The following is a 219236-nucleotide window of genomic DNA, read 5'->3' on the forward strand; positions in this document are numbered from 1 at the left end:
CCCAGCTGGATGCCCTGATCTCCCTGGAGGAGGAAGAAGCCAGCGGCACCATCCCACAGCCCGAGGTGTGGGGCTGCCCCTCACCCAGCCGAGGCACAGCAAACTGCACTTTCTCCCTCTGAAGGGGCACGGCCAGCATATCTCCTGCCCTTTCCTCTGCCCCGAGCGGCTGCAGAGCTGCGGGAGCAGGACAGGGGTGCCCACACAGGGCCGGGAAAGGCAGAGCACTGATCTCACATCCCAGTCCCTGCCACAGCACACCTGGAAAACTGCAGAGCACCGTCAGCATCACCTGAGCCCTCCAGCCTCACACAGTCACCGTGACTGAGGGACAGAACCACTGCCACCACCACAGCCAGGCTCTGCCTCTTTATCTTCTCACCTTTCTATGTTTGAGCTCTAATCTGAGCAGCGCCCAGAGCTCCAAACCGCTTTGCAACCACGTTTAAGAAACACTTCACGATTCCATCCGTGCGTGTGCTTTGAACAAGAGAAAAACCCAAATACCAAACCAAGAAACCTTTCTGAGAGCAGGAAATCAAAGCCTTGACATCCTGCATAATCCCTGGAGTTTGCAGCGGACCGAGATTTAGAAAACTGACCTGAATGGGAGAACAGAGCAAATTGCAGCTGTGCAGCAGCAGGGCAGCAGCAGGAGCAGCCCCAGCCCGCAGCTGCCTGAGCAGTTTCGCTGCCCCGGGAGCAGCACGGCCCGAAACCAGCCCTGAGCACAGCACACGGTGCTGGGGACAGCAGCCAGCTTGTCACAAACATCAAAACAAAGCGCTGAAAGCTCTTTTCTCCCGCTTTCGTTAGTGATTTGAATCAGCGGAGCCTTTTTCTCCCTCAGGGCTCACACCTCCCAAGCAGCTCTGAGGGAGCTGGGCCGGGCACTGCCCGGGTGGCACTGGGAGGCCACAGGAGCAGCACCTGATGGGAGGGAGATGCTCTGGGCAGGCACAGCGAGCAGCACGGGCTGCTTGAGAGGCAGCGCGGGCACGGCCCGGGGCTGGCGCGTCTCCAGCCCCCGGTGCTGGAGGGTGACGCTGCTGAGCTGCTCACATCCCAAACCATATCCTGTTGCCAAAGCAGCGCCTTCCCGGGGCTGCTCCTCAGCCCCCCGGGCAGCCCAGACCCGGCTGAGGGAGCGGCCGGTGACCTTTGAGTCCCTGCAGGGAGGGCTCCTGTGCAGTGCCCGGGTGAGTCACCGCCTGCAGCCCTACCAAAGCCCCGGAGGGGAGCGGAGAGCCCCCGGCATTTCCCGGGGACCCCGCCGCGGCACGGGGCTCCCCTGGGGCGGGCAGGGCCCCACACCTGGCCCCGAGCGGCAGCTCCGTGGGGCCACGCGGAGGAAAACAAACACAGAGTCCCGAAATGAGTCACAGCAGCCGGGCCGTCCCCGCCCGGGCTGACACCGGCTCCTCCTGGCCAGGCACGGTCTGCAGGGGCACCCTCCAAGGTGCCAGAGAAACCCCAGCCCTGGCAGTGACACCCCGCTGGCGGGTTTGAGAAGTGCCCCCAGTTACACACGAGCCCCGCACACCGCCGCTTTCTGTCCCGCTCCTGTCCCCCCATTTACAGCGAGCCCCCGCCAGCGGCACTGCCCTCTCCGGGCACGGTCGTGCCCAGCGCACCAAGCCCCAACCCGCGGCTTCCACGGACACCCGGGAACACAAGAGAGCCCTTCCTCCACGTACACGGGGTGCACGGAGCCCCCCGCCCCGGTCACAGCGACACCCCGGGCTCGGTGCGTGCACGGTCCCCCCGCCCCGGTTCTCCCCCCGGCTCTCTCACCTGCGGGGCGGCTGCCGCCGGGGCTCCGTGCCCATCCTCGCCGGCCCCGCCGCGCTCTCGCCGGGCTCCGCTCCGCGCCGGGCGGCACCGGCGGCACCGGGGCGGGCGGGGCTGGCGGCGGGTCCGCCCCGTACATGTGCGCGCCCGCCCCGCCCCGGCCGTGCCCCGGCACCTGCCCCCCGCCCCCCGCTTCCTCCGCCCGCCCAGCCCTCCGTGCTTCCCTCCATCCATCCATCCATCCATCCATCCATCCATCCATCCATCCATCCATCCATCCATCCATCCATCCATCCATCCATCCATCCATCCATCCATCCATCCATCCACCCCTCTGCTCCTGCCTCCCTGCCTGCACCCTGCCCTTCACCCAGCCAGTCATCCATGGATACCCTCTTCCATCCATGGATCCCCTCGTCCATCCATCCATGGACCCATCTATTGTGGTACCATCACCCCTTTCCCTTCCACCCTTCACTCTTCCCTTCATCCACCCCTCCTTCTGTCCCTTGCTCCTGCCATTCTGCCCCTCATCCCTCCGTGCATCCATCCACCATCCAGCTATCCATCCATCCGTCCTTCCTTCCATCAATCTCTCCCTCGTTCCATCCATCCATCCATCCATCCATCCATCCATCCATCCATCCATCCATCCATCCATCCATCCATCCCTCCATTTCTCCCTCCCTCTCTCCATTCCTCCATCCTGTGTGTGCTGTTTTCCTTCCCTCCCCACACTGCCCCGTGTCACCTTTGCAAGACAAGCCCCCAGCCCCTCTGTGCCAGCACCAAGCCCGGGCTGGTGACACCAGGCTGGGACGTGCTTCTCTGGTGGCACCTGGGAATGGCCTTTTCCTGTTGCCCTGGAGGCTGCTCCTGAGCAAAGGCTGGTCCCAGCCTGGTTTCTGCCCCATACCTGTCCCCATCCCCTATCCCCTGTCCCCGGTGCTCGGGGCTGGGTCCCCCCCAGCCGGCGCTCGGGCAGGAACCCGGGCAGGTTCCTCTGCGGATTTCGGTTTGTCGAAGAGAGTGACCGCTGCGTCTGCCGCTCCGAGAGTCGAAACCCGCTCGGGGGCCAAAATAGCTGTGGGTTCAGCAGTGAAATTCCAGTGAATTTTAAAAAAAGTAAGCGCAGTCAGAGCCGAAATCCCCTTTCGTCGGTGGCCCACGGAGACAAACGCCGCTGTGCAGAGCACACACACGCAGTGCCTGCGTCACCTGCGCCAGGTGAAACCCCAGGGAGGGACATGGGCCCGGCCTCCACCAACTGAGCAGCCACCAGCAGTTCAGAAGAAATCCTGGGGCAGCAAAAATAGCGGGACAGGGAAGATCAGGTGGTGATGTCACGATGTCACGGTGCCACCTGCCCCAGGGCGCTGAGCTGGGAAACAGCCAAGGGCTCCGGCAGAGCTCTGTGTCCCAGCTCCTCCTGGCCACAGCTCTTCACTGCGCGCCAGCCTGGGATGCCACTCTGACCTTTCCCACCCCTCCTGCCCATTCCCACCTCCTCGTTTCAGAGCCAGCTGCTCAGGCTGAGAACTGAACTCCTCCCTGAACTGAGGAGCTGGGAGGTGTCTGAAGGGCCAAAGCTGCAGAGGCCAAACTGCTCTGGCAGCTGGGGCCGCAGCGTGTCCCCTCCTGTCCCTGCCCTCCCCACCTGAGGCCCGGGCAGCTCCTTGTTTTGCTCCTGGGGGCCCGGGGCAGCTGAGGAAGTTACCAAACATGGCCTGGGGGGGCTTGTGGCGGCGGAAGGAAGCGGAGGAGGGCAGGGAGGGGCCGTGCCAGGGCTGCAGCAGTGACAAACAGCGCGTGGGGCCACCAGGCTGCCACAGCCAGCTCGGGGAAAGGGCTCTGGAGCAGGGCCACCTCCAGGAGATGTCAGCATCAGCATGTTCCCGGGAGCTCCTGGAGCAGGGAGCTATGTTCCTCATTATTGCTGGCTGCTCTGAGCTCAGGGGAACCTGGGGGTGCTGGTGCCACAGCAGGCAGCAGGAAGTGATCCCAGGTGGCTTTTGGGGTCACACAGAGAGCAGGAATGGTATCCCCAGCGGTCACCCCCAGGAGCAGGGGTAGCACTGAGTGTGGCAGTGGTGACACCAGCAATGATGAAGCTGTTGGAGCTCCAGCCAGAGCAGGCCATGGAGCACCAGCAGCTCTGGCACATCCCAGCTCAGCCCCTGCCCTTGGAGCTGCCACCCAGCCCCCTCCTCCTGCAGGAGGAGGAAGCTGAGACTGTGCTCTGATGAGCTCATTTAGACTCCTGGGTTCTCTCTAAACACCCCAAAGACAAAGAATGGGTTTGGTTGGAAAGGACCTTAAAGGTTCTCTTGTCCCAAACCACTGGCAGGTGAAGGGACACCTTGAACTCAACCAGGTGCTCCAAGTCCCATCCAGCCTGGCCTTGGACACTGAAGTTCACCTTGCACTGAATTCAGTTCATCACAGCCTTGTTCCAATTCCTCTCTGCCCCACACCCAGACACACTCCCTGAAATAGCACCTCCACCCCAGCCCCACACTGGGAATGGAGCATTTCAGCCCCCCAAAAATGCCAGCACATCTCCCCGGGGTGCCGCTGCTGGTGCCTAGAGCAGGGATTTCCAGCAGTTTGGGGATGCTGAGCTGTCCTTCCACAGCCCCGGGGTGCTGCTGGGGCTGCGCAGGCTCCGGGTGAGCCCGCTGCTCCCCTGGCCCTGAGCTCCACAGGAATGGGATCCCAGCCCTGCAGGGCCGCTCTCAGCCTCCTCCTCCTCCTCCTCCTGTCCTCGGAGGGAAGGGGAAGCAGCGTCACTGAAAAGGGAACCTTCTTGCTCTGGTTTTCCCCACAACTTGTGTTTTTCATTTCTCAGAGCACGCTCAGAGGATCCTGACAGGTTCTTCCGCAGCCCTTGAGAAATGAAACTGGGGCAGAGCCCTCGCTGTGGGCAGAGCTGACCCCAGACCTTCCCCTTCCACCTGCCGTGGAGGAGGAGACGGCGGAACTTTGCATGACCCAGTCTGCTGAGGTGTGGAGGGTTTTGTGGCCGGTTCTGGGCTGGGAGGGCTCCGGAGCTGTCCCAGTTTGGGCAGATGAGTCTGATCTGACCTGATCTGCCCTGGGGCTGCCGGCGCTCCCAGCTCTGCGCTCAGCCCCGGCTCCGGGGACACTCAGCCGAGGCTGGAGCGCTCGGCTCGCCGCTCAGCACGGCGTTCCTGCCCGGATCCGTGTCAGGCGGAGCGCCGGCAGCCCCGGCAGGGGCAGAGCGCTGGGAACAGCCGGGCCGGGAGCGGCTTTCCCGCGGGCTGAGGTTTCCACCCCGTGTCCTGCCGGAGAACTGCACCGATGGAGCGGGCTCAGCATCCCCCGGCGGCAGCTCAGCCGGACACTGAACCCCTGGAAAACCCTCGCCAGGAGTGCTCTGCCTCTGGCAGCCCCCCGGGTCAGCCCAGGGGAGCAGGGACGATGTGAGCGCTGAAATCCCGTGGGTGCCGTGCTGTCTGTGGCTGTGGTGACCCTCAGCCCTCTGATTCGGACACCTCAAAGCCTCCATAACCAGCAGCACCTTCACTTCCCAAAGCAGCACAGCTCCTGTGAGCTCCTCAGCAATCCAACCGGGCTCTGGGAGCTCGCTCTGGGCACTGCCAGCTCAGCCGTGCCCACGGGAGCTCGCTCTGGGCACTGCCAGCTCAGCCGTGCCCACAGGAGCTGACTCTGGGCACTGCCAGCTCAGCTGTACCCACAGGAGCTGACTCTGGGCACTGCCAGGTCAGCTGTGCCCACGGGAGCTGATTCTGGGCACTGCCAGCTCAGCTGTGCCCACAGGAGCTGATTCTGGGCACTGCCAGCTCAGCTGTGCCCACAGGAGCTCGCTCTGGGCACTGCCAGCTCAGCTGTGCCCACAGGAGCTCAGTCTGGGCACTGCCAGCTCAGCTGTGCCCACGGGAGCTCGCTCTGGGCACTGCCAGCTCAGCTGTGCCCACGGGAGCTCAGCCTTGGCACTGCCAGCTCAGCTGTACCCACAGAAGCTCAGTCTGGGCACTGCCAGCTCAGCTGTACCCACGGGAGCTCGCTCTGGGCACTGCCAGCTCAGCTGTGCCCACGGGAGCTGATTCTGGGCACTGCCAGCTCAGCTGTGCCTACACCAGGACTCGCTGCAGCTCCTGATGGCACTGAATAAATCTGGGCAAAAAATGAATAAATCTGGGCAGTGCCTGGAGCTGGCTGCACGCTGGGCCTGTGCTGGGCTCCCCCAGGCCTGGGGACAGCTGGAAATGTCCCCAGACAGCCCCACACACCCAGAGGTGGAGCTGGCAGCGTTCAGGGCTGAGGCCAGAGCAGTTTGTTGTCCTTCCCTTGTCACAGCCCTGTCACCCAGCACAGCCACAGGGCACCGAGGCAGCACCGCCCAGCCGTGTCCCACCCCTCAGTGCCACCGCCCCTCCGCCTCCGGGTGCACATTTTATCATGGCCAGGGTGTAAATCAGGTGTAAATCTGAGTATAAACCAGAGTCCTGCACCCTCAGGAGCTGGGCTCTGCCTTCCCAAATGCAGGGGCTGAAATACTTCAGCAAGGAACATCCCAAAGTGTCCCTGAGATATTTTATGAGAATCCTTTCACTAGGATTTTCTCCTGAGAAGCTGAGAAGCCTCAGAAAAGGAATATAAACAATAGCTGTCTGATATGGCTGTGTGGAATGTGGTCTGGAGATGGTTTACCAACAGGTGCATGTTTGATTGATCTCATGTGAATTCAATGTACTTGATGACCAATCATGGTCCAGCTGTGTCGAGGCTCTGAGCAGTCCCGAGTTTTTATTATTCGTTCTTTTCTAGCCTCCTGATGTCTCCTTTCTTTAGTATAGTTTTAGTATATAATTTTCCTATGATATGATATGATATGATATGATATGATATGATATATGATATGATGTAACGTGACGTGACGTAATATAATATAATATAATATAATATAATATAATATAATATAATATAATATAATATAATATAATATAATATAATATAATATAATATAATATAATATAATATAATATAATATATCGGCCGTCTGAAACATGGAGTCAAGATCCTCATCTCTTCCCTGGTCCTGGGGACCCTCAAACACCACCACACCAGAGGAGCAAGGGACAGCCAGGATCCTCAGCTGAACACTTGGGGCTGTTTGGGGTTTTGCTCCCACACGAGGCCGCAGCGGGAGAGGGCCGGGCCCACAAGAACAAGGCCGGGGATCCCGTGCCTGTGGAGAGATTTATTAATAATTGGTTAGCTGAGAAAGGCCATACTGACATAATGCCGCTGGTTAAGCTGAAGGAGGAAAGCCAGCAGTCAGCAAGCTGAAAGGAGAGGTCAGCAGTCAGTGACCTTGCTGCAACATGAGGATAGGGAGTAGAGATTATTCCTGAATATATCCTGAGAAGATGTAGAAAGTATCAAAAGTAGAACCATAGGAATGCAGAAGTAGGCGTAGGTGCTGATATGTAAATAACCAATCCTGAGCTCAACTTTTGCAATATGTATGAAGCTCATTATGAACTGTATTTAACCCGCTGTACTGATCAATAAAATTGGGCCTGTGATGATCTAATTGATGTCTGGGTCTCCTTCCGTCGACACGTGCCCTTCCCCTTGCAGCCCCCTGGAGGGTCCCTGCCCCGTACAGGACCCGGCCCGGCCCGGCCCGGCGCTGGGACCCCAGCAGATGGCAGCAGGGCCTCAGGCTCTGTGGATCGCCTCTTCCCGCGAATTTCCTCTTTCCCGGCTCGCTTCAAGTGAGAGTAATCACTCCGTGCAAATCCACTGCAGATGCTCCTTGGGACAAGCTGGATGCGAGAGGGACATTTTACCTCACCCTGGTGACAAACTCGGTGTCCTCTGCGGGCACCCGAATGCTGTGCCCACATCAGCCGTCAGGAGAACACGGGGTTTGTGACAGGGTTTATCTCACCCTCGGGTAAATGGGAAGAATGAGACAAAGTCTCAGCCAAGCCCAGAAAAGAGGCTGGAATCAGGACAGAGCCGGGCTGGAGCACCCGTCCTCAATCCTCCTTTGGGGGCAGCAGGGCGGGCAGGATACGGGGAGGTGCCCAGGTGGGCACAGGTGAGACCCGCAGCCACCCCAGCTGAAGTTCGGAGCTGCCTTTCCTGCCTCCTGAGCTTTCCCAGGGCTGCGAGCAGCGCTCTCTGCTCCATGTCCGGGGAAACTGAGGCTGACCCGGAGGGCTCCATTCGCCTTCTCCCACCGCCCCTCCATCCCCGCCCCTTCGTGCTCCCCGTGCGCTCTGCTCCGGCATTGCGGGGCTCGGGCCCGCCGGGATCGGCTTCCAGGCAGGGAACGATGCCGCTGAGCAGCAGGGGACAGCGAGGGTTTCTGCCGCGGAGCGAGCGCTGCCCTGCCCGGGGCTCCAGCCAGCCGGGAGCAGCCGCGGGGCCGCGCGGGAGCGGGACGGGGGTCCCGGCTGGGCTGGGGGCGGTGCGGACCCCCGGCACACAGGGAGGGGTGCAGACCCCCGGCACACAGGGGGTGGGGATGGGCCGGGGGTCCCGGCTGGGCTGGGGGCGGTGCGGACCCCCGGCACACAGGGAGGGCCGGGCCGGGGTTCTGGGGTCTGCTCGCTCAGGTCCAGCCGTGCCCCCTGGCCTGGCACGGGCACCGCGCCGGTTAATGAATGGCCTTGATGACGGCTGGAAGGACGGACAGCGCCGGGACAGAACCTCGGAGCTCAGCCCAGCACCGGCAGGGATGGCTCTGAATGAGCCCAGGGGTGGCTCTGAGGGAGCCCAGCATTGGCAGGAATGGTTCTGAGTAAGTCCAGCTCTGGCACGGGTGGAATGAGGGCTCCGTGTCCCGGGAGGGGGCACGGGAAGGTTCCTCCATGGAGCTGCGGCCCCATCCCCAGAGCCCGGCCGGAGCCGCTCCCGCCGCCTCTCCCCGAGCTCCTTTAGAGGGTTAGAGCCACTCGAGGGCCACTTCATCCCCGCCTAATGCATCCTTCATTATAATTAAGTTAGGATGGCTGCCAAAAGGAGCCCGAACGCAGAGCAGCGCCCTGCAGAAAGATGGTAGGGCTCTGCCTAGGGCTGGGCCGGGGCTCACTCCCAGCACCCTGATTTTGGGGTGCTAGAAAGGCCCCAGCACTCGCCGTGCCCCGTCTGATTCCAGAGGACACTTCCCTTAAGGAAGATGCAAACCCAAAACCTGGAGGGGGCCGTGCATGACCCCCTTTGCCCTGCCCCAGCTCTGCTGGCTCAAGCCCTGCAAATCCCCACTCCTTCCCTCAGGGAACAGGATGCTTTCTGGAATATATTTCTTTTTATTACTTCTAAGCAAAGAAAGCAACAAAACGGCTCCTTCATCTGCAATGCTGAGGCAGAGCCTGCCCGGGACTGCCCCAGCTGCAGTCGGAGCCCGCTTGTCACTGCGGAGGGGATGCTGGAGAAGAGTTAATTGTCTGGCACAGGGAGTTCCCGAGAGCTGGCCATCCAGAGGCTCTGGGGATCCGTGTTTCAGTAATCCTGCTCCTTTGGTAGTTGAAATCCACCCAGCCCTGCCCGCCCCGGCCCGAGCCCCTGCCACGCTCCCTCCCTCTCCCCTGGAAGCCCAGCCCAGGTTCCACCTTTACCCCACACCAGCTTAAGGAGATCGAATTCCTTCGCACAGGGGAGGAACATTCCCGCTGAGATCAAGGTCTGAGCTCCACGACCTTCCACAGGTCCCGTATAAATCTGTGATCGAGACAGAAAATCTCTGCATGGGCCAGTGTCTTATGCCAGAGCAAAAAATCTCCTACATGGAGTGACACCAGTGGACACAGTGGACACAACTGGGCAGCAGAGCCAGGCAGGTGCTTTGATAATCTAAAAATAAAATCTGCAGAGTGGCACCAAAACCTCAGTGAGGTCTCTCTGAATTAAATATTTTACTGAATAAAGTGGATGTCCCCATCCCTCCTCTCCACACAGATCCTCAGCAATATTTATACAGAAATCTGCCTCCTCCAACCCCAAACCCGTTTCCTTCACCCCACATCTCCCACACCTCAGCCTGGCAGCAGAGTCCTGCAGATCTCTGAAATTGGGGCTGCAGAAACACGCGGGGATGTTCCCTCCAGCAGTGCAGGGGGTCCCCCCGGCCTCCATCAATTCAGAGCAGGGAGGTTTCTCCAGCTGTCCCGGGGCATTCCCCGTGCCCGAGTTCCCTGTTCGTTCGGGTATTTCTTTCCCCTGGAGCTCAGGACATTGCTGTGAGGTCACCGAGTCCCTCTTGTCCCATCCCTGTCATGTATTGCTCAGAACAGTGATTTGGACTTGGAAACAGCTTCCAAATGTAGGAGCCTGTTTTAAAAGCCAAATGGCTTCGGGTGCTTTTATTTGGGGTGCAGGAGGAGCTGGGCAGGAGGGTCTGCTCTGGTCCTGGACCCGTTTTTGCCTGGATTTGGTGCTTCCCGGCAGCATTTCCCAGCCCAAGCTGCCTGGTTTGTGTTGTGCTCCATCTGCACCCACTCAAACGAAGCCGTTGTTTCTGTAGGGAAGCACACAAATAAATCAAAGGGTTTGACGTCGTTGCCACCCAGGAGCATCCCTGTTTTCCTGGAATATATGAGAGCTGCAGCGGCTGGATCCACCTGCGAGCTCCCGGCAGTGCCTGAGCCGCTCCGGACAATCCTGGCTCCTCTTGGGGCCAGCCGGGATCTGGGTGTCCCTCAGCTCCACTGAAAATAAATCAAATATTACTCACTGAGCTTCCCAGCCTGCCCGCCCTAAAGAAAACATTTTGCAAGAGGAAATATAGTATTCCGGAGGCTTATCTCACTTGGTGGCAATTGTGGGGGTATAATTGAAAACCGAGTTGATCATTAGAGGTTCACAGAGATGCTGAATAGCCCAGTGTTCAGTGGTCTCCGCCAGCCACGGCCAATTTACATTAAAGGCTTGATTCCTTCTCCAGCGCACTTCCCAGCCCCTGGGAAATCTCCTCCGTGCTTATTCCTCGTTTGTAGGGACTGTCTAGTGCGAGGACAAGTCTTGCCTGGCTGTGCTGCCCAGGCTGAGCCGGGATGTTCCTCGCTGACCGTGGGCGATTGCAGGGATTCAGCATCAGCCCCATGTCCAAAACTAAATCAGCATCAGGCCCATGTCCAAAACGGAGTCAGGCTTGACACGCCGTTTCCTAAACGGTTACTTTTTAATGAAAAATTCCTTCCATTCTTTTTTGTTTTTTCCTCCCCATGAATGAGAGGAGCCAGAGGTGTGGTCTCCCGGGAACTGAAGGGAAAACTGGATTAGGGGCCAAGGAGCTACAAAGCGATCGGGGAAATTACACTTGTTTGGGAGCAAAGCGTAAATATTAGAGCGACAATAATAACAATAACTGCCTGCCGGGAGCCACAGAGCTTTAGGGTAGAGGATTAAATGTCATGTGCAAATGTTGTCATCTGCGCTGGCAGAGAGACATCAGCCCGGGAAAAGCCAGCGGTGCCTTTTTCCCTAATTCCCTTGCAACCGGTCCTTCTCCCCTTTCTCCGCGGCATTTCTGTGACCCTCCAAGCCAAGCAACGCGAACCGAGTTATGGATCAGCATCCCTGCGCAATCCCTCGCCCTCCCCTTCCCTCTCTCATGGCAAAGACGCGACCGGCTGATCATTTTCCCATCCCCGAGCGGGCCCTTCGGAGCTGCGGGAATTCGGGAATGCCCCGGGCTGACTCCGCGGCGGCTCGGCTGCGGATAAAGCTCTGCGAACGGCTCTGCGACAGCGGGGCTGCTGCTCCCTGCGCTGCGGGACCGGCGCGGGGGTGGCGGAGAGTCCCCGGGACGGGGGGCGGGGAGAGCCGGGCAGTACCGGAGCGGCCGCCGGAGCCGTGAGCGGGACAAGAGGCCTCGGCCCCGGTTCGGCTCCGGTTCAGCCCCGGTTCAGCCCCAGTTCGGCCCCAGTTCAGCCCCAGTTCGGCCGCGGTTCGGCCCCGGTTCAGGCCCAGTTCGGCCCCAGTTCAGTCCCAGTTCGGCCCCAGTTCAGCCCCAGTTCGGCCCCAGTTCGGCCTCAGTTCGGCCCCGGTTCGGCCCCGGTTCAGCCCCAGTTCAGCCCCTGTCCAGCCCCGCCGTAGGTGAGGGATGCGGCAGCGGCGGGGCCGTGCCGAAGCCGGGCCAGGGGAACCGGAGCGGGACCCGCGGCCTCTCCTCGGTGTCTCCGCCTGGCTCCGGCCGCCGCTGCCCCCGAGCGAAGTTTGGGGGGTTCGAAGCGAGCAGCCCGGGCCGCCCGCCGTGCCCGTGTTTAAAAGATCGCGGAGATATTTTCACACCTCAAACCGCCGCCCCCCTCTCCCCTCCAGCCCCCATCGCCTTGATTTAGCCCTTGGTAATTAATTTGGCATTTCAGAATAGCTACTAGGCTGGATAATGGCCTCATTCATCTCCCCAGCCTAATCTGAACAGAATCTGGAAGAAAAGCTTTCAGAAAGACAGAAACTGCCATTCGGCAACTGCTCAAAAGAACTGTCACTCCAGGGGAATAAATCGCTCCTGATTATTTCAACCCGGGTCTTCTCTGCCTTTCCAGCCGCTCCCGGTCCCGCCGGGGAACGGCCCCCCGAGAGCCGGGGAGCAGAGGAGCCGCTCTGCTCTCCCCCTCCCTTCCCCGAGCCCGGGCGGTGCAGGGGGAGGTGGGCGAGCAGCAGCGCATTGTTCGCGACGAGGAGGACGAGCTCCGGCGCCCGAAGCCATTTGACTTTTAAAACGGGCTCCGAGCGCCGGGGCCGCCTTTCCCGCTGTTCCCGGTGCGGCTGGAATAAAATCCTTCCCGGTTCTGCGGCCCCGGGGCTTCTCCCGGGCCAAACGGGGACGCTCCCGGGCGGAGCCGGGGAACCGGGTTGATGCCCCGGTGCGGTCCCAGCGCTGTTTCGTTCCTGGTGTAGGCGCCGCGTATGTTCCGGTGCTGGTCCCAGCAGTGTTCCGGCCCCGGTGCTGGTACCGGAGATGTTTCGGCATCTCACCGGGGCTGGCTTGGGCGAGGATCCGTTCCCTCCCGAGGCAGGACAGGGCCGGGGCTGGCTGGCGCTTTGTGACAGGAAAATCAGATTCGAGTTGGGGAACGATCCCCGGAGGGCACAGCCTGGTTCCCCGAGCATCCCCCGTTCCATCCTCCCGGGACAGCCCCGGGCCCCGGCCCCGAAGGGCCCGGCAGAGTCGGGCCCGGGCCCGCCGAGCTGAGCCTCGGTCCTCGCCGAGCTGCTTACATGCATTTAATAGCTCGAGGGCGAGGTAATTAGAGGAGAAAGCCTCAGTAAATCACGTTAATGACCGCAAGAGCCATTACAAACCCCGGGGGTTGTGAAACGCCGAATAAACCCAGCGAGAAGGGCAGGAGGGAGGCGAGAGCCGCAGCCCCGGGAGCGCCGGCGGGCAGCGCGGAGCCCCGCGCTCGGCAGCGCAGGAAGGTTGTTAAATTAACACCCTGCTAATGGGATTAGGCAGCACCTCGGCTTTGCGGAGCAGTTCCGCGGGAGCAGCTTTCCTTACATTCACCCCAAGTTTTGCTGTGAGTCGGGGAAGGACCGTGCGGGCTTTGAGGGGCGGCTGGGCGGCCTTTAGAAACCCTCCCGGATTTAAAAAAAACGCTGAGATTTCAGCCCTGCCCTGCGCTCTGGGGGCATTCCCGGGCCGCGGCCGGGCCGGCGAGAGGGTCCGGGAGAGTCCGGAGCAACCGGGGCCAAACCCGCACCTTTCCCCGAGGGCCCCGGCAGCGGCACCTGCTGCGTGCCCAGCCGGCCCCGCGAGTCCCTCCGGGCACAGGAGCCGTGTCCCTGTCCCTGTCCCTCCCCGGACACGGCCGGACAGGGAACACGCGGCGGCCGCTGCTCCCGGACACGCGGGGCCTAAGGAAAAAAGCCGAGCGAGTGAAGCGGGGGATCGCAAACGCCGAGAGAGATGTTGATGGCGGGCACTTGCAGGGTCTGTGGCCCGAACTTGGAGCTCCGGGCAGGGGATTCCCATCCTCGGTGTCTCCCAGCTCCCGCACGGCCGGAGATGTCCCGGGGCTTCCCCGGGCCCCTGTCCCGGCCTGGCCCCCAAGGCCCGGGGCAGCTCAGCCCAAATTATCCCCTCCCTCCTTGAGGTGCCCTCCCAGAGCTGGACGGGAGCACACACCTCCCATCCCTATTCTGTGAACAGGCCCCATTCAGGAATGGGATTAAAGCTTTCTCCGGGGCTGGGGGATCCCGGGACTGTCCGTGACTGTCCCGGGTGCGCCGGACTGCGGCCGAGTCGCTGGGTGACTCGGGGGGGACCAGAGGGACCGAAGCTCCCCCAGCCCCGGCCATTCCGCAACCCCATTCCCATCCCCATCCCCATCCCGTTCCCGTCCCCGTCCCCATCCCCATCCCCATCCCCATCCCCATCCCCATCCCCATCCCCATCCCCATCCCCATCCCCGCACTCCTCTCCTCTTCCCCCGGCGATGGAGGCGCCGAGAGCGGGACGGAGGGGCCGTTTCCCGGGGAAGAGTTAACAAATCCCCGAGCGGCGGGGCTGGGGGGGCGGCTGGGGGGGTCCGAGGGGAGCGGTGGGGGCAGGGAGGCTGCGGAGCCCCGCTGCCCTGCAGGGAAGGCGGTTGCATTGCCAAAGACGCCCCGCTGGGCTAGCAGGCCCGGGAGCAGATTAATCAGGCACTAATTCAATTTACAACAACCACTTTTATTCAGCTCGGTGGCAAGGAATTCAAAGCGAGAGAGGGGCGGGCGGAGGGGAGGGGGCGGAGGCCGGCCGTGGCTCGCCGCTGCCCGGGCAGCCCCCGGCCCCTCGGGCCGCCCCGCCGCCGCTCTCCGGGGAGGGAACCGCGCCGCCGTGCCAGGCCCGGCCGCTTGAGTGACACGGCGTGGGCAGCGCTCCGAGAGAGGGCACCTCCGTTGGAAAAATAAAAGTGCCCTTTTAATCAAAGAGGGAGGGAAGGGGGGCGAGCAGGGCGGCCGGGAGCCGGGAGCCGAGGCGGGGAAGCTCCGCTCCCTCCCGGGGCTCTCTCCGGGGTGTCGGTACCGTCCCCCGGGCTGTGCCCCCGGCCGGGATCGCAGCGGAGCCCCAGCGGGGCCGGGGGCAGCGGCCGTCGGGGGCGGCCCCTCAGCACCGGGGGTCCGGGTGGGTGGGAAGGGGAGAGCGGGGCTGGGTACGGCCCGGTGCGGGACAAGTGCCGCCCTTTAACCCTTCCTTGCCTTAACGGGAGAGCCGACAAAGTGCAGAGCGAGGTGGGGGGCGGCAAGAGGCGCCGCGCAGCCCCTCGTGCCCGGTCTGTCCCGGGGCTGTGACAGAGACACTGCTCCTCTTCCCCGAGACCAACCCCCTAAAACACCTGCCGGGGGTCGCCAGGCCCAGCAGTTCCCGTGCTCTGCTTCCCCCCGTTAAACTTCCCCGGCACCGGCTGTCCTGTCCCAGAGCTGCGGGAGCCCACTCGGGCCGGTTCCCTTCCGATCCAGCTCAGGGGCCAGTCCCCGTCTGGCCCGGTGGGCAGGGGAGGCCAGCAGGGACCGGATGGGACACGTCCCCGTCCCGATCCCCCCGGCGTCCCCACAGGTGGGCGTGGGGCTCCTCCGGGCCGCTTCCCCCCTTCCCGCTCCACGCCTCCGGAGCATCCCCAGCTGCAGGGCGCGGGCGGCCCCGGCTCCCCCAGCCCCGTCGGGGGCACAGCGGGGCGGGGGCAGCGCGGGGACCCTCGCCCGGCTCTTCGGGGCGGCTCGGGAGCCCCGCGCCCATCGCCGCGGTGTCGAGGCGGGCTCCGTCCCACTCCCATCCCCCCCGCCCTCCCCGAGGCCTGTGCGCGTCTCTGGCTGAGCCGCCAGTGGATGTCGTTGTTCTGTTCGTTGAGCGCGATGTCACTCCTTTAGCATGACCTCAAACGCGGCGGGGGCTGGGACCGCCAGTCATTCTCCGTGCGAGGGCCGGGGCGGGAGGCAGGCGGGACCCAGCCCCGCCGCCAGCCCCACTTTTGTGGTGCCGCCGCCGTCGCGGTCTCCCCTTTCTCCGCGGGGCTGGCCGCGGGGCGGGCGATGCTCCGGGCTCCCTGAGCCGCCGCACCGCGTCCCCGGCCGAGGTGCCCCGCGGAGCGGCGCGGTCAGGCGGCGGCTCCCGGCGCGCCCCGTGTCCCCCGGCCCCGCCGTCCCCGCGCCGCGCGGAGGTCGCGCAGGATGCCGCGGAGGGGAGCGGAGGCGCCGCTGGCCCTGTTGCTGGCGGCGGCGTGGCTGGCGCAGCCCCTGCGCGGCGGCTACCACGGCGTGAGCATGTTCGCCGTGCAGAGCGCCCAGCCCGACCCCTGCTACGACGAGCACGGGCTGCCCCGCCGCTGCATCCCCGACTTCGTCAACTCGGCCTTCGGCAAGGAGGTGAAGGTGTCCAGCACCTGCGGGAAGCCGCCGTCGCGGTACTGCGTGGTGACGGAGAAGGGCGAGGAGCAGGTCCGCACCTGCCACCTCTGCAACGCCTCCGACCCCAAGCGCGCCCACCCGCCCTCCTTCCTCACCGACCTCAACAACCCGCACAACCTGACCTGCTGGCAGTCCGACAGCTACGTCCAGTATCCCCACAACGTCACCCTCACCCTGTCCCTCGGCAAGAAATTCGAGGTGACCTACGTCAGCCTGCAGTTCTGCTCGCCGCGCCCCGAGTCCATGGCCATCCACAAGTCCATGGACTACGGCAAGACCTGGGTGCCTTTCCAGTTCTACTCCACGCAGTGCCGCAAGATGTACAACAAGCCGAGCCGCGCCGCCATCACGAAGCAGAACGAGCAGGAGGCGGTGTGCACCGACTCGCACACCGACGTGCGGCCCCTCTCCGGCGGCCTCATCGCCTTCAGCACCCTGGACGGCCGCCCCACCGCCCACGACTTCGACAACTCGCCCGTGCTGCAGGACTGGGTGACGGCCACCGACATCAGGGTGACCTTCAGCCGCCTGCACACCTTCGGCGACGAGAGCGAGGACGACTCCGAGCTGGCCCGCGACTCCTACTTCTACGCCGTGTCCGACCTGCAGGTCGGCGGGCGCTGCAAGTGCAACGGGCACGCGTCGCGCTGCGTCCGAGACCGCGACGACAGCTTGGTGTGCGACTGCAAGCACAACACGGCCGGCCCCGAGTGCGACCGCTGCAAGCCCTTCCACTACGACCGGCCCTGGCAGCGAGCGACGGCCCGGGAAGCCAACGAGTGCGTGGGTGAGTCCCGGCCGCGGGCGCGGACACGGCGGGAGGAGGACGGGGCCGGGGCGCGGAGGTCCCCGGAGGGGAGGCGGAGGGAGGGCAGAGCGAAGGAGCCGCGAGGGGCGGCAGAGAAAGGCACGGGGACATCCAGGGACGCGCCGAGCAGCGCGGGGACAAGCAGGGACACTGAGAACGGAAAGGAGGAGGACGCTGAGGTACCGGAGGGCGTAGGGGTGAGGACGAGACACCGAGGGACCTCGGAGCGCGGAGCGGGGATGTGAAGGCATTCGGGAGCGCAGGGGATGGGGCACTGAGGCGCCCGGCAGCTCAAGGCAGGGGACACTGAGGTACTCGGGAGCCCGCTGGTGACAACAGCGAGGGACCTCCAGGTGCGAAATGGCGGGCACGGGGAGCCTGGGACCACCGGGCAGGGCACAGCAGTTTGGGGCAGGGGATACCGAGAGCCGCGGGGCCGTGGGACGGGGACACCGGAGGCAGCCGGCGGCGCAGGACGGGGTTAGCGGGGGACTCCGATGAGCAGAGCAAGGGGAAGCTCGGAAACGCGAGGCAGGAAAAAGCAAGGAGCTCAGGAGAGGGGATAAGGAGCGTTCAGGATTCCGGGAAAACGCCGTTCGTGTCCGCAGGAGCGGGAAGGGGCCCTGGCTGGCCGGGCAGGGGCTTCCGTCCCGCACAGGTCCCGGCCGGGGTCCCGCAGAGCACGGCTCGGCTCCGGTCCGGGGATCCCGGGGCTCGCAGCAGCCCCGCTCTCCTCCCCGGGACAGGGCTCGGAGCCGCCCCAAGCCCGAGAGGCTCCGCGCCCGGGCGGGACCGGCACCGGCACCGGGACGGGCGCTGGCCCCTTCCGGAGAGCGAAGGCGGCCGGGAGCAGGGCAGGGAAGCCGTGCAAAGCCCGCAGCTCCGGTCCCGGCATCCTCGGGAGCGAAGGCGGCCCTGGGAGGCCGCGGCGGGGACTTGAAGGAGCCCCGGGGCCAAATGAGAGGCGGGCAGCAGCCGGTTCGTTCCATCTGGAACGAGAAACGCGCGCCGTGCTGGCTGTCCCGGGCGGAACGGAGTGTCCTTCTCCTCTGCCGAGGTGCACAAGGGTTAAGGGCTTGGGCAGTTCTCCGCCGTGAGTCCCGCACATCCCGCCGAACGTTCCCTCCGATCTTCCGCCGCCGCTTCCCGGCGGGATCCCAGCGCTCTGCCGCTCCTCTCCTCGCGGTTTCGGGGCCGGTGCTCAGCCGTGTGCCCGTGGGGACCCGGCCCCGGGTTGGGATGGCCGGACTGGGCTCCGCTGCCCGCACCGGGACTCCCCGGCCCCGCGGAGCGCAGCCCCGGCCCCGCCGCCGCCGCCGCCTTGTTTACACGGAAAACACGGCCCCGGCTTCCAAAATATTTGCAGCTTCGAATATAGGAAAAATCCCTCGCCGAGCGGCCGGGGTTGGCCGCCTTTTTTTCTTTTTTATTTTTTTTCTTCTTATTTTGTTTTCTTTCCCTTCTTTTCATTTTTTATTTTTTTTCCCCCAAATCACAATCAGATGTATGCCTTACAGAGAGCGCAATTTCTTCCCCGGCGTCTTCAGCAGGAAGGCACGGCCAAGCCGGGTTATTTGGCAGGGAGAGGGGCCCGGTGGCACCGGGCACACGCGGTGGCGGCTCCGGGGTCCCGGCAGCCTCGGGGCGATGCTCGGATCCCCTCGGGACGGGGGAAGCGGCCGGGAGATGCCGCGTCCCGATGCCCGAGGCTGCCGAGGTCAGCTCCGGGTTCGCTTTTCCGCCGTCCCGCGGGTCCCGCTGCCCGGCAGCGCTCGGGGTCAGAGCTCCGCGTCTCGCTCCCATCCCAGCGCTGTGTCCTGCCCAGCAGCGAGGCCGGGGGCAGGAGGGGTCCGGCTCTCCCAGCCTCAGCCCCGCTCCCTCCCCGCAGAGTCACCGCTATCAGCGATGCCGTACATTTCAGTGCGGTCTCGAGGTGCTATCGGACCCCCGGTCTCCTCTGCAGGATTCCCAAACTCTCCTGAAAACGCTTCTGTTCAGTAATTGTGCTGGCGCCGTGCTCCTACCATCCTTCTCCCTTCCAATGTATTTCCAATAAAAGGGAAGCGAGTTCCCAGTTTCCAGTAAAATGTGTCACTTTTATGCCAGGCTTTGCATTTCAGACCATGTGCGCTCCTGGCCGCGTCAGACTTCTGCAAACGAAAATCGCTCTGTTTTTTCCTTTTCCATCGGCTTTGCTGGGAAGTGAATGTTTTGCAAGGACGAAGCTACCGTAAAACAATTTTCCGCAGCCCGGTCCCGCCGCTCCTTCCCTGGGGCCGCACCTATCAGTCTGTAAAACCAGGCACGGCCAAAACCCCGCGCTGCCCTGCCAAGCCCACACCGCCTGGAATAATCCCCCCAGATAAAGATCACAATAACCCCATTCAACTCCCACCCACTCGCTCATGACCGTCGGCCCACCCTGGTTTCTGTCCCAAATCCCGAGAGAAAGTCAGGGCCCGGGTCAGGAGCCGCCTGCGGGGCAGGGCCGGGAACGAGCGGGAGCTGCAGCCGGAGCCGCTCGCTGAGGCTCCTTCCAGGCTGCTCCGGGCACCAGAGCGAAAGGGGCATCAGCCAAATCAGCTGAGTTTGCATCGAGGAGCGCTGGGAGAACTGGTTGCGTTTTTTGTTTTGTTTTGGTTTTTTTGTTTTTTTTTTTTTTTTTCACTGAATTTGCTTTTTTCCTTTCTGGAAAATCGTTGGGAGTTTTTCTTTTAGTCCAAAGAGAAAAATGATAGAATGTGTCCGCTTTGCTTAAAAATTTGGGAGTTTTCTTTAGTAAGCCGGTTCCCCCTGCCAAAACGGAATCTTTGTTCCTATTCATTCTTATTTGGGGCTGAGAAAGAAACGCTCTGGAGTTTCTGACAGAAAGTCAAAATTTCCTATGGGAACACTTTTTGCCAGCCAGATCGAATTTTTCCTTAGAGCTCCTTGCGAGACCCCAGCACTGCACGTGGAGAGGACAAGGTTGTCCCAAGGGGATGTTCTCCAGGGATCTGCTCCTGCAGAGCTTTCGCAGCCTCAGGTTCCCATCAGCTTTACCTGGCAAGTTACTGCTCCACGTAGAGCTTGGCCTTGCAGTCCGGCTCTGGCCGGGCGCCTGCGAGGGCTCCAGGGAGGGCTCGGCTTGGAGAAGAGCTCGGAGGTCTGTTCTCCATCCTGCCTCTCCCCAGCGCCGCTGGGCTGCCTCTTTGCTCAGCGCTGGTCCAGCCCAAGCCCCCTTCTCCAGCCCAGCCCGTCCTGATGCAGCTTCCAGCTTCCCCAGGAGAGGAATTGCAGCTGGGAAAGGTCTGAAGTGAAACGCTGTCAGAGCTCAGCTGCTGGTGAGCTCGTGTGGATGCAGGAAGACGCAGGCAGGGTCTTTGATCAGATTTAACATCACTAAAACACAACGCGCACCATTCCAGAAATAAACACCACTAGAACACAACGTGCACAATTCCTCCAGAACCCCGGTGTGGGTCAGAGTGCTGGGAATGAGCGGGACCAGCACCCTCCCTGTGCTTTGCACCTTTGCCTCTGCCTGGATGAGGCCCTGCTGGCCCAGCCCGGGCTGCATCCCGCTGACAGGCGCTTGGGGAGCTCCAGGCTCCATTCCAGGGCAGGCTCTGCAGCCCCAGCGCCGTTCCCCCCGGAGCCAGGGATGCTCCCGGCGCCTGCAGGTGTTCCTGACGTCAGCCTGGCCGCAGGTGCCGGGCCCCGCTCGGCTTTGGCCCTCGAGAGCGTTTAACAAAGCCGGGAGCGAGCGCAGGGGGAGAAAGGAAAGGCATTGTGCTCCCTGATAGGGGATTTGGCACGGGCAGCGCCGGAGCCTGGCGCTGGGCAGGCTCTGCCGCGCTGCCCGAGGGTTCCCAGGCTGGGATGTGTCCCGTGTCACAGCGATTTCCCAGCGAGTTCTTGTTCAGCGGAAAGGAAACTTCACCTCCGACAAGGAGCTGACCAGGAGCTCTGACGGGAGCGCCCACCAAACGCTCCCAGTGCAAAACTTCCTTCGGCCAAACCTGGGCCCTTGGCAGCTCCGTGCTGCTCCAGGGAGGCATTTGCAGGGCAGTGCTTGCTGAAATAGCAAACGGGCCCCTCCACCCTCACCACAGCCAGGAAATCAGATCCTCCCACACAGCCCTGCTCCCTCAGAGGGAAGGGAGGGGTTTCATGCAGGGAGTTCCTGGTGTCCCTTTTTAAATTCAGATTATCCCTTTCCTTTACCGTGCGTTAATCACCTCCATCTCCAAAGCTCTCTCGGTTCCTATCCTGTCTGTGACCATTTTCCCCAGGCTGGCACAGTGGGGTACTGGGGAGCCTCATGAGAGGATTCCTTCCCATTCTCCTTGGCCTCCAAGTGGAAGAAGGAGTCAAGCTGGTGGTGGCTTTGTCTCTGTCCCTGCAGGAATCACTTGTGAGCCAGTGCCTGTCTGCAGGGTCCAGGCGTCCCCGAGTGGGCAGAGCAGGGAACCAGGGCCAGGCCTGGGCCACCAGGGGCTCCCAGGGGCTCCCAGAGGCCAGGAAGGGCTGGGCTGGTGGGAGATGTCCTTTCTGCCTGCTCCTCTCCCCGGTGGTTCAGGGCTTTGCCAATGGTTTATCCTGAGGGGCACAGAGGGACAGAGGGACAGACGGACAGAGACTGGCTGCAGCACTGGGAAGGGGAGTGTGGGTGGGGCTGGCAGGGCTGGCAGGGACCTGGTGACACAGGGGCACATCCACTGATCCCTCAGTTCCCTGGTGGGATGGGAGTCAGGCAGAGGAACAACGTGGCTTTGCAATCCTTCTGTGAGGAGAAAAGGAGTCTGGGTGTCCCCATGCCCACCCTGCTCATGCCACAGCTGCTCCAGAGGGATGGGGAAGGTTGCAAACATCCATCCCTTCGTGCTTGGAGACAGCCACACTCCCAGCCTGGGCAGAGAGGCTCTGGGCAAGACCCCAGGCTGCTCCTGCAGGGTCCCCAGGGTCCCCCAGAGGATCCCCAGGGTCCCACAGAGGTTCCCCCACAGTGTAACCTCCTTTGTCCACCCGAGGCAGATTCTGGTGCCTGGATCTGGCAGCAAACTCAGCTCTGCCTGTGGCTGGGTCAAGCCTGGGTTCTCAGCTGGTTCTCAGGTGCGTTTTGGAGTTGCTCTGTGCTGATGCTGCCCATTACCTGTTGATGATAACAGCAATGCCCATCATGTCTGATGTCAGGTTTGCCTTGGGCCTCAATTTCCCCACGTCTAGGGAGCAAAGGGAGGCTCTGTAAAACCCTTTGGGTCTGGGTTCAGAAGGACACGAAGCATTACTGCAGCACCCTTTTACTCAGGAAACTGCAGCTGGGGCAGCTCCACCAGCAGCTGGAGCAGACCCTGTGGGGGCTGCACTCCATCCAAGGAGCCCCAGGCCCTTTGCAGCCCCTCGTGGTGCAGCTCCCAGGGACTGTGCTGCATGGGGAAGCACAGAGCAGGGCTGGCTGTGTTGCTGAGCAGATGGGTGCTGTAGCCATAGAAATTCGGGCCCAGGAGCTGCTGAGGCTCCCATTGTAGCCTCCCAAGGGAGCCTCGCATGGGCAGAGCTTTCTCACAGGCTTTTATTCTCAGGAAGCTTAAAGTTAAACTGATTTCCAACAGAAAGGTTTTTACACCAACAAACAAACAAACAAAAAAGCGCAGTTAAGGCTAAAACAAAACCAGGCTTGGCACTCTGGGTTGGACAGTTGCCTTCCCTTGAGCTTGTCCACGGCTAATCTCTGCCCTCCTCTTTCTGGGCCAAATCTTGTCATCCTTATTCAGCCTCCGCTGTCCTCGCCTCGCAAACCCCCTGTGCCTGCCCGGGGGGATGTGCTGCTCTCCAGGGATGGAGCAAAAAGCACCCGAGGGCTCTGGAATCCCCCCTGCCTGTAAAAGCACCCCCAGGATTCTGGGATTTCTGTCTGGGAGCAGGTGGGAACACGAATTTGTCTCTATATTCTTAATTTATCTCCCCTTCACGCTCAGGGATGAGAGATGGATTTTTGTGGCCACGGAGGGGTGATGCCTTTTTGGCCCTTGGTCTCTCCTGCCTCCCTTTTGTGACACCCAGCTTTTTGGCAGTGGTTTTGGAGTCTCTTGTGCTTTTTATGGGACTGCAGGATTTCATTCCAGGGAGTTCCTGGTGTCTCTTATTAAATTTAAGTGATTCCATTTCTCTACCCTGATTGATTACCCACCCCAAGCGCCTTCACAGCTCCCATCCTGTTTGTGACCCTTCTGCGGTAGGGCTGTGCAAGCAGAGTTTTATTGAGGAATTCCTGGAGGATTTCAGGGCTCTGTGTTGAGTTTTTCCCCATCGTTTTATCCAGGGCAGAGGAGATCGTGGGTGAGGATGGCTGGAGCAGCCTGGGTGCCTGCCTGGCATCGCAGGGGCTGTGGGGCATTGGGCCACTTGTTGCTGTCAAACAGCAAAAAAACCCCAAAACAGCCCCAGAACCCATCTAATCCAACATCCTCCTTTTCCTGGAGAGCTGTGGCGCAGGAGCCCAGGCAGGGCTGCATCCCCAGCACAGGGGGGTTCACAGGATGCTTTATCTGCAGCACGTTCGTGGTGGCACCGAACAGATCCCCCCGTTTTTGAGGAGAGCAGGGAGAGGATTCGCTGCAGGATCAGCCGGTGCAGAGGGCTCAGGGCCGGGGCTGGGCGGTGGCACGGCCACATCTGCTCCGTCCCCAGGGCGCCTCGGGAGCCGCGGCTGCCGCTTGGCCTCTGCCGCTGCGAGCAACAGGGAACGTTTGCTTGGCATGGGCCGAGCTCCCGTGCCCAGCGTCCCTGCCAGATCCCCGCTGCTCTGCACGGAGCGGGCACGGCCCGGGCTGGCACAGAGCGGGCACGGCTCGGGCTGGCACGGAGCGGGCACGGCTCGGGCTGGCACGGAGCGGGCACGACTCGGGCTGGCTCGGCTCGGGCTGGCACGGCTTGGGGTGGCACGGTTCGGGCTGGCTCTGCTGCCCGGCGGGACGGGGAGACGGGGACAGGGGCCATGTCTGAGCAGGGATCAGGGACAGGGACAGGACAGGGGACACGGACACGGCAGGGGACAGGGACAGGGATGGGACAGGGAGGGCACAGGAACGGGGACAGGGACAGAAACACGGACACAGACGGGAACACGGACAGGGACAGGCCGGACCCACAGCCGGGGCAATCCCGGTTCTGCCCGCGCAGACTCATCCCCGCTGACCGCGCTCCAAAGAGCTCGGAGAGCCGGGACGGGGCTGGCTGGAGTGACAGGCGGGATTTTAAAAAGATATCAGTGTAATGGATTGCGTTTATGAGGGGATTAGGATGCCCTGGGGACTGATAAGGAGACGGGGAGGCTTTTCCTGCTCTCAGCCAGGGCAGCGCGGAGCTCTGGGAGGGAACGGAACGGGGACTCCGCTCCCGATCCACCGCAGGCAGCAGCAGAGGGACCGGTGGCACGGAGGGGCTCAACCCCACAGGGTGAGAGTTTGATTTGGGCTCAGCAGAAACCAGGGAATCAATGGTGGGGACGGGAAAATCCTGTACTCTTTTGGGAGGTACCAAATAAACATTCTGACCCGGGAGAGCGCGGGAGTGGAGGAGACACAGCTCTGCTGGGAGATGAGTTTAAGGGAGTGTTTTGAGCACCTCTGGTTTCAGTGCAGACTGGAGTTTAAAAAGTGATTAAGGAATGTGGGCACCGAGATTGTTTTGTTCTGGGGCTCAGCTGGCACAGGGGGCACTGACAGCACAAACTGGGCACGGAACTGCTGCCCACAACGAGCACAGAACTGCTGCCCACAAAGGGCACAGAGCTGCTGCCCACAACTGGCACAGAACTGCTGCCCACAACGGGCACGGAACTGCTGCCCACAACTGACACAGAACTGCTGCCCACAAAGGGCACAGAACTGCTGCCCACAACGGGCACAGAGCTGCTGCCCACAACGGGCACGGAACTGCTGCCCACAACTGGCATCTCCTGCACCGCTGGGATGGCAGAGGGCAGAGGAAGGAACAGGCAAGGGAAGAGCCTGTGTTCATGTCCCACACACAGCTCTGAGACTGTGGAAGAAACCTTCCTGGGCAGAAATTTCCACAGGCAGAAATTTTCCTTTCAAAGCGTCTCGTGAGTGACGGGAGGGCTGAAAATCGTGTCTGCATCCCTCACCTGGACACAGGGTTGGAGAGCAGGGAAGGAGCAAACCTTGATTTCACTCTCTCCTGGAAGTACAGGGGTTTTCTGAAGTGTTCCACAGAAGGGCTGGAAGGGGCCTCTGGCTTTGTCCAACCCTGTTGTCGCTCAGGCTGTGGTTGCTGGTGGAGAAGGGTCCCCTCAGGCTGAGACAGGACTTTGGGGGGGCTGCACTGGCAATCCCAGCCCCCAGGCCGAGTCCTGCTCCCCTGGGGACGGAGGGGCTGCTAATGGATGAGCCCAGCAGCCCTTGGCCTCTTCTGCCAAAAATAACCAGCAAAAAGGATTGTGTGGGCAGGTGAGTGGAAATTCCAGCTCAGGCAGGGGGGAGCAGCCTTGGGAACCTCTGCTTGAGGATCAAAGCTGCTGCATCTCCCGTTTGGGGAGAGGATGGAGAGCCCAGACCTAGACCCAGTACCCCAAATTTCCCCTGGGAAAGGGCAAAAATGCCACGAGGGGCAGGAGCAGGCTGTGCATGACACAGGCTGGGAGCAGCCCGGCTCTGTGGGACTGTTTCACAGCAGATTTGTCCTTTTTGACGTGTTGGGGTGGGAAACTCTCTGAGCCAGCGAGAAATAGGCCCGGATTTGTTGATTGCACCTCATGGAGAGGGGCCAGCGCTCCCAGGTTGTCGTGGCACGGGGGAAGGAGGGAAGAGAGGGTCCTCCCCGTGTCCCAGGTGGGAATTGGAGGCGGAGCACGGCAGGAACGCTGCTGGCTCTGCCGGGCCCGCTCCGGGCTCGCTGCCACGTCCGTGTGGGTCCGTGTGGGGTCCGTGGGGGTCCTTGGGGGTCCGTGGGGGTCCGTGGGGGTCCGTGCGGGTCCGTGTGGGGTCCGTGCGGGTCCGTGCGGGTCCGTGTGGGGTCCGTGCGGGTTCGTGCGGGTCCGTGTGGGGTCCGTGCGGGTCCGTGGGGGTCCGTGCGGGTCCGTGTGGGGTCCGTGCGGGTCCGTGCGGGTCCGTGTGGGGTCCGTGCGGGTTCGTGCGGGTCCGTGTGGGGTCCGTGCGGGTCCGTGCGGGTCCGTGCGGGTCCGTGTGGGGTCCGTGCGGGTCCGTGCGGGTCCGTGTGGGGTCCGTGCGGGTTCGTGCGGGTCCGTGGGGGTCCGTGCGGGTCCGTGTGGGGTCCGTGCGGGTCCGTGGGGGTCCGTGCGGGTCCGTGTGGGGTCCGTGCGGGTCCGTGCGGGGTCCGTGCGCTCCCAGCCCAGCTGCTCCCCCCGAGCCGAGCCCATCCTCTCAGTCGCTGCGCTCCGAGCTCGGGCCCGGCACGGAAAGACGGATGAGGTGTCCACATCACTCTCCCTGCGGTATTTGGGGGCCATCCATCACCCCGATCCCTGCCAGGCTGCGCGGGGTGGGCCACTGCGATCCGTGCTTAGCTTTGACCGAGGCAGCAATCTTCATTGGAATTACCATTAATTATCCTACGGGAACAATTAACGCCCCTTAATGGCAGCTCTGTGGGGATTTAGGGTGCAGGCTCAGGCAGCCAGAGCGCAGTTGGTGAGGAGAGAATGGACAGCACGTCTGATAGGAAAACGGAGTTTAACACTCACGGGGGACTGTCCCAGCACTGGCTTTGCTCTCACAGCCCTAAAGGACTTCTAGACCTCCTTCAGGGTCTAGAGTGTAATTCCTGCCTGGTCAGGAGATGCTCTGGGGAGAGCTGAGCCCTGCGTGCAGGGAGGGGAGCAGAGGGAGGGAGGGGCAGTGCAGGCAGGTGAGACCTAAATCCCCCTGTCCGCAGCCTCCTCTTCACGAAAACTTTCCCCGGAGGGCTGGCCCTGCTCTTCCTGCCCGCTGGCTGCCCCAGCAGGGAGCGACGCCCGAGCAGGAGCAGTTCCAGCAGAAGCGAGCCCGGGGAGCGCGGCAGAGGCACCAGGACACTGGAAATGGAGCGGGGAGAGGGAAGGTAAAGGACGGGAAAGGCCACGGACAGGAGGAAGACGTCTGGGTGTGAAAATCTGAGTTTGTGGTGCACGAGAGCCCCGAAAAGCGTCCTCGGGGTGGGTAAAGCCGCTCCCTCCTGGCGCTGCCTGTTGTTTCCCGTCCCATCTGACAAGCAGCACAGAATCAGCCCCGCGTTCTGCCTTCCTCCATCAGCGCGGCCCGTCCCGAGCCGTGGCTGTTCACGGGCTTATCCTCCCCCCTGTGCGAGAGGGAGTCTGTTCTGGTTAATGTTGGAGATCGGAACGTGATTACCGAGAGCCTCATGAAATTAAATCCCTTCTCTTCAAAGCGGCCGGGCAGGGAGGGGGGGAGGGAGGGGAGCGTCCCTCCGGCAGCGGCGGTGGCCGGGCGGATATTGAGAGCAGCCCGGTGGCCACGATCGGGCTCTGACAGAGGCACGGCACATACAAACAGCAGCTTGTCTTTGCACACAAAGGCTCCGTGCCCCGCCATCCCCGGCCCGGGCTCTGCACCCTCGGCTTTCGGGCAGAAAATCCCGGGAGGGTTGGAGGGTTGGAGGGGCGGCTGAATATTCAGGGATGAATTGAAGTGTGCAAAGAGCCTTTGGGAAGCTCGCGGTGCAGCGCCTTGGATCAGCTGCCCGCCGGGGCTGGAACGCAACCGCTGCGCTTGAAAGGGCGACTTTCACGCTGAAGCAAAACGGGACAAAGGAAGATAAATGAAACGGGCTCCCGGCAGGGTTTGGTTTGTTTGTTTTTGTAACTCGGCTAATATTCCCGCATTGTTCAGCCCAGCGGCCCAGTGTCTGTCCTTCACACGCTGCTCGTAAATCGGGGCTGGGCAGGCGGCACAGGCAGCGGGCGGTGCGGGAGGGGACCAGCGGGACAGGGACGGGACCAGCGGGACAGGGATGTGACCAGCGGGACAGAAACGGGACCAGCGGGACAGGGACGGGACCAGCGGGACAGGGACGGGACCAGCGGGACAGAAACGGGACCAGCGGGACAGGGACGGGACCAGCGGGACAGGGATGGGATCAGCGGGACAGGGATGTGACCAACGGGACAGGGACGGGACCAGCGGGACAGGGATGGGACCAGCGGGACAGGGACGGGACCAGCGGGACAGGGACGGGACCAGCGGGACAGGAACGGGACCAGCAGGAGGGACCAGAGGGACAGGGACGGGACCAACGGGACAGGGATGGGACCAACGGGACAGGGACGGGATGCACGGACAGGGGCGGGACGAGCGCGACAGGAACAGAACTCTGCCAGGGGGGTCTGTGCACCAGCAGAGCTCTGCTCTCAGTTCATTCCTCAGCTGAGCGGGGCATGTCCTGGTGACCTTTCACGGAGCAGGCAGCAAATCTGCCGGGATTTGTCCAAAAGTGGGGACACCCCAGCAAACGGTGGGGACACCCCAGCAAACGGTGGGGACACCCCAGCAAACGGTGGTTACCAGCGCTGATGTGTTAGCCCTCTCCATCGCATCCCGTCCCATCCCATCCCATCCCGTCCCATCCCATCCCATCCCGTCCCATCCCATCCCATCCCATCCCATCCCATCCCATCCCATCCCATCCCATCCCATCCCGTCCCGTCCCATCCCATCCCATCCCATCCCTCATTCCCGCCGTGCCGGGGATGGATCCCTGCAGAGCTCAGAGCCTGCCCAGGGCTGATCCCGTGGGATGGATCCCGACGTGAATTCGGGATTAGGGATCACAGGGTGGACACAGAGAGGTTGATACAGGCGCTCGTTTGATTGCAAGGATTAGAAGATCTCCGGTGTAAGCCTCTTGAAAATTCCCTTTCCCTCCGGATTTTAGGCAAAGCAGGTTTTAACGCCGCAACATTTCTCTAGTGTGAGCTGAGTAAGCAAAATTTAATATTCAGCTGCATGATAGTTTAGCTCAAATCAAAGAGCAAGAGCAGCGTCGCCTTTAAAACATTTGAATAACATTTAATATCCTCTGTAGCATTTACTTTTCACAAGCCTCTGCAAAACCACCGAATGCTCACAGAAATTTGGCAAACTGACTTCTGCACAAATCCAGCCTCCCAGATGAGCTGTTTCTTAGTCTCCGCAAAGTTTCACCCAATCAACAACAACAAAAAAATTCCAACAAAACCCCAGACAGCGCCTCACGTGCTGGGGGCACCAAAGAAATCCCCTGGTTTGGGTGACCAACGAATGTCCCCAGCAATGAAAAGCGAACAATTTGTCGGCAGCCCCTGCACTTGAAAACGAATGATCCAAATTATTCAGCGAGTCTCCCTGGATAGTGAATCCATTGAAAGGGGATCGAGACGGAGTCATAAATTATTCATTACCCCGAAGAGAATGAAATGCATATAATCATAACAATAATAATAACAACAGCAATCGTTACACTAATAATAGCAACCAGAGCCCGGGCAGCTCTGCCCGGAGAGCCAGGGAGACATGAAACCTCCCAGACTTTATTTTCCAATTATCCCAGCGCCTGTTTAGAGCGGCTGCGTTAAATAAAGGAATGTAAAGTGGGTGGACATTTGGAATAAATGTATTTATCGCCGATAATTGGACTCGCTTGCCTTGGCTGGGGGTGATGGACTTTGTGCTCGGGTCCTTGGCAGGGAGCAGCTCCATGAACTCCCACCCATCCCTGTAATCGCTCCATGGAATTGATTTCTTCGTGTCCCGGCTGCTTTTAAGGAGCCTTTGGCAGTGGCTGCAGCGAGGCACGTCCTGTCCCCGTGTCCTGGAAAATTTATCGGTGTCCGCGGGCTGAAAGGGAATGGGAAGGGCTGGCCTGAGACACATCCCTGGGCTCTGACTGCTCCTGGCTTCGATGGGACCTGGATTGCGGAGCCATTGAGCGGCCAGGGCCTTGTCACCCAGCCCGAATTCCCGGCTGTCGCTGTCCCGGCAGGGTCCGGAGCCTTTCAGCCCCCGGCAATTCCCGGCGATTCCGCTGCCCTCGGGAGCCGAGGTTCCCTTTGGGCACCCTTGGCTTGGGAGCTCCTTCCAGCAGCCCGCGGGGGATTTTCTGCCCGGGGAGCTCTCTGCTGGGCCATACTGAACGTTCGAACGCATTTCCATGCCTGCACGGCGGTGGAAGGAGCCCGGCTACCCCTCCGGCATGCAAATGAACCCGGGCCGTTCGCAGCGCGGGGGCTCGGCCGTGGCACCGGGCCATCCCCGAGTTTCCCACAGGTCACAGGGAGGGCTCGGAGGGGCCCGAGGGTCCTTCCTGAGGCTGCCTCGGAGCTTCCTCCACCTGCTGCTCTCCAGGAGGAGCGGGGAGGGCTGCTGCTCTTCCCTGCACGCCGAGGAAAATGGCATTTTTAAAGCCGGGGAGCAGCAGGCTGGGACGGGAAGGGTTAAAGCGCTGGTGGGTCCGGCTCCAGCAGCGTTGAGGCTGCAGAGGGGGCTCAGAACCCACGGGACTGGGTTTGGGGGGGGTCAGGCTGCAGAGGCGGCTCAGCATCCCCAGGGCTGGGCTGGGGGATCAGTGCTGTAGAACAGCACCCATAACACTGGGCTGGGGGGGGTCAGTGCCGCACCACAGCACCCCCAGGGCTGGGTTTGGGGGGTCAGTACTGCACAGGAGGCTCAGCACCCACAGGACTGGGCTGGGGGGTTCAGCACAGCAGCCCCTGGGGGCAGTTTGGACCCCAGTGCTGCAATAGCCTCACAGAGCTGGGTTTTGTTTGGTTTTTGTTTGATTGCCGAGTTAATCTGCAGCTCAGGCCGAGCCTGCCTCGGTGGGGAAGGGGTGCGAGGATGGGGGAGATGAGGCAGGGCAGGGTCCGGGACTGGTGCTGAGCCTGGTGCTGAGCCTGGTGCCACCAGCCGGGCTCGGGGACACGCGGGACATGCGGGGCCCTCCCCGTGGCACGGCAGGAGGGCTGAGCTCGCACATCCTCTGCTGCCGGGCAGCTGCGAGGCAGGGAGCAGAAGAAAGAGTTCCTGCTGGCATTTTTGTTGGAAGTCGCCTGAGTATTAAGTGGAACACGGTTTTCATTACCAGCTCCGCTTTGGTGCAATAAATCACGAACTAGAAACGCACTTCTGGCCTGGATTCTGCCCTCAGCTCTGAGTGGCAGTAACCAGAGGCAAAATCCAGCCTGGGCTTCAGCCTTGCAGCCCATATGGTCACCTTTTTGAATTCATTTTTTCTGGTAATTTCTGTGTAATTAGACAGCACTGAAGGCTGCTTCCTCTCCGGGCAATAAATGGCGCCGACCTCGTGCCAAAGGTGCGCTTGGCCTCCCACAAACCCGTGAGGAGAGACCAGCCCAGCCTCCAGGGGACAATCGGCACCCTCGGCAAGGGGACCCCCGACACCCCCGGAGTGCTGGGACGGGATGGGGGCACGGAGCAGCAATGCAGCACAGAGCCAGCTCTTGCTCTGGGCTGTTCCGAGAGCTCGGAGCGTTTGTGCGGGCTCCAGCTGCTGCTGGAATATCTGGGAGGTCATCCCGCCGAGCAGGAACCTGTAATTGCAGCAGATGCTCTCCGACCCGCGGGGGAGCAGCGCCGCTCATCCCCCGGGCAGCAATCTAATTTATATCTCATAAGACAGTTTTATTTTCGGGATTACCGACGGGTTCCGTGCCAGAGAGCCCCGCGGGCTCCGGCCGCTGCCGCAGCAGGGGGAGTGCGGCGTTGGGAAGGAGCCTCCTCGTGCTGGGTTATGGGGCCGTAAAATTATCCCTGCTAGGAGCCGGCCGCCCTTCCAGAGGAGCCATTAAAGGGAAAAAAAAGGCAGCCCCTGGCCCCCCTCGCGGCTTCTGCTCCAACGCCGAGCGTGGACGGGAGGAGAGCGGTAGCGGGTTTGGTGGAGCCGGGCTCTGTGTGCTCAGATCGCGTTTGCTGGAGCCGGGCTCTGTGTGCTCAGATCGCGTTTGCTGGAGCCGGGCTCTGTGTTGGAACCACGCTCAGATCGGGTCTGTTGGAACCACGCTCAGATGGGGTTTGCTGGAGCCGGGCTCTGCGCTGGAGCCAGGCTCAGATGGGGTTTGTTGGAACCAGGCTCTGTGTGCTCGGATGCTGCTGCTGCTGTTTGATCCTTTCTGAACAAACGGCTCCAGCTCCGAGAGACAGGGGGAGAGCCGGGGAGGGTTTGTTGGAGCCGGGCTCTGTGCTGGAGCCAGGCTCAGACGGGCTTTGCTGTAGCCGGGCTCTGTGTGCTCCGATGGGGTGTGTTGGAGCCCAGCTCTGTGTGCTTGGATGCTGCTGCTGCTGTTTGATCTTTTCTGAGCAATCGGCTCCAGCTCCGAGGGACGGTGAGAGCGAGAGGAAGAGGAGGAGAAGCCATTTCTCATTGCCTCAGCGCTGCTCTCCGCGGGCGGGAATGGAGCCCTGCATCCTCTGGGTGTTTGGATGCAGGAGCGGCCCACCCCGGGGTGGATGCTGGGGAGGCAGCCACAGCCTCTAAACAGCTCCCCAGGCTCCCAGCCTCCTGAGAATTTAATTTTTGGGAAGCTTTAACATCCCCAGCTTAGCAAGCTCTGAAAGAAAGGTCAACTAATCCCTCAGAGCGTCTGAATGAATTCAGGCCCAGGAGTGAGATTACTGAGCAGGGGAGGGGAGGCCAGGGAGCTGCATGGATACAGGGACCCTTCCCAGGGGCAGGCCTGGCTTGCTGAAGAAATGAGAAATGCATCTTTTATTGCAGTTCTCAGCCCCTGGCAGGAGGGAGGGGTGGGCAAAGCCCCCAGCTCCCACCCAGCAGCACAGGCTGGTGGAGGGGGCCCTGAGAGAGACCTGAGGGTCACCTGAACTCCTCCTGCTGGGGAGGGATCTGTGTGAGGAGAGGTTTTGGCTCAGCCATGGGCACAGCATCCAGATGTGTTCTAGAGACACCTGTACTGCTGTGGAACCCAAATTTGAGTTCCACGACAACCTGGACTCTGGGTAAATGCCCAAATTTCCGTGAGGAAAGCCTGAAGCCAGTCCCCAAGGTGGCTTTCACTGGCACGATCAGGGCGGGGCAGGAAGGGGCCCTGTGGGCTCTAGGATGTGCTGGAGCCGCCAGACAGGAGCAGCCTTCCCTCGTGTGACACCTGTGACAGCAGCAGGGACGGCCCGGTGCCACCAGACGCAGCTTGGGAGCAGCCTGGGGGCATCAGTGAGAGGAAAAGGACCGGCTCACACAGACAGAGAGGTGCAGGACATCCACGAGCTGCAGGGCTGGAAGCAGCCCCGTGCGCCTTTTGGAGAGATGCTTTTCACTCACTTTGTGCGGGGGTGTCCAGCTGCAGCCCTGGTTAGAAACCAAATTGATGTTGGAATGTCTGAGCACTACATCTGGTGTGACATGAGTCCCTGTCCTGGGGAAACTGAGGCAATGAGCATGGCAGTGGCCACCAGAGAGGCTCCCTGTCCTAATTCCCCCCCTTTGCCCAGCCCTGCACTGGTTTTACTCCAATTGTTTTACCGGAGGAAAGAGAGGAGGCAGATCCTTGCTGTGCTGGGGAGCATTTACCTGTGGGCTTTGGGGGATTCTCACTTGGCTCGGCCTGATTCAGGCTGGGCTGGTTTCAGGAGTACCTGAACATCTCCTCTGGTTCGGCTGCCCTGAACAGGGACAAACCCAGTGGTGCCCTGGCCTGGCAGGACCTGCAGAGGGCTGTGCCAGCGCTGAGGAGCAGGGCACAGCGCTGTCACTGGCAGGGTGACAGGGTCCATCCCGTGTCCCAGCCCTGGCTGAGCCCCCCTGAGCCTCCCCAGCCGCCCCCTCCTCAGCCCTGCCCCTCCAGACGCTGCCCTCGGCCATTCAGCCTCTCTCCGGATCATTAAACATATAGAGCAACACCAGTCCTGTGACTGGTTAATTAGTAAAGACCTGACTAATTAGTTAATCGTGTTTACCGAGCGCTTTGAGAGCGCTCAGTGTCATTATTGGGCGTTCTGAGTGGCCGCGGGTGCCCCTCCCGTGCAGGGCTCCTTTGTCTGTGCTCCCCCGGCCCGGGGCTGGGATGGGAGCTCGGCCCTTCTGCCCCGGTCACAGGGGTCCCAAACAGCCTCTGGGGGGTTAGAAAAGCCCCTCACAGATTTCCCTGCACCCTGGCACACTGAGCTGCTCTCCCAAAGCTGTCCCTGGAGCAGGCAGCGCTGGCTCTGTGTGCTCCCCTCATCCCCCTAAGGGAAGATCAGCCACATCCAGCCCTGTTCTCCCTCCCCAGTCCCAAATTCCAAATCCCAAATCCAGCCCCCAGTGCCGTGCACACCTCGGAGCTGGGAGCCTCCTGTTCTTTATGAGAGAAATCAGATTCCCAGCAGAAAGCAAGGCAGGTCATTCCAGGAGAGGAGAGGAGAGGAGAGGAGAGGAGAGGAGAGGAGAGGAGAGGAGAGGAGAGGAGAGGAGAGGAGAGGAGAGGAGAGGAGAGGAGAGGAGAGGAGAGGAGAGGAGAGGAGAGGAGAGGAGAGGAGAGGAGAGGAGAGGAGAGGAGAGGAGAGGAGAGGAGAGGAGAGGAGAGGAGAGGAGAGGAGAGGAGAGGAGAGGAGAGGAGAGGAGAGGAGAGGAGAGGAGAGGAGAGGAGAGGAGAGGAGAGGAGAGGAGAGGAGAGGAGAGGAGAGGAGAGGAGAGGAGAGGAGAGGAGAGGAGAGGAGAGGAGAGGAGAGGAGAGGAGAGGAGAGGAGAGGAGAGGAGAGGAGAGGAGAGGAGAGGAGAGGAGAGGAGAGGAGAGGAGAGGAGAGGAGAGGAGAGGAGAGGAGAGGAGAGGAGAGGAGAGGAGAGGAGAGGAGAGGAGAGGAGAGGAGAGGAGAGGAGAGGAGAGGAGAGGAGAGGAGAGGAGAGGAGAGGAGAGGAGAGGAGAGGAGAGGAGAGGAGAGGAGAGGATCTCATCTGCCCAGAGGAATGGGAATGGGATTTGCTAGTCAGGGAGGGTCTTGGCATCCCTGAAGAATCACCAAGTCTGATCTCCTTGGGACTGTCTTAATTCATAAAAATGTCATCAGCTCATTAAGCACCCTCATAAAGAGCCCCAGTCCCCCCCTATCACTGTGGGATCTGCAGGGGAGGCCTGCCAGCACCAGCTGCAGAGGATGGCCACCTCCAGGGAGCACCTCCAGGAGAGGGGAAATCTGCCTCTGGAGCTGACCCAGAGCTATGAAAGTCACCCAGGGCTGCCACAGGAGCAGAGTTTGGAATATTTCAGTCCCTGGGAGTTGGTTGGGGTGCACATGGCCAGTGACAGTGACTCTGCTGCTGCCTTCACCCTGCTGTCCTGGGCTGCAGCTGGGAGATCCTGGTTCTGCTCTTCCAGAAGTCCTCAGAGGTGAGGTCAGGGCCTGCCACCCCCAGTGACACTCACCTGAGTGGGGATGATGCTGCAGGAGCACGGAGATGCTGGCTGGGAAAGAGGGGGGAGGAGTTTCCATTTGCACCCCAAATTTCCTCCTGGAAATCCTCCCTGCCCTGGGGGCTGCCAGTGAGGGCAGAGCAGCCCGAAAGGGACACGGAGCAGAATGTCAGTGATAATGGGGCTGGAGCCCACCTCAGGCTCAGGAACTGTTCCTGGCACTGGCCGTGCTGGTGCAGAGAAGGCACCTGTGGGTGCAGGGTCCTGCTTCCAACGTGAGCAGCACCAGATTGCCTGGGGGGTGCTTCAGTGGGGTTTCTCTGTCATTTGGGGTTTCTCTGTCATTTAGGCATTTCTCTGCCATTTGGGTTTTCTCTGTAATTTGGGGGTTTCTCTGTAATTTAGGGGATCTGAATCACAGTTAGCATCCTTGCAGTTCATTTTAGGCATGTATCAGTGGTAAGAGAGGTTTGGTGGCTCTCAGTTCCACGGGTCACACCCCCAGGACTTCTCCAGTGGTTTATATGGATTAACTGCTACGGGAGAAGGGCTTAGAGGAGGGTGGGACCATTTGGAGTCTGGGAATTCGATTCCCAGCTGTGCTGCATTGGTGTCCCCATGTGTAAAGGTCAGAAGGGCGAGGGCTGTGGCCCCAGCCTGTTGTCACCCCCAGGAGGGAGCCCAGGGGTTACTGGTGCCTGCAGGAAGGGCAGCAGCACCAGAGCTCAGTTTGGTTCCTTGCACAAGACAAACTTTCCTCCTTGTCCGACCTCCTCCCCACCATCCTCCTGTCAGAAGCTGTTTCTTTGCTCCTCCTGCAGGCAGGGAGCACCAGGAGCCCTTCTCCATCCTCCCATGGCTGGGCTGGGGGAAACTCCTTTCCTGCCAAGTGTCCCTGGGCCAGGCAGGACCCGAGCCCTGCTCTCAGCCTGGAGGCTGGCAGGGTGGCACGGTGTCCCTCGGTGTCCCTGGGTGCCAGAGCTGTCCCTGTGCCCCAGCATTCCCAGGCAGGAGGAGAGGAGAGGCTGCTCCATGAGAGAGGAGCAAGGCAGGCAGGGAGGGAAGGCGGCAAACAGGGCAGCACCTGGGAGATGTCAGGGTTGGTTTTGCAGCCCCACACGGGCAGTGACAGCAGCTCCGTGGGGGCGAGAGCAGGCGCAGCAGGGCAGATTTATGGCCGTGGGTCAGGCCCGGGCTGAGCCAAACCTCCTGCCCAGCATCAGTTTCATGGACAAGATGAAGTGCAGAGCCGGCAGTGCGGGCGCCCTGCGAGAGGGGAAACGCTGGAGAGCAGGAGCAGGGGGTTCTGTGAGGGGCCATGCTGCTCCTCCCTGTTCTGCTCGGGGCTCTCCTTCCCAGCCTGGGCTTGGGGTGCAGAGAGCAGCACTGAGCGGCCCCAGCAGCTGCTGGGTCTGGTCCCACAGCCGCAGAGAACTCACGGGCTGGGAGCCATGAGCAGAGCAGCTGGAGGCTGCAGGAAGCAGCAGGCAAGGGCTCCCCTCTTTCAAAACTAAATAAAATTCACAGCAATTCCCAGCGCTGCAGAAGGGAGCAAGGCCAGGTAGGGAACTGAAACCTCGGAGACAATTCCAAATCCAAATTCATCCCCCTTTGAGCACGGGGCAGCCAGGCCAGGGAGATGCTGTGGGATTGTCACAGTACCATAGGACACCAGGGCCAGGCCAGGGCTTCCCTTCCTGGCCAGACACCCAGACTGAAACTCTTGTAAACTCAGAACCTCATAGAAAAGATGAAGCGAAATTCCTGGAGGCTCCCGGCTCTGCCTGAGATCGGCGTGGGACAGACCTTTGTCCCAGATGTGGTGAGATTGTCACTTCATCACCGTCTGGTACTGAAAGCTGCGTTTCAGCTGGGCTTTGACGGGTAATTGATGGATGATGCAATGGCTGTTGTGCCTGCAGCGTCTCCACATTGTCCTCTTTGGCAATGCCTTTTGATGTCCCTCTTCAAAGGACACATCCTGCCCTTTCCCTGCCAAGGGTGACCAGGAAAGCCTTGGCAAACACCAGGAAAGTGCCTGTGGTGTTGAGGCTGCTGCTCCTTCATCCCATCCCGAGGCAGACGAGGTGAATTTTATTCCTGACACCTTTGCTCCACTGGGGCAGATCCCCGGTGAACTGGGGGGGTCAGTGCAGTTCTTTGCCAAGGGATGCTGGGTACCCACACAATGCCCCGGGCAAACAAAGGGCACGGCTCAGTTTGTTGTTGCCAAACAGCGGGTTTGCCGTTCAGCAGAGCCCAGAGCGGGTTTGCCGTTCAGCAGAGCCCAGAGCGGGTTTGCTGTTCAGCAGAGCCCAGAGCGGGTTTGCCGTTCAGCAGAGCCCAAAGCGGGTTTGCCGTTCAGCAGAGATCAGAGCGGGTTTGCCGTTCAGCAGAGATCAGAGCGGGATTGCTGTTCAGCAGAGATCAGAGCGGGATTGCTGTTCAGCAGAGATCAGAGCGGGTTTGCCGTTCAGCAGAGATCAGAGCGGGTTTGCCGTTCAGCAGAGCCCAAAGCGGGGTTGCCGTTCAGCAGAGATCAGAGCGGGTTTGCCGTTCAGCAGAGCCCAGAGCGGGTTTGCCGTTCAGCAGAGCCCAGAGCGGGTTTGCCGTTCAGCAGAGATCAGAGCGGGATTGCTGTTCAGCAGAGCCCAGAGCGGGTTTGCCGTTCAGCAGAGATCAGAGCGGGGTTGCCGTTCAGCAGAGCCCAGAGCGGGATTGCTGTTCAGCAGAGATCAGAGCGGGTTTGCTGTTCAGCAGAGATCAGAGCGGGTTTGCCGTTCAGCAGAGCCCAAAGCGGGTTTGCCGTTCAGCAGAGCCCAGAGAGGGTTTGCCGTTCAGCAGAGCCCAAAGCGGGTTTGCCGTTCAGCAGAGCCCAGAGCGGGTTTGCCGTTCAGCAGAGGGAAGCCGTGTCAAAGCAGGATCTAAAGGCAGATTACAGGAATTCCCGGGGTGGCATTGAGCTGCCCCAGCCCGCCATTGACATTCATTGTGCCGCCCGCCGCCCCGGGCTGTCCGTGCTGCAGCCCCTGTGCTGTCTCACAGTCAGTGACACGCTGCCCTTTCACGCACACACACCAGGGCTCCCCAGGAGCCTTTCCCGAGCATTCTGATGCCGCAGCTTGTCAGGGATGCCCGGAAAGGGCCGGGCTGTGCCGCGGGGTGCCCGGGCTCCGGCAGAGCCGGGTTCAGCACAAGAATAACCCAGCCAGCAGGTGGGACACGGCAACCCCTAATCCCAAATAATTTTTCTTGCCGGCATCCGTTTTGTGTTGGGAATGGTGATGGTTGTGGGCAGCAGCCCCTGGGAGAGCGATATTATTCCACTCCTTTTGTGCCCGGGCCGTGTTTGAATTGGGAAACAAAGCTGAGCAGCTTGTGCCTCCTGTTGGAAGCCTTCCTACCCCGCTGGGGATCCGGGACCTTTTCATCTCAGCCCTGCACTCCAGAGGCTTCTGCCTCTTCCCATCTTTAAGTCTTTAGTAAATATCAGAAAAGAGAAAATAAAGGCGATCCCCCGGGCTCGGCAGCATTACCTTCCCTGCATGAAACAGAGGGGGGGAAAGGAAAACAGATATTTATCCTCATTTTAGTATTTTTCATGTGGAGCGTGAAGAGAGTAAATAATGCTTAGTCTGATTTTGCAAGCTGGGGACACTGTGGAGCAGGGTGGATTTTACTCTTTGTGTGAGTGCCCAGATTTTGGGGGGATCCAGACCCTGAGCCACGGAAGGGGAACAAAGCACTGGCAGGCAAATGCTAGCTCAGATGGATGCCCAGTGCCATGGATTCCGGAGCCAGGGTCAGGACAGGCAGAGCTCAGCCCCCCAGAGCCATCTGGGCACAGCCCAGCTGCAAACCAGGCTCCCTAAACTACCCCAGGGTCAGGAGGGGCAGCAGGCAGGGCAGGGAGGCTGTGTCCTCTAGGGAAGAAGGGACATTGCTGCTGGGAAAGGAACGGCTCAAAACCATCCAACTCCTCCTCATTTACCGTCTCAGGTTTGATGTGAATGCTTGGAGGGAACTCTTCCCTTTCCGTGAAGTTTTTCATCATCTGATGGAAGGCAATTCAAAACAGGACAGGAATATTTCCCTTTTTTCTTTGTTTGAAACTCAAACTTTTGGCTTGGCTTTCAAAACCCCAAATGAAATAAATGAAATCTGAAATACATCCAAACATGTTTCTATTACATTTCGATGTTTTTCCTTGGCAAAATGAAAATTTTGCTGCCCCTGCCTCCAAGCCGCTGTGATTTCTGTCTGAGGCTCTCACTTTGCTGCAGGTCTGACACCCAGGTTGGCAGGCTGGCAGAGGCCAAGCTCAGCTCCTCAGCCCGGTCTCAGTGCTCTGAGCAGCTGCACAATCCCTGTGACTCCTCCTGCAGAGGAACTCTGCAGGAAGAGATTCCCAGCACACATTTGGGGGTGGCACTACTTCCTCTGGCTAACCATGCTCACATGTGGTTGTTGCTCATTCCTTGCTCTTTAGTGCCTCCTTTTCCTCCAAAGCCCTTTCATGCCAGGTTTGCAGCTGGGCTCATCAGGGCAGCTGCTGTCCCTGGTTCTGCTGTCCCCAGAGGCTCTGCAGGGCCTGGGTGGCTCCAGGATGGCTCAGGGGGCATTCAGAGTGTCCCTTGCCCCCTGTGCTGCGTCCCCTGTGCAGAGAGCTCAGGAGCATTCCTCCCTGCCCAGCAATGCCAGCAGGGTGGGGACAGTCCCCAGAGCCAGGACAGGAGATGTGAGTGAGACAGCTCAGGGCTAGAGGTCACAGAGAGCACCAAAATCTGCTCCTGCCAGCCTTGGAGCAGTGGGGAGGCACAGGAGGGGACAGAGTCACAATCCCACCCCTCCCAGTGAAGCAGGCACTGGAGCACGAGCCAGATCCCAAATTTACCCCACAAACAGGAGTGTGATTGGAAAAACAGCCCCTTCCCGAGACATCCCTGAGGAGCTGCAGGGCCTGAGCTCCCCCAGCCCTGACTTTCTGCTCCCTGGTCAGTGGGGTTGGGCCAGGACCCCTGGTGCAAATACAGGTGCACAAATAATGAGTTTGCTGCCTTGGCGGCTCAGAAGAGCTCCCAGAGCCACCCCCGGCCTGGAGGAGCACAGGAGGCATCAGGAGGCATCCCCTGTCCTGGGCTGGCAGTGACAAACATCCCCAGCAGCCCGAGGGGACCTGCAGCCCATGGCACTGCTGGTGACAGAGGGACGCTCTGACTCTGGAGCTGTTCCTGGTGTGGTAGGGCTCATTTAGGGCTTTTCTCTGGGCTGTGAGGGCGAGGGCTGCAGCCAGGAATGCAGCTCCCTGCTCCCTGCAGCCCTGCAGCTTCCCCCAGGACTCTATCATTGCTCCATTTGCTCATTTGCTTTGCTGGGCCTCATTATTTCCAAGTTTTCCCTCCCTAACGCCCAAGGAGGCTGTATTCGATGTAATTATTACCCAAAACTTTGAAAACTGAAAGGAGGGAAAATAGGCCATTAATGAAGCAAGGAGCAGAGCAACAAGTGTGAATGAATGATGGCCCTGCCCTGTGGTTTGCCTGTGAGGAGTTCATTCCACCCCTGGAGATGCTGGAGCAGGGAAGCTGAGTGGGTTGTTTGTTAATCTCTGTGCTGTCAGAGGGGCAGTCCCCCGAGAGTGCAGATCCCCAGAGAAATGTGCCTCCCCTTTGAAAGGCAGCGCACATGCCCAGCTCCCAGCAAAGGACTTTTGTTCTGCTCTGATTTATACAATTCTCTGGGGCCAGTAGAAGTGGAGAAGTGGCTGTCATGGTTGCAGGGATTACTGGCCACTGGAGGCCAGGGTGGGCTGTGCACAATGACTTGTTCTCTTGGGCACGGAGATCCCTCTCCCCTTGTGCAGGCTCCAGCTCTCACCCATGGGGGTGCTGACCCCCAGGAACAGGCTGCCCTGCCATGAGGGGTCCCTGTACCCCCACAGAGCCAGTGACAACCTGGGGACACTCACAGGGCCGGAAGGGGACACTGAGAGTCTCACCCAGAGACTCTGCCAGCAGCTCCCTGCACACCTCAGAACCTGCCCAGGGCAGCACCAAGAGGTGGCAGCTGCTCCCCTGTGGCTCTGGAAGGGAACTGGGGTGTCTGGCTCCAGGGTGGCCCAGAACAAATCATTCTGCTACTGAAGCAGCCTGTGGCTTCCCCCATGGTCACGGTCTGCTCATCCTGTGAGTGCCCCTTGTGCAAGCTCTGTCTGATGTCCACGGGAAGCATCCCCTGCACACCCCGGCCCTGGCACGGCCTGGGTGAGGTTCCTGAGGCAGGGAAAGCCTCTGAGCCTGCTCCTGGTGTCCAGGGCTGTCCCCGGGGCTCCTGAGGAGCTGAGCACAGGGTGGTGGCTCTACAGGTGTCCTGTAGAGCCCAGAGGCTCCGTTTGTCCATCCCTACCACCACCAGCAGCACCTCAGTCACTCCAGCAAGGACAGACAGACGTGCCTTCACTTATCTGCTCCCGGAATTTCTCAGCTTGTTTGTTTTGTTTCCGTCCCCTGGGAAGGAGGAGGAGGAGGAGGAGGAGGAGGGTGGTGCCTCACACACACGGGGCTGGCCACCTCTGAACCCCAGTGCCAGAAGCCCTTTCCATGCTCTATAAATTTTATTGGAAGATGTGTTTCTCTTGGGGGAGGGGGTGCTGCTGGTGCATTTCTTTGCTCTGCTCAGGCACCGTGAAAGGGCTCGTTAAACACCAGCTCCTGCCCCATGAACCCTCCGGGCAGGCAGAGATGACACAGACTGATGGCATTTCCAGCCGGGCTGTCCCCCGGGATGGAGCAGACAGCTTGGACCGGACCGAGGTTGCTCTTGGCTCCGGGGCTCGTTTGGGGTGGAGGAATGCCTGAGGAGCCAGGCAAGGGCTGTGTCCCCGGCAGGACAGGCAGGGCTGGCTCTCCTGGGCATGCCCTGGGCTGTGTCCCCAGGGTCACCAGCTGCTCCCAGGCTGTGGGAGGGCAGGGAAGGTGAGGGGGCACATCCCAGGTGCTCGCACAGATCCTGTGCAACGGGGCAGTGTTGGCCGAGGGCTCCTCCCAGAGCTCCTGCCTGCACCAGGCTGTTTTGCTAACCTCAGGCTGCAGCCTGGCCCTGCCAAGGCTCTGATGTTCTTGGACAGCCCTGGGCTGAGGAGACACCTTCCCAAACAAGAGCTGATTAAGGGACTGGCCGTGCCTTGGCTCAGCAGGCACAGCTCCCAGCACACAGCACCGAGGTGGAGATCCCTGGATCTCCCTCTCACTGTCCCCAGCACCAATGTGGATCACCTGGATCTGCCACCCCCTGTCCCCAACACTGTCTGGGTTCAGCACTGCAAACTCTACCTTGTGACGGTGTTCACAGGGGTCTGAGGATGAGGAAAGAGACGAGGATCTGACTCCATGTTACAGAAGGCTGATTTATTATTTTATGATATATATTATATTAAAAATGTACTAAAAGAATAGAAGAAAGGATTTCATCAGAAGGCCAGCTAAGAATAGAAAAAGAAAGAAAGATAACAAAGGTTTGTGGCTCGGACAGAGAGCGCAAGCCAGCTGGGCTGTGATTGGCCATTAATTACAAACAAGCACATGAGACCAATCACAGATGCACCTGTTGCATTCCACAGCAGCAGATAATCATTGTTTACATTTTGTTCCTGAGGCCTTTCAGCTTCTCAGGAGGAAAAATCCTAAGGAAAGGATTTTCATAAAAGATGTCTGTGACACCACCTTTTCCAGACCCTTCCCCACCTCTCCTGACAAGCCAGCCCTGCCTTGTGGTGCAGGTGCTGGGGTGCAGCAGCAGCAGTTTAAGAGCTGTAAGAGCCCCAAAATAGAAACCCTGTCCTGCCCCATGCTGTAGGACAGCCCCAGCAGTGCAGCGGGAGGCAGGAGCAGCAGGGCTGTTCCCAGGCTGGTCAGGGACGTGCCTGGGGCCACCCAAGGTGTGCAGGATGGAAGGCAGACCCCGCTGAGGAGGTGCCAGGGTGCCTGAGCAGTGCTGATGTGTCTGTGCTCACATCCAGCTCTGCAGTGACACCAGGCAGAGATCCAACAGCACAAATGCAGAAATTCCCTGGCCCTGGCAGCCGCCCCTGCCTTCAGCAAACATCCAGCCCCTCCTCAGGCAGGCGCTCACCTCAGCCTGGCCTGGCACCAGTGAGGTGTGCCTGGCCCTGGCTCCACCTTTGCTCCGAGGGTCTCACTGTGGTGACCAAAAATCATAAATGCTTGTAACGCTTTGTTGAGCCAGGAATAAAGAGAGTCTGTGGCAAGAAGGTTCCCATGTTATACAAGTAAGGCAAGGGGAGCTGTGTTTGCACTGGCATAGGGCAGCTGTTTTCACTCTAGCAGAGCCCAGCTCAGGGTTGCTTCCTCCCTGAGCTCTTGTTCGTCTTGGCCTGAGCAGCTCCAGGTCAGGGAGGCAAAGCTGTGGCTCCTCCATGGGATGGGAGAGGTGCAAAGGGCAGCACAGGGCAGCCCATGTCCTGCCTGAATTGGGAATTGGGGTCAGGAACAGCCCCTGCCAGCCCTGAGCTCCAGAACAGGGTCAGCTCCCAGCCACGGTGGGTCGAGCAGCTGCCCCAAGCTACATCCCAGTCCCAGTCCCTGTCCCTGTCCCTGTCCCAGTCCCAGTCCCAGTCCAGTCCCTGTCCCAGTCCCAGTCCCTGTCCCTGTCCCTGTCCCAGTCCCTGTCCCTGTCCCCATCCCAGTCCCTGTCCCAGTCCCTGTCCCTGTCCCAGTCCCTGTCCCTGTCCTAGTCCCAGTCCCTGTCCCTGTCCCTGTCCCTGTCCCTGTCCCTGTCTCAGTCCCTGTCCCTGTCCCAGCCCCTGTCCCAGTCCCTGTCCCAGTCCCAGTCCCAGTCCCTGTCCCCATCCCAGTCCCAGTCCCAGTCCCAGTCCCAGTCCCAGTCCCAGTCCCAGTCCCAGTCCCAGTCCCAGTCCCAGTCACTCCCAGCTTGGGAGCTCTCTGAGCAGTGTCAGGGCAGCCTCTGGGCACCAATCCCATCCCTCTGGGCATGGCAGGGGTCAGGGAGCAGAGCAGCACATCCACAAGCTGCACCAGCCAAGGATTATCCAGTTTCCTGTCCTCAGTCTTTGTAGCAGACCTGAAGCTGACCTGAAGGAACGAGACAGAAATGTGATGCTTGGCACAGGGAAGGTTTTGCAGTCCCTGCTGAGTGAACTGTTTCAAGAGGTTCATCATTGACCTCGGGATTGCGGAGATATCTCAGGGGTCAGCTGAGCCCACGGGCTGATGTCTTTCAGCTGAACCTGTGCCTCCCATTTCAGCTGAACCTGTGCCTCCCATTTATAGCCACGATGCCCTAAAAGGAGCTTTTCTGGTCAAATGGGGAGCCTCATAAGGCTGCAGAAAAAATCAGATTGAGCTTTGCCAACAATGCTGTGAAAGGCACAAGCTGTGGCAGGAGATGGGCCAGGAGAATTTTTTCCTCCATGTAGTCAAAACAGGGTGGCAGGAGCAGCATCAGCTCTGCCAAGAACCCAGGGCAGGGCCTGGTGAACCTTTCCTACCCCTTCCTGAGGGTGCTGGCACAGGGAGCTGGGGCTCTTCGCCTGCTTTACGATCTCGATGTTGGATCAGGACATCCTAGTGGTGCAGCCACTACTAAGGCTTCGTTTGTTCAACGATTAACAGTCCTACGTGATCTGAGTTCAGAGCGGAGCAATCCAGGTCGGTTTCTCTCTGTGATGAACTCTTCCCAGTACAAAAGGATAGGAAACGTGAGGCCAATACCACAAGCAAGCCTTCGACTTAAGTAATGAAAACAACTAAATTACAAAAGGCTATCACACCACACCATGTCCAAGAAAAGGACCAGCTAGCGTGGCAGAGCTTGGGTGGCTGCAGCAGCCCGCGCTAAAGGGACGAACAGAGCACAGCGGAGCAGCCTGTGCTAAAGCCGAGCCGAGCTGAGCCGAGCCGAGCTTGGCCCCTGAGGGACAGAGCACCCACCACCTCTGGGGGCACATCTGGGGCTCCCCAGGAGCTGCTGCTGTCCTGCAGAGCAGCTGGGCTGCAAATCCAGCCAGGAAGCTTCTGTGGGAGAGGTTTTGCACATCAGCCCCACTGCAGCCAGGAGCTCACAGCCTGGCCTCTCCCAGAGCTGCAGGTTGGTTTGGGGGCCAGCAAAGGAGCAGCAGGGCTGCTCCAGGCAGCTCTGGGTGGGCAGAGGGGCGTGGGGTGATTATCTCCAGTCTGGAGGTGTCTCCCATCCCCAGACACAGCTCGGTGGCCCCAGGGGAGCCGGGAGTGGGCGAGTGCTGGCGGCTCTGGCCAAGCTGGGAACTGCAAAAGCTTTTCTGTCCGGAGGTGGGCTGGAGCTCAAGCCTGCTTCCCATTCCCTGCCCAAAGCATCTGCTGTCCTGCACTCTTCCCTTCCCCCTTCCCTGCAGCCTTTCAGGCCATGGAAATGTTTGATGTGATCCCCCCAGCACAGCTCCCTGCGGTTGGATTCTCTGTGGTTTGACATCCCTCCTCTGGCTGCCTGGAGGTGACCTTGGCTTTGCCATGCCCTTTCACACCGGAAAACCGAAATATTGCATTTCAGCATTGGCCAGCCGGGTATTTCCAATGAGCTAACAGGAAAAGGAGTGGTTCTGCACAGCTCCACCACCCCAGCTCTGTCAGCAGCTCCAGCTGCTCCCAAGCTGCTCTAATGATCAATAATTTATTGGGCTGGAAGTGTCCCCAGCCAGGTTTGGATCCTGCAGTCCTGGGGCCGCTGGGTCTGGGTCCTGGGGTGATCCCTGTGGTCCAGCTGTGGTCCCTGATGTCCAGCTGTGGTCCCTGTGGTCCAGCTGTGCAGCATCACAAATGTGACAATGGGGTGTTAGAGCTGTGAATGTGAAGTGTCCAGAGAGGAGCCTCTGAACTGCTCCAGGCACAGCAGATCCCAAGGGCAGGACCTGAGGTGCCACCACAGGAGGTGGCTGTGAGGGAACCATCTGTTCTGGCCATCTGACCACTGCAGGGTGATCCCTGAGGGAGCTGGGGACGGAATTGGAAGATGATGCCCCTTGCCAGGTCAGACTGGGTATAAATGCTGCTCTGTGTCTGCACTGTCCCGTTGAACCTCTGCCAAGGTGGGTGGCACAGTCTGCAGCAGGGTGAGGGTCTCCCCTTCCCTTTGACACCCTTCAAACCCCTCCTGGATCTGCACAGGGATCAGGAGGTGCCTCCTGCTGCTCCTGCCATGCACAGCAGGCTCTCAGCCCACAGCAGAAACCCCTGTGGCCCTCCAGGACAAGGGACCAGCAGGGATGCCCTCCTGGCTGGAGACGTGGAATGAGGAGCACCAGGGGAACCACGGGAACCACCAGTGCTGGGGTGTGTGTCTGAGCTGCTCAGCACCCTCATCCAGAAAGCCAAGGTCCCATGTGCCAGATCAGGCCCTTCCCTGAGCGAGTATTGTGATGGAAAAGCTCCTGAAGGGCCTGTGAAGTCACTGAGCCTCGCTCTGTGGCCACGCTGGAATGCACTAACCAGGAGTTGTTTTGAGGTCAGAAAGGAATAAGTTGTTTGCAGACAATTGATGTTGTTATTAAAAACATCCACGGCGCAGAGGAGGGGGAGGGAGGTCCTCTTTCCTGTTTGGGAAATAGTTTCTCACTGCATCCATCAAACGAAAGAATTCTGTATGAAAAATTAATTTAGAAAAAAAAAAGTTTCTGGGGCACACGCGCCTGAAAATGAACCACAGCAGGATCAGAGGTTTGGCTCAGAGCTACATCCCAACTCAAAAGCCAGATGAAAACCCAGGACTGCTCCCAGGCTGTTGCTGGAACTGGAGGAAATGCAGTTTCCTTCAGAGAAATGCAATCTCCTCTCTGTAACTTTTGGGCAAAATTCAGGAACTGCAGCTGAAGGCCCGAGCAGTGTCCTACTGAGACAGACCCCGTGTGAGCCTGGAGCAGCAGCTGGGCTGCAGGAGAGGGGGGATCACCTACAGAGAGCAGGAAAAACCTCTGGGATGGAGGGATTGGGCTGTCACCCTGCCCCACATGGGGAATGTCCCAGCAGCTTGTCCAGCCCTGTCCTGCAGCAGGGAGATGTCACCTGAGGGGTGACCTGAGCAGCAGCCACGTCTCATGGAAGTGTCCCACGAGAGCCATGCCACCCTTTCAGCATCCTTGGCACCACGTGGGCGCTGGCACAGGGCAGGCCTGGCCCAACTGTCCCTGCTCACAGCCACCCTGCAGGGTCACACAGACCGTGGGAGGGACAGGAGGAGGACATTCTGGACAGGAGTCTGTTCCTGCAGTGTCCCTGGCAGGTCAGATTTGAGCTTTGGGTGTATTTTGGGATGGGAATCTGTTCATGGTGTCCTGGTTTAGGGGCCCTAGGACACATGGCTGGTGCCAGGATTGGTGGGCACATGGCTCAGGTCCTGCCCATGCCCAGGCTGTGCCACGGCCCTGCAAGCCCCAGCCTGATCCCTCGTGCAGGGTGGCCAGGGACAGCAACACGGCCCCAGGACAGGGTGAAGCCTCCCCTCATGGTGGTGGGACTGCCCAGGGCAGTTCTGGGACACGGTGGCACAGCCCAGGGTCTGAGTGGCACGAGCACATCTCTGAGCATCCTCATCACCGTGGCCAGCGCTGTGCACCCACCCTGATTCTCGGGAATGTCTGCAGCTCTGCAGGCCCCTCTGAAACAGCCAGGTCTGCAGCCTGTGCCGGCAGCCAGCGCTAATTGCCCGTGATCAGCTCATTAAAGGGTCCCGATAAAATCTACACGGCAGGCACAGGAGCTGCGGTGGCCCCGGTGTCCCCAGGGCGAGGGAGAAGGTGGCGCTGGGACACCGAGGGCTCCATCACAGCTTCCTCCTCCCCTGCCCTCAGGGGCTGTCAGCACCTTTGCTTGGGGCTGGGCTGTCTCTCTGCTCAGGTGGGTGCTGGCAGTGACCCTGGGGACAGCTGGGACCTGGGTTGGTGGCAGTGGCTGCAGGGCCACAGCACCGTGGAGAACAAGGGGCTCGGAACATGTGATGGGTGATGGGGTGTTCGGAAAGGGGGCACAGAATCCTCCTCTCCCCCAGGGAACCCACTCCAGGGCTTTCCCATTCCTCAAGTTTGGCCAAAATGAAAAGTAAGGACTTGCCACGGCTGAAGCAGCCTTTGCTGCCCTGCTGAATGTGCAGCTTTATGTCTCTGGATGTTCCTGCCAAGCTCCTCTCCAAAGGCCTGCCCAGTTTCCAGGAATGCTGCCCCATCCAGGGATTTCCATCCTGCTCTCCCCTGGCCTCCCTGCCTGGGAGGAAAGAGCAGCGAGGGCCAGGCTGGCCAGGGCAGTGTCCCAGGCATGTGCAGGAGGCTGATCCCAGCAGAAAAGCTGGGAAATCCCTGTGTTTGACCAGCTTTGATCTGGATTAAATCCCTCAGAGACAAACAGCCACAGCCTTCCTGGGGCTGTGTGTTTTGACTTGAAGCCATCAAAGTTTGCCCTGAGCGACCCTGAAAAGTGAGCAGGCAGCTGCAGGTCCTGTCTGGGCAGGGACGAGCTGCTGCAGCTCCAGGTGTGTCAGCCTTGCCCGAGGGAGGCTCTGGGTCAGATTTGGACTCAGGACTGAGTAGGTGTCTGCCTGTTTCATCCTGGGTCAGTGCCCCACAGCACCTCGGGGCTGGAGGCAGGAGCTGTGTCCTTCACTGTGTCCTTGCTGCTGGCAGTGTGTCCATACCCACCCACTCCCCTTGGCCTGCCCCACCAGGCATTTCTCCATCCAAACACTCCCTTAAGGCAACCTTGGCTCCAAGTCCCTGCCCTACAACAGTCCCATGACCCCAAAGAGATTTGTGTTTCCAGCCCAGAATTCTTTCTGTAGGAGCCTCACACCTCAGCTATCCACAGCCTTGGGTGCAGGAGCAGGGAGGGATGAGAACACACAGGGAGAGATGAGCACACACAGGGAATGATGGGCACTCACATGGAGGGATGAGAACACACAGAAAAGGATGAGCACACACACATGGAGGGATGAGCATACATACATGGAGGGATGAGCATACATACATGGAGGATGAGCACACAGACATGTAGGGATGAGCACACACAGAGGGATGAGCACACACACATGGAGGGATGAGCACACACATATGGAGGAATCAGCACACACACAGAGGGATGAGCACACACATGGAGGGATGAGCACACTCACACACAGAGGGATGAGCACACACACACAGAGGGATGAGCACACACACACAGAGGGATGAGCACACACACAGAGGGATGAGCACACACACACAGAGGGATGAGCACACACACACAGAGGGATGAGCACACACACACAGAGGGATGAGCACACTCACACACAGAGGGATGAGCACACACACATGGAGGGATGAGCACACACACACAGAGGGATGAGCACACTCACACACAGAGGGATGAGCACACACACAGAGGGATGAGCACACACACGGAGGGATGAGCACACACATGGAGGGATGAGCACACACACACAGAGGGATGAGCACACACACATGGAGGCATGAGCACACACACACATGGAGGGATGAGCACACACACACGGAGGGATGAGCACACACATGGAGGGATGAGCACACACAGAGAGATGAGCACACACACATGGAGGGATGAGCACACACACACGGAGGGATGAGCACACACACGGAGGGATGAGCACACACACACAGAGGGATGAGCACACACATGGAGGGATGAGCACACACAGAGGGATGAGCACACACATGGAGGGATGAGCACACACGGACCATGAGCTCCTGGAGTGATGCATGTGAGGAGCACAGAGCTGCTGAACCAGCCTGTCACCTCCAGCAGCCCAGAGCCATGCCAGGGGAGCCTCCAGCCAGCATAGGCCATATAGCTGCTCACTGGGAAGCAGCAGAACAGAGAAATGAGGTGGAACAGAGGAATCCCATGGCAGTCCCAGGGAAAGTGAGGAGGGGAAGTGCCCTGTTCCATATGAGTGTGGGACTCCGGGATGGCAGCTGCTCCCTCCAGGGGAGGATTTGGCCTCAGATGTTCTGGTGTTGGGGTCAGGATGTTGAACACGGGCAGTGCAGGATGGTCCATTGCTGCATGGGCTCGTGGTGCTGCATTCCAGGGAGACCCCACAGGGGATGCTGAGCCCAGCACAGCCACAATCCACATTGCCGCCCAGAGCCTGTTACAGAAAACCATTAACAGTAGCACAGCTGCCCTGATAAGGCAGGATAAGCCTGTCAGTTTTTGATAAAACCCCAATCTCCAGGAAAACAAAACGCACCAGTGCCTTGTCGGGGTGCCAGGACCGCCCAGCCTGGCGTGGGGGCAGTGGGGCAGCCAGCTCGGCCCAACACCTCCCTGGAACACCCGATAACAACTGGATGTCAGGCTCATCAGCCCAAGCTTTCCTTCCCTCTCGGATGCCCCGATAGTGTCCCGGAGATAAGATAGCTCTGTTTACCCGGGGCACGCAGCAGAGCTTTGTGCACAGCCCCGAAGGTGCGAATATCCATGAGCAAACACAGCTCTTCACACCTGTGGGGCTTTCCCGAATCCAGCCTGGGTCCAGGTGGCTGCGGGGTGGGAGCTGGATGCTCACCCTGTCCTCCACCATGGCCCGAGCTTGGACTGGGCTGCAGGATTAGCTCAGGTTTAGGAAAGCTGGAAGCAGACCTAAAATCCATCTCTGCTGAGCTGTCCCAGCTGGAGCTGAGTTTTTATGTCATCCAACATCACTCTGCAGATGCACAGACAATTCTGGCTCCTGTAACCCAGAGCTCTCCGCCTTTGCCACAACAAAACCCTCCCAGGGTCCCTCTCCCTACTTCCAGAAAGGGAAACTGAGGCACAGGGCCTGTCCTGCATCCTTGGCTCTTCTCCTCTCCAAGGACAGAGCAGCAGTGGCTGAGCCCAGGCCGGGGGGCTCCCGGGGCAGCCCAGGGCTGAGATCTCCACCCCAGGAATGTGCTGAGCTGCCAACAGCTCCCCTGGGCCAGCTGGGCTCGGACAGAAACCAAAACCCTTCCCGAGAGCCCTCATCTGTCAAGCCTGGCTTAGTGCTGGCACCTCGAGTGACTGAGGTTTGTCACTCAGGAGAGCAGCAGCGATCCCAAAGCCACCGGGAGCTCCTCATCCTGGGGAGAGGCATGGGCAGGAGCAGATCCTGCAGGCAGGGACAGGAGCAGATCCTGCAGGCAGGGACAGGAGCAGATCCTGCAGGCAGGGACAGGAGCAGATCCTGCAGGCAGGGACAGGAGCAGATCCTGCAGGCACGGGATGGAGCAGCTCCCAGAAACGTGTCACAAACCGAGGGGACCGTCCTCTTGGAGCCTCCTCTCTGGGCTTTTGTCCATGATGGGATTTCTGGGATCTGCCTGAAGGATGAGGTGCTTGCCCAGCTCCAGGGGATGCTCTCCAAGGAGGTGTCACCCTCTGGCTGGGGATTCCTGCTGCCACAGGATGTGGGGTCTGGGGCTGTGGATCCACAGCTGCACTGCCTGGGAGGATGAGGCCGTGGGGTCCTGCAGAAAGGGGAAAGGCCAGCACCAAACCAGGGCTGGGGACAGGACAAAAGGAGAGGGATGCAGGCTCCAGAGGGAAATCTGCAGGAGCTAGCCTTCAGATAGGTGGTTTTGGAGCAGCGGCACTGTGGTGGGGATGCTGCTGGGTTTGGGGAGAGATGATGAGCCCTGGGCTGTGCCCAGCACCGTGCTGGGCTCTGGCAGCAGCCACAGGGTCCCTTCGGAAGTGGGGCTGGCTGGGGCTGGTTTAACAATTACCCTGGTCCTGCTCCAGAGGAGACTGGGAAATGGTCTGAGGTTAAAACAACACATCACGTTCCTGAAGGCTGCTTGTGAGGAGGAGCCCAGCACAGCCCTACCACACAGAGGCTGAATTGGCAGGGACCGGGCACGGGAGCAGCAGCACTTGGAGCGGGATCTGCTCTGGGGGAAGCACAGCCTGAGCTGGTTTAAAACTGCCTGGCTTTGCTCTCACCCCTGCCTGTGGGGAAGCACGGCCAAGTGTCCTGGCTCCCTGGGGCACCGATGGAGGCAGAGCTGAGGCTGTTAGTGTCCCTGTCCTTCCCCTGATGGAAGCAGAGCTGAGGCTGTTTGTGTCCCTCGTCCTTCTGGGTTGAACAGTTTTAATCCAGATTTGAAAAGGCTTTGACTCTTCCCCAGGCTAGTTGCGTTATCAGCCTTGTGCATTTTGGGCAACATTTGCTCCGAATGAGCAAATTCTTTCAGGATCTGCCTCTGCTGTGGCTTTAACACTGAGATGGCTGATCCCTCCTGAGGCACAAATGTACGAGAGCTTACAGGAGAATGTCCTGGAGGATTACCTGCAGCTTTGGGGTGCTCATCCCCACCACTGCCCTCCTTTTGAGATGCAGGGCTCTGGTTTTACAGCAACACAAAGGTACTGACGAGAACAAGCACTTGGGGACCGGGATGAGGATTTGATGATGTGAAAAGCATTCCCTCAACCTACAGCAGCTCAGCTGCCCAGGGGTCTTCAGGCTGGACACAAACACCAAGGTGTGGGACAGAGAGAGGAGAAATGTTCTGGAAAGCCGCAAGCAGCTGAGGGAAGCTGCTGCTGCTGCTGAGATCGGGACCAGACAAGAGGGAAACCACAAGGGCAGAGTCTAAGTGGGTAAATTGTTCCCAAGTGGATTCCCCTCCACTCCAAATAAATACTGAGGCTTCAGGAGCACCTTGGAGCTGGGCTGGGGCAGAGCAGGGGCTGGGGGCGCTCCGTGCTGTCCCTGGTAACCCAGGGACTGCAGGGTGAGCTCTGCCATCAGCTCCTGCCTTTGAATGGCATCTGGATGAGTTACGGGATGCAAACAATTCATTTCAAAGGATTGACAATCTCAGGAGACTGGGCTTGGATGGTGAAATTAAACAAAGCAAGCTGATGACAGGCTGGTATCATCTCCCAGAGTGAAATAAAGAGTTTTCTTGACTTTTCCCTTCTTTAAAAAATGAAGGAAAAAAAAAAGTATTAAACTCTTTCCAATTCGAGGTTTATCTGCAAACTTTCTGCACAACACCTGGTTTGCAGAGAAAGTCTCCTGGTCAAATCTAAATCAAATCCTGGTCAAAGCTTTTGCTGCATGTTTTAAGCTGCACCAGGGGAAGTTTAAGTGAGACATTGGAGAAACTTTGTTGTGAGAAGAGTGGTTGGGCATTGGACTGGGCTGCACATGGAAGTGGTGGAGTCACACCCTGGAGGTTAAAGAAGCCTGGATGTGGCATTCAGTGCTGTGGTGTAGTGACAAGGTGGTGGTGTTGGGTCATAGCTTGGACTCGATGATCTCCAAGGTCTTTTCCAGCCTCGTTGGTTCTGGAAAACCTTCTCTCACTGTCCCAGCAGGGCCTGTCTGTGGGAGGAGCTGGCAGCCCGTGCAGGACAGACAGGGTCTGTCCACGGCACAGAGCAGCCTGCAGGTGAGGTCCCCTGGAACTCCATCCCAGCACTCAGAGCTGGCTCCTGTTTAGGCTGGCTCCTGCTGGCTGTTGGTGGGGCAGAATCCTGGTGATGCTGGCTCCTGGTGATGCTGGCTCCTGGTGTGGATGGCTCCTGGTGATGCTGGCTCCTGGTGACATTCACTCCTGGTGACATTCACTCCTGGTGAGGCAGACTGGCTCCTGGTGAGGCTGAAGGCTCCTGGTCAGGCTGGCTCCTTGTCAGGCTCCTGGTGAGGGCAGACTCTTGGTCAGGCTGGCTCCTGTTGAGGCTGAAGGCTGATCCTGAGACAGCCCCAGAGCAGCTCCGGCCGGGAGAAGGCTCCGCTCCATTCTCAGGGCAGCGCTGTCCCATCGCAGCGCTCCGGAGGAAGCGAGGGCAATTCACAGCCCGTTTCCAGGCACTTGGAGTCCAACCGTGTGCGCTGCACCAGGGCAAGGCCGGCTTTGTGCTCCCATCCTGTATTGAGTAAGAGCGCTTTTGTCTTGGGAGAAAACGCCTTGGGTGAGAGGCTGCCGCAAATCCCAGCATTGCAATGCAGCACAACGGGCCCGTGGGTTCCTCCTCCACCCCACGGGCTGCTGATGGACCCTCAGCTGCATGGTGGCTTTGGAGGAGCCGCTGCAGGTCACTGGACATGTCCCCAGGGCTCCAGCAGGGAACACAGAGCTCAGCTGGACCTCGAGGGCTGCCAGCAGCTGTTTGCCACGTGTGCTGCCTGGCACTGGGGAGAGCCTCCCTGCCCAGAGATTGTTCAAATCTGGCTCAAAACCCGAATATCTGGGAGCTGTAAATCTCCCAGGAACAAGTCTTGCTCTTGCCCCTCTGATGCTTCCTGTGGGACCAGAAACTCCACGAGTACAGGCAGGAAACAGCTCGGGAGGCACTGGTGCTCCAGTCCAGGCTGGAACCAGCACATGTGGGAACAGTTGTGGAGATCTCTCCCTCCATGAAATGAATCCAAACCCAGGTCAGACCCCAGCCCAGCAGGTCAAGCTCCCAGTGGTGTCTGTGGCTGTTGGGATCAGGTCAAGCTCCCAGTGGTGTCTGTGGCTTTGGGATCAGCTCCTGTGGCTTGTGGGGTGGAGGATGGAGGGGCAGCCTCAGTGCCTGCTGGGCAGAGGCTGCTGGGTGCTCTCCAAAGGCATCTGGTGTTGTTGGAAAGAGTTTTGGTCTCACCACACTGCAGAAAGTTGATAATTGTGAGTGTTGATGATTAACCCTCAGCAGCTGAACTGACAGGACTTGTTCTTTCCTCCTTGGGACCTGCTCTGTGAACAGCTCTGGACTTTCTCCCTGGACCTGCTCTGAAAAGCAGACACCACATTTTGGGATGAGGCTGTGCCAAGCTGTCCATCTGCTGCCCGCTTTGGATGGGCACTGTTTGATCTGGCTCTGGGTGCTGATGGCAGCTGGTTCACCAGGACACGCCTGGTTTGCCCCTCTTGTCACTGGGGTGAGGGCAATCCCAAAACATTCACGGGTTCAAGCTGCCTCACTCCGCTGTTCAGAGCTTCTCCTCCCCACTCCCAGCCTCTGCTGCAGCTCTCCCCTCCTGCTGATGGGCCTGGCAATGGCCAGGGCAGGGCAGGGCTCCTGGGATGGAGGGAGGGAACCTTAGGCAGGAGGGATCAGGGTGGCACTGCCCCACTCAGCACTTGAGAACCCCCAGCAGCACAGCAATCCCTGCCCCATCTCCACAGGCCTGGTGTGGGGCTTGGTTTGGGCACTGAAAATCAGATTTTCAGGGAATTCAGCTGCAGAACTCCATCAGTCCCCCCATTTTTCAGTGATTGAGAAGTGCAGCCAAGCTTGAGCAGCTCATCCTAGAGACAGCAACAGACACATCCCTAGCTGAGAGCAGTGTTTTTCTTTTTAAGCCTTGGCTTCAAACATAAGGGTAATAGATTTTCTTTAAGGAAATAAATCCCCAAATTTGTTAGGGTTGGCATGGCACGGGATTTTTCACTCGCCTTGTTTCTCATTTCCAGCTGAATCATTTTAGCAGGGACTTTTCTAGAAACGCTCAGCCTCACTCAGACACCCAGTCTCAAACACTTCAACCCAAACACTGAGTCTGGCTTTTTTAATGGAAAAGAGAATGAGGGTCTTATCCTTGGCAATCCCAGGCGGGTGTCAATGCTCTGTTACCAGTGTCAGTGTCACAGGGAGCTGTTACACTTTGCAGAAGCAGCACTGACAGCGGGACATGTCCAGGGCCCCTGTCCCTAAGGCATGTGGGATTTGGGAACTGCCAAAGTAGGAAGTGAAGGGCACTTGGGCTGTGCAGCTTCCCCAGGGAGGCCCTGAGTCACTCTGATGACATGTCCTCCAGAGCTTTTCCACAGAAACGCCATTCCTGAGGATTTTCAGGCACGCAGAAGACTTCTGGTCCCCAGGCTCTTTCTGTGCTGAGGGGGAGATGTCCTCAGAGTGTCCCTCTCCAGGCTCCTGCTCCCTTTCTCTGCTGCACTGGCAGTCTGGTTCCTGCTCTCAAGTGGAGCAGAGTCAGGGGCATTTGGGCTGATGAGGGGTGATCAGGGTGTGAGGGGCTCCCTCACCTTAATGGGGGTCCCAGCAGGGCTGTGGCTCTGCCTTTCCTGCCCTCCCCCATCCCCATGGCTGTTCTGCAGGCCAGCCCTGTGGCTCTGGCCCTGGGGGGTGCTGCTGGCCACAGCTGCATTCTTTGTGGTGTGTGCACACACTTCCCTCCATCCCTGAGCTCTGACTGGCAGGAAAACCTGGGTCTGGCACAGCCCTGGTGTCTGCCCCTGGCAGCCACAACACCCCCTCAGATTTCCCCTCTCCTGAGCCAACCCAACCAACTCCCAGCCTCCTCTTACTCACACCCAGCTGCTCACCCAGATGGGTTTTCCTGAGCAAACCTTTTTGTTTGGTGCTGGCCAGCTGGGGCTGCGGTTGGTGGGAGGGCATGGGGACGCCTGTCCTGTGAGCAGAGCTGGATCTGACCGCTCAATCCCTGTTGTTCCAACCTCCTGGGGCCACATGTGGTGACTCTACTCTGCAGGATTTCACCAGTGGTGTTCATGATTGCTTGGCCATTCTGCTGCAGCAGGCATGGACAGAAACCCCCTCCTGGCCTGTGGTCACCCAAACCCCCAGGAGAGATCCCTGTGAGGTGACACCAGGCATGGACAGAAACCCCCTCCCAGCCATGGATCACCCAAACCACCGGGAGAAATCCCTGTGGGGTGACACCAGGCATGGAGAGAAACCATCTCCCACCCAAGCCCCAGGAGAGATCCCTGCAGGGCCACATCTGGAATCACTCCTGGGCACAGCCCTGGTAGCCTGTGCTGGACTGGTGGGGCCTGGTGACCTGTGGTGCTGGGAGAGCTCATCCATCCCTTCCAGGTTCATGCCCAACTGCTCCAAAACCCCAAACCAGCTGGCAGTGGCTTGAAGGGACACTGCAGGGTCACCCACCTGCTGTCTCCATGGATTTCTCTCTACCTCCACTGGCTCTGGCTGCTTCACCTCTGTTGTCCCCGTGGCTGTTCCCTTGACCATTGTGTACCCCAGAAACACCACCCCTGAAGGTATCTCTAGGGATTGTCTGGCAGCAAAGCCCCCCCAAGATGGGCACGGGCAGGGGGTCCCTCTCAGGGTCCCTGCATGTCAGGATTTCTCCTGCAAAAGAGAAATAGTGGCTCAGGCTGAGATAGCAATTTTCTGGGAAAAGAAAACTAGTTTAGGAAAAGGATAATTTTAAGGAGACTGGGACTGTTCATAAATTCAAGTCAAATTTAGAGATTACTTTCAGTCTCTGGATTCTTCCATCCTCCCCTTTTCCTTCCCCCCTCCCCCGAATTATTGTTTGCAAAAATTAAAACAAAATGTTTTGGGGTTTTCGTTTGTTTAAAAAGCAATTTGCATTTTAAAAATTGCCAAAATATAAGCTTTGGGAGGGTGGGGTCTTTTGAAAGGGCAGCATTGTCATTACTGAATGAAAGCCACGGAGAGGAATTCGTCCTGGGAGACGCAGGGCGCTGGGGATGTGGTGGCAGCACAAAGACCACAACCACACTCCCAGAGCACAGCCCCAGCCTGTGCCTCCATTCATGGCCCTCCTTTCCTGCTCCCACATGGAAAATCCTGCCCACCTTGACCTCCTGGAGGGATTCATTTGACCAAAATGAATTTGGATTTAACACAGAGAAGATCCCACGGTGTTTTCTCTGCCTGGCTCCAAAGCGCAGCTTTCCTCTTTCCCTCCTCAACCTTCCCAGGTTTTGGAACGTCTCTGTTTAAATGAAATCTGCTTATCCAGAGCCGGGCCTGGCAGCTCAGGTAGAGATGCTCTGATGGAGCTCTGCACATCTGTGCACAATAAAGTCAGGGAACAAAAGACTTGTGAGGTCCTTGGCAGAGTAAGGGAAGGGAGAGCGAGAGACAGCAGGACTGGGCTCAGTGGAGCAACTGGAGCCAAAACCTTTCCTCACAGAGCCCTCAGCACCTGGCCAGGGTTTGCTCATAGATGGGCCTGCAGGGGTGCAGGGGTGTTGTCTCCACCAGGTGCAAAGCAAAGCTTGAGGAATGGAAACGATTCCAGTCCTGGGAGGTGATTTCTATTACAGCCCTCAAAGGCGTTCATAGAAAGAAAAAATGGGTTGCTAAAGAGCCACTTGAATTCAGGAAAATTCAAACCGAGAAGCAGTGGCAGAAAATTAAAGCCAGGCCAAGTCATGTTAGGAACAAGGCAAAAGGCTCCAGCACAGTGGGGGACTAACCTCGGGCAGGGCAGAGGGAGGGCGGGAGCCGCTTCCTGAGCGCCTCTGTCCAGGGAAAACGTGCGGGGAGCCACAGGCCCCGGGGCATGCACAGAGCTGGAGGGGCATCCAAAACCTCCCCGACCTGCTGCTGGGGCCAGCTGTGTGCCCAGGCAGAGCCCACACTCTGCACCTCCAGGGAGATCCCACAGAGCATGTCCCAGCCCTGTCCCCACCAGGGCTTTGTGACGCCTGCCTGGGACATTTCTGGCATTGCCCCAGTTCCTGAGTCCCTGTGTGCCATTGTCAGGAGAAATGGGATGGGGATTTTCCCTCAGTCCCTCCATCCCTGTGTGCCATTGTCAGGAGAAATGGGATGGGGATTTTCCCTCAGTCCCTCCATACCTGTGTGCCATTATCAGAAGAAATGGGATGTGAGGGAGGCTATGTAGTCATGGAGCAGGGCTGGAGCAGACCATACAGGTGGCCAAGCTAGTCATGGAGCAGGGCTGGAGCAGACCACACCATCCCCAACTCACCCTGGAGGGTTCACCCCCCAAGGAATCCACAGTATTTAGGTCATTGGCTCTGGATGAGGACAGGGTTGGCTGTTTTTAGAAGATCCTTGCAGCTTCTTGTGAGGTTCAGTTTCTTCCCGTCTTCAGAATTTTCCTGTCCCTGAGACACCAATGGAGAAGTGATCCTGGGAGCAGAGCCGGGAGGAGCTCTGCACACTCATTCCTCCACATTCCTGTGCAGCTCTGCTCTGGTGGCACCAGTGGAAATGTTAGCAAAGAACTCGAGAAAATCCCCAGAGTTCTGTTTGCCTGGCTTTGCAAAAACATTTCTGCTTATCAAGCAACCCAAAGAAATGTGAAGATTTTCACTCACTCGTCGTGTGGGCTCTGCTTTGAATTTTAAAAAGGGATTTGCCAATGCAATCTTGCAAAATACTCCAGTGCCAAGTCCAGCTCTCCTAAAATACAAGTTTTAGGAGGAGGTGAGCTTTCATTCTCCTGAGAAAACATGCATTTCTGACAGATTTGAGGGAGAATTGAGGCTTCTGTGAGGCCACGCCACTCCCTGGAGAAATGACTTTTCATGTTGATCAGCAGGGACCAAATCCTGTGGTTTGTGGCACCAAAGGCAGAGCTGCTTGTGAGCCTTGAGGCTTTGAACAATGGAGATGTGAAGCTACAAGAGCCCTCAGGCTGAGGGATTTAAATCTTTTTCCTCTGTTTGAGCCTGCCCAGAGGCTGTGCCGTGGGTAAAGGTGCTGCCTTGGGGGTTAGGTGTAACCAGGAGATCATACCTGTGTCCCAGCCCTGTGCTTTTGGGAAGGCTCTGCCCTGAGGGCAAGAACAAGCCCTGAGTCCTGCACATCCAGGAAAAGGGTTCAGCCTCATTTGATCACCTCTGTAAAACAAGGGCTGGGAATTTCAAACCCCCATGTGCTTCCCAAAAGTTTGCCAGTGGGTTCTGCAGGGCAGGAGTCACCTCTAAACCCCTTTGTGTAGTGTATCCGCTTTGCCAGTGTGTTCTGCAGGGCAGGAATCACTTTCAAACCCTTTGTGTGGTGGATCCGTGGTGCAGGCAGGGCCTGCTCAGCACGTGTGGGAGGAGGAGAAAGCAGAGCAGAGCAGCTGCTCCAGCAGGGCACAGCAGGCTGCTCTTCCTGAGCTTTCCATGGAGGGGGAAGCCTCGAGGGGGACACACAAGTGCCTGATGTGTGCTCCCATGCTGCTTTGGCTGCTAGAAGCACAGCTTCAGCACATGTAGAACCTGACCCAGCCATTCCCTCTGGAGGCAGGAGCTGGCTCCCTCACGGTTGGCTCCTGGTGGGGAGATGACAAAAGCTCCTGCAGGCTGCTGGGCTCATCCCAGAAGGGCCAAACCGCAGCTCACAGCCTGGCCCAGCTCCGTGGCAGGAATCTCTGTCCCTCATGCCTGGCAAAGAGCTTCTGGGCCACTCCTGTCACCATGAGCACGTCGGTGGCCACTGCTCCTGCTCTGCCAGCCCCGCTGGGGACGTGAGGGTGGGTCTGTCCATGCCAGAGGGAGAATTGTGATGGCAGAGCACGGAGACAGCGGCTCCATCCTGCTGGGAGCACGGGGATGGGGGTGCTGCTCTCCCCTGAGCTGTCACAGCGTGCCTCAGCCAGGGTTGCTCCTGAGAAACACTGCGGGGCTTCAGTGGCCCTCCCTGGGCTGAAATTTGATAATTAAGCAAATACAGCGTGGCTTTGTGTTGGGAGAGCACCACAAGGTAAACAGGAAGGAATGAGGGATTAAGACGTCTCTGCTCCGAGGGAAGGTGACGAGGCCGGAGCTGTGACACCTCCGTGCCGGGGCGAGGGGCCCAGCTGCGGGCTGGCATGGCACAGCTGCATTGTTCAGGGGTGAAGAGCAAATAAAAGCTGCGGGAAAAGAAAACAAGCTATAAAATTCTCAGCAAAGCACAGAGCCCCGGCAACTGCGTCCTGATGGCCCCGTGACAGCTCCGGGGAGAGGCGGGCGAGAGGTCGAGCGTTTGAAGTCCTGAAGTTGTCCTTTGCAAAGGCCCCCTGCTAAAACAGGCCCGGTGTTGACTTTAGGCTGCATATGGTGGAGGAATTGGACAGCTCAGTCACAGCAATCAAAGCAGGGGGGCACCTTTTGGAACTCAGCTAACTGGGTGTCATCCCAGCTGGGATGGGGGATGCAGGGGCAGAAATGAGGATTATCAGCATGGTCAGGGCTGCAGGTGAGTGACAGAGCCTGTGCTGTGGAAAGCTGAAGGAGAAAGCAGCTAGGAAGGTCTTGGAATGGTATCCAGAGTTCAAAGATGTGTGTGTGTCAAGCTGGTGAGAGTGGGGAACTGGGAAGGTTGGGCAGGTGATGATGGAAATTCCTTCCCATAGGGACTGAGGGGGCTCCTGAGGTGCTGGGAAATGGGGGTCCCTCAGCAGTTTGGGGACCTTTGCACTGAGTAGTAACAACACAAAGTGAGAGTGGATGAGAAGGGAAATGAGCGGTGCTTCCATGGGGAAAGTGCTTGTGACAAAGCTGAAGGTGCCACAGGGGTTTGTGTGTCCTGACCATGGATGGTCCCCCAACATCTCAGTCCCCTGTAACACCCACTGCCAGCAGGGAGAGGCAAAGCCGTAGTTAATGCAAGTCAGGACAGTGAAACCTGGCCTTGGCAGCCTCATTTTGCCATCCAAAGAGCCGTGAAGGCAATGGCCCACAGCGATGGGCTCACAGGTCAGGATGTGGGTGAGCAGCTGGCTTCCCACAGCCAGGGTGCCACGAGGGCCTCCCACCCGTGACAGGGCACACACAGAGGGGTTGGCAGCAGCTCCCCAGAGTTGGCACCTTCCTGCTGGAGCACAGATGGTGACAATGTCCCCTCTCTGCCTCTCCCAGCCTGCAACTGCAACCTGCACGCGCGGCGCTGCCGCTTCAACATGGAGCTGTTCAAGCTGTCGGGGCGCAAGAGCGGCGGCGTGTGCCTCAACTGCCGGCACAACACGGCGGGCAGGCACTGCCACTACTGCAAGGAGGGCTTCTACCGCGACCTCAGCAAGCCCATCTCCCACCGCAAGGCCTGCAAAGGTACGGGATCACCCATGGGATGGGGGGAGTGCCACAATCCTCCTTCCCCAGCCCCTCCTGCAGCCCCACTCCCACAGCTCTGCCCATCTCCCACCACAAGGCCTGCAGAGGTACGGGATCACCCATGGGGTGGTGGCAATGCCCCTCTCCTCCTTCCCCAGCCCCTCCTGCTGCCCTGCTCCCACAGCTCTGCCCATCTCCCACTGCAAGGCCTGCAAAGGTACAGGATCAACCATGGGATGGGGGGAATGCTCCGCTCTTCCTTCCCCAGTCCCTCCTGCAGCCCCACTCCTACAGCTCTGCCCATCTCCCACCACAAGGCCTGCAGAGGTACGGGATCACCCATGGGGTGGTGGGAATGCCCCTCTCCTCCTTCCCCAGCCCCTCCTGCAGCCCTGCTCCCACAGCTCTGCCCATCTCCCACTGCAAGGCCTGCAGAGGTACAGGGTCACAGGTGGGGTAGGGGGAATACCCTGTTCCTCCTTCTCCAGCCCCTCTTGCAGCACCGCTCCCACAGCTCTCCCCAGCTCCTCCTGCTCCCCCCTCTCCCAAACCCAGTTGAAATTGCTTTTTTTTGCCATTTGGAATGGCTTCCCATGCCCCCACGTTCCCTGCTGTCACCTCTGCAGCCTCCTGGTGAGGACAAGGCCACCCACGTCCCCTGCCATCACCTCTCCCTGCTCTCTCCATCCTCCTGCTGAGGATGAGCCCATGGAAATAGAGGCCCTTACTGCTGAGGAGGACTTTGAATTATTTCAGGGTTTATCACTTAGAAATGGTGCTTCATCTGCTCCTACCTGGTCATCACCCTGCAAGGGCAGAGGGGCACAGAACCCCAGGTATGGGTGAGATGTAGAATTTAAATCAGCCTCCCCCAAGCCCCGTCTCCAGCTCCCACCCTTCAAGCAGAGCTGAGCCCACGCACAGAACTTGTCACTCCTCCGGACGAGGAGAGAACAGAAAAAGGAGAAACGAGTTTATTTTGAGCTCGGAGTATTTTGAGGTTTCCTCGTGTGGCCATGGAGGCGAGCTGGGATTCAGCTGGGGCGGGAGCAGCAAGAAGAGCAAATCCTGCAAATGAACCCTTTTTACTCTCAGCTGCTGCTGGAAGAGATGGAAATCCTGAACCTGAGGTGCAGTGAAAGGAATCAAGCAAACATTCAAAAGCCAGATTAGAAAATGCTGGGGTTTCCCCACAGGAATGCTCAGCTCTTTTCTCTTTAAAGACTCATTTCAACAAGAAATGGAAAGTTTTATGGCTTCAGCATCCCTTTGAAAACTCCTTTGCCCGAGCTCTGTTTTTCACACAGAGGGGTTTAGGTTCCCTCTGCTTTTCCCTCCTGACTTGGGGCTTGTGCAGAGATCATTGTTGCAAATGAGCAGCTTTAAACCCAACCCTGCCATTTAACAGCTCCAGCCACCTCTCTGCTGATAACAGCATTCATTTACCATCTCCTCAAACCAGCACTCCCAGAGCCTCATCTCCACTGGATGTGGTTAAATTTAAGGAATTAATTATCCTGAGCTCCTGCCCCCTCCTTCACCACTGCCTGCACCCAGCAGAAACAGATTTTCTCTGTATTTTCCTCTATAAAACCTGATTCTTTAATCCATCACATCACTCTGATCATGTCCCACACATAATAAATTTAAATAAAAGCATCTCAGAGAGCCCTGGTGCCTTGGGAGCTGCTGAGGAGCTCGTGGCTCTCACCCACCCCAGCAAGGTCTCGGTGATCTCACAGCAAAGGCTCCATGAAAGAGCTGCCAGAGACATTTTTTCATTAATTCAACACCATTTATTCAGTCTAAGTGACACATCCAGCTAAGCTGCTTCTCCTGTGCCTTGCATTCCTCATCTCCCACTCCATCCCATGCACGAGGTGCCTCCACTCACAACATATCTAACATCAGCAAATTAGAGAGGCTGCAGTTGCATTGTTTGAAATGGTTGGTTTGAGTAATTATGCAAAATATGACATTGCATAAATTCTTGCACAATGTCTCCTTCTTTTTAACTCAGAGAAAAGGAGAATTCCACAAACTTTTGCACGTGTTGCAGGGCAGGGTTGAGGCTCAGACAACAAAAGGTGAGCAGAAATCAGAGCTGGGCAACAGCCCCTGCTCAGGGCTGTTTGTGTTTCCAACAGCCAAATCTTTTATAATTGATAAATAAAAGACTATTCTAATGGTCTGAAGTTGAGATGAGCAGCGCAGGTGAAGGCACAAGGAGCTGAGTGTAGAGATGCTTTTCCCTGATGGCTTGCAGGGATCCAGCCATGCCAGGTGCTTTGCTCTGTTTGCTTCCAATGGTTTTCCTTCCATAAATGATAAAAGCCTGGGAGTTGTCAGTGGCCAGAGATGCCCTGGGACAGAGCCACACCAGGCAGGCCGTGGCAAGGAGGCTGCAAACCACAGGCAAAGGAATTGATGACAGATGGAGCAGGGATATTGCACGGAGCGGCAATGCTGTGTGTGCCAGAGCCTGCCAGGCTGGAGCTGGGCATGGAGCTGGGCATGGAGGATGTGGCTGCTCTGGGTGGGTGGTCAGGCACCCCTGGGACACCAAGCCAGGGCTCCCCTGGCATTCTGGGGTCAGACTGCAGCTGATCCCAACCCTGGACCCTGGGCTGGAGGAGCCCGATGGTGCCACAGCTCCTCCTCCAGAGGGTGGGGTGGGCTCACCCTGGCAGGAGGGGAGCAGGATGCCCTTTGTCCTGGCACATGCATCCTACCCTGTCCTGGGCACACCCCTGGTGTGGGGCTGGCCCGAGAAACAACAAAACTCGGGGTGTAAGAAATTTCCATGTTCGTTTTTCAGACTCGGACAAGGATGAATTGTTCCTCTTTTCTCCCTGGTTTTTGAGAAATCACCAAGAGCTCCCAGCACACTGAAACCCTGCTTCCAGCTCCTTCTGCTTTCCCTCTGCTCCAAATGATGTTGCAAGTGAAATTCCACATCTGGGTCCTGCAAACCTTGTCCACCCCACTCTGTCATGGGCCGCTGTAAATCAGGGCCCTGCTGTTGGTTCTTTTGATTAAACTCCCTCCTGATATTTGCCAGATTATTGGCACTAATGTAATTCCATTGGAGTGGAGAGTCTGCAGGGTTTTATAGCCTGGCTGTAAAACAGCTCTGCGCTTTGGGGAGAGGCTTTGCACACTTTTTGATGAAAAGATGACAAACGAGACGTGCTCTGAATGCACTTGTGCTGAGGCTGCCAGCACAAACCCCTCATGCAGGGGCAGGATTTGGCACCTGGAGAGGTCACATCCATCAGGGCTCAGTCTTTCGGGAGGAAATGGGATTGTCTGTGTGCCTGGTGCTGCTGTAGCCTGGGGAGCTTTCCAGCTGTGCTGCAGGATTTCATGCCTTGTGCAAAGCTCAAAAAGCACTCCCAGCCTCCCTGCCTGTCCTGGCCCGCACCCACCAAGGGTCAAGAGTTGACATGTCCATTTGGAGGCAGTTTGGGCTGTAGCAGAGGGAGGTGAGAGCTGTCCCCACGGGCTCAGCCTCCTGTCCTTGATGTCATGGGTGGACATAAAGGCTTTTTCCCCACCCAGTCACAGGCATTGAGTGAGGCAGAACCCAAAGCCCTTTGGCTGTGGGAGAGCCGAGCAGAGCCCCCGGCGACAGGGACAGTGGCACAAGTCCCCGTCTCTCTCCAGTGACTATAGAGGGAGCTGCGTGACCAGCTTAGAGCTGACAGCTCATTCCCTGGAGTCTGGGCCAGGGGAGATGGATCCTCTCTGTTGCTGCTGCTGGGTCCTGCTGGGAGCCTGGGGCACAGGAGGTGCCAGGGGCAGCACCCACGGCAGACAGCAGGGTCTGAGAAGGGTGACACTGCCACCAGAGCACAGTCTGAGAATGATGGCAGTGCCACCAAAGGTGTCCCACTGCTGGTGTCCTGGTGTAGCACAGGGACACCAGTCTGTCCATGGTTCTAGCTGTGGTCAGCATCTCTCCAGCCTTGGAGACGTCCCCTGCCACCATAGTCCCCAATTCACACCTGGGTGGGGCAGACAAGCTGACAGCTGAAGTGTGCCAGAGACACTGGGATGGCCTGGCTGGATCCCTGCACCAGGGCTTCAGGGCTCCAGGGCCAGCAGGGCCAGCAGGGCCAGCAAGGCCAGCAGGGCCAGCAGTGGTGGCTCCTGCAGGGCTCTGTCCCCAGCCAGAGGGAGATGCTCCCCTCTCCAGAGCTGCCTCATTTTGATGCCCATCTCTCTTCCAGCTCAGTTGTGGTTTTAAGGCGAACTCCAAGGCAATACTTTCCAGGAATTCAGCCCTGGGAGTTGTCCTTAATGGTCAAACCTGCTTTCCTTCCTTTCCTCCTTTTGCTCCTGCAGGATTCCAGCTGGAGCTGCTGTTGAGGAGAGAGGAGCCAGCCCGTGGTGCTGGCAGGGCTTGGGCTGGGCTCCTGTGTCAGGGCTTGGTCACCTCTGAGGAATCACATCCCTGGAGAAATTCCAAACTTTCCAGGCATTGATCTGCCAAGCACAGACTTCAATTTCTCCCCAGGACTGTGGAGATTCTCTTCCACTGCCACAAGAACGATTTTCTAGTTGTATTTCCATCCTGCAGTAGCTGTGCCTGAGTCACCCTTCCCCACAGTCCCATAATTCCTGATATTGATATTATTGCAAGACCTGAGAGCTGATTTATGGCTCCTGCATCTAAAACTTGTCACCACAGCCCCAGACACGCACAGACCATCAGAGAAGGTTCTGGAAATGCAGCTTTGAGCTGTCCATGCTCACAGGTCACTGTGGGAGTGTCCTGGGGAAGCAGGGGAGGCTCGAGTGCCACACCAAGTGTCACCTCCTCCATGGCATTGCCATGACTCAGGGCAGAGCTGCACGTTCATCCCCCTGGGCTGGAAGGATCCCAGAGAAAAGAAGGGACACCAGCATTACTGAAACTCTTACACTGTTCTGAGTTTGTAGAATGAAACCATGGAAAAGCAGTGATTTTTTGTTCAAGTAAGACTCAAGCTCAACAGAAGGCATCTCCCAGCCCATGCCAGCTTTTATAAATCCATTAAAGTCCACATTTTAACAATGGATGAGCAGACACATCAGTTTAGGCAGCTGTGTCTCTGTGAGGCAGAGTGGGCAGAGTTTGCTGAGCTGTGGAATTCAGGGCAGGACACTGCTGAATCCATGAGGAGATGGAGCAGGCTGCTCAGAAGGAGCTGGAATCTCCATTGCCACCTGGAAACCACCTCAGCACCTCCAGAGGAGAGACACAGCTCACAGCTGAGTCCCAAATCCATGGCAGACATGTGGAGGGCCCAGCTCAAGAGGAAAATGTAGACAGCATTGATTCCCGGACCAGAGCCGGCTCTGCATTCCTGAAAAATCACATCCTGGCAATGCTGGTGCCCAGCAGGGGTTTGCTGGATGAACTGGGGGCCGGCCACCTTCCAACCCGGGGTCTGGGTTTGAGTTTCCAGCAGGGAAACATCCAGGAGCAATCCTGGAGGGCAGGTTGGGATGCGGTTTGTCAGAAGTGGTGACACAATAGAGGGGAATTTGCACCCTATTAAGAAAATAAAACCAGACTAAACCCCAGCTCTCCATTGCTGCTCTCAGACTAAGGACAAAAGTTGCTAAATTCACTTGCAAAGCCAGACCTTTGCATATCCACGAGACAGAGGGAAGAAAAGGAATAATTTGTCTTCCCCATGAATGTTTTCCAATAATGGAGATAATTTCCTGCTTCAGAGCAGTTCTCAGGAGTGGAAAGTGCTTCAGGCTCTCAGATCCTGAGAATTCAACTCAAGCTCAGCCCTGCTCATCCCCACACTCTGGTTTTCAGTGTACTAAAGTGAAAAGGGTTTTTTTTCTGGTAGGAAAGGATTTCTTTTCCACTTAAACAGATGCTTCTCAGAGCATCACAAACGAGGGGCTGGCATTTGTGCCCCGGGAGCTCTCACTGGGATTTCTCCCTTCTCTTGGGTTGCTGGGGGCTCTCCCCACTGTGGATGCTGTGGTGTCCCATGGGGGCTGTGCACACCAAAAGGATCCTTTTCTGCAGAGCTGCTCCAGCTTCTCCCTCACCTTCCCCACTGCCTCCTTTCCTGAGCCTTGTGGCAACCTCATTAGCTCTGAAATTTCTGCTCTGCTGCCAGATTTGATTTTTATTATTAGAGGGAGAATGAGCTTGTAGGAACCTCGTTTCCTCCAGAGCCAGACTAAAAACACATCAGGAAGAGAAAAACTTTGCCTCTCTTTTTTTTTTTTTTTCCTTCAATAACAGCATTCCCAACCCACTGTTCCTCGTGCAACATCTCCCAGGAGGGCAGGGGGAGCTGGGCTTGGCTTAAGGTCCATGAGGCCACCGTGCCCCACTGAGCTGCTGCTCTTGGCCCCTGCAGCTCTGACATTTTTGATGGAAAAATCAAAGGGATCACATCCTCCACGATAAAACCCAAATCTTCCCAGCAAAATGGGGTGAAGGAAACCCCAAAGCTTCATCTCAGCATCCCTGGCAGCTTCTCCAGCCCTGCTGGAATCACATGGGAAGGGGAGCTCTCAGTGAACAGGGGAAGTTTTAACAATTTTGGAACAAGGGAATTTTCCAGCATTTGGGGGAGTGCTGCCATAATTGTCCCATTGTCTGTGTCACTAATGCCTGCCCACAGTGCCCCTGCCCAAAAAGTGGATTTACAGCCCGGGTTCCAAGGCCCCTCCGGATTAGCGGCGACTCCAGCTCAGTGGAGGCTTTGTGGCCCCGTCTGTTCCTTGTTATGGAGAAGACAAAGCCAAGGTCTGATCTGTGAAATTTGGCCCAAAGTGCAGGGCACCAAAGCCCTTGGCTCCCCCGAGTGCCAACGCAGGAGGGGAAACGGGAGAGCCCTGAGAAGGGGCGCGGGAGGAGGGACAGCAGGAGACACCCAGAGATTGTTTGGCTCTGCCCAATAAAAGGAGGAATTCATGTTCTGCTGGCAAGAAACCTTTAAATCTCCAGGAGAATGTGCTGAGGGACACTGAGCACGAACACGGTCCTCTGGAGGGCTAAATGCAGCTCCCAGTGTGCAGGCAGGCTGAGCAGCTCACGGCAGAGCAGTTAGTGGTTAATATTTAAAGTCATTATTGGTATTCAGAGTCGGCACAGAGACATTTCCACCCCTGCTTGCGCTCTGCAAACCAGCTGGGGCCAGACTGGGTGGACGCACACCCAATTGCAGCTCCTCTTCCCCATAAATCCGGGGGATTTGCAGGACGTGCTGCCCGTGCTGGAGATGCTCTGGCAGTGCCAGGGCTCTCCCATCCCCACGGGAGGTGCCCAGAGCCAGCACAAACCTCTCCTCAGCGCTCAGGTGCACAGGTTCTGCTCAGACCTCCCTCATCCATGGACAAATGACCGGGATAGGTACCCAAAAGAAGGAGCTCTGCTTGTTTTGAATTGATTTCCCAAAGCCAGGAGGCAAAGAAAAGCTGTGAAAACATCCTGTCCTCCTTGGGACCGCTTCAAGGTCACCTCTGGGATGGATTCCAGCTACGGGAGACACTCCAGCAATTCTCACACCTTGAGTTCCCTGGGAAGATGTGTTCAGAGGGAGCAGGATTTAAAGTACCTGAGCTCCTAAAGGCAGTGGAGCAGGAAAAAAACAACTGTACAGCAAAAAACCTCCCTTAAGCAATAATGCCAGAACCACCCCTCTAAATGCTAAACCACAAGGTTGAGTGAGACGTGTTTGCTGCATCAGGATGCGTTGTTGAGGCAACAGGAGAATTTAAATTGAATTTGTTTTGACATTTTGACAACAAACCTGGGTTTGTTGCAATTTTTTCCAGCAGAAGTTTTCTGTAGCCACAATTTTTTCTCCTGTTGAAGTCTTTGGAGGAAAGAAGGGAAACAACCAAAGGGAAGCAGTTTTTGGCCATGATTCTGGAAAAGCATTTTAAAGCCTGGTTAAATATAAATGTGCACCTAAGGCACATTGGCTACCTGGGATTGAATTTGTACTTCAGACTGAGTGGGATTCCTGAATACGGGAGCCTTCATCACTGATTATTGAAAATTAAGGGGTTTTTTTTCCCCAGTTTAATGCATTGTTGGGTTCCTGCTCAGTCCAGGAGCTGGATCTGGAGCCCTGCGAGGTTTGTGATCATGGCACATCCAGGGTGACAAGAGGAAATCTGGACACCCTGGCAAGTCCAGCCTTTTTTTCTTGTCCTGGCAAAAGGTTATTCATCACTCTGAAAAGCTCCCAAGGAAGCAGCTTCCCCGAAAACAGGAAGGTGCTAATTCTCCAAAAATGCAGATCTTTTCAGGCACCTTCTCCATAAAGGTCACACTTGAGGGGAGCTGAGCCTGGAGATTTATCCCTGTGTTTACCTTTCCCCACACGTGTGCGGGGCAGGATTAGCGGCTGGGAATACCTCCGCCCGAACACCGGCGGTGCGAAAATATTTGCGGTTTCGTCTTGCTATTTGTCAACCTTCAGTGGGGCAGAACCACCTCAGCAAGTTCAACCACCTGAACTGAAAACCTTGGGGTTTTTTATCCCAAACACGGCCCCAGGATCCTTCCAGGTGTTTTTTAGCCCCAAACCTGAACTGAAGCACAGAACGGCGTCGCTGGCTAGTCTGGGGCGGGCGATGCTCTGCCTCAGCAGCTTTGTACAGAAAATCGGGGCTGATTTGGGAGCTCCAGACACAGCTATAAAAGCACACGGCAGCCGGTTGGGCAGAGCCTGGCCCCGGGGGAAATCTCTGGCTGCAGGCGGTGAGGAGCTGCCTGGCAGTGCTTATATCCGTATATATATTAATCCCAGCTAATGTAACTACAGATGTTCTCATTCAGAGCCCTATCTAATCCTGTTGGGCCCTTGCCATGGTGTCTCGTAGCAGGAGTTCTACGAGTTAATTACGTGCGGTGCAAAGCAGCGTTCCCTTTTATCGCTGAGAAGGTTGCCTTTTCAAGGCCCTCAATGTCCCTTTGTTGCTGGCTTTGAGGACCAGTGAAGAGGAGCACCTGTCTGACCTTCCCGGCGCTGCGCATTGCTTGGCAGCGCTCCACCGTCTCTTGGCAAGGCATTCCGAATCTTTTCCGTGGGTACTCTCCGTGCCTTTCACCGCAGCTCCCAGCTGAGGACGTGCTATTGATTTCTATAGTGCCCCGATATGAATTCAGAGTTTTTCTCTCCCCCTTTCACAGCGCAGCCTCGCATCTTGTGGCTCTTCTGAGCTCCGCTGCAATCAGCCAGATGTTTCATTGAGTTCCAGATCTTTTCCTGGAGTGGCTGCGGTTAATTGGGACCCTTCAGCGTGGATGAGCCATCCTGTTCCCTCCTTGCAATTATGCCTCCTTCTGCACTCCGGATTTTGGCTGCTGTCCCTTCATCCACTCGGCCGCGGGTCTGTCTCGCACAGAGCGCCGTGGTCTCCTCACATCTGGAGCAGCCAGGCTGGAGGTGCTCACCTGGGAGTGCTCTCAGCTCCCTGCTTTCCTGATTTCATAGGGAATTCAGCTTCTGGGAGCAGAGTCACCCCCACTGCTGCCCCCCATTGCCTGTTAAAGCCTCCCCACAGATTCCTGCTCCTTGTTTTCTCCTCCACAGCCATGTTTTCAACCAAAAATTAACTTTTTCACTAGGAACTCCCGGTCATCTCTGCCACAGACACTCAGCATAAATTTTTCTTGAAGGTTTTCTGAAAAACCGAAATCCTGAGAGTTATTTGCCTTTCCCCGATGCTCTGTGGGCATTTCTCTTGTTCAGCATCATCCTCGTTTGCTTCTCTCCCATCTCACCGTACCTTCTGTGGGGTGATCCTTTCAAGCAAGGCATGAGGGAACCCCCGCGTTATCCTCCTCATCATCTCCGGGGTGTCCCGGACACCTTCATGTCGTGCTCACAGAGCTGCCCTCAGCCCCCGAGGGCTCTGCTGAATTTCTGCACCTCGGTGGCGGATGAACAAATCCACAAATCCCTGCACCCAGGGAAGGTCAGGGATGGAAGCCAGGCAAGTTCAGGAATGCAAACGCGTTCTGTGAGTGCCAGGGTGCCCATCGGAGATGCCAAAGGGGAGTTTGCAGCTATCACACCCCCCCCCCCCCCCCCCGCTGGCATCCTGGTGCACGCTTCCCTCAGTTTGGGGCTACAGCCCAAAGGAATTTGAACCGGATTGGGAAAATCAGCACCAAGCACCAGCAGCCCGGCCCTCCATGGCTGGGGAAGGAGAAGAGCCTGTAATTGCTGGCTGCGAGTGTTTGCACTGGCCGGGGAACTGTAAATTACCTTTAATTGCTCCTAATTGCTGGCGCTGGTTCAGTTTGTCGAGGACGGGGACAGCAAATCCCCATCTGCAGGCACGGGGAGAGCCCCTCCTGCCTCCGCTGAGCTGCCCTGCTTCCCGCAGCTTGGGAACAGACCTGGCACGACGGGCTGGGCCCAGGGGGACGCTGGGGACAGGTGACACAGGTGGCACAGGTGACACAGGTGGCACAGAGCCCGTCCGTCACCCAGAGAGGAGGATTTCCCCTCGGTGTGCCAGAGATCGCCGGAGTCTCATCCCGGTGAAATCCTGGTCCCCGACCCTCTGCCACTCGTGCCCCCTGCAGCCCTGGGCACATCACATCACACGTGGGGACATCAGAGCCCTCACAGAGCCAAGTCTGGAGGGACAGGAGACAAACTCAGAGAGATTCGGCTCTGAAAATAACCCGGCAGCTCTGGGCGAGCTGGCCAAGCCACTGCCTCATGAGGGAAGTAAGCAGCAGCATTCGATTATTGATTGATTTCTGTGCTGTCCAAAGAGTGCTCTGTGCTCTCACTGTGGCCTCAAGAGCCCGAGGATCTCACTCATCACCAGGGCTTTTTTCCCTCTTTTCCGTCTTTTCCCCGATCGGTCCCACTGAAATGTGGGTGATCCCCTCACCCAGGGGCTCCTCACAGGATGGGCTCTGTCTGGAGCAGCCCCGAGAGAATGCCTGAAACACGAGGCTGCTCTCCCCATCTCCTGTCCTTTGCCTCTCCTTGGGTAACCCTTCCCTTATTTTTCTGTTATCTCCTGACTCTCTGCTCTTCTTTAACTCTTTTCTCTCCTGTTCCTCCTTCAGGCCTTCTCTTAACGTGTGTTTATTTCCTTTCCCCCAGCATTACCTGAGCCATCCCTTGGGGCTCCAGTTTTCCCACCTAAGCATCCCTCTTCTCATCACCAGCCACACTGATTTCCCGTTAAAACGTTTCCAATCTAAATTAGCTTTAGAAAAGGAGATTTCTGCTGTGGGCAGGTTTGCAAGGAGTCATTTCCCAGGGAGAGCTCAGGGCAGGGGGGAGAGAGACTTTTAATAAAAAAATTCTAAATCAGAAGTGTCGGGAAAAGAGGAGAAAGGAGCAAAAGCTTTGTCGGTTTCTGGAGGAGTTTCTTTCCCTTCCAAATGAAAAATCATCGGGTTTTGGCAAGGCTCTGTCTCTTCCCACCCAGCACCTGTGGGGTCAGGACTGGTGGCATTTTGGAGCCCTGCATGTCCCCAGGGAGAAATTGGACATCCCAGGGCAGGCGTGCTCCAGGCACCAACCCAATCCTGCTGGGCAGGGATCAGCCAGGAGCTGCTGCCCAGTGGGGTCAGACTGGTGCGGGACCACACTGGGCTGGCCTGGAGGGAGCCTGCAGCCAAGCACCAACGCTTGGAAACCCAAACCAATGTGGGATGTGCTCTGCTGTCCCCAGATAAGGCGCATTTAGGGTGTTTGAGAGACAGGGGTGTGCAGAACAAACCAAGCAGCACTGCAAGGTCCAGGAAAAGCCCTCTTGGGAGTGCTGTGCCCAGTCTGGGGGCTTGGGGGATTTGAACACTGTGCCCTTGGGGACACTCACCCTGCCCTGACCCCAGTGCAGCCCCTCCAGGGCCCAGCAGTGGGACAGGGTCCCCCAGCCCTGTTCCTGGCAGGCAGCTCCCCTGAGGGGCAGGAGGAGAGCGGGATCAGCGCTCCCCAGGGAAGGATTTGGCTGGCTCCTTCCCGGGATGCTGCAGAAGAAAAGGAAAGTTTGCTGCCTGCCTGCCTGTCCCTGCCACGGCTCAGCAGGGGCAGCCCACAGTCTGGCACGGCGCTTGCAGCTCTTAGAAATCAGGGCTGTTAACAAATGTGCGAGGTCCTAATCCTTTTGGAGCAGTGATGATAACAAGCCCTGATGCTTTTTCTTTTTTTTTTTTTTTTTTTTGTTTTTTTTTTTTTTTTTTTGTTTTTTTTTTTTTTTTTGGCTTTTCTTCTTTTTGTCTTTTTAAAATTTTTTTCTCCCCCAAACAGCTGTGCCGGTGAAGTCCCACTGTGGGAAATGAGCTGGTGAATGTTGAATGTTTTCAAGTGCAGTATTTACATCTCCTGCCAAACCCTTCACATCTGCCTGGCTCTGCCGGCAAGGCTGCATCCATCTGGCCGGGAACAGCAGGTCCTCAGCCCCCATCCATCCCACAAGGGCATTTCCTTCCTGTGCCCGCAGTGCCAGCTGCCAGGGATGCTGCTCAGCGGGGAGGGCTCTGAAAGGACCGCTTTGATTTTTCCTGGAGTGCACGTGGGATGAATTCCCGAGCGATTGCTTCCTGCTGAACTGAGGGGTGGTGGAATCCTGCTGGGTTTGTACCTCTGTACCAGCCCTGCTGGGTTTGTACCTCTGTACCACCCTGCTGGGTTTGTACCCCTGTACCACCCTGCTGGGTTTGTACCAGCCCTGCAGGTTATGTACCCCTGTACCACCCTGCTGGGTTTGTACCAGTCCTGCTGGATTTGTACCCCTGTACCACCCTGCTGGGTTTGTATCTCTGTACCACCCTGCTGGGTTTGTACCTCTGTACCACCCTGCTGGGTTTGTACCTGTGTACTACTGTACCACCCTGCTGGGTTTGTACCAGCCCTGCAGGTTATGTACCCCTGTACCACCCTGCTGGGTTTGTACCCCTGTACCAGCCCTGCTGGGTTTGTAGCTCTGTACCACCCTGCTGGGTTTGTACCAGCCCTGCTGGATTTGTACCCCTGTACCACCCTGCTGGGTTTGTATCTCTGTACCACCCTGCTGGTTTTGTACCTGTGTACTACTGTACCACCCTGCTGGGTTTGTACCCCTGTACCAGCCCTGCACCAGTCCCGGGGGTTTGGGGCTGCTGGATGGGGGCAGTGGTCGATACTCCCTGCCTTTAAATCCTGCAAATTCCTGATCTCAGCACCGATGGGGTGAGCTGTTGTGTCCTTTTACCCTAAACCCTAACCCTGTCCCCGCAGTGGTGCTGTGACAGGGCCACCCCCTCTCCAGGGCTGTCCCCAGCCCTGTGCCCAACGCCAGCTCTGTTCCAGCTCATTCCGGGGGTTTCTCGGAGTGCAGAGAGGGTGGAGCGGTGCCAGGGGAGCTGCCGCCGATGCCACACCGCCCTGCCCTGACCCCGCTGCCGTGTGTCCCCGCAGAGTGCGACTGTCACCCCGTGGGTGCGGCCGGCCAGACCTGCAACCAGACCACGGGCCAGTGTCCCTGCAAGGACGGCGTCACCGGCATCACCTGCAACCGCTGCGCCAAGGGCTACCAGCAGAGCCGCTCCCCCATCGCCCCCTGCATAAGTAGGTGGATCTTCTTCCCTTCTGTGGAGTGGGGATTTTAACCCTTAAAACCCTGCCGGAGCCGCTGCCCAGGCTGGGGGTGCTGAACCCCACAGCGCTCGGGGTGTGGGGCTGTTTGGGGACCCCTCTGCTCTGCCCAAATGGGGTCCTGAACTCACAGCAGCTTCCAGCAGTTCTCCTGCCTCCTTGGGGGGTTCTGTGAGTGCATCTACAGCCAGGTTTGCTGGGAATTCCATTTTGCTTCATGGAACAGAGGTGCTCCAAAATCACATTTTTTGTGCTTAGGGGGATCGCTACAGATCACTAGAAACACGTTCTTCTCTCCAAAATCAGGCTGTGCTGCGCTAGCACAGAGCTCAGACCACAGGAGCTGCTCCTTTGATGCAGTTTCCACCACATCTGAGACCCCCTGGGTTGCTGCAGGGGCTCTTGCACTCACACAGCCCTGCCATGGGTGGGTTTACCCTTGGCTTCCTTGGGTTTGCTTTTCAATTTGCCTTCCCAAGGCAGGTACAGCTCCCAAAATGCCTCCATTGTAGCCTCTGCTCTTCAAACACCTGGATCCCCTCTCTCTCCCTGCCTCGGAAGGTGGGGTTCAGTCCTGTGCCCCTCTCTGCTGCCTGTGGAGTTTGCTGCTGTTGGACCTTCCAGTGGCTCATGCTCCTTGTGGGACATCATCTGCCCTAACAAAACAAAACAAAACAAAGCATCAAAATTAGTGTGCCTGGGATGGGATGGGATGGGATGGGATGGGATGGGATGGGATGGAATGGGATGGGAAGGAGGAACTACTCCCCTAAGGGGGGATTCCCTGCGGCTAAAAGGAGAAAAAGGCCCAGCAAGAAAAGTGAAGGTTAAAAGATTCCAGCCTTTGCTGGAGACCCACAGTCTGTTCCCACACCATTGCCCCCCCAGCACAGCCATTGCCAAATTCTGGGGCAGAGACCCTTTCTCCACCTTCTCCTGCTGAAGAAAACACACATTCCAGAGTGGTTTGAGGTCACTTGGGATTCATTTTTGCCCGTGTTGCAATGGGACAGCAAGAGCCCAAAGCAGAGGCTTGCTGTCCCCAGGACTTCCAGCCATGGCTCCAGTCTGCTCTGCAGCAAGTGTGCACAAAGGTTTATCATGAATCATTCCCCAGGGCCAGGGGAAATCAGAGAGCAGATTGTTCCTTGCATCAGCTCCCTCAGGATTCATGGCATTTATAAAGACAGGCCCAGGATTTCAACATGGCCCATCCAGGGTATGGGGCTGGGCACAGCCACTCTCTGGTTTACCACTGCTGGTAATTCCCTGTTCCCAGGGACTTGTAGCCATGAAAAGAACACCTTGGGTCTGTGTCAGGCCTGGCTGAGCACCCCCAGCCCAGCTGTGGGATGGCTGTGCTGGCTCCCAGTGCTGCCTGGCCATGCGCCGTGGCTTGTGCTGGGTTTAGTTGCATAAGAGTGAGGCCCCCCAAGAATCACCTGATGCCCTATGAGCTACTGTCACACCCCCAGCAAACCCTGCTTTGGTGGGTGTTCCCCCAGGATTCCCAGGAATGCAGGGGAATGCCAGCACCATGCCCTGAATGCAGGAAGGACATCCAAGGGGAGCATCCTGCACAGCTGGGACCGTGCAGCTCCCTCCCTCCATCCATCCATCCACAGTCCATCCTCCCAACAAACACACCAGGCCTAGGAACGAGTCTCCAGAGCATGATGTGGTTCCAGCTCTGCAAAGCTGGCCCCAAATCACAGCCAGGGACCAGGGAATTGGCACCAGATGTGTTTGTGTTTCCTTTAAACGTGGGAGGCACCCCTTGCACCCCAGCAGTGCTGAACCTGCACCTTGCCTCTCACCAGGGGAGCGCCAGCACTGCCTCGGATCTGGTGACAGCAGCTGCAGGGGACAGCCCAGGGACAGCAGTGACAGCCCAGGGACAGCAGTGACAGCAGCCACGGGGGCTGGGCACAGTGCAGCACGCAGCCAAAAGCCAGATTCTTTTGTAAAAACCCCCTTTGTGACAGCTTTGAGGGATGCCCGGTTCCCCAGTCCCCGCTGTACTGGTTTGGGGGCTCTCGCTGGCACACGCGGCTGGGAGGGGAGCCTGCAGCGTGGGCAGGGAGCAGCTCTGGGCTTTGCAATAACCTCGCCTCCCTCCCTTGTCGCCTGTGTGTCCCGTGTGCGCCGCTGTCCCGCAGAGATCCCGGCTGCTCCGCCCACCACGGCCGCCAGCAGCGCCGAGGAGCCCGCAGGTACGTGTACGTTCTGTTCCCTTCTTCTGGAGCATCTCGGTGCTCAATGTCTCCTCAGCAATCGCGTCCCTCGAGATAAACTGCACCAAAACCATAAATCCTGCTGCTCGTACCGGGACGAGGGGTTTCCTTTGATGCCAAACGTGCTGGAAACACGCGGGCAGCATCCTGAGAGCCCGCTGTTCCCCGGTGTGCAGGGAGGGTGCGGGAGGATTTCCTGCTGAACCTGTGAGCACAGGGGCATTACCCAGTGCTGGATCCGAGAGGAACCACCTCTGTCCCCCCGTGTCACCGAGGGAGCCCGATGGTGCTGACCAGGGCATGGCAGCAGGAGCCAGAGTGTCCCTCAAAGGGTGACTTGTCCTGTGCTGCTGCTGCCTGCAGCTTCCCGGGGTGTTTGAGCCCCAGCTCTGAAGGACAGGATGTGTAAAAGCTGTTTACTGTTGTCTCAGTGGTTCATAAATTAAGGAGTTTGTACTAAAAATGGCAGATGTCACCTTGGATTGATCCCTGAGCCGAGTGCTGTGGCAGGGATTGTCACCCAGGCTCAGGAGCAGGGGACAGCCCTGGGATCTTCAGTCCCCAGTGTTGATATCCCAGGGGGTGTGTGGGACTGATTGAGGGACAGGTTTCACCGTGTGCCAACACAGCAGCAGCCTGCCATGGGAGGGGGGCTGCTCAGGGGTCTAAAGCCCAGCTGATAACTGAGAACATAAAGCTGCATGAAGCTGATAACTGAGCACATCCCAGCAGGGTCAGAGCCCTTCCTTAGCTCAGAGCCCTGGCTGGAGGCTGGGGTGGGTTATCCATGCTCTGGGAGGGATGGGAAATGCTGGCACAGTGCCTTGTGGATCCCTGTGTCCTTGGAGGGACAGATGTCCCCATTCCCTGCCCCATGGGGTGACCAGGGACCCGGGCATCCCACCAGGAGCCTTCTCCCAGTGGAAGCCCAGTGAAGGCTGAGCCAAGCTGAGCAATCCATCAGGCCCAGAATCCCATCATAATTGTTCTCACTGGGATTTTGTTTTGGAGATTTAAGCACTGCTTCATCCAAGGAGCTTGAACCCTCCATATTTCATCCCTTTTCCTCAACGGGGGGCATCCAGCAGTGCTGTGTTTTGGCATCTCTCAGCTCCCATCCCCACCCTGCTGAAATCTGTGGGGTTTTTCACAAATCCCTAAATCAGTGCCTGCGAGGCAGAGCTCCCATGCTATGGGAGAAAAAGGGGTTGGAAACAAGATGAGAAAAGCAATTATGGGAGACTTTGAGTGCAGGCAGTTGTGGGAGAGATGCTGCCCCATTTCCTGTGCTCATGGCCATGTGGGATAGAAAGTGGCCAAGAGCTGAGGGAGCATCACCCCAACCTGAGCCATTGCAAGGACCACGGGCCAAGCTGGTCTTGGAATGAGGGGTGGGAGGCGTCAGCTCTGGTGTGGGGGGTCCTGCCTGGCTCTGCTTTACTCTCAGGGGTCCCAATCAGTTTGGGAAAACCAGCCAAAATGAATTGTTTAGATGAAATGCATCCATGCTCTCCATGCTGGGAGGTTGGAGGAAGAGGAGGGGCTGGTCCTCATTTCTGCTGCCAGGCAAGATGAGCTTTTCTGGTGCTTTTTTGGTCCCTCCCAGACAGAAGAGACCACAGTGAAAGGGCAAACAAAAATAGCAGTGGGGGGGTTTACAAAGGTTTACAAACCTGCCAGTCAGTCCTTGTCTTATCTGAATCAAATCCAGATTTTCTGGGGAATGATTATCTGAAATGGATGATTTCAGCCAGGGGCCTTAAATAAAACCAGGTGATTGGATTGATGCAGCTCCCCATGGTTTTCCCCTGGAAATCAACCTCTGCAGTTACAAAACCAGATCTGGCCCTTCCAAATGTCATTTTGGGTCCTTTTGTTCCTGGCTGGTGGTGAAGAGGCTGGATGTAAGTGCAGGAAAGGGAAAAGCCAGTTCTGAGGGATGCCTGGCCCTCCCAGACCCAGAGCAGCTCTGGCTGCAGTTGCAGCTTTCCCAGAGGGCAGAGGAGACCGGGGGCAGAGCTGGCTGCAGGCTGTGGTACCCAAATTTTAGCCTGAATCCTTCCCCAAGAACCAGGAACGGAAAAACTGCCCTCCCTGCTGAGCTGGGGCTCCAGTTTCAGCACCGGCAGGGAGAAAAGCCCGAGCCCTTGGCTGTGGGGAAGTGTCAGCCCTCGGAGAGCCGGGAGCATCCCGAGCCTGGGAACAAAGCCCTGCCCCGCTCCCTGCGGCTCAGGCGGTAGAGGAAATCCTCATTTCATTCACCCCGGCGTAAATCCCGGCTCGGCCTGGGAGGCTCCAGCTTTGTGCCCATCCAAAGGAGGAATTCATTCAGCCCTACCCGGGCTTTCTCTGCCTTGTCCCAGCTGTAAGCGAGGTGATGGATTGGCTGTGTGATTGATTGAGTGATTGATTGATCAGCAGCATCCAGCTCCCTCTGAAAGTTTTCTCATGGTGATCCCGGTGAATGGCTGGGAGCACAATGGGAGAGAGGGGCTTCCCGTGAGGGAGCTCCTGGTCACTTCAAAACAGCTCAGAAAGTCTGAAGGAAAAAAACTAAAACGACCCCCAAAACTGCTGAAATACAGATAAACTTCATGCACAACGGCACTGTGCTCTCATCATCCCAGTGCCGGGCTTCCTGCATCCCTGAGTCCCTCCAGCCCCAAATCCCTGCATCCCTCCAGCCCCACATCCCTGCATCCCTCCAGCCCCACATCCCTGCATCCCTCCAGCCCCACATCCCTGCATCCCTCCCTGCGTTCCTCCAGCCCCAAATCCCTGCATCCCTCCAGCCCCAAATCTCTGCATCCCTCCAGCCCCAAATCCCTGCATCCCTCCCTGCGTTCCTCCAGCCCCACATCCCTGCATCCCTCCAGCCCCAAATCCCTGCACCCCACTCCCTTCACCCCAAACCCCTCCCTTCCTGCATCCCCTTATTCTTTCATCCCCACATCCCTTTACCCCTGCAACCCTTTATCCCCACATCCCACCACAGGCAAGCCTCGAGCTTTCGAGTCGGGACTGACGAATTCCCTCTCCCCATCCTGGGCCATTTCCAGAGGCTCATTCCCCCTGGAATGAGAGCTCTTGTCCCAGCACCAGCTCCTTGTTTCTGCATCTCTCCTGAACAGAAAACTCTGATTTTCCCCCAGGGCTGGGAGATGCTGTCAGGCAGAGATTGATGGGGTGCTCAGGTCCCGAGGACAGGCGTTTTCCTAGGAATGTATTTCAGTGCTGGCAGTGGCTCTTGGCAGGGCACCCCTGGATCTGTACCCCACATCCCCAGCGTGTCCTGGGGCTCAGCACTGGATAAATCCCACGGGAACGGATAGGAAATGTGCAGCTCAACACTGGATAAATCCCACGGGAACGGATAGGAAATGTGCAGCTCGACACTGGATAAATCCCGCGGGAGGGGATAAGAAATGTGCAGCCAGCCCTGGGAGGGGGCAGAGTGGTGTGGAAGAGCTGTAATGGTGGGGAGTTTTCCAGTGAGGTGTTTCCCAGTTCAGTGCTGGTTTTCCAGTGCAGTGTTCCCACCGCAGGCTTTTCCAGTGCAGCGTTTCCAGTAGGTGCCTGGCACAGCTGGACTGTCCCCAGCAGCCATCTCCTGCTCCCGTTGGACCCGGGAATATTGGGATGTGCTGCTGAGGCCACGACTGTCCTGGAGCACCAAAAACCCCTCGGGCTGTTCATCCCCATCCCCAAACCGGCCCAGGCAGCTCGGGGGGCAGGGAGGGAACTCCCCTCGAGCTGCATTGGTGCTGGGGGGTGCCTGCGGTGATACCCGTGCCCAGAGCTGCCAGGGAGGGACCAAAGGCACCCCAGCCGGGATAGGAGCGGCCGAGGGGCCTGCGGGGGCATTGCCGGGATGTGGGGGGACAGCCCGGTCGCATCCTGGAGCTGCTGGTCCTGCTGGACCACCGGGGCTGGGGCTGCGGAGGTGGGAAAGGGCTAAGGAGGTGGAAGGTGTGAAGGGGCAGAGGAGGTGGGAAGAAGGGGATGCGGAGGTGGGAAGGGGCTGAGGAGGTGGGAAGAAGTGGCTGCGGAGGTGGAAGGGGCTGCGGGCTCCGGGAATCCCTCGCTGCCGCTTTCCAGCCGCTCCAGGCGAGAGGCTTTAATCTAATTACATGCTTTATTTGCGCCAATTTGTTTTTCAATCAATCTTGCTCAGCCAGAAGAAAGGAGGCTGCTGCGGGCTCATTTGCACCTTCTTGTTCCAAGGGAGAGGTTAATGGCCGTTATCCGCTGGGATCGGCGCTCCCGGCTCTGCCTGCCCGCGATGCTCCCGCAGCACGGGCAGCGAGCTCCAGCCTGGCACGGGGCACTGGGCAGCACCCTGGGGACACGCTGGCTGTGAGGAGCCGCTGCAGGCAGGGCTCGGGGTGCTCCCGAGGTGCTCCCGAGGTGCCATCCCGCAGGAAAGGTTTTGTGCGTCCATTGCCAGGGATGGCAGCGGGGTCCCACGGGAAGGTTTGGGTCTGCAAAGCACCGAAACAAACGAATGAATTCGAGTGGAAATTACTCCTCCCGCTTGCCCTGTCCTGCCCTGCCGGAGAGTGGCACGGCTCAGTGCCGCGGGGGCTGTGCCCGGCACAGCGCAGGGCTGCCCTCGGTGCCCCCACACTCCTGGGCTGTGCCAAGGGCTCCTCAGCCCGCTCTGCAGAGCAGAGGATGCTCTGGTGCCCAGCAGGTGCCTCTGCCTTGGCACACTGGTCACAGCCCCCCTCAGCCTGAGGGACAGACCCCTGCCAGCTCCTGGGACCGCTGCTCCCAGCTGGGAGGGGACCAAGGACAGTCCACGGCCACTTGGTTAAACACCACCGGTGCCAGAGGCCTGCTGGGCACCGAGGCTTGGCACAGACCCTCTGGGGGCAGATCCAGGGCCCTGGAATCCCTGCCCTTGAACGGCCCTGAAATCCCTGCCCACAGGCTGAGACTGCTTCACACCTGGGGATCATCCCCAGAGAGCACAGCAGGCACGGCTGGAGCACCCAGTCCCAGCTGATCCCAGGTCCATGGCCTGGAAGGGATGTGGCTCCCTGCTCCAGCCCCTGGCCATGCTGCAGGAACGGCCAAGGCCACCCTGCTGGGGACACCAGCTGTCCTGCAGCTGCCCAGGCATGAAGGGCACTGATTTGTGCATGAGAATTGCAAAGGGCATTGTCAGGACAGCTGGGGCATGGCCAGGTGAGAGGAGAAGAGCCAAGTAGTGATAACAGACCCAGTTCAGTGATAACAGACCCAGTTTACTGATAACAGACACAGTTTAGAGATAACAGGCCCCTGTCCACTCAGTGGCCAGACAAGGGTGCAGCAAAGCACAGGACAAACGATGCCACTGCTGAAATCCTGGGGAGGATTCTCTGCCTTAGCTTTGCTATTTTATTAAAGCTTCTTTACATTAAAGCAGCCAGCTCCGAGACAAAGACTCCCAGTGGAGTCCTGCACAAATTAAATGACAGCAGTGATCCCTCAGGGTCACTGTGAGCCAGAGGCTGCAGTCCCTGAGCTTGTCCCATGGGGATGAGCCCATCCCTGCTCCCTGGGAGAGCAGGGGGCTCCTGCAGAGCACCCCCTCCTTCCCTAGAGCTCAGCACAGGCCCAGAGCCAGCAGCCTGGAGAAAGCAGGGCTGGAGCTCTCCAAATGACTCCAGCAGTCATCCCTGGGACTGATGGGGGACATGGTAAAGAAATTCTTTGAGATGGAAGCAATGGGCAGCCTCAGTGCTGTGGGAAGTGAAGCAGGAGCTCGTGGTCATCTGCGGAAATCTCCAGAGCTCTGAGAGCCAAAGGCATCCCTGCCACCACTGCCACAGGGCCATCCTCTCCTGTCCCAGGGCTGGATTGCATTTTATCCCATGTCCCTTGGGAATGTGGCTCCCAGCTGCCTTTGGGCTGCTCTGGGTAGCTCACAGAAAGGTTTTCATGCCCAGGGGAACACTCTGAGCATCCAGCTCTGAGCCCACACTCAGCCCCAGAGCAGACACACAACATTGCTGCCCCTGCCCTCCCCGAGGTCAGCCCCTCAGGCACTCCCCTTTTGCTCCAGGAGCTTTTTCTCCAGCCCCCCAGGCACCCCCTTTTTGCCCCATGAGCTTTTCCTCCAGGCCCCAGCCACAGCTGAGGATGCAGCCCTGTGCAGGTTCAGGGCCTCCTCTGGAGAGGTTTAGCTCAGATTTGGCCAGAGCCAGAGGGGAGCTGGAAGCTGCTGTGTCCCCATGGTCACTGCTGCTCACCCCCATGGTGAGGGGCAGCTCATGCACAGAGGATTGCTGACCAGGTACTCTGGGGAGGGAGAGAAAAGGGCAGGAACCCAAAAGCTGTTCAGGACAGCCTCCCCTTGCATAGCAGCAAACCAAGCCAGCCCTGCTGGTCTGCCCTGCCCCACTCTGGGGGTGTCTGGGACCCAAGGCAGACCCCACTCCGAGTTCTCAGTCCTGCTCTCTCTGGTAAGGGAATAATGGATTTAGGATTTGCTGTTTGGGGCTGCACCTTCCTTTAGTGGCTCAGTCTGGCTGCACATCCCCGCCAGTGACAGCAGGAGATGGGGGCACCCAGAGCCCACCTGCAGAGCCTCAGAGAGCACAGCCCTGGCAGGGAGGGCAGGACAATGCCCCTCACCCCAGTGCTGGGCTCAGGCTGTCAGGGTCGGGGCTCCCTCCTAAGCCACAACACCTCCACCTTGGATCACAGCCCACAAAGGCATTTAGGGCCCTACCTGGGGGAAATCAATAGGAATTTAGCTGCATAAATTCGGATTAGGAATCTGAATCCCCTTGGGGATCTAAGCCTTATATCTGCATTTCCAGTTAGGTACCCAGGCCAAGAAATGTGGCTTTAATCGCTCTATCATGTCAGAATCAAGGGGCCTTTAATTTCCGTTCCCGACATGTGGCTTTTGCAGCGGCTCAGAGCTGAGCTTGGGGCTGAGAGTGCAGCAAGAGGCGCCTGGTGCATGCAGGGTTTCCCTTCCCTGCAGCAACACTCAGCACCCGCAGCTCTGCTGCCAGCACCTCCCTCCTGCCCAGCCCCGGCAGCATCAGCGCTCCGGGCAGAGCAAGATCCACTAACAAATCACGGGATGGGCACTCAGCACACTGCAGCTCTCAGCCTCATCACAGCAACCCCAGACAACCCCCAAACCAAAGATGTTTAAACAGAAAAAAATTCAACTTTCTGCAAAAGAAAAAAGAAATAAAGAAATTAAGGAAAACAAAGAAGGTGTTTAGCTGTGAAAAGTCTCTGCCCAGCCAGAGAATTAGCTCTATCAAGGGGATGGGCTGAGCTGCAAAGTTGCTGAAGGCTGTGCTGACACGTTTTACTGAGCTGCGAGCGACACGAAGCAGCCGCCCGCCACCTGCTCCCTCTGCGAGCCAGCGGCTCCAGCGCCTCTCCCATCCCGGTCCCTCTGCTCTGCTCATGGCTGGGAGAGCTGCTGCTCCTCATCCCTCCTGCTCTGCTCATGGCTGGGAGCTGCTGCTCCTCATCCCTCCTGCTCTGCTCATCGTGGGGAGCTGCTGCTCCTCATCCCTCCTGCTCTGCTCATGGCTGGGAGCTGCTGCTCCTCATCCCTCCTGCTCTGCTCATGGCTGGGAGCTGCTGCTCCCATCCCTCCTGCTCTGCTCATGGCTGGGAGCTGCTGCTCCTCATCCCTCCTGCTCTGCTCATTGCGGGGAGCTGCTGCTCCCATCCCTCCTGCTCTGCTCACGGCTGGGAGCTGCTGCTCCTCATCCCTCCTGCTCTGCTCATCGTGGGGAGCTGCTGCTCCCATCCCTCCTGCTCTGCTCATTGTGGGGAGCTGCTGATCCCCCAGCCCGGGGCATGCAGGGCTGACCCAAAAACCACCAGGGGCTGGCTGTGTTTGGGCTCGTGGCTCTGGAACTGGGATTTGCACTGGAATATTTGTGCAGCTGAGCAAACCTGGAGGAAAGGCTGGGATGTCACCACGGGTTTGTCCTGCACCACGGGCAGGGTGTTTCACAAGGGTGGCTGGGCTGGACACGGGCTGAGAGGGGCTCAGGGAAGTCCTGGGTCAGCAGGACAGGCAGGACAGCAGCAGGGTGAGCATCAAGCCCTGCTCTGCCCCCTGAGCAGGGGACACTTGTGCAGCACAGTGGGACAGGGAGCTGGGCCCATCCTGCTGCCCCCTCATCATTCCTGCAGGACAGGAGCTGGACACTGACCCCCCATAGCAGAAGGGTGTCCCTCAGGCAGCTCTGGGAATTCTCAGCCTCCTTGTGGCTGGGCTCTAGCATCACCTCCCATGGGCAGGATGTCCCAGGCTGATCCTCTGCAGCCTCATGGAGAGGGACCTGCAGGACAAGGAGCCTCTGGCACAGCCAGGCAGCACAGGCCTTGGGACTCCTGAGGTTTGTCACATAAACATTTGGGGACAAATGGTGCAGGAGTCTCACATCGTGTGTCTCCTGTCAGATGAGAAAAACAAATGGGAGGCACGAGTGGCTGGAAAACCTCAGCCATCAGGGTTTGGAGGGGCCTTGGCCAGGCTGTAGCAGGGCACAGATCTTGGCTGGGGCTCTGCCAGGAGGAAGATCACAGGGTTTGGGTTTGGGTTTGGTTTGGATTTGGGTTTGGGCCTGGCTGGGTCATGCTGGAAGAGAGAAAGCCTGGTTTGCCTGAGGGTGTCTCCTGAGGAGCAGGAGCAGCAGGGAGCCTGGGGGACTCTGCATGGCCACATGTGAGGGGCTGGGGCACACAGGGGTCATAGGCCTTGGTGCTGAGGGGGTTCCTCATGGTCTTAGCACCCAGTGTGAGCTGGCCATGGCATGCCAGCAGCATTGCCACCTTCCCCACAGCTTCCTGGGGCACTTCAGCGGTGCTGCTGGCACCTGTGCCCCAGCAATGGCTGGGGAAGGACGATGCTGGGAGAGATGGAGGCCTCCAGGGCTGTGACAGTGCTGAGGCCTCCAAGGGCTGTGAGTGTGCCAAGGCCTCCTGCTGCAGGCAGCCCTGTCCCTTCTCCCTGGATCAGGCCATTCTATGGGTGCTGAGGAGCTGTGGATGGGCACGGGCAGCATGTCCACGAGCCCACCCCGGGCCTGGCAGCTGGCATGGCCCAGCCCCTCTGTAGCCACACTGGCACGGGCCTGGTGCCATGGGGCTGTGCCCAGCAGTGTATGGAGGGCATTGCCCACCCACTGCAGGGCCATCATCTCCCAGGGCAGGGCTCAGTGTCCCTGCAGGCCCCAGGGCCGTGCCCATGGCCCGTCGTGGCCCATGGCCAGCAGCGGTGGCAGTGCCATGGGGCCGTGCCAGGCTCCCGCCGGCCTCCGGGCCAGGCCAGCGTGTCCCAGCAGTGGGGGCCCATTAGAAATGAAATGTTCCCCCTGGGGTATTTTATTTGCACACTTCAGTAGAGTGGACACCAAAAGGCTTTGCTAATGCTTCATGGGCTGCTAATTTCCTCCGTGACCCGCATTGTGGCGGGCTGACCCCGGCCCGAATCTGCTGGCAATGAATGCCAAAGGCTGACACCGGCCCGGGTTAGGGGTGACAATGGGGCCTCTGTGGGCTCCGGGCAGGCTCCAGTGGGAGCTGCAGAACAGCGGGAATTTGTGTGGCTCTCAAAAGCCCTGGGTGGCACAATAAGGGAGGCCCCCGGGTCTCCCAGGAAGACAGAGGCGGCCGGGGAAGCCGGCCCGGGGGAGGCGGAGGAGGCCGGGCTCCTTTGTGAGCAGCTTTCTTTAGAAAGGAAGGGTTTCTCAATGGCCCCATCCCGGCAGATGGATATCACAGGCACGCTGCTTATTCACGGCAGCCCGCGCCTCGGAGGCGCTCCCCTTCCCCCAGCGCTTTCTGCATTTGCGGGCTGATTTGTTTTGTTAATGTTTTCTTGCCCTCCCTCTCTCCCCGCGCAGATTGTGACTCGTACTGCAAAGCCTCCAAGGGGAAGCTGAAGATCAACATGAAGAAGTACTGTAAGAAGGACTATGGTGAGTGTCCCCTGTGCAGGGACGAGCCACGGGGATGCGGGGCAGGAGTGTCCCCACGGGGGTGTCCCCAGGGCCCCCCGGCCACAGCCGTGCTGGCTGTGTGCTGGTTTGGGAGTGCCAGACCTGCCAGGTGTGGAGGGACAGCGATGCCCTGTGTCACTTGGGATGAGCACACCCAAGTCTGGACCCTCATTTGGGGGCTATCCCAGCATCTGCAGGAGACTCACATTTTCCAAGTGCTTTCCAGTGTCTTCTGGTTATGATGACACCAGGTCCCCTCTCATTGTGCCGTTATCTGCCACAGCTTTTGAATATTTTAAAATATTTAAAATATTTTTTGCTGTGGAGATGAGCAGCAAGCAGTTCCCTGTCACCTGCATCCAGTCCCCCATAATTCCCAGGAGACTTCAGAGGGTGGTGCAGCCCTGGGACAGCTCACACTCGGTTCTGTTGGAGGTTTGGGTGATGGAAGTTTGGGTGACATTCACGCCCAGTTCTGTTGGAATTTTGGGTGGCACTCACACCCGGATCTATTAGAGGTTTGGGAGCCACTCACACTTAGTTCGGTTGGAATTTTGGCTGACACTCACACCCGATTCTGTTGGAATTTTGGCTGACACTCACACCCAGATCTGTTAAAAATTTGGGTGACACTCACTCAGTTCTATTTGAATTTTGGGTGACACTCACACCTGGTCCTGTTGGAATTTTGGGTGACACTCACACACGGATCTGTTGGGAGTTTGGGTGACACTCACACCTGGATCTGTTGAAATTTTGGGTGACACTCTCACTCAGTTCTATTGGAATTTTGGGTGACACACCCGGTTCTGTGTAGGGCTGCCCTGTGGGCTGCAGCAGACCCTGGGAAGGTGTGGGTGGCCCAAGAGGTGCCTCAGGCAGGAGATCCCAGTGAATAGGGACGAGGTGCCCCTGGAGCAGGGATTAGGGGAGCTGGAATGAGCTTCTCCCTTCTCTTTTCTCAGCATCGTTCCTGCAGCTTCACAGTGAGTCAGAGCCGTGTGCTGGGGCTGGTTCAGGTGTGGGGACACTGTCCCAGTGCTGGCACTGGGGTGCTCCCACCTGACCCTCCTGGCCATGGAAGGGTCCCCCACAGCCCCACCAGCCGCATAGCCACGGTAATTTGTTTTTTGAGAACAAACCGTGCTGGAGAGGCAGCGGGGTGAGCGATGCCGGGGCAGCCCAGGCTTTCAGCAGGGCCAGGGAGGGAAGAAAGGGTTGAAAAGGTGCAGGGAGGGATAATAAAGACTTTGGGACTGACACCCCAGCAGGAAGCCAATTAGGAGGCTCTTTTCCTCACCGTTCTGCTGGCATCGCCGGGCTGAATGTCCTAAAAGGCCCTAATTAGCTTGAACAGAGTTCCTTCTCCCGCGGGCTCAATCGGAGCTATCATCCGCCCGCTCCTCAATGGGGCTTTTTAGCTCCCCGCTTCATTCAGCCTTTCAAAGGGGATATTTTCCCTTATTTATTTTTCCTATCTGTTTGTTTTTGTCGGGTTTGTGGTTTTTCTCCTTTTTATTTTAATTTGGGCTTTTTCCCCGCGAGATGGGTTTGGGTGCAAATATTTGGAGTTCAACAGGACGGGGGGAGGGCGGGCGGGAGATTCGGGGAGGGGGAGGCAGGAGCAGAGGCAGAAACGCTTTTTCTGGGATTTTTGGGCTGCGTGGGGAAGCGCAGGGCCGCTCAGCTCCCAGAAAAGCGGGAAGAGAGGAGGGGTTTGCTGGGGTGGGGGCACCTAAATCCCGGGGAAGCAGAAGGGATTCTAGCTGAACCCACCGAGGATGGAGATTCCCAGAAAGGGGGGGGGGGTTATCTGATGACAGCAGGTGATGCTGATCCAGGTGAGATGTGGACATCCTGTACTCCCTCAGTGCCACGTTTTCTTATTTTCTGCCCGATTTTGGGGATGTTCCCTCTCTCTGTGGGTGTGACTGTGGTAAAGGAAACCTGGAGCTTTTAAATCTCCATTTAGCCCCCGGTGCTGAGCTGCCTGTGCTGCAGCAGGGCTGGTCCTGCACGGGTGATGCTGGACTGGTTCTGTACCAGCACTGAGGTCCCATGCTGGCCCTGCATCCCCATCCCAGTGCTGGGCAGGGAATGGGGCTGCGGAACAGAATCCTCATCCGAAAGGTGAGATCATTTGCTCACTTTGCCCTTTCTTGGAAAAAAAAAAAAGTAAAAAAATCCTTCCTTCAGCGGAGCCTTCTCTTAGTCACCCCCTTTGTCGAGAGGAGCTTGGCAGGGGCTGCTGGAAAAAAGCAAAATGTGTTTTCAAAAGGCAGCTTGAAAAGAGGGAGGGAGGGGGAGAAAAATCCGAATCCCCAAAAAAACTCAGGGCAGGGGGAAGCACCAGCCCCGCACTCAGAGCCCCTTGCACTGCTGGGAAGGTGGAGAAATCCCATTCCTGGGACTGAGCAGTCCCTGCTGGAGCCATGTGCTGAGGGAGTGAGGGTCCCCCAGCAGCAGGGCACACCCAGGGATTAGGGATCATAAATCTCCAATATTAAACCAGTAGGAAATTGGCAACCTGAGCGAGGCAAAGCCGCCGCCAGATAAATTAAAAACTGGAAAAAGGGGGAAAAAAATCCCATTTTAACACTTTGCTCCTGAGGAGCCAGCCCTTTACATTCCCAAACCCAGATGGTGTCAGGGTCACCTTTGGCTGCTGGTTGGAATAGAATCCACATGGACTCCGCTGCACTTGTGCAGTGAGAGGGGAGCCAAGCCTTTGGAGACCCTGCCCTGGACTGGGACATCTGGGCCTGCCAGGGCTGTCCCCAGCACGCCCTCCCACCTGGCCATGTTCAATAATACCCCCCAGGTGCTGTGTCCCACTGTGTCCCACTGTGTCCCACTGCCCCTCCTTGGGACCTTCCAGGGCCAGCCCAGCCATGGTGCCCAAGCTCCCACAGACAAGTCTGTGCAGGGGATGTGTGGGATATTCCAGGATTCCACCACAGGATGCACAGGTTTGGCCCTGCAGCCCAGCCCTGAGTCAGCCTCAGCAGGGGAAGCCTTGAACTCAGGAGATTTATCACAAACAAACCCCAAATGTAAATTTAAAAAGTAATTAAATAATTAGGTTTTCCCCAGCCTTGCTGTTTTCATGGCAGCCTCAGGAGTTTGAGGCCCTGACTCATGATGATCTCTGAATGCTGCAAGGCACTGCTTTGCTTTCAGCCTCCAGCAGCTGCCCTTAAATGCTGTTTTGAGGCTTTGGGCTGCGTTTTGTTTTTATTAACATCAAACCATCCACCCCTGGGCTTTCATCTCCTGCTTCCAGCCTTTGGGGCTTTCTTGTGGCTGGAGGCTCCCAGCCAGGCCTTGGGGAGCTGGGAGCATCCCTGACCTCTGGGGATGCAGGAGGAGGGGACAAGGGACCCTCCCTCCCCTTCCCCAGCCTGGGGACCACTCTGTCCCCTTCTTCTGGCAAAGCACAAAATGTGGTGAGGGCTGGAAGGCACCATCCAGGTGGGATTTGTGCTTCAGGAGTGTCAGTGTCAAGCGAGATGGGGCTCCTGGGGCAGCCCCTGCCCTCACCAGGACCCAGCTGTGCCCCTGCTGTCCCCCTGCTGTCCTCCTGCTGTCCCCCTGCTGTCCCCCTGCTGTGTCCCTGCTGTCCCCCTGCTCCCCAGGCCCCTCTGCTGCCTGGGAGCTCCCTGGAGAGCAGAGCAGGCTGCAGGGAAATGAACCTGGAGAAAAATCTCTGCATCTCTGGGAGTGCCTGGGATGCAGGAGCCTCAGATTCCCCCCAGGGCTCGGCTGCCCAGAGTTTGCAAAGGTCAGAGAGGAGCAGGCACAAGGCACAGGTGGGATCAGGAGCTGGACTGGATTCCCTCTTTGCTGAAACCAGTCTGGAGCAGAGCCCATCCTCACTGAAACCAGTGTGAACTAGAGCCCATCCTCACTGAAACCAGTGTCACCAGCCCGGAGCAGAGCCCATCCTCACTGAAACCACTGTGACCAGTCTGAACTAGAGCCCATCACTGAAACCAGTGTCACTGGCCCCAGCTGGAGCTGCGGAAGCTGCAGCTCCTCTGATTTTGTTCTCCTGCTCCCAGGGGACCACAGCAAGGGGACCACCATCCCCAGGAGGAACAATCACCCCCTATCACCTTCCATCTACTGCCCCAGGGGTTTTGCCAGGGATGTTTCTCCAGGGATGCTTTTCCAGGGATGCAGAGACAGGGACAGGCCTGAGCAGGGGTTCAGTGGAACATCAGCCAGGGGAGAGCAGTTAGTTCAGCACAAAGCCCAGCTCTGTCCCAGGAGAGGGCAGCTGAAGGGCAGCCCCAAGCCCCAAAGCCAGCTTTGAACTGGGAGGCACAGCTGAGCCAGAGCTCCAAATCAGCTCCAAATCATGGGAAGGGAGCCTTTAAACCCAGCTTAGGTGCTTCAAAAATTCATCCTGGCCCATTTCTGCCTCTCTGCATGTCCAGTGTCCCCTGGGAGATGCTGGTCCCAGCTCAGCACTGAAACAGCCAGGCAAACACCCCTGGAGCTCAGGAGGAACTGAGCTCAGGAGCAACTGAGCGTCCTGGACGTGAGGCTGTGGGCAGAAATCCGGCTGTCAGGGCAGGCAGCTGTGCCTGCCCCAGCCAAGCCTTCCTCAAAGCTTTCACTCCTTCCACTTCATTAATAAAAAGGGAAAAAATAAGAGACAGGGGCCTTGACATAAAAAAAAATACAGACTGTGTGTTTTAGAGCAGAGTTTCCTGTAACCACCTCTCTCCAGTTCCTTTTCATTCATTTTCTCCATTTTGTCAGTGTGGACCCAGGCGGGTCAAAGGTTTAAGCTTTTTTGGAAAGATTTGTTTCCAAAAAATAAAAATTGGCTACTCTTCACATTTTGTTACCTTCACACCAGACAGGGAAATACATGGTCAGAGCTTAGGGTTGTTTTTTTTTCCTTTTTTTTCCCTTTTCCCTTTTTTTTTTTAATGAAAGCATCTGGCCTCCATGACACGCTCTGAAAAAAATTCCCCATATATTTTGCAACGTGTTAAAAAGCTGTGCTGGGCTGCAGAGCTCTGCTTCCTCCCAGAGCCTGGAATCACTTGGTTTCAGAGACAGGGGGATGCTCCTCCATCCAGGGGGAAAACTGGACTGTTACAAGGCAAGGGGCATAGTTTCCCTGAGGTTTCTGGGAGCTCCTTCTCCCTCTGTTAATTTATACAAACAGGATTGGTCCCACTGGGGCAGCTGAGACAGGCAGGTGAGTGGGCAGGGGTTTACAGCTCCCAGGGCATGGAGGGAGCAGTGGGGAAAAGGGAAAAGCACAGCGATTTGGCTAAAAAAGCTCTTTGTGGTGGTGCTGCACCAGCCTGTGCAGGGCCTGGCCCCTGCCTGCTCTCCCAGCCAGACCACCCTCACCTGGGGCTTCCCTGGGTCCCTCCTGCTGGGGAATCCTCACCCACAGCTGGCAAACCAACCCAGGAGGGCTGGGCAGGCCCTGCCTGGGGAAGGCATTTCCTGGGAGCTGATTTTTAGCCCTACCCCAGGAAAGAGCAAAGGCTGAGGTTTCCTCAGTCCATGGCTGCAGAGGAGGTTACACAGCATCGGCCATGGGCTTGGAAAACATCATCATCATCATCATCACCATCACCATCATGATCATCACCAGCACCTTGTGCAGGGATCAGGGCTGTTCTCCCACCTCCCTCTGGCTGTGGGAGCTGGAGGTCTCTCAGTGCTCTGCCAGGACACCAGAGGTAGGGTCCAGAGCTGCCATCCATGCTTGCAGAGATGTTTCAGTGACTCTGCCAGGCACAGAGCTGGAGAACATCTCCCAAGATTGTGGTGCCCTTGGAAGCTCTGCTGGACCCTCAGATGCAGCAGTGGCTGCTCCTATTCTTGGGGTGTGGCCTGGGGACAGTATTTTGGGGTCTCCACATCCCCTGGCTGCTGCAAAATCCCTCCTCCTCACACAGCCCATTAGGTAAGGCTTGAAGCTCATTGTCTGCTCACCAGCCCAAGCACTAACTCCTTTTCCTCTCTTGCCTGTGTGTTGTTTTTCTCCAGCTGTCCAGATCCACGTGCTGAAGGCAGAGAAGAATGCGGACTGGTGGAAGTTCATGGTGAACATCATCTCCGTCTACAAGCAGGGCAGCAACCGCATCCGGCGCGGCGACCAGATCCTGTGGATCCACTCCAAGGACATCGCCTGCAAGTGCCCCAAAATCAAGCCCATGAAGAAGTATTTGCTGCTGGGCAACAACGAGGACTCTCCCGACCAGAGCGGCATCATTGCAGACAAAACCAGCCTGGTGATCCAGTGGCGGGACACGTGGGCCCGGCGGCTCCGGAAGTTCCAGCAGCGGGAGAAGAAGGGGAAGTGTAAGAAAGCCTAAAGGAGAAGGAGGAGAGGGAGAGACTGACTGTGCATGCTGCTTTGTGTAGAGCTGGGACAGGCAGGGACCGGCTGCCAGGGCGGGCTGGGGGGACGGGGGGCAGCGACCACGGCTGGGGGTGCTGGGCTTGCACCTCATATTCCAGGAGGGACAGAACCCAACAGGACCAAACAAAATCCAACAGGAGTCAACAGAACCCAACAGGACCCAACAGGACCCAACAGAACTCAACAGAAATCAACAAAACCCATCAACACCCAAGAGAACCCAACAGGACCCAACAAGACCCAACAGGACCCAACAAGACCCAACAGGATCCAACAAAACCCAACAGAACCTCAAAGAACCCAACAGGACTCAACAGGACCCAACAGGCCCAACAGGACCCAACAGAACTCAACAGAGCTCAACAAAACCCATCAACACCCAAGAGAACCCAATAGGACCCAACAAGACCCAACAGGATCCAACAAAACCCAACAGAACCCCAAAGGACCCAATAGGACTCAACAGGACCCAACAGGCCCAACAGGACCCAACAGAACTCAACAGAGCTCAACAAAACCCATCAACACCCAACAGAACCCAACAGGGTCCAACAGAACCCAAGAAAACTCGACTGCACACAGACAGAGCCCACAAGTGGGGTGCAGGCGTGCAGCACCTGGGGCCCCCAGCTCCCTCCTGCCCCATTGCTGAAGAACTCAGAGACACCAAACTGCCTTCCAGCTGCCAACATCTGCTGCCTCCAAAGCACGGCATGGGCACATCCACCCCGTAAGAAACTAATCAACAGCACCGCTGGAAATTAACTCCCCATCCCCAAAACATGTACTTGCAACTTAGGCTGACTGAGAGAGCTATTGTAGAGGAAACTAAACCGAGACTTTTGCTGAGGACAGACCCCAGGATCAGCCCACGGGGTCCTGGGGGGCTGTGGAATCCCACAGCCATGGCCACCACCTGGGGTGCCTGGGGCTGTGATGGTGCTCTGGGTCCACTGTAGGCACAGCCAAGAGGGGACACTGCTGGTGGGTGAGTTCCTGCTGTGCATAACTCTGGGAATGGTTCCGTGCTCAGCCCCCGGCCCTGAGGATGCTGCCCCAACACACTGAAGGAGTGAGAGCCCACAGGGTGCCCTGTCCTTCTCCAGCCACCCACTTACAAGGAGTCAATAATCAGGATCCCCAAGGAAACACCCAGACCTGACAAAAAATGAGTTGGCATCCAGTTCCCACAAAATGCCCTGAAGATCCTGCCAGTCTCAGTCCCTGAATCTCCACTGTGGCCACCCCTGAACCTCCTCCATGGGCTCGGTCCCCTCTGCTGCTGTCAGCACACCAGGAACCCTCAGCTGGCAGAAAATCCCTGCAGGGGACACCAGGGTCCTGGCTGGTCACTGGTTTCACTCCCAAACCCAGAGCAGCTCTGCCCTCGCTCCCTCTGGAGCTGCAGCCCCTGACATCCCTGTGAAGGTCTTGGAGACAAAGAGGGGAGCAGAGGGTGCCAGGGACTGTCCCCATGGGCATGGGGCCAGTGCAGAGCCCACCCAGGGAAGGGCTCTCAGCCAGGAGCCAGGTGTGACCCACCTGGAGCTCTCCTCCCTCTGCTGGTGGGGGCAACAAGCCAGTTTAAAATTCCCAATTTCCAGTCATTAATGCACTGAGCCCAGTGGAGACTGCCTCATCTCAGACTGGAGCATCCTCCCCTGGGGCACCCTGTGGGCAGGACTGGATTGGGAGCTGTGAGCCCCATGCGAGGCTGCTATCCCCATGCCAGGCTGCTGCCCCATGCCAGGCTGCTCCCCTGGCACAGCAGCCCCTGGGCAATGGGGATTTTCAATTCCACCTCCTCCAGGCAGAGCAGGAATGGCTGGGCGGGAAGGCAGGGAGGGCAGGACGGTACCTGGAGGAGAAGCAAACATTAGTCGCTATGAAAAGCAAAACCTCCCTGCTATTTTTCCTTTTAGGAAACTTGGAAACATCTCTTTTATGACATTTTCCAGTGGTTTTGCCTTGTTTTATAGCAATTGACAATATTTATATAATGACATAAACCACCATAAAGCAGGGCAGCCATGTAAATAGGTGCAAAGAAGAGGCTCCTGGGACTGCTGGAGACACCACCCAGAGGGACCCAGCTCTGCTGAGCCTCCCCTGACACCACAAGGCCCCAAAATTAATCTGGGTATTAGGAGAAAAATCCCACCCTGGACATCAAGCAGCTCCCCCCACCAAGTCTGTGTTTTCTCCTCTTTCCCATGCTGGACCTGGTTTTCCTTATCTCAGACCTCAAGGAGAGCTGAGGGTTTTGCAGCCAAGGAAAGTGAAGCCACCAGGTTCTGAGGGATAAAATCTGACCTCAAGTGTCCAAATGGAGGCTTAAAGCCCCAAAACAGGGCTTGGATGCTCTCCTGCAGTCACCATCAGCTGCTGCCAGGGTGGGACAGCACATCCTCAGGCAGCCGGGATGTCCCCAAACCTCAAACGGTGCCTAAAGGTAACAGAATCCAACCCAAAGCCAGTTCTCCATGTGGAGAGCAGGAAGGAAAGGCCAGGGGACCTGGGGACTCAGGAACTGCCCATAGCACACCTGGACACCCAGGGCTCACTCCCAGTTTCCACCCTTGTCAAGCACAGCACCCTCCCAGCACAGCCTGGACACCCCAAACCCCCAGGGACACCCTCCAGCCCCTTCCCTGCTCCCACTGCTCCCGGAGGGCCCCCAGCCCTGTGACCCCACAGCCCTGTCACAGCCTGGGGGCCCAGAGGGAAATGAGCTGGCACAGCAGCCTGGAGGCTGGCACAGGAGGGAAGCCCCCAGGCTTGTCCCCAGGCCTGTCTCTCCATCCCTGCTGGAGTTTTGTGCTTTCCATCAGCCCAGGCAAACCAACACCTCACTCCATCCACGGTCCCAGTGCCCTTCATGTGCTCCCAGTAATCCTGACCTGCTGGAACTGGTGCAGCTGGAGGAGCCTCGGCTGGGAGGGCACAGCAGCCCCATTTTGGGGTCCAGAGGAGCAGCTCCTCCTGCAGCACCCCTGCTTCAGGACATCTCCATGAGGACACCCCCAAGAGGACACCCCCAGGATGACACCCCCAGGAGGACATCTCCAGGAGGACATCTCCATGAGGACTCCTCCAGGAGGACACCTCCAGGAGGACATCTCCATGAGGATACCCTCAGTAGGACATCTCCAGGAGGACATCTCCATGAGGATACCCTCAGTAGGACATCTCCAGGAGGACACCTCCAGGAGGACATCTCCAGGAGGACACCCCCATGAGGACATCTCCAGGAGGGCATCTCCATAAGGACTCCTCCAGGAGGACACCTCTAGGAGGACATCTCCAGGAGGACACCCCAATGAGGACATATCCAGGAGGACCCTTCTGCTGCTCCCCCAGAGGGACAGGATGTCCCCTCAGCACCTGCCTGGCCAGGGGCAGCTCTGGGGCACCAATCCTCTTCTGACCAGCACGGACCCAGCCAGGGCCACCCAGCGCCCTGGGGACAGGAGTGGCACCCCCGGGGCAGCAGGGAAGGGGCTGTGGTGCCTTCAGGGAGGCTTTGGAGAGCAGCTGAAATGCCAAAACAATCATCACCGACTGTAGCACCCCACAGACGTGGCTTGGTCTCGTTTCTGTTTGTCCGTGTGTCCGTGCCCCTCCCGCCCCGCCTCACCCCCTCACAAACCTGTGTTCCTTTTGGGGTTGTTTTATTTTGTTTTTGTTTTTGTTTGGTTTTTTTTTTATTATTTCTGTTAATATCTTGAACTGTAAATGTTGTTTAGTTATGACCATGGCAGACTGCTTTGGGCGATGTTTCTTTACAATGCATACTAATATATTATGGTTATTATATATGAATATATTTAATGACACATGAAGAAGTTGTGGATTTTCTTATTGTTTTCCGAGTTGTTTCTTTTTTTTCCTTTTTTTTTTTTCCCCTTTTGTTTGTTTGTTCGTTAGATTGGCTGTAATTGACCTGAAGGAGCTTGTAACTGTTCAGCATCCCCTCGGTAGAACTAAAGTCAGAAACCAGTTGAATAAACTCTTGTAAACTGTAAAAATCTTCAGGAATTTCTGCTTTTTCCCACCCCATGGTTCAGTGAGTCTGTGGGACAAGGATGCGGGCAGGGAAGTGACCGTGTCCCCTCCACCCCTGGCTCTGTCAGTGTCCCCAGGCAGGCCTGAGGTGGCACAGCTGTTTTGGACTGGCAGTCCCTGCCCTGTCCCTGCCCAGCACCCCCAGGCTGGGGCCACTGGCCTTGGGGACAGCGGGGTCACCGTGGGTGCGTGGCAGGGGGTCCCCAGCAGCCCCTGTGGGCTCAGCTGTGCCCTGCAGAGGGACAGAGCCAAAACCTCTGGGACCCTGCCTGGAGCTGGGGACAGGTGGGGACAGCCAAAGTCTGCGGTCAGGACAGCCAAAGCCTGGAGTCAGGACAGCCAAAGTCTGCAGTCAGGACAGCTGCCAGCCCCGCTCTGGCCCCATTTCTGTCCCATCCAGGGGCTGCAGAGCAGTGCTGGCCCTTCCTGCCCACCCTGCAGGGTTCTGGCAGCTCCCCCAGCTCCATCCTGGGGCTGCTGAGCACTGCTGGCCCCTCCTGCCCACCCTGCAGGGCTCAGGGCTCCCTCAGCTCCCCCAGCCCCATCCAGGATCAGCGGGGCCAGCACTGGTGCAAGGCAAGGGCTGGTGGCGCTGACAGCACAGAGAGCTGGAGGTGGGGGGAACCGAGGCACCAAAACCCTTCCAGGGACAAAACTCCAGGCAAAAGGTGCTGCCAAGTGCTGGGGTCAGCCCAGCTGACCTGAGCCTTCAGCAGGGCTGGGAATTTATGAACCCAAAACCACGACAGAGGCGGAAATGTCAGATCTTTATTGCAGAGACAAACGGGTCACAAGTGCCAGCCCTCTGCTCCCAGGGGCAAATGGGCTCCCAGACTGCAGGTGGCCACTTGTGCAGAGGTGACACGGTGCCTCTGGAAAGGAGGGGATGAGGCCTTTCCCACGGAGGGCTGGACCTGGAGTGGTTTACCCAGCCTGGTCCCAGCAGGCAGAGTGGGACAGGAGCCATCCACACACCCAGCTCAGCCCAGGATCCAGGGAAGGGGAAAATGCCCAGCGGCATTCCAGGATGATCCCTGCAGGAGGTGGGGATCTCTCCCAGGGCATTGGGACATCCAGGTGCCTGGGGCACACACCAGAGCTGCCCCCAGCACTGGGATTGTTGGTCTGGAAGCTGCTGAACCCCTGAGCACTCCAGGAGAGAGATGAGGAGGTGGCAGGGAAGGCCAAGGCTGGGATGGCTCTGGGCACATTCCAGGAAGATCTTTGCCTGGGAAGCCACTCCAGGTTGGCTCCTCCACTGCTGCGGGGAGCCAAACCCTGGTGTCTGTCGTATTTTAACTTTGCTTTTTCTTTAGTGGGGCAGGGAGACAGAAAAGCTTCCCTGCACACAGCAGAGTGCTGCCAAACCCACTGCTTTTTAATCAAATTCCTCACCCACACGACACGTTAAATGCTACCTAAAGGGCAAGGCTGAGAACCCCTTTGTGGCCAGCACAGTGAGCAGCTCCTGCTGTTTCCACACTTCCCTGGAGCTCACAGAAAAATGTGCTGGAGGACCCAGTGGGTCAGAAAAGCTTTGAAAGCCTGGGTCAGAACAAAGTGCTGTGGAACACTGACCAGGGTGAGTTCCACATCCATCCTGTGCATCCTGGGAATTCAAACAAAGCCCTAATTCCCTCCAGAAGTGGCAGTTTTAATTAGCAGCCCAGAAGTGGCAGCTTTAATTAGCAGCCCAGGCCCATGGTCTCCTCTGAACAAAGCCCATGTTGCTCTCTGGCTGTCACTGAAGGTCCACGGGGCTGCTCCAGAGCTGGCACTGAAATCCTGCTCCAGGTCTGGAGGCTGCTGCTGAGGAACAGCTCCAGGAGCATTCCCAGTGTCCACAGAGCTGTAGGAATGCAGGGATTTAGAACTCCTCTTCAAAACCTTTCCTTGCTTCCAGCTGGAGCAGCCCTGCCCAAAGCTCCATTGCTAATCTGACTTCAGCAATAACTCATGAAACCCCTGCCTGTCCTCTGGAAAACCAGAGCACATCAAACAGCCCTGCCTGCCCCTGCCCTCGCTGACAGCCCCGAGGTGAAACATCCCTGAGCAGGCACAGCCTGGGCTGCACTTGGAAAGGCTCCAAGGGTTCCTCCAGCAGAGCACAGACAGCCCCAGAGGAGCTCCAGCCTCCAGCTCTGAGGGCTGAGGATGGGCACAGAGCCCTGGCTGAAGCTGCATCTCTGGGCCTTTCTCTCCCCAGGCTCCTCTCTCCTGTCCCTCCCTGGGAGCACAAAGAAGGGAAATCTCTCTGGATCCAGCGGACAGCTCCCACAGCTGCAGGACATGGCACCACCTGTGACAGATGAAGAAGAGAAGCTCTGGATCCCTGGGATCCCAGGTGAGGGCCAGACCTTGCAAGAGTGGCAGATCTGCCATAATACACACAAAGTCTGACAGAAATTGCTTATTTCCTTCTCCAGACCAGCTCTTAGGACATGGCAGCATTGGATAAATCATTCACAGACAACACAAGATAGGAGGAAACAATAAAACCCCAGGCAGAGAAACTGTATAGAAATGGATCAGCTTTAATCAGTATTTATTGCTTGCTCTATTAATCCTGAAATCAAACTGACATGTGTAACAAAATAATTATTCTCTTGGCCAGAAGCAAACATTTAATACTTCTTTTTCATTAGTTTTGAAACAGGTAATCCTTTCTCTCAGCTGTAGAAGGGTGTGAGAAGCTGTCAAAGGAAGAGCCAGAGCTCAGTGAGGATGTTAATTGTGCTGCATCTCCCAGGGCCAGGCTGGCAGAGCCTCTGGGGAGCACACAAGGGCAGAGCTCTCACTCTCACAGGGCTGGGCTGAGTCCTGCTGCTGTTCAGTTCCCATCTGAGATCAGTAACTCCATCCCTGGAGATCAATAACGCACCCATAACCGTCCCTGGAGATCAATAACCCACCAATGACCATCCCTGGGGATCAATAACCCACCAATAACCGTCCCTGGAGATCAATAACCCACCAATGACCATCCCTGGGGATCAATAACCCACCAATAACCATCCCTGGAGATCAATAACCCACCAATAACCGTCCCTGGAGATCAATAACCCACCAATGACCATCCCTGGAGATCAATAACCCACCAATAACCGTCCCTGGGGATCAATAACCCACCAATAACCATCCCTGGGGATCAATAACCCACCAATAACCATCCCTGGAGATCAATAATGCACCCATGACCATCCCTGGAGATCAATAACCCACCAATGACCATCCCTGGGGACCAATAACCCACCAATAACTGTCCCTGGAGATCAATAACCCACCAATGACCATCCCTGGGGATCAATACCCCAGCAAGCCTCCCCAAGGCTGAGCACTGACCCAGTCCCCATGGTTGTGTGCAGCCCAGGGGCTCCTGCAGGGCTGTCCCTTCCCATCCTGGGGGAATCCAGAGGCAGCCACTCCCCAGGACATGCCCTGAGTGGAGCATTTCCCTCTGCAGGAGGGATCCCAGAGCAGGGAACGTGGCTGCTCTCCACAGCACTCCTGCATTTCGGTGTTTGGAGCCCCTGGCATGTCTGAGCTCAGGAGATGGGCAGGGCAGCAGCACCAGCTGGGCCCAGGCGCAGGACAGGTGGGTCCATCCCACAGCTGCAGCTGCCTGAGAGCCAGGGGAAGGTGGGAAGAGTGGGATGAAATCCTGTTAGTGCGATGAAATCCTGTTAATGGGATGAAATCCTTTCCCACTGAAATCTTGCAGGTCTCACTGAGCTCCTTGGACAAGGAGAGTGGGGCTGCCTCAGGCTGCTGCAGTGGGGTCAGTCCCAGCTGTGGGTTTGTCCAGGCTGCTGCAGTGGGGTCAGTCCCAGCTGTGGGTTTGTCCAGGCTGCTGCAGTGGGGTCGTTCCCAGCTGTGGGTTTGTCCAGGCTGCTGCAGTGGGGTCGTTCCCAGCTGTGGGTTTGTCCAGGCTGCTGCAGTGGGGTCGTTCCCAGCTGTGGAGATGGTTCAGTTTGCTCAGTGGGGTCATTCCCAGCTGTTCAGTTTGCTCAGTGGGGTCATTCCCAGCTGTGGAGTTTGTTCCCAGCGATGGATGGAGCTCATCCCTGCCCTCAGCAGGTCCCTGCCCGAGCCCTGGGGCTCCCCTGGAGCAGCTGCCCCAGCAGGGTCGGGGTTACCCGGTGGGCCAGAGCGCGACCACGGCGATGGCGATGAGCAGCAGCACGATCACCACCAGCATCCCTGCAGGGACACAGCAAGGCTCAGCATTTCTGTGATTCAATTCCTCCTCCTCCCCCTGCTCACCCCCACAGGCCTGCACTGGTGACCTGAGCACAGACCTGGACCCAAACCCCGCATTGGCAGAGGGGTTCCTTCCCTTCCCGACCCCACAAATCAGAATTTCCCAGCAGGGCTGTGGGGTACCTTCCTCCCTGCACATCTGCCACAGAAACACCAAGGGATGTGTTTAACTCACAGCCAGGCCAGCTGAGCTTTGCTGGAATCCCTCTGTACCATCCCACTGGGGCAAAGGATTATCCAGGAGGAAATCCACACTGCAGCAGGAAATTGTTTCCAACACAAAGTACTCCTGCTTTCAGACAGAACTCTGTGCAGGGCTGGGCTGTCAGGCATGGACCTGACCTGGGGAACAGGGATCATCCAGCCCTGAGAGAACCCCACAGTGCCCTGCCCCACCTCTGTATGCCCCATCCTGCCCCAAACCCACTGAACCCAGCTGAGGTCAACGACAAATGAGATTGTACAAAATGGGATCCCTCCCCTCTCCTTAATTCCCCATTTCTCCCCTTAACCCTCCTCTTTCTCTCCCATTTTTAGAGGAAAGGAAGAAATGTTTGAGTGAGAACACCCTGGATCCACCTCCCAAACCACCCCCAATAAACAAACTCCTCACCCAGCTGGATCCCTGTGCTGGGCACCGCCATCACCCCCATGGGCATCCCCTGGCCTTCAATGATCTTTTAATTAGGAGGCTTTCATTGGTGTTCAGTACCTGCTGTGTGCAGTCTCCCTGCCCGAGCTGAGGGAATGCAGAGGCTTCCAAGAGTGGAAAACCTGTCCCTTCCTCTCTCTGCTCACTGAGGACTATTACTCAACCACTCACAGTATTTACAAGTCCAGCTCATGGCAATTAAAAAAGGATGTATTGAAATAAACTCCTCCTTCCACACTGGAAAAGGATATTAGACACTGCTTTTTGTAAATAGTGTCATGTTTTCTGTGCAGAAACTAATTCTCTGCCAGGGGGCCAGGATTTTTTTTTTTTTTCCAGGGAAATAAGAGTTGCCACCAGCAGGATTTTTTTCTCTTATGCTCAGCTGAAACCATTTGTGATCCCATCCATACCTGTCCTCTGGCAGTGGGAGCCATTCCCTGTGTCCTGTCCCTCCATCCCTCGTCCCCAATCCCTCTCCAACTCTCCTGGAGCCCCTTCAGGCCCTGCAAAGGGCTCTGAGCTCTCTCTGGAGCCTTCTCCTCTCCAGGCTGAGCAGCCACAACTTCCTCACCCTTTCAGTCTCAAATTTTTTACACCTTAACATACATTTTAGAGTTTTCCACAGAGCCAGAAGCAAATAAGTTGCCTAAATAAGTAAGATCTGATAAAGCTGCCACATTCCCATTCTCTGTTATGTTTTGCACTGGAGGGAGAAGTTTTAGAGGGTGCAAATCCTTCACACAGTTTCAGTGTAACAGAGTTTATGGACTGCAGCAATTAAGAGACAACCGAGATCAGCTGCTTGGAAAATACTCCCTAGGTGTGAATTACTAATGATACAGGGGGGAGTTAATGGGGTGTAATTATTCTTTGACAAGTCCCAAGAAAAACTGCACATAAACCCCAAATTATCCCCAGCAGGAAGGCTGATAAAGGATCGCTGATGGGCAGTGCAGAGGGAGGGAACTGCAGGGCACACACTGAGAGAGGGGACAGCAAAGTGAAACAAAGCTTGTTCAACCCCTGGGAAAAGACTGGAATTAAAAAATCTGAAGCCAAAAAGGTCAAGTGCTGTCCTTGTCCCAGCTGAGGGACACAGGGACACAGAGCCAGGAGCACAGGGCTGTCCCAGCACACACAGAGCCGGGAGCACAGGGCTGTCCCAAACACACAGAGCCGGGAGCACAGGGCTGTCCCAGCACACACAGAGCCAGGAGCACAGGGCTGTCCCCAACACACACAGAGCCAGGAGCACAGGGCTGTCCCCAACACACAGAGCCGGGAGCACAGGGCTGTCCCCAACACACACAGAGCCAGGAGCACAGGGCTGTCCCCAACACACACAGAGCCAGGAGCACAGGGCTGTCCCAGCACACACAGAGCCGGGAGCACAGGGCTGTCCCAAACACACAGAGCCGGGAGCACAGGGCTGTCCCAAACACACAGAGCCGGGAGCACAGGGCTGTCCCCAACACACAGAGCCGGGAGCACAGGGCTGTCCCCAACACACAGAGCCGGGAGCACAGGGCTGTCCCAGCTCACACACAGCTCCAGGGACACAGGGCTGTCCCCAACACACAGAGCCAGGAGCACAGGGCTGTCCCCAACACACAGAGCCGGGAGCACAGGGCTGTCCCCAACACACACAGCTCCAGGGACACAGGGCTGTCCCCAACACACACAGAGCCGGGAGCACAGGGCTGTCCCCAACACACACAGAGCCGGGAGCACAGGGCTGTCCCAGCACACACAGTGCCGGGAGCACAGGGCTGTCCCAGCACACACACAGCTCCAGGGACACAGGGCTGTCCCCAACACACAGAGCCAGGAGCACAGGGCTGTCCCCAACACACACAGAGCCAGGAGCACAGGGCTGTCCCCAACACACACAGAGCCGGGAGCACAGGGCTGTCCCAGCACACACAGCTCCAGGGACACAGGGCTGTCCCAGCACACACAGAGCCGGGAGCACAGGGCTGTCCCCAACACACACAGCTCCAGGGACACAGGGCTGTCCCCAACACACAGAGCCAGGAGCACAGGGCTGTCCCCAACACACACAGAGCCAGGAGCACAGGGCTGTCCCAGCACACACACAGCTCCAGGGACACAGGGCTGTCCCAGCACACACAGAGCCAGGAGCACAGGGCTGTCCCCAACACACACAGAGCCGGGAGCACAGGGCTGTCCCAGCACACACAGAGCCGGGAGCACAGGGCTGTCCCCAACACACAGAGCCAGGAGCACAGGGCTGTCCCAGCTCACACACAGCTCCAGGGACACAGGGCTGTCCCAGCACACACAGAGCCAGGAGCACAGGGCTGTCCCCAACACACAGAGCCGGGAGCACAGGGCTGTCCCCAACACACACAGAGCCGGGAGCACAGGGCTGTCCCCAACACACAGAGCCGGGAGCACAGGGCTGTCCCCAACACACACAGAGCCGGGAGCACAGGGCTGTCCCAGCTCACACACATCCCCAAGCTCCCCTCACACCACACAGAGCAGCTGCTGCACACATTTCCCCCCTGAACCACAGAACAGCAGATTAGAAGGATCTGAAGGTTTTAAACCTGAGTGTTTCACATGCTTTCCCCACTGAAGTTGTGGATAGGATCTGACAAGAATTCTGCATTCTGAGGTTCCTGCCTGCTTTGCCTTTTTTTTTTTTGCTGAAATGCTATGAAATATAAATATTCCTCCTGACAAGAAACCCTCAAAGAGAGGCTCAGGAATCAAAACCATTCTTAAAGTAAACAGGAGTCAGAAGAGAACAAAGGAAAGGCTCTCGTGCAAAAGGAAACATTCCAGGAATACAAATGCCAACTGCATCCCAGGGAAAGGTGGGAAGCAGAAATCCCTGTGCAATTACTGAGCAAGTAATCAAGGCAGGCTGCAGTAAATGCCATGCTCCTGCAAATCCCTGTGTTAGAGGCTCTGGGGCAGTGCTCCAGCTGCTGATCCACTGCTGATCCAGGGGCTGATCCACTGCTGATCCCAGTGCTGATCCATTGCTGATCCCAATGCTGATCCCAGTGCTGATCCCAGTGCTGATCCCAGTGCTGATCCATTGCTGATCCCAATGCTGATCCCAGTGCTGATCCCAGTGCTGATCCCACTGCTGATCCCAGTGCTGATCCCAATGCTGATCCCAGTGCTGATCCCAGTGCTGATCCCAATGCTGATCCATTGCTGATCCCAATGCTGATCCACTGCTGACCCCAGTGCTGATCCCAATGCTGATCCCAGTGCTGATCCACTGCTGATCCCAGGGCTGATCCCTCACTGCTGATCCCACTGCTGATCCCATTGCTGATCCCAGTGCTGATCCATTGCTGATCCCACTGCTGATCCCAGTGCTGATCCCATTGCTGATCCCATTGCTGGTCCCTCACTGCTGATATTCCCTCACTGGAGATATTCAGACAGCAAACACAACCATGTGAAGGTTGGGTCCTGAAGTAAATGCTGATTTCAGCCCATTAAAAGAATTCTAAGGCATGTGCATGTGTGTGGGGCCAGCTCCTGTGCCCTGACTTCAGCAGCTGCAGGGCGGCATCCAAACCCATTTCAGCAATGCCCAACTTGCATCTGGCAAATCCCACCCCAAAACTGAGGTGTGCCCATGGCAATGCCCTGGCCCTGAGCCTGCAGAGAGGAGCTGCAGCTCTGCACCAAGCCCTGAGCATCCCCAGCACCTGTCAGTGAATATTTCTGGGAACAGCAGCTCTCCTTGGGGTATTCCCTGTCTTTCCTGATGATTTGAGTGTAGTGTCACTCCCAGGTTCAACACTGGTGTCTTTTATAGATAATAAAATAATAATAAATAGCATGGTCAGACTTTAAAGAGCCTGTATAGCATTCCATTATCTGGAAAAGGCAGCTTGGTTCAGGCCAAGGAAGTTATATTCCCACAGAACTGTCTATCCAGAAGTTTATGAGTAAGCCTTCTTTTATAAGGGACATGAGCAGTAACTTTAAACACATAATTGTTGTTTTATAGGGCAGCAGAGAGGCAGGGCAAGGATGGGACCTTCAGCACGAGGCCTGGCTGCTTTCCTCTGGGACTTCTATTTAATATCACAGCTTTAAAGAACCCAAACTTTATCTGCTGTTTCAGTGAGTTAATTTTAAGCCCGTGTTGCCAGATATATGGCAGAAACCCTGCCCAAATCCCCTCAAACCCTGCTTTGGGAGGCAGAGAGAACCAGCCTGGAGGCTGGCCCTGAACCCTCTGCACATACCTAAAGCACTGCTTTCACATGGCAAGCACCCCAAGAAATCCATCTCGCTGTCCTTTACGTCCCCTACAGGAGAGCCAAGCCCTTTCTCCCCCAAAAGCCATAAAATCCTTTCCTTCCAACACCTTCCCCGTGCTGGGGATTCCATTTGTGCTGCATTAAGAAGCACTTGAGCAGAAATCCCACGCTATTAAGCTGCCTTGTGTGTGACTACAGCCCCGTTCCTACACCTGCAGCTCCGAGCCCACCTCTCTGGAGGTTCTCCTTTATTAGTTTTGTGACAGCCAAACGTTTTCTTGGGTGAGAGGGCCGGGGAAATGCTGCTCACCCTCCCACCCCAGGAACCCGGCCCTTATTGCTTTTGACCTTCCCTTTCAACTGCTCTGCCTGCAGAAATCCAACACTGCCGTTGTACCTCGCGGCCCTGACACCAAAATCATTGGCAGCTCTCAGAGAAATCAAGAGCAGGCTGCGCCAGGTTATTAAAGGCTCCAAATGTTCATGTGTTTCATTGGCTCTAGAGGAGGGGGAGAAGGCACTCCTCAGAAAAGCTGAGCTCCTTGGAAACAACAATATTGCATTATGAATTCCTTATTTGGGAGAAAGAACAGCCCAGGTCGTTTCTGTGTGAGATGAAAAGGCTCTGGGTCCGTGAGTTATTGCACATTTGGAGCTGTTCATGCTATGCCAGATTAACCCGAAAAAACAATTTATCTGAGGGGAAGGTGCAGACTTTGTTTGTGCACTTTAACTCCTCCGTCAACATTATTTCACACGCCAGAAATTGCATTTTTGTGGGGTTTGGTCATCTCAGGTTGGAGCTGGGATTCCCTCTGGGTGCACAGATGAGTTTGGGGCTAACACCAGCTCTGGTCAGGGCCTGGAGATCCCTCAGGTCACTGACAGAAGGGTCTGTGGGCAAACAAAGTGGAGCTAAAACCCAGCAGGGTGAGAAGCATCCCTACCACCAGAAATCAAACATCACACCAGCCCAGAAGCAGCATGGAGTGAGTTTCTATCCAAACCTTTCTGACTTCAGCCATCAAATAACCCCAAACTTTGGCTCCCAAGCCCCATGTGCAGCCTGGCTGAGGGCAGGCAAGCGAGAGAAGTGTTTCTGTAATCCATTATTGTTACCCTTCCATTTGCTTCTTTGTTAATCTGTTTTTCAAGTCTCAGACCCATGCCAGGTAATGCCCTGGACTGCTTCCAAGCACAACTGCCCCGAAATCCCAAATTCCTTCAGGAGTGGCACAAGCCCAAGCTCACCCTGAGCTCAGGGCTCTGCTCCCAGCCTCCAGCTGCTGCTCAGGTTTCAGCTGCTCCATAGCAAGGTCACCTCCTGCTTTGCAGACTTTGGGGTGCCCCATTTGTCTGTGTGTCTGCTGAACCATCCCTGAGCTCCTGCTCTGCCCTGGGAACCAGAGCTCAGCAAGGGCAGCTCAAAGGCAGGAGAGTTTCCCATGGAAATGAGGAAATTTAAATTATTTTCCTTTCTGAAGCACCAGAAATGAAGCTCAGAGACAGACATTTGTTCAGAGCTGAAGGCAAGGCAAGAGCACAGCAAGAACTGAACTGTCACAAGTTTCAACTTTCAGAGGAGTCTGTGGGAAAGGGAACACTTGGAGCTAAATCTGTACCTCCTTTAAATAGCAGCAGGTAGCTGGGAGAGGACAATGGTGGAGAAATGGTTCAGGTACCTCTGAGCCACAGTGACTGAACCAGAGAGCTTTAAAGGAATCACACCTGAACAGCTCCTGCAAAAACACGGGGAAATAAAATAATTGCCTGCACTCACCACTGCATCAGGAGCAGGCGTGAGAGGCAGCACTTCCCCATCTCAAAAACCCCAAATCAACCCAAAATTGGCAGCCTCAACCCACCTCTGCCTGTTGTGAGGGGTGGCCTGGGGAAGAGCTGTGCAATCACCCAGCCCCAAGCTGGAAACATCCTCATGGATTTTCCTTTTGTTCCTCTGAGTGACTTCACAACTTTCCTTGCTTGGCCCCACACCATCACCAGACTCTTTCCAGCCCCAAAGGTCACTGGCAGATGTGGTTAGTGGATTTCTTTGCATGTGGTTTGTTTTTCTTCTTCCCCTTTTTTTTTTTTAATTAAACAAGCACACACAGCCACAGTTTCCAGCTGTCCTTCCTCCAGACTCCTGGGCATCCTTTACCTCACATCAGGGACAGCCAGGAGCAGGAGCAGCTGAGGGAAATTCAGCATTTCTGAGCAGCAGAACTGCAGCCTGAAATGGCACCTGTGGAAGTGTCACACACCTCAATGTGCACAGAAGGCTTCCCAGGAGAAAGGAAACAAAACAGCTCAAAAAAGAGCACAAAGGTTCTAAAAATTCCTTATTTCATATGAGGGTCACTCAGCTCACTCCAGTGAGCCCAACCAAGCCCAAGGTGTCACCTGAACCCTTCTGCTCTGGAAAAAACAGCAGGAAGGCTGAGAAAGCACAGGTTAAACTGGGATACCCCCATCTCCAGCAGAAGATATCCCCCAGGCCATGAGCCACGAGGAACAGCAGGGTTTGCCATGAACGGTGCCATGGAGCTGAAGTGGGGAGAGCAGCTGGGACCAGGGAGTGCAGCGCAGCCAGGGAAAGCTCTCCTGGCCACAAGAAATCCAAAATTCCTGATGGAAAACCCAGCCAGGTGGGACCTTGGGCAGCAGCAGCCACAGAGCACTGAGGAGATTTCTCACTGCAGTGTCACTCCCCAGCCTGGGAGATTCACCAGCGAATCCCAGGGCTGGGGCCATGCCCTGATGCTGGGGCTCTCCCATTCCCTGTCTCCATGGACCTTCTCCAGCTCAGCCTCCCTGCCCAGCCCCAGCCCCAGCCCCAGCAGGGCATGCAGCAGCCCAGTCCAGCTGGCAAACTCCAAAGGGTTTTCCTGAAAGGAAGGGTCAGAGCCCAGCCCTGCTACCTGCAGCAGCCTGGGGACAGGCAGAAGCTGTGACAGATGATCTCAGCAGGGAACAGCTGTCCCTGCACCACTCTCCCCAGTAAAAACAAACAGGCAAAGGGAAAGAATCAAATGAAAGGGCAGCTCTGCTGGCCTGGCATACAAGGGACATCTGCCCACGTCCATCTGCCACCAGCCCCACACCCTGGCTTTGTTTTTGGTGGGGTCACTTGTGTGCCATTGTGGCTGCCTGAACTGCCTCCCCAGGACACCAGGGCCAGACAGGGAAAAAGGTGGGAACGTGGGGAGAAGGAGGAGGCAGCCACCAGCTCTGCTCAGATGCATCACTAAATTGTCCCATCAGGCAATCACCCCAAATCACTTGGGAAAGGATTCTCTTTTGCCTCTGCCTTTGTTTTTCACCCTGGCAAGGGCTGGGATCGCTCCCTCCCTGCTTACATGGATGTATCACAGCACCAAAATGCTTCCAAAGGGTTTCCAGCATCCCATGAAAAAAATAAACAAGAAATAAAAACAATCCCAGCTCAGCCAAACGAGTGGAACAGCAACAGCAACAACCTCAAAGTTTTACTGATCCATCTGATCCTGCAGGGACAACCTCCCCACAAGGCACTGAGCAAGAAGAACCAACACACAAAAAGATCAGATTGTGTTCATGTCACTCATTCAAGGTGGATTAAGTGCTCCTGAAGGCTGCTCCATGTGTCTCCCATTTGCCCAAGTGCCCTGCTCCCCCAGGAATTGCAGGAACTGCTGGAAATGGGCTCTGCTGGCTGCCCCGTGCCCGGGCTGCCTGGCTGAGTGCTCGGCAGGGCTGAGATTTCCATACAAATTGCAAAGCTCCTAAATGGCTTCCTCAGCACAGGGCCGGGGGTGGAAACGGGAGAATCGTTAATGATTAGTTCCTTATGGCTCCCACATTCTTGAAGCATATTTCTCGCAGTCCCTGGAACACTCCTGCATTCTTGATTGCAAAATGGCAATAAGTGATTTCCTTTAAAAGCCTCATCTTTTATTGAAATACTAAAAATACCCCACTAGCCCCAGTGCACTGCAGCCTCTCTCTTTCCTGGACAGGCCCCATCAGCCCTGATGAATTCTGTTTTGAAGACAGCAATAAACATTTCAGCATGGGTTGTTCAATCCACTCCATAATAGATCTTGCATTTCTAGTGGAGCCCTCCTAGCACCATAAATCATCTTTACACAGACTTAAGTATGAGAAACTCCAGCTCAAAACCAGCATGGACTTTTCTTTTTCTTTTTAGAAATTAAGAATGGGCACAGAACAGTCAAGAATTAAATGTGTGACAACTTTAAACATGAAACCACTGGGCTGACCCTGTAAACCAGGGCTGCTGCAGTGGTCAAAGCCACACTGTTGCTCCAGTCAATCCACTTGACACAAACCTGCCCTGGTGGGGTGAAAACACTCAGGAAAACTTCCATGTACATCCATTCCACCCGAACAAACACGGCTTTCAGGTCCGGGACACTCTGGCTGCTGCTGATTTCAAAAGCCACAGATGAAGATTAATGACACTGCACGCCTGAACTGTTCCCACACACCCAGAACTCCTCTGGTTTGTCCAGTCCATGCAGACTGGAAGCCCAAACTGCTCTTCCCTCTGCTCATGATGTCTCTGTCCATCTGCTGCAGAGCCTGGAGAAAGCTCAGAGATAATTCCAGGTACACAGCAAGGAGGCTCCTGCCTGAGCCAGAGTGGCCAGGGAGCTGCTGGGGGATCCCACAGCCTGGAGTCCCTGGATGGAGCCTGGATTCCATGGATTCCCACTGTCCTGAGCCTTGGGAAAGCCAGGGAGCTGCTGGGGGATCCCACAGCCTGGATTCCCTGGATGGAGCCCAAAGTTCACTGTCCTGAGCCTTGAGAACCCTTGGGAACCCTTGGGAGCTGCTGAGGGTCCCACAGCCTGGAGTCCCTGGATGGAGCCCAAGATGCACCCCCTGTCCCCACAGCCCCAGCCGCTCTCAGGAAGGCTCTTTCCAGCCCACCAAAGCTGCTTTGGGAAGCCCAGCACAGCAGGGACAGAGCCCTGGAGTGGGAAATGCATTTCCACCTCAAACATACCCTGAGCAAAAGGGAAAAGCCTTGGTGTCCTCCTGGCTGGATCTTTAAATGCTCAGGTGAAACGTCCTTGATTTTAACACCAACACCCCTTTGGATTCAGTGTTCCAGCCCAGTTTGTGCTGGGTGCAGCCTGCCTGGAGAATTTTTGACACACATACAGCTGTTGTTTTGTTGGGAATTGTGTTTTCACAACTCAAAGAACAATCCTGCTTTTAGAAACTTGCTCAACCTTTGGCAATGCAGCCTAATCAGCAGAGAAAACTGCAGAACCCAGCAACCAAATCCTCCTTATTAATACCATTTGCAGCTGCTAACAACTCCAAGAACCTTCTAGAAATGCCAAGGGAAACAGGGTGGGTGAAACAATCCCTTGCAAAGCACTGAGCCAATATACACAAGAATTGTGATAAGAAATTAGGTTTGACTTGCACAATCATTTTAAAAGTTTTTGGAAAATGGAGTCAGAAGAGCAGGAGGCTGATAAAATAACAGAGTTCAGTAGCAATGCAAAAATTTCATACAGATAAAGTGGGGAATTCAATCCTTGCTGAATTCTTGACATCATTTAGATGTTAACAGAAGTTTCTTCTCCAGAAAAAGAAGGCAAGGCATCTTTAAAGCCCACACACAGATCCCTGACTCCTCTATGCAGAGTACTACACAGAACTATTTTGGTTTTGGACGACTGCATTGTCTCATGTGTCAGGATGACTATTTGATTTTCTTTTATTCTTTAATTTCAGCCTCGAGCAGAGCCAAACCTGCACAATTTATGCACGTGCAGTGCAAGAGGTCCCCTCTCATTTTGTGTCAAAAAAAAAAGAAAAAAAGAAGAGAGAGGAGGAGGGAAAAAACCACAGCATCATTTCATCCCTGTGCCTTCCTAAAAGCAGAGAAGTTTATGGGCTCTCAACTCCAGGGCCCTGCTCTGCCTCCCCACAGGACAGATCCGACTGCCCCTGCAGCTGCACAGAGGAAATGAGGAAATCACTGTGGGAACAGCATGCTGGGGAGACCTGGGAGAGTGACAGCAGCAGGGTGTCACTGCTGTGTCACTGTCACTGTGTCACTGTGTCACTGTGTCACTGCTCTGGGAACAGCATGCTGGGGACACCTGGGAGAGTGACAGCAGCAGGGTGTCACCATGTCACTGTGTCACCATGTCACTGTCACTGTGTCACTGTGTCACTGTGTCACTTTGTCACTGTCACTGTGTCACTGCTCGGGAAACAGCATGCTGGGGACACCTGGGAGAGTGACAGCAGCAGGGTGTCACTGCTGTGTCACTGTCACTGTGTCACTGTGTCACTGTCACTGTGTCACCATGTCACTATCACTGTGTTACTGTGTCACTGCTCTGGGAACAGCATGCTGGGGACACCTGGGAGAGTGACAGCAGCAGGGTGTCACCATGTCACTGTGTCACTGCTGTGTCACTGTGTCACTGTGTCACTGCTCTGGGAACAGTGTGGTGGGGACACCTGGGAGGGGTGTCAGCAGCAGGGTGTCACCGTGTCACTGCTGTATCACCCTGTCACTGTGTCACTGTGTCATTGTGTCACTGCTGTCACTCTGTCATTGCCATGTCACTGTATCACTGTGTCACCATGTCACAGCTCTGTGCCCCACCCCAGTAGGGATTTCTGCCCAGCAGCCCAAGGAGAGCCCTGGCAGAGCCTGCAGAGAGCAGCATGGGCTGGAACCTTCTCTGTGTCACTGTGTCACTGCTGTGTCACTGTATCACTGTGATACTGTGTCACCATGTCACTGCTGTGTCACCATGTCACTGTGTCACTGCGGTGTCACTGTATCACTGTGTCATTGTGTCACCATGTCACTGCTGTATCACTGTGTCCTGCTGTACCACTGTGTCACTGTGTCACTGCTGTGTCACTGTATCACTGTGTCACCATGTCACTGCTGTGTCACCATGTCACTGCTGTATCCCTGTGTCACTGTATCACAGTGTCACAGCTCTGCACCCCCAGGAGAGCCCTGGTGGAGCCTGCAGAGAGCAGCACGGGCTGGAACCTTCTCTGTGTCACTGTGTCACTGCTGTGTCACTGTATTACTGTGTCACTGTGTCACTATGTCACCATGTCACTGTGTCACTCTTGTGTCACTGTATCACTGTGTTACTGTGTCACCATGCCACTGTGTCACTGCTGTGTCACTGTATCACTGTGTTACTGTGTCACCATGTCACTGTGTCACTGCTGTGTCACTGTGTCACTGCTGTGTCACTCTATCACTGTGTCACTGTGTCATCATGTCACTGTGTCACTGCTGTGTCACTGTATCACTGTGTCACTGTGTCACCATGTCACTGTGTCACTGCTGTGTCACTGTATCACTGTGTCACTGTGTCACCATGTCACTGTGTCACTGCTGTGTCACTGTGTCACTGCTGTGTCGCTGTATCACTGTGTTACTGTGTCACCAATGTCACTGTGTCACTGTGTCACTGCTGTGTCGCTGTATCACTGTGTCACTGTGTCACCAATGTCACTGTGTCACCATGTCACTGCTGTATCACTGTGTCACAGTGTCACAGCTCTGCAGCCCCAGGAGAGCCCTGGCAGAGCCAGCAGAGAGCAGCACGGGCTGGAACCTTCTCTGTTGCCTCTGAAGTTGTTGTGTCCCATCCCTGGCAGTGCCCAGGGCCAGGCTGGGCAGGGGACAGTGGGAGGTGTCCCTGCATGGCAGGGGTGGCACTGGATGTCCCTCTTTTAAGGTCCTTCCCAACCCAACCCACTCTAGGATTCTATATTTTGCATCATATTTTCCTTTTGGAGACATTTCCCCTTTTCAGCTCCTTAAGGTTATTCCCAGATACTGTGGGGGCTGACAGAAAAGAAAGATAAATATATAAAATTAAGGGAAAAAAAAATCTGTGTAAGGATTGAAGCCTGTATCAAACAAACAACCAGCATGAAAATACTTGGAAGCCATTAGCTGCCTGATTTACTAATTTCTTTTTCTTTTTTCCTGGAGTCTAATCCTACGGTTAAACCTACAGAGCTTTTCCCCTCACACTTGCAGGGGGAGAAGAAACCCCCCAGCAGGGAGGCACACAAATCTCCCTGGACCATTTGTCTGAGTGCTGCTCTGCCCAGAGCCAGGATGCTCCAGCTGCTTTTGCAATAGCTCAGTTCTGATAGAATTACCAGCATTGTCCATTATTAATCATGTTGCCACTGCAGGTCCCTCTGGAGCGTTTGCTTAGCCCAGACTTTTCCAAACTCTTCCAGTTTCCTCTCCATTTATTAAAAGATGACCACAGTTAAAGCAAACCCCTGCTACTACAGAACAGCAGGGAAAATAAGGGGGGAGAGAGGCAAAATCACCTCTAGCCTTGGCTTTTCCTCCATTCCCAGAAGAACCTCCCCAAAGCACTGGGCTCAGTCTTTGTCTCCCTGGCTGTTTAAGGTAGCATTAGGATTTAAGGAACATTTCCCTGGATGTCACTGTTTGAGCTGGGATCATTGGAAGAAATTTGGTACTGGCACAAGCCCTCAGTGCCCACAATCCCTGAGCTCCTGACAGTGTTCCAGAGCCAGACTGCTCTGCTGGCCGGGGAACAAAGCCCTGGCACCCACAGGACTGAGCCCTGCTGAGGTGCAGGGTGTTTCAAACACTCCCCATGAACTAAGGGAATACACAATAAGGGGCAGCCCCTGGGCTGGCAGAGAAAGGGAAAGCTTAACCCAGCACAGTCCCCCACAGTGCCCGGCACGGGAACCGGGAGGGAGGCCAAAACTGCTGGCATGGACGGCACTGCTGGGCATGGAGGGCACTGCTGGCATGGACGGCACTGCTGGGCATGGAGGGCACTGCTGGGCATGAAGGGCAGTGATGGGCATGGAAGGCACTGCTGGGCACGAAGGGCACGGAGGGCAGTAATGGGCATGGAGAGCACTGCTGGGCATGGAGGGCACTGCTGGGCACTGATGGCCATGGAGGGCACTGCTGGGCACTGCTGGGCATGGAGGGCACTGCTGGGCATGGCTGGGCATGGAGGGCACTGCTGGGCATGGAGGGCACTGCTGGGCATGAAGAACAGGGCACTGCTGGGGTCCCTGAGCAATCCCTGGCACCCTGCCCTTCCCCAGGTCCCTGCCCTGAGGCTGGGAGCACCATGGATGTGGAACTGGCCTGAGCTGACCTCCAGCCCCTGCCCTGCTCCTGGGAGGCTCCATGTGTGCCACAGATCAGCCAGAGATGCAGGAGGGCTCTGCTCCTGCCAGTCTTCATTTCTTATCCCAAATCTGGAGGATGCCATGGATCACCCACAGCTTGGGGAGGGTTCTGCTCTTGCCAGTGCCCATTTCCCACCCCAGACCTGGCAGATGTCACAGATCAGCCACAGCTTTGGGAGGGTTCTGCTCCTGGCAGCTCTGCCATCCCCATTTCCCACCCCAAATCTGGAGGATGTCATGGATCAGCTATGGTTTCAGGAAGGTTCTGCTCCTGCCAGTGCCCATTTCCCACCCCAGAGCTGAGGATGGGCTCCCAAGGATGGGGATCTGCAGTGCACACAAAATGCTGCCTAGGAAAGCTTCCCACCGACTCCACGTGGGCTCTGACTGGGAAGATCCCAATTTATCCCCCAGATTTCATATTGTTTTTAGGACTCTGCTGTCTGCAAAGCAATAACTCCAACCAAGTGATACAATTCTGCTAAAATTACACTCCTAAGCCAGCCATGTCATTCTGAGTCACAGAACAAATATGCCTGTGCAATTGAAATAAAACCTGCACAATTCCTCCAGTGTTCAGCCTCTCTCTCTGCCTCTGCTCCCACCAAGGCAGCACAGGCTGGCCACGTATCACAGAGCCCATCTCCAAGCAGGAATTCCACTTACAGGGTCTGGCTTTGGGAGTAGGCAAATTAAAAACAGAGATGAAGGGATGCTTATCCTTTTATTTTTAGCACAATCAAGGTCTGGTGGGAGGGAATTCTAATAAAATTTTAAAGGGAACACTTCTAATGGAGCATCCTTAATTCTATAATGATGAGGTGGATGCAGTGATTAATTTCTGCTTACTAGCAGCTTTTTTTTTTTGTTATTTTGATATTGTTCACTGTGGTTTTCATGGCTTTGAGGGGAGGTTTGCAGCAGGACCAGCTGCCAAGAACATCTCCCAGTTAGCTGCTTTGGTCATCAGTCAGTAGCTGCCATTAACACAGCACTTTCTATCTGCAAATCCAATAATTCCAGAGCTACTAAACCTCATTTTCCCTCGAGATTAGTTTTGGTGGAGAAAAGCACCCTTTGGAAGGCAAACCAATTTTTTTTTTTTTAATTTAAGTATTTTAGGTATCAAAACACATGGTGCAGCCTGGACCTGGGCTGCCCATAAATGCTGCCAGTGAACATGGGAAAGCAGCAGCAGCTCCAGCTGCTCCAATCAACTCCCAGCACCTTCCCCGAGCCCAGACAATCCTGGGCTGCTTGTCATGCAAACAGCCTGGGAGCTGCATTCTCCATGGAGGGGTAAGTGACTGAGTTAAGCAGATTACTGGGGAAGGAGTCACACTCAGCAGCTTTATGAGACGATTAGACCCTGGGAAATTCACACCCCAAATCCCCGGGCCCTGATAGAGCACATTGATCATCAGCTCCAGGATCCAGCTCAGGCAGGAACCTCCCTGGCAGCATCCAGCATTCCCTTCCCAGTGAACTTCCACCAGCTCTGCCCCTGCCAGAGAGGGAGATTCTGATAAAATTGTACAGGGGGAGAGGCTGCAGCAGCGTTTGGCAAGGCAGCAGCTCGTGCTGAAACAACTCTTCTGATGTGACAGCTCTGGGCACCTGGGCTCTGAGACCCCTGTGGGGTCTGGCTGCCCCATGGCAGAGAGGTGATGCCCCTCTCTGCACTCACCATGGCTTGGCAGAGCACTGAGGCTGGCATTCCCCGCCTGCAATGCTGGCAGAGCTGGCACAGGGACTCAGGGTGGCATTCCCTGATGGCAGAGCTGGCACAGGGACTGAGGGCGGCATTCCCTGATGGCAGAGCTGGCACAGGGACTGAGGGTGGCATTCCCTGCCTGCAGAGCTGGCACAGGCACTGAGGGTGGCATTCCCTGCCTGCAGAGCTGGCACAATCCTGACTTTTTGCCAACTCATGGCACCGTGAGGAGCGACAGGTTCTGGGAGAGGCTGTTCCAGACAGGGCTCTGTGACACTTCATGGAACAAAGGACTCTGAGTTTAACAGGATTATTGTTGCACAGCACTATTGTTACACAGCACTATTACTGCACAGCACTATTGTTACACAGCACTATTGTTACACAGCACTATTACTGCACAGCACTATTGTTACACAGCACTATTACTGCACAGCACTATTACTGCACTGCACTATTGTTACACAGCACTATTATTGTTACACAGCACTATTATTGTTACACAGCACTATTGTTACACAGCACTATTGTTACACAGCACTATTACTGCACAGCACTATTACTGCACAGCACTATTGTTACACAGCACTATTACTGCACTGCACTATTATTGCACAGCACTATTTCTGCACTGCACTATTGTTAGACAGCACTATTATTGCACAGCACTATTATTACACAGCATTATTCAGCAGCCCCCATGATCTGAAGCATTACAATCCCCCCTTTTCTGGATCTATAGAAAGGAAAGGTGAAACCCCCTCACTTTAGAGAAGGTGAGTGTGCCAAGAGATCTTCCTCCTACCTGGGGTATTTTTATCAGAGATGTCTCTAAAAATACTTCTCAAAGAAAGTTCCTTATGCAAGAATTAGACAGCTCACGACTGCTGAAGTGCATCTAGCTCCATCCAAAGAGACTCCTCCAGTAGGGATGGCCTCACCCTGGTACCAAACGGACAAAGGGCACAAACCCCATGGGCAACCTGAGGAAGGGCTCATCTGCATGGTGGGACAGCTCTGAAGGGAAAGCACAAGGCTGAGTGCTCCTGCTGAGAGAGCTGAGGTTATTCAGCCTGGAGAAGGCTCCAGGGAGAGCTCAGAGCTCCTTCAGGGCACCCAGGACAAGGCCTGGAGGGGCAGGACACAGGGAATGGCCTCAAGCTGAAGGAGGGCAGGGTTAGATGGGAAATCAGGAACAAACTGTGCCCTGGCAGGGTGGGCAGGCTCTGGCACAGGGTGCCCAGAGCAGCTGTAGCTGCCCCTGGATCCCTGGCAGTGCCCAAGGCCAGGCTGGACACTGGGGCTGGGAGCACCTGGGACAGTAGGAGGTGTCCCTGGGACAGTGAGAGGTGTCCCTGCCATGGCAAGGGTGGCACTGAGTGGCTTTAAGGTCCTCTTTCCAATCCAAACCCTTCTGTGAGTCTCTGAAGACCCAAGAGCAGAAATCACACATTTCCTGCCTTCCTGATCCCCATTTCTTTCTTGACTAATGCTGAATGAAGGCATCAAAAGGAGATGGGCTGCCCCCCTCATCTGGGGGTCTCAGGTGAGCCAGCCCAAGCACAAGCAGGTGCTGAGCAGGGCCCAGCCAAAGCCAGGCTCAGCTCAAGCCAGGCTCTGTGTGCCTGTGCCAATCCAAGCAGGAAGCAGACTGGAACTTGTCTGCTGTCAATCCCCCTCAGTCACATCCCATAAACCCCTGGGTGCCCCCTACAGCCACCATTCCCTCCTGGGAGCTGCCACCTCAGCCTGCAGGCCATGTAACACCCCAATCCTGCCCAGCTCCAAGCCCCCTCTCCTTTCCCTGCACATTCAGCCTCTCCAGCCTCTCTCCTTCCCTTGCACTTTGAGCCTCTCCAGCCCCTCTCCTTCCCCTGCACTTTGAGCCTCTCCAGCCCCTCTCCTTCCCCTGCACTTCCAGGCTGTCCCTGGGACAGAAGGGAGGGAACAAAGGGGCTGCCTGTGTGTCAGGAGCCCTTGCAAGGGCTGTGTTTCACTCCACCCTGCTCTAAAGCAGGGCAGTGTCTGGAGAGCTCTTTAGGAGTTTTTGTCTCATTAACATTTCCATCAGGGATCAAAGAATATATTAAAAATATCTAAGTACAATTCCTGCTATGGAAAAGGAATATAGAAAAAACCTGCCCAGATTCCTTTTTCTGATCCCTGGCATCCCCATCCCATCCCATCCCATCCCATCCCATCCCATCCCATCCCATCCCATCCCATCCCCATTCCCATCCCCATCCCCATCCCACCCCATCCCATCCCATTATCCCATCCCATCCCATCCCCTTCCCCATCCCCATCCCCATCCCCATCCATCCCCATCTCCTTCCCCATCCCCATCCCCATCCATCCCCATCTCCTTCCCCATCCCCATCCCCTTCTCCATCCATCCCCATCCCCATCCCCATCCCCATCCCCATCCCCATCCCCATCCCCATCCCCATCCCCATCCCCATCCCCATCCCCATCCCCATCCCATCCCTGCCAGCCTCATTAGGGATGCCCAGCATCACCCTGCAGACAAAGCCACGGCAAACAAAGTGTGGGGAGCAGGGGGAAGGGGGAGAAGGGGATTTTTTCCCTTTTTCTGCAAAGAAAGGAGTGTGGAGGAATTCCTCATTCACTGATCTGCAGAATGCATTAATATCCCAAGTGTTGGCACAGCCCCCCGTGCTCGGGGACCAACAATGACTCCGAGTCTGGGATCCTCAAATAAACCCCCCCTGCTGTCATGGCCACCAGGACAGAGAATAACAGCAATATTAGCTGACCTTCAGCGTGTTGTTTCCCCAGACCTGACTGCTAGACCTCTGTTTGCCTGTTACTAGGATTTCTTGGCTGAAAAATGTGAGCATTTCCTAGACGATAAAGAGGCAGTTTATTAGGTAAATAAACCAGGCCCTGAGCAGCCTCTGCTGCCTGATAATGAGGAGGGAAGGAAAGGCCCAGACCTCCCTGCACCACCTAAAATAACCCCAATCAGGGCTCTCTGGCTACCACCACACGTAGATTTTTCAACAGACAGTTAATGAACAAGAGAAGGTCATTCCAGCCCAGCCAACTTGTGCTCAAAACCATTTGCTGAGAACACTATAGGCCATAAAAATCCCAGCAGGCACTGTCTGTATCCTATAAAACTGTCCCCCTGTGGAAGCAGCTAGCAGTTTAAAATAAGTGTATTCTTTCAGGTTCCTGACAAAAGGAAGATGTTTACAGAGGAGAGTCTGGGGACACCCTGCACCATCCCCTGCTCCCCTCAGCTCCAGGAGCCACAGTGACAATCACAATTAATTATCAGGCACACAACAACCCCGGGGTGAGGTGCAAGCCCACAGCACCTCCCTGAAAAGGCTGCTGCAAACTGTAGCCAAGTTTTCCCAGTTTTCCCAATGCACCTCGCAGATAAATGCAATAACCAGGCAGATTCAGAAAGCATGGCTTGCAAAATGAAGCTTCCACTGAAACAGAGCCAGTGGCACTGCTTTCCTTGCCAAAAGAGAGATGTTCTGGTGCAGGATTTTTGAATATTTAGGAGATAAGTATTACAGAGGAGCTACTGAGTGTCCCAATCCATCTGTGGTACAACACAACCTCAATGCAGCCATGCCCCACGAGCCACAGCTCCATACTCACAGAGCCCAGAGCCCCCCCAGAATGTCACACCAAGGCCACTGGCACAGGCTGAGCATCCTGCAGAGAAGTTCCTGAAGCAGGCAGGCTGCACATTCAGCCTAGAGCTGGTTCCTGCCACCAGCACCCAGCCGGGCTCACAGACAGCTGTGACATTCCAGGGTCACTGCTCTGCTTCCCCCAGCAAGGTCACTGCAAACAGCAGCTCCAGGATGGGACAGCAGCCTCAGTGTGAGCCCTGTCACCCTGTGTGACACCCAGCACCCCTCCCCTGTGTGTGACACTGAGCCAGGGGTGCAGAGCCCACCTGGAGCCTGGGCGAGCAGACAGGCAGCCCAGGTAACAGTGACGTTAAAGGGATCTGCCCCAGGCTGCACAAAAATCTTAATTTTCACCTTAAGTCAGGACATTTCCTGAAGCAACAGCAGAGCTGACCAATCCTCACAAGGGCAGGGCTTTCCTGCTGCTCTCCCCATGAGGACACCGCTCCTCAGCCCACTGGAACCACGGCAGGAGTCCCACTGCACTTCTGCAAAACAAGAAGTGTTTGAGATCCCAGCCCCTGTTGATTTATATCCCTGGGTTCTGCTGGGATCAGCATCCTCCACACATCTCACAGAGCCCTGAAGAGACAACACAACCACTTGTCCCCAGCAGCCTCATTTCCCCCTGACCACATCCTTCGTGCATTGTTGTGGCCCTGCAGTGCCCGGGGCTGGGCAAGCACAATTCCAGATGCTGCCCCTCGCTCTGTCCTGGGCTGGGCAAGCACAAAATTCCAGATGCTGCCCCTCTCCCTGCCCTGGCCAAGCACAAAATTCCAGATGCTGCCCCTCTCCCTGCCCTGGCCAAGCACAAAATTCCAGATGCTGGAACGCCCTGCCCGGGCACTGCATGCTCAGCCCAGCTCTGGCTCAGGGGATCCAGGGTAACACTCCCAAGGAAGGCTGCAAAAGGCTCAGCATTCAGGAGCCAAATATGAAGGCAGAATTTCAGTCTGCAGGAATCACTACAAACCTTTAACCCAGATGATTTCCCCCCTAATTTGGGTTTGAATGTGGCACGAAATCCCCGAGCCTGAGCACCGATGGATTTCAGCTCCAGATCAGGGAGAGCAATTATTTTGTCATTGAGCATATTAGGAAAGAAAAGGCAGAAGGAGGCAAGTTTGAGCCTCTTTGGTAATGTACAAATTAACACATTTCATCACTGTTTTCAGAAATATAAATTAATGATTTAATTCTGCAACACGTATCCTTGGAAACCGAGCTGTAAGCAGCCACGCTCGGATGTTTCACACAATTCCACTTTCTCAATATTGAAATCCAATTAATTGCTTGGCCTTTTGCAGTGATGGGCAGCTTGGGTGAGCAGGGTGCCCAGGGGCTTATTTAGCACCAGATTTGCAGGATCCCACTCCGTGGGCTGACAACAGCTGCTCTAAATCTCCTGCTAGGTATGAGCAGGCTCTGATGAAGTTCAGTCTGTTTGAACAGCTGCATATGCAAATGTAATTAAGAAGATCTCGATTGCCTTTTGCTCCCCCTCTCCCTGTCCCCTGATGGGGAGGGATGGCATTTCACTGCTCCAGGCTTCAGCCTCTGCCTGACTGACACCATCCAGGCCCAGAAATGCCACTCTGGGGTGTCCCTAAAGCCAGGAATGAAGGCAGGAGTGATGCACCCCTCACCTGAGCCCCAGCCAGGACAGGTACCCCCAAACCAGGGATCCCTCCAGAGCCAGAGGGGAACTGCAGCACCCACACTGCTGCCACCCACAAAATGTAGGGGAGAAACAGCTCTGAGCATCCCCAGCTCTGACCAACCTGGGCGGGATGGAGGCTCCAGAGCAAACCAAGGCAAACTAGAACAGGAAACCAAAATTAAAGAGGGTAGAAAACACTGGAAATGCACTGAGAGGAAATCAAATCACACAAGGCTAACCAGGTTAGCTGGTCAGATAGCGAATTCTGTAGACAAAGGAAGTGACAGAACCTACCCACACAGACTTCAGCAAAGTGATGCAGCCCCAGATGGGAAAGCCTGGAATGAAAACCTGGGGATTAGCAGAGCTGGAGGGGCAGGAAACTGGTGAGAGGGGAAGTGGTGTTGAAAGAAGGAGCAGAATGGATGGAGGTCACTGGCAGAGCTCCTCCAGAAGTGGTCAGCAGGCTGAGCTTATTAAATGTTTTTATTAATGACCTTGGCACGAGAAGTGAGTGTGCTAATGACATCTGCTGCTGACACAAAGCTGGAAAGCAGCAGCAGCACACAGGAAAGCTGGGACTGGATGGGGGAAAATGGGAAACTGTGAAGATGAATGGAGAAAGGGTGAAATTCCACGGGAGGGGAGAGGAAGCCACGCTCTGGGGATAAACAATGGTTTTTGCTGGGAGTTGGAAAGAAAATGAACTCAAGTGGAAAATGTTCAAGAGTGAGAAAGGCCCAAGCAAACAGCTCAAACCCAAAATGACTGAGGCATCACTGTGCTGGACTTGCAGTATGTCCAAGAGCCAGAGAAGAGCTGGAGCTGCTGGACAAGCCAGGTTACAGGGTTTACACAAACCCAGGGCTGTGAGCAGCCCCAGGGATGCTGCACTTGGTTCCTGTGCTTAAACATACAAAAGGTTTAAGTAAGAAGGCATATTAAAAAAAGACTTGGCAGAAACCAGATTAATTTAGGAGATGAAAATGTAAAGACACTTGTTCAGCCCTGCAAAACAAAGCTGGGAGGGCACACTGAGTGATCTCCTGGACACACACATTCAAGGGAAAAAAATGAAAAAGAGGAGAGAACTATTCAGGACAGCAGAACAAGGGCTGCACGTGGGCATCATGAAGTATCCCTGACAGGTCCAGGCTGGAAATAAGTTTATGACCATTTCAGCCTTGCAATAGGAGTAATGGGGGGGAAAAAACAACCTTGTTCTCAGAAACTGATCCTGAAGGGATCCTCTGACCCAGAAGGTCCCATCTTTTCCTGCTCAACACACACAGGGCTGACAGCACCAGGACATGCTGTGCTCCCACCTGGGACTCATAGAGCAAACCAAAACCACCTTTTTCACAAAAAACCCCCTTTTTGTGACTGCTTAGCTCCATCCTCTTTCATCAGCTGAATCCATTCCAACACCTCAGCACCAGCAAATATTTGAGATGTGAATACAGTGAGTGTGAGGAGGAGGAGGCAGAGCAAGGCCAGGAGCTGGCTGGAGGGCACAAGGGCACTGCAGGAATGGGCACCAGGCTGGGGACACTGCCACCAGGCTGGGACATTGCAGGAGTGGGCACCAGGCTGGAGATATTGCCACCAGGCTGGGGACACTGCCACCAGCACAGTCCCATCTCAGGAAAACATCTAAACTGCCAGGCCAAGAGATGTGATCCCACCAGAGGCTGGACAGGGGACTCAGAGCAGGGCAGTGTCAGGCAGCTCTGACAGGGAGGAGGAATACCAGAGTAACCTCTGCCAGAGTCAGATTGCAGGAAAGGCTGATTTCATGGCAGCTGAACCAGCTCCTCCTCCCCACTGAGCAAAAAACAAATGGATGGGGACTTGCTCATCTAAACACACAGGAAACGTCAGAGGAACAAACCTGAGCAGCTGCCATCGTAATTTATAAAACAAATTAAATCCATGGCAAAAATAAGCAAACTTAGAACAGAGAGATCACAGAACCTGGCAGGAAAAGGCCCCAGCCTGCATGAATCATTATTTTCTAGAGGAAACCTTATATAATCCAAGCTACCCTGTTTTAAAACAAACCAAACCTTCCAAAAACTCCCATTAAAGGGATTAGCAGAGCTCTGGTTTTCATTCAGGTGTTTTGGTAAGGTTAAAACAAGTCACCCACCTGGTGCAGATTAATCTGCTGTAGTTTCCACCCTGCCCTTGGCACCCCTGGGCAGGAAGGGGAGCAGAGCCCTCACCTGGGCTCAGGGAGGTGCTTGCATTGCATTGCCATCTGCTGGACCAGGGGAAACCAGGGACAGGGACAGACTGCTCCGTGCTCTGCAGGACACACTCCTGCCCGGTAGGGATCTGCTGTGCCTGCTCCTCACTCTCATTCATCTGAAGGCACAGAGGGATGCACAAGGAGAGCGAGGTCTGCTGCCCTCAGGCTGCTGGGAACGGGATGGACACAGACTCGCCCACCAGAATTAGAAGCTCCCTCTTTTCTTTTTCTGCTTGTTTTTACTCTGACAAACTCATGGTTTTCTGTGCTGCTTCCCCAGGAAACAAGAGCAGCAGGAGAACACCAGAGAGGGACTGGGGTGGGACCAGCAGTGCCCAGCTCCCCTCCCCAAAATCCATCCTTCAGCAGGACCTGAAGCATTTCTGACCCCACACATGGCACAGCTGAGGTGCAAGCACCTCTGCACGGGTCACATCTGCCAATAAAGCTTCCAGCTGGGGCCTGAGCACCCAAAATCCCCTTGGCTGCTCCAGACACAAACATTGAGGATGTTCTATCACAGCCAAAGCCTGGCTTAACCATCCTCTCTACTCATGGTCTTTAGGGAAATAACCAAACAAAAAATCCCACTGCAAAACTCAAGGATGGGGTAAAGTTACCCAAAAGCACCAAACCCATTTCCCCCAGCATCTCTGCATTAATTACACTTCAATTTATTTGCAAATTTTTAAATGCAGTTCTTAAGAGGACATTCCAAGGGTTAAAGTTTCTAATAAAACCATTTATTGAGAAATGGTTGGTGAGTGTTACTCTGCAGAAAGCCCTAAAGGTGCCCAGACTGGCAGAGACAGCACAAAGCAGCCCGGGAGCAGCAGTGGTGAGGCTGAGAAGGCAGGACTGTGCACACACAGCCATTCCTGGAGCAAAGCTGGTGCAGGCAGCCTGGCACTTGACTGATGGGCTGAGTGAACTCCCTGCTGAAAGCTCAATGCAAATTTCTGAAATCCAAGAATCTTATATGTCCCAGCACCCCTGCTAATGCCCAGCACTCACTGGGAAGGGAGAAAACAATGCCAGGCACTGTGCAAACATCTGCCTGCGGATGACTGATGATTTTCAACAATAATTTCATAAATGCAGAGGCTGGAGCCCATCCCGTGGTTATCCCTGCACTGCAATCCTGGGAGTGCCCAGTGCCACCAGTGTGGGGCTGCCTGAGGCCAATGGGACACAGCACAGCCTTCCCTGGGCACTATCAGCAGCTCAGGGACAGCCAGAAAAATGGCTCTGAAAATCAGCTGTGAATGGAACAACCCCCCCAGGATAGGCTGAGGGCTGTGCCAGGCTGGGAATGCCCAGGGCATAGCCCCAAGGGCAGCACTGGGCTCACCAGAGGGCACTGGGAGCAGCCGCACAGCTGGAAATGGGGTTTGCATCGGAGGCAGATGTTGAAATATTGATTAAAGCTGGGCTTCTCCAGCAATCCTTTGATTTTCTGAGGATACTGGCTGCTAACAAAGACACACCCATTAATGCATGACATTCCTGCTTGTAAAACAGGGATTATTCCATTATTGCAGCCAGGGAGCTCTGCTTGTGCCCACAGCCCCTGGCTCCAGCACAGGCACTCAGCAGCAGAATAAAAAGACATCATGATTTCAAAAAGGAGGGAAAAACACATTGCCAGCCACAGCTGGAGCAGAGGGGAGACTGGTCTGGGGGAGCAAGGACTGAGCACTCACCCTGCTTTAAATCCAAAGTAAGGCATCAAACCCAGAGAGTTACTGAACTTGATCAATTTAATTTGATCAAATGTAAATGATAAACAGGCACTCTGGCAGGTGCCAGTCTTCCTGCTGCTTGGCCTCATTCCAGGGGCAATCCCATGTACAGGGAGGGTATTTCTGATCCCAGTGTACCAGTTCATCCCAGTGCCAGGATAAGGGTGGCAGGGGATGGGAGCAATGCTGCTGAAGCCTGTGTGCCAGGATAAGGGTGGCAGGGGATGGGAGGATGCTGCTGAAGCCTGTGTGCCAGGATAAGGGTGGCAGGGGATGGGAGGATGCTGCTGAAGCCTGCGTGCTCAGCTCTGCTGCTCCACAGCTCAGGCCTGGGCAGGAGGAAGCAGCCAGCTGAGGCAATTTGGTGTTTGCTTATGCCCAAATTGTTATGCAAACACAGGAAGGCCTATGGGAGCAGAGGGAACAGGCACCAGAGGCTGCACTTCTCACCAAAGCCAAATGTTTTCCAACGTGCAAAGGGTGAGAGAGGTCACCCCCAAGGAATCCAGGCCAGGATCCTCCCAGCCTTCCTTCTCCCATCCTCCTCCTCCTCTGAAATTCCCCAGGCAGCCAGGACGGGCTTCCTGAGTTAAAGACACAGCCCCATCATCATGCAACATGTCTGGGGCTGCACTTGCAGGAATGGAAATGGGGAATGAGGAACCTAAAAATGGGGAGAAATCCCCCCTGGACCCCCTGGGACTGACCCCCTGCCCACCCCCATCCCAAGCTGGGCTGCCCTGGACTCGTGAGGAACACGAGGCCACAGGAATTAAGGGGAGACTCCAAAGGCACATAGGGCTACTCAGCATCATTCAAGTGCACTCAGCTTTAAATTAAATCCATCTTGCATCAACATCCAGGATCTAAAATAAAAGAGTCAGTCATGAACTCTGCAGTCACGCCTCTAATTCCAGCTGCAGTTGGTACGGGAGAACTCAGAGACAAATGACTCTGACAAGTCAACTTTAACCCCCAGAAGAAGCCACAGGTTTCCATCAGTCTCCATCAACCATGCTTTCAGAACCTTATCACAGATGGAGAGCCAAATAAATCCCTGGAGTTGTCAGTGCTGCAAAGATGCTTCACTGCCAGGGAAGAGCTGGGGAGCTGTGCAGGCAGAGCCTCACTGCACAGAGGGAAATCTCCCTGCCACCAGCCACAGCCAGGCTGGGACCACGTCAGCCCTTGGATTCCTCTTTAGTGAGCTACATAGGCCCAATTTCAGCAACTTCTGACTGACAGTCAAAATTCTGTAGAGCATTGTGAGTCTTCTGGTACGGTAAAATCCAGGGAGACCAGAACCAGAAATGCTGATCCAGACCTGAACTGTGACCACCTCCCCAGGGATGTCATCCCCCAGTCAGTCACTCTCCCCACACAAAGACACTTTCTCCACCATCCACAGCATCCTCTCCTGGTCAGAGCTCCAGCCCTCAGCCCTTCATCCAAGCCTGCCTGTGGATACCCCTGTCCTTGGCTGCCTGCAGAGCAAGGCCAGTTTAGTTTAGCAGCTTGCACATCACTGCCGGGTCACCAGGAAGGATTTCATGCCTGGCAGGCTCTGAGTGCTGCTGGGTTAGGAGCTCATTCCTCCAGGACACCCCAGGAACACCCCTGCAGCCCCGCTCCCTGCTGTGCCAGCTTTGTGAGAGCTGGTAGCAAGTTTGTGTAAAGCTAATTAACATGCACTGCTCTAATTTCAAACCATTTCTTACAATCAGGACATTGTGCAAGGCTGGAGTCAAATGGCTGAAGGGAATTAACTGCACCAGCACTTCAGCCCAGCCAGTCAGAGCTGCTGAGATGTGTGGAGTGCTGGGGTTTGTGCCTCAGGGGGAGCATTGCACAGCAATTAGCAACAGTTAATAATTGCACATCCTCAGTGAAAAACTGCCCTGGTGATGTCTCAGGTTTAGCTTTTGTATTTTTCACATTCTGTGCTGGCTAGGTGGGCAGTTCTGAGCTTCATAGTAAGGGATGGTGAGCTCTGTGCACAGAGCAGGGAGACAAAACAATTCCTGCTCCAGCTGGGCACCAAGGACAAATGATCCAAATCTCAGCCCAGGAGCACAAACACCGTGGGCTGGAGAGAGAAAAACAAGCAGGGTGGGACTGCAGGGGCTAAAGCTGGAATGGGACAATGAACTGCAAGGTGCAAATGGAGCAGAACTGATCCAAGGGAGAGACCCCGGGAGTGCTCGTGCATTTTGGGACCATTTTGGTTCATTTTGGGTTCATTTTGGGACCATTTTGGTTCATCTTGGGTGCAGCCCTGGCTGGGCTCTTGTGCTGCCCAAGGTACATCCATTGAGGAGATCCTTTGAATAAAGCCCTGCTTTATTCTGTAACTCTGTCCAGCCTCTGCTCCAGCTCAGCCCCCAGGGCAGCCCTGGGTGGGTGTTTGTTCTGCACCCCTGGGTGTGTGAGCAGCACCCCTGGGTGTGTGTTTGCCCTGCAGCCCTGGGTGTTTGTGCTGCACCCCTGAGTGTGTGCTCTGCACCCCTGAGTGTGTGCTCTGCACCCCTGGGTGTGTGCCCTGCACCCAATGGTGTGTGCCCTGCACCCCTGGGTGTTTGTCCGGCACCCCTGGGTGTGTGCCCTGCACCCCTGGGTGTATGCCCTGCACCCAATGGTGTGTGCCCTGCACCCCTGGGTGTGTGCCCTGCACCCCTGGGTGTATGCCCTGCACCCCTGGGTGTGTGCCCTGCACCGCTGGGTGTATGCCCTGCACCCAATGGTGTGTGCCCTGCACCGCTGGGTGTGTGCCCTGCACCGCTGGGTGTGTGCCCTGCACCGCTGGGTGTTTGTCCTGCACCCCATGGTGTGTGCTCTGCACCCCTGGGTGTTTGTCCTGCACCCCTGGCTGTGTGCCCTGCACCCCTGGGTGTTTCCCTGCACCCCTGGGTGTGTGCCCTGCACCCCATGGTGTGTGCCCTGCACCCCCGGGTGTTTCCCTGCACCCCTGGGTGTGTGCCCTGCACCGCTGGGTGTGTGCCCTGCACCGCTGGGTGTTTGTCCTGCACCCCATGGTGTGTGCCCTGCACCCCATGGTGTTTCCCTGCACACCATGGTGTGTGCCCTGCACCCCATGGTGTGTGCTCTGCACCGCTGGGTGTGTGCCCTGCACCGCTGGGTGTGTGCCCTGCACCCCATGGTGTGTGCCCTGCACCGCTGGGTGTGTGCTCTGCACCCCCGGGTGTTTCCCTGCACCCTCTCCTACCACAGGACGTGGATTTCCTCTCCACTGCCTGCACGTGCCGTGTCTGGCTGCGCAGCCGCCCGTCCGTGCTCTCCACTAGGCTCGTCAGGTCATCGATGATCTCTGGGGAGAGAGGAACAGGAACATCAAACCTGAGCCCACAGCAGCCCTGCCCAGCCTCCCTCCTGCTGGAAGCCCCAGAATGGAACCAGCTGCATCCCCCAGAGGGACACACCAGGGTTCCCATCACTGAAAGGTCCAAATCCTGGGAGGTACCACACCAGAGACTGCAGATTCAGTGCAGTGCTCCACTGCTAGAGTGAGGAGAAAGCACAAGCCTGAAGTGGAGGAAAAAATACAGCCTGAAACAGCAGCATCAGTCTAGGAGGTCAGGGAGGACAGGATGGTGGCAGCCACAAAGCTGATGTGAGCCAAAGTGAGGGAATTAATGCCTGTGCTATAGGAAATCTGGAATTTCAGTCCCTGGAACAGCATCTCAGCACTTGGTCACGACATCCTCACTAGACCACATCCACCACCTTCATAAAGGCTTCTGGGAGCACCCAGTGCAGCCCTGATCACGCCACCACTGAGGTCACAAATGCTGCCCTGGTTCCCTCCTGGAGCTGTGGGTCTGGCAGCTCTCCCTGCAGCCCAGAAGGTCCTCTGGGAAAAGGAAAGCAGGCAAAGTTTCCCCTCCATTAAATTTTAAGAGAGGAGAAAGGAAAACTTGCAGCCAAGCCACCCTCAACCTCCTGTAAGTGATGGCTTTAATTTTGTCATGGAAAGCAGAGCTGGTACAAGGCTTTCCCTGGGAGTGGCTGATGGGATGGCTCAACATGAAAAGCCACATTCAGGCAGGAAATTTCCCTCTCAGTGCCTGTTATGCTCTGATTGCCCTGGAACACACAGCCAGTGCTCCTGGTGCCTGCACACACCAGCTCTGGTGTGCCCTCAGTCCTGCAGGTAGGAGAGGCTTCCTGTGTGCCTGACAGATAAGGGAGGACAGCAGCCAAGCCCTGAGTGCTGTGCACAGCCACTTCAGCACCCTGCCACTATTGATGCTGGTCTCTGTAAGCCCTGCCTGCCTTTGAGCCAGGCCTGGGGACAGTGGCTGTGCCCTTGTACCCCAGCAGGTCCTGGCACTGCAGCCCTGCCCTGAGGGAACCAACCAGAGCAGAAGTCAGAGCACACAGCAGACAAACTGATATCCTGCCCAAAATGGCTCAAACCCTGCATGGGTGATGGCAGAGGGTTAAAGAAGATTTAAATAATACAATCCATCAGGACATAGCCTTTATTATTAAGCCTTTACTGGTTTGACTGTGTTCCTTCAAACAGAAGATTTCCCAGCTGTCTCCACAAGGGAAAAGGGATGACAGTGAAGAAACAGGGAAGACAGGGCGTTCCTTGTATTTCCCAAAGTTCCCTGTGACACAGGGAGCCCCTGTCCTTACAAGAGCAGTGCCAGGGTGTGACAATAGTTCTTACAGCTTCCCTGCTGTCACCCCCGTGACTGGGAATGGTTTTCTGTATCATTGACCTTCCCAGAGCAGATCACAGAAACTCCTGAGCTGGGAGGGACCCTCAGGATCACCCAGCCCAGACCCCCCAACAATCCCACCCTGCCCAAAGGCTCCTGGCGCTCTGGCAGCCTCAGGGCTGTGCCCATTCCCTGGGGAGCCTGGGCAGTGCCAGCACCCTCTGGGGAGGAACCTTCCCCTAAATCCATCCCAAACCTCTCCTGACACAGCTCCAGCTGTTCCCTCAGGTCCCAGATGTTCATTATGGAGGGTGTTTATGTTCTCAGTCTTATCAAGGAACAAGCACTGTATCACACACAGATAAAACCAGGCTGATTGTACACAGAGATAGCAAAAGCCACATAAAATTATCAAAGTTCTGCAGCACAAAGGAAATGTCCAAGGCACACGGAGCACGGAGGTTTTGCTCTCCCAGAGAGCTGAGACATTTGAGCAGCATCCTTGCAGTGCATGATTCCATCTTCTCCACCAACACTCTGTCATCTCCAGTGAGTCCCCATGTAAAATGATATCAGTATCTAAAAAACCCTGGGCTTTGAGAACACACAGCTCTCTTAAAGCCTGAGCTCCTGATTCCTGTCCTGCAGCCCAAACCATCCCTGAATCCCCAGGAAGGAGGGCAGGGGGCAAACATCAACCATTCCCCTGTTTTACCAAATATCAACCACTCCCCTGTGTTTTACCAAATATCAACCACCCCCTGTGTTTTACCAAATATCAACCACTCCGTGTTTTACCCTCTGCATCTGACCATGCACCCCACCAACACTGCTCTATGCCAAACACAAACTCTCCTTATTTCTAAAGTTGTTTGCAATATTGAAAATCACTGCTCATCACTATTATGGCACTCAGTATTGTCCATCCTACACCAGCACACGTTTTCCCAAGCGATGGGAGGCATTTTGTTTGAGCTACAAGGTTTGCTCAGTTTGCAATTCAGATATTCACTCTCCTCCCCCTTCCACCCAACTTTCCCAGGTCTGACATCTGCAAAGCCAACAACATTTTGGGGAAACTTTATCTGTCCTGCGTGATTCAGCACACAGGAAGAGCAGGACAATGCTGCTTGCAAGGGCAGGACTGCTCATGTTTGCCTCTCCACCAAAAAAGTGCTGCAAGTTCCCATCGTTGTCAAGGACAAAGTGATAAGCATGCTTGGGAAACTGGAGACTTTCCTCTGCCAGCATGGACCAGACCCTCCTTGAAAAACATCCTGGTGAACAAGCTGTAGCTAAATGAGAACAAATGTGAGCAGAGAAATTTTCTGTCATCATTTCAAAGCCCAAGGCACTGCAATTGGGATTCTGTGGGGAGCCTCTCCTTTCCCATCCCCCTGCCAGGACCCATTGCTGAACCAAAGGGCTGCCCTGCACATCCGGGAAGAAGCATTTCTCCAGATATATATATATATATAAAAAACATGATAGATAGATAGATAGATAGATAGATAGATAGATAGATAGATAGATAGATAGATAGATGATAGATAGATAGATATAGATAGATAGATAGAAACATGTTTTGTGACACAGTCATCTTCCAGGGGAGCAGGGCACTTCACCCACAGCTCAATAAACACCCAGCCCTTTGATGTCTCAGCTGGGACAGGGAGAATTCTGGAGGGCTCATGGCAGCACCTGGAGGTCTGAGCAGCTGGAACAGGGAGGAAGCACAAGGAGGTTCAGACCCCACTCCCAGCTGAACCAGAAGTTCAGCCCAGCAGGTTCCTCTGAAGAGAAACATCCACCCATCCATCCACTCATCCATCCATCCATCCATCCATCCATCCATCCATCCATCCATCCATCCCCTGCACCCACAGATCCCCCGTTGTGGTGACACCCAAGCACAGGGCAGTGCCCAACCTCCCTGTAAATTCAATATTTCTCCCCACTCCAAAGGAAATCCGTGTTGGATAAGGCAGAGTTGAAAATTAGCCCTGGATTTCTAAGGTGGGCACCAAGGAATCCACAGCTAAGGAATTTCTCAGAGCACTGACCCTCCTCAGGTTCCTTTCCTGAAGCACCTGCAGCCCCCCCTGCCCTTCACGCTGGCAATTCCACATTCTATCACCTCCCATTCAGCTGGCCATGCAAGGAACAGGCTCAAAAAGGATGGAGAGAGAGCTGGCAGAGGGAGAGAGCAGACGGGGAAGGCAGGCTGGCTGCTGGTGACCTTCCAAAGGACACTCCTGTAACACAGCCCTGCAACCTCAACCCAGCCAGGAGCACTTCTCAGCCAGGGTTCCTTTCAGGGAAGCAGGAGATCAAACCCAGAGCCCAAGCCCAGCACTAAACTCAGAATCACTTCAGCACAGCCCAAGTGGGAGAGGTTTGGAGGTCAGAGCTGGAGGTGAGCTGGGCCAGGAGCTGCTCCATCAGCCCAAACCCACTGTCCCAGCTGTCCCCATCCCTGGCCCTGTGCTGCAGTGCCCAAAGCCCACTGTCACAGCTGTCCCCATCCCTGCACGTGTCCCGAGGTTTTTTACTTTTTTGAATCCCTCTCCTTAACTCAGGAATTCCTTGCGAAGGGTGACCATCTCCTCCCATGAAGTGGAACAGGTTTTAGAGTTCTGCACACATGACTTTACACTAACAGATAATTTTTTTGCCCGCTTGTTTTCTTTAAAATGCATTAAAAGTCACATTTGGGTTTGACAACTCCGTCTGTGACCTGCACCCTTTCTGTCTGTGAGTGAGAAACTCAAAAGCCAAGCACAGGTGGCGACATGAAATTCAGCACTGGAAGAGAGAAGCAGACCTGGGGTTTGATCAGTTCTCAGAGCAGTGCTGCTGCTGACCAGACACTTCCTTAGAATGGTTGGGATTTTCCATGTATTGAAATTTATGGATCACTCAATGGCATTTATTGGTGAGTAATGCACCTCCAGGCCTGCCCCACTGAGTCATGGAGACTCCAGGCAGCCTTAGGAAAACACAGAGAGCTGAAATCCCAACACAAACCCAATTACAGTGAGACTGGAATCCAGAGGAGAGGCCAGGCAGGCTCTCCCTCCCTCCCTCCCTCCCTCCCTCCCTCCCTCAGGTCTCTGGTGCCTCAGGAGAAGAGCTGGATACCAAAGAAATGAATCACAGAGGGAATGCCAATCCCTATATGTCCAAACCTCATAATTGCATGGCAATAAGAAAGCAAAGCATTGTTCCAAGTGCCAGGGCTATGAAATGAAGATTGCAACTGATGTAAGCACATCAGAAACCTGAACAACCTCAGCACCGTGTGCCAGCTGCAATGTCAAGGCAGAGTGAAAAGAGGGAAAATGTAGTAAAAAACACAAAGCCAGGAATCCTAATTTGTCTCCTGGCTGCAGCCATGGCAGGTTTTTGCAGCCTTTCTGAGGTGTGCAGCTGCCTGTGCCAAAGGCAACACAGGAGTGCCCTTCCGGGCTTCTCCTCCTTCAGCTGCACCCAAATCCCCTGTGCTCCTTCAGGGCTGGGACACCACACTGCCTGCTCTGATGGGCTCTGCATTTCACACAAACACCACAGGAGTGCCCTGCTGGGCTTCTCCTCCTTCAGCTGCACCCCAAATCCGCTGGTGCTCCTTCAGGGCTGGGACACCACACTGCCTGCTCTGATGGGCTCTGCATTTCATGCAAACACCAAGATTCCTCCCTGCACCATCCCAAATTTAACTGAGGACATTTAATCTCCACTTTGGCAGAACTTCCTGCAAGCATTGAAATCCCCAAAACCACAAACTTCTCCAAGGGGTCACACCAAATTGCTCCTCTGTATTCCAGCTGTCTCACTCTTTACCTCTTTCAATTAACAGGGATCCTACAGGAATATTCCTGTTACAATTTCTGCCAGGAATTTTGTAATTCCTGCAGGAATATTCCTGTTACAAAGGGGAACACAGCAGAGGGGATCTCACCTGCAGAGCCTCCCCTGCAGCTCCTCGGGCTCCAGGTGGCACCAGGCCATGTCCCACCTTCCCTGTCCCTACCCTGCTGGGCTGGGCTGGCAGAGGGGCTCTGTCACTGACATATTTTATGAAAAATCCTTTTGCCAGGATTTTTTTTTCTCCTGAGGAGCTGAGAGGCCTCAGAAACAAAATGTAAACAATGATTATCTGCTGCTGTGGAATGCAACAGGTGCATCTGGGATTGGTCTCACGGCCAATCATAGTCCAGCTGTGTTGGGACTCTGGTCAGTCACAAGATTTTATTATTCATTCCATTCCTTGCTAGCCTTCTGATGAAATCCTTTCTTCTACTCTTTAGTGTAGGAATAGAGTAAAGTAGAGTAGAGTAGAGTAGAGTAGAGTGGAATAGAATAGAATAGAATAGAATAGAATAGAATAGAATAGAATAGAATAGAATAGACCCAGCTCAGAACCAGGAGCAGCCCACAACTTCCCCAACAAAGCCCTCAGGGCTAACACCTGCCAACACTAGAGGAACCTGTTCATTCTGCCACAGAGAACCCTGCCACCTGCTCCAAGGGCACCTCTGGGCGCTCTGGTCCCACCCCACCTTCCCCTCCACGCTGCATTCACTCATCCTAAAATATCTGAGTGTATCTGGGTCACACTTTGACACCCCAGGGCAGCCCAGGACACTCCATCCTCCCCAAAGCAGGTCCAGGAGCAGCAGATGGTGCCTGGGGAATGCCTGGAGGTGACACAGAGCCATCCAAGGCTGTCAGCTGGGGAAGCCTCAGTGGCTCATCCAGAGCATCTCTGGGAAAACAAACACTGCTATCAACCCCAGCTCACACAGTTATTAGCCAAGAGTTGTTATTTTAAAAGCACACACTGAGAAGTTTCCCCTTCTCCAGCTGCTTATTTTGTTTGATTGAACAAAACCCATGGCCATTAATTTTAGCTGTACTTAATTGAATAATTTCTCTGGGGAACAGCTCAGGGACAGTTTCAAGGCAGACTCTTTCCAAGAGCCATTACCAATTGGCATCTAGCACAGCCCCAGAGTGCCAACCAAAATAGTACTTTTGGATGTTACTGGAACTGCTCTCAGCCCAGATGTGTTGAGAACTCGCAGTGACACAAGGCAGGCAAGAGCTATATTCACATGATATGGCACTGCCTTTCCTCTCCTGTTATCTGCCAGCAGATAAAAGTCTCCTTCCCTGCAAGTGTCTGAGTGTGAAGCCATTTGTTCCTCCCCTTTGCTCCCAACCAGTGACCCCTCCTTTCCCTCACTGTGTTTGAGGCACAGCACCTGAGATCAAACAGAGCTTCAGAACAAAAATGTTCCTATAGGAATTATACATAAATAAATTTATTTATGTATAATTCCTACAGGAACTATAAATATTATAAATAAATATAAATAAATGCCTGCAGTTCACAGCAGTGCCTCAAGTCCCCAGTGCCACACACCAGGGCTCTCCAAGCTCACAGCACTCACTGGGCTCTCTGCACTTGTAATTAACATTTATTTCTATTCAAACCCCAAATCCAAGTGCCCCAGCAACACAACAGAGATTTTGGGGCTGCACAACCCAAACTTCCAGCAAAATCTTCAAGTTATAGGAACAATGTCACCAAATTATTTTCCTACCGACGTGGCTCTGGGAAAAAGCAAGGAAATCCTGCTAACAGATAAAACACCCATAAAATCTACATGTCTAGGAAAGCCTGGAGCACTGGGAGGCTGCAAGGCCACTTCCATGGCTCTAAGAAATCCCTGCCAAGCCAAACACTTCTCCTGCTACAATCTGTTTGTGCTCTGCAAACTTACAGCAGAAAATGAAAGGACAGAAGCTGCTTCAGAATCCACATTTGTTTGTTTTCCCTTTATCCAAAATCTAAGCAGGATTTGTTAAAATACTGCCTTCAAAACTGTTGGTAGCACTCACCCCTGCTTTCCTTTAGCAAGTCTCATTTTTCCCAAGCTTTTACACCATTGCAGCCCTTTTCCATAGATATCAACAGCTTGCATTACAAATACACATCAGTTGCCACAATTTCCTAAGGCGGTTTAGCAAATCCCCATAAAACACTGTTCTGGCTGCTGAACACCTCAAGCTGAGGCTTCCAGTCCATTTCACAGAGAAAGAGATCAACAAAACTCCACAAAAAACCCAAAATACCCACAACCAAAACAACCAATATCAAAATGAAAACCCAAAAGAAAAACCCCTACAACCAAACCAACCAACACCAAAACAAAAATACAAAAAAGAAAAAAACCCACAACCAAAATAACCAATACCAAAACAAAAACATTAAAAAAGGAAAAACCTACAACCAAAGCAACCAATACCAAAACAAAAACACAAAAAGAAAAAAACCAACAACCAAAACAACCAATACCAAAAAATGTCCAAAAGAGCTATGTTATACCCCATAAAACACTATTTGGCTACTAAACACCCTAAGTTGAGGTTTCCAGTCCGTTTCACAAAGAAAACCAAAATCCCCACAAAAACACCTAAACAAAAATATAAAAAAAAAAGGAAAAACCTGTGTTACACTCCATGCACTCCATGCAGCTGTTGCTACTTTTAAGATCTCCTTGGCAATTCCTGCTCCTACGCTTCATAAAAAGCAAACCCACCCTGGAACATAACACAATCCTTGTGGGTACCAACAAACCAGGCTTTAGTCCATGGAGAAAAACAGAAAATGGAGCAGTGGGCAGAGCTCCTCACCCTCTCTGGTCACCTCCAGCCAGCTCTTCACCAGATAAAAACCAATGAAACCAATTCTCACCGGCTGGTTTGGGGGCAGCACCCCAAAGAAAGGCACTCTGGCATTGCCGGGGTGTCCAGCAGGCTGAGCAGGATTTTTAACTCATCCCTACTGAAATAAAGGAAAACTCAACCCAAAGAGCTGGACTACCCCATCCCCAGTGCTCACTGTCAGGCCATGCCTACGATGCCCCACATTTTTCACATTTTTCACATTTAGGAGCTCCAAAGCAGTGAAGCTTCACTGCTGCCACGGCCCCTGCAATGGGGAATTATCCAACAACTGCAGCTGAGTGCTCTTGGTTTCAGTGCAGATTAAAGGAGATTGGCGAAAATGAGCAGCAGTGCTGAGCAGAGGAGCAGGACAGAGTAAAGCCCGGAGCTCCTTCCCTGCCAGCTTCACCCCTTTGCAGAGCAGGCAGTGCCCCCTTCCCCGGGCACACACACCAAGACCAGCAGCCACCACATCCAGAGGCTCCTGAGGTGACCAAGCCAGGACAGAGCTCATGCCCTTCCACCCTCACCCTTTAAAGGAAAAGGGGGCTTGGTGTTTGTTTTCCTTCTTCTTTTATTTGAAATGAAAATGCACTTTAGAAACCTAAGGAGCACCTTCCCCCAGCCAGCCCAGCCTGACCCTACACGTGGTGGCTGAAGTGACTCAGCCACAGTGAGCCCCCCAATACCCTCTGCAGAACCCCAACATCAGGCAGGAGAGATGCAAAATTCAGGGTAAAACATGCCCAGGTCTAGTCCTGGCTCTGATCACGGGAAGGATGCCACCAGCCTCAGAACCCACACAGCTTCTGCAGTGCTGGGAGTGCACACAACCTTCTGAATGCCCTCAGTGTACAGGCAGGGGAGATGCCACCCTGCAGCCCCTTCCCACGTGTGGCAAACCAGTGGCAAGCACAGCAGAAGAGGTCACCAGGCCAGCAGGAGAGATCTTCCCCACCAGCCCAACCCTTGCACTGACAGGGGCTCCAGGAAAGTTCCCAAAACCAGGCTCAGAATGACCCAACAGCTCTGCCCAGTGCTGAAAGCTGATTGTCACAGGCCCTGCAGCTCTGATTGCCACAGGCCCTGCAGCTCTGATTGTCACAGGTCTGATTGTCACAGGTCCTGCAGCTCTGATTGCCACAGGTCTGATTGTCACAGGTCCTGCAGCTCTGATTGCCACAGGTCTGATTCCCACAGGTCCTGCAGCTCTGATTGCCACAGGTCTGATTGTCACAGGCCCTGCAGCTCTGATTGCCACAGGCCCTGCAGCTCTGATTGCCACAGGTCTGATTCCCACAGGTCCTGCAGCTCTGATTGCCACAGGTCTGATTGTCACAGGCCCTGCAGCTCTGATTGCCACAGGTCTGATTGTCACAGGCCCTGCAGCTCTGATTGCCACAAGTCTGATTGCCACAGGCCCTGCAGCTCTGATTGCCACAGGCTCTGCAGCTCTGATTGCCACAGGTCTGATTGTCACAGGCCCTGCAGCTCTGATTGCCACAGGCCCTGCAGCTCTGATTGTCACAATCCCTGCAGCTCTGATTGCCACAATCCCTGCAGCTCTGATTGCCACAATCCCTGCAGCTCTGATTGCCACAGGCCCTGCAGCTCTGATTGTCACAATCCCTGCACCTCTGATTGCCACAGGCCCTGCAGCTCTGATTGCCACAGGCCCTGCAGCTCTGATTGCCACAGGCTCAGGCTCTGCAGCTCTGATTGCCACAGGCCCTGCAGCTCTGCCCATCCTCTCTGCACACCCACAGCCAAACCTCTCCTAAAACACCTCAGCCTCACCTAGGCACTGAGGGATTGCTGCACTCTGCTCAGGAGATGTGCGGCAGAGAAAAGGCAGGTCTGTAGAGCAGTGGGAGGTCAGGCCTGCAGAACACAAGTGCCATTTTAATAAACACTGGCCTTGGGCAGGAGCCAGCAGAGCATCAGAGTGCTCAGCACAAGAGCTTCATGCTGTGGACAGCTGCAGGGCATTATCCTCTTGGATCACAAAGGAGGAGGAAAGCCACTTCACAATTGGGCTATCAATCATGGGAGGAACCAGCAAACTTGCAAGTGCTTCATGGTTACAGTATTGAAAGCAGCTGATAAAGCTAAGGTCAGCCCAGGCATCTGGGACTAATCTCCAGCTGACATCCCTCATCAAGCTCTACTGGAATCAGTGATAAATTGAGTAAATTAGCAAGAGGAATACATCACCTAACAGCATGCTCAGAGCTGGGCACACAGCAGGAGCTGGATGCCCTGCAGGGATGGCACTCCTTGGGTCTCACTGCCATCAGTGTCCTGCCTGCCCAGCCACCTGCCCAGGAGACTGCCAGGCCAAAAGCAGAGACACATCTCCAGAGCTCAGAAATACAGCTCAAAAATATTCCATTCCCAGTATGCAGGCATGGAAAACGTCCTGATTGCTGGGAGAAGTGGTTAAAACAACAGAAAGGGTGCAAGGAGAACTTCCACAGATAACACGACCTCGAGTCCACGCATCCCCAGCAGCCTCAGCTAATGATTTTCTTTCTTCCCACTTCCTTCCACAAAGAGCTGGGCCAACTTTCCACATGCCCTGCCATGGATTTTCTGCAGATGTGGCTGAGCTCTGGGTGTTTGGGGTGGCTGTGTGCCCGTGGGCTCTGCAGAGCAGGAGGAGGAGGCTGCTGCACAGAGGGAACCCTGCCACTGCTGCCCTGTGATTTTCCCCTTGCCAGAGGGGAAGGACCCCAAGGGATTCACTGCTGAAGGTGAATTTACCCCAGCTGAGGGTGAATTTACCCTGCTGAGGGTGGACTTACCCTGCTGAGGGTGGACTTACCCTGCTGAGGGTCTGGGGACACCAGGCTGGGGACACTTGTGTGCTGAGCCCTGCTCTGATCCCCACGCTGGAGCCCTGAGCTACAGTGTGACAAAGGCCAGGGCAGGAAGGAAACCTCCCTTTATCAAACTGCACAAACATGGGGTTTATCAAATGCAGAGATTGCTGGGGCTCCTTGTGAGCAGGGTGAGCAGGGCTGAGCATGGCTCTCAGTGCATGGGAACAAGAGCACAGGAGCTGACTGCAGCAGCCAGATTCAACACCAAGCAACACCTTATTAAACAAAATACATTACTTCCAGTGAGAAATTAGTATTAAAGTGCATATTTACATGGCAAAAAAAATAACTCCTAGTTCTGTGGGTGTAATCTCAAAGTTGTTTGTTCTGATGACTCAGTTTAGGGCATCCTGCTTTCAAAAAAGATACAGATACTACAAAAGGCAGTTTTAGCTCAGGGTTTTTGTTTTTTTCCTGATTTTTACCTAGAAAAAAATAAGCCATTTTGTCACTTGTTAAACCTGTGTTTTTAGCATACTTGTACTCATCTGCTGTTCCACAGCCTGGAATAAAGGCAGAGACCTTTCTGAACAGAACAAATTCCAAATATCTGAGTGTCCAGAACGTGCCTGTGCTCCAGCAAAGTCACTGCTCTGCAGAGGCTTCCTGCGCCTGACCAGAACAGGACACCAACAGGATTATCAGTCCCAAATAAAGAGCCACAAGCTTTTTACAACTCCAGTTTTAATAAATGCCAATAAACCCCCTGATATTTCCCAAGGCAGCTTGAGAATGACCTGCCCTGCAAGGTCTGCCCTCTCTACCTTTGAGGCTATGCTCTCAATTTTAAGACATCTGGTAGTACAAACTCCTCATGTTTGCTCTTCCCATATGGGCAGGGAGAAAGTTCTGGATGTTTTCATCATTTCTCCAAGAGGACAATGAACTCTTGCTGCATTGTTTCCAATCCAAATAATTCTGAAACCCAAATGGGCATTCAGGGGTAGATGCATTGTACAAATCCTCACCAGCACAAAGGATCACATTCAATGGCTTGGCTGAGGCCATTGTGTTTCTCTCGTTAAAATGATGGTTTGGACATTAAACACCACTATTAAACCCTGCTCCAGCCCAGTCATGACCTTGCAGCCTGTTCAGACCTTTCCCCTGCAGTGCGGATGCTGGGGAACAAACCTGCACCACCTGGGCTTTCCTCTACCCCCTGGAAACTAGGGTAATTCCACAATCAGGACAATTGTCAGTTTGACAGGTCAGAAAACAGAGCCACTATCCTCAGCTATGAAAATCAGGGAAATGTGGTCACCTCCAAGGGAGCGCCTGCAGCTGTCCACACTCTCCCCAGGTTTCAGCAGGAGCAAAACCCAAACCACGCTTTCCCCTGCACTGCTGGCATGAAAATGCAGAATTTGATTACTGACATCCTGTAAAACCTTGGGAAGCCCCAGGACAGGCAGTGCCAGGTGCTCCAAAATCCACAGGGAACTCAGAGCCTGGCCACTCTCCCAAGTGTCCTGATTTTGAAGTTTCACATCCCCAGCAGTATTTCAAGCATTTCAGATGTTGGGTTCGGGGCCTCAGCCTTAAATTATTTTTTTCAAACCCTCTTAAAACGCATTTAATCCTTTGTTTTCTCTCCGAGGAGAAAGGTTTCACATCTGGACTGTCAACCTGCATTCCAGAGCATTAGCCTGGCAAACCAAAGCAGCTGAGCTGTAAATCTCCCAGCAGAGACCTTGTCATGGAAATCGAACCTCAGCATTAACTTGGGCCCAGCTCAGTGAGAAAGCCAACACAGAAAGCCAAAACAATGCAGGCAGCCCCAAGACAACCCTGGAAATGAATCCTGAGAGAGCAAACCAACCCCATCCAACCCCTCAGGCTGGAGCAGCATCGCCCACCTGCCTTTGATCCCAAACAGACACCCAGAGCCCACTGAGGGCAGCTCACACTGTTAAATTTTGCCCGATTTTCTATGATTTCATGAGAAAAGTGCAGTTTCCAAACATGAAAGCTGAGTGCTCAATGCTGTCAGCCCCCCTGGGCTCCCACTCTGCTGTGGTACCAGTGTGGGAACACAAGGACACAAGCAAAGAGGCAGAAAGCAACAAGTTGAGCTCCAAAGGTTTAAATTCCTCCAGCCAGATTTCAAGAGAAATCAAAATTCCAGCCCTGCAACATGCAAAACTGATTCAGCAACAAAAGGGTGTAGAACAGTAAAAATAACAAAAAATAAAAGTATCCAAATCACCCAGGACAACAGCATGTTACCAAGTGTCTCAGCATAGGTCATAAAAAATGTGTTAATGTAACATTTTTTGATCGTTGCAGCATATATTTGTTGGGTTTTTAGATTTAAAAGTTAGCTGCTAAGAAGAAATCAATTTCTGCCAATAATTTGTTTCCTTTAGAGGCAGAGCAGTTTTGGAAAAAAGACAACCTGAGGTTAATTCAGCTCTGGAACAACCTGGAAGAAAAGCCTGGCTGATGCACAGAAGATGCTGAGCACCAGGCTGTGCTTGGGTCAGCGCCTGTCAGCACTCACTTCCCAAATATCCCACAGCCCAATTCCATTACTCCTCATACTTTATACCAAAGCACTTTATGAAACCCCTCATGCTCCCAGACACACAATGCAGGGCTCTGTGTGCTGGGCTCTCAGGATTGCTGGGTTCCTCCAGCTCTGGCTCCCTGCGCCTCAATCCCCAGGAATGGATCCATCACTGCTGAGCACCACAGCTATGTCCTCTCTTCCCTAAATTGGAGAAACACTGCTCACAATCAGCTCTGCTGAGCTAACAGCATCACCAAAAGGCTCTGCTGCTGCAGGAGATCCAACTGCAGAAACACTGCTCACAATCAGCTCTGCTGAGCTAACAGCACAACCAGAACACTGCTGCTGATACAGGAGATCCAGCTGCAGAAACACTCCCCACAATCAGCTCTGCTGAGCTAACAGCACAACCAGGACACTGCTGCTGATACAGGAGATCCAGCTGCAGAAACACTGCTCACAATCAGCTCTGCTGAGCTAACAGCACAACCAGAACCCTCTGCTGCTGCTGCAGGAGATCCCTCACCTGGGCAGAGGCACCCCTGGGACCTGGCACAGAGTCATTCAATCCTCACCTGCTCCTGCTCTGCTGCTGCAGGAGATCCCTCACCTGGGCAGAGGCACACCTGGACCCAGCCTGCTGGCACAGGGTCACTCCATCCTCACCCAGTCCCTCCTGGCTGCTTCATGAAGGAGCAGGAGAGCACAGCAAGCTTTTCTCCAGGCTGACAGGGTGTGCATCTGCACCTGGACAGCCAAACCTCTGTGTGGGAGCACCTTGCTGTCCCCCACACTGCTATCAGCATCCTTAGCTGTCACAGACGTCTTTTCATTAAAATCCTTTTGTTAGAATTTTTCCTGCTGAAGCTGAGAAGTTTCAGGAACAAAATGTAAACAATGGTTTTCTGCTGCTGTGGAATGCAACAGGTGGATCTGTGATTGGTCTCCTGTGGATGTTTGGATTTCCTGACCACTCACGGCAGAGCTGGGTCTCGCTCTCTGTGGAGACACAGCCCTTTGTTATTCATTCTTTTCTATTCTTAGCTTAGCTAGCTTCTGAGAACTTTTCCTTCTATTTCTTTTTAGTATAGTCATAATGTAATATATATCATAAAATAATAAATCAAGCCTTCTGAACATGGATTCGACATTCTCGTCTCTCTCTTCATCCTGCAACCCTTGTGACTACTGTGACACTGAGCCACCTCAGCACCTTCCTCTGCCCTTTCTGTGCTCTCACCACCAGCTTTTCCTGCTTCTCTCTCCAAGGCTCCTCATTCCCTTGGCCACAGGAGGAGATGCTGCTGGAAATCAAGGCCAGCCTGAGCACAGCCCAGGGAGCCACCAGAGCAGCATCTCCAGCATCAGGCTGACAGCACTGCCAGGGAGCCACCAGAGCAGCATCTCCTCCTGGGCTGACAGCACTGCCACCATCCTGGAGCACAGGAGCCCAGAGCATCATCCCCAGCATCTCCTCCTGGGCTCACAGCACTGCCACCATCCTGGAGCACAGGAGCCCCCACCCAAGGGGAGCTCATTCTCTGCTGGCTGTGGGCTGAGGTAATGGCTCTGAGCTTTCACAGGGCACTGCACACTGGCTACAATGCAACCCTTTGAAGTCCAGCAAGAAACAAATAAAATAAAGAGGGTTTTGTTGGGTTTGTGTGGGGTTTTTTACCCCCTTTTTTTTTTTTTTTTCTGAACGATGTGATACAAACCAGCTTGATACACAAATTAGAGGTGATCTCATCAGGCCATTAGGACTAAAGCAAGACCATCACTTGGGAGGGGATGTGCTGGCCAGATAGCCCTGATTGGCCTGTGAGCAGCATTTCTGTGGGGCTACAAATGCAGCCTTCATTACACAGGCAAGGCATGGCTCCCAGCTTTCAATCCAGCCCTGCAAACACATTGAGAAGTGGATTTGGGAGCAGCTCCCAGCCCAGGCACGGAGCAGGGCCAGCCCTGCCACCTCCCAGGATAGAAGGAAATGACCTGCAGACATCTCATGCCTGCCTGATTCCCACCAAACACTGCCTGGGACAGGGGCAGGGCCTGGGAGCAGCCAGGAAAGGCACTTGAGAATTCCCCAAGAATGATAAAATGAGGTTTAGAGGCTCTTGCCTTTCATTTCTCATAAACTGGAACCCCAGCACATCTCTCCACTTTGGAGCTCTTTGGATTTCTTTGTTGTCAAGCTAACAATGCTTGAAAGCGAGGAAAGTCTCATTTCTGGGATGTTTCTGTTTTCAATCCAGCAGCAGAACTATTTATTTTCCTAGCAGTGATGGAATTAAACAATTTGTCTTTGAAAACTCTCTAAGCCTTCACCGTGACATCCCCCCATCTGCTTTTGAGATTAAGGTACTTTGATTTTTACCAGCTAAAGGTTTATGAACTGCTGTATAAACCCAATTACTCTCATAGTAAATTATGTAAAGCTTACATGTTATTTTTTAAATTTTCCTCCACAGAGTACTCTGGAGATTCAGAACAGGAAAGGCTCACTGAGGCATTCTGAATTAAAAACGTGTAACAGGGAAAACCACAGAGCTTCCAGAAACTCGAAATAAAAAAGGAAAAAACCTCAACATCATTGAGTGAGGATGAGAGACACCCCAAGAGAGGCTGTTCAGGGGAGGATTGTTAAAAAGCAAGGAAAAACCCCCTCTATTTCAGTGGGAGGGAGTCCTTTAAAAACAGATTAGGTTTCATGTGAGGTAGAATTTATTCCTCAGGCACTCTCTGCCTCTCTTCCTGATTGAAACCAGGGATGGGAGAGATCCTGGTGTGCTCACTTGGGGGAGCAGTAGAAAGCACAGGGTGGGCAGTTTGATTGGAAGGAGAATCCCAGAACGGTTTGGGTTGGAAGGGACCTCAAAGCCCATCCAGTGCCACCCCTGCCATGGCAGGGACACCTTCCCCTGTCCCAGGAACACCTTCCACTATCCCAGGCTGCTCCAACCCCAATGTCCAGCCTGGCCTTGGGCACTGCCAGGGATCCCAGCTGCTCTGGGCACCCTGTGCCTGCCCACCCTGCCAGGGAACAATTCCTCATTCCCAGTATCCCATCCAGCCCTGCCCTGGGTCACTGAAGCCATTCCCTGTGTCCTGTCCCTCCATCTCTCAGACACAGCCACTCCCCATCCTTCCTGTGGGTTCCCTTCAGGTAGTGGGAAACTGCAATCAGCTCTCCCCAAAGGGAACAATTAGCCAGGAGAGAGCCCTGAGAGCACTGACTGCCCTGGGAGAGCAGAGCTCACCCCAAAGCTTCTCCCTTGCAAAGAGAACAATTAGCCAGGGGAGAGCCCCGAGAGCACTGACTGCCCCAGCAGAGCACAGAACCCCAAACTGCTCCTTCCTTCAGGGCTGGGATGTCCCTGGAGCTCAGGAAGGATCCCTGCAGGAGGAATGCCCTGGGACAGCCCTGGCACAGCCCTGGCACAGCTCTGGCACAGCCCTGGGTCTGTCCCATTCCAATTCCTCTCTCCTGGACCCCAGCTTGCTCCAGGACACACACCAAGCACTCCAGGGTTTGTTTTGCAGCACAGACTGAGCTGAATGCAGGTCCCTGTTGCACAAGGCCAGGGGCTGTGCCAAACACGCCTCCCTCAGCCCCAGAGCCCCAGGGATCCCCAGCCCAGCCTCCCTCAGACCCCAATTCGTTCCGGGAGGTGCTGCCCATGCCTCCCCTTTGTCTGCCCTGCTCACAGGGCTGCTCTGACACAGGAGGGAGCTTTCACAAATCACTGCCATCGCAGTGTCAAGCTGTCAACATGACCACAAGCCCACTGTGGCTGTGAAAGGGCTGAGCTGTGAGAGCTCTGCAGCTTGTCAGGAGCCCCAAACGCAGCAGTGCTGGGCAGGAAACCATCGAGCAGCACTGTGCTCTCAAAAAACCTGATACAGAGCAGCAGGAAGGACGAACACTCAAAGATTCCTGAGAAAGAAAATAAAATGCTTCTGAGCTCCAGCCACAGGGAGATTTGAGAGCTGGAATGTCTACAAAGTTTGGTTTAGCTACTTAAACTTAACAAAAAGTGTGAAATAAGCTGTGTTCTACCTGGGAAGGGAATCCCACTTCAGGGAACATCCAGCTGCAGGAGTTTTACAAAGGAGTGTTACAAAGAACCCAGCCCTGGTGTGATGCTGCTCAGAGCAGCTGGGCAGGGACAGCAGCCCCAGAGCTCCTGCAGGACACACAGACACACTGAAAACATCCAAATGTTACCACCAAAGCAAGGGAAAACAGGAACTAGAAGTGTTACAGATGGCAAACTAAGAGAGGATTCGCCCTCTTCTTTTATTTTCAGGGGTTTTTCCCTTTTGGAGAAGAGCAGGAAAGTCATTTCCTTACACAAGATGTTTTAATTCACATTTTCCTTCTGACATCTCCTTCACAGGCCCACCAAAACAAGCCAGGGGAAAGGTCAGGCACAGCTCTACATTAAGCAGCAAGGAAAAACAAGGCACATCCCACGCTGAGGATACGCTAATGGCCCTTCCGAGTCAACACTTCCTTAATTCACTTTTTAAGACTTTCAGTTGCAAATTTTTTATTCAGCTTTCACAGCACAAATAGCCACAAGAAAACCACCCAAAGCCCCAACTCGCCACGTCAGGATTATTTGATATGAAGGTCACTTCCTCCAGCCCCAAAGAAACTCCTTCAAAGCCTTTAAAAGACACAAGGAAAAAGGACAGGGAGCACTTGTATCGATTTTAGAATATGAGACACTGAGTGCACAAAGATAATTCCTGCTTCTAGAGGAATAGAAAAGCACTGAACACTCAGAGGTGCCCTGTGCTGGCATCTGTGGGGTGCAACAGTCAATTTATGAGGACAGATTAATGTGCCCACAGACCCTCCAGTGCTAAGGCAATTGTGACCTCTCCATGTTGGCTGCCAACGTGATATAGGTCCAAAAGAAATCACCCTGTTCTGCTGGGAAAGAACAATAAATCGGCTTCCTTGAATACAGTGCTTAAAGAATCCAAGTTCCTGACCCTGAATGTTTCCCTAGTAGGATGCTGTGCTGGAGGGAACAATCAGGGTGACATTTGCTGAAACATGGGGGATTTATGACATAATAGGTTGCACATATGTGCCAAAAAAGAAAAAAACTCCTTTAAATCCAAGCAAATCAAGATTAATTAGCTATTAAAATAGCAGGGAGAGCACAGTGCAGTACAGGTGGTAGGGCACAGCAGCTCCTCTCCCTGCAGTCACTGCAGTTGTTTGGGGTCACGCCGAGCGTGGATCCGCGAGCGCACTCGCACTGGGAAAAGCAAGGACTGCTTCCCTTTGTCAGCCTCTGCTCCCTGCAGCTCCCCACATTTGCACCTTCACAAACAATCCCCAGGCAGCCCTGTGATAGGAAGTGTCCCGAAGTGAGGAGGAAAATCCCCTTTTGCCTGGCTTTGATCAGCAGGACAGGCTGGGAGCGCGGGGCTGTTTGTACAAGGCTGTGCTGCTGTGCTGAGGAGAGGCCATGCTGCTCACACGCACCTCCTCACTCCAGAACATCCCCTCCAGCTCCCCCCTTCCTCCAGCACCGTGGCTTTGTGTGTCCTGGCTGCTAATTGTAATTACAGGTGCCCCAAAGGCTGACAGATCTCATGCCTGAAATGGCAGTGCCGTGCTGGGGCTGGGAGTGCCCAGCAGCAGCACAAAGCAAACTATGCTCACCAGGGACCACAGCATCAGCACAGAGCAAACCCTGCTCACCAGGAATCCCAGCACCCCACTCCTGTCCCTCCCCACCACCCAAGCAATGCCAACAGGTTGTTAACACCGCACAATCTGCTCACTTTCCCTCTTAATCCTGGTTTTAAGCAAGGCTGTGCATGCATGAGGTGTCAGCAGTGCATCCCCCAATGTCCCTGTGAGCCTGAGGTGGAGCACAGTGTTGGGCATCCCTTGGTTTGCTGTGCCCAGCAGACATAGCTAAACTCATTTCCAGCATTGGGCATCCCTTGTTTGCTGTGTCCAGCACGCACACAGTTAAACTCACACACATTTCCAGCACTGTTGGGTATCCCTTGTTTGCTGTGTCCAGCCCAATGCAGCAGTCCAGGAACCTGAGACACTGACTGGCCACTGCTCCACACCTACAGCGGGCAGGGAGCCCTCTCCTTAGGTTACCCCAGCCTTGGAAAACTTCAACTATTGACAGAAAAAATAATAAACATGGACATTGTTATTGAGCACACTGACCCAGCAGAGAGGCAAGGACCAGCTGCCACAGGGGCACCAAACACTGACACTTGGGCAGGAGGAAGTCCCTCCTCCCCAGGCCTTTGGAAGCCTCCTTTAACACTAAACTCTTTTCACTCAGCTGTTTCCAGGAGATCTGAGCTGTTTGTTAAAGACTCAACATCCTCTGCCACTCACCTGGAGAGGGGAGAAGCTCCTGGATCCATCCTGTAGCACCAGGGCTCCCTGAGCAAACTGGGACTTGCCTCACTCAGAAAAAGGGGCTGCCCAGCAGAAACCCCCCCCATGTGCACACCCTGACCCCAGCTCACAACAGTGCCAGACAAAACCAGCAGGGAAAAGCTCTGAATCCTCCCCAGAAGTCACTTCTGCAACGCTTCCCTGTTCAGAGAAAGATGAAAGGGATGCAATTAAATCCACCACCACCACCCCATCACAGAGGACTGGCAGAACACATGCTCAGGGCTTTGCATTTTCCAAAAATACACCCAGAAGTGAGGGCAGATTGCTCCTGCCCAGTGTGGCTGTGGCTGGGCAGGGGCAGCACCTAACCCTGGTTACAGCCTCCTCACTCCAGCACTGACGGACACATTAATTGGAGACAGCTGCAAGGAGAACTCTCCTAACGACATGATTCATTAGTTTTCATAGATAATTACATCTGCTCATGGCCCCACACTGAATCATTCATTTGGGGAAATTTTGGGGCATTAAATTTAAATGCAGTAATCAGATTTGTTAATCCGTGGAACAAGGCAAACCAAACACAATTTTATTCAGGGGATTGTTTATACTTTCAACATTGACAGGAATTCAGCAGCAGGAAAAAATTAGCAGCATAATGTATGCCCACAAAGGTTAGAAATTATTAATGGTAATCTCCCTGACTCCCCCAGTGCTGCTGCCCAGCCTGGGCAGCTTTCTTCCTTCTCCTGCACTGCAGGTTCCTTCCCTGATGCATCTTTGTGCCCTACACAACCCAGTGCCTTGCTCAGAATACACCGAGATTTTCTGATGATTTGACAATAAGATCTTTCCATAGAACGAAACTAATTGGTACTTGAGTTTGCCACTCTCTAGATTCAAAATACAGCTGGTTTTTCATTGTTGGTGTATTATACATTAAACAATCAGTTCCAAGCATGGTTTAGCTGGGTTTATTACTCTGAAATAGCAGCACATATTCACAGATACAAACCCCAGAAAGATCTGCAGATCCAGGCCAGTTCCCTCCCTATCGAGTCACAAACTTTTTACTAATCTGAACTCCACTTTAAAAACTGATCATTTTTTGCCCATTTTTTCTGGAAGCTCCTTTGGAATTTTTCATCTCTCAGTTAAAAAAAGAAAAAAGAAAAGTAATTTTCTCATCTGTACTATTTATGGTCAATTCATTCCCATTTTTTCTTGAACCAATATCCTTCTTCAGCTTCACTAGTTTTTTTCCCTCCCCAATATTTCACTGCCAAAACACGAACAGAAAGCAAACCATTATCTGCAATCCATCCCCAGCTGGCCAGACTGCACAGCGAGACATCAGAGCCCTCTCTGTGCTTTCCCACTTCTCCTCTGGACCTCCTTCTCCTCTAGTTCATTCTTCTGAAACAAGCAGCAGAAGGTTCAGAGAGCATTTTCCCCAAAGCTGTGTCCAGGTGCAGCGCTTTGTCTGCCACCTGCTCCACCTCATTTTCCCTCCTCATCAAACCAGCAAAGATCTGGTCAGGTTTGGGATGAGCTCAGGCCATTGCTGCAGCTCTGTGGATCAAGAGCAAACTCAAAGCTTCATCCTTACAGCATTTCATCCCTCCACCCTCATCACACCATGACCTGAACCACACTGAAGGAAGGATCTGGCAAGAGGAACCTCACGGCACATCCATGCTCTCTGTCAGTAAATCAGCTTTCAGAGAGCAGCTCAGGCTCACCAGCACCATCCCTGGGGTAACACCTTTTGGGGGCTCAGAAACAAAGGGCAAGGTGAAAACCCTGCCCAAAATCACCCAGGAGTCCCTGGGCAAGCCGGGAATGGGACCAGCAGAGCACAGCAGAGCTGCTCCTGGGTGTGCAGTGTCCCTGTCTGGGGTCTGTGCACAAATCCCAAATGGGACAGGACTGCTGGGAACGTGCCTTGAGCTGGTTTATTTTCCAGCATCAGTCTCATTCCATGGTTATGACAATGGGAAGATGCCAGCAGCTCACACCCCAGGCAGCAGACACAGAACTTAATGTTACAACTCACTTTATAAGTTTTTTGACCAATCACACAAAGCAAAAGCACACTGACAGTAGTTCTATGCAAGCACTATAAGCACAGGTACCTTTGGTTAAACAATGCTTATTTCAAATATAACACCTGCTTGTAATACAATGCACAGAGCTCCATTATTAAGCTCAGAACTCCCTAATATCTTGCTAGATAAACTTTTCTGCAGCTTAGGGAGTTATTCTAGACAAGTATTAATACACAGACCATTGTTCTATTTGTCCTTACTTTTCTACTTTTTAAATAATATTTCTGCTGACCAATCCCATGGCTCCTGCTTAGCTCTAACCACAGTTCTGCTGTCTCTGAGGCCTTTTGCAGCTTTCCCAAAACCCTCTGATTTTATGGATTCCCACATACAGGAGAGAGCACCTTGGATATCACAGCTTGGATTCCTCTGCACTCACAAGCTGCTGCTGAGAACTGACATTAATGTGCATTAATGTGCAACCTGAGATCTGCTCCTCTGCTGAAGCTGCACCTACGCAGTCGTATTTATTCCTGTTGAGGTTTGGGGAGACAGGGGATTGCTCTATGGAAGCTGGAACAAATTAATATCACCCTTAGAATTATTATTTTAAGAGAAAGCAGCAGCAGAAGCACAAAGGGAAGCCAACGGCTTCTATTTTCTTTTAGTGGAGTGTCTGACAACACACAGTATATGTGTCAGGATCCATCCCAAAGGCACACAGTGACAGGCTCCTGGTGAGGCTGTTCCTGGACAGCATCCCAGCCCTGCAGCCACATCCCCATCTCTGCAGAGCCTCCATCCAGGGCTCCCAGCCCTGTCCCAGCCCTGACTCCCAGAGAGACCCTGGAGGAGCAGCACCCGACACGCTCCTGTCTCTGCAGCACTTGTTTGTGTAACTGGAGACCTGTCAGGCCCTCTCTGCCTGATTTAAGCCCTGCCAGTGTTAGAGGGAAAACAAAGAACAAAGATGCTGAGATATCCATCATCCCAGCAGGCCCGTGGGGAGTAGCTGCAGGAATGCACTGGCCCAGGGCAGCCTCCCTTCCTGAGCACAGCAGAGCCCTCAGAGAGGAGTTCACCTCTGCTGTGGCCTGAGAGGCTACTGGAGCAGGGGCTGGACAGAGTTACAGGAATAAAGTGGGGATTTATTTAAAAAACCTTCAAAGGATCCACCTTGGGCAGTGCAAGAGCCCAGCCAGGGCTGCACCCAAGATGGACCCAGGATGGACTCAGAGTCAGGAGTTTTCACTCTTTTATGAGTTCTGGTCCATGTCCACGCTGGGGTTCAGTGTCCAATCCCAGCTCCAGGGGATGCAGTCCCACCCTCCCAGGTTGCTTCCCTCCATTCCCTGTTGTTTGCAGTTTTTGGGGCTGAAGCTGCAGCGGTGTCCTTGGTTCTGGGGCTGGAAAAGGATTGTTCTGTGTGCCTGAGCTGTGAGGAGACCTTGCTGACACTTTCTGTGGAGCTCAGAGTCACACGCTAAGGCAGCAGAGAGGCTGAAAAATGAAAGCTCAAACTTGAGGCACCACTTCCAGCCTGGCCAGGGCTCAGCAGCCCCAGAACAGGACAGAGACCCTCCCCGAGGAGCTGGGGGTGCTGGACCTGCTGGACCTGCTGACCTCTCCTAGGACAGGACCAGACTCTTCCTCCCTTGTTGTGGTGTGATGTAATAGCCTCTCTATATTGGTATCAATTCCAATACTCCCTGAGCTGGTGTACTGGAGCTGCTGAGGCTCCCCTGGCATGCAGCACCAGGGCTGGGCAGCAGCACCTCCTCCTCCTCCTCCTCCTCCTAGCACACTACCCTGCCTTCCAACAGTTGGGCTGAAGCCTAAGAGGGGAAAACCACATTCCTCTGAACCAGCATCACTGCCAGGCCCAGGGCTGCAGGATCCTCCAGCCTTGCTGCTGACCCCATGCTTAAAAAGCACCTTGAAAATAAAACACATCCATGATTTCAGGCAGAGTTTAAGCAAGAAAAGCAGTGCCCTCTCTTTACAAAGGACACGATGTACCTTTGGGTTTCTAGCTCTCCTTTTTTAATGTTTTGTGGTTGTTTTTTTTTTTCTCCTGAGCTCCTCTCCCACGTGGAAGGGATGAAGCAATGCTGGGGAGATGGTGCCGAGGACAGTTTGAGTATGCATGAGCCGGCTGTTCACTCCAGCACAGCACTTATGGGATCACCCCAAGCTCCTTCCTGCAGCAGACCTTCATGAATTCCAGCTGGAGACTCCTTTTTCTCCCCCCAGGGCCAAAGGGAAGCTCACTGATATTTTTCATGTTTAGGATGTGGGGAAGGACATTCAGGAACACTGAAACAGATTAAATTGCTGAATTTCTCGTCCCCCCAATCCTCCCCTTTTTTCCCAGAAGAAGGGAGTCTTCCAACCCCTAGGACAGCCCAGAGGAGCAGAGTGCATGGGAACAGCAGCACCAAACCATGGACCAAACCCTCTGAGCACCACACAGCAGCCACCACCAGCTCAACTCCCACCCTCAGCTGGTGCTAAAACCATTTCTGCTTTGGGGCAGCAAGAGGAATGTCACAGACATCTTTTATGGAAAATCCTTTCCTTAGGATTTTTCCTCCTGAGAAGCTGAAAGGCCTCAGGAACAAAATGTAAACAGTGGTTATCTGCTGCTGTGGAATGCAACAGGTGCATCTGTGATTGGTCTCATGTGGATGTTTGTAATTAATGGCCAATCACAGTCAGCTGGCTTGGACAGAGAGCCCAAGCCACAAACCTTTGTTACCATTCTTTCTTTTTCTATTCTTAGCTAGCCTTCTGATGAAATCCTTTCTTCTATTCTTTTAGTATATTTTTAATGTAATACATATCATAAAATAATAAATCAAGCCTTCTGAAACATGGAGTCAGATCCTCTCTCTTCCCTCACCCTCAGACCCCTGTGAGCACCATCACAGAGGAGGAGCATCCTCAGCAGGAGGGAGCACAGAGCCAATGGCCCTGCAGCCCTGGGGACAGTTCTGGCTGTGGCAGCAGCTCCTCCCTCTCAGCTCTGGGCAGGAAGAGCTGCTGCCAGCAATGACACATTTTACCCAGGATCTCCTGAGCACAGCTAAATTTGGAGAATTCAGTGTTTATCACCATTGCTTTGATGCACAAACACCAGAGGATGTGAGCGAGCTCCAGTGGAGCAGCCCAGGACACTGGGGCAGGATGGAGCTGTGGCTGTGGCTGATTTTCACACAATTCCTGTTAGTGAGAACTTCTGCAGAGCTTCCCCCTTCCAAAACCCAAAGCTCTCTCTGAGGCCAGCCGTGCCAGCCCGTTTATGAGATGTTTTTATCCCGAGCTGAAGGATGGGGTTTGGCTGTGTTTGTGCTTGGCAGTGTCTGTACTTCTGGATGATTTTAGGCAGACAACATCTGCTGCCTTTAATGCCCAGCTGCTCCATTTAATCCCTGTTAAAACTGGTTTTCCCCTTCCAATTTCTTTAAACACTACTGGGAGGCTTGTTTGAAACACATCCCTTGTAAAGGCTCCTGGCAACTGTGAAATGAGAGTTTTCCTTAATCTTCCTGCTAACTTCAGGGGATAAACTGCTCAGCTGTCACCATGTCACAGTGTGGGGGATGCTAATGAGCCGGAGGGGCAGCCCAGGCCACAGAAACCCCAAAATCCCACCCCATTTCCCTCTGCCCTCACTCCAGCAGGGTGTCCTGAGGAGCTCTGACAGAGCAGGAGCCCCCAGGTCCTGCAGGAGAACAAACACCTTGCAGCAAACACTGATTGGGATCTGCTAATTAGGGTCCTCCTCGGCAGGAGTGTGATGATGCTGAGTGAGCAGCAGGACCTGAGAGCAGAAGGTTCCTGGGCATTCTGTCCTGCCCCAAACTGGGAACCCCAGGGTGTCCTGCCCCAAACTGGCACCTGTGGCCTCGGTGTCCCAGAGCCCAGCCCATCACTTTGTATCACAAAGGTATCACTTGAATCCCTACCCTGAGCCTGGAAAAAGCCTGTCAGCCACACGTTTCACACTAAAGACTGGCCCCAAACCAGCATTTTTCACCAAACTTGGTCCTGTAAGAGAATTTCCAACAAAATTCTGAGATCAAACAACCTTGGAGCTGTTTCAGCACAGTGATCCAGGAGCCAAATCCAGATTTGATTGTGCCCCTGCACTCTGGTGCCAGACACCTCATGGCATGGGACCTCATGTACCTTGTGTGATTTATTCCCCTCATGCTGAAGCGTTCCTTGTAAAACTGCTGGGAGAAAGGAAAGTGGAATTTTGTCTGCTCCCACATCCAAGGGCTGTACTACTGTTGTGCTGCAGGATTATTCCAGTTATTGATGTCTGGAAAGAGCAGTTCAGTGGGAACAAGCAGTACACCCCCCCCTGCCTGCCAGAGCTCCTGGGGTCACAGAAAGGCCTGGCTCAGGCAGCAGGGCAGAGTTTCTCACAATAATGGCACAAACAGGGTCATACCCACACCAGCCTGGTTTGGGATGCACAGGGATGAAACACATTCAATACATCAGCAAATTCCAATTAAAAGTTACACCCAAGCTTGCAGGGAAGTTACTTTAATTTATAGCTGTAGTAATTACAGCATAATGATTTTATCAGTTTTTAAGTGATGTTGGGATGCTCTAAGATACCAACTTCACCACTTCAGCAGAATGCCACCTTTATGTCACATTGTTTTTGTTTCTGACTCAAACACAACTCCAAGGAAGCACCTGCCCCCAGCTTTCCCCTCTGCCTCCATCAAGCTACCCTGGCATTAAACAGAAAAATCTGACCCAGCACAGGCCAAAACCCCTCTGTGAAAAACAGCTCCCACCAACACCATGGGCACAACCTGACCCTTCAAATTTCCTTACACTTAAAATGACATGGCAAATCCCCCCCAGGGCTGCACCATGGATGGGTTCTGCTGCCTCAGCCCAGCCCAGCTCCTGGGAGGGACAAACTGGGACTGGGGCAGCAGCCCCAGCTGGAACAGCCCTACCCAGGCACCCCAAAAGTCAGGGCAGCATCTCCAGGGACTGCACACAAAGCCAGAGAAGCAATAAATGGTGCTCAGGAGAACAGGAGAGGTGGCAGAGGAGATGGCAGAGGAGGCATGGGAGGAGGGATGAGCTCCTGGAGGTGATGGGAAAAGCAGGAGGATGTGCTGGAGAGCCCAGAGCAGCTCAGGCTGAGTGAGCCCAGTTCAAAGCACTGCTCAGATTCCAGCCATACCTCAGCAGCACAACGTGCCCAGGAACGTGATTTCCTGCTCCTCTCCTGAGCTGTAACTGTGCAGCCTCCAGCTCTGCAGGGTTCCTGGGAAATCCATTAAAAGCCCTGAGTGGAATCACCACGACACAGGAGCATCTGCTCCCCCTCCAAAGGCTGGGATCACCTCCTCTCCAGCAGTGCCTGGCAAAGCAGCTCCTCCTGTGCATGTCCCACAGCCAGGGACACCCCAAAACCTCCTCCATAAACCCTAAAATCCCCTCAGAGAAGGGGAAGGCACAGAGGAAGCACTGGAGTCACAGTCTTTAATGTACACATTGAAGAAGAAACCATCAAGCTGCACTTCACTGCCACAAATAGCAAATATTTAAAAATAAACCATTATTTTTAGCCTAAGTGGTGCATAAGGACTGGGGAATAAAACATTACCCAGAGACAGGGAAATGTCACAGTGAGAAAATGCTGAAGCAGCCCCGTCCTGTTCACTGAGCACCAGCTCAGGCACACAGAAACCATTTGGGATCCTGGCTCAGACCTGCAAACCCTCCCTGACTCAGCCAAACCCTCCTAACTCAGCCAAAAACCAGAGGAGAATGAGTCAGTACAACACCTTGGTGTATCTATAAGGGTATAAAATAAATACAATTACACAGAAACTCACACAACAAACATTTTCCCAGCTCCTCTAGCAAAGGCTGCTCAGCACAGGGCAATCCATCCCCTGCCCTTCTTTGCCACAAGCAGGACTGGAAAGTCAGGAAATAGAATATAGCTGGATGGGATATGGAATATAGCTGGATAGGATAGGGAATATAGCTGGATAGAACATGGAATATAGCTGGATAGGATAGGGAATATAGCTGGATGGGATAGGGAATATAGCTGGATAGGATATGGATTATAGCTAGGTAGGATATGGAATATAACTGGATAGGATATGGAATATAGCTGGATAGGATAGGGAATATAGCTGGATTGGACATGGAATATAGCTTGATAGAACAAGGAATATAGCTGGATGGGATAGAGAATATAGCTGGGTAGGATATGGAATATAGCTGGATAGGATATGGAATATAGCTGGGTAGGATATGGAATATAACTGGATAGGACATGGAATATAGCTGGATAGGATATGGAATATAGCTGGATAGGACATGGAATATAGCTGGATGGGATAGAGAATATAGCTGGATAGAACATGGAATATAGCTGGGTAGGATATGGAATATAGCTGGGTAGGATAGGGAATATAGCTGGATAGGATGTGGAATATAGCTGGATAGGATATGGAATATAGCTGGGTAGGATAGGGAATATAGCTGGGTAGGATAGGGAATATAGCTGGATGGGATAGGGAATATAGCTGGATAGGACATGGAATATAGCTGGATGGGATAAAGAATATAGCTGGGTAGGATATGGAATATAGCTGGGTAGGATAAGGAATATAGCTGGATGGGATAGGGAATATAGCTGGATGGGATAGGGAATATAGCTGCTCCCAGACAGGTGGGGATTGACCAAAAAGGGGCTTTAAAGGAGAACAGACCAGGCTTGTCCCTCCCTGCTCCTTCTGACACATGACAGACATCCTGAGAAAGCAGGCTGGGAAAATAAATCCCCTTCCACAGGCCCAGCTTGAGATTTTCTCGAACGGAGGAAAAGCAAAATGAACATGGAAAAAAATCATCAGCGTTTTGAAATATCTATAATTACAGTTGGGTTTTGTTTTCTTTTTAAACAGTTTAAATCAAATGCCTGAAGAAGCAGATGGGAAACTCTCATGTGCTAAAAGTTGAGGCTTCTACCAGAGCTCTCCATTAGGAAACAAAAGACAAGGATTAACAAAGAAGATGTTTGAGATCATAATTCTTATCAAAAAATCCTGAAAGGTTTAGAAAAGCTGGAAGCTCATTTCCCCAGCAGCTCTGGTCCCTGATCAGACAGATTGAGGGAGACAGTTTCCCCCTCCCCAACACAGGCTGGGTGAGGTAGGGATTGACTAACTGTGGAAAAATCCACATAATTGAGAAGACAAATGTTGAACAGTTATTTTACAGCCTGAACTATTGAAGGAAAAAGGCTGCCCGTGCCAAGGGGCCAGCCAGGCTCATTGTGTGTGAGCAGCCCGGGGCAGCAGTGGGGCTTTCATCCCTGCCAGGTGCAGCCCCAGGGCTGCAAATACTCCTGGGAGAAGGGAAAACACCCCTGGGAGCAGCAAATAAACAGCCCTGGGAGCAATAACCTCTGCAAATGCCCCTGGAAGCAGCAAATAAACACCCCATGGGGAACAGCAGCAAAAAACACCCCTGGGAGCAGCAAATAAACAGCCCTGGGAGCAATAACCTCTGTAAATACCCCTGAGAGCAGCAAATAAACAGCTCTGGGAGAAGCATCCTCTGCAAACAGCCCTGGGAGAAGCAAAAACAGCCCTGGGACAGCAGCAGCATCCTCTGCATGTCCCCTGCACACGAGCCTTGCTGAGCCCCTGGCTGCTCCCCATTCTCTATTTCCAGTCACCTAAAGTGACGCCTTCAGGTTTGGCTTTTCTGTTTTCAGGTTCTGTGCTGCTTTAGTGTGTGGGTCTGGGTTCATATCAGGGGATGTGAGCTCCGTGCACAGAGCAGGGAGACAAAACAACTCCTGCTCCAGCTGGGGACTAAGGACAAGCCATACAGGTGACAGGCACAAGAGCAGAAACTGCATTGAGGAGAGAAAACCAGAAAGGATGGGACTGCATGGCAAACCCAGCCCAGCAGAGCCTGACAGGCTGCACAGGGATGATTGCTCCCTGTTCCTCCCCGTGCTGTCAGCAGCCCTCTGTGAAGCAATGGCTAGCACACCTCACACCTCCTCCTGCTGCTCCAATCATCCAACACTGCTGAAATTGCCCTGGGCCTGAGCTCCAGAGCTCCTTGTGCAGGTTCCCATCTGGCTGCACACCCAGGCTTGCAGACACATCCATTCTGCAGTGGCTTCCCTGCTTTTTCCACATTCCTTTTAAGAATACCAGGAAATTTCACAGATAAATAAACACTGGAAATACTGAAGCAGCAAAGTCTCATACTTTAAAGGTTAGGAAACACTGTAAATACTTTTTTTTGTGTAGTTACCTTTCTCAAAGCAATGCAAATTCAGTGTAACCTTGGTTTCCATCACCCAGCAGGCAGCACAGGCAGGGTGACTTCCTTGACAGACACCAAATAATTTGTTTTATCCTCATCACCCAGCACGAGGCTGCTTTCCTGATGGACTGCACACAGCTCCAGCTCTGCTCTGGAGTTAAAGCTGCCCCACAGACCTGCCCAGCATGGCCCTCCTGACAGCAGGGCTGAGTGTGCTCTGACTCTGACAGCTTCCCTGGGAGATGAAACACCACTACTGCAACTCACATGGAAAACTGGAGGTTTATTCTGCAGTGAAGGTTTAGTTTGGATGTTCACTCAAAGAGAGTTTGAAGCTCTCTTTTTCAAAACCACAAGCAAACCAAACCTTATCTACCTTTCCAATATATTTCAGGGCCATGGTTTGTGGTGGAGCTGGCAGTGACAGGTTTATAGCTGGACTCTGGGATTTTAAAGGCTCTTCACAAGGAAATGATTCCACATCCCCAGTCCCAGCTGGGGGTGGTCCAGGTGATCCCAGAGCTCCTTCCCAGCCCAGGTATTCCCTGATTCCCTGCACCCAGCCTGGGGTGCCCAGCCAGGCACTGCTGCAGAGACCAGGATGGGTTAAACCCTCAGCTCCTGGGCAGCAGCACAGATAGTTCTGTGCTCTCAGGCCACATTCATCTGCTGCTGCTGCCACAAACCCTCTCACAAGCCTGGCCCCACTCCCTAAACGTTTCTCCACACCTGGAACAGCCAGGCAGGGACCTTACAGACAGCTCTTGTCACCACAAATGCACAGCTCAGCCCCAGAAGAGATTGAGTCCCATGCAAGAAATGAGGCAAGACCTGCAGAAAACAGACTGCAAGGGCTGTAGGACTAAAAATACACCCAAGAAGTGCCATGTAAGCTCAGGTTTGGCAGCTCCCAGCTTCTCAGCCTAAGCACTGCACTATTCAGACCACTCTAGACAAAAAGCAAAGTTAAGTTTCCCCCTAGGAAGGGTTAAATCCACTTAAACAATGTGCAATAAAGACAGAGCTGTGTCCCAGTAACACTGCAGTTGTTTCTATTCCATACAATAAGCTCAGGAAGCAAAATTAAAATCTATCTGCACGGTCTGAGGTCACTGGGGCTAGGGATCGTTATTTTAAATATGAATATTAGAAACACATGGTCCTCCATGGAGGCTTCCAGCAAAGCTGAACCTGCTGGTGCTCAGCCTTTCCTGGGAATGCTGAGCACCTCCAAGGGGTCACAGAGGCAGGATGGAGCCACCTCCAAAGGATGGAAACAGATATTGTTTAGACAAGATGGTGAACATCTCTGAAACTTCAATCTTTACTCATTTCTGATTTACAAACTAATCCTAACAATGATGCAATGCATCCCCAGCCCCTGCTCTGAGGCTCAGCACTCCAGCACACCCATACCCAGTGTTGATTAATTTGTATTACAGCAAAAATTTCCTAATAAACAGAAACATGAAATGACTTTAGGATTTTGCCATAGCCATGTAAATAACCTTTAGGAGGAGCTCTTCACTGTCCATGTCCTGTCTGGGCTGCTGCAGCACTGAGCACTGCCCTGGAGGGGAATCTCACTCTGCTGCTGCCTCCAGTAAGCCCTGGCAGCTCCAGGAATGTTTTCATCCCTTACTGATGGTGCCGGGACTGGCAGCACCAGGGACGTTTCCATCCTTTACTGATGGTGCCAGGAAAATTGTCCAGGTGTGTTCAGAGCAGCCAGAACAGGCTCCAGGCTCACACTTCCATCAGGGTAACCAAACCCTGCCCCAGGCTGAGCTGGGTCCCTCTGCAGGATCTTGTGCCACCCACTGTGACCAGAGGTGACACTGCAACCTTTGCTTTGCACAGCCATTGTAAACAAAAACATCGTGCCACAATTTCTGGTCGGTTTCAGAAACTTGATTTTGACAAGAAATTGAAAACGTTACATAACCATATAATTAAAGGATTATTATGAGAGATGGTTTACTTAAAATGATCCTTTCTGGGTAGGGACATCCTGACTGGCACAGCACTGTCCTGACCAGGAGAAGGACATGAAGGGTCTGATTTTGCAGTTTATCTAGACATGAATTTATTTATGCTCTGCTGTGGAGTTCAGAGGAGCCGGAAGCAAAGGAACCCCTCCTCAGCAGAGCAAAGGAATGACCCTGGCAGGGAAAAATGCCAAACAGGGCGAGTTTTGCAAGCTCCCAATATTTACCATCCATCCCAGAGTACTCCATTCTCATGCAAGCATGTCACAATGAGAAAACATCTCTATAAGGGTAAAACAAACAGCATTCACAATTTCTGAAAGCATTCTTCCACAATTATTGCACTAGATTAGATTGCCTCATCACCAGGGCCAGAGGCCATTTACACTATTTTCTTTCTTTTTTATTTTTTTTATGGAACAGATGAAAGGATTACAGAAAGTTTTCTGGGGCCAAATTTGGAGCTAATGATGGGAAAATTCTTTTGCTAATCCCCACTGCTAGCAGACTCCTGAGGCTGGAAAAAAACAATGTCTCCTGGTACCCAGCTTCTCTTTTGCTCATCAGTGCAAAATGCTCCACTCAGGAGGTTTGCACAGGCCCAAAACCAGCTTTGAGCAGAGCCAGAAAACCTGCAGGGCAGAGCTGCAGTGAAAACCTGAGCACACAACCACTGAAACCCCACTAAAATGAGGATGGGAGAGCCAAGGATGGGGCTCAGCACAGCAACATCCACCCCAGGGGAACGGGCTCTTCTAGAACATTCTGTGCCACCAACATCCACCCCAGCTGTACCCTGGGGGAAAGCGGCTCTTCCAGAACATTCTGTGATGCAGGGATCCCACCTGAGCAGCCCCTGCTGCCTCCAGAGGTTCTTGCAGAGATGTGGGCTCAGGCAGGCTGGTGTCACCTGCTGTCACCTGGGCGCAAGGACAGGACCCTCCATGGGCACAGCTGTCTCCAGGGCCCAGGGATGCCCAGGGACACAGCTCCAGCTCCTGCCCCTCAGCACCACCAGGCACCTCCCTCCCAAAGGGGTTTAATCACTTTGCAGTCATTTAACAAACACAAAGCAATCCACACGTGAGGAGTAAACTTTGCATAACGAATCCCTCGGTGTTGGTGCATCTGCAGGGGCACAGCTACCCCAGCTGGCACCAGGGGACAATGCCCAAATGCCTCCGGGCACCCCGGGGAGCTGGGGGTGCCAACACCTCCAAGGAGCTGGGAAAAGCAGACCTGAGGAAATGAGTGTTTCATTTGTATATTCATATATAAATATATAAAAATATATAAAAATATACATATTTTGTAAATAGAATTCATATTAAATATATATACAAATATAATAAATAATATTAATATATGATATATAAATAATAAATATATAAATATTCTATAAGTAGAATTCATATAAATAGAGAAATAAATATTAAATAATATAAATAATAGAAATTTAATAATATATAAAGATTAAATAAATATATACATATTATATAAATATAATTCATAAATATATTGATATATTTCATTTCAGGTCAACAAAAGAGTTTCTTTCCAGTTGGATGGCAGTGTGTGTGTGATCACTGGGATGAGAGGTCACTCATCTGTCCTCACACAATGGCAGAGTCAGTCACTATTAGGAGTGATCAAGGTTCAATACTTTCCACAGCCCTATGCATTGAATTCAGGCTGAATGAATATCTTGTATATATCCTGCCCCAAGAGCTACTTAGCTGCACAGACACACGTGATCCTTACATTTTCCTTGCCCAGTATGATAGGGATAACCATGGAAAAAAAGAATATATAGGCTGAGGACAGCCACTACTGCAGTCAACATGGTCAATTCTTTCTCCCAGCTCCAGTAGAGCATTAATATGCTACTGAATCTGAAATTAAAAATCTAGTTGTGGAGCCTGGAAAATTGGTACCCAGCTCCCCAAAGGCTAATTCATTAATTAATGCACGTTATCAGCTGCTCCTGGACGAAGGCAGGCTTTATTTTAACAGCAGGAGAAGCTGCAGAAGGTGGGAACATCCCCAGCAGCCAGGCAAGGGGAAGTGAAGCTTCCCACAGAAAGGGGCTCTGATGGAAAGTCTGAGTGCAGGAAAGAGAAATGTTGAAGCAGCACTTAATGAAGATGAACTTCCCGTGCCTCCCCACAAGGCAGACGATGCCATTATCACTCAGCACCAGGAAGGAAAGGGATTCCAGGGCAGGGGAAATTGCAGGGCAGTTATCCTCATCAGCCTGGGCCAGCAGCAGAGACAGGGCTTGGCACAGAGCCTGAGCAAAGTCTGCTCGTGGTTAACACAGGGCATGAAGTGAGGTGTGCACAGGGAAACAGCCCCTGGAAAATATTGCTAAGGGCTTCAGCTCCTGCAGGGTGCCAGTGGCAATGAAATGTCTGACCCTATCCCTCATACCTGCCAAAAACCCCCAAAAGGGATTGCATTGAGTCAGGGGAAACAGGGGAGCTCCCCTGGCATGGCAGGGATGGAGGAAGTGTTGAATGATCTGCCCCTCACCTGGAGGCTCCTCCCAAATCCCCTGGGCAGCTGCAGCCTCTCCTGCTGACCCTTCCTGCAGGGCTGGCAGCTCTGCTGCTCCTGGCTGTGGGACACAGGCTCTGAGCACCCCCAGGAGCAGCACACACCATCCTCACCTCTCCTGCTCAGAGCACCCACAAGGCTGCCCTTTGCTGCCTCAGCTCAAGGTGGAGCTCCAAGGAAACACAGGAATTTGCTCAAGGTTTGTAACTGTCTCCAAGACAAACAACAGCAGCACTATCTGCAGTATTTGTAAAAAGGAGGGTTAAATATATTCCATTCACAGATATTTCCAGGTTTCGTTGCTAGAAGTCTGGCAAAAATACAATGGCACAGAACACATGGTCCCAAAAAACGTAAGAATTTGGGGAACCATCCCCAACCCCCAGCAGGGAAATGGGACACAGATTGTGTATTTTCCTAAGGAGAAACCAAAATTTTACAGAGAATCCATAAACATGCTCATGCTTCCCACCTGTCTCCTATTTAGAGGAAATTCCTATTGTATATTTAGAGGAAAAGAAAAAAAGCAATTAATATGACTTTTTAAACAACAATTAATAAAGGAACCTATGAGATGAGACCCCTAATTGAAAATGTCTTTCCTCACACGAGGCAGAGGATCCAAACATCATGCCAAGAGCACTGAGCATGGTCTGTCCCAGCTGCACAAACCCTTCCTCAGCAGCCCTAAGATTAATAAACAAAGACATATTGCAGGAATTTCCCCTCCTATTCTAGGCATTTCACATCCCTCCTGGGTTTAGCTGTGGCAAACAGGAGAAATCCATCCTCCTGTGCACAGAGCAGAGCAGCCATCAGCACTGATGGTGTGAGTGTGGAACCCCTCAGTGTGCACAGAGCAGAGCTGCCATCAGCACTGATGGTGTGAGTGTGGAACCCCTCAGTGTGCACAGAGCAGAGCAGCCATCAGCACTGATGGTGTGAGTGTGGAACCCCTCAGTGTGCACAGAGCAGAGCTGCCATCAGCACTGATGGTGTGATGTGACTGTGGAACCCCTCAGTGTGCACAGAGCAGAGCTGCCATCAGCACTGATGGTGTGATGTGAGTGTGGAACCCCTCAGTGTGCACAGAGCAGAGCTGCCATCAGCACTGATGGTGTGAGTGTGGAACCCCTCACAGTGCACAGAGCAGAGCAGCCATCAGCACTGATGGTGTGATGTGACTGTGGAACCCCTCACAGTGCACAGAGCAGAGCAGCCATCAGCACTGATGGTGTGATGTGACCCCAGAACCCCTCACAGTGCACAGAGCAGAGCAGCCATCAGCACTGATGGCAGGGATGTGACTCTGGAACCCCTCACTCTGAGCAGAGAGGTTCCAAACTCCAGAGACTGCAGAGGGCAAACACCACCCCAGAAGAAGCAGGAATCAGGGTTTCAGGCTCTCAGCAAGGAAAAGGACACTGTCCTGCCCAGGGATGAAGCCCAGGGCTCTCTCTGGGCTGTTCCAGGTGGAAGGGATGCAGAGCTCAGCAGGATCTGCTCATGCCACAGTGAGGTGAGTAACAAAGCACTTTTATTTACTTATTATTGCAGGAGAGCAACTCCACTGGGCACTGGCTCCTCTGAAAGGAGCTAGGTGCTCTCCTGGTTCAATATGACACTGAATTTGAGCCACACTTCTGCCACAAACCCTCCCCAACCCAATCTCTTGCAGCAAACAGTGCAAGGCTGCTCCTTTAATCGCTGCCTCAAGACTTCTCCATTAGCTAATCAGGAAATACAGAATGAGAATGCTCAAGTGAAGCCCTGCAACACATAAAAACTGCCATAAAATGGAAAAAGGCAGAAGATGGAGCACAACATCCGTTCTGTGCTCTGGAGCAGCAATCAACAATGTCCTTGTTCCAAAGTCAGGCTGGGGGAAGCGCCCCAAGTGTTCTGCACTGGGCACAGCCCACAGGGGAGGAGAGGGGCACAGCAAAACCAGGTGTGAGCGGGCACAGCAAAACCAGGTGTGAGCAGGCACAATAGAACCAGGTGTGAGCGGGCACAGCAAAACCAGGTGTGAGCAGGCACAATAGAACCAGGTGTGAGCGGGCACAATAGAACCAGGTGTGAGCAGGCACAATAGAACCAGGTGTGAGCGGGCACAGTCTGCAACGGCTGAACACACACCTTCAGTGCCAGCTGCTTGCTCTGTGGGCAGGAGGAGCAGTTGTGTGAGGAGAGGAAAAAACAAACCCCAGGTTTACACAAAAGTGAGGCAAGACCTGGTCCTTACCGTTCTGCTCGTCCAGCTCATTCCCAATTTCCTGCCCCATTTGTTTCTGCCTGGATATGATTGAAGAAAGAGCATCGAGTCCAGCATCTTGTTCTGCACCAGGAAAATATATTAAATTACTGCTGAAATGCCAGGCTACATAAAATAGGTAGAAGTGAAGGAAAAAACCCCACTCTGTGCTTAAAGGGCTAAAATGTATTAAGAAAAACACATGAACACAACATGAAAATTCATCCTTATGGCAACAGTGCTCTTGAAATAACGTGAATGATGGGTAAATAATTTCTGTCCTCTGGCTGGGACATTTTGCTGAGGATCCAAAAAAAAAAAAAATCCAAGAATTTAACATTTAGCTGTTACTCAATCATAAATGCAGGGGATTTTCTGGCATGCACAGAGAGCTCCAGATTAGCCTTTTTAAATTTTCCAAGCAACTTTTAACATGAATAAAAGAAAACAGGTGATGCAAACACCAAAGAATTCCAAGAGATTTTGAAATCTGCGAGAGGACACGGAGGGTGGGGAGAGCTGAGGGGATGAGGGCAGTGACACATGGGGCAAGAAGCACATCCCCTGGGCCTGCAGGGAGCCCCTCAGCCCAAATGTGCAGCTCTCCCTGCCCAGAGCTGCCAGGGTGGCACTGAGGAGCTGCAGAGGGGTCAGTGCCCAGGGCACAGCAGCGATGGCCAAATGGGCTGCCCAGGACACCTCCACTCCTGCAGCCTCCTTTAGCCCCAGTTTAATTAGCTATAAGGTAATTAAAAACGCAGCTGAGCCCCTCCTGACCCATCAGAAACCCTCCTGAGCTGTTGTTCCCAGGCAGAGTGAAGCAGGCTTTTCCTGGAGAATGATTTCATTGCATCACTTCCAGGACTGGAATTGCCTGGAAATGACCTCATCAGCCACCTGACCTCCCCAGGCTGAGCTCTCCCAACACTCCCAAAGCCAGAGACTCCTCATGGGTGCAGAGGGCCAAAATCTGAAGACCGTTTTTGGATTAATTAATTTGGAGTTAATTCTTACCTTGTCCCAGTTCAACAAGACCTTTAATGCACCCAGCAAGGCCCCTCCAGCCAGGGCAGTTATGTGATCACACAGCACACAAAACCATAAATATGGGCAAATCAGAACCTCTGAAATTTAATTTAAGAGGTTGCATCCAGGTAAGAACATTGCAAGCACAATGCTGCCCCTGCACACACAGAGAGCAGCTGCCTGGAGCTGCTGTGTTTGACATCTGTAAAGAATCAAACTTCAGCCCAGCCTGGAGTATTGAGGTCCAAATAAAAGCTCCTCTCAGAGTCCCAGAGATGCTCAAAACAATCAGAAAGGCTCTTGTACCTTCAATGATCCTTCTCTGCTGCTGCCTGAGCTCATCAAAGCCAAGACCTCTGGTCTCCTCCGATTCTTCCAAGAGCCAGGGGTTGGTGACGCCTCGTTTGGCCCCTCCTGCCATGAGGCTGGACCTGAAAAGAGCCCAGTGAGTGATTCCCACCCTGGCTGGGTGTCTGTCCCCTGGCACACAGCACCCAGGGTCCCAGTGAGTGATTCCCACCCTGGCTGGGTGTTCTCCCCTGGCACACAGCACCCAGGGTCCCAGTGAGTGATTCCCACCCTGGCTGGGTGTCTGTCCCCTGGCACACAGCACCCAGAGCCCAGTGAGTGATTCCCACCCTGGCTGGGTGTCTGTCCCTTGGCACACAGCACCCAGAGCCCAGTGAGTGATTCCCACCCTGGCTGGGTGTCTGTCCCTTGGCACACAGCACCCAGAGTCCCAGTGAGTGATTCCCACCCTGGCTGGGTGTCTGTCCCTTGGCACACAGCACCCAGAGTCCCAGTGAGTGATTCCCACCCTGGCTGGGTGTCTGTCCCTTGGCACACAGCATCCAGGGTCCCAGTGAGTGATTCCCACCCTGGCTGGGTGTCTGTCCCTTGGCACACAGCACCCAGAGCCCAGTGAGTGATTCCCACCCTGGCTGGGTGTCTGTCCCTTGGCACACAGCACCCAGAGCCCAGTGAGTGATTCCCACCCCTGGCACACAGCAGCACCCAGGGCTGAGCCCTCTGTGCAGCCCTGTGCAGCAGGGATCAGCCAGAACAATCCCCAAGAACAAATCCACCTCACAGGCTGGAAGTGGTAAGGAAGGACAGAATTCATCTTACAGGGATAAATAATTGTGTAATAAATCCACAGATTGTACAAATATATATATGTATATATATATATATATGTATGTGTGTATATATATATATATATACACATACATGTATATATATATATATGTATGTATTTATGTGTTTATTGTATAGATAAATATATGTATGTATTTATTGTATAAATAAATAAACAAATCCATATAAAATGCTGTTTGCATGTAGAGCACATAGCATTCCTGGGAATACACATTATTCCTGGATTTGCTACCTGATCAAAGCATATAAAATACTGCCACAGCCTCAAACAGCAATAGGATCCACTTGTTAACAGAGATGCAAATCAGATGAGAATTCCCTGCCATGCTGACCAAAGCTAAGCAGGAACATTCCTGGATTTTGGGAACTGAGATGGACACAGCTCCCTCCCTGCATTTCCCAGTCTGGCACCAGCCCGAATGAGAAGCCAGGAGCACACACTCCTAAATGAAAGAGTAATTAAATAATGGGTTTTCTTTTCAAAGAATTATGACTTGAGATTGTTCACATTACAGACACCTCCCTGGTGACCACAGAAAACAAGATTTCCATGTCCAAGGCACATAAATCCAGGCAGTAAAATGAAACCCCACTGAAACATTTCCTCAGTCCCAGATTTCTGCTTTCTGCCTTCCAGCCCTTCACTGGTGTCTCCTACAGGACAAACCCCACAGCAGACTGGGGGTCCCTGACCCCAGAACTGCAGCTTGGGTTTGGGGGGAGGCATGCTGAGGCTGCTTCCCCCAAACTGGAGGAAGTTGGAGCAATTCACAAGTTGGAGCTTTGCTTTCTGCTTTCCTTTCTTTCAACTCTGTATTTCATCCCCATTTTAGCTTCTCCCTGCTCTTTCCCAAAGCATTTCCACAAACAGAAGAAATGAGAGGGATTTTAGGATCTCCGAAGTTCTCAATTATTAGACTTTGGTGTAACTAAAATAACTAATTATTATAAGAACTAATAATTAATTATAATAACTACTATTTATACGTTTTTATATTATTTATATTTTTAATATATTTATATTATTTATAAGTATTTTTAAGAATAATTAATTATTTTAGTTACACCCAGACCTAAATGAGAACGTTGCAGTTGTTTTGGTGGTTTTAATTGAGTTTTTATGGAGCTGCTCTGATCTGCCCAGTGCCCCCCTGTGCTGGGCACCCCTCTGTGGCCAAGCCCGGGGCAGGGGGGCACTGGGGGGACAGAGGGGCACCGAAGGGCTCCGAGCTCCCGGGGCTCCCGCAGCAATCCCGGGCAGCTGGGGACATCTCCTGGCCGTGCGATGGAGCAGCGCTGCTGGAAAATCAGAGCCCGCAGCTCCTCTGCCCGGCAGCGCGGGCACTGCGCTCCGGCTCCGGGTGAAGGCAGAAGGAAAAATAGGAAAAAATAAATAGAAAAAAATAAATAGAAAAAAAAATAGAAAATTAAAAAAAATATATATAGGGAAAAAAAAAACAAATATAGGGGAAAAAACCAAATATAGGGGAAAAAAACAAACATAGGAAAAGAAACAAATACAGGAAAAAACAAATATAAAAACAAATACAGAAAAAAAAACAAATATAGGAAAAAATAAAGAAAGAAAGAAAAATAAATAAAAAATATGGAAAAATATGAAAAAATAGAAAAATATGGAAAATATATAGAAAAAATAGAAGACCTCTTTTTTCATGAAAATGGCTCAAAAGGACTTTTTCTAAATCTCAGCATCTCCCTTACCCACCCCAATGGGTGAACCCCAAAGCAGAGCCAGCCCTGCTGTGCCATGGCCAGCTGGGTGTTCAGGGAGAGGAGCTGGGATTGTTCTGCACCCCAGCCCTGCTCCTCCATGAAATTGCCCTGCATTTCTCAGGGCTGGCAATCAGGCTGGACCAGACAAACTGACACACACCTGGAGGGCAGTTTTGCACATTGCCCACCTTTCCTCCCTGCTCTGGGAGATTAAATGCGCTCTTTTATCTCCCAGTGCCACCAGTGGCACCAGTTTGTGACCACGACAGAAACATTGCTCTGCTAGAGATGGAACCAGCCCTGCAGCTCTCCCAATTCCCCTCAATTAGAGGGACACAAACCCCAGGTAACAACATCTGCCAGAGCTGTTTAACCAAAGCAAAGGGAACAGAAACTCTCTGCTTGCTAAAACCAGCACAGCTATTCCTGCCTGCCCAAAAACAGCCAAGGCAAGCAAATCTGGGACAATTTGTGGCTGTGCCTCTGTCCCTGCCAGCCCCACTCCTGGGGCTGGGTCATGCCCGGGGTTTGCTGCTCACAATAATCTTTGTGACATGTTTGGTAACTGCCTTCCCCTGCACACAGCCCCACTTCCTCCTGCCCTGCCTGGTGTGAAGATTAAAGCTTATCCAATTAGCCACCCACTGCTTCCACGAGTTAATCAGGCAAAGCTGGGGAGCCTCACAGAGCACTGCAGTGTGGGGATGCCTTTTGATGAGGGGAGCAGATTTCACTAATTACAGGGCTCAGCGATGTGCCCGAGCAGAAAAGGTGATGGGCTTTAAAATCAGGGAGCTCTGGCACTGCCTAACAAGGGAGGGCTTGTCCTTTGTTTCACTGATAATTCTGAGAAACACCTCCCAAGTAACTTAGATTACTCAACCAGCACTTACTACAGGCCACACATCGAGGCTTAGGGCTCTGCAAGACTGAGTCTGAAACAAAACCTGGGTCATCTGACAGCTGGGTGGATGATCACTTGAACATTCCCTGAACTGCAGAGGGGCTCTTTGAAGCACCCAGGGCACCCCAGCCTGGCTTCATAGGTCACTCTCCACAGGGGAGCAGCAGGACTGGGGCATTCTCTCACTTACAGAGCTCACTCTGTATTTTTAGGAAGTTCCAAGCTAATAAATAAAACAATTTTCTATACAAATATAGAAATTTGTAAAAAAAAAAATCTATATAAATTTTCTATATAACCATTTTCTAATAAAAATTAATTTTCTAAAATAGAAATTTTCTGAAATAGAAACCCTATCTCTCCAAAAACCCATGAGAGGCCACATGAGCACAGGCAGCTCCAAATCCCCTCCAGGCACCATCCAGGTGGAGATTTCCTCACAGGAACCTCTCCTGGTGGGAATTCTCCAGCAGTCCCTGCAGCTGGCAGAGGATTTCAGAGGATTTCCAGCCCAGCAGCACAGGAGCTGCAGTTCCCCACTCCAGGGAACCCCATGTGGCCCTGGACAGCATCTCCCTGTGGTTCCCTGCTCCCACTGCCCCAAGGGCTGGAGCTGCAGGGCGCCCCTGACCACAGAGCCCCCCGAACCCTGGGAAGCCCCAGCCCAGGTCTGATCCTGGCACTCAGGGGCTCTCCTGGGGGACAATTCCCTCTGTCCCACCCACCTGAGCCATCCCCATCCCAGGATGCTGCAGCCAGGAGGCTCCAGCACAACTGAGAGGACACCAGGAAGGGATTTCAGAGGCACCCAGACCACTCCTGTTGATCTCATTTTCTTATTTCCTTATTTCCTTATCCGCCCCCCACAAACAAGAGCCAGATTCCCAAAGTATCTGACACCTGAAGTGGGCACTCATGGATTGGAGCCTGTTTGGCGTTAGGTAAAATTCCTGTTTGGATCCAGGCTGGAATCCCTTCCATCTGTCAGGAAGGACTTCAACCAGGAAAACGGTGACTGAGGAGAAAAATTAATATAGACTCTTCTCTTCCTGAAGGCGCTTTGTGTCCCACAGGCACCAGAATTTGTCTCTGTTTTTAGGAATTCCAAGAGACACCAAGGAAGGGCAGGAATTCATTGATTCTCTGGTGACTGACATGGACTTCTCCAGCCTGAGACCGGGCCAGACAGGAGTGGGACTATTCCCATCCCTCTGTCTCCACAGATGTTTAAATACTCTAAAAGTCTGACCTGTGGCACCCAGAGAGTCCCCATTGCTGGCTGCTCTCCCCACCCTGCCTTGGGAATGCAGTGACACCCTGGGGATTCTGCCCCACTGCAGCCCCTGCTCCAACAGCCTGCACAGACCCTCCCAAGGAGAAACAGGGGCAGAAGCCACTGAAATTGTCATTAAATCCCCACTAAAGGAAATGGAGCTGGCCCTGCTCGAGGGGGGCACACAAACAGCCCAACCCTGCCCTGGGCATCCCATGGGCTCCTTAATTGGGCTGGAGGGGCAGGAATGCTGTCCCCAGGCAGGGAGAGTCCTGCAGCAGTTGTCACTTGGGATCAGCCCCAGGAGCATTAAAGCCCAGCCCTGCAGCCCAGAAACAGCTTCAGAGCAGCTTTCACAGGATGTGGAGCTCCCTGAGTGCTGAGCACAGTAAAGTAGCTTAATTCCAGGGCAAAGCTCCAGCCCCAGGCCTGGCCAGCAAACATGTGATCAGTGGTGCAGGAAGGTTAATGAAAGGAAGGGCTGCTGGCAAGAGCAGGGCCTGGGCACCGTGGGCTGTCACATCAGGCCTGGATTAGATGTGGAAAAGCAGCACCAGCCAGGCAAGTGTCAGCGCTCAGCCCCATCAAACCCCAGGTGCTGATTGTTCTAATGCAGGGCAGAGCTGAGTGTCAGCCCCAGGCACATTCCAGGGGGGCTCTGCCACCCCCAGGAGCCCAAAGCTGGGCCAGGATCCGCCAGGATTGCAGAGGGACCCCGAGCTGGGAATGGCACCAAGAGAGCTGCCAGGCATGTGCTGTCACTGACAAAACCAGCTCATTTCTGAGCAAATGCCTCCCTTTGGTACCTGCAGGGGCAGATGAGCTCAGCTGTCACTCCAGGTGCCCCCAGAGCTCAGATTCCCCGGGATTTGAGGGGACAGGGCCATACCTGCTCATGTCTGGCTCAGGACCTTCATTCCTGTAGGATGCCTCCAGCTGCCTGTGCCGTGTCACCAGCTCGTCCACCAGGTTCTGCCTCCTGTCCCCCTCCAGCTGGGTGCTGAGGGCTCTGGGTTAAGGACCAAACTCACACAGCCTCAGAGCTCTCCTCAAGCTCCTCTCAGCCCCTCCTGTCAAGGATGGGGACACAGGGGTGACCAGAGCCAGGCCCTGTCCCAGCAGCCCAGGGGTGCCCGGCCCTTCCTGCCCTGACAGTGACAACAGCAGCACAGAGAATGTTCTGTGCCAAGTGTCCTGCAGAGGGAACCAGGGGAAAGCCAGAGATGTGGCAGGGGGGGACAGCACATCCTGCACAGCACATCCTGCACAGCACACTTTGCACACATTTTACACATCACATTTTGCCCAGAACACTTTGCCCAGCACACTTTGCACAGCACTTTGTACACATTTTACACACCACATTTTCACATTTTGCACAGCACATTTTGCCCAGCACACTTTGCACGCATTTTGCACACCACATTCTGCACAGCACATTTTGCACAGCACATTTTCCCACTTTGCACAGCACATTTTCCCATTTTGCACTGTGCAGTGCCCCAGCCTGGGGCAGGCTGCTGGCACAGGTACATCTGCCGAGTGGACACTGCCCGCAGCAGCTGCTCCCTCAGCTGCTCAATCTTCTCCCTGAGGCTCTGCAGTGAGGACCTGATGGCAATGTTGACCTGGGGGAACACAGACATTGTCACTGGCCTACTCTGGCAGACCTGCACCACATTTCATGTACATATATCTTGGGTTTGTTGCTGAAATGGCTCCCCAGGTATTAAAAGTCCCTTTTTTCCCAGCCCCACAACAGAAGAAGTCGAGATTCCTTGGTTCTACTTTTCAGGGTTGTTTATTTTCTCTTATCTGTTACATTCTCTCTCTGACCTGCTGAGATCTGTCCAGCAGATCGGGTTGTGGCACAGTCCCTGCCCTTGGGGTGGTGTTGGCTTTTCATACTAAGAACTACGTGTGCTTTATTTACAATAATTTTCCAATACCTATCACCTATGTTAGTTAGACAGGCTGCCTCCACTCTAAACCCATCCAGAAGTGTCACCATCACAGCAGAAGATGGAGGACAAGAAGAAGGACAGGACACACCCAGATGCCTCCATCTTGCCTCTTGAACTCCCATTCTAAATCCCAAAAATTCTACTTTTTCACCCTGTGACAAATTCACTGTCATTCTACTCAAACTCTTGTGGCTTGTAACTCTTCACACAAAGTTGGGAATTGTTTCCATAGGTTAAAATCAAAGGCACAGGTGTTTGTGACTCTGTGCCAAGGTCTCTGAGACCCCTGCCAGGGTCTGGAGCCATCCAGGGCAGCCAGAAGGATGTCCTGTGATCTGACATATATATTTAACTTTTACTGCACAGGTGTGAAGGACTCCACTGCCAGCCCAGAGAGCCTGTTCAGAGCCAGGAGTCACTGCTTACAAAACAATGGAACAGTTTCACAAACACAACTCTGAGGTATTAATGCTGATGAATATGGAAAGCTGTCTTTCAAGTCTTTATAAACACACTTCTTTATATGGGCAAAACATTTTAATATTTTCCAGATAAATTTCCAGCTCTTTGCTCTGATCTTCAGTAAAAATACAGGCACCAGCTTCTTTTGCCACTGGGTTTCTTCCCCAGCTACCAGGATCAGAGAGGAGGCTGCTACAGGTTCACACATTCCCTGCACTGAACTCCTCCAGACTTGAAACCTAAGACCCCAAAGAAATCCAGATTGTTCCATTTCCCCTCTCAGCAGCACCCAGCTCCCCAGTCCCCTCTCACCAGTGAGCAGCCCAAGCCCAGATGTGTCTGCTCTCAGTAAAATGTAATTCAGCCATTCTTCCCTGCTGCAAGCAAACCCCAGGCTAGCAGAAACCCTCCTGCTTTCCCCCCACCCCTTCCCAACTCAAACTCACATCATCCTGAGTTTTTCCTCCTCAGATGTTATTTCTTTTCATTCCAGTTATGCAGAAAAAAAACCACTCAAACTGCAATTAACAATGCAAGTCACCCTAATTAAGACTTGCTGTGCCTCTTGTTTACAAGCTGTGGCTTACAACGGGCAGCAACCCCAGCTGCTCAATGGGGAACTGGGCCAGAGAGGAAAATCTGCTCTCACGCTCAGCCCTGCCCTCCTGGAGCCCCAGAGGCAGCAGCAGCAGCAGGGGCAGTGCTGCCAGACCCTGCCTGAGTGCTGAAGTCAAGAGAGCCTGAAAGCCTGAACCTGTCTGGGATGGAGCAGGAGAGCCTGAGAGATTGAACCTGTCTGGGATGGAGCAGGAGATCCTGAGAGACTGAACCTGTCAGGGATGGAGCCGGGGAGCCTGAACCCTTCTAGGATGGAGCAGGAGAGCTTCAGGAGATGGAACCTGCCCAGGATGGAGCAGGAGAGCCTCAGGAGACTGAACCCTTAGGGATGGAGCAGGAGAGCCTCAGGAGATGGAACCTGCCTGACTGGCTGGGGTTTGCCCTCAAACACCACCAGACATAGCACAGAGCAGATGCAGCCAGGCTGAGGCAGCCAAATCCACCTCTGGACCAAAGCACCCAACACCCCCATGGCAGCAGATCCAAACCAGCACAGGGGATCAGAGATTTGGGGAGTGCCGAAGCCTCTGTGGGGCCTCCAGCTCTGCAGTCAGGTAATTAAAGGTAATTCATTTCGTTTGTCCTCAGCTCCAGGTGAAGAATGCTGCATTTGACTGACCCAGAACAGCAACAGAGCACAAAGGTGACACGGCCAAAAAAGTCATCAAATGCAGCAGCCTGGGCAGAAACTGCAGTGAGAGAACAAAAAATTTCCCCTCCTCAACAGAAAACTAAGGTAGAAGAAAAGTAGAAAAAAAATAAACCAATGGAAGTTTTATGATCAGCTGAACAGAGCATAGTTCACAGGTAAGTGCTGGATTAAAATCCTTCCTCACCGTTTATTTTTCCATTTTAGATTTTGTGCTCTATTTTTGGCTCAGTAACAGGCAAGAAGTTTGTCAGCTGTGCTAATTGCAAAATACTACAGAATTAAACCCTGTTTACATTCTCCCTGAAAGGCCAGTTCTGTACACAGACATTTCCCTGCATTTCAGCCCTCAGCAGGCACAGGGCACACGACTGCTCAGCCGTGGGTTTCTCAACAGGCATTTCTGTTATGGAAACACCTCTCTCCTTGTGGGAACCTTGTTTAGAGTAGAATCAAACGCTGCCAAATATTCCCCTTTACCTGTTAATGGATTAAAGGAAGCTGGAAAACACAGGGCACGGGACAAATGATTTTATGGAGAAGTCAGCCACCCCTGCAATGTTTCCATAAAACAAAAGCCCAGAGAGTTCCAGCCCCACAAAGGCTCCAAACAGCACCAGCCCCACGTTTCCCTGGGCTTTGGGCTCCTCAGGGGTGGCACTGATGGCAGGAGAGGACTTTGCCCTCTATAAATAGATACATCGAGCAGCAATCTTTTATTGCTCTGCTCTTGTTGAGGTCTCTGTGCAATTCTGACACTTCACCATGTGGAAAGCAGGAATTTAATCTGCACCTCCACACTCTCCAAAGGCAGAGAAAATACTGCTCAAACCCCACTTATTTGGGGTTTCTGAGACCCCTTCTCAACTCCTGCTGAGGTGAGGCTGCCATGCAGCAGCACTGATTATTGTGCACAGCCTACACACTGTTCTTCAGAACTTCTCCCAAGGAAACATTTCAAAAATGACATTTGATTTGAACAGCTCTCAGCAAAGTGAGTGGCCCAGCAGACCCAGAGATCAGGCACTGCATTACAGCCCTGATACAGAGAGGGGGAGAAAAAGCACTGGGGCTTTAATTATGCCAATAGTTATAAATGACCAACTCGGGGCTTACAGCAATTTTCATCTGGACACAGCCAAAAGAGCAGGTAATGAATCAAAGCTGCTCCTGAAGGAAAGGACAAGGCTTGGAGCCACAGGAAAAGCAGCCTCCTGAAAACCTTTATTTTACTTCTGACTTATTTATTTTTTCTTATTCCTTCTTTCTATTTCTTTATTTCACAGAAAGTGGAAAAACGTGGAGAACGCATCATTCCTGGGAGAGCTCCAACTGCTGCTTCTCATTCCTGTGTAACTCTGGGCTTGTATTTTGTTAGAAATGCAACTAAAACCAGGCTGCAAGGTTCCTGCTCCTTCTGATCTGCAGCCACTGCAAAAGACTGGAGCCAGCCCTGGGTGAGGAACATCCCTGTTCAGAGAGAGAGGGAGCAGAGCAGTTGCTGAGCATCCCTGAGAATCCCTGAGCCTCTGGGACAGCTCCATCGAATCCCTGAGCCTCTGGGACAGCTCCATCCCAGCATCCCTGACCCTCTGGATCAGCTCCATCCGTCGGGAACAGCCCGGAGCAGGCAGCGGGGCGTGCCCAGCACGGCCACAGCTCCTCCCCGAACCAGCGCCGCTGCACGCAGATTCACCGCTGCTGACCCCAAACCACCGGGGAGCCGCGGTTCATCCCCAAACTCCCTTCTCGTTCCCCTGACAGACCCCTAAAAGGACAGAGAGCGGCGCTGGAACACAGCCTTCCCCTGCGGGTGCCGGCAGCGGCAGCGACACAGCCCTGGCCCGCATCCGCTCCTCCCCCGGCCCCGCATCCCGGCAATGCCGCCCGCATCCCGAGAGTTCCGCCTCTTATCCCGGGAATTCCGCCCGCATCCCGGGAGTTCAGCCCCGCATCCCGGGAATCCCGCCCCATATCCCGGGAATCCCGCCCTTATCCCGGCACACCGCACCGGCCCCAGCCCCGCCTGGCCCATCCCTGCCGGGCACCTTGGCCGAGCTCTCCCCGCTCCGCTGGCAGCGGCTCCGCTCCTGCAGCTTCTCGGCGATGTCCTGGGCGAGCTGGCGGGCGGCGGCGAGCAGCGGGAGCCTGCGGGGACCCAGAGGCTGAGCCCGGGGACACGGCACCGGCTGGCATGGCATGGCATAGCATGGCATGGCATGGCATGGCATGGCATGGCATGGCATGGCATGGCATGGCATGGCATAGCATGGCATGGGACCCGCCGGTATAAGCCTCGGGAGGAGAAGGCACAACAGCCCCAAAACACACAGCCACAAAGACTGGGATGGGTTTTGGGAAAGGACTCGGGAAGGAAAGGCACAGCAGCCCCAAACACACGGACACCGGGACGGGCTTTGGGAAAGGATCGGGGTACACGCAGCACCCCCAAACACACAGCACGCCCGAACAGACACACGGACACCGGGATGGGCTTTGGGACAGGACCCCCAAACACTCAGCAGCCCCGAACACACAGCACACCCGAACGAACACACGCACACCGGCTTTGGGAAGGCACACCCCGCTCAGCCCAGCCCGCCCGGCCCCTCTCCCGCCCGTGCCGGGCCCGCAGGCTCCGCACGCTGCGCAGCCCCGGCAGGGCCGGTCCCAGCCGGTGCTGACCCGGTCCCGACCCGCACTCCCGGCCCAGCCCGGCCCGGCCCGGCCCAGCCCGGCGCTCACCAGGGGTCCGGAGCCATCGCGACCCCGGAACCTTCGCGGCGCTTCCGCCGGATCCGCCCGGACGCGCCGCGCGCAGGCGCCGGGAGGGGACGGAGGGGAAAGGGAAATGGGAGAGAGGAGAGGGGAGAGATGGAGAGAGGTGAGAGAGATGGAGAGAGAGGAGAGAGGGGAGAGAGGTACCGGGGTGCAGGCCCGGGGAGCGCAGCCGGCCCCAGGGGTGCGGCAGTGTGGGGAGCGGGGCCGATGGCGCAGCGGCTCTGCTGTGCTGGGCAGGGAGGCAGGGCTGGATGCTCGGGAGAGAGAGAAGCACCAGGTGTTGGGGGCAGAGGGACAGATGTGCGGGGCGCAGGAACAGATGCAGTGTTCGGGGTTTACAGGGACAGATGCAGTGTTCGGGGTTTACAGGGACAGACGGACAGATGTGCGGGGCTCAGGGACGGATGCAACGTTCGGGGTTTATAGGGGCAGAGGTTCAGTGCCCAGAGGGCGGGCACGGAACTCTGCAGTACAAGGGGCAGAGGTTCAGCTGTTCGGGGTGTAGAGGTGAACAGTACAAGATGCAGATGTGTGCAGATGTGCACAGCACAGCACCAGAGCTGTCCCCACCCCACCCCTCCCTGCTACCATAAACCCCACACTGAGCGGTGGCACCGGTTCCCTTCTCCAAACCCCAGCCCTGACTCTGTCCCTGCCCATCCGCGGTGACATCGCTGCCCTCCCTGTCCCCGCCCGGTCCCGGTGACACTGGCGCTGCTGGCACGGTCGCTGTTCTGGCTGCGGTGGGCGCAGCCCCTCGCTCTCTGATCCGCCGGGATTTGGCCTGTGTTTTTGGATGCGACCGGTGTCGCAAATCGGGCACAAACCTGAGTGACGAGCGGCTTCGGGACGCTGCCAGCGAGGCTTTATCGCCCTCGTGACGGGGCTGCTGGGCCTGCTGATAACGGCAGCGATGACGGCAGCGATAAGGACAATCACAACAATGGTGATTACGGTATTGACAACGAGAACGAGCGCATCTCGTCATTCCCGGGGCTGATCCCCACTCTGTTCCCCTGTTCCCGGGGCTGATCCCCGCTCCGCTCCCCCTTCTTACCACAGCAGAAACAATCCGGTTTTAAAGGCAAATAAAGATCCTTTAAAAGGCTGGGATGCCTATAAAAGTGCCCGCTAAGTGCAGCCCGAGCTGAGAGCAGCGCTGTGGGGCCGGGGCGGTGTCCCGGGAGCCTCTCCCAGCTGCTGGAGGCCGCTTTTCCTCCAGCCCAGCTCCTCTGTCGGTGAGCACAGCGCTCATTGTGCAGCTCTGCAGCGCCTTCTGGGGCTGGCACCGATCGGTACCGAGCATTTCCCGCTCATTGTGCAGCTCTGCAGCGCCTTCTGGGGCTGGCACCGATCGGTACCGAGCATTTCCCGGGGGCACCTCGGGAACGCCGGAGCCCCGCGGCCGGGCCGCAGCAGCCGCAGCCCGAGCGGAGCGCGAAGGGTATCCTGGGGAAAATAAAGGGTTCATTTGCTGCCCGTGTTGCTGTTCGATGCTATCTCGGCCCGCGGGGTGTTTGCAGCCCCCGGCCGGGCCCGGCGCGGAATGGGGGCAGGAAGGGGCGATGCGGGCGCGGAGCCGCTCCACCCCTCGCTGTGTTTACCCCAAACAAACCGCGGGGCCGGGGCCGGCCCGCACCTTAAAAGCGCGGCAGGTGCGCGGCAGAGCGGACCCGGCAGGGTTGGCCGAGCTGGCAGATGCTGCAGCTGGGGCTCAGCGTGCCCCGCTGCCCCGGGGGCGCGGCCGCCGCCTGCCCCATGGCCGAGCCGGGCACGGGCGAGGAGCCGGGCACGGGGCCGGGTGAGTGCGGGACCGAGCGGGAGCGCAGGGGCTGGGGCACGGCCGGGCACAGCCGCAGGGCCTGGGGCACGGCCGGGCACAGCCGCAGGGGCTGGGGCACGGCCGGGTCCTGCCTCCAGCCCCCGGCTCGTCCCGGGCCGGGCACAGCCGCAGACTCCGTTCAGCGCCCGGGGCACCGGCGGTCGGGTGGGCTCGGGCTGATGCTCCTCGGGACCCGGGCAGGGCAACGCCCTGAAGAGAGGAATTTGGGGTGCAAACAGTCCCTGATCGCCCCCCGGTGATGCCTCAGCCTGGTTTCTATGGCCAGGAGCCCCCGTGATGTGCCGGGGTCAGGCTGTGTCCGGGACTGGAGCTGGCCCGAGCGGCTCCGGATCCAGCAGCTCCTGCCCTGAACCAGGCTGAGCCCGACCCGCTGCTCCCGCTGGCCTTGGGCAGGCGCCAAACTGAGCTGGAGAGCGAGAGCCAGAGCCGGACCCGGCCCGGACCGTCCCGATGTGCCACCACGGGCTGTCCCCGTGTCCCCTTGTCTCGGTGCGAATCCATCCCTGACCCCCAGCAGCCGAGCTCAGGCACGGTACAAACACCCGAGAGTTAATGAGTGCCCTAATTGCGGTGTCTCGGCCGTTGATGAGCGCCCAGCAGAGCTCACCGACGCGGGGACAGCCCCCAGCCCCTGCAGGGCTCGGCTCAGCTCTCCGGAGCCCCGGGTAAATGCCGCTCCCGTCTGTCCAGCCCCGGGGAAATGCCGCTCCCGTCTGTCCAGCCCCGGGGAAATGCCGCTCCCGTCTGTCCAGCCCCGGGGAAATGCCGCTCCCGTGTGTCCGGGCGGAGCTCGGAGCCCGCTCTGCCCAGCGCCGGCGCCTGCCCGAGCCCTGATAGGGGCCGGGAGCTTTGGGAGGGGGAAAAGCCCCTCGCGGTGTGAGAAGCAGCCCTGACACCCAGCTGGGACCTGGCCCCAGCTTCTCCGGGGCCTGGAGCTGATGGGAGCGAGAGAGGGCAAAGCCTGAAACGCTTCCCTTGGCGGGGCAGAGCAAAGAAATGCAGGACGCGGCTGTGAGGCTTCAGAGCGCCCTGAGCCGGGGCGGCACGCCGCTGCTGGGGCGGGGAGAGACGATCAATAAAAGCTCTGTGTCCCGCAGAGGCGCTGGGCTCATCCCCGGTCACCATCGTGGTCACGTCCGAGGCCGACACGTGGGACATCGACACCTCCCCGGGCCGGGGCTGCGGGCCCTTCGTGGACTGGGCCCAGATGCCGGAGGCGCAGGGCCCGGCGCGGATCCCGCGGGACGTGCTGGGCCGGCCCCCGAAGGAGCTGAAGCGGCTGGCGAGGGAAGGCTGCTGGGCCGGGAGCCACGCGGGCCGGGCCCGGCTCTACCCCCGGCTCATCCAGCGCGTCTCCTGCCGCCTGGTCACCCCCGACGCGCTCGTGTACCGGGACGTGGCCGGCCGGCTCTTCGGGCAGCGCAGCGTGAGCTCGCACCCCCTGCCCGAGTTCCTGGAGGGCTGCCCCGTGCCCACCTACTGCCTCAGCCCGCGCGGGGTCACGGCCCTGAGGAAGATCCTCATCTGCGTGGGCGCCCTGTTCCCCGACATCACGCACAGCCCGCTGCTGCCGGCGCTGGCGGCGCTGCTGCTGCACTACAGCGAGGACGAGGCCCGGTGCTTCGAGAGCCTCTCGCGCCTCATCGCCAGCAACGCTCCCCACGCCGCCTACATCGACCAGTCCTTCCTGGCGCACCAGGCCTCCTGCATGACCTTCGGGGACCTGGCCAGCAAGCACTGCCCCGCGGCCCACAAGCTCATCGCCGGCGCCGCCGACAACGTGCTCGAGGTCTACTCGGAGTGGCTGTCGTGGCTCTTCCCCGGGCTGCCCTTGGCCTACGCCGTGCGCGTGCTGGACGTGTTCCTGCTGGAGGGCCAGAAGGTGCTGTACCGCATCGGCCTGGCCCTGCTCAAGCAGTTCCGGCTCTCGGCGGCCCCGGCCGGGCCGCAGGGCTCCGACGTCAAGGCCGAGCTGCAGGCCTTCGTCAGGAACATCGCCCAGCACGTCAGCGTGGACAAACTCCTGGAGAGAGCCTTCGGCATCCGCCTCTTCTCCCGCAAAGAGATCTGGCTGCTGCACATGGCCAACAGGAAGGCCTTGGTGGAGAGGGGCATCACCGTGGTGCAGAGGAGGTGAGGAGAGCTCTGCGCTCCCAGCTCTGGGGCTGAGCCGGCAAAATGGGAGCTCCTGTGGAGAGCTCTGGGGAAGCTGCAGGAAACTCCCGCAGCTGTGGCTGTGCTGGCCCTCACAGCCTCTGGGGGACCCTGTCAGGGGACATGGCCCAGCCAGAGCTGGGGACCCTGTCAGGGGACACAGCACAGCCAGAGTCAGGGACCCTGTGAGGGGACACAGCACAGCCAGAGCCAGGGACCCTGTGAGGGGACACAGCACAGCCAGAGCCAGGGACCGTGTCAGGGGACACGGCACAGCCAGAGCCAGGGACCGTGTCAGGGGACACAGCACAGCCAGAGCCGGGGACCCTGTGAGGGGACACAGCACAGCCAGAGCTGGGGACCCTGTCAGGGAACACGGCACAGCCAGAGCCAGGGACCCTGTCAGGGGACACAGCACAGCCAGGCCTGGGACCCTGTGAGGGGACATGGCACAGCCAGAGACAGTGACCCTGTCAGGGGACACAGCACAGCAGAGCTGGGGACCCTGTCAGGGGACACGGCACAGCCAGAGACAGTGACCCTGTCAGGGGACATAGCCCAGCTGGGGGTGCTGGCAGGGAGCTCACGGTGCTCAGGTCAGGGCAGAACCTGCTGCAGGGGCTGTGCCCCATCAAGCAGAGGCCCCCAGCCCCCTGATGTCCCTCCCCCCAGGCCGTCCTTCCACCTGGCCGTGGACATGCAGAAGTTCAGCTCCAGCACGGTCACGGCACAGGAGATGCGCCTCGTCTGGTCCTGGCTGCCCGAGCGCTTCTCGCTCTTCCCCCCGCTGCTGCTCTTCTCCACCTCCCAGGACGGCTGCAGCCTGCAGAGGTGAAGCCTCACCTGCCCCGGGGCCGGGCGGGCACGGGGGGACCCGGGCAGGGCTTGGTGCTGGGGGGAGGAGCAGCACAAGGGGCCTGGGCACCTCTGGGGCTGCTGGGGACCCTCCTGGGCTGGATTCGGGGTCCCGAGGGTGGCTGAGGGCAGAGGGCAGAGGCTGGCCCAGATGGGCACCGCCCGGGGCACAGGGAGCCCTGTGGCTGGGCCAGGAAGGGATGTCCCCTGTGCCACCCTGTGCCAGCATGCTGTGAGTGTCCAGGGACAGCCAGCACACCGTGCCCAGGGACAGCCAGCACACCCTGCTGGGGCTCCAGCTCCTTCAGCCCAGCCTTGTCAATCCCTGCAGGTTCTACACGTGCTGTGAAGGCTACGAACCCACGGTGCTGCTCATCAAAACCACCGAGGGGGAGGTGAGCGCTGCCAGGCAGGGCTGGGGAAGGGGATGGGCTGGGTGACCCCCCTGGCATGCTGGGAGCACCCATGGGCTGTGAGGGCTGTGAGCTCCCTGTCCTGCCCGGGCTGGGTGACCCCCCTGGCATGCTGGGAGCACCCATGGGCTGTGAGCTCCCTGTCATGCCCTGGGTTGGGTCTGTCCCAGCTCCCAGGGCAGCACAAAGTGCCCCTCTGCCACCAGGACACACCTGAGCCGGGGTGCTGGGGAACCAGGAGGGGAGGGTGAGAGGCCACCAGTGAGACTGATCCATCCCTGAGCTCCCCGTGCTCTCTCCCAGGTGTGTGGGGCCTTTCTCTCCTCCGACTGGGCCGAAAGGAAGAAGAGCGGAGCCACCTCGGGCTTTTTTGGGACAGGGGAGTGCTTTGTGTTCACTGTAAGTCACGGTTTGTGTCCGGCCCTGTCCCCTCATTGCTGTCCTGCCAGGACACGCCGTCCCTTCCCTGCCCCAGGCCCCACCCGGAGCAGCAGCAGCACCTTCCCCCAGGTCACCAGGTGTGTCCCGTGCCCAGGTGCGCCCCGAGGCAGAGAGGTACGAGTGGGTGCTCATCCAGAGGCCAGAGCTGGCCAAGGCCGTGCCGCGCTCCCGGCAGCGCTCGCCTTCCCCCGCTCCCGAGTCCCTGCTCGGCTCCTCCCGGGACAGCTCCAGCCCCCAGCACCTGGCCGTGCCCTCGGCGCAGGGCAGAGGCCGCCTGTCCCCGTTCCTGGCCACCAGGCACTTCCTGCTGCCCTCCAAAACGGCCTCCATGTTCATGTCCGGCTCCCGGGACGGCATCGTTATCGGTAAGGGGGGATGATGTCTGTATGGGGGATCAATATCGGTAAGGGGGGTCAGTATCGGTAAGGGGGGGTCGGTAACGGTAAAGGGGGATTGATATTGGTAATGGCGGATCGTTATTGGTAACAGGGATTGATATCGGTAAGCGGGGGTCGGTATCGCTAAGGGGGGATCGATATCGGTAAGGGGGGGATGATATCGGTAATGAGGGATCCCTAGCGATAAGGGGGGGGATCTTTATCAATAAGGGAGGGTCGATATTGGTAAGGAGGGATTGATATGGATAAGGAGGGATCCCTATCCATAAGGGGGGATCCCTATCAGTGAGGGGGGATTCCTATGGATAAGAGGGGATCCTTATCAATAAGGGGGGGATCCCTATCAGCTCCCCGGAGCTCCAGCTGGGGGTATTGGGTTAAAGTCCGGGCAGGCGAGGGCAGCTCCCCTTCCCCAGCCCGGGAACTCCTCCCAGAGCCCCAGGGGGACCCCAGAGCCCGAACCCTGCCGGGGTTCGCTGTGAGGGCAGCTCCCCTTCCCCAGCCCGGGAGCCCCAGGGGGTTCCCACATCCCAAACCCTGCCGGGGTTCGCTGCCCGGGCCCGGAGCGGCCCTGCCCGGCCCTTCCCTCGCTCCGAGGGCGGCCCCAGCCCGGCCCAGGCCAGCCCAGCCCGCGCTGCCCTTGCAGGCGGAGGGGGAGGCCAAGCGCTGTCCCTGGACGCCAGCCTGCTGCGGGGACACACGGAGCGCTGCGAGACCTTCGACAACCCCCCGCTCTGCCGGGAGAACTTCCAGGTGCAGCTCCTGGAGGTGTGGGGCTTCCAGAGCGCCTAGGGGCCCTGGGGACACCCCGAGTGCCACCCGCGGGCACGGGCACCGGGCACCGGGACCCTCCCTGCGCTGGCATCCCCGGCCGGGCTGGGGCCACCTGGGCGGCTGTTCCGGTCCCCTGGGCCCCTCCACGGCCAGAATGGATCAGAGCAGAGCAGAACGGAGCAGAGCAGAATGGATCAGACCGGATTGGATCAGATGGCAAAGCCCTGCCGCAGTTTGTGGGTGCGGTGACAGCTCCAGGGGGACCCCACATTTGGGGCTGAGCCCTTTGCTCTGTCCCCAGCCCAGGGCTGGCGTGGGGCTGCAGGGCTGGACACGGAGGAGATCCCCCAGTGGGATCACCAGGATGGGCCATTTTAACATGGAATGGGAATGTTTGGTGTTCTCTGTCAGACATGGGAGGGTTGGAGGCCATGGGGAGCTCTCTGAGCCCTCCCCAAACACACTTTCCCAGGTGGGGTCACCTCCCACCCATCCTAGACCTGCAGCGACTCAGGGCAGGAGCTATGGCTGCCCTGGGGCTGTGCCAGCACTGGCAGGAGGGCATAGCAGGAGCACGGTGGCAGAGCTCCCACAGGGCTGGGCATGGGCACACCAGGAATGGCTCTGAGCCTCCACAGCATATCCAGGCACAATGGGAATGGCTCAGGACCTCCATGGGGTATCCAGGCACACCAGAAATTGGGGTGTCTGGGCCAGAGCCACCAGGAGGGGAATCAGCAGGAATGAGAAATATGCAGGGGAAAGGAATTGCAGCAGTGGAAAGTGCAACCACCTAGAGAGCTGCTCCTGTGACTGATCAGGATACACCCAGCAAACAGGGCTGGGATGCCAATTAATAAAAAGCAAACATTAATAAAGCGATGTGATCAGCAATTGGTGGAGGCTGATGCCCTCATTTGTTAAAATGTGTAAATAGTGCCGAGCTGTGATGAGCAGGGAGCCTGTTGTGGGAACCCCCAGCTCCTGCTCGAAGAATTACCAACCCCAGGAATGGCTGGGCTCGGGCGGGAGCTGCCGCTGCCCACCGGGAATGAGCCGGGGCCGGGCCAGCCCTGCCCGTGTCCCAGCCAGGTGGCAGCAGGACACGGCCCTGGGGACAGCAGCTCCGGGGACCTGAGGCTGGAAATGCGTGAAGAGCTCGGCTTTACTGTTGCATCTCTGTTTTCCACCCAAACAAAGCCTTACCCACGCCCTGCAGGGCGCAGGGGATGGGGAAACCTGCGGCTCCTCACCTGGCATTCCCAACAGTGAGGAGCTGATGCCATCCCCAGGCGCCGGGAGAAACAGCAGCAGGTTTGCGCAGAGAGAGCCGAGGGCAGCCGGGCACTGCTCTGGGCAGGGCTGTGCCACCCACAGCAGGGCACTGCGCGGAGCTGAGGGCACTCAGACCCTACCAGGGCCCAGCAGTCCAGCACAAAATCCCCCAAACCCGCTGGATGTCTCAAGCAGGGTTGCAAAGCTGGCCAGGGAAGAAAGGAAAAGACTCAGGGAGCTGTCACTTGTTAGAAAGTCTGCTCCCTTCTCTCCTCATCTGCCAGAACTCTTGCAGTAAATCAGAGTAATTTCCCAGCACGGCACTGCGGCTGCCAGACCGAGGCGCTCCGCTTGTGTTTTTGTGTCCCGTTCCTCCTGTCCCCTTTGCTTCCCCGTGAATTCCCTTTGCCGGGAATTCAGCCCGGGTTGGTCAGGAGCGCCTCAGCAGCGCCCTCGCAGAGCCCGCTCCGCACTGCTCCTGTCCCTGGATGGGATGGGCTGAACATCCCATGGGCTGCGCATCCCATGGACCGCACATCTCATGGACAGCACATCCAGGATTGCATTGTGTGGGATGGAGTGCACATCCCAGGACTGCACTGTATGGGAGGCATTGCACATCCTATGGGCTGCACGCCGAGGCTGGGAAATGCAGGTGGGTGCTGAGTGCTCTGCCTCTGACGTGGCATTCCAGGAACAGCGGCGGAATTGTCCCGTTTTGGCTACAATTCCCGCGGGTTTTTGACCTCCTGTGGTTTGGGGGCGTTTGGGAACCCTGCAGGCCCCTGGGCAGGGTGAGGGGCTCTGCCCCCAGCGCTGCTCCGGAGGATGGGGGGTAGGCAGGGAGGGCTGCAGGTCACCGAGGCTGCCCCACAGCTTGGTAGGGAAAGGAATTATTTGGGGCACAATTCCCGCCCCCTCCGTGCCGCAACCCGGCAGAGTTTGCAGTTCCACAGCCGCAGACGCTCCACAGCTGTCCCGGAGCCGCTCAGGGGCAGGATCCCGGGGCTGTGACGCCGCAGGACACCGAGGGACGGAGCAGCCCGTGCTCCTGCATCCCTGTCCAGGGTCCTGTACCCCTGTCAGGACAAGGAGCTCCCCTGAGCTCAGGCACAGCTCGAACCTGTCCCCAGGCACCCCCCGTGCCTCCCCCGGCACTGCTCTGAACCCCGGTTCTGCAGGAAGCGGGCAAAGAGGAGCGGAAGGGCAGTCTGAGGTGACAGCGGTGCCAACGCGGCTGTCCCCGTGCCCGGGCAGCCTGGCCTGGCCGCTCCGACAGGGAGCATCCCTGCTCCATGCACAGCTGCAGGCTGAAGGAATTCCCGCACGTTCCGTGCTGGGAGGAAGGGAATGCATCCGGAACAGCGCACGTAGGAATCCTCACGGAGGGTGGCATCCTCACCCAGGGCCTGCCCCAGCTCTGAGACATCCCGGGAAACATTCGCGGCTGCCTCAGCGCGGCAGGAAAAGCGCTCGGGTCAGCCTGGGTGAGGCCGGGTCATGCCCAGGCACTGCCGGCTCCGGGGCTTGGGCAGGGAAACCAGAGAGACAGGACGGGGCTCACTGCAGCTCGGGAGGAAACTCGGGGCTGAATCCCCTCAGCTCAGCTCAGCTCAGCTCATTCTCTGCCGTGGAGCCCCAAAGCTGTGCAGGGAGCAGAGGCAGGCTGGTCCAGCTGTCCCCAAAGCCGTGCAGGGAGCAGAGGCAGGCTGGTCCAGCTGCCCCTCTGGAAAGCAGAACCTGCCTGTGAGGGCTGCACAAGCTGCACTCTGCCCCAGCAGAAAAGGGGGTGAACCTGCTTTATCTGCTTCCCAAATGCAGTCCCGAGCCACAGGATGTGTCAAGACTCGGCTCTGGGGGTCCGGACAAGGAAAAGACAGAGACTCAACAAGGGAGGACAGTCAATAGAGTCACATCCTCCATCCTGCTCACACAGGGGATCTTTCTGCCCACAGGTCTGTGTGATCCCCCAGACCAAGCCTGAATGCAGGAACTACTCCCAGCTGGGAAAAGGCTCCCAGCAGCTCCAGGGAGACAGGAAACATCTGCATTGTCACAGCTGGCGGGCGCTCTGCAAACACAGGATGTGTCCATTAAACAGCCCATTTCCCCAGGCCAGTGTGAGGTGGGCTGTGCTCAGGTGGGAACCGTGCAGCCCCACCAGCTCTGCTCCAGCTTCACTAGCCCTTCTCCAGCTCCACCAGCTCTGCTCCAGCTCCACTAGCCCTTCTCCAGCTCCATCAGCTCCTCTCCAGCCCCAGCAGCTCTGGAGCAGCTCTGGGCAGTTTGGGCTCTGCACAGGGATGTGGGTGATGATGCACAGGGAGCTGAGGGATGGACAGACAGAGGTCCCCAGTGCTCCTGCGTGGGCAGAGGACCCATGGTCGGTGTCCCACAGCACTGAGAGCTCTGCCCAGGCTGCCTTGGGCCACACTGAGACAGCAAAGGCTGAAACAGCCCCTGGACCTGAACTGATGCATTACAAGAAGCTCTGCTCTTGTTTCTTCCTTGGACTTCAGTCTGCAAGGAGCAGAAAGTGATTCCACACTAGGCACCATGCCATGCAGCAAACGTCCCTTTTGTCCCCACAGGCTGTCTCTCTGTCCTTAAAGCCATCTGGGAGCCCCTCAGACAGGAGGTTTGCTTGTGGAATCCCATGAAAAGGGGAAATGGGGACGAGGGAGGTGAACAGCAAAGCTTGACTGAACTCATCACATTTCAGGCTCTGCTTTCCTAGTACCCCTGCAATGGTTAAAAGAGCTTTTGAGGGGATTGCTCATCTTCTGACAAAGCAAAGCTGATGTCTGCACCCAGCACAGGCCAAGCTGCCCTGCTGCTCACCCCACCATGCTGGGACCAGTGTTTGCATCCCTGGGCTTCCCCATCCCATCCCAGGGCACTCCCTCATCCAGCCCTGAGCATGCCCCCGATCTGAGCTCCCCAGCTCTGTCCATCGACGGAGGGATGTGTGGCATGCAGCTCACCCTCTCCAGAGCTAAATGGAGGCCTCTCAGTGCTAAACTAAATTAACCTTGAAAAATTCATTTCACAAATGACTGCAGCAATTAGCTGCTCTTAATGAGCTGCTTCACTCAGGCTGATGTCTGAAGGTCCCGGAGGAAATCAGAATCTGCTGCTCATGGCCCTGACAGCTGATGGCTGATAGAAGCTGGCAGCCCCTTCCCACCTGCTTCCCAGGGAGGAATTCCCACATTTGTGCCTCCAGTTTTCTGCACACAGGTTTCTAAGCCTGCTCAGGGCTCCTGAGCCCAGAGCTCTGCTGCTGCACCACTGATTGCCAGGGACAGGGAATGGCAGTGATTTTCCATCAGGTGATGGGGGGATAAAGCATGGCAGCATTTTTGGGTCAGATACAAAGGGAAAGAGCAAAGCAATCTTGCTGGAGCTGCAGCCAGGTATGGGATGTGCAGCAGCTCTCTGCTCTGTGCAGAGGGGCAGCACCCAAACCCTGCCCCAGCCCTGCAGGAGCTGGGACTGCCCAGGGAAGTGCCCAGGGCTGGGCTTTGAGGCCTGGGCTGGGCTGGGCTGGCTCAGAGCAGGACCCTGCCCTCCCCAGCTGCTCTCAGGATGAGCTGCATTGTCACAGGAAATGTCACAGTCGAGATGGACACAACACACAGAATGTCACCATGCCATTTCAGATAGATTCAACCCATAAACAGTAACATTACATCACTTCAGAAGGCTGCAAATGTCTGCTCTTCTTGTTCTTTACCCACATGTATGTGGTAAAGACCTGGTGTTCCTGCACTGCCCATTGCCATTGAGGCTGGGCCACAGCCCCATCCCAATGGCCCCAAACTGTGCCACACACAGCCCAATGGCCCCAAACTGTGCCACACACAGCCCCATCCCAATGACCCCAAACTGTGGGTCACAAAAGCCCTACACAAGCCCAAAGCTGGCATTTCACTGTTTGCACTGTTCCCACTTTGGCTGCACCAAAGTGATCTCTAGAAATGCCTCTGATTCCCTCCCTGGGTCTCCCTTCTTGCTGTGGCCTCAAGCAAACACTATTAAATCTAATGTGGATTATTTCAAATGTAACCTCCTTTTGTGAATGACCTGGACTCAAAGGCTCTCAATGTTCTGTTTTAAAAGCTATAACCTCATAAACATCTCCTGTAACAAAACCTCAAAACAGCTTAATATTTACTCATTAACCGCTGGAAGAACACCAATGTTTTATTTTATTTCCTTTCCCCACTGCAGTGTGCTCAGCTCTGAGAGTTCCCTGCCCGGAGCTCACAGCTGGGATGTCCCTGTGGAACACTGGGCACACAGCAATTCCTGCCAGGCATTCCCTGGGCAGTGCCACTGCACATGGCTGTGGGATTTGGGCAAACCTTTTCCCACTGCAGCATCCCTGGCAGTGTCCATCCACAGGCACCACTGCAGGGGCAGCAGGGGAGAAAACACCAAATGTCAGGGGCAGCTCCTTTCTTAAATCCCCACGGAGCTGTCACCCACAAACCTGAAAGCAGAGTGATCCAAGCCAGCTCAGGGCAAACCTGGATAGGACTGAGCCTTGGAATGTGCTGTGGTGTCCAATATTTGTGCCAGAAGTGTCAGGGAAACAAGGGAAGCTGGGGCAGGATGTTGGAGGATTTTGCTGAGCCGCATGAAAAAAATGTGTGCAAGGATTTGAAATGTCCCAAGGCAGAACCCAGAACCCAGCCCAGCTGTTTGCCCAAAGCTTTGTCATTTCCTGGGCAGTGTCATTAAAGAGGCATTGAAGTGTTCAGACCCACTCCAAACGGGGTAGATTTTGCAATCCACCCCAGAGCTCTTTCTCAGCATTGCTCATGCTTGGCAGGCAGGAAAAGCACAAATCCTTCCAGGTCTGGCATTTTCTGCTCAGATCTGCTCTTCAGGAGCTGCTTGCCCTTCACTTCCCAGCTCATTCCATCCATGGCATGGAGGGGATGGCTCTGCCAGGGCACAGGAGCAGGCCACGGGCTCTGGCCATGCTGGGTTACAGAGGGCAGGGAAGGGCTCCTGCTTATTCCAGCCCCACACCCTCTGTGTGTGAGTGTGTGTGTGTGTGTGTGTGTGTGTGTGTGTGTGTGAGAGTGTGGTGTGTGTGTGTGTGAGAGTGTGGTGTGTGTGTGTGTGTGTGTGTGTGTGTGTGTGTGTGTGAGAGTGTGGTGTGTGTGTGTGTGAGAGTGTGGTGTGTGTGTGTGTGTGTGTGTGTGTGTGTGTGTGTGTGTGTATGCCCCAGCAGAGCTCCCAGCACATTCCTCGGGATTTAATCATCCTGGGGGTGAGGGGACATTCACAGGGCAGCCAGGGAGCTGGGAAAGGAGGAGAGGAGAGAGGAGAGGAGAGGAGAGGAGAGGAGAGGAGAGGAGAGGAGAGGAGAGGAGAGGAGAGGAGAGGAGAGGAGAGGAGAGGAGAGGAGAGGAGAGGAGAGGAGAGGAGAGGAGAGGAGAGGAGAGGAGAGGAGAGGAGAGGAGAGGAGAGGAGAGGAGAGGAGAGGAGAGGAGAGGAGAGGAGAGGAGAGGAGAGGAGAGGAGAGGAGAGGAGAGGAGAGGAGAGGAGAGGAGAGGAGAGGAGAGGAGAGGAGAGGAGAGGAGAGGAGAGGAGAGGAGAGGAGCAAATTTTTTGGGTGCCTGCATGGCCCCAGCTGGGTTATTTATAAGGGATGAGGTCAGGATCAAACACCCTCAGCTCTGCTGCGTGAGCAAACGGCTCCAGGGCTCTGAGATCAACCTCCAAATACAGCCTGGTCCCACAGCCTGGTCCCACAGCCTGGTCCCACAGCCTGGTCCCTGGTCCCCAGGAGCCACCCCCAGCCCAGGTTCTGCTCCTCCTCCTGCACAAGGCAGACAGCTCTGGCTCAGGGCAGCTCCCAGTGCCTGGAGCACAGCTCTGCCCAGGGCCATAGGAATTGCACTCACCAGGTGCTTTCACCGTGGCTCCCTCCTGGAAGGGGCACTGGAGTTCCCATCCGTCCCATCCAGCTGGACCTTGGCTGTTTGTCCATCTCCTGGCTGCGGGAAGGAGCTACCTGCCCTCCTCCAGGGCTGGGGCTGCCCCTCATCCCCAGCTCCAGCCCAGCTCCAGGCAGATCCCCCAGTGAATTCTGATCATCCAGGGCACGGAGCTCCCCTTTCCCATCCTCCTGCCCTTTGCTGGGGCTGCCCCTCATCCCCGGCACCAGCCCAGCTCCAGGCAGATCCCCCAGTGAATCCTGAGCACCCAGGGCACAGAGCTCCCCCTTCCCACCCTTGCTGTGCCCAGGAGGAGGCAGGTGAGGGTGAGATGGAGCAGAACCAAAGGTTGCATTAATGCTGCTGACGTTTATCAAGGGCTTGCTCAGCCAGGCCAGCAAACATCACCAGGATCTGTGGGAAAAGTGGGATCCTCATGACAATTCACACTCCAACTGCTGCCTTATCTCCTGCAAGCCTTATCTCATGAGAGCTGGAGCTATTTTCCTTTCAACCCAGTAAAAATGTGTCAGTTTTATATTTATGTATTAGGCCACAATCCCATGAGAAATTAATTTGCCCAAGAGCAGCAATGTTGTCATCACAGGCATCAGTCAGTCTGGGAATGGGGATCTCCAGACCAGGCCCTGAAATCAGGGAAACGGCTTAAAATAATAACCACAGGAGGATGTGGGAGACTGAGCAAATTACAGCAGCTCCTTCCTGCCTGCAAATGCATTTGAGGCATTTTGTGTTGGAGACACAAATGCAGAGCCAGGGGCTCAGTGTGACCCCATCCCGGGGGTCCCCAGGAGGGGAAGGGTCTGCACAGCAATTCCCAGATCAGTGTGACTCCCATCCCCAAGGAGGGGAAGGGTCCCACCCACACAAGCCAGGGGATGAGGAGGGAGGGTCCCCATTCTGTCCCTGAATCTCCTGGATGTCCCCACAGACCCCAGGCAGGGACAGGGGGCCCTGGGCATCACCACCTCCCCACCAGCTGTGTCACAGCAGCTCCGGGAGCCTGCAGTGCTCCAGGGAGCCTCATCCCACCCCTCACAGGGTTCCTACAACAGTCCAGACAGGTCTGAGAGCCAGAGGGATCCCCTGGCCCTGCTGGGACAGTGGGTGGGGGGGACAGAGACCCCTTCCCTTTGGGGCAGCTCCCTGTGGCACTGCTTTTCTCTGCTTCCCAGCTTTGCAGATAAATGGGATAAATAAATAAATTCGTCCTTCAAATCCATGGGCTTCCTTCAACACTCAAAGTGTTCATTTGAGCCTCAAAGTGTTCATTTAAGTCTCAAAAGGTTCATTTGAGGCTCAAAACCTTCCTAGAAGCTCTTGTCCTCCCCTCCCTGCCCTGGCCATGCAGAGCACACAGGCTGGGCTTGCCCTCTATTATCTCTCCACTCAATAACACACCCGGGCCCTGCAGGTCCCATGAATAATCCCTGTTTTCTCATGGAGACACTCCCACCATTGAGAGCACTCAGGCTGGCCTGGCAGAATCCTGATTTACAGCCAAAAGCACCAAAGCCACGCCAGCCTCTTCTTCTCACCATTTCATTCCCCTGGAGAGCAAACCCAGTGTGGGCAGCGAAGGGATGGGTGCCCAGGGAGCTGGGATGGGCTGGGGGGCTGTACAGATAAGGGGGGGTCTGAGATGCAGATAAGGGGGGTCTGAGATGCAGATAAGGGGGCTCTGGGGGCCCTGAGATGCAGTTTCACACGGGGAGGGAGCCTGGCAGCAGCACGAGGCTGGAGCAAAGTTGGGAAGCACAGCCCTGAGTGAGCAGCTCCAAGGCTGACGTCAGGACAGCCCTGGCTCTGGCTCCTTCAGCTCATACCTAATTTTCCCATATAAGGCCAAGGAGAGCAATAACTCTCCTGGCAAGTAGATCAATAAAAACAGATGGTGGGCTCACAATTAGAGATTAAGCACATACCAATCCAGAACAAACAGGCCATAAATCATACGTGAAGGAGGGTATTTATAGTGTAGATCACATTCCTTAATTAATTCAAAATGGCCCAGAAAAGAAAATAATACCAAACTGCTCTTTTTCGGCTTTGTTCCTGCCTTGCTTTTGCATTCTTTCCTTGGGGGTGCAGGGGCAGCCACGGGACAGAGTGAGGGATGCTCTGGGAGCAGGGCTGGGATCTGGGGATTGCTGTGAGCAGAACTGGGGGAGCAGCCAGGCTCTGAGGGCTGGAGCACAGCTGGGCCCGAGTTTGTCTGCACACTACTGGGGTGCTGTTTGTGCCCCCCACAGCACATCACCTGTGCCAGGTGGGACCAGGGAGCCCTGGGGTGAGGGTGGGGGGGTCCCACGTGTGACAATCAGCAGGGTCCTGCCAACAGGGCACTGGCTGCTGAGGAGCCATCCAGAGCCTGGAGCTGCCCCTGGGGCTGGGCACACTCCCCCTGCTGCCCCCGGGCCTGGGCACACTCCCCGTGCTGGCCCTGGGGCTGGGCACACTGTCCATGCTGTCCCCGGGGCTGGGAACACTCCCCGTGCTGCCCCCGGGCCTGGGCACCCTGTCCATTATTTCCCCGGGGCTGGGCACACTGTCCATGCTGTCCCCGGGGCTGGGAACACTCCCTGTGCTGCCCCCGGGGCTGGGCACACTGTCCATGCTGCCCCTGGGGCTGGGCACACTGTCCATGCTGTCCCCGGGACTGGGCACACTGTCCATGCTGCCCCCAGGGCTGGGCACCCTCCCTGTGCTGCCCCCGGGGCTGGGCACACTCCCTGTGCCACCCCATGCTCCTGTCAGACAGACAGAAATCCCAAACGTGTCCCATCCCCAGGAATTGTGACTCCTCCGTGCTCTGGGGGTGGCTGTCCCCTTGCTCTGGGCAGCAGCAGCAGCAGCTCCTATCTGGCTGCTTTCATCTGCTGTGAAATCACTGCAGGAATTCTCCTCTAGCACTTACTCATCCTCCTCCTCCCTCCCGGAAAAAAAAAAAAAAAAAAAAAAGGCTGTTTTGTCAGTAAATGTGATAAAAATCTGCCCTTCTCATAGATTCAAGGTGAAGTTAATCAAAATATTTACACAGTCCTGACGATAGTGCACTCACCAGGGTTTTTGTGGTGTCCTGATTGCAGCAGGTGCCCCTGGAGCATCAGCCCAGCCTGGGGAGCAGATCCTGAGCTGGTCTCTGCAGCCCTGGTGCCCAGGGGTGTCACAGGACATGTCACAGTCGAGATGGACACAACACACAGAGTGTCACCATGCAATTTCAGAAGGCTTCAACCCATACAGAGAAACACCACATCACTTCAGAGCTGGGAGAGAGTTTGGGAAAGCTGAGAATCAGGATCTAGAACACGGCCATAGTTTTGTTTTGTGTTGTTTTGTTTTGTTGGGTTTTTTTCTGGCACTAAAGAAACCTGTGCTACTTTGCTCCTGGAGATAAGCTTTTCCTGCACCATTGTTCCGGGCTGTTTTCCTTTATGTGCTCTATTTTTGGCATATGCAAGGAGCCCTAACGTCCTTCCCTATCTCTGCGCTTGCTGGAGTTCAGTTTAAAACATTTCTGGCCTTTATCTTGGATTTTCCAGTGCTGAAGCAACACCGTCTCTCCTCTAGACCATATATTTGTCCTATGAATCACCAAGCTCTAGACAGTGGGTAGAAGAGCCCCAGTGCAGAAGCAGCAGTGCTCCCTGGGCCTCCCCAGCAGTAGCTCTGGCACTCTGCATCCTGCCCAAGCCCAGACAGTGTTCCTGGTCCAGCATTAGCTGAGCCTCTGCACTTTGCTCCCACACACTTCTATCAAACGCTCCAGGAGTGCATTTGGAACCTCTAAATCTTCTTCTATTAACAGCCCATTTGCAGATGGAAAAGGTATTTCTGCAGTCCTCAGGGGGCAGTTTGTCAAGCAGGTTTCACTGATACTGGCTTTCTGTGAATAAAGCCATGAAACATTCCACTGCTTTCTCCTTCCCTGGGGATTTCCAGCACGGGCTGTGTCAAGGGGGCAAGCAGGACCTTTGGGCACTGTCCTGAGTCTCACTGACCACCAGCTCCAGGTCCTGCCTCTCACTGACCACCAGCTCCAGGGGCACTGGCTGCCCTTTGCAGGAGAACACAAGGGAAGTGTCCAAGGGGAAATTCCCACTGGAGAGTGAAAGGGGGTCCCAGCTCCCACAGCTGGCACACAGGAGATCTTTGTGGCCCCTCTGTGGTGTCCCCTCCCCTGTTCCTTGGCAGCTCTGACCTTGTCTCCTGGGAGGAGATGCCCAGTGCCCTTTGTGGGCAGGCTGAGCTTGCTGCTGTGGCACTGAGCTGCCACCCTGGGGACACCCAGCCCTGCTGGCATCACAGGGGCTGCTGCCAGACCCTGCCCTTCCAGCCCTTCCTGCACCACCTGCCCACTCAGGCACACCATTTCCATCATGGGTGATCTATTCAGCCCCAGCCCTGCAGCCTGAACCACGGTCACAGCAGCAGCACACGATGCTGGGCTGGAATAGCAAAGCTCCCAAAGCCCAGTGCCCATCTCCAGGGCTGTGTGAGCAGGATGCTGGGGAGGTGAGAGGGGCTGAGAGCAGAGGGACAGGGACAGCACTGTGCAAAGCCCAGCCATAAGAGCGCTTGCAGGAGCTCCTTTTCCCTGCCCAGGGCTGCTAATCTCATCCTGGCACAGCCTCCAGCCCCCAGCTCTGCACAAAGGCCACCCACGGCCCAGGAAGGCCAGGAAGGCCCATCACACCCCACAATGGCTCTTTGTGCAGGAAGAGTCTGAGCTCCTCAAGAAAGGAGTCGGCTCCTTAGTGAATTAAACTCAACAAGCTTGGACAAAGCAGCAGTGTTTGCCCGTGGGGGCATTCAGCAGGATCTGGGATTTATCCTGTTCCTGCTGGCCCGTGCTGGGTGCTGGTCCCCAGCAATGCTCCAAGAGCTCTGTGGTGGCTGCCCTGAGGGGCAGAACCAGAGCCCTGCAGAGGGATTTCATCCCTTCCCTGAGCTCTCTGCAGACACCCATCACCCCCAATGCACAGAAACTCCTCTGCTGCTTCAGAGAAGAAGAAAACGAGCCCCAGGAGGCTGAAGTGACCTATCCATGCTCACAGTGGAATGGGTCCAGCCACACCTGTAATATGGGAATTATGGGGTGCCCTCACTCTGTAGGCTGGAGGTGAAATGTCAGACTCTTGCCTCAATGCCCAAAGGCCTTCCAGTAACGGAGCAGCCCTAACGAGGCAGGCAGCAGCAATCCAGTTGGTGCTCAAGCAGAGAGCTCTCTGAAATCACTGCCATTGCTTCCAGATATTTTTCTTGCTGATCCTGTACTTGTTTCAGAGCTCCCAGGGTACGCCTGCACCGAGTGAAGTGCACTAATTACTGACCTGAAACTGGTTGTGTTTAGGATCCCGAATTCATGCTGCAGGGCCCTTTCAAGTTAACTGTAACAGCCTCAATTAATCCTTTATTTGTGGAGAGTCAGCCTGGTGGAAACAAACAGAGGGGAGGAGGAGCTGGGGCACTTGGGTTGGGCTCTTTGCTCTCACTTCTGTCACTGACCCTTGGCACTTCTGGCACTGACTTGGCAGAAGAAGCCAGGCCTGCCGGAGGAGATTCCAAGGAGATTTAGAAGATCTGCATCCAGCTCCTGGCTTTGTTGCACATGCCCTGGGTCAAGTAAGGAACCTCCTTAAACCCAAAGCCTCCAGCAGCTTCTCCAGGTTTGGGGTGATCAGAGAATGTCATCATTAGGATGGAAGAGACCTCTGAGATCACCAAGTCCAGCCTGTGATCCATCACCATCACACCCAGAGTGCTTGTCCTGTCACTTCCTGAGCACCTCCAGGGCTCACAGTTCTCTCTGCTCAGGGATGAGCCAATCTCTGCCTTCCTGGCATTGGGACAGACAAGGTTTGGCCATCCAGCACAGAGCCTGAGGAGCTCTGCTGCCCTTTGGGTGAGCATCACATGATGCCCTTCGGGTGAGCATCACAGAGCTGGGCTGAGCCAGTGAGACCTTTCAGGGCTGCCACACAGGGGACAACATGGGCTGGGACATCCCCGTGGGTGCCCCTGGTGAGGAGACACTGGTGGCACCAGCACAGAGCTGTGTGGGCACAGGAACTGCCACGCAAGGGACAGTGTGGGCTGGGACATCCCCGTGGGTGTCCCTGGTGAGGAGGCACTGGTGGCACCAGCACAGAGCTGTGTGGGCACAGGAGCTGCCCCACTGCCAGGCTGCAGTTTAGGGCAGTAGAGCAGCTCATCCCACATGAAAGCTGCTGCCAGCAGAACCAGAAAATACACTTGTCTCGCCAGCAAGCAGCAAGGCAACACCAAACCAGCTGGGCTGGATAGAAACCAGTCAGGCAGCCCTGCTCAGCTCAGTTAGGCTGGGCTGGGAGCAAGGCAAGGGGCAGGTTTAGGAAACACTCACCAGGCTCCTTCTCCAGGCTCTTTGAGCACAGCCCTGGGCATGGGGACAGTGTGTGACCCCACAGTGCCAGCCCCTGCTTCTGCAGACACACAGAGTGTCCTGTGCCCTGGGAGCTGCTCCTGCCCTGGGCACTGCAGGGGCTCAGGGTGAGGCCACAGCCAGGGTGGCAGAGCAGGAACCCCTGTGAATGGGACAGGACTGAGGGACACCTGCACAGGAACCCTCTGTGAGGGGGACAGGACTGAGGGACACCTGCACAGCCAGGATGGGACAGCAGGAACCCCTGTGAGTGGGACAGGATTGAGGGACACCTGCACAGGAACCCCCTGTGAGGGGGACAGGACTGAGGGACACCTGCACACCCTGCCTGGGTGGAGCTGGGTGAGCAGAGCCCATCACTCACTGCTCTGCTCAAGCTGCACTGGGCTGGGAGACTCTTTCCATTTTGTTCCCCATCCAGTGATGGCCAGGAATGGACAGGAACCATTTGGGATGGTGACTTGTCTCTGGCTGTTGCTCCCTCAGCTCCCCAGAGCTGAATTCTGCAATAGCAGCGATGCATCTGGAGCTGCTCAGCCAGGATGGAGATGGTCCAAGGGCTTGGAGAACAGAGTTACCCCTAAAAAAGGGGATGAGCCTCCTCATGTCCCCTCCACTGTGCTGCTGAGGGGCCCGGGAGCCAAAGGTAGCCCAAAGGAAGGTGCGCTCATCCTGAGAAGGGGCTGGGTCAGGAACTCCATGCTGAGGTTGTGTCTGCAGGAGGTTCAGGATTCCAGGAGACACTGAGAAACTGCTTGAAAAGGAGATCTGTGAAGATTTGCTAAACCAACAAACCACACCAGGCTCAGAAAATCTTGCACAACAAAAGAACTTGGAGGGTGGGGAAGTATCGAGGGGACAATTTGTACCTGGTGATACCAACCTGACCATTCCCTGGTCATTTCTGCCCACTGTTCCCATTGGATTTCTCCTTTCTCCCTCTATCAGCCATCAAAGGCAGTTTCCACAAAGAGAAAATAATGTGATTATGGGTGAGAAAAAGAGAAAAGTCAAAAGATCAAACCACTTCAACTGGGTGACATGATCTGGGAGCCAGGTGGCTCAGCAGGGGCTCTGCTTCAGCTCCAGGGGTTATTTCACTTCATTTCACTTCTTGGTGAGTTTTTTACAAAAATCTGGAACTCAGAGCATTTTCTTAAAAAAAAAAAAAAAAAGAAAAAAAAAAAAAAAAAAAGGAAAAAACATTTGGGGACAAAACTATAATGGCAAAGCTTCTGCTCTGTTCTGGAAATTGGAGCTATGGCACAACTGGAGAGGGGAGTGACAGGGCAAAGGGGGAAGGTGGAAATACCCAAATCCAGGTGAAAATATTCACCCCCAGGAATCTTCACATGTCCATGTGCCCCAGGCCAGTAAATGGGGACAGCTCCAAAGCTGGACAGAGTGATTCACATCCCAGCCTTGGCTGAGAGCTGGCGAGAGAGGAGATCTGAGGGCTGTGAACCAGGGGAGGGAGAGCAGGGCCATGGGGTGTAGCAGGAGGGATGGGACAAGGGACAGGGAGTCACTGACAGCACCAGGGGACTGCCGGGCTGTTGGGCACTGGGGACATGGGGTGGGCACTGGGGACATGGGCTGGGCACACAGAACCTGGGCTGGGTTCAGGCAACCTGGGCTGGGCGCAGAGAGATCTGAGCTGGGCACAGAGCACCTGGGCTGGGCTCAGAGGGAACCTGGGCTGGACACACAGGGGATCTGAGCTGGGCACGAGTCCCTGTTCTGAGCTGCCTGCCAGGGTCTCTCCAAAGGCCACTGCAGGGCCCCTGGCAGGGCTGCCCACAGGTGACAGTGGCAATGGTGAGGTGTCACCCTGATTTTTTTAGGATTTTCTAAGCCTTCTGATGTCAACATTCTTGTAACAAACTTTCTCACACACTTTCTGTAAATAACTCATTGTTTTGCATTCTTTTATGGAGGAGGAGAGAACTGGTGGACTGTTGGTTTGTCCAGTGTCATTGGAGAGGTGGCACTGTCACCCTTCAATCCACTGTCACTTTTGGAAAACTATAAATAGTCAGAAAATAAACTTCCATTTTTCACCTTGAGAGCAGCGGTGCGTGCTTGTGTTCTTTCGTGTCCTATAGTGACAGTGAGGTGTGGGGCAGCAGCTCCCGGGATGGGTCTTGGATCAACACCACCATCACAACTTCATCCCCCTCCTCCTCCTCCTCCTCCTCTCCAGCCCATCCCCGGCTGGGCAGGTCAGGGGAGGCTGAGCTGCAGCAGGGCGTGGGGGCTGCTCAGACTTGCTGAGTGCCATTCCCCGGCAGCAGCTGCTCCGAGGGAGCGATCCTGGGTGATGAGGAGCGGTTCCAGGCCATGGGAAGCGATTCCGGGCGATTCCGGGTGATAGGAAGGCGCTGAGCGAGCAGGGCTGGGGCCGGGGCCGGGCGGGCCGCGCCGCTGTGACTCAGCCCTGGCCCCGATCCTGCTGATTTTCCACCCATCAGCCCGGAGGGGCAATTCCTGCTGCCGTGGAGGAAGGGCAGGACCATGGCAGGGATGAAATCGGGTTTTGTGCAGCCTTTCCACCCCAGCGCGGCCCGCAGCCCTCAACGTCCTCCATCCCTGAGGCACTGAGCCTGCCGGAGCCACCGGGCCTGTCCCGCCCAGAGCGGGGTGGGTGCTGATCCACGGTGTAAAACACGGTGTAAATCACACAGGATCACAGAACTATCAGGATGAAAAGTCTTCCAACACCACTGAGCCCAACCTGAGCCCGATCCCCACCTTGCCACCTGCAGGTGTTTTTCGGACACTCCAGGGACCCCACCATGTCCCTGAGGAGCCCTTCCTGCGCTTGGCCATACTTTCTGTGAAGAAATTCTCCCTGAGAAGAACTTCACCCATTTCCACTGTGGATATTTGCCTTCAAGGGCTTTCAGGTTTCCACCCTTCGCCATCTGCCCCGCAGTTATTCCCAGCAAACAAACACAACTTCTGCAAGCAGCAGAGGCCAGACAAAACCCAGCACAAAGCAGCCAGGCCCTGAGTATCCTCTGGAGCTGCCTCACACCTGCTCATCCTGCAGCTCCTGGGGAGCCAAAGAGCTCTGAATCACAGCTCAGCAGCTTGGAAATACTGGAGGGAGTTTTCCAGGGCTGAGAGAGAAAAAGCTGATGGCTGGGAGGGAGCCAGAGCTCTCTGGAGGTGTCAAACAATCCCTGTGGGATGAGAGGTTGGAGGTGCTCTGGGTCTGCATCCCACCAAGCTGCACAACACCTGAGTGTGAGACTGGGAGAGATTTCTGTCTGGAGCCACTCCTTTCAACACCAGATCTGGGATATCACATGGGTTTGAACAGAAGGACAGAGCCAAGGCTCTGGAGGCTGATTTGGCATCAAACAAATTTAGAAGTTTTGTTAAAAAATGGTGTCGAGCTGGGGTTATGGAGGGGCTCAAACAGCAGAAGTTTGGGTGGATAATTGTACAAGGTCATTGCTACTCAATTAAAGCCAAATGTTACAAATCCAGGAAATTTGGATCTGAGGTTAAGCATCAGGGAATTCCAGGAATGCCAGGAATGCAGAGATCAGGCACCAAACACCTGTAGTAGAACCAGGGAGGGGAGCAATGAGGCAGCCCTGTAAAAGTGGATTCCACCTAATCCAGCCACATCATTCCCTTATCCTGTGGAGCAGGGACAGCACCTCCAGCAAAGCCCAGGAAAAGGGGGGATGGAATTTGGAATGAACGAATCCATTTTCTCCCATCTCCTGGCCTGGGCTGTGTGTGGTCCAGCCTGCCTGCATATGTTCCTCCCCCTACACTTCCAGCTTTTGGTTATTCCCAAGCAGCAGCAAGGATGTTTTAGGAAACCAGAGAGTCAAGGGACTGAAAAAGAGAAAAAGAAATTAATTTTGTGCCTATGAAGGGAATGCTGAAAATGTGAACAGACAGTGTGAGTTGGCAGAGCTGGGGATGGGTGCTCTGAGCCCTGGCGTGCTGCAGTGTCAGGTGGAGAATCCTGCTGGGACCAGCCCTGGCTCCATCCATGCCTTTTCCCATGGGATTTCAGCCAGGGATGTGCCCATTGGGGGACAAATATCTCTGCTGCAGGGACACAGCAGCGCTGTCAGAATGGGGACTGGCCCAGGAGCAGCCAGCGGGGACAGGGGACAGCACTGTGCTGGGGACAGTGCTGGGGCTGGCTGGGAGCAGGAGCTGCAGGCACAGCCCTGGTGCTGAGGGACATGGGACAAGCCCCCCGAGGGGGTGAGTGCATGGAAAGTGTCGGATTTGAGATAAGGACCGGGAGAGATCTCTCAGCAAATACCACCACGGGCAAAGCAGGCTCCAACTGGAGCTATTTACTGAATTTATTGCTGGCAAAATCACAGCAGGATGACGAGAAGTAAAAGAAAACCTTGGTCACATTTCCCCGGAGCCCACCCTGCCCGGCGGGCACATCTGTCCTGTGGGCAGCAGCTGCCAAGAGTCCGGGATGTGCCGGGAGCGACTGGGGACAGCCACGTCCCCACCTCCAGTGTCACCCGCTGTCTGCAGCCGGCCCTGCCTGCGGCAGAGCACCGCGAGCGGCCCCGGGGACCGCGGTGATTCCTGGTGATTCCTGGTGATTCCTGGTGACAGGAATCGCTGGGGAGCACCCTTAACCCCTCCTCAGCCGCGGGGATCCCCGGTAATCCCCGGTGACAGCTCCCTCCCTGCAGAGCACCGTTAGCCCCTCTGTAGCCGTGGGGATCCCCAGTAATCCCCGGTGACAGCTCCCTGGCTGGGGAGCGGCGTTAACCCCTCCACAGCCTTGGGGATCCCTGGTGATCTCCGGTGACAGCTCCGTTAACCCCTCCGTACCCCCGGTGATCCTCGGTGACAGCTTGTTAACCCCTCTGCAGCCGTGGGGATCCCCAGTGATAGCTCCGTTAACCCCTCCGTAGCCGCGGTGATCCCCGGTCACAGCTTGTTAACCCCTCTGCAGCCTTGGGGATCCCCGGTCACAGCTCCGTTAACCCCTCCGCAGCCGCGGTGATCCCCGGTGACAGCACCATTAACCCCTCCGCAGCCGTGGGGATCCCCAGTGACAGCTCCGTTAACCCCTCCGCAGCCGCGGTGATCCCCGGTCACAGCTCCGTTAACCCCTCCGCAGCCGCGGTGATCCCCGGTCACAGCTCCGTTAACCCCTCCGCAGCCGCGGTGATCCCCGGTCACAGCTCCGTTAACCCCTCCGTAGCCGCGGTGATCCCCGTGACAGCACCATTAACCCCTCCGCAGCCGCGCCTCCGCGGGTGGCTGAGCGCGGCAGAACCGGCGTTAATCACATCGCAATCCGGTTTAATTGCGGCCTGCCCGTGATCCTGGCTGCCTCTTTCCAGACTGATGGAAAACGACAAATATTTATCCCCTCTCTGGCAGCGGCCCTTTATCTTCCCACATTGTCCCCAGGCTCTCCATCAGGGAAGGAGTGTGAGCAGGCACTACAGGCTAAAACTGCTTGGGGCAGCTGGCAGCTGCTGCATTCCTGCCAGGGCAGGCTGAGGAGGAGCTGGGACATACCTGGTGGCTCCCGGACAGCCAGGTGCTGCCACAGGACCTCCTGCTGTCCCCAGAGCCTGGGAAGAGCAGGTCCAGAGGGGACACCTCGGATGGGGCACAGGAAAAGCCCCAGGGATGGGGTTGGAGTAGCCCCAGGCAAGCTGTGCCTGCGGGGCCAGGCTGCAGATGCTGGGAAAGAGGCTGCAGAGGGCTCTGATCCTACCCGGGATGGGATGGGATGGGATGGGATGGGATGGGATGGGATGGGATGGGATGGGATGAGAAAGGGGCTGCAGAGGGCTCTCATCCTGCTCAGAGTGGGATTGTCTCCCAGACATCCTGCAATATCTTCTCTCCTGTCAAGCTCTGCCTTTCTCTCCTCCAGCGCTGGGTCTGGCCGGGGGCCAGAGCCTCTCTAAACGTTACCAGAAGGGCTGGCAGCAATTCAGCCCTAACTCATTACAGGTCCTGCAGACGTTCAGCTGGGGGTGAAGATTGGCCTCTTTTGGGACCCTGACAGGGAATTTAAATTGAAACGGGAGGATGGAGGGGAAAGAGCCCTATGGAAAATGAAATTCCTGACAAGGATGTGTATATGAAACCCCCCCTGGCTGTGAGTCCTGCTCTGAGTCACGAGCTCTGTTCCCCCAGCATGGGCTGCCCTCCTTTACAATGCTCAGGAATTGCCTGCATGTGGCACAGTTCCCCCTTTACACACCCTAAACCAGTGGCTTTGCTCCCCCCGGGTATTTCCATGTCCCAGAGCTGAGAGTGGCCCCTGGGTGCAGTGGCCCAGTGGTTTTTGTCAGTGGTTCCTCCTTGCTTTGCTGCAGGGCTGGAATTAGGGATTAGGAATTCCAGGAATTAGGGATTCCTTCACCTCAAAGCTCTGCTGGTTCCTCCTGTGCTGTTTCATCTCCTTTGGTGTTCTTTGCACCAAGCAAACCCATCATTGCTCAGCACTCCTCAAGCACAGCCCCTGTATGAACACTCCCCCTCTATGCTGATTTCCACATGATTTAACACTGAAAAATCCCTTGACTCTCTGCCCTTCAGGCACAGCAGCACCTGCAGAGGCTGTTCCAGTAGAAAACAACACAGGAAAAGGCCATTTTATTCTCTCTAGAGTCAGGTTTATCTTCCATCCTGCTGGTGATTGTGTAACAGCACACATACAAAATGACAGCTAAGAAATAATTAATAAATAAACCATGACAAAGAGCTGAGCTACCAAAGATACATTCATTTCAGCCTCTTTAAACCCTGGGGTGTAAATGCACGCACAGGAAGGGAGTCTGTTAAAAATGCAGCCCCAGGATCCTTCAGCAGAGCTCGGGGAGGTCCCATGGCTCCATCTGCAGATGCCCTTCAATTCCTGTGCCCGACAGGCTCATCAGACTGGTGCCACTGGGCTCTGGAGGGCTTGCACAGAGCTGGTAGCACAAATCCCAGTGCCAGGAGCAGCACCTGAACCCACCAGGGCTCATCCCTGAGGAGCAGCAGACCTTCCTGCAGTGCCCTCCAGCCAAGGCTAACATGCAGGATAATTAATAGTCTGTTTGTTTGTTTTAAAATCAGCCCTTCCAGAGGCTCAGACCCATCTCATCCATCTTAAACAGGCGAGGAAAGGCACGAGTCCAATTAAAAACTCAATCATTGAATCATTTGCAAATCACCTTTGTCTTGTCATCCTAAAGCTGAGCATGGCCTCTATGGTGCTCTGCCCTCCTCTGTCTGGGAGCAGTTATTGAGCAGCATGTGAGCTTCTCCCTGCCATTGGCACAGCCTGTGCCATGCCAAGGTGGGATTTGGGAACACTGCCTGTGTGGGAGCAGGGCAGTGCTTGTGGGAATGGGGAGATGCTCACAGGGACAGGGACATGAAAATGTTCCCAGAAATGACCATGGGGGACAGGTTCTGCTGGTGAGAGGGGTGGGATGCCCATGCTGGCAGCACCCTGGAGCCTGTGCTCTACCCTTTCATCCCAATGCCACGCTGCAGGAGCTGCACTCTGCATTTCTGCACCTCCTTCTGTGCTACCCAACAGCTCCAGGCTCTGGGCTGTGGTTTTCTCCCACTCCTCCCATGGCAGCATCTGCATTTTCCACCAACAGAGCTCAATCCATTTGCAGGGTGGGAAGAGGCATGGCAGATATTTCAGAAGTCATCCTGTGTCTGAGCTGTCCCTGCTGGGGTTGGTGAGGGGGTTGACTGCTCACTGTGTGAAGGGGAGGCTGAGGTTGTGCCCAGCCAGCCCAGGCAGCTGCTGCATGTCCCCTTCTGCTGGGCACAGCTCACCACATCAGCAGAGGCACTGGAGCCTCACCTGGGTGTGTTCCTGTGTCACCTGCTCAGGGTGACCCTGCCTAGCAGGGTGCTGGACTGGGGGCTCTCCAGAGGTCCCTTCCAGCCCTGATGATGCTGTGATCCTTTGAGGGCTGTGCCTGGGGACAAAGAAAAGCTGCAGAGCACAGGGTCTGGAGAGGACAGGCACTGCCAGCAGCATCCCAGTGCTCAGGGCACAAAGGGAACACAGCCTGACCCCCACAGGGACGTGCCAGCTCCTCCTCCCCTGTGAGCTGGGGTTGGGCTCTGCAGGGCCATGAGCCTGTGGGCTGTGCCAGGGTTAACTGCTCCTCACCCTGCTCATCCTCACTGCCCCAGGTCATCTATCTGCTGGGATAAACTGGGATGTGCTGGGATCGATCCCCAGCCCGGCCAGGGCCGGGTGTATGAGTTACAAACTCTGCGAGGCTGATAGGCGAGTATTGGCTTGGTAATTAACCAGCAGGGCTCAGTCAATCATTAAATCCCATTGAGTGAGACTGAATGAGACGGTGCCTGCGGGCTGCCAAGGGAACTCCTGCTCCACACAGAGCCGGGCGCTGCCACTGGGGTGGGAGCAGAAAATTCCCCTGCCAGAAGTTATCTCCAGCTCGCAGGCACTGCCCTCGGCTGCTGGGCTCTGGGGGAGAGGGTTTCTGCAGCTGGCATTAACCTGTGTGTGGAGCTTGGACCCTCCTGCTTTCAAGCCAAAGATGAATAACCACAGAGGAGTCTTGTGAAGGTGAATGGGCTCCTCCAGGATGTGCTAAAACAAGCTGTGTGTAATAGATTGATAACAGAGACCACCTTGATCCCTTCCAGGCACACTTTATCACACTCCTCACAGAGGGGAGCTGGACCAGGACACAGATCCTGCACACCTAGGAGGCTGAAAGGCAGTGATACCCTGGATGGAGAGCGTGAGCTGCAGCAAAAGGCACATCCCAAGTCCACTGTGCCTGTCACAGTCTCTGCTGGACACAGGAGGGTGGCAGCAGCTGGCACATGCTGCTCTGCCTCCTGTGAGCTGCCCTGAGCTGTATCTCCTGTTCCACAGCACAAGCTGTGTTTTTCACTCTGGGAGGGTGCAAATCTCCAGGTAAGAAGCCCAGGGCCAGCCCTGCAGGCCAGTAAAGGCACCATGAGCCCAGGGAGGGGCTGAGCAGTGCTGTGGAGCAGGAGCAGGAGCTGGAGCAGGGCTGTGCCCTGAGATGCTCACACAAACTGGTGCCCGGCTGTGCTGTGGTCAGCTGGCCATGCTCCCTCTGGCCCCCAGGGGCACCCTGAGCTCTCCAGAGCCCAGGGAGGAGCTGTGCTGCCAGGCTGCAGCTATTAAAAGCCCCACTATTGCCTTCTCAGCTGGTGGTTCAATAACAAAATGCAAAAGTAATATTAAAGCTGCCTGCTGTGCCAACTGCTGGCTGTCTGCAGCAATAAAAATGCCATAAATCAGCTCCATTTAAAGTGTGCAGAGCCTAACAGGAGGCTCCAAGTGGAGCTGGGAAAACCCCCAGCACACTGGGATTGCCTGGGCAAACCCTGCATGCCATCACTTGCTTCGTGCAGGGCACTGGAGCTGGCCAGGGGTGCAGGGCTGGAGCCTGGCTGGGCAAACACTCACTTTGAAGTGTGAGAGGGTTGTGCAGGGTCAGGGCAGCTGGCAGCACCTGTGCCCCTGCCCAAACACGAGGCAGGCCTTGGGAATGCTCCTCTGGGGTTTTTAGGCAGACACAAGCTCCTGTGGTCAGGTCTCAAGGAGCCGAGGTTGCTGCTGGCCCTGGACACTGCTGGTGGTGTGGGAGCTGCTGGTGCTCTGGGCAATGTCCTTGCCTTCTCAGGGGGGCTCTGAGGAGCTCACACCTTCTCACAAGGCAGGGAGACATTCCAAATGCATTATTTGTCATTATTTGTCATTTGAGAGACATCCCAAATGCATTATTTGTCTTTAAAAATGGGGCCCAGGCTCCCAAGGCACCCCAGCAGCCATCAGATCTCCACTCCTGCTGGAAGATTCTCCTCTGGGGTCTGTTGGTTGCTGTCCTCATAATCTCTTGGCTGTTTGCTCCTCAGAGGGGGCTCTGAAGACTTTTTCTCCTTTTTGGCACATGTTTTTATGTGACAAATGTCAGATAATCCTACTGGAATTGCCTGGGTACAAATGGGGCACTTCTTTCTCCATTTTATGGGGCATTATTCCCCCATTTTCTGGGGCATTATTTTCCCATCTGATGGGGCATTATTTCCCCATTTGATGGGGCATTATTCCCCCATTTTCTGGGGCATTATTTCCCCATTTTCTGGGGCATTTAGTTCCCCCAGCAGTGTGGGCAGAGGGACAGGGGATAGATGGGGTTCCCAGCCAGGGTGTGGGGTGCTGGACCAGGACTGAGCCCTGCCAGTGGGAAATGAACATACTAACAAACCCCACAGCCACAATGTGAGGAGGGGAATCTTTCCCATCCAGAGAGCTCTGCATGACAGGCTCATGCTGCTGGCATCCACACACCTAATCCTGCAGTTGTGCTGAGTAAAGGCCAGCTCTGGGCAAGGCTGGGATCCCTGGGGAAATGTGCCCTTTGCAAGTGGACCCATGGGACACTTCCACCATTTCATTTTTCTAAGTCTGCAAAACCAAGCTAGCTTGAACTAGGTGATCTTATGATGCTCATTCCAGCTTGATCCACCCTCTGATTCTAAGGTGCCCAATGGAGCTTCCTTCTGGCCTTTCCACTGTGTAACAGGTAAATAATTTCCCTTAAAAACAATATTGCAAGGGAAGAGTGCTTCAGCAGTGCAGGCTGGTGTACTTGGGGTGAGAATTGAAAGCCCTCAGTCAGACACAGGTATCAGAGCAGCTTCCCAAACCTGCACATGTGGTTTTCCCAGGACATTTCCAATCCCAGGGTGTGGTGAGCAGGGCAGGGAGGGCAGATCTGACAGACAAATCCCTGCTTCGGGGGGAGAAGGGAGGTTCAGATTTCTGGAAGGGTTTAAGTTGAGATTTGTGAACGATCCCTCCTTTTCCTTGAGGGAAGAGCCCTGCACACCAAACCCTCGTGGTGAGAGTGGAAGGAAGCTGTGAAAATGGTGCTCTGCCTTCCCAGCTTCCACTCCTTGCCGGTGATGGGTGGAAGGAAGGCAGCCAGGAGCAGCTGAGCACAGGTTCCCCTGCACACCCAGGGGTTGATCCAGCATCATCTGGGATCCTGGTGCTGCTGGCCTGGCTCAGGGCTGGTGTGGCAGCAGGAGCAGGGCATGGATTCCTCCCCTGTGCCCAGCCCTGGTGAGGGCACACCCCGAGTGCTGTGCCCAGTTCTGGGCCCTCAGTTTGGGCTGGAGGGGCTGGAGCACATTCAGAGGAGGGGAACAAGGCTGGGAACACAAACCCTGTGAGGAACCCCTGAGGGAGCTGGGGGTGCTCAGCCTGGAGAAAAGGAGACTCAGGGGTGCCCCCATCACTCTGCACAGCTCCTGAAAGGTGTCTGTGCTCAGCTGGGGCTGGGCTCTGTCTGCAGCAGCACTGACACAGCCAGAGCACACAGCCTTAAGCTGCACCAAGGGAAATGCAGGTTGGATATCAGGAAAAAGTGTTTTACAGAAAGGGTGATAAAGTTCTGGAATGGCTGCCCAGGGAGGTGCTGGAATCACCATCCCCGGGGGTGTTTAACAAAGCCTGGATGTGGCACTGGGTGCCAGGGTTCAGTTGAGGTGCTGGGGATGGGTTGGACTTGATGATCTTGAAGGTCTCTCCCAACCCAGTGACTCCATGAATTCTGTGACTCTGGGAATTCTGTGATTCTGTGAATTCTGTGGATTCTGTGATTCTGTGAATTGTGTGATTCTGTGTGGTTCTGTGATTCTGTGATTGTGTGTGTGGGGTGGATCTCAGCCTGTCCTCAGCTCCAGCCCTTCCTGCTCCAGGAGGCTGGGGGTGCTCCATGGAATTCCTTGGCTGCCAGGTGTGCTGGGAGCAATGCAGACCCCAGATCCACCCCTCTCAGCCTGGCAGGGTGCTCAGCCCTGCATAGGGCCTATTTCTGCTGCTGTGACATCAGGGGCACTGCAGCCTGGCCAGCCAGCCCTTGTGCAATCCCCTCTGGACAGGAAGGAGCACACTTTCCATTCCTGATTTAGAGAACTTTTAAAACTCTCCAGGACTGAAATATATGCTGGGTGAGACAATGGAGCTGGTGTTTGGTGCTGATCCCTCCTGTTTGGGAACGTTTCCTATTGACACACGAGGTGAAATAAGTGATGTGGCCGTGGAGGACAGTCTGCTGCAAGAAATAAATGTTAACCTCATCTGACTGCCATTTAGTACAGCTCAGAAAGCTTTGAAACTCAAGCATCAAGCATGAGGCTTGAATTTCCCATTCCTTTCATGCCTCTCACATATAAATGTTTATTATAAAGCAATTTTCTCGTGGAATAATTTATCTTTTATCCCTACACCTCTCTGTTTTGATCCCACACAACAAAGCAGGCAGTTTGCACAGGAGCAGTTCTGCCTTTTCCTCCCCCTTCCTTTGAAGGAGTCACAGCACCCTGTGCCTCAGATGTGACCTCACCTGTGCCATGGGTATGGTGACATCTCTTCCCTGTGGCCACCCAAAGTCACAGCAGCTCAGGATCTGAACTGGGAAATTATTTCAAATAGATTTTATTTAGGTATCCCCTTGTCACCACTAAGCTCAAACCTCATTCTGTGCATATGAGACCCTTGCATTAAATACGGAATCTAAACCCTGGCTCAAAATTGCTATGGGGGACAAACCTGACCCAGAAATCCTGAGGAGTTCTGCTCTGCAGGGGTTCCTTGGGGCCAGACCCAGGTCTGTAACTCTTGGAGATGCACCCAAAATCTCCCACAGACAGAAAGGGAGGCACCAAAAGTGCCAAATAGCCAAGGAACAAGGGGTTTTGGCTTATTTGTGGATGCTGCAGGGACATGGGAGAGGACAAACAGCACTGGGGTGCCAGGGGGGTCTGTCCCTTGCAGAAGTTTGTCCTGCCTGGTGCTGTCCCTTGGGAGGGAGGGGAGCATCACCCAGTGTGGAAAGGAGCTGCACAGGACATGCCACCAGCAGCAAGACCTCTACATTAGAAACAATTGGAGCGTTGTTTGCTTAAATTCTCTGTGCTGTTTCAAACATATCAAGTGCTGCTTCAGGCTCATGTGGTTCTTATTGACCTGCCTGGTCCCAGCTCTGGAGGACCCCTGGGACAGGCTTGGCCTCAAGCTTGGTATCAAGGGACTTCTGTGTAAAGGTACAGGGCCAATTTTAGGACTAATGACCAGCTGAGTTTCTATTGAAATAAAAATCCTGTATAAAGACGTTTCTCTCTGCTTTCTCCAGCCTCTCCTCTTTCCATTCTCCTGGGTTGGACACAAATATTATCTTTCTCTCCATGGGTTAAAGGCATTGAGTGGATTTGGAGATTTCCTTCCTAACAGGAGCTTGGATAAAAATAATTGTGTGATAAAAATAATAACCCAATGCTATACCCTGACACGCTCCACATGGCATCTACAGGATCCTCAAAGATTTTCCATGGAAATAATTTCCTAGAAGAAACTAAACCCCTCAAACCGCTTGTGCCTAGATTAATGTTTTCTGGGTGGTGTTTCCATTTCTCTTTTAAATAGTGCTGAATGTGTAAAAATGGAAGTTTTCTGGAAGCAGGGAGATGTGGAGGTGCTGCCCTGGGGTGTGAGGGTGTCAAGGTTTGGATGCTGCTCCATCCCCAGCCCTTGGCTGCCTTGGGGGGTGGCCACAGGTGATGGTGCTGCTCCTGGTGCCTGTGATCTTTCCAAATGGAGCAAAAACCTCATCAGGCTTCTCCATTGGAAAGTTCAGGCAGTGCCAGGGAGCTGCTGTTGCTCTGTGAGCACTGCTGAGTGCCTCATCTCACAGAGACTGAAGGCTGAGCAAGGGAAACGTGGAGATCCTGGAACATGCCCGTATTTAGGCAACCCAAATCCACGTGGGGTTGCCTCACTCAGTGCCTGGGGCTGCTTGGGGCAGTGGCCACGAGCTGGAGCTGGAGCTGGGCTGCCCGGGAGTGGCACAGCCCTTGCACAGCCTAACCAGGGGAGGATCCAGATGAGCCTTTGGGCTTTCATCTGCCTGCGAGTCAACACCCTGAATTTTCGGAGAAACAGGACGTGCAAGACCTCCCACTGCCATGGTAATTACCAGGGAGGCTGTCAGAGAAACCCGGGCGCCAGGAGCTGTGCAGGGCTCATCTGTGTGCAGTGATGGGCTGGGGTGAGCCTGGCACCCTTCCTTCACCTGACTGCCTCCTTTGGGGTGAGCCCAGCCCTGTGCCAGGAGCCTGGCACCCCACCTTCACCTGACTGCCTCCTTTGAGTGAGCCAGTGATCCCTTGCTCCCTACCAGGAGCCTGGCACCCCACGTTTGTCTGATTGTCTCCTTTTGAACCCTGCAACCCACCCAAAAATTTAAAGTTGGACTGTAAAGGCAGGTGTGGTTTGAAACACTTCTGCTCCAGATCACAGACAGTCCTGCTTGCCAAGCACGAGTCGGGGACAATGGGACACATCCCTGCAGGGGACAAGGGGACACATCCCAAGCACGAGGACAACAGGACACATCCCCGCACGGGGACAAGAGGACACATCCCTGGAGCTGTCCCCAGCCCTGCCCGGGATCCCCCAGATTCCAGCTCCGATGCTCCCTCCTGCCGCATCTCCCCGCTCCTCGCCCCGGGAGGATCCAACTCAAACTCCTTCCACACAAAGCCTTTAACGCCGAGGCTCTCGCTCAGGGCAGCAGCCCCGGGGCTCCGCAGCCGTGCCTCGGGCAGGGGCCGTGCCCACCCCGGGCTGCAGGCACCGGGCGGGCCCCGGGAGGCTCGGCCAGGGAGGAAGGCTCTGGAAAGGCCGGGGAAGCTGTCCGTGCTGGATCGGGAGCGGGGAAGCTGTCCGTGCTAGACCGGGAGCGCGGGTCCCCCGAGGGATCCATCCCTGGCGGAGCGCAGCGAGCCCCGGGGGCTCGGAGGCTCCGCTCCCGCCGGCGGTCCCGCATCCCTGCCGAGCCGCGATCGGAGTCCCGGGGACACGGCTCAGGAGCGGAGAACGGGAGTCGGGCCGGACACGGGGCCCGAGCGCTGCAGAGGCGGCCCGGGAAGACTCGGCCGCGACACGGCGTGTCTGCGACCGTGCGGGAGTGACCCGGGGGCGGTCACCGAGGGCTGCGGCCGGCTCCGCGGGACGGACCGCGTGGGGAGGGAGCCCGGGGCTCTGCGCAGGCCGGCTCCGATCCCGGCCGCGCTGGCGGTGGCGGTGCCTGGGACGGGGACGAGGATGAGGACGGGCGGCGGGGGCGCGCGGGCGGGTGCGGGGGAGGCGCGCTCCCGCCGCTCGCCGCAGCACCGGGGACGCGCCCCCGCCGGCCGTGCTGCAGCGCGGGGCGGGGCCCGCCGTGACGGGCGTGGCGACCGCCGAATCAGAGCGGCGCTGCGGGGTGACGAGAGCCAATGGGCGTCGAGGGGGCGGGGCGCGACGCGGGGGCGGGCCGGCCCACGGCGTGCGGAGGTTGCTATGGCTGTGGCCGGAGAGCGGCCGCGGCGCGGACCAATGGGAGCGCTCGGAGCCGCTGACGGACGCAGCTGCGGACCAATGGTCGCGCGGCGCTCGGCGGCGGGGGCGGGCGGTGCGGCGGGGGGCGGCGGGGCCGGCGCGGCGCTAAAGGAGCGCGGCGGGCGCGGGGCGGAGCGGGCGCGGCGGAGCCGGCGGGCGGCGGGCGGCGGGCGGGCGGCGGCCGGCGCTGCACAGGTGAGCCGGCGGGGCCGGCGGCGGGGCCGCGGCACCGGGAGGGGGGCGGCTCGGCGGGGCCCGCCCGCGGCGGGGATGTGGAGGGGGCGGCGGGCCCGGCACACAAAGACCCCCTTGTTGGGCCGCCCGCCCGCGCCGCCCTTCCCCCCGGTGCCGGTGCCTGCCCCGGCCGCGAGAGGAGGGGGCCGTTCCCGGCCGTTTTCGGCCATTTTCTGCCTTCCCCGCGGGCCCCGGGCGGGGGGCGCGGGGCCGCGGCCGCTGCGGGCGCAGCCGGGCCGAGCCGCGGCCGCCTCTTTGTCCTTCGGGCCCGGCGAGCGGCAGCGCGGGGCGGCCCCGGGGCGCTGCTCGGGCCCGGGGCTGCCCGCCGGCCCTGCCCTGCCCCGCCGCGCCCCCCGCCCCCCTTTTGTTCACAGCGTGTCCGAGGGTTTTTCTTGGTTTTGTTTTTTTTTTTTTTTTTTTTGCCTTTATTCGCACGTCGTCTGTTGGGAGTGCTGGATTCCTGCATGATAAATGTGCTCATTTGTGTGTTTCATTTGAATGCCATTGTTAGCGGAGCAGCCCTGGCTAGGGAGAGCTGCAGCTTGCCTTGCTTCTGCAGGGGTCTTTTGTGCTGGGCTTTGTGGGGCTGGGAGCCCGGCTGGGGGAATGACCCTGAAGGTGTTAGTGCTGCCCGAGGTTTGGGTTTAGCTCAGAACTGCTCTCAGTCACTCACACCGTTGGTGTGTGACTGGTGCGTGCACTCTTCTATGAATGCATTCATCTCCGTCTGCACCCTTTAATTCCCTTGGGTGCAATGATGGTTCATTTCACTGTATGAGCTTTATGTGACCTTCAGGTTCCAGGCCCCTTGGTGTGTAAAAGCGGAGTGCTGGCTGCCCCGGGCTGTGTCTCACCTGCCTGGCACCGCTCAGGAGCTCACACCGAGGGCCATTGGCTCGCCAGGGTGGCATTGCCGTTCCAGGGCTTTGTTAGACCTTGGGCTGGAGCCTGGCACGGTGGGGACAGTCACCTTTCTCACGTGGGTTTCAGAGCTCGTCTGTTTCATCTGTCGGTTTCTCCAGCCAAATGCGGCATTCATTGACTAAACCGTCAATTTCCTGGCGGAGGAGTCCAGCTATCGCTTAGAGGTGTGCCCTCGACGATTCCATCTTTGTTCATGGAAATTTTCTCTGAGAGGCTCTTCTAAAATACTTTAAATGTTGAGTCATCATCTCTTGATTTGAATTAAGCCATCTGTGCTAAGGGATCTGCTCCTCACACCTCTGAAGGGTTCAGTGACTTCAAGGCTTGCTTTGCACTAAAGTTGGACAATGTAACAAATCTCTCTGCTTTAGCTGGAGACACAATTATCCTGTTTAATTACACGCTCTTCTCGGGAGGGTTGGGTTGCAGAACTTCCATCGGGGCGCGTGCCATAGTAGGAAAGGTGACAAATGCAGTTTGGAAACCTCCCTGGCTTTGTTCCCAAACTGGCCTTTGGGTTACCTGCTGGGAAAGGATTCCGTAGCCAGTGTGGAGTTCTTCAGCAGGGAAGGTCGTGTGTGTTACAAACCAAGACGTTTAAAATCCTGAGGACCAGGGGTCAGGCTTTGTGCTCTGTGGGCAGTTGCAGCTGGATCTGGCAGCCCCAGGAATCGTGGCTGTGATGGCAGGAGCCTCTCTGGGTAGAGGCAGCTAGGTAAAATGAGTGTGCAGGGGCTCTTGTCAGTCAGTGGTTTTTCTCTCTGCTTCAAATTACCCATGGAGCTGTTGGAAAATCCAGCATCATTCCTTGCAGTGCTTTGAGCTTGGAGGTAAGCTTGAGATCTGGAGACATTTTTTGGAATATGGTGATGTCAGCACTCAGGACTGAGAACGGGAGCAGGCTGTAGAAATGCAAAGCTTTTCAGGGAGAATATGAGCAAGGTTTAGCTGCCTGCATGGCTTGCAGAAACCCAAAGTGTCCCAAGTTCTTGTCTGTAGCTGAAAATCCATTTTTAAAACTCCTCCTTGCTGCCTTCTGGTTTTTGCAGCAGAATCCGCTGAGCAGATTTATGGGTTTGTATCTATCTCTGTATTTTTGTTTTTCACTGTTCCATCACAGCTGAGTTCACTGCCAAGCTCCTGCTCTGTTTGCTCTCGTTCCTTATCTAAGCCCAGCACACAAGTGTGTGCTTTTCTTGCTGTGATGTCTCTGCCTTGCTGCTGCACAGCTGGAACCCTGCTGGCTGTCCTGCACTGGGTTTGGGTGGCACTTGACAGGTAACTGAGCT

At 55.5% G+C, this 219236-nt stretch overlaps 3 protein-coding genes across 3 annotated transcripts; 2 read left to right on the top strand and 1 right to left on the bottom strand.

The window, feature by feature from the left end:
- The first annotated feature begins 15951 nt into the window (after positions 1-15951).
- Positions 15952-94283, top strand: NTN1 (netrin 1). The gene is made up of 6 exons (XM_058817441.1): positions 15952-16975; positions 61945-62133; positions 75546-75695; positions 77882-77935; positions 87838-87912; positions 93955-94283. Exons 1-6 carry the CDS (start codon positions 15952-15954, stop codon positions 94281-94283), a joined length of 1821 nt encoding a protein of 606 aa, XP_058673424.1.
- Positions 94284-100951: 6668 nt separating this feature from the next.
- STX8 (syntaxin 8) lies at positions 100952-180804 on the bottom strand. The gene is made up of 8 exons (XM_058817211.1): positions 180760-180804; positions 180063-180162; positions 175855-175949; positions 175211-175321; positions 169559-169683; positions 168218-168310; positions 131050-131151; positions 100952-102595 (listed from the first exon to the last, which is right to left on the bottom strand). Exons 1-8 carry the CDS (start codon positions 180774-180776, stop codon positions 102528-102530), a joined length of 711 nt encoding a protein of 236 aa, XP_058673194.1. The 5' UTR covers positions 180777-180804; the 3' UTR covers positions 100952-102527.
- Positions 180805-182493: 1689 nt separating this feature from the next.
- On the top strand, positions 182494-187691 carry LOC131566037 (TBC1 domain family member 24-like). The gene is made up of 7 exons (XM_058817210.1): positions 182494-182596; positions 183736-184771; positions 185465-185623; positions 185979-186042; positions 186364-186459; positions 186596-186866; positions 187546-187691. Exons 1-7 carry the CDS (start codon positions 182494-182496, stop codon positions 187689-187691), a joined length of 1875 nt encoding a protein of 624 aa, XP_058673193.1.
- Positions 187692-219236: the final 31545 nt, after the last annotated feature.

This window comes from Ammospiza caudacuta, chromosome 19, assembly GCF_027887145.1.
Source record: "Ammospiza caudacuta isolate bAmmCau1 chromosome 19, bAmmCau1.pri, whole genome shotgun sequence".
Lineage (NCBI taxonomy): Eukaryota > Metazoa > Chordata > Aves > Passeriformes > Passerellidae > Ammospiza > Ammospiza caudacuta.

Coding starts and splice junctions, on each gene's coding strand:
- NTN1 (XM_058817441.1), top strand. CDS start 15,952: ATGCCGCGGAGGGGAGCGGAGGCGCCGCTGGCCCTGTTGCTGGCGGCG. Junction 62,134..75,545: donor CCACCGCAAGGCCTGCAAAG/GTACGGGATCAC, acceptor GTGTCCCCGCAG/AGTGCGACTGTCACCCCGTG. Junction 77,936..87,837: donor CAGCGCCGAGGAGCCCGCAG/GTACGTGTACGT, acceptor CTCCCCGCGCAG/ATTGTGACTCGTACTGCAAA.
- STX8 (XM_058817211.1), bottom strand. Junction 131,152..168,217: donor TGAGCTGGACGAGCAGAACG/GTAAGGACCAGG, acceptor CTCTCTCCCCAG/AGATCATCGATGACCTGACG. Junction 102,596..131,049: donor GAGGAAATCCACGTCCTGTG/GTAGGAGAGGGT, acceptor GTGTCCCTGCAG/GGATGCTGGTGGTGATCGTG.
- LOC131566037 (XM_058817210.1), top strand. CDS start 182,494: ATGCTGCAGCTGGGGCTCAGCGTGCCCCGCTGCCCCGGGGGCGCGGCC. Junction 182,597..183,735: donor GGAGCCGGGCACGGGGCCGG/GTGAGTGCGGGA, acceptor TGTGTCCCGCAG/AGGCGCTGGGCTCATCCCCG. Junction 185,624..185,978: donor GACGGCTGCAGCCTGCAGAG/GTGAAGCCTCAC, acceptor CAATCCCTGCAG/GTTCTACACGTGCTGTGAAG.